The sequence below is a fragment of the Stegostoma tigrinum genome, chromosome 9 (assembly GCF_030684315.1).
Source record: "Stegostoma tigrinum isolate sSteTig4 chromosome 9, sSteTig4.hap1, whole genome shotgun sequence".
In the NCBI taxonomy this organism is placed as follows: Eukaryota; Metazoa; Chordata; class Chondrichthyes; order Orectolobiformes; family Stegostomatidae; genus Stegostoma; species Stegostoma tigrinum.
In genome coordinates this window covers 96,562,430-96,830,686 of record NC_081362.1, presented here as the reverse complement: position 1 = coordinate 96,830,686, position 268,257 = coordinate 96,562,430, and the positions used below count along the sequence as shown (strand labels likewise).

The 268,257-nt window shown below is 45.3% G+C and overlaps 5 protein-coding genes and 1 long non-coding RNA gene across 12 annotated transcripts; 5 read left to right on the top strand and 1 right to left on the bottom strand.

Moving 5' to 3' along the window:
- Positions 1–6,296: 6,296 nt before the first annotated feature.
- On the top strand, positions 6,297–16,842 carry LOC125454965 (membrane progestin receptor beta-like). Of its 3 annotated transcripts, none has more exons than XM_048536369.1 (2): positions 6,297–6,425; positions 14,320–16,842. In XM_048536369.1, exon 2 carries the CDS (start codon positions 14,329–14,331, stop codon positions 15,412–15,414), a length of 1,086 nt encoding a protein of 361 aa, XP_048392326.1. In that variant the 5' UTR covers positions 6,297–6,425; positions 14,320–14,328; the 3' UTR covers positions 15,415–16,842. The 3 variants fall into 3 exon arrangements, with proteins under 3 accessions (XP_048392326.1, XP_048392325.1, XP_048392328.1); XM_048536368.1 differs by having other exon boundaries at positions 6,297–6,676; XM_048536371.1 differs by lacking the exon at positions 6,297–6,425 and adding an exon at positions 8,819–8,918.
- A 13,809-nt stretch (positions 16,843–30,651) lies between these two features.
- LOC132210039 (uncharacterized) lies at positions 30,652–35,045 on the bottom strand. The gene is made up of 2 exons (XR_009446203.1): positions 34,963–35,045; positions 30,652–31,156 (listed from the first exon to the last, which is right to left on the bottom strand). It is a non-coding gene; the product is annotated as an uncharacterized LOC132210039 (long non-coding RNA).
- Positions 35,046–36,803: 1,758 nt separating this feature from the next.
- LOC125455060 (uncharacterized) lies at positions 36,804–65,406 on the top strand. Of its 2 annotated transcripts, none has more exons than XM_048536583.2 (6): positions 36,804–37,133; positions 40,944–41,100; positions 57,755–57,824; positions 58,148–58,205; positions 62,548–63,026; positions 64,115–65,406. In XM_048536583.2, the coding sequence occupies exons 2-6, from the start codon at positions 40,982–40,984 to the stop codon at positions 64,223–64,225; spliced, it is 837 nt and encodes a 278-aa protein (XP_048392540.1). In that variant the 5' UTR covers positions 36,804–37,133; positions 40,944–40,981; the 3' UTR covers positions 64,226–65,406. The 2 variants fall into 2 exon arrangements, with proteins under 2 accessions (XP_048392540.1, XP_059504821.1); XM_059648838.1 differs by having other exon boundaries at positions 62,548–63,047.
- An 11,350-nt stretch (positions 65,407–76,756) lies between these two features.
- LOC125454597 (zinc finger protein 395-like) lies at positions 76,757–100,515 on the top strand. 2 transcript variants are annotated; one of them, XM_059648783.1, is made up of 9 exons: positions 76,757–76,791; positions 84,514–84,771; positions 85,978–86,228; positions 89,320–89,426; positions 90,016–90,203; positions 93,894–93,994; positions 95,968–96,214; positions 96,861–96,979; positions 97,075–100,515. In XM_059648783.1, the coding sequence occupies exons 2-9, from the start codon at positions 84,514–84,516 to the stop codon at positions 97,184–97,186; spliced, it is 1,383 nt and encodes a 460-aa protein (XP_059504766.1). In that variant the 5' UTR covers positions 76,757–76,791; the 3' UTR covers positions 97,187–100,515. The 2 variants fall into 2 exon arrangements, with proteins under 2 accessions (XP_059504766.1, XP_048391486.1); XM_048535529.2 differs by lacking the exon at positions 76,757–76,791 and adding an exon at positions 77,173–78,286.
- A 13,084-nt stretch (positions 100,516–113,599) lies between these two features.
- LOC125455208 (prostaglandin F2 receptor negative regulator-like) lies at positions 113,600–164,941 on the top strand. 2 transcript variants are annotated; one of them, XM_059648837.1, is made up of 9 exons: positions 113,600–113,799; positions 124,453–124,791; positions 129,367–129,711; positions 131,404–131,745; positions 133,534–133,881; positions 134,421–134,571; positions 138,609–138,652; positions 140,550–140,593; positions 164,746–164,941. In XM_059648837.1, exons 1-9 carry the CDS (start codon positions 113,748–113,750, stop codon positions 164,836–164,838), a joined length of 1,758 nt encoding a protein of 585 aa, XP_059504820.1. In that variant the 5' UTR covers positions 113,600–113,747; the 3' UTR covers positions 164,839–164,941. The 2 variants fall into 2 exon arrangements, with proteins under 2 accessions (XP_059504820.1, XP_059504819.1); XM_059648836.1 differs by lacking the exon at positions 164,746–164,941 and adding an exon at positions 141,877–144,627.
- A 28,253-nt stretch (positions 164,942–193,194) lies between these two features.
- Positions 193,195–213,832, top strand: LOC125454592 (immunoglobulin superfamily member 3-like). 2 transcript variants are annotated; one of them, XM_059648834.1, is made up of 8 exons: positions 193,195–193,300; positions 193,585–193,965; positions 199,461–199,805; positions 204,835–205,179; positions 208,311–208,655; positions 211,639–211,986; positions 212,535–212,685; positions 213,499–213,832. In XM_059648834.1, exons 2-7 carry the CDS (start codon positions 193,620–193,622, stop codon positions 212,681–212,683), a joined length of 1,878 nt encoding a protein of 625 aa, XP_059504817.1. In that variant the 5' UTR covers positions 193,195–193,300; positions 193,585–193,619; the 3' UTR covers positions 212,684–212,685; positions 213,499–213,832. The 2 variants fall into 2 exon arrangements, with proteins under 2 accessions (XP_059504817.1, XP_059504818.1); XM_059648835.1 differs by lacking the exon at positions 193,195–193,300 and having other exon boundaries at positions 193,562–193,965.
- The last annotated feature ends 54,425 nt before the right edge of the window (positions 213,833–268,257 follow it).

Here is a 268,257-nt window from a genome sequence, read left to right as displayed (position 1 = left end):
TGAAGGCTCAGTTAGGGCACTTGAGGGCTACGAGGTAGCCAGGAAAGACCTAAAGAGAGAGCTCAGAAGAGCCAGGAGGAGACATGAGAAGTTGTTGGCAGATAGGATCAGGGTAAACCCTAAGGCTTTCTATAGGTATTTAAGGAATAAAAGAATGATGAAAGTAAGATTAGGCCCAATCAAGGATAGTAGTGGTAAGTTGTGTGTAGAGTCAGATGAGATAGGGGAAATCTTAAATGAATATTTTTCAACAGTATTCACTCCAGAAAACGACAATGTTGTCGAGGAGAATACTGAGATACAGGCTACTAGACTAGGTGGGACTGAAGTTCACACAGAAGAGGTATTAGAAATCCTTCAGAAGGTGAAGATAGATAAATGCCCTGGGCCGGATGGGATTTATCCTCGGATCCTCTGGGAAGCCAGGGAGGAGATTGCCGAGCCTTTGGCTTTGATCTTTAACTCGTCATTGTCTACAGGAATAGTGCCAGATGACTGGAGGATAGCAAATGTAGTTCCCCTGTTCAAGAAGGGGAGTAGAGACAACCCTGGTAATTATAGACCAGTGAGCCTTACCTCAGTTGTTGGTAAATTGTTGGAAAAGGTTATAAGGGATAGGAGTTATAATCATCCAGAAAAGAATAAATTGATTAGGGATAGTCAGCACGGTTTTGTGAAGGGAAGGTCGTGCCTCACAAACCTTATTGAGTTCTTTGAGAACGTGACCAAACAGGTAGATGAGAGTAAACCGGTTGATGTGGTGTATATGGATTTCAGCAAGGCATTCGATAAGGTTCCCCACAATAGGCTATTGTACAAAATGCGGAGGAATGGAATTGTGGGAGATATAGCAGTTTGGATCGGAAATTGGCTTGTTGAAAGAAGACAGAGGGTGGTAGTTGATGGGAAATGTTCATCCTGGAGACCAGTTACTAGTGGTGTACCGCAAGGGTCGGTGTTGGGTCCGCTGCTATTTGTCATTTTTATAAATGACCTGGATGAGGGCGTAGAAGGATGGGTTAGTAAATTTGCAGAGGACACTAAGGTCGGTGGAGTTGTGGATAGTGACGAAGGATGCTGTAGGTTGCAGAGAGACATAGATAAGCTGCAGAGCTGGGCTGAGAGGTGGCAAATGGAGTTTAATGCAGACAAGTGTGAGGTGATGCACTTTGGTAGGAATAACCAGAAGGCAAAGTACAGGGCTAATGGTAAGATTCTTAGTCATGTAGATGAGCAGAGAGATCTCGGTGTCCATGTACACAGATCCTTGAAAGTTGCCACCCAGGTTGACAGGGCTGTTAAGAAGGCATACAGTGTTTTAGCTTTTATTAATAGAGGGATCGAGTTCCGGAGCCAAGAGGTTATGGTGAAGCTGTACAAAACTCTGGTGTGGCCTGGAGTATTGTGTACAGTTCTGGTCACGGCATTATAAGAAGGATGTGGAAGCTTTGGAAAGGGTGCAGAGGAGATTTACTAGGATGTTGCCTGGTATGGAGGGAAGGTCTTATGAGGAAAGGCTGAGGGACTTGAGGCTGTTTTCATTAGAGAGAAGGTGGTTGAGAGGTGACTTAATTGAAACATATAAAATAATCAGAGGGTTAGATATGGTGGATAGGGAGAGCCTTTTTCCTAGGGTGGTGACGACGAGCACGAGGGGGCATAGCTTTAAACTGAGGGGTGAAAGATATAGGACAGATGTCAGAGGTAGTTTCTTTACTCAGAGAGTAGTATGGGAATGGAACACTTTGCCTGCAACGGTAGTAGATTCGCCAACTTTAGGTACATTTAAGTCGTCATTGGACAAGCATATGGACGTACATGGAATAGTGTAGGTTAGATGGGCTTGAGATCGGTATGGCAGATCGGCACAACATCGAGGGCCGAAGGGCCTGTACTGTGCTGTAATGTTCTATGTTCTATGTTCTAAGTGTAAGTGGATCACGCGGTAAGTGGGTCAGGCAAATTCACATCTGCCGTAGTGGCTTTCAAATCCATTTGCCTGGGATCCTCGATTTCTGGTGCAATGGTAACCATACCCCAGCCTCTCTGAAACGTGGAGAGATGTCTTCACCCAGAGACTGGAGACCTCACTGCCGCAGAAAGTAAATAGTTTCTTAAAGGATTTGGATATAGCATTTGGGGCTAGAGGGGACAAAAGCTATGGGGGCAGTGTAGGAAAGGCCATTGAGTTGGATGATCAGCCATGATCATATTGAATGGCCTACTCCTGCTCCTATTTTCATTGCTTGTGATATATGTAAATGATTTGGAGGAAGGTTTAGATGGTCTGATTAGCAAGTTTGCAGATGGCATGAAGATTGGTGGAGTAGCAGATAGTGAAGGGGACTGTCAGAGATTACAGCAGAATATAAATAGATTGGAGAGTTGGGCAGATAAATGGCAGATGCAGTTCAATCTGGGCAAATACGAGGTGATGCATTTCGGAAGATCTAATTCAATTGGCTGGCCAACAGAAGACAGCGAGTGGTAGTAGAAGGAAAATATTCTGCCTGGAAGTCAGTGGTGAGTGGGGTTCCACAGGGCTCTGTCCTTGGGCCTCTACTGTTTGTAATTTTTATTAATGACTTGGACGAGGGAATTGAAGGATGGGTCAGCAAGTTTGCAGACGACACAAAGGTCGGAGGTGTCGTTGACAGTGTAGAGGGCTGTTGTAGGCTGCAGCGGGACATTGACAGGATGCAGAGATGGGCTGAGAGGTGGCAGATGGAGTTCAACCTGGATAAATGCGAGGTGATGCATTTTGGAAGGTCGAATTTGAAAGCTGAGTACAGGATTAAGGATAGGATTCTTGGCAGCGTGGAGGAACAGAGGGATCTTGGTGTGCAGATACATAGATCCCTTAAAATGGCCACCCAAGTGGACAGGGTTGTTAAGAAAGCATATGGTGTTTTGGCTTTCATTAACAGGGGGATTGAGTTTAAGAGTCGTGAGATCTTGTTGCAGCTCTATAAAACTTTGGTTAGACCGCACTTGGAATACTGCGTCCAGTTCTGGGCGCCCTATTATAGGAAAGATGTGGATGCTTTGGAGAGGGTTCAGAGGAGGTTTACCAGGATGCTGCCTGGACTGGAGGGCTTATCTTATGAAGAGAGGTTGACTGAGCTCGGTCTCTTTTCATTGGAGAAAAGGAGGAGGAGAGGGGACCTAATTGAGGTATACAAGATAATGAGAGGCATAGATAGAGTCGATAGCCAGAGACTATTTCCCAGGGCAGAAATGGCTAGCACGAGGGGTCATAGTTTTAAGCTGGTTGGTGGAAAGTATAGAGGGGATGTCAGAGGCAGGTTCTTTACGCAGAGAGTTGTGAGAGCATGGAATGCGTTGCCAGCAGCAGTTGTGGAAGCAAGGTCATTGGGGTCATTTAAGAGACTGCTGGACATGCATATGGTCACAGAAATTTGAGGGTGCATCCATGAGGATCAATGGTCGGCACAACATTGTGGGCTGAAGGGCCTGTTCTGTGCTGTACTGTTCTATGTTCTATGTTCTATGTTCTAAGAGCAAACTATACAGTGATTGGAAAATTGATGAACAGAGAGATCTGAGTGTTCAAGTCCATTGTTCCCTGAAGTGGCAATGCAGGTCAATAGGGTGGTCAAGAAGGCATATGGCATGCTTTCGTTCATCATACAGGGTATTGAGTACAAGAGTTGGCAGGTCATGTTGCAGTTGTATAGGACTTTGGTTCTGCCACATTTGGAGTATTGCGTACAGTTCTGGTCGCCACTTTACCAAAAGGATGTGGATGCTTTGGAGACAGGGCAGAGGAGTTTCACCAGGATGTTGCCTGGTATGGAGGGCACTAGCTATGAAGAGAGGTTGAGTAGATTAGGATTATTTTCATTAGAAAGATGGAGATTGAGGGGGGACCTGATTGAGGTCTACAAAATCACGAGGGGTATAGACAGGGTGGACAGCAAGAAGATTTTTCCCAGAGTGGGGGACTCAATTACTAGGAGTCATGAGTTCAAAGTGAGAGGAGGAAAGTTTAAGGGAGATATGCGTGGAAAGTTCTTTACACAGAGGGTGGTGGGTGCCTGGAACTTTTTGCCAGCGGAGGTGGTAGACACAGACACAATAGCATCTTTTAAGAAGTATCTGGACAGGTACATGGATGGGCAGGGAGCAAATGGATACAGATCCTTAGAAAATAGATGACAGGTTTAGACTTAGTATCTTGATCGGCACAGGCTTGAAGGGCCGAAGGGCCTGTTCCTGTGCTTTAATTTTTGTTGTTCTTTGTTTCCCTTTCATTCACAATGTGCTGATGGAGGTGGAATTCTGTCCAGCTAGGGACAATGGAATTGAATGCTAGTTTGATTTCGGTAGCTTGAAGAAGGGGGCCACGATGAAAGTTTGAAAAGATAAGGTTCTGCTCCTCCAGCTTACTTCATTGGGGCAGGATTGTATATCAAAGACAGAGAAAGCTGAGGAGGGGTTCAGGAAGAAACTGTAAGAGAAGCCACAGCAAGTGGGTCATGGGGGGAGGGGTTCAGCCCATGTTTGGCTTCTCTGGTGTAGAGGAGGACAGATTATGACTGATTACGGTCAGTCAGACTGAGAGTAACACAAGTAAACTGCTGCTTCAGCTGGAAGGTGCAGGCAGGGACATGGTCAGTGGAGGAGAGGAGTAGCTAGAGGTCAAAGACTAGGTGTGACATCTTACCTGGAGTAGCAATGTAAGGTGGGGTGTGGACCTGGATGTCGCAGCGGTCCCTGGGGAATGCTGACTTGGAGGCTGGGGTTCAGAATAAGTGCATTTGGTGGGACAGGCCCCTGGGGGTGGGTGGGGTGGAGAGGTTGGTTGAATTGGAAGGTGAGCAGCTGGTGAACTCACCCATCATGGTCCTGGGAAAATTGAATGGTCAACATTGGGGAAAATGCTTAGTTGAGATCCTGTCCCCAGCTTTGATGGACTGAATGGCCTCCCTGTTCATCGAGCACTCCTTATTCACAGGGCCTAGTGATGATTGTAGTTATTAACCAAACACAGTGTTCAATCTCCATCAATAAACCAGTGAAGGTGGCTTACCCCCAGGCTGGGAGGACATTGACTTGATTTGAGTTATTTGCCTAAGTATGGTGAAAAGTTTTGTTTTGTGTGCAATATGAGTAGATCATAGCATGCAAAGATCACTGGGCGATTGAACAGAGCGAGGGATACAAGGCGACGACTGCAAAGGAGGCACCCAAAAAGCAGGGTCAACATTAGGTTTGAAATTAGAGACGCCCATTCAGAAGTCTGATAACAGCGGGGAAGAAGCTGTTCTTGAGTCCTGTTAGTACATGTGTTTAAGCTTTTGTATTTTCCTGCCCAATGGAAGAGGTTGGAAGAGCCTATAACTGGGTGGGGGGGGTCTTCGATGTTGGCTGCCTTTCCAAGGCAGTGAGGAGTATAGACGGAGGCAGTGGATGAAAGATTAGCTTGTGTGATGGACTGGGCTGTGCTCACATCTCTCTGTAGTTTCTTACATTCCTAGGCAGTGAAATTGCACTACCAAGCTGTGATACATAGTTCCGAGTAGCTTGTTTCTCAGCATGGCACACTTGACATCTCCCAAGTTACTCAGAGCTTGTCCCAAAGCATTGTTTTCAAAAAGTAAATGCCTAATTTGTAGTGGAATAGGCCAGCGCTGATCGCTCTAACTGCATCCCCATTGCGAACCTGTTCCATGAATTAGCCAGTAGCTCTCTTGATTATTTTCAACGTCCCTGTCCCACTTGTACAACCCCCCTCCCCCGTTCCAATTCCTGAGAATGTGCCACAGTTCTCAGTCCCAGGCACGGTCTGGGTGGCCCTCAGTGAGGAAGGTCAGACTGTAGCAGCGCCAGCTTCGGATAACTTTGACTGGTTCACTCTGTCAGACAAGTAGCTGTGTTTCAGAAACGATAGAAAGAACAGAACAGTTTTGTTCCGCGGGAGAGTCACCGATTGAAAGCATTAACGCTGTTTTTCTCTCACTGCATTTGCTGCCAGAGCTGCTGAGTTTCTCCAGCAATTTCTGCTGTTGTTTCTGATTTCCAGCGTCTGCAGTTCTTTGGGTTTGTTCTTGTCAGCTGTATTTCAGCCTGAGTGGACAGCTAGCAGAGAGGGGGAGAAGAAAGAAGAGAGTGTCAGAGGATACAACAATAAGCTCTTTGCTTTCAGATGATCTGGGAGTCGGCAAAGGGATGGGGAGGAGTTAGTAACCGTGAATGGGAAGTGGCTTGAGTTGACACAAAGACATTCAGTGTGTTGTCACTGAGATTACTGAGGCTGGGCTATGATGTGCGCAATCGCAGTGCAGTCAGCAGGGCAGTGATTACACAGTACAGCACTCCGGGGATTTCATCGCCAGCATGGAAACCCCTTTCCTCCTCAAAATGCCTGCTTCTCAGAAATCCGCCCGCTCTCTGGCAGTTTGGTATTACATTTCACAATCTCTCCTCCTCACTGAGTCATTTGGAATTGACCCGTTTCCTGGCTGCTTTCTGTTCTGATCACTTCTTGCCTGCAGAGGGGTTGGGAGTCTTGTTCAAAACCTCTTTTGCTGTTTGTTTATGTTTTCATCCTTGCAAGGACAGCTTTTTAATTCATGAGGATTCCTGTTTCTCCTGGAGAGAGACTTGGATTGAAGAGCCAGGGAGATGTAGACAGAGCAGGAGGCTGCAGCCTGTAAGTGACAGGGTCAGTAACACCGGGAGGAGGGGGAACAGTCTGTCTCACTCTGTCTGTGTCAGTGTGACAGGGTCTGTCTGTGAATGTGTGACAGGGTCTGTCTGTGTCTGTGGGACAGTGTCTGTCTAGGTCAGTGTTACAGGATCTGTCTGGATCTGTGTGATGGTCTGTCTTTCACAGTGTAACAAGGTCTGTCTGTGTCTGTGTGACAGTGTCTCTCTGAGTCTGTGCTGCAGGGTCTATCTGCGTCAGTGTGACAGAGTCTGTCTAGGTCACTGTTAAAGGGCCTGTCTAGATCTGTGTTATGATCTGTCTGTGTCTGTGGGACAAGATCTGCCTGTGTCTGTAAGACAGGGTCTGTCTGGGTCTGTATTACAGGGTCTGTCTGGGTCTGCCTGACAGGGTCCATCTGTGTAACAGTGCTGTGTCAGAGTGACAGGGTCTGTCTGGGTCTGTGACACAGGGTTTGTCTATGTCTCTGAGGCAGGGTCCGTCTGAGTCAATGTGACAGGGTCTGTCTCTGAGACAGGGCCTCTCTGGGTCAGTGTGACAAAGTTTGTCTTAATCAGTGTGAAGGATCTGCCTGGGTCAGTGAGACATGGTCTGTCTGTGGGGCAGGGTCTGCCTGGGTCAGTGTGACAGGGTCTGCCTGTGGGGCAGGGTCCGTCTGTGGGGGACAGTCTGAAGTGAAAGTGGTCCAGGATTGAGACAGGCTGCAGTGACTGTATCCCAAGCAGCTTCTTATCGAGATGAAAGTCTTTTTGCTTGCTTTTTCCAAATGTTGCTCAATGCTTGATTTGTCATGGGTGGGGTCTGTTACTATTTTCATAACTGAGCTTGTTTAATCATCACAAAGTGAACATTTTCTCTTTGCTGTGCTGTGCCAAGCTTCCAGAGCTTGGGACAGAAGGAGAGAATGTGAGGTTCCAATTCTGTCCCTGAGAATGTGGGCCCACAATGTTCAAACCAAAATCTTTCAGTAAATTGAATTATCAGTCGGGGGTTACAACTCTAACACCAGAGGCTTCATATAGCTCTGCTTCAGAAAACTGCTGCAGTCATCCCATTCCACTCCACTGGAGTTACTCTGGGAGCTAGTATTTCCAATCCAATCCACTGCAGTCCTTCTGGAATCTGGTGTTCCTAATTTCAATCCACTGGATTTACTCTGGGATTTGGTGTTCACAATTTCAGTGTAATAGAGTCGTAGAGTCATACAGCACAGAAACAGGCCCTTTGGTCCAATCAGTCCATGTGAACATTATCCCAAAGTAAACTAGTTTCTCCTGTCTGCTCCTGGCCCGTATCCTGCCAAAGCTTTCTTACTCATATATCGTTGTAATTTTACCCACATCCACCACTTCCTCAGGAAGTTCATTCCACATGTGAAACACCCTCTGTGTAAAACAATTTGCCTCTTCTGGTTTTTTAAAAACTCTCTCCTCCCACCTTAAAAATGTGACCCCTAGTCTTGAAACTTTCAATCTCAGGGAAAAGAGAGCCACCATTAATTCTATCTATATCTCTCATTATTTAATAAACTTCTATCAGGTCACGCTACGTACGAACAAAAAAAGTCCCAGCCTATCCAGCCTTACTTCATAACTCAAACCTTCCATATCCAGCAACATTCTGGTAAATCTTTTCTGAGCCCTCTCCAGCTTGATAATATCCTTTCTCTAACTGGGCAACCAGAACAGGATCCAGTATTTCAGAAGATGCCTCACCAATGTCCTATACAACCTCAACATAACGTCCCAACTCCAATACATAAAGGACTGAGCAATGAGGACAAGTGTGCCAAATGCCTTTTTAACCACTTTGTCCACATGTGGCACAAACTTTAAAGAATTCTGTGCCTGCACCCCTAGGTCCCTCTGTTCCACGACACAGATCCAAGGCCCTACCATTAATTGTATAAGCACTACCCCTGTTTGTTGTACAAAAATGAAATATTTCACATTTATCCAGATTAAACTCCTTCTGCCATTTTTCAGACTATTGTCCCATTTGATCAAGATTGCAATGTAATCTTAGAAAACCTCCTTCATTGTCTACAATGTCACCAATTTTGGTGTCATCTACAAACATACTGAACAAGCCTTCTATATTCTTATCCAAATCATTTATATCAATGGCAAGCAAAAGAGGACCCTGAGCCAATCCCTGTGGAACATCACTGGTCACAGTCCTCCAGTCTGAAAAACAATTCTCCACCATCACTCTCTGTGTCTTGCTGGTAAGCCAATTATATATCCAATTGGCTAGCTCACCCCAAATTCCATGTGACTTAATTTTACTAATTAGTTTACCATGCAGATTGATAAATTCTTGATCTCGCATAGAATTAAACATTATGGGGAGAGTGCGGGTAAGTGGAGTTGAAATGCCCGTCAGCCATGATTAAATGGTGGAGTGGACTCGATGGGCCATATGGCCTTACTTCCACTCCTATGCCTTATGGTCTAATCTTGTCAAAGGCTTTACTCAACTACTGAAAAGTTACTCTGGGAGGGGAGGACCCCTTTGAAATCTCTGGGAATTACTCCACTGACTGTATCAGGGACTGAAGTGGTGATAAGGAATGCAGGTGAGATGTGTAAAGAGGAATTAGTAGGTGTTTGAATTTCCAAAAGTCATTCACGAAGGAGCCACCTAAAAGGTTACTGCACTGGATAAGGGCTCCTGATATTGGGGAGGTCTGGGAATGGAATGGGGAGAAGGAGAGTCCTTCATGGTAACCTCAGCCAGTGAGGGAGTTGAACACATGTTGTTGGTATCATTCTGCACTGCTACCCATTCACCCAGCCAACATAGGTAATTGGCTCCTTTAGTATGACAGCTGTGAGAAAGGATTGGCTAATGTCCAAGAAGTAGAGAGTGGGGCTAAGTTGGTCAGTTTCAAGCTGTAAAGAATATAGAACCCCCTAAGGGTAACAGTACTGGGGGTTCCATCCACAAGGATAGGGTTTTTATGATTAATGGTCAGGCCTTGGGTGGTTTTGAAGTACGGAAGGACCTACGGGTTCAGGTACATAATTCTTTGAGGTTTGCATCACATATAGACAGGATAATGAAGAAGGCGTTAGGTATGCTTACCCTTGTTCTTCAGTGCATTGAGTATCGGAGTTGAGATGTCATGCTGATGTTGTATAGGACATTGGTGACATCCCTTTTGAAATATTATGTGCAGTTACGGTCGCCCAGCTCTGGAAAGGATATTACCAAGCTGGAGAGCGTGTTAAAGAGATTTACCAGGATGTTGCTGGGTATGGAAGGTTTGAGTTATAAAGAAAGGCTGGGTAGGCTGGGACATTATTTACTGGAGCACAGGAGGTTGAGAAGGGAAATTACAGAATTTTATAAAATAATGAGGGGTATAGATAAAGTTAATGGTAGTTGTCTTTTCAAGGCTAGGGGACACATCTTTAAAGTGAGAGGAGAGAGATTTAAAAAAGACTTGAGGGGCAGGTGCACATGTGGAATGAACTTCATGAAGAAGTGGTGGATGTGGGCACAATGACAACATTTAAAAGACATTTAGATAAGAAGATAAATAGGAAAGGTTTGGAGAGATAAGGGTCAGAGGAGGGCAGGACGGATTGGTTTAGTTTGGGATTGTGTTCAGCATGGGCTGGTTGGACCAAAGGATCCATTTCCATGTTGTATGACTGTATGACTCAATGATGGGGCTCCAGGTATTACAGCTGATGATACAAGAACAGGTTGTAAAGTAAGGTGTGAGGAGGACTCAAAGAGGCAAATTTGACACCATAAGACCACAAAATATAGGAGCAGATTTAGGTGATTCTCTCTATCGAGTCTGCTCTGCCATTCAATCATGGCTGATGTGTTTCTCTGCTCCATTCTCCTGCCTTATCCCCAGAATCCTTGATCCCCTTATTAATCAAGAACCTCTGTTTTAAAAACACTCAGTGACTTGTCTTCCACAGCCTTCTGCAGCAATGAGTTCTACAGAGTTAGCACTCCGTGGCCAAAGAAATTCTTCTTGATCTCAGTTCCAGAGGGTCCCCTCACATTGAGGCTGTGTGCTCGGGTACGAATCTGAAAGCAGAAACATCTTCTCCATGTCCACTGCATCCAGGCCTCTTAGAATTTTGTAAGTTTCAATCTGATCCCTTCTCATCCATCTAAATTCCATGGAGATTGGATCCAGAATCCTCAACCACTCCTCACATGACATTCCCTTCATCCCCCAGATCATTCTCACAAACCTCTTCTGGACTGGCTCCAAGGTCAGCACATCCTTCCTTAGGTATGGGACCCAAAACTGCTCACAGCATCCCAAATGCAGTCTGACCAGAGCCTTATATAGCCTCAGCAGTACATCTCTGTTCTTGCTTTCTAGTCCTCTTGAAATGAATGTTAACAGTGCATTTACCTTCCTAACTCCCAACTGAACCTTATGTTAATGTTAACAGAATCCTAAACAAGGATTCTGAAATGCTTTAATAAAAACCTTAAAGGACTGCAGATGCTATAAGTTAGGAACAAAAACAGAAGTTGCTGGAAAAACTCAGTAGGTCTGGCAGCATCTGTGAAGAAAGAAAATCACGGTTAATGTTTCGGGCCCAGTGACCCATCCTCAGAACTGATAGTAGCTAGGAAAATGTCTGTATATGTGCAGAAGATAGGGTGGGGGAGAAGGGATATGAAGTAAATGATAGCTGGGGCTAGAACCCAAAGAGAGGGAAGAGCAGTTGGTGTTTTAACAAGGTCTGGTGTGTGAGTGAGGTGGTGAGGACATGGGAGAGTTCAGGCCCTAAAATGATTAAACTTGGTATTGAAACTGGAGGGCTGCACCAATCCGAAAATGGGATGCTGTTTTTCCAGCTTGTGCTGAACTTTGCTGGTACACTGCAGCAAGCCTGGGACGGAGGTATTGGCCAGGGAACAGGGTGGTGAGTTAAAGTGGCAGGCAGCTGGAAGCTGAGGGTTTTTTCTGCAGGCAGAACGTGGATGCTCTGTGAAGCTGGCACCCAGGCTACGCTTCGTTTCCCCAGTGTAAAGGAGACCACATTGTGAGCGGTGAATGCAGTAAGCTAGATTGTGGGAAGTGCAGGTGAAGTGCTGGAAGATATGTTTGGACCTTTTGATACTGAGGAGGGAGGAGGTAAATGGGCAGGTGTTACACCTTCGCTGGTTGCAGGGGAAGGTGCCATGGGGCTGTAGGGGTGTTGGGAGTGAAGGAAGAGTGAACCAGGGTGTCCCAAAGGGAATGGTGCCTGCGGAAGGCGGACAAGGGAAAGGAGGGGAACTTGCGTCCAATGGTGGTATTTGCTGGAAGCGGTGGAAATGCTGTCTGATGGTCTGCTGGATGTGGATTCTAGTGGGATGGGTGGTAAGGACAAGAGGAACCCTATCACTTTTACGGGAGGGAAGACAAGGGATAAGGGTGGAAGCGAGGGAGATGGGTCGGGCCAGATTGAGGGCCCTGTCAACCATGATGCTTTTCCCTGACCATCTCCTGCACTTCTGCCCTCACCCCAGGAGACAAGCTGCTGAGGTGACAGACGCTGACGAGTACTTGTCTTATGAAGGTGATTCCTAGCCCTGGGTTATGTACGTAACTTCAAACCTATGGCTCACGTGAGACTACACCTCCAGATGGCCGCACACGCCTTCAGATCTTAAGCAAAATTAAGCAAGAGTAGACCATTCAGCTGTTTGATCCTGCTTCACCATTCAAAATGATTGTGGCTGAATTTCACTTTCTGTCTGCCCTCTTTTCCCTCAACTTGTTCAAAAAATCTCTCAACATCACCTCTGAATGTACAGTATTCAGTGACACTGCCTCCACCACTCTCTGGGAAGGGAATTCCACTGACTAATGACTGTCTGAGAGAAGAGGCTCCTCCTCATTTCCATCTTTTTTTAAACTTTTTAAAAAAAAGTGTCCCCTGGTTCTAGATGATCCCCAATGTGGAGAAACATCCTCCCAGCAAAAACAGTGACCTCACCGGTAAACTGTAATTTCATTTGTTGGTAATAACTACTAATTTGGCAGTGTATCACAGATAACTTTCAGATTGGGGGAAGTAGTGTGGAATAATTCGACAAATACAAAATTTTTAAACCTCACATTAAGAACTAAGTAATTAAAGTTGACATGCTGGGCCAGCTGATGTGTTGTAACTGCATGATTGGGGACCAGGCAGACTCCAGGCCCGAAACATCAGCCTTCCTGCTCCTCTGATGCTGCTTGGCCTGCTGTGTTCATCCAGCTCCACACCTTGTTATCTCAGATTCTCCAGTGTGGTTCATAGCAACTACGCCTGTAGCAAGTGTTAGTGATAATGGGAACTGCAGATGCTGGAGAATCCAAGATAACAAAGTGTGGAGCTGGATGAACACAGCAGGCCAAGCAGCATCTCAGGAGCACAAAAGCTGACGTTTCAGGCCTAGACCCTTCATTTGCTCACTATGTTTTCTCCCCTTCACTGGGGAGACAAAACATACCCTCGGCGACTGCTTTGCAGAATACCTACAAAAATGACGCTGAGCTTTCAGCTAGCTGCCACATGTCGCTGTGTTCCCACACCAACATTTCTGTCTCAGGCTTGCTGAAGTGCTGTAGTGAGGTGGAAGCTGGAAGAACAACATCTCACTCTCCCCCTGAGTGATTTGCAGCCTTCAAGTCTCAACATTGAGTTGAACAATTTCAGAGCATGAACTCCCTCTTCTATATTCATTACCCTCCTCCCACACCCACGGTTCACTCCTGTATGGACAGTCAATCCAGTTTCAACTATTTACACCCCTCATTAGCACCCCAACTTTAGCTCTCTTTGTCAGCTTATCATTAGCAATCTCTTTGTCTGCCTCATCCTTTTGTTTCAGTGTCTTTCCAGCCACTGTCTCCATGACATCTATTCACTTTCCCCTACCAACTCCATCACCAGCAGAAATATTACCCTTCTCCAGCAGCTTCCCGTTCTGAAGAGGGGACGCAGGACTCAAAATGTTAACTGTGTTTCTTTTTCCACAGATGCTGCCAGACCTACTGAGTTTGTCCAACATGTTCTGTTTCTGTTTCAGATTTCCAGCACCCATAGCTCTTTGCTTTTTATACTAAGATGTTTTAAATAATCAGGATAGGCAGATGATTTCCTTGGTTTGGGTAGTCCAAAACCAAGGGGAAAAATTGGATAGAAATTCATTTCACACAGAACGGAGTGGATCCTGGGTTTTTCTCCTGTACAGAGCTGGTGATATGGCCCCCAGAATGTGTTTAAGACCAGGGTAGATTCTTATTATTAAGGCACACAGAACAATGGCAGGACAGTAATATTGAGATCCATGGTGGAACAAGCTGTGGGAATGAGTGGCCTTTACTTGATACTGTTGGCAGAGTGGCACAAAATGGCTTTTGTCAAGGGAATGAGTTTGGCATTCCCAAATGAATGGAAGAAGCTGTAGGATCTGGCAGGGAAGTGGGATTGACATCGACATTTCTGGTTAAATAGCCAGGGCAGGCACTGTAAAGGTGGGACCAAACGGTCATGAATTCAGTGAATGTTTGTGGAACAGCTCGAGGGACTTAGGGGAGGGCAGGTGGAGGTAATTGAAGTGGATCAGGTCATGTCAAACCACTTTGTTTCTTTCTCTGTCTCTTTCAGGTGGTCCAAATGGTTTGTGAAATGAAACTGAAGAACTCCCTTGGGGGCCATGTGGTTGGTGGTATCCTAGAGAGACTGAGTGCCATCACCATTAACCCCCAGCATATTCTGGAGGAGATCCTACCAAAGGTCCCCGGCACTGTGACTGACAATGATGTGCCCATGCTCTTCCGGGAGCCCTACATCTACAGTGGCTATCGGCAGGTGGAGCAGGAATGGAAATACTACCTTCTGAGCCTCTTCCAGCAACACAACGAGGCTGTCAACGTCTGGACTCACCTGCTGGCTGCTCTGGTGCTTCTGGTCCGTTTCCGAGCCTTCCTGGAGATGACCTCTCCATTCCCGACTGTCTACAGCCTCCCGCTTTGCTTCTTTGTGGCTGCCTGTGTAACCTACCTGTCGTGCAGTGTGCTAGCCCATCTCTTCCAATCCAAGTCGCAGCTGGCCCATTACTCTTTCTATTTCCTGGACTATGTGGGTGTGGGTGCTTACCAATATGGCAGTGCCCTGGCTCATTATTATTACTGCATGGAGCCTGAGTGGCACCAGGTGATTCGCCCCTTCTTCTTACCCTTTGCTGCCATTCTGGGCTGGCTCTCCTGTTTGGGCTGTTGTTTCTCCAAAGTCCACTTCCAGCGGCCTTACCCCATCACCCGGAAGGTGTGCCAGGTGGTGCCCGCCTTTCTGGCCTACGTCCTGGACATCAGCCCCATTGTCCACCGGGTTGCCACCTGCTGGGCCCGGGGTTGCACTGACCATGCTGTCTGGTACCACACCTGGCAGATTATTCTGTTTGTCATCGCTTCTGGCTTCTTCTCTTACCCAGTGCCAGAGAAGTATTTCCCGGGAAAGTTCGACATTGTGGGGCACGGCCACCAGATCTTCCACATCTTCCTGTCTCTCTGCACGTTAGCTCAGCTAGAGGCTGTGCTGATGGACTACAGCAATCGGCGTGAGATGTTCTCCAGCTGGGGGGATGAGCACATGGTCTACATCTCATGCATGAACTTCATCGTGCTGATCGTCTGCAGTGGTGGTTCAGCGATCTACCTGAGGAGGATAGTCAAAGATAAGCTGCACAAGAAAAGGGACTGAGGGATACGATATGGGCCCCTATCTTCTCTTCTGGAGAATCTGTCTGTACTCCAAAAAGAAGCTCATGATTTTGTTTTGAATATAAGCAGATGTCAAGGCCCAAGGCCAACCCCTGGGTCTTGTTTGCATTCATTTGTTGGTGGAGTCTTGTCCGGGAGGGAACTGCTGTCCTTGTGAATGAGGAGATACATGTCTCTGTGTGGGGTGTGTCAGGGGAGGGGTGGTGTCCGTCTAACTTGCAGGAGTGAGGGTCCCCTGTCTCCTGCTGAAGGGCTACAAGAGGCCAGTGGTGTTGCTGCTGTCAGAGCAGTTGGTGGTCTCTCAGTTTGTTCAGCATCAGATGCCCCATACCTGGGAAAAGCTCCTGTGCGTCAACTGAACACCACAAATGGACTGAGTGGGCACTGGGAAAGATTGACAGCAAGTGGGCACAACAGCAAAGCTAGAATTGAACAGGGCGACTCTCACCCAGACATAGGAATAGGAAGTTCAGATATCCGAAAGGATATGAATAACTAACTTTAAATATAACCCATGCTGTCTCTGCCCTGGGAGTGTTTGATGGGGACAGTGTACAGTGTGCTTCACTCTTTATCTCATCCTGTGCCCTGTGTTTGGACTGTTTGATTTAAGTGCAGAGAGAGCTTTACTCTCAGTCTAGTCCCATGCTGTGCATTCTCTCACAGAATCTGATGCGGACAATGTAGAGAGGGCTTTACTCTGTATCTAAACCTTGTGCTGTCCACAGATTGGGAGTGTTTGATGGGGGACAGTGAGGAAGGAACTTTACTCTCAACCTAAGCACGTGCTGCCCTTGTCCTCGGAGTGTTTGGTGGCGATAGTGTAGAGGTAGCTTTACTCTGTATCTAAATCCTGTGTTGTCCCAACACTGGGAGTATTTGATAGGGATGATGCAGACAAAGCTTTGCTTTCAGTTTAAAATAGGAAGCTTTACTTTGTTTCTAGCCCCAAACTGTGCTTGTTCTGGGAGTATTTGATGTGGACAGTCAAAAGGGAGCTTTACTGTGTATCAAACACCTTGCTGTCCCTGTTCTGGGAGTGTTTGTGGGGACGGCGTACAGTTGTTTTACTCTGTATCTAACTTTGTTTTGTCCCTGTCCTGGGAGTGTTTGATGGAGACAGTGTCATGGAAGATTTCCTTACAGTTCAAAAGAGTCGAGGGAAAATCACACTAACCCTGTGCTGCCCCTGTCTGGGACGGCTGCTTGGCTGAAATCTGAATTGGCGAGTTGTAAGAATTGTATGACTGTCCGTATATTTCTGTGTGTAATTTTAAAACTACTCACTAAGTGAAATGAATAGCAGGGAACATGAATATCAGAGTCTCTATTTCTCCTTTTAATTCTTAAGTATGACCTTAGTAAGTCTTTAATTTATAATCAGAGACTCTGTATTAACAACACCAGTTAGTACAGGTACATATTGGAATGTTGAACCAGCACAAGAAGGGCAAGTTCATGGAGCGTGTTACACTGTTGAATGGAATGTGATCCTGAAGTCATTTCCATTTAGTGCTGCTGCACTTCCTGAGTTTCATTGGAGTGGTTTCTCTATAGTGATGATGAGAGGTATGGTGCTTCACTGAGTGCTGACAGAGACTACAATGATGGTGTGAGTTATGAAGAGCTGTCCAGGCTAGAATAGATCACAGCATGGGTTAAATTTGGTGACTGGTGCCCGTTATTTTTGAAATGCAGGCTGTATTTGTTCTGAATAGCTCATCCTGACCTTCCACTGCATTACACCAGTCCATTACTGTAACTGCATCAGGAAACTGCACGCAACTTGAGAGTATTCAACAAATGTTTGTACCGGTCTTCCCCATTTCTCTGAGGTCTCCGGCTGATCTCTCTGTCGAGTGACTGGAGAATAGCTGTGTAATTCGACAATGAATTTGGCTTAATGCAGCAGTTAAACAGTCAGGTTCCAGAACCAGAAACCCAACAGCAACAAACAAGATGTGTCCAGATACAGTCAGGCATGGATGAAATCAAAAGGAAGCTTAGAATAACATTATACAATTATTTTAGGAATAACCTAGAGAATTAGCCCATAGGCTGCCAGGTTTTTGAACTAACATTACAGATTGTAATCACAGGTGTGATCCAGACATTTGGATTATTAGACAGTGTCCCTTTGTCCATCAGCATTATCGCAATTGTCCCTGAGCAACTAGTCAATTATCCTTTAATTCGTGCATCCCTCGGCACCATATAAATGAATAGCATTGAAGGCACTGCACAAATTAATATTGTTGCACCCGCTGAAAATAGCATGGGTAAATGTTAGATAATAAAATGTGAGGCTGGATGAACACAGCAGGCCAAGAAGCATCTCAGGAGCACAAAAGCTGACGTTTCGGGCCTAGACCCTTCATCAGAGAGGGGGATGGGGTGAGGGTTCTGGAATAAATAGGGAGAGAGGGGGAGGCGGACCGAAGATGGGGAGAGAGGGATTCTCCAGCATCTGCAGTTCCCATTATCTCTGATCACAATTTTAACCTCACTGCGAAGCCTCTTCCAGGGATGCCTAACCTGAAGAAGTTACCCTCCTCCCTCCGGACCAACCTCAGGGAATCTCTCTCCCATTGCAACTCTCTTGTCTCTCCACCTACCTTCTTTTCTCTCCATCTTCGGTCCGCCTCCCCCTCTCTCCCTATTTATTCCAGAACCCTCACCCCATCCCCCTCTCTGATGAAGGGTCTAGGCCCGAAACATCAGCTTTTGTGCTCCTGAGATGCTGCTGGGCCTGCTGTGTTCATCCAGCCTCACATTTTATTATCTTGGATTCTCCAGCATCTGCAGTTCCCACTATCTCTGGGTAAATGGTAGGATCAGGGGTGCTGGAGCCAATGATAGCATGAGAGTGTAGATGGTGTATGGTAGAGCCAGTGATGAGGGGAGAGCATACACATGATTGTGGGAGGGGGCAAGTGGGGAGAGGGTATAGAGTCAGTGATAGGGCAGAGTAGCATGGGCTGTGGAAGGGGGTTAAATGGGTGGGTAGGGTCTGTGATGGGTGGGACAGTGTAGACTAGGCTGTGGGAGGCGATTTACTAGACATCATTATGTTGAAAAAAATCAATGCAGTGTTCATTAAAGTTTCACATAAGTGATTAGCATGTAACTTTAAAGCACATGTGATTGGAGCACTGTACTGAGGACTGGAGAAAAGGCATGGTAGAAAGTATGAATAAATAGGTCTATTTCTGAGTGGCAGGTAGTGACTAGTGGGGGTTCACAAGGATCATTTCTTGGACAACAGCTATTCACACTGGAGATGATTTGGATAAGGAAATTAGATGACACAAAGCTGGGTGGGAGTGTGAGATGTGAGGAGGATGCAGTCATGTTGCAGTGATACTCAGGCAAGCTGGGTGGGAGTGTGAGATGTGAGGAGGATGCAGACATGTTGCAGTGATACTCAGGCAGGCTGGGTGGGCTTGTGAGATGTGAGGTGGATGCAGACATGTTGCAGTGATACTCAGGCAGGCTGGGTGGGAGTGTGAGATGTGAGGAGGATGCAGAAATGTTGCAGTGATACTCAGGCAGGCTGGGTGGGAGTGTGAGATGTGAGGAGGATGCAGACATGTTGCAGTGATACTCAGGCAGGCTGGGTGGGAGCGTGAGATGTGAGGAGGATGCAGACATGTTGCAGTGATACTCAGGCAGGCTGGGTGGGAGCGTGAGACGTGAGGAGGATGCAGACATGTTGCAGTGATACTCAGGCAGGCTGGGTGAGTGGGCAAATGCATAAAGTGGTAAATGCATGGCCCAATGGATTCATATGGGAGAAATGGGATTGAATTCATGGGACTTTGGCACAAGTACTGGGGAAGTACGGGGCGGGGAGCTCTTCTCATGGAGCAAGCTCCATCTGAATCATGCTGAGACCAGAGTACTCAGAAGTGCACGGTACAATAGAGCGGAGATAGTATGGCTTTGTCAAGCCTGACAAATCTGTCCAAATTCTTAGAGGAGGTAATTAGCAAGTTAGACAGAGGAGAGCCGGTAGACATGATCAAGGGGCCATTTGAGAGGCTGCTAAATAAGACAAGAGCCCATAGTGTTAGGAGCAAAATTCTTACATGGATAGAAGATTACAGGCAGAATGCAGAAAGTGGGGATTGGGGGATCTTTCTCAGGATGGCAGCCGGTGACGAGTGGAGTTCCACAGAGGTCAGTGTTGGGGCCGTAACTATTCACATTATACATTAATGATCTGGACATAGGAACTGAGGGCATTGTTACAAAATTTGCAGATGACATAAAGATAGTGGGGGGACAAGTAGGATTGAGGAAATGGTGAGGCTACAGAAGCACTTGGACAGACTAGAAAAGTGGGCAAAGAAGTGGCAGGCAGAATTCAATACGGGAAGGTGTGAGGTATGAAAAATAGGGGCATAGACTGTTTTCTAAATGGACAAAGGTTTTGGAAATCTGAGGCACAGAGGAATTTTGGAGACCTAGTTCAATATTCTCTTAAGGTTAACATTCAGATTCAGTTAGCAGGAAGACAAATGCAATGTCGACAATATTTATTTCAAGAGGACTAGAATACAAGAACAGAAAGGTATTGCTGAAGCTGTATAAGGCTCTGATCACACTGCATTTGGAATATTGTGAGCAGTTTTGGGTCTGTATCTAAGGAAGGATGTGTTGGCCCTTGGAAGGGGTCCAGAGGAGGTTTAAAAGAATGATCCTGAGAATGAAAAGCTTGTCACACAAGGACCGGTAGAGGACTTTGGATCTGTACTCGATGGAGTCTAGAAAGATGAGGAGGGGATCTGATTGAAACTTACAGAATACAGACAGGTCTGGGTAGAGTGGACAAGGAGAAGATGTTTCCACAAGTCGGAAGACTTAAGAGCACATTCTGAGTGAAGGGATAACCCCTTGGAACTGAGATGTGGAGGAATTTCTCCAGCCAGAACTTGGTGAAGATTTGAAACAGATTGCCATGGAATGCTATGAAAGCCAAATCATTGCATGTATTTAAGATGGAGACAGTTAACTTTTCGACTAGCTAGGGGATCAAGGGATTACTGAGAGAAGGCAAGAGAATGGGGTTGAGAAACAAATCATTTAGTAGCAAAAACAGAAAGGCAGTTTCTGAATATTGATAGATTGAGGTCCTCATACACCCAATGCTGAAGGCAAGCATTCAGGCGCAGCAGGCAGTAAAGATCGCAAATGATATGTTGTTCATTGTAGTGAAAGGATTTGAGTACAAGAGCAGGGATATCTTGCTGCAGTTACGCAGGGCCTTGGTGAGACCACACCTGGAATGTTATGCGCAATGTTGGTCTGATTTGAGGAAGCGTGTTCTTGCTGTGTGTAGAGGCAGTACAATGAAGTTTCATCAGACTGATTCCTGGGATGGAGGACTGACCCGTGACGATAAACAAGTTCAGTTAGGGCTATATTCTCTGGATTTTAGAAGAATGAAATTGCATGGAAATCTGTACAAATCTAACAGAACCAGACATGGTAAATGCAGGAAGAATGTTCCCATTGACTGGGGAGTCCAGAGCCAAAGGGGTCATAGTATAGGGACACAGGGTAAGTCATTTAGGACTGAGTCAAGGAGAAATGCCTTCATCCAGAGAGTGGTGAGCTTGCGCAATTCACTACCACAGAAAGCGGTTGAGGTCAAAACATTGGATATTTTCAAGAAGTTAGATATAGTTCTCAGGGCGAAAGGCATCAAAGGGCATGGGGAGAAAGGGGCATCAGGAGACTGGGTTGGATGATCAGCCATGATTATACTGAATGGCACAGCAGACTTGAAGGGCTGAATAGCCTACTCCTGCTTCTATTTTCTAATTTTCTATAAAAACCCATTTTCTGCAGTTACTTTCCTCCAACCACATGACGCCTCATAACACCAACAGTTTATTCAGCTGTGCAATCCTTTACACCAAGAAGCATTGAATATCTCACTTCATAGAGTTTATTACCATTTGGAGTTGTCAATCAAGCTGCTAATCTAGGAGGCAGCATGCTGTGATAATGGGAGGCTGTGAAATCAGCCAGGTGTCTCTCAGGCAGTTGCCAGCTCTTTGACAAACGGGAGCTCAAATGGCAAATAATTATTTACTTTTAAAACTCCAGTTTTCTTTCAAGTAGCACAGCTATTTTAAGGGAGCCCTGAACCATTTTAAAGGGGTATGTTACCTCCCAGAAAGGTTATCTGAGCTATTCACACAAACCTGGAATGATCAGACCTGCTCCTCCTGGGTCTAATCTGAGCATGGCATGTTATACATCCTGGTCTACACAGGATGGTGGGCTGCTGCTGATTTATCCCACTGCCAGGTCTCTCAATTCTCCTTTGACATAAAGCTGATACCTACCATGACTGGATTACTGTGGCGTCACTGGTTTACCTGGCCAGTGGCCTCTGAAGAATGCATGTGCATGAAATGTGATCTGGCCCCTATCCACATCATGCATATCCTCTCTCATCTATCACTTCACTGTAAAAATGCTTGGCAGTGTGACCCCTGGGTTACTTTGTCACTTCTGCCATTTTTGCTGGCTATTGCTATGCAAACATGGGCCTCAAAGACCACCTTGTGACATTTTAAAGAATTTTATTCATTCTGATGAGATGACCACTCATCATTCTAAACCTCAGAGGCTATCGTCCAACTCTACTGTGAAGCAGACTTGATGGGCTGAATGGGCTAATTCTGCTCCTATGTCTTCGACTCAACCTCTTATCATAAAAGAGTCCCTACGCCTTTCAGAAATCATTCTCATGAACCTGCCTTGATGAATTGCTCAGGTAAACAGGTAAGATCAAAACTACACCCAGCTCTTCAGGTGTGACTTCACCAATCTCCCGTATCATTGTAAAAAAATGTTCTGATTGAGTTTCAGCCAGGTTCTATTTGTTTTTCGTCCCTAGGGTGTTAACTTTCTGATTCTTGTATAGGAACATGCAAATCTCTCCGAATATCAACCATTCAGTCAGCTCTGAACTTTACAAATGTCCTGCTTTTCCAGTTTTTCTATCAAAATTGATAAATTCATGGTGTCCAACATTAAATGGCACCTGTTATCATCATGTCTGACCATTTAATCTAACGCTCAACAGCCTTTACATATCCTCCTTGAAGTTTATTTTTCCATCTGGCTTTGTATTATCCCAAATTCATTGTATGTATTATGCCCCGTTCCCTCATCTAACTCATTGTTATGATTTGCTGGTGTTGGACTGGGGTGGACAACATCAGAACTCACACGATACTAATTTATGGTCCAACAGGTTTATTTGAAATAGGTTTTTTTTTCAAATAAACCTGTTGGACTATAACCTGGTGGCATGTGATTTCTGACCTAATTCACTGTTACATGTTACAAGCTGAGTTCCAATAACTCATCTTGGAATGAATTCATTCCAGTAGAGAGACCCTGCCATTCTGGAAAACATACTAACAAGAAACAAGTCAGGCCACTCAACCCTTACAGTGTGCTCTAACATTTGTAAATGCTTAATTTTTTTTTACTTTAACCTCAAGTCTACATCTCTGCATATCCCGGTAATTTTTCATGCCCTTGCTAATCAGTGCCCAATCTCAGTTTTCAAACAAGTTTCAAGCCATGCTAATACATTCCCCTCCAAAAAAATATATTTCCCAATCTCCTGACCCCTAACCCCACTTAGCAGCTTATTATGTTGCACATTATTGAATAGCTTGTCAAATCTAAATATAAGACTTGCATTAGAACATAGAACATAGAACATTACAGCACAGTACAGGCCCTTCGGCCCTCGATGTTGTGCCGACCTGTCATACCGATCTCAAACTTGTTGTCTGTATTTTTCTTAAATTCATTAGCTAATGAACTTAAAAGACCCTATACAGACAACAAGCAAAACGAACGTCATCTACAAAATACCTTGCAAGAACTGTGACAAACACTACATTGGACAAACAGGCAGGAAGCTAGCCACCAGGATACATGAACATTAACTAGCCACAAAACAACATGACCCACTATCACTCGTATCCTTACATACAGATGAGGAAGGACACCACTTTGATTGGGACAACACATCCATCCTAGGACAAGCCAAACAGAGACACGCACGAGAATTCCTAGAAGCATGGCATTCCAACCGGAACGCCATCAACAAACACACTGATTTGTAGCCCAACTACCATCCTCTGAGAAAAAGAACAGGAAATGACATTACCAACGCAGGAAATGACATCACCAACCCAAAGAAACCTAAACAGATAAATAGAAAGCGGGACATAACACCAGCGCTTCATCGGAGGCTCACTGATGATGTTGCCTAGAATGGTGACGAAATGTCTGAAAACGAACCTTCCAGCTCAGTGAGCAAACTTACATTCATATCAAATGTTTTCTTAAAAAGCCTCAATTGCTCCCTGTGGTAGCAAATCTCACAGATCCAACACTCTTTGGCAAGCATGAATTCTCTTTCATAAAGCTGTCAGCCATTCTAACCACTACAACTTTCCAAGTGCTCTGTTATCACATCCTTAATAACAGATTCCAGCATTAACCTATTACTGACACTAGGATCAGTGATTCACCTGCCCCTGTTATTGCTCTCTCAAATAGATTGTTTCAATTTCCTGCTGATCAACCCTCAGGAGCCACTTCATAATCTGGGAAATTCTGGAAGATTGAGGTTTAAATTGGCATTAACTCTGCTGCTAGCTTTTTTACAACTTTGGCTGGAGGCCACAAATGTCAAAGGATCTGTTGCCACTCATTCTGAATAACTTTCCAGTACTTTTTGTTTTGCTAACATGATGTATTTTACATTCTTGGCTCTGGTTAAACTCTTGGTTCCCCAAGCTTCCCCATGTACTTTGTATCTTCTGCTTTGTAGATAAACGAAGCAAATTGTGACATCGCTACCATTTCCTTTTTCTCTCTTGTGATCCCTCCTGTCTCTGCCTAGAAGAGCCTTTTTTTTTCTTTTGCAAGCAATTCATTTCCTTTTTACAGGCTTCCACATGCTTGTGCAATTCTTGTGACATTTATCACAAGCCTAATGTTGTGTACTATTTTTTCTTTTTCTGTTAACTCTTGGTTATTTGTTTTAAAACTGTCCAAATTCTCAGGCTTACTCCTTCGACAACATTTTAACCTCATTTCAATCTCATGCACCCTCCAATTTTCCAGACTTGTCATAGTTATGCCACTTCCTCAGAGGAGATTTTATTCTGCAGTGGAATGTATACTCAGGAAGACTTATTTCTTTAAATGTTAGTCCTTGTTTATCCACCATCATAACATTAAATCTATTCTCTCATTTACCTCATCCAATTGAGCCTTCTAATTCCATAATTGGCTTTATTTAAATTTAAGAACCTAATTTCAGACTTAACCATGTAATTCTAAAACTTAAGACGAAATTCCATTATGTTAGGATCACTCTTCCCACCACACTCCTCTCCCCCATGTATCTCTTTTCCAAGGTTACTAAGTAACTCTTTTTTGTTACACTGTACACAACCTAACATAATCACTGTCCCTAGCTGGATCCTCAACACATTGTTCTAGAAGAACCATTAATTGCTACATAAAAGCAAGGACACAGTTTTCAAACAGATTTGTGAGAGTCAGTACAACTATCATCCCTCAGTTGTACTGATGAGCACAGTTGTAAGCCTGAAATTTTAGGTTACCTCTAAATAGTTACACATTTAAGATGGAGATGAGGGTTTTTTTTTTCTCACATTGGTCTTTGAGTCTTTTCATCTCTCTTCCAGAAAAGCTAATGGACACAGAGTCTGAATATTCTTAAGACCGAAGGGGATAGATTCTTGGTGAGCGAGGGGATGGGGGGTGGTGTGGTGAAAGTTTATCAGGATAGGTAGGAAACTTCAGTAATCTTATCAGCCACGATTGTATTGAATAATAGAGCAAGTTTGCATGATTACTCCTGCTTCGAATTTTGGCCTAGCGGTATTGTCACCAGACTATTAATACAGAAACCCAGGTAATGTTCTGAGTACACAGGTATGAATCCTGCCAAGGTGGAGGGTGACATTTGAATCTAATTGGGAGGAATTAAGAGTCTAATCTAGACTACAAAACCACCATCGATTGTTGGAAAAACCATCTGGGTCACTAATGCCCCTTAGAGAAAGAACTTGTCATCCTTACTTGGTCTGGCTCACATGTGACTCCAGACCTGCAGCAATGTGGTTGAGTCTTAACTATCAACTGGGAAATTAGGGATGGATAATAAATGCTAGCCTGATTAACAACGCCAACATCCTGCGAATGAATTTTTTTTCAAAGATTGGTTTGTTTGGGTGCTCTACCAGTATCTGCAGTTATTAGATGTTGACTGGTTCTGTCTTCCTGTCAATGTTTAGTGGTCCACTTGCCTATTGAGTCCTCTTCTCCCTACTCGATGTCTGTAGGTTCATGCTCAGGTGCCCATTATACTTTGGAAGGTCAGACTGCTTATACCCCAGTGGCAGGCCTCGCAATGTTTCTGTGTAACCCCACAATGTATTGGTGAGACCACATCTGGAGTACTGTGAGCAATTTTGGTCCAATTATTTAAGGACATATTATTTCATTGGAGGCTGTTCAGAGAAGTTTAACTCAAATGATCCCTGGAACGGAGAGATTGTCTTACGGACAAAGGCTAAACAGGTTGGGACTGTACTCACCGGAGTTTTGAAGAATGAGAGGTGATCTCATTGAAACATATAGGATTCTTAAAGAGCTTGACAGGGTCAATGCTGAGAGGATGTTTCCCATCATGACAGAGTCTAGGACCAGAGGGCAATGTTCCAGAATAAAGGGGCACCAATTTAAGACTGAAATGAGGAGGAATTTCTTCTCTCATAGGGTTGCAAGTCTTTGGAACTCCTTACCACAGAGAGCTGTAGGGGCAGAGTCCCTGTGTATATTTAAGGCTGAGATAGTGATAAATTCCTGATCACTCATGGAATCAAAGGTTATAGGGAAAGGGCAGGAAAGTGGAAGTGAGGCATATTGGATTATCCATGATTCTATTGAATGGCAGAACAGGCTTGAAGGGCCAAATGGCCTCGTTCCTGATTTTTGTGGTCTAATGGTTTTAATTGATATGATTGCATCAGTGCAAGGTATTGAGAAATGTCTGCCTCCCTTTTTGCAGAGTATATCAGGTAGAATGGAAACAAGGAGAAAGTGGTCGGCATTGTGATGCTAGTGGAACATGACTGCAGCTCCAGACTAATCCATCATTGAGAGCTATTGGTCTGAATCTCCCCAAAGCAGATTCGATCCCATTCCAGCCCCGAAGCCCCTTTTGAGCTTATGTTTAAATTCTTTCTGCAGTGAATTATTCAGTTGGATTGATTGAGGAATGAGTATGCTAGCTGTTCCCTGGTTGTTTTAAATTGAAAAATAACAAACTCTCCAGGTTATGTTTCTCTGTGACATGATCAAAGAGAAGGGGTCAGTGATGGATTGGATGTGACAAGTAGTTTCAGGATGTGTTGTAACGTCAGGCAGTTAGCTGTCTGCTGGGATGAAAACCAACATTGCAGTGGAACTGACAGCTAACCGAGGATTGGGACTGACTTTCAATGATTGGAAAACTAACAAACTGTCACTAACTACACAATGCCAAGATAAAAGTTTCAGCTTTCCAGCAATATGGTCTCTTCCTTATTTGATGTTTGAACTTTGGCAGACATTACATCAATGGTGAGAGTGGGAAGAGTAGGGACAAACCCACTCTGGCCCCCCGGATAGGGGAGGCACTGGGACACTGACCAACACACTTGGACGCCCTGGGGAGGGGAGTGGGGACACTGACCAATCCATTCTGACCCCCTCGGAGGGAGAGGGTGGGAGGGTCATTAAGGGAGGCTGACCAATATACTCTGACCTCTAGGGGCCACACGGGAGGGGAGACATGGACCAATACGCTCTGACCCCAGAGGTGGGACACTGACCAACACAATCTGACCTTTCTGGTGGGAGAGTCACTGAAGGATACTGACGAACACAGACCCAGAAAAATGGACGAGGACAATGACATTGAAACATGTCCAGACTGTACAACAACAAACGTGATATAGTCTGATTTCCAGACATGAGCTGAAAGTGACAGTCCTTGACAAAAGACCACATTCGGCCAAATGTGGCATCAAGGAGCCCTAGCAAAGCTAAAATTAATTGGTATGGGGGAAAAACTGCTTGGAGTCATATCTGGCACGTATGAAGATGGTCGTGGTTGTGGGAGGTCAATTATCTCTGCCCCAGGCCATCTCTGCAGGAGTTCCTCAGGGTAGTGTCCTCGGCCCAACTATCTTCAGCTGCTTCATCAATGACCTGCCCTCCATCATAAGGTCAGAAGTGGGGATGTTTGACAATTACTGCACAATGTTCAGCGTCATTCACAATTCCTCAGACGCTGAAGCAGCCCATGTCCAAATGTCATAAGACCTGGACAATAGCCAGACTTAGTTTCATAAGTCACAATAACATTTCCGGCAATAACTACCTCCGAGAAGAGAGAATCTAACCATCATCTCTTAACATTCAATAAGTACGATCACTGAATCTGCCACTACCAACATTGAGGGGCTTACCACTGACCAGAAATTCAACTGGAGTCATCACATAACACACAATGACAAGAGCAGGTCAGAGATTGGGAATGTTGCAGTGGATAACTCATCTCCTGGCTCTCCAACCTTCAAATAAGTCAGGAGTGTGATGGAATACTCCCCATTTACTTGGGGCAGTGCAGCTCCAACAACACTCAAGAAGCTTGTTACTGTCTGGGGCAAATCAGCCCACTTGAATGGCACTAAATCCACAAGCATCCATTCCCTCCACCACTGACCTACAGTAACAGTAGTGTGTTATATCTACTGGACGCATTACACAACTTGCCAAGTCTCCTACAACAGCACTTTTCACACTCACAGTCGCTTCCATCTAGAAGGACCATGGCAGCAGATACATGGGAACACCACCCCCTGCAAGTTCCCCTTCATGCCACCCAACATCTTGACTTGGAAAAATATCACAACTTCTTTACTGTCGCTGGGTCAGGATCCTGGAATTCTCTCCGTAACGGCATTGTGGGTCTATCTACAGAATGTGAACTGCATTGATTTAAGAATTCTGGAGTGACAGATATGATCATGGGTTCAGCTGGGGATTTGATTATATAACCTTCAGGTTGAGAGGTACCAGTGTTGACTAAACTGAATAAAATGCTGGATAGTAACTCATGCCACTTCAATCAGTTTCTTGCACTTTGTGTAGAAGTTTACTACTTGGGTATTATTTTAGTTATATCTTGGACATAAAGCTGGATTCATTCAACAGTAACAAGGAATGGAGAAGTGTAGTCACATAGAATAAACATTTATCAAAATTTCCAGACAAATACACTAATCAAGGCCAAGCATAGCAAATTGTAGCAACACAACAGATAACAGGAAGCAATAGTTAGAAGAGAGCTACACTGTGAAAGTGTGGGAGGCGCGGGAGGGTTAAAACAGCAGAGGGTTAAATCAGATGTTGTTACAAAATGGGTGCTGTCAGTGATCATTTACAATGAGGGCTCTAGACTAAATTAAGTTTTATAAATTGGGAAATAAAAACCAAAAGAATGCAGATACTGGGAATCAGAAACAAAAGCAGAAATTGCTGAAAGGTTCAGATTTCTGGCAGCATCTGAGAAGAGAAATCAAAGTTAACATTTTAGGTACAGTGACATTTTCTCAGAAACTGGGAGCTAAGTCTGATAGCAGCACAGAACACACTTTTTGATGCTTGTAACCATGAAACAGTTGTCAGTAAGAATGAGGACAAAGAAAATGATTCATTTCTTTGATTCCTTTTCTGAATTTGTTCCTGGGACATGGGCATCATTGGCTGGGCCAGCATTTATTTCCCATCTCTAGTTGCCCTTGAGAAGGTGGTGGTGAGCTGCCTTCTTGAACCGCTGCAGTCAATGTGCTGTGGGTTGACCCACAGTGCCCTTAGTGAGGGAATTCCAGGATTCCCAGCAATAGTGAAGGAAGAGTGATATATTTCCAAGTTAGGATGGGGAGTGGCTTTGAGGGGAACATGCAGGGGATAGTGTTCCCGTACTGCCTTTATCCTTTTAGATAGTGTGGTCATGGGTCTGGAAAGTGCTGTCTGAGGATCTTTGGTGAATTTCTGCAGTGTATCTTGTAGATGGTACACACTGCTGCTACTGAGTGTCGGTGGTGGAGGGAGTGGATGCTTGTGAATGTGGTGCCAATCAAGCGGTCTACTTTGTCCTGGATGGTGCCAAGCTTCTTGAGTGTTGTTGGGGCTGTACCCATCCAGGCAAGTGAAGAGTATTCCATCACACTCCTGACTTTTGCCCTGTAGATGGTGGACAGGCTTTCAGGAGCCAGGAGGTGAGTTACTCATTGTAGTATTCCCAGCCTCTGACCTGCTCTTGTAGCCGCTGTAATTATGTGTGAAAACCAGGTCACTTTTTAGCCAATAGTAATCCCCAGGATGTTGATAGTGGGGGATTCAGTGATGGTAACACCAGTGAATATCAAGGATCAGTAGTTAGATTGTCTCTTATTGGTGGCGGTCATAGCCTGGCATTTGTGTAGTTCGAATGTTACTTGCCACTTGTCAGCCCAAACCAGAAAGTCATCCAGGTTTTATTGCATTTGGAGATAGGCTGCTTCAGTCTGTCTTTGATAATATAATTCTTTCAATCAATGTCAGAAACAAAGACTGAGAGCCACTATCTCGGTGCAAGGTGCCCCATTCTTGTATTTGGTTCCAGCAATCATCATTCAGGTAGCAGACCCACTGATAAAGGATGCAACATTCTGAGGAGGCTGCTACCACTTTGGGAGAACACGGAGGGGAGGGTGGCTTCTCTGGAAATCAGGGGGTCCACCACAGAGGAGCACATGGTGCGGTCTTGTTTCTTGCTGTCAGCCTTGTGCTCAGAAAGATCGAGTGTTACTGGAATGTTTCCAATTGGGTGAATAAGGATTGTTCGACACAGAGCATTGATTTCCTGGGCTCGGAGCAAGACCAAACTTCCTGGTGTGATCTCTCCTCTGTACGCCTGGATGATGATCCTGCAGCTTAATATTGCTATTGTCCTCGATTTGTCTGGACTTCTCACATGCTGCACAGTCTGGCTCTGAAGCTGGATTGAGCCTCAGACCCAACTGTAATTAAAATTGATCACAATCTCTGCATCGTTATTGATTTATTGATCTATTGTCATGTGTACCCAAATACAGTGAAAAGCTTTGTTTACAAGCGGTATAGGCAGATCATAGCTTCCAAAGATGTACAGATCAAAAAGACTGAGAGGCATACAGGTTACATTGCAGCTTACGTTATTTGAGGCTAGAATCTATTCAACAGTCTGATAACGGCCAGAAACAAGCTGTTCCTGAAGCTGCTCGTGCGTGTGTTCAGGCTTCTGTATCTTCTGGCTGATGGAAGAGGTTGTAAGGAGCTCATTACCAGGGTGCGATGGGTCTTTGATGATGTTGGCCGCCTTTCTGCAGCAGCGAGCCGTGTAAATAGAGCCCTTGGGTGGAAAGCAGGCTTCTGTGATGGACTGGGCTCTGCACACCTCATTCTGTAGTTTCTTATGGTCCTGGGCACAGCAGTTGCCGCACCAGGGCACTATGCACCCGGACAGGAGCAAAAACAAAGTTGCTGGAAAAGCCCAGCAGGGCTGGCAGCATCTGTGAAGGAAAAAGCAGTGTTAACATTTCAGGTCCGGTGACCCTTCCTCAGAGCTCAACCGGACAGTATGTTTTAACGGTGCATCTGTAGGAGTTGGTGAGGGGCCTTATGGACATGACAAGTTTCCTGGGCCGCCTGAGGAAGAAGAGGCTTTGTTGTGTCTTCTTGACTGCTGTACTTACATGGGAAGTCTAGGAAAGGTCATCAGTTATCATCCCTCCAAGAAACTCGATGCTCTTCACCCTCTCATAGAACATAGAACATAGAACAGTACAGCACAGAACAGGCCCTTCAGCCCACAATGTTGTGCCGACCATTGATCCTCATGTATGCACCCTCAAATTTCTGTGACCATATACATGTCCAGCAGTCTCTTAAATGACCCCAATGACCTTGCTTCCACAACTGCTGCTGGCAACGCATTCCATGCTCTCACAACTCTCTGCGTAAAGAACCTGCCTCTGACATCCCCTCTATACTTTCCTCCAACCAGCTTAAAACTATGACCTCTCGTGTTAGCCTTTTCTGCCCTGGGAAATAGTCTCTGGCTATCAACTCTATCTATGCCTCTCATTATCTTGTATACCTCGATTAGGTCGCCTCTCCTCCTCCTTTTCTCCAATAAGAAAAGTCCGAGCTCAGTCAACCTCTCTTCATAAGATAAGCCCTCCAGTCCAGGCAGCATCCTGGTAAACCTCCTCTGAACCCTCTCCAAAGCATCCACATCTTTCCTATAATAGGGCAACCAAAACTGGACGCAGTATTCCAAGTGCGGTCTAACCAAAGTTTTATAGAGCTGCAACAAGATCTCATGACTCTTAAGCTCAATCCCCCTGTTAATGAAAGCCAAAACACCATATGCTTTCTTAACAACCCTGTCCACTTGGGTGGCCATTTTAAGGGATCTATGTATCTGCACACCAAGATCCCTCTGTTCCTCCACACTGCCAAGAATCCTATCCTTAATCCTGTACTCAGCTTTCAAATTCGACCTTCCAAAATGCATCACCTCGCATTTATCCAGGTTGAATTCCATCTGCCACCTTTCAGCCCATCTCTGCATCCTGTCAATGTCCCGCTGCAGCCTACAACAGCCCTCTATACTGTCAATGACACCTCCAACCTTCGTGTCGTCTGCAAACTTGCTGACCCATCCTTCAATCCCCTCATCCAAGTCATTAATAAAAATTACAAACAGTAGAGGCCCAAGGACAGAGCCCTGTGGAACACCACTCACCACTGACTTCCAGACAGAATATTTTCCTTCTACTACCACTCGCTGTCTTCTGTTGGCCAGCCAATTCTGTATTCGGACAGCTGAGTTCCCCTGTATCCCATTCCTCCTGACCTTCTGAATGAGCCTACCATGGGGAACCTTATCAAATGCCTTACTGAAGTCCATATACACCATATCCACAGCTCGGCCCTCATCAACTTTTCTAGTCACATCCTTAAAGAACTCGATAAGGTTTGTGAGGCATGACCTGCCCCTCACAAAGCCGTGTTGACTGCATTTAATCAAGCCATGCTCTTCCAGATGGTCATAAATCCTATCCCTCAGAATCCTTTCTAACACCTTGCAGACTACAGGCGTGAGACTTACAGGTCTGTAATTGCCAGGGATTTCCCTATTTCCTTTCTTGTAGAGAGGAATTACATTTGCCTCTCTCCAGTCCTCAGGTATGATTCCAGTGGAGAGCGAGGATGCAAAGATCTTCGCAAGTGGCGAAGCAATTGCATTTCTCGCTTCCCAAAGCAGCCGAAGACAAATCTGGTCCGGGCCTGGTGACTTAACAATCTTAATGTTTGACAAAATTTTCAGCACATCAGCTTCCTCTATCTCTATCCATTCCAGCATGCACACCTGCGCTTCAAACGTTTCATTCACTACAAAGTTCGTTTCTTTCGTAAAGACAGAAGCAAAAAGGGCTTCCCCTACCTGCTCAGACTCCACACACAAGTTCCCTATGCTATCCCTGATCGGCCCTACATTTTCTTTAACCATTCTCTTATTCCTCACATAAGTAAAATGCCTTTGTGTTCTCCCTCATCCGTTCTGCCAAGCCTTTCTCGTGTCCCCTCCTGGCTCTCCTCAGACCATTTTTGAGCTCCTACCTCGCCTGCCTGTAATCCTCTAGAGCTGAGCTTGTCCCTAGCTTCCTCCACCTTATGTAAGCTACCTTCTTCCTTTTGACAAGAAGCTCCACCGCTCTCGTCATCCAAGGTTCCTTTATCTTACCCATTCTTGCCTGTCTCAGAGGGACATATTTATTCATCACTCGCAACAACTGTTCCTTAAACAGTCTCCACATGTCTATTGTGCCTTTACCATGGAACAATTGCTCCCAGTCCATGCTTCCTAACTCATGTCTAATCGCATCATAGTTTCCTCTTCCCCAATTAAATATCCTCCCATTTTGCCTAATCCTCTCCTTCTCCATAGCTATGTAGAATGTGAGGCAGTTATGGTCACTATCACCAAAATGCTCTCCCACCACAAGATCTGATACCTGCCCCGGCTCGTTTCCGAGCACCAAGTCTAGAATGGCCTCTCCCCTCGTCGGCCTGTCAACGTACTGAGTTAGGAAACCCTCCTGAACACACCTTACAAAAACAGCTCCATTCAAATCTTCTGCTCGAAGGAGATTCCAATCAATATTGGGAAAGTTAAAGTCACCCATTACAACAACCCTACTGCGTCCGCACTTTACCAAAATCTGCCGACCTATACTTTCTTCAATCTCCCTGCTGCTATTGGGGGGCCTGTAGTAAACCCCTAACGAGGTGACTACTCCCTTGCTGTTCCTAATTTCCACCCACACTGACTCAGTAGGCAGATCTTCCTCGACAATGGAAGCTTCTGTAGCTGTGATACTCTCTCTGATTAGTAGTGCTACACCCCCTCCTCTTTTTCCCCCCTCCCTATTCTTTTTAAATGTTCTAAACCCTGGAACATCCAGCAACCATTCCTGCCCCTGAGAAACCCATGTCTCTGTTATGGCCACAACATCATAGCACCAGGTACTGATCCATGCTCTAAGTTCATCACTTTTATTCCTGATACTCCTTGCGTTAAAGCAAACACACTTTAACTGATCCCTTGGTTCCTTCCCAGGAAAATCCTTCCCACTAGCTGGCCTACCTCTTGCTACTGCCTCACCTGCATCAACTCTCACCTCCGGTGTACAGCTCAGGTTCCCAACCCCCTGCCATACTGGTTTAAACTCTCTCGAACTACTCGAGCAAACCTTCCATCCAGGACATTGGTCCCCTCTCGACCTCAGTTTTTTGAAGTAGGTGGGGGCGTGTTCTTCTCCTTTCTTTCTGAAGCCAATGACCAGTTCTTTCGTTTTGCCGACATTGAGAGACAGATCATTTTCTTTGCACCATGTCACCTCTATCTCCTTTCGTATTTTGACTCAACGTAATTAGATATCCATCCCACTACGTTGGTGTCATCAGCGAACTTGTAAATGGCGTTCATAGGTATGGCTATTTCAGACACTATGCAGACTTGCAGTTCAATCACTGTTCTTTCATTATCATTGGATCAAATACCTGGAATTCCCTCTGACTCGGAATATGCTGTGTGTCACTACACTGCATGGGCTGCAGCAATTAGAGGGGCAGTGCACCGCTCCATTCTCCAGGACAACAAGTGATAAACAATAAATATTGGCCTAGCCAGTGACATGCATGACCCATCTACACAGATTCCTACTGTGAAGCTGCTGCAGCCCTTAAAAATACTTTGTTTACTGTTCATGCGTTGGAATGTCCTGTGGCCCTGAAAACTGTAACATACCTTTATGTCCTTTTGACTTGTTTAGCTCATTCAACGCAACATCCTAGTTTAGGTGAAGGCACACTCCCCTTCAGGATCCTTTCTTCCTTTCCCTGACTCTCTTTCTCTCTCCCCCTCACCCTCTCTCTGTCATGTGATGGTTGTCAGTCCCATACCCAGAAAAGAGAAATGTTACTGAAACTTTATCAGTTGGGTGAGAAAGGAATGTTCGAACAAACTCTCTTCCTTGTTCCATGTGCTACATGAGCTTGTAACATTACTTCACGCAGCTGGTCTGTCAAGGACAGGCACTGTGTTGCACAAGGGACATGACCACCTTTCACATTCTGGACATTTTGCACAGATTTTGCTGCAGTTTCTGTATGTCATACTGTGTGTGTGTATATTAAAAGCCCAGGACTGTTGTTTGATGTGGACAAAATGATGCTGTCTGATTAGAGATATTTTCTCATCGACCCATTCAGAGATGGTATTACAGACTTCTAGGCCGGGTGGGATTTTAACCTGGATCTCCTAGCTCAGAGTTAGGGACTATACCACAGAGCAACAAGAGCCTGGCCTGGTTTCTAACTGATAAACGTACATCTGGGCAGCAGAGTGAGCTTAGAGACTGCCAGAGGATGAGAAATTAGCCTGTTTGCCTGAGCCCCTCACAGCAAAACAACACTGTGCAGGAGCAAAGAGTAATGGGATGGGAGTGTACACTGGGCTGTGGGAGAGGGTAAATGAGGGGGTAGAATCTGTGATGGGATTTATCTGAAAGACAGACAATTGGTCAACAATAAACCTCAAAAATTGAAAAATCATCATGTTTTACTCCCTGGAACTCCCTGTGTCCCTCATAAACAGCCTGCTGCGGTCCAACAGCTGAGTGCTTTTTGTCTTTTGTTACTTTGATGGACGAGGGGCTGTAGTCGCTCCTTGTGCCACACTGCCCTGCTGTGGGGGTGAGCTGTGTGTGAAACTGCTGTATCTCTGCACCCCTCCCCCCTGACCACTAAAGCCCTCAGTCTGTTGGCTCCCTGCCTAGCTCAGCCCTTGGAGTCAGTTTAAAACAAGGAGAAGTCCCAGCCTGGACCTGAGCCAATCTGGGAACCCAGGCCAGGCATCAGCAGCTCTCCCTGAGGCTGGGGGAGGAGGAATGGGGCAATGTAGGTCAGTCTGGGGAAGGCAATGCAGGGCAAGAGGGGAAAGTGACAGTGAGTGTGAGACAGTGTGAGTGTGAGAATGTGTGTGAGTGTGAGTGAACGTGAGCATCAGTAAGTGTGTGTGTGGGTGAGTGTGGGAGTGTGAGTGAGTGTGTGAGAGTGTGTGTGAGTGTGAGATTATGAGTGAATGTGAGAGCATGAGAGTGAATATAAGTGTCAGTAATGTGTGTGTGAATAAATGAATGTGTGTGTGTGAGTGAGTGTGTGAGAGAGAGTGAGTGATGGTGAGGTGTGGGTGAGTGAGAGTAGGTGAGAGTGTGAGTGTGAGAACGTGAGTGAGAGTCAGTGTAAGAGTCAGTAAGTGTGTGTGTGTGAATAAGTGAATAAGAGTGTGTCTGTGTATATGAATGAATGAGAATATGGGTGTGCGAGAGTGTGAGTGAGAGTGTGAATGAGTGAGTGTGAGGCTGCGACTGAGCAAGTGTGTGAGAGTGTAAGTGGGAGTGAGAGCACCCCGGTTGTGAAAGAGTTAAGGCTGTCGGAATGATGAGTTGCTGGGTGTCAGGGTCAGGGACACACACACACACACACACACACACGCTGGCAGAGAAGTGGAGAGTTACTTTAGCTGGCCTTCTTCCAGCTGCTCTGAGCCGGTCCCTGAGAGAGCCTCAGCTGGTGGTTTCTGAGGAGAAGGCAGCGGGGCAGGCAGGGAGGTGGCAGGGGCGCAGTGCAGTGGGCTGTGTGTGGCCTGAATCCCTCACAGCAGCACCTGGGTCTGGCTGTGGGCACAGTGATGCGGAGACACCCTCTTCACTCAGACCCTCCCTTACCCCTATGGAGGGCCTCCTACCCCTGAAGGCTATACTGCCGGCGAGAAGTTCGACTCTCACACCAGCCGCTGCTTGTGAGTACACACAGGTTTCCGCACTCGGTATCACTGGGAGGTGTGATTAGAGAAACCGCACTTCACTGGAGAGCTGGGCAAAGTCACAATGAAGACCAGAATTGAATAAAACTCAGGTCAGTGCCACTATCAAACCGACTAGAGGTTATGTTTTAGTTAGAGCAGGGTGGGCTGTTACTGTGTACATCGATGCGAAATGGGTGAATTTAATGTAAACAGGAACAAAAACAAAGTTGCTGGAGAAGCTCAGCAGGTCTGATTTTCCAGCAACTTTGTTTTTGTTCCGGATTTACAGCATTCGCAGTTCTTTCGGTTTTTAATGTAAACAGGTATGGGCCTGGAGCCTCGACATCACCGTGTTGCCAAGTGAAACTCTTGCCCAAAAAACAAAATCAGGTAAACTTTAGACACATCAGGAATGACTGGAGTCGAGTTGGAAACATCATTTGTGCGATGATATGATGGGACGCTTCAGTTCTTCCTTGACAGTTTGACAATTTGGTTCCCGTTTTAGATATTTTTAATCAGCCTGTTCAGGCATACAGGTACACAGCTCTGCAGTAGGTAGGACTTGAACTCAGCTCTCCTGGTTTGCAAGAAGGGACACCACCACTATGTTACAAGAGCCCTTTGCATCTTGTTTTTATTTTTGATTTAACATATTTTTCTAATCAATCAGTTCAGAGATGTTATGGCACACCTCAGGAGCAGGTGGGACTTGAGCCCTGGACTCCCAGTCCAGGGGTAGGGGCACCACCACTGCTCCACAAGAGGGCCCCCTCAATTCTGTTTTATTAAAAGAAATATATGCAAGGGATCACCAGACGCCAGATTTTTGCTGAGATCCAGGAGAAAGAATGCCCTGAGGTCCTTACCTGAACTGTCTGTACACTTGTGCAGTGGCCCAGCAGATCCTAAAGTGTAATCAAATTCCCACTGCATTGTGAGATAACAAAGTGTGGGGCTGGATGAACACAGCAGGCCAAGCAGCATCTCAGGAGCACAAAAGCTGACGTTTCAAGCCTAGACCCTTCATCAGAGAGGGGGATGGGGAGAGGGAATAAATAGGGAGAGAAGGGGAGGCGGACCGAAGATGGAGAGAGGAGAAAATAGGTGGAGAGGAGACAGACAAGTTAAAGAGGCGGGGATGGAGCCAGTAGAAGTGAGTATAGGTAGGGAGGTGGGGAGGGGATAGGTCAGTCCGGGGAAGACGGACAGGTCAGGGGGGCAGGATGAGGTTAGTAGGTAGGAAATGGGGGTGGGGCTTGAGATGGGAGGAAGGGATAGGTGAGAGGAAGAACAGGTTTGGGAGGCGGGGACGAGCTGGTCTGGTTTTGGGGTGTAGTGGGGGGAGGGGAAGAGCTGGGCTGGTTTTGTGATGCAGTGGGGGGAGGGGACGAACTGGGCTGGTTTTGGAATGCAGTGGGGGGGCGGGGAGATTTTGAAGCTTGTGAAGTCCACATTGATACCATTGGGCTGCAGGGTTCCCAAGCAGAATATGAGTTGCTGTTCCTGCAACCTTCGGGTGGCATCATTGTGGCCCTGCAGGAGGCCCATGATGGACATGTCGTCTGAGGAATGGGAGGGGGAGTGGAAATGGTTTGAGACTGGGAGGTGCAGTTTGTTATTTTGGATTCTCCAGCATCTGCAGTTCCCATTATCTCTGCCCACTGCATTGTGAGTCAGGCCCGGCAGCAAAAGCTCTGAGACACTGACATGGTAATAAATGCAAGCCTCGCCATTGATTCCCACAGAGATAGTAGGAACTGCAGATGCTGGAGAATCTGAGATTACAAGGTGTAGAGCAGGATGAACACAGCAGGCCAAGCAACATCAGAGGAGCAGGAAAGCTGACGTTTCGGGCCTAGAACCTTCTTCAAAAACAAATCCAGTCTCTCAAACTCCAGTGAAAGGTCAATCTATCTCTACACCTGCTGTGTTCATCCAGCTCCCCACTTTGTTATCTCTACACAATAGTTCCTTGTTTTGTTAGTATGGCTTTATTTGGTTTCATATTGGCAGATTTCTATATGCTAATTTCTTCACTTAGTGCCTCTTTTCGAGCTTCTCAACAAGCTGCTAACTCAGCTCACTTGCTTCTTAACATGTGATCATGAAACTAATTTATTGAGCAGACCTGGGTGACATCTTTTCTTTCTGGCACGGCTATAGCCTTTTGCATTTGGAGTCAGCTTCAGACTTTTCTCTTTTTCCCCTAAATGTTTTGAAGACTATTAACCTATTATCATCTCTGCTGTTAACCAACTTTTCTCTATGATTTGGATAGGTTTCTGCTTGAATTCCTCTGGACCAATCTGATTTTGTGTGTTACTGGTAACATTACAGGCATTCCTATCTCTTCTACACTTTGTTAATGCTCTGAACTGTTCATCTCAGTTGTTTAATGTCCTAATTGAAATGCATGCACATAAAACAAATCTCCAGAAGCCCCCATTGCCATTCTCAGAACCAATCTAAAATGAAACTAAAAATGTCTTCCCTCTTCTTAACACTGGTCCTTCATGATAATCTGAATACAGTGGTAGGCAAGTTATTGGAGAGGATGCTGAGGGATAGGATCAACCAACATTTGGGTAGTCAAGATCTGATTAGGGATAGTCAGAATGGTTTTGAGCATGGGAAGCCATGTCTGATAAATCTTTTAGAGTTTTTCAAAGAGGTAACCAAGTGGATAGATGAGGGTAGGGCAGTGGATATTGTGTACAAGGACTTTAGTAAGGTCTTTGACAAGGTCCCCCACAGCAGGCTAGTCATGAATGTTAGGTTGCATGGGATCCAGGGATAGCTAGTTAATTGGGTTCAAAAAATGGTGGGAGCGGAGGGTGATGGTTAAATTACTGTTTCTCGGACTGGAGGCCTGTAACTAGAGTTGTGCCACAGGGGTTGGTACTGGGTCCTTTTGTTATTTTTTATTTACATAAATGTATGAGGCATGATTAATAAGTTTGTGGATGATACAAAATTAGGAAGCATCATTAGTAGTGAGGAGGTTATCAAAAACTGCAGAGGGATCTTGATCAGAGGAAAAGTGGGCTGAGGATTGGCAAATGCAGTTCCATACAAATAAGTGTGAACTGTTGGGCTTTGGAAAGTCAAACCAAGGTAGGACTTCCATAGTAAATGGTAAGATCCTGAGGAGTGTTGTAGAACAGAGCGACCTAGGAGTACAAGTACATAGTTAGTTGAAAGTGACATCGCAGGTGGACAGGGTGGTGAAGAAGGCATTTAGCGTGCTGGCCTTGATTGGTCAAAGTATTGAGTATGGGAATTGGGACGGTATGTTCCAGTTGTATAAGTTGCTGCTGAGGCCACACTATTGTGTACAGTTTTGATCACCATGTTATAGGAAAGACATAGTTCAACTGGAAAGTGCACAAAGAATATTTACGAGGATGTTGCCAGGACTAAGAGGCCTGAGTTATAGGGCGAGGTTGGCCAGGATAGGAATTTATTCCTTGGAATGTAGGGGAATGAAGAGTGTCGTTGCTGACATGTACAAAAACATGAGGGGCAAAGATAGGATGAATGCTTATGGTCTTTTCCCCAGGGATGGGGAATTGAAAATTAGAGGGCATAGGTTTAAGGTGAGAGACAAAAACTTAAGAAGGACCAGAGGGGCAACTTTTTCACGCTGAGAGTGATGCGTATATGGGATGTGCTGCCAGAGAAAGTGGTTGAGGTAGGTACAATAGCAACACTTAAATAAAAAAAGTGGATAGGTACTTGGATGAGAAGGTTTTAGAGGGATATGGACCAAATGTAGGCAAGTGGATCTAACTGAGTGAGCGCCATGGTCAGTATGGACCTGTTTGGGGCTAAGGGCCTCTTTCCATGCTGTATTACTCTAGGCCTCTATAAATACTTCTAAAAGCAATATCTGTAAGGCATCTTATTATTTTTTTCAGATGAGTTAATAGCATCATCCTTGGCTCTACCTTTGAGTATGGGCGCTGAGCCCTGGACCTTGAGTGGTGGATCCTATTCAATGCATCTATGGTTGTTCTTTACCCTGACCTTGCTGTTGCTCATCCTGCTACTGATCTCCTGTGGAAGCTGCATGAGGTGAGTCAGCCAGACACTCACTCCGTGGCCATCCGTGAAAGCAAGAGGGCTTTCTGCTGCATGTGTGCCATTTCATCAATTTTTCCCTGACCTTTGGACATTCTGCATTTTACTCCTCACAGTTTAGAATGCTTGCAAGTTTCTGTCTGCAAACTCTGAATGTGTTCCCTATACTCCAAGTTTGTGCTCATTAAGATGTATCAGGAAAAAGAAAGCTGCCAATTCTAACCCTTGGGGAGCTCCATTACACACCTTCCTCCAGTTTCAAAAACACCTCCAAATGTCCTTGCTTCCTTGTCCTCCAGAAGAACAAGAAAATGCAATCACAGTTATCATAAACCTATACGCCAGCAAGTAGGAAGGATGTAGGGGAACAAATTTGACAAGGGTCCACACAACAGATTAGTAAGGAAAATTAAAGCTCATGGTACCAGAGGTAACGTATTGACACGGATAGAGAGCTGGTTAGGTGACCGGAAGCAGAGAGTTGGAATAAATGGGTCTTTTTCAGAGTGGAAGGCAGTGACGAGTGGGGTGCCACAGGATTCAGTGCTGGGACCCGAGCTGTTCACAATACACTTTAATGATTTGGATGCAGGAATTGAATATAATGTCTCCAAATATGCGGATGACACTAAGCTAGGGGCAGTGTGTGCTCTGAGGAGGATGCCAAGAGGCTGCAGGGTGACTTGGACAGACTGGCTGAGTGGACAAATACCTGGTAAATGCAATATAATGTGGATAAATGTGAGGTTACCCACTTTGGTCACAAAATCAGGAAGACAGATTATTACCTGAATGGTGGCAGTTTACAAAAAGGTGAGGTGCAATGAGACCTGGGTGTCATGTGGAATGGTCACTGAACGTTGGGATGCAGGTGCAGCATATGGCATGCTGTCCTTCATAGTGAGAGGATGAGAGTATCGGAGTAAGGTTGTCTTGCTGCAGTTATACAGGGCCTTATTGAACCCACACCTTGTACATTGTGTACGTTTTTGATCTCCTGGTCTGAGGAAGGATGTTCTTGCTATTTGGGGAAGCCAGTGAAGGTTCACCGGACTGATTCTGTATCCTAAAGATCAGGATAGTGCTGGAGAATGACACACACAATAATCAACTTTCACACTTCACTTGGGCAAGAACAGAGATATGTTTCAGCCACCCTGGGATGAGGGCATCTCTGGTTAGGCCAGCATTTCTCTCTCAGGGTATTGTTAGGAGTCAATCGCATTGCTGTGAGCCTGGAGTCACATGCAAGCTAGACCAGGTAAGGATGTCAGATTTTCTTCCCTGAATGATATCAGTGAACCTGATGTTTTTTCCAACATTCAACAGTTTTTTGTGGCAGGCTTTTACGAAATACACATTTCGCTATCTGTCATAATGGGAGTTAAACCCATCTCTCTGGATCATTGGCCTGTGTTTCTGAATTGTTTGATCAACAATGGGATCACCTCCTTGGCTGGGCCAACAAGCCTAGAACCAAAGGCTGGTCAGAGAGACAGTCAGTGAACAATGAGCTGGTTTGGCCTCAGTCCAGGTACTTTCCCTCAAAAGGGAAAAGTAGGACAAATAAATCTAGAACTTCCTGGATGATAAAGGAGATGAACTCGTTTTTTACTTCTTTAACCCGATGTCTATGTCAAGTGGTAACTACAGCGGAGAATCAAGAAGAGAGGTCAGAGGGGAGATTAAAAAAGCAAACAAGGAAATTAAAAAAAGGGATGATGATTAAAGGCTAGCGACTAATGTAAGGCAAAATGACAAAGTCTCTTTAAGCGCATCAATGATAAAGAAAGGAGGACTGGGGCTGATCAGAGGCTAAAAGGGAGATTTGCTCTTAGAGGCAGGGGGCATTGCTAAGGTGGTAAATAGATCATTTGCAGCTGACTCTGTATGAAAAGGGAGGATGCTGCTCCAGGTCATGGGAGCAGTCACGAGTTAAGATCAAAATTAATAAAGCTGGGTATTTTGAGTGGCGCATTGGCTCAGTGGTTAGCAATGCAGCCTCACAGCACCAGAGACCTGGTTTCAATTCCAGCCTCAGGCAACTGTCTGTGTGGAGTTTGCACATTCTCCCCGTGTCTGCGTGGGTTTCCTCCGGGTGCTCTGGTTTCCACTCACAGTCCAAAGATGTGCAGGCTTGGTGAATTGGCCGTGCTAAATTGCAAGTAGTGTCCAGGGATCTGTGGATTAGCCATGGGAAATGCAAGGTTACATGGATAGGATGAGAGTGTGGGCCTGGGTGGGATGCTGTGCAGAGGGTCAGTGTAGATTTGATAAGCTGAATGGCCTGCTTCCATGCAATAGGAATTCTGTGTTTCTATTAGATGCACTATCAGCATTTAAAGGTGACAACGTGAGGAGACTGAATGAGATGCATCCATGGATTTTGAAGGAAGTGAGAGAAAACATTGTGGAGACACTGGCCACAATCTTGCTGTTCCCTAGGCTCAGGGGAGGTGCCTGAAGACCGGAAATCATTAATACCACGGCTTTACTCAAAAAAATTGTAAACTTTGTACCTGTAATTACAATCCAGTCAGTTCCACTTTGGTGGGGAACCTTCTAGAAATAATTATGTGGGAATTGAATTAGTTGTCACATGGAAAACTGTGGATTGATTCAGAAGAATCATTATGGATTTTTAAAGAAAAACCATGTCTAACTAAAAGCTGAAAGCTTCTTGAAGAGGTACAGCAATGACAAGGGTAATATTGTTGACGCAGTGTCCATGGATTTCTAGAAAGTGTCTGATACAGTGCGACACAGACTAGTGAGGAAAGTTACAGGTCAAGGTATAGGACAGACAGTAGTAATGTGGATACAAAATTGCCTGAGGGCTAGGACACAGAGGTCAATAGATAATTTCTGGACTGGAAGGAAGTTTGCAGGGGAGTTCCTGGGATTGGTAATGTAACACTTGCTTTTGAAGTAACTTGACATTCTACGTTTTAGAATGCAGGGGACAATATCAAAGCTTGCAGATGACATGACACTTGAGAGAATTGTAAACAGAGGAGGAGGAGGAGGACAGTGTTGCACTCCAAAAGGTCATTGACAAGTTGGTGGAGCGGGCATATAGGTGGCAGATATCATTCATTGTAGAGAACAGTGACATGATGTATTCTAATACAGGGAACATACGGAGATAATATAAAATAAAAGCTACTTTTCTAAAGGATGAGTAGGAATATAAAGACCTGGGCGTATAAATATGTAAGTCATTAAAGATGGCAGGACTGGTTAAAAGAACTGTTAATATAGTATATAGTTTCTAGGCCTTATAACAAGGGACACGGAGCAGGGACATGATGCTGAATGTATGTAAGATACTTGCTAGATCTTAGCTGGAGAGTTGCGGACAAGTTTGGGTGCCACACTGCAGGTGTGTGTTCAAGTGAGGGTTACCAGAACGGTCCCAGGGATGTGCCACTTCAGAACCGAGCATATAACGGAGACTTTAGGGCTGTTCTCCTTGACAGGAGAAAGCTGAGATGAGTTTTACTAGGTTTTACTTTCTAAACTGAGAGGGGTTTGTTCAGAGTGCATATAGCAAGTCTCTTCCCAGCCATCTCAAGAATGAGACAGCACCACTTCAGTGTTTTGCAAAAGAAGCAAGGGTAATGTGGGAAAAACACACAGCGAGTAACTAGGATGTGGAATGCAGTGCCTGGAAATTTGGTGGGTATTGAAGAGTTCATGAAACAATGGGCTAAATAGAAATGATGTACAGGAGTATGAAGAAAATGCAGGAGATTGGCTCTAAGTTGAAATGCTCAGAGAGCCAGTAAAGATATGACGGGCCAAATTTCCTTGTCCTTCACCATAACAGTTAAGTGATTCAATGTAGGACCAGGGATGGCATTGTTATAGAGGTGGAAAATTACAGTCTCAATGGTGCAGGTATGTGTACAGGATCAAGTTCTAGCTGATAAAATATAGACTTAGGATCTTACCTGTTTCTGGTGACAGGCAAAGCACATGCTTTGTCTCTCATATGGCTAGTTTTTCTCTGAGCACATCACAAGAGGCTATAGCTTGATCATGGTCACTCCATGTGAAATCTGTCTGCCCAGGAAATCATGCCACTGTTACCACTTGCCAGGGGAGGACTGGAAGGATTTGTAGATTGGAAACCTCTTTTGGTCAAGCCATAAACATGCTTTCCTTTCCCTTCATGTCCAGGAGGGGGACTTGAACCTGGAGTTTCTAACTCAGAGGGCCACTGTGCCATAAGAAAGAATAGGCTGTGATTAAGTTTATGGTAATAAACCACAATAAAAACAGAAAGTGCTAGAGAAACTCAGCATCTATGGAGAAGAGAGAAAGACAGTTAATGTTTCAAGTACTTTATCAGAGCTGAAGTTGGAGATTTATAAACTCACCAGTCCTCCTGTTAGGGTGAGACTGCTGTGCTGAACTGAATACTAGATTTTTCTGCGTGGATAAAAATGATACCTGATTTCCTTTCTCTCCGCTCAGAGAGTGGAGACAGAAAAATGAATACTTTCTCTTTGTCGGGCTCAATGCCTCTGCTGTCCTGATTGTATACAAGGCCATAGTCATCTTCCCAATCAAGAAGTTGTTACTATATTGAGCTGTCTTGAACCTTCAACAAAAACCAATCAAAAGACTGTGTATGAGCGGAATTGCCCTGAATTCATACAGATTGGTTGTGATTTGTCTGTACCGCTCAAATAAAGCAACATTGTAGATACAGCTTACAATGTGTATAGTAACTTGTTTCTAAATCTGCAAACATCTTCTTACATTAGTTTCCTTGGTTTAAAGCAGGATCTTCCACTGTCTTTCGGCCACATTACAAAAAAAGTTGCCTTTTTCAAAAGAACACACATTACACAAGAAATCAGGCAAAGCTGTATGTATTGTAAAAGTCAATTTAAAAAATTTCAACGTAAGGGATAGAAACATAGAAACAACCCTCGGCTGAGCAAAATTCATTTCAGATACTCAGTTTCAGAGAAATATCACTGCTACCATAACTCTTTCATTTCCTACTTTCTTGAATTAGCTTTATTGTCACGTGTACCCAAATAAGGACAGTGAAAAGTTTACAAGTCACCACTTATGGCACAATCTTAGTTACAAAGTACCTAGGTACAGATTCTTCAGTACAAGTTCTCAGGGAAAAAAATAGAAAAATAAAGAAATAAAAGGTCCAGCATTATAGATGATTAGAATAAATTAGAAAGTGGAGAAATTGAACATTCGTAACAACAGTCCATCCAATCCAGTCCACACTGAAACCTAGTCTTCAGTGCGTGCTGGGCTTCGCCTTGAGGCTGTTAAGGCCAGGAGACCGCTCTGGAATCAACTCCAGGCTGGAGGTCCACTCTGAGGCAGTGCCAGGTTAAAGACCACCTCACCCAAGTGCACCCAACTCCATCTCCTTGAAAACTGTGTTAGGGAAATGGAGCTGGAGCTGGATGAACTACGGATCATTCGGGAGGCAGAGGGGGTAATTGAGAGGAGTTATTGGGAGTTGGTCACACCTAAGGCTCAGGACAAGGATAGATGGGTTACAGTTAGGGGGAGGAAAGGGGACAGATAGACAGTGCAGAGATCTCCTGTGGGCATTCCCCTCAGCAATAAGTATACTGTTTTGGATACTGCTGGGGGGGATGACCTACCAGAGGAAAGCCATAGTAGTCAGTTCTCTGGCACTGAGCCTGACACTGTGGCAAAGAAGGGAAGGGGGCAGAATAGAAAAGTACTCGTGGTAGGGGACTTGATAGTTAGGGGAATCGACAGGAGATTTCGTGGTCAGGATCGGGATTCCCAGAAGGTATGTTGCCTCCCTGGTGCCAGGGTCCGGGACGTCTCCAATCGGGTGTATAAGGTTCTAAAAGGGGAGGGCGAACAGCCAGAAATCGTGTTACATATTGGCACTAATGATATGGACAGAAAAAGGATTGAGGATATAAAAAGTGATTTCAGGGAGTTAGGATGGAAGCTGCAAAGCAGGACGAACAGAGTAGTGTTCTCTAGTTTACTACCGGTGCCACGAGATAGCGAGGCGAGGAACAGGGAGCGGGCGCAGCTGAACACGTGGCTGCGCAGCTGGTGTAGGAGGGAGGGCTTCAGATATGTAGACAATTGGGATGCCTTCTGGGGAAGGTGGGACCTGTACAAGAAGGACGGGTTGCATCTGAACTGGAAGGGGACCAATGTCCTGGGTGGAAGGTTTGCTCGAGTAGTTCGAGAGGGTTTAAACTAGTATGGCAGGGGGGTGGGAACCTGAGCTGTACACCGGAGGTGAGAGTTGATGCAGGTGAGGCAGTAGCAAGAGGTAGACCAGCTAGTGGGAAGGATTTTCCTGGGAAGGAGCCAAGGGATCAGTTAAAGTGTGTTTGCTTTAATGCAAGGAGTATCAGGAATAAAAGTGATGAACTTAGAGCATGGATCAGTACCTGGTGCTATGATGTTGTGGCCATAACAGAGACATGGGTTTCTCAGGGGCAGGAATGGTTGCTGGATGTTCCAGGGTTTAGAACATTTAAAAAGAATAGGGAGGGGGGAAAAAGAGAAGGGGGTGTAGCACTACTAATCAGAGAGAGTATCACAGCCACAGAAGCTTCCATTGTTGAGGAAGATCTGCCTACCGAGTCAGTGTGGGTGGAAATTAGGAACAGCAAGGGAGTAGTCACCTCGTTAGGGGTTTACTACAGGCCCCCCCAATAGCAGCAGGGAGATTGAAGAAAGCATAGGTCGGCAGATTTTGGAAAAGTGCGGACGCAGTAGGGTTGTTGTAATGGGTGACTTTAACTTTCCTAATATTGATTGGAACCTCCTTCGAGCAGAAGATTTGAATGGAGCTGTTTTTGTAAGATGTGTTCAGGAGGGTTTCCTAACTCAGTACGTTGACAGGCCGACGAGGGGAGAGGCCATTCTAGACTTGGTACTCGGAAACGAGCCGGGGCAGGTATCAGATCTTGTGGTGGGAGAGCATTTTGGTGATAGTGACCATAACTGCCTCACATTCTACATAGCTATGGAGAAGGAGAGGATTAGGCAAAATGGGAGGATATTTAATTGGGGAAGAGGAAACTATGATGCGATTAGACATGAGTTAGGAAGCATGGACTGGGAGCAATTGTTCCATGGTAAAGGCACAATAGACATGTGGAGACTGTTTAAGGAACAGTTGTTGCGAGTGATGAATAAATATGTCCTTCTGAGACAGGCAAGAATGGGTAAGATAAAGGAACCTTGGATGACGAGAGCGGTGGAGCTTCTTGTCAAAAGGAAGAAGGTAGCTTACATAAGGTGGAGGAAGCTAGGGACAAGCTCAGCTCTAGAGGATTACAGGCAGGTGAGGAAAGAGCTCAAAAATGGTCTGAGGAAAGCCAGGAGGGGGCACGAGAAAGGCTTGGCAGAACGGATTAGGGAGAACACAAAGGCATTTTAGACTTATGTGAGAAATAAGAGAATGGTCAAAGAAAGAGTAGGGCCGATCAGGGATAGCATAGGGAACTTGTGTGTGGAGTCTGAGGAGGTAGGGGATGCCCTAAATGAGTTTTTTGCTTCTGTCTTTACGAAAGAAACGAACTTTGTAGTGAATGAAACCTTTGAAGAGCAGGTGTGCATGCTGGAATGGATAGAGTTGGAGGAAGCTGATGTGCTGAAAATTTTGTCAAACATTAAGATTGACAAGTCGCCAGGCCCGGACCAGATTTGTCCTCGGCTGCTTTGGGAAGCGAGAAATGCAATTGCTTTGCCACTTGCGAAGATCTTTGCATCCTCGCTCTCCACTGGAGTCGTACCTGAGGACTGGAGAGAGGCAAATGTAATTCCTCTCTTCAAGAAAGGAAATAGTGAAATCCCTGGCAATTACAGACCAGTAAGTCGCACGTCTGTCGTCTGCAAGGTGTTAGAAAGGATTCTGAGGAATAGGATTTATGACCATCTGGAAGAGCATGGCTTGATTAAATGCAGTCAACACGGCTTTGTGAGGGGCAGGTCATGCCTCACAAATCTTACCGAGTTCTTTGAGGATGTGACTAGAAAAGTTGATGAGGGTCGAGCTGTGGATGTGGTGTATATGGACTTCAGCAAGGCATTTGATAAGGTTCCCCATGGTAGGCTCATTCAGAAGGTCAGGAGGAATGGGATACAGGGGAACTTAGCTGTCCGAATATAGAATTGGCTGGCCAACAGAAGACAGTGAGTGGTAGTAGAAGGAAAATATTCTGTCTGGAAGTCAGTGGTGAGTGGTGTTCCACAGGGCTCTGTCCTTGGGCCTCTACTGTTTGTAATTTTTATTAATGACTTGGATGAGGGGATTGAAGGATGGATCAGCAAGTTTGCAGACGACACGAAGGTTGGAGGTGTCATTGACAGTATAGAGGGCTGTTGTAGGCTGCAGCGGGACATTGACAGGATGCAGAGATGGGCTGAGAGGTGGCAGATGGAATTCAACCTGGATAAATGCGAGGTGATGCATTTTGGAAGGTCAAATTTGAAAGCTGAGTACAGGATTAAGGATAGGATTCTTGGCAGTGTGGAGGAACAGAGGGATCTTGCTGTGCAGAAGCATAGATCCCTTAAAATGGCCACCCAAGTGGACAGGGTTGTTAAGAAAGCATATGGTGTTTTGGCTTTCATTAACAGGGGGATTGAGTTTAAGAGTCGTAAGATTTTGTTGCAGCTCTATAAAATTTTGGTTAGACTGCACTTGGAATACTGCGTCCAGTTCTGGTCGCCCCGTTATAGGAAAGATGTGGATGCTTTGGAGAGGGTTCAGAGGAGGTTTACCAGGATGCTGCCTAGACTGGAGGGCTTATCTTATGAAGAGAGGTTGACTGAGCTCGGACTCTTTTCATTGGAGAAATGGAGGAGCAGAGGGGACTTAATTGAGGTATACAAGATAATGAGAGGCATAGATAGAGTTGATAGCCAGAGACTATTTCCCAGGGCAGAAAAGGCTAACACGAGGGGTCATAGTTTTAAGCTGGTTGGAGGAAAGTATAGAGGGGATGTCAGAGGCGGGTTCTTTACACAGAGAGTTGTGAGAGCATGGAATGCATTGCCAGCAGCAGTTGTGGAAGCAAGGTCATTGGGGACATTTAAGAGACTGCTGGACGTGCATATGGTCACAGAAATTTGAGGGTGCATACATGAGGATCAATGGTCGGCACAACATCGTGGGCTGAAGGGCCTGTTCTGTGCTGTACTGTTCTCTGTTCTATGTTCTATGTTCACCTGTCTTTACTGAGTCTTTTTAGTTGTTCTTCTAAAGTTCTTCTAAAGACCACTGATGTTCTGACAGTGTGAAAACTTTGATACAGCATCTGACACCTCAGAGATTTTATAAACCAACCTGCCCTGCTGCTGCTGAGCTGAAACTGCTCTGCTGAACTGAAAACTTGATTTCTCTCTGAGGATCAAACATATACCGGCTTCTTCTGAACTGACCGTAATCTAAAGCACCAGTATCCCCTGATCATTAGTTTTTCTGTATGTCATAAACTCATCAATATAAACAATTCATTAATTAGCACCACATGAGTCTAAGTAGAGGCTTAGTAATACATATATTTCCTTATGAATGTTGTATTTCAGTTACTTTTCAAAATGACTTTCTGACTTGTTAAAGGACATAAGTTACATTCTCAGAACTGAAACCAAGTTCCATCTGTCTCTGTTTTAAAAATCCAAATGTTCAAATGATCATAATATACACTGTACACCTTTATTACATCTTCCTCAAAAGAAAATTGAAACAGCATTGTTAAAAGGTGTTTCCAATTTCAATCAAAATGTCTTCTTGTTATTTTTTATTTTACCTGGACAGGAACAACATATTTACACAAAACACACAATGATTTTCAGAACAACACATGTCCATTTTGACCACAACATTGCTTTTCTTCCATGTTTGCTCTCAATAAAACATCCACTGTGTACAAGTGATAAGGTCCTGCTGACAAAGGCCTGTTACCTGCCAATGGCCATGTGATTGGATCTCAATGGGGAATAAGATGGGGAGAGCTGTCTCCTTGTTCTACATAGTCAGAGCTCATACTAAACCTGAAGAAAATCAGTCAACCTTTTTTCAGCAGTTGCTGTAAGCTGTGACTTTGAACTGATAATTGAGGGACAATATGCAAATGAAGCAGCCATCCTGTACCTTCTGCAAATCACTGGAAGCCATTTGAAAAAAGGAACTCAGGAAGGAACATTTGGGTCAGCAAGAACCAAATCAACAAGCTCTTTGCACCAAGACCGGACTGGCCCCCTGTGTGTGTGTGGTTTTCTTGTTTCTGCTTATATATATGCGTGTGTGTGTGCACGCGTGCGCGCATGTGTGTGTGTGTCTGTGTGTGTGTGTCTGTGTGTGTGTGTCTGTGTGTGTGTGTGGGGTGTGTGTGTTTGTGTGTGGTGTGTGTGTGTGGTGTGTGTGTGTGTGTGTGGTGTGTTTGTGGTGTGTGTGTGTGTGTGTGTGTGTGTGTTTGTGTGTGAGTGTGTGTATGTGTGTTGGGGGGACATTATAACGAGATTAGAATTTTAGTTCATAGTTAAATGCTGACAATTTATAATTTTTTTTACCTTAGCCAGAGTCTAATTATTTGTAATAAATGGTGATTCTTTTACAGTACAAAAACCTGGGCCATACTCTCTACTAGCTCAGGGGAATTTTGGATACTTATTTTAAAAATTTTAACATTTTGTAACTGCTCTGGGAATGGCAAGGCTTGATTTTTGGTGGGCCACCCTAGTGAGTCTTGACGCAAGGGTAGAGACAGATAGTTAAAGATATCTTGAAACAAAATAGGAGAGGCAATGGCCTAGTGGTATAACCACTGGACTGTTAATCCAGAGTCCCAGATAATGCTCTGGGGACCCAGGTTCAAATCCGATGGTGGAACTTGAATTCAATAAATATCTGGAATTAATAATCTAACGATGACCATGAATCCATTGTCAATTGTCAGGAAAAACCCATCTGGTTCACTAATGCCCTTTAGGGAAGGAAATCTGCCATTCTTACCTGGTCTGGTCTACATGTGACTCCAGACCCACAGCAATGTGGTTGACTCTTAATTGCTCTCTGGGCAGTTAGGGATGGGCAATAAATGCTGTCTTTCCAGCAATGCCCTCATCCCGTGAATGAATAAAGAGGGGAAAAATTTTGAATTAGAAGGAGAGGGAGAATGAAAAACAAAGAGAAGTGGAAACAGGTCATTTTGATAAAGCCCAAACTGCCAAGACATGGGCAAATCACACACGACTTGTTTAGGGAGAATATTAGAACCAAGAAAGAAAAGAGAGGTGGTAGCTCAGAGGATATTTCGGATTTCACTGTGGCATCTGGTTTAAATGGAAAACTTCCATAAGTACCTTTATTTACATAGCAAGGATTTGACAGATATTTTACCTTCCAAACCGAGGACTGCTTCCATCGAGAAGGACAAGGTTAGCAGATACGTGGGAACACAACCCCTCCAAGCCACTCACCATTCTGACTCGGGAATATATCACCATTCCTTTGGTGTTACTGGGTCACAATCCTGGAATTCCCTCCCTCAGGAGATTATGGGTCACCCTACAGCACTTGGACAGCAGCAGTTCAAGAAGGAAGCTCACCACCAGCTTTTCAAGGAGCAACTAGGGACGGGCAATAAATGCTGGGCCCAGCCGGCAATGTCCAAATCCTAGGAAACAATAAAACACAAATTATGTTTGCAATATTCAAAGAAATGATGAATAGTTTGGGAATTAAACAATTAATGTCTTCAGCTTACCATCTGAAGTAGCTTTGGAAAGACAGCATCAAGCTTTAAAGACGATGAATGAACAATAAAATCTAGAGCAGGCAAAAAGATGAAAGCTTGGAATGTTGTTGGTGGACAAAAGGTGTTAACATTGCCTCTGGAAGACCTTTACAAGTAAAGATCACCGGACAATACCAAATTCAAAAGAAGCTCAAAGTTGTGAATTCTGCAGTGTCTTCTCCCCAACAGAAGGAAAAAAGAATCAGGAAGTGTGTTACATGAACATGTTAAAGAGGAGTCACGACTAGGAGGATAGTCAGGGATACTTACGTGGACAAGATATAGGGAGTGAAAGAAAAACATCAGAATGATTCAAGAATAAATCAAAAATTGAAAACTTAAAAGCTGAAGAATTTCTTCTCGAGAAGGTTAGTGAATCTATTGAACTGTTCTCCTCTGAAGGCTCTCGGGGCTGTGTCATTAAAGATATTCAAGGCTAATACAGATGGAGTTTTAATCAGTGATAATGGGAACTGCAGATGCTGGAGAATCCAAGATAATAAAATGTGAGGCTGGATGAACACAGCACATCTCAGGACCACAAAAGCTGACGTTTCGGGCCTAGACCCTTCATCAGAGAGGGGGATGGGGAGAGGGTTCTGGAATAAATAGGGAGAGAGGGGGAGGCGGACCGAAGATGGAGAGAAAAGAAGATAGGTGGGGAGGAGAGTATAGGTGGGGAGGTGGGGAGGGGATAGGTCAGTCCAGGGAAGACGGACAGGTCAAGGAGGTGGGATGAGGTTAGTAGGTAGGAGATGGAGGTGCGGCTTGGGGTGGGAGGAAGGGATGGGTGAGAGGAAGAACAGGTTAAGGAGGCAGAGACAGGTTGGACTGGTTTTGGGATGCAGTGGGTGGAGGGGAAGAGCTGGGCTGGTTGTGTGGTGCAGTAGGGGGAGGGGACGAACTGGGCTGGTTTTGGGATGCGGTGGGGGAAGAGGAGATTTTGAAGCTGGTGAAGTCCACATTGATACCATTGGGCTGCAGGGTTCCCAGGCGGAATATGAGTTGCTGTTCCTGCAACCTTCGTGTGGCATCATTGTGGCACTGCAGGAGGCCCATGATGGACATGTCATCTAAAGAATGCGAGGGGGAGTGGAAATGGTTTGCGATTGGGAGGTGCAGTTGTTTATTGCGAACCGAGCGGAGGTGTTCTGCAAAGCGGTGCCCAAACCTCCGCTTGGTTTCCCCAATGTAGAGGGAGCCACACCGGGTACAGTGGATGTAGTATACCACATTGGCAGATGTGCAGGTGAACCTCTGCTTGATCCCCCTCGTTCTCACACACCACGCCTCCGCCGCATCTGCTCCCACGATGAGGCATTCCACTCCCGCACATCCCAGATGTCCAAGTTCTTCAAGGACAGCAACTTTCCCCCCACAGTGGTCGAGAACGCCCTTGACCGCGTCTCCCGCATTTCCCGCAACACATCCCTCACACCCCGCCCTCGCCACAACCACCCAAAGAGGATCCCCCTCGTTCTCACACACCACCCCACCAACCTCCGGATACAACGCATCATCCTCCGACACTTCTGCCATCTACAATCCGACCCCACCACCCAAGACATTTTACCATCCCCACCCCTGTCTGCTTTCCGGAGAGACCACTCTCTCTGTGACTCCCTTTTTCGCTCCACACTGCCCTCCAACCCCACCACACCCGGCACCTTCCCCTGCAACTGCAGGAAATGCTACACTTGCCCCCACATCTCCTCCCTCACCCCTATCCCAGGCCCCAAGATGACATTCCACATTAAGCAGAGGTTCACCTGCACATCTGCCAACGTGGTATACTGCATCCACTATACCCGGTGTGGCTTCCTCTACATTGGGGAAACCAAGCGGAGGCTTGGGGACCGCTTTGCAGAACACCTCCACTCGGTTCGCAATAAACAACTGCACCTCCCAGTCACAAACCATTTCCACTCCCCCTCCCATTCTTTAGATGACATGTCCATCATGGGCCTCCTGCAGTGCCACAATGATGCCACCCGAAGGTTGCAGGAACAGCAACTCATATTCCGCTTGGGAACCCTGCAGTCCAATGGTATCAATGTGGACTTCACCAGCTTCAAAATCTCCCCTTCCCCCACCGCATCCCAAAACCAGCCCAGTTCGTCCCCTCCCCCTACTGCACCACACAACCAGCCCAGCTCTTCCCCTCCACCCACTGCATCCCAAAACCAGTCCAACCTGTCTCTGCCTCCTTAACCTGTTCTTCCTCTCACCCATCCCTTCCTCCCACCCCAAGCCGCACCTCCATCTCCTACCTACTAACCTCATCCCACCTCCTTGACCTGTCCATCTTCCCTGGACTGACCTATCCTCTCCCTACCTCCCCACCTATACCCTCCTCTCCACCTATCTTCTTTTCTCTCCATCTTCGGTCCGCCTCCCCCTCTCTCCTTATTTATTCCAGAACCCTCACCCCATCCCCCTCTCTGATGAAGGGTCTAGGCCCGAAACGTCAGCTTTTGTGGTCCTGAGATGCTGCTGGGCCTGCTGTGTTCATCCAGCCTCATATTTTATTATCTTGGAGTTTTAATCAGTAAGGGGAATCAACGGTTATTAGAAAAAGGCAGGAAAGTGGAGCTGAGGATGATTAGATCAGGCGCAATCTCTTTGAGTAGTAGACCAGACCCAATGGGCTGAAGGGCCTAATTCTGCTCCTATGTTGTTCTGGATGGTCTTCTAAACCTACTTGCATCAGAATTACTACTTCAGTATGTGAAGGATGTACACAATGAGTGTTACACCGTATGAGAAATCTTTATACACTATACGAGACAGTGTGTGAGGGTTGTACACAGTGTGTGTGCATGTTAGACAGTGTGTAATGGTGCCCTCTGTGTGTGTTATGCAGTGAAAGCTGAGGATTGGTCTGCAAATTACAATGCAATAATCTCAGACGCCAGCAGAGGATGCTGGAATGACGCAAAATACCTGGAATGGATGTGACTGGAATAGGATGAATGTAACAAGTTGTAACAGTTGGGGATAGCTGCCCTCTAACTCCATCTATCTGCTCAGCTCCCTCACCATCAACACCACTCCTGAAGGGGTAGTAATCTCACTCACCTTTAAAGTGTTCAGGTGAAGGTCAGTGGCCTTATCGAGGTGACTGTTCCAAGTTTCCACAAGTGTTTGTGTGAAAACTTCGTTCCCAACATCGGCCTGAAATGACCCGCTTAAATTGTGAGATGCTGCTCCCTTATCCTGGACTGAGAGAAATGAGCAACTCGCCTTTGATCACATCAGGGTCTTTAACCATCAAAACCACCTCCATTAAACCCCCACCTCATTGTTTATAACTCAGAAAGATACTAACCTAGTCGAAGCAACTCCCCCCACTCCATTTACTGACACTTTTTAACCAGGATCATTCTGATCGTTCCTATTGCGTCCATAAGATCATGTCCCGTTCTTCTAAACTCTGATGAGTGCAGGCCCAACCTGCTTAATATCTCCTCAGAACAATGTCCCTCATTATTCAGGATCAATCACATGAACCTTCCCTGAACTACCTCCAATGCCAGACTGTCCCTCTTCAAGGAATGTAGACACAATTTGATTTCATCAACTCCCTGTTGTAGCAGGACTTCCCTACCTCTATATTCCATCCCTCTTGCAAGGCAGGCCAATTTTTTTTTCTGATGAAGGGTCCAGTCCCGAAACGTCAGCTTTTGTGCTCCTCAGATGCTGCTGGGCCTGCTGCGTTCACCCAGCCCCATACTTTGTCATCTTGGATTCTCCAGCATCTGCAGTTCCCATAATCTCTGAGACCAATATTCTCGTTGTTTTCCTCATCACAAGGTGAATCTGAGTGTTAACATCTTGTGATTCATGTACCTTGACACCCAGAACCCTCTGTACCTCAGAGTTCTATAGACTCTTTCGATTTAAATAATACTCTGATTTTCCATTCCTCCTGCCAAAGTAGAAAAGTTTACATTTTCCCACATTATACTCCATCTGCTACACTTTTGCTCACTTTCTTAGCCCATCACAACTTAGCTCCTCCTCACCACTTGCTTTCACACCCATCCTCAGCATTGTCAGTGAATGGGGCTACAATACAGTTTGAACTGCATCCAAGTGCTAAACCATGCCTAACAGGAAAGGGTCTGGGAAACTCTTTCAGGAAATTCACTGGGACTGCTGACCCTGGAGTAAGAGCCTGGCCTCCTCTGTTGTTTTTACAGGCCTTGCTAAAGACTAACTAACATCAGCGCCAACACAAATCCTAGAACAGAATCATAGAAATGGCAAGACACAGACGCTGGCCACTCTGCCAGCCCTGTCTACTCTGGCTGAAAGGAAAGCCACCAGCCAAACCCCAACTTCCAGCATGTAGTCTGTGGCCCTGCAGCTTATGGCACTTGAGGTACATTTCCAGGCACTTTGGAAATGAATCAACAGTTTCTGCTTTCTGTGCTCTGTAAGGTGATGAGTTCCTGGCCTCTCCCACCCTCTGGGTGAAAACTGTTTCCTCATCTCATCTCTGTTTCCTTGACTGATCAGTTTAATTTAATAACCAATGCCCCATAGCCACTGTCCCCTTTGTTAAATAAGTCTGTCCCATCCAGTCCATCCAGGTCGCTCACAGCCTCGTATATCATGGTGAAATTTTGTACCCATCCTCATCCTCCTATGTTCCATGGGGAATGTCCAGCCTGTTCAGTCTTTCTGCAAAACTGGCAGCATCCATGTCAATCTCCTTTGCACCTTCTCTGGTGATAGACTGATGTTCACAGTTTCACACATCACTGAAACACCTTTGTTTAACTGTGAGGAACTCGTACAGTTTATCAGAGGACATTATAACATTCCTGATGAGCTATTTTCTCTTTCCACAGGGAGGCAGCTCAATTCTCGGCACAGCGTAACGACCCAGAGACTAAAGATGATACTCAGCTCATAAGCATTGTAAGTTTGTGGAACAGGGAATCGGTTCAAACCCAGTGAGGGGATTGGTGGGGAAGGGGTGATGACTTATCAGGGAATTTGAGCAGGGGTTCCTGCTTTTCCTCTGGGAGTGGAATTTCAGTGTCACTGTTTGTGGGGCCTGGAGAGTATGGAGGAAACTCTGGCACCATCACAGCAAAGACTGACAGGAAGCAGAAAAGTCACCCATGTGGTGTCTTTATAGGACAGAAGGAGAAGAAGATGAAGGGGCAGTTTCACTGGAGCAAATAATCACATCAGTGATAACATGTGGAAATAATAAGAAATTCTGCCTCTTTCTCCAGAGCCAAATGGATGATTCTATATTTCCAAAGAGCATCTCCACAGCAACAATTCGAGAAGGTACAGTGAGAATCAAACAGGGGGTTGTTCCACATTGAGGGATTGATATAGAGGGAATCATGCACTGAGGGTGATACACAGAGGGAGTAATACAGAGAGATGTTGGTACAGTTTCTGTGTGTGGTTTGAGTGCTGTGTGTTGAGCTGATGTGAGTTCTGGTTTTGACAGTGAGCTATTTGGAATCAGCTTGCCCCCATGTGACCTTGATCACTGATTTGGCATGTAGGCAATTTCTCAATTGCTAGCTGTGTGACAGACTAGGAACCCTGTGACCAGTGAAATCATCGCTGTGACTCAGTCTGTGATTTGCGCCATCCAACTGCCACATCGTCCCTCTGAACAGCATCCCATCCAGATCCACCTCCATACTCCATTCCTGTAAACCTCAACTTCCAATGGCCAGTCCACCTCGCTTGCACACCCCGGACAAATTAGCATGGCCAATCCACCTAACCTACACATCTTGTAAAACCAAATAGACTGCGGATGCTGTAACAAAAAACAGAAGTTGCTGGAAATTTTAGCAGGTCTGGCAGCATCTGTGGAGAGAAATCAGAGTTAACATTTTGGGTCCGATGACTCTTCCTCAGAAATGATGGTAGCTAGAAAATGTCAGTTTATATGCAGAAGATAGGGTGAGGGCAGGGAATAAAGAGTAAACAACAGGTGGGGATAGAGCCCAAAGAGAAAGAAGAATGGTTGGACAACAAAGGAGTTGATAACTATCTGGCTAGGGGGATGAACAGTTGCTAATGGGGACTATTAGTGACCAGCAATAGATGGTGTGTAATGGCAGACTATGTAATAACAAGGTCTGGTATGTGGGGCGGGGATAAAAAGGTAAATTCAGTCCCTAAAATTATTGAACTTGATATTGAGTCGGGAGGGCTGCAGTGTCCCTAGGTGGAAAATTGAGGTGTTGTTCTTCCAGATTGTGCTGAGCTTTTCTGGAGAACTATAGGAACCCCAAGACAAAGATGTTGACCAGGGAACAGGGTAGTGTGTTATAGTGGCAGGCAACTGGAAGCTCAGGGTGAACAGAATGTAGATGTTCTGCAAAGCAGTCACCCAGTGTACGCAACTCATATTCCGCTTGGGAACCCTGCAGCCCAATGGTATCAATGTGGACTTCACCAGCTTCAAAATCTCCCCTTCCCCCACCGCATCCCAAAACCAGCCCAGTTCGTCCCCTCCCCCCACTGCATCACACAACCAGCCCAGCTCTTCCCCTCCACCCATTGCATCCCAAAACCAGCCCAGCCTGTCTCCGCTTCCCCAACCTTTTCTTCCTCTCACCCATCCCTTCCTCCCACCCCAAGCCCCACCTCCATCTCCTACCTACTAACCTCATCCCACCTCCTTGACCTGTCCGTCTTCCCTGGACTGACCTATCCTCTCCCTACCTCCCCACCTATACTCTCCTCTTCACCTATCTTCTTTACTCTCCATCTTCGGTCCGCCTCCCCCTCTCTCCCTATTTATTCCAGAACCCTCTTCCCATGCCCCTCTCTGATGAAGGGTCTAGGCCCAAAACGTCAGCTTTTGTGCTCCTGAGATGCTGCTTGGCCTGCTGTGTTCATCCAGCCCCACACTTTGTTACCCAGTGTACGCTTTGTTTTCCCCAGTGTAGAGGAGACCACATTGTGAGCAGCGAATGCAGTAGACTAGATTCTGGGAAGTGCAGGTGAAGTGTTGCTTCACCTGGAAGGTATGTTTGGGCTCTGGGATACTGAAGGGAGAGTGGGCAGGTGTTACACCTTTGATAGTTGCAGGGTAAGGTGTCGTGGGGCTGTGGGGGGTGTTGGGAGTGATGGAAGAGTGGACCAGGGTACCTGGAGAGAATGGTCCCTGTGGAAGGTGGACAGGGGAGGGGAGGGGAATATATATCTGGTGGTAGTATCTCGCTGGAGGTAGTGGAAATGGTATCTGATGATCTTCTGGATGTGGATCTGGTGGGAAAGTAGGCAAGGACAAGGGAACCCTATCGCAGTTGGGGGAGGTAAGAGAAGGGGATGAGAGCAGAAGTGCAGGAGATGGGTCAGACCTGGTTGAGGGCCCTATCGACAATGATGCTGGGCAATCCTCAGTTGAGGAAGAAGGTGGACATTTTGGAAGGTGGACAATGCTCCCTTGTTGCACTTGGTCTTATCGGAACATATGTGATGGAGATGTAGGAACTGAGAGAATGGGATAGAGCCTTTACAGGAAGCAGCTGCACGAGGATGCAAAGTCCAGGTAGCTGTGGGAGTTGGTAGGTTTATATTAGATATTAGTGGCCAGTCTACCCCCAGAAATGGAAACAGAGATGTTGCAGAAGGGAAGACAGGAGTTAGGTATAGACCTAGCGAAAGTGAAGGCAGGGTGGAAATTGAAAACAAAATCAATGTACATTTCCAATTCCAGATGAGAGAGGGATGCAGCACTGATGATATCATCGATATATCAGAAAAAGAAACAGAGAGCCCTCAGACCATCCTGGTGGGGGATGTACATGAAAAGGGATTGCATGTCCATGGTAATGAGGATGCAGCTGGAAATTCTGAAACTGGTGTAAAAGTCACAGGGATCATGAATTGATTTGGCTTCTTGAATTGAATGGTTTGCTCGGCCATTTCAGAGGGCAATGGCACATTGTTGTGGGTCTGGAGTCACATGTAGCCCAGTCTAGGCATGGATGGTGTTAATAATCCAGAGTTAGGGTTTTATGAAGAATTGACAATGATTATGTGGTCATCTCTAGACCAACATTTCAAAATCCAGATGAGCTTCAATTTAAATCTCACTATCTATCACGCAAGTTTCAAACCCATGTGGCCAAAACATTATTGAAGACACAGAATGCTGAAGAAACTCCACAGATCTGGCATAGCATCTTTGGGGAGAGAGAAGTAGAGCTAACGTTTTCAGTCTGAGGAGAAAGTTTTTCCTCAAAGGTGAGAGTTTGTGAAACTCTCACACACAGAGTGCATGTGTCGGGGTCATTAAATATCTTTAACATGAGTTCTCAGGGGGCAATGAGAATGTGGATTTGATGCTATAATTTGATCAGCCATGATTGTGCTGAATGGAAGAGCAGATTGAGGGGCTGAATGGCCTACTCCTGTTCCTGTGTTTTTCTTGAATAGCAGTGCACATATGAGGGGCTGAATGGCCTACTCCTGTTCCTATGATTTTCTTGAATAGCAGTGCAGATATGACGGGCCGAATGGTCTACTCTGGCTTCTGGTTTGCATTTTCAGTTGTCTGTATGTGTCTGTTTAGGGGTTTGTGTGTGTGTGTGTGTGTGTGTGTTTGCATTTGAGTGTCTGACTGGGGCTCGTGTCTGTGTGTGTTTGTGTCTATTTGTGCCTGTGTAAGTATTTTTGTGTGTGTGTCTGTGTTTGTGTGTGTGTGTCTTGCACAGTGGAAACGGATGCATGTTTCTTACCCAGTGTTCCTGCAGTGAGGCACGTTTCTACCCACTGTTTGCCAGGAAAGGTTTTCACTGCCTTGAAACTGACGTGTTAATGAGCATAAAGAGTTAGATTTCATGTGACTGTGGTTAGCAGAAATTGCATCAGAGACTGAATCATTGACCAATTGCATTTCAAAATTTACAGATACTCAACAAAAACTTGGCCAACAGCAGATCAAGAACTGGCAGTCCTTCGTGCCCTCTGGCCAAAAGGAAAAATAGTTTCAAATATTATTTCTGTGATGAATGGTGGGAGTTCTAGCCAGTGCCTTGAACCAATATCACTAAAAGCAGATCTTCTGGTCATTTATCCCATTGCTAATTGTGTGAGCTTGCTGTATGAAAATTGGTTGCTCTGTTTCCTACTTTCCAGCTGGAATTATGCTGTAAAATTACTTATTAGGGAAGACAATAGCCTAATGGTATTATTGCTGGAGTATTAATTCAGAAACTCAGGTCATGTTGTTGGAACCTGGGTTCAAGTCCTGCCATGGTAGATGGTGGAATTTGAATTCAGTAATAAATCTGGAATTAAGAGTCTCAGGAAACTATTGTCAGAAAAATCCACCTGGCTCACTAACGTCCATTTGGAAACTGCCATCCTCACTTGGTATGCTCTACGTGTGATTCCAGATCCACAGCAATGGGCTTGACTTTTAGCTGGGCAATAAATACTGTCCTAGCCAGTTATGAGCACATCTCACAAATGAATTAAAAATAGAGATTTCTGGAGAAACTCAGCCAGTCTTGTAGCATCTGTGGAGAGAGAAACTGAGTTTGTGTTTCAAGTCCAGCGACCGTTCTTCGGATCCCTAGTGTGGCTGTCTGCTGGCTGTGCCAGAGCGTTCACATCTAAAGAGTTCCCTTTCTCTTTCAAACCCTCACAGGTCGCCCTGGATCGCGTAAAGTAAGCTGGCAAAATGATGTGGAAATGCCTGGCACACAAGATGATAACGAGTCTCCGTGTCAACACAGTAGAGCACTGCCTGAGCTTCCCACTGCCTTGGCCAGTAACATGAATCCTAATGGTAAAGGTGACCCTGTCTACCAGACAGCAAGGGAGCTGTCTGCTGCAGAGTGCCCAGAGCTTGCAGAAGACTCCATCGAACCTTCATACGCAGCTAGTGAGCAGTTTAGCCTCGAAGCACAGAGGACAGAGTTTGTCATTGAGGATGACATTGCCAAAGAGGATGGGGAAGGACAATGGGAGAGAGTGGCACCTGTATATGCACGGGTCAGCAAAAAGCCAAAGAACACACCATTGCTGCCACTTCCCAGCCCTTCATTAGCCCGTGGGAATGTGGAATGTGACGAGGAACCACCGCCACTACCTGAGAAACATTTTGACGATGATGATGATTTTGGGGTCAGTGTGGTCTCTGAGCAGGTCAGATGTGGACCAGAAAAGGTCTGCAGCTCTCCCTCACTAACTCACATGCTCACACGTTCCTGTGGCTTTTGTCTCTCTGCTTCCTGTTCTTCAACCCTCCTCATCGCCTCACGTCTTTATTCTGACACCTCACTTCACCCTGCACTCGCTCTTCCTGCTAACCACTCAGTCACATTCCATTCCATGTAGCTGCACTCAAATACACACTGTGAAAAGAACACTGTCCCTGTCCTGGGAGTGCTTCATGGGACAGTGTAGAGGGAGCTTTACTCTGTATCTAACTCCATGCTGTCCTTGTCCTGGGAGTGTTTGATGGGGATGGTATAGAGAGTGATTTACTCTCTATCTAACCCTGTGCTGTCCCTGTCTGGGGAGTTTTTGATGTGGGACAGAGTGGAGTGAGCTTCGCTCTGTGTCTTACCCTGTGCTGTCCCTGTCCTGGAAGTGTATGATGGCAGACAATGTAGAGGAGGCTTTACTCTGTCTAATCCCATACTGTCTCTGTCCAAGTAGTCTTTAATAGAATCAGTGTTGAGGAACATTCACTTTCATTTTACAAGGGTAGAGAGAGTATTACTTTCATTTCAAAAGAATGTAGGGACATTTTCTTCTAATTTAGAAGAGTACAGGGAGCTTTACATTCATTTTAAGAGTGTAGAAAGAACTTTACTGTCAATGTGAAAGGTAGAAATTGTCTGGTAGACCCACTGCAGTGGTAGAACTTGGAGACAATGTCACAGCACAGAGGCCAGCCTCTTCAGGATTAGGATCGGGAATCGTTCTTCACACAAAGAGCAAATATTGTTTGGAACTGACTTTGACAAAAGGCAATTGCTGGCAGATCAGTTATTATTTTGAAGTTTTAGATTGATAGGTTTTTGCTAAGCTTACGGGTTTGTGCGTGCGATGAAAAGCTGGGTGCCTGAAGTTGGGTCACAGATCACCCATGATTCTGTTGAATATGGAACAGCATTAAGGGGCTGCGTGATACTGGAGTCTGAATGAAGACTCAGTGACGTTTTAACAGTGAGCACTGATCTACATTGTCATTCTTCATTTTTCAGACATTGCTGGAGAGAGCACTTCAGGAAGACCCCAGGGCAGCTATGCTTCCTGCTGAGTCCTGTGTCACTGATGGGGACGTGGCCACAAAGAATGGTCTGACTGTGGGTTAGCAGCACCAATATCTCTGAGACACTACTCTGCTTCTAACTGGATGGGATTTACCTAAACAAACTAAACCAAAATGAATATTCCCAAAAGGAATGCAGGGAAACCATTAAAAACAAAAACTCAGCAGGTCTGACAGCATCTGTGAAGAGAGAAACAGAGCTAACTTTTTGAGTCCAGTGACTTTTCTTCACAACGATGTGGGATAGAGGGGCCTTGTGTCTCCTGCTCCCTATACACTACACAATGAACACAGTGTGGAAGTTCAGAGACACTGTAGCTCGGGCTCTATGTGGGAAAAGTACTGAAGGAGTGATATTAAAATTTCATTTCTTGCATTTGAACAGGAGGGCTAGAGCTCTGATAGCCTCTTAGTGCGGGTACTGGAAGTGAGGTGCCACCATTTTAATAACAGAATTTTCTGCGTAGTTTTCTCTGTGACATTTTAGATTTCTTGAATATTATAACACCAAGAGTGCCCACTTGTTGATTCAATTTCTTTGATGAATATTAGTTGAATTTATTCTCGGAATGGGGGCATTACTCACATGTATTTCACTTACATCATTTCGCCAGGTAGTGATGCTGTACAAGAATGTCCTGTTTGGTGGTTTCAGAAGGTAGGTAAGAGTTACACAGCAGTTCCTGCTGGGGAAGGGCAGCAGCTTGATTTTGGAGGCAGTCCGCAGAAGGTTCATTGGGAAGGATGTCTTATGGGCAAAGATTAAACAGGCTGAAAATTGCTCATTGGAGTTTAGAAGAATGAGAGATGATCTCATTGAACGATATAGAGTTCTTAAGGGGTTTGACAGGGTAAATGCTGAGAGGATGTTTCCCTCATGGGAGTCTAGGACCAGATGGCATTGTGTCATAATAAAGGGGCACCTATTTAAGACTAAGATGAGGAGGAGTTTCTTCTCTCAGAGGGTTGTGAGTCTTTGGAACTCCTTGCCACAGAGAGCTATGGGGCAGAGTGTCATACAACATGGAAACAGACCCTTTGGTCCAATTCTTCCGTGCCGACCAAGTTTCCCAAACTAAACTGGTCCCACTGGCTTGTATTTGGCCCAAATCCCTTTAAACTGTTCCTATTTAATGTGTTTTAAATGCAGTAACTGTACATGCACCCACCATTTTCTTCTGGAAGTTTGTTCCACTCATAAACTACCCCGATTCCAAAATAACTTCCCTGATCTTGATTCTAAGCCTCAGCCAATAAAGACAAGCATCTCATGTACCTTCTTATCCACCTTGCCTTCCTGTACCTATACCTTCAGTGATCTGTGGACATGCAAGATGCTGTCTTGTCCCTTTAAGGGGGTAAGCTCAAAATCTGTGTTTGATTCCAGCTTTGGATAGGTGTGGAATTTGCACATTCTCCTTGTGCCTGTGTGGGTTTCCTATCAATGTGTTAGAGTCTCCCTGTTACAAATTATTTTCACATTCAGCTTTTCCTGCAAAGAGTTTATTTTGCTATATTGCTCCCAGAGTCACATGAGGAGGTATTTAACACAATGTAAGTGAGGGATTTAAGAGGGTGTTGGATGGCTACTGAGGTAGAAATAGTGTGCAAGGATGTGGGGTAAAGTCTGGACATTGTCACGAGGTTGTTCCATTTAACGACCCCAGTGCAGGTATGATGGGCCAAATGGCCTCCTTCTGCTCCATACTAATTCAGTGAACGTTCAGAAAGGGATCAATCAGAGCACGCCAGGAAAGTATGAGAATTTGAATTAGACTCTTAAACCTGGAAATAACAAATGGTCTCAGTAAAAACACTCATGAGACAATCAGAATGTGGGTAAAACTTAAATAGTCCACGAGCAACTTTTAATAAAAGAAAAACAGTAACGTTTGGCCCCTCGAGCCTGCTCCACCATTCAATAGGATCACGGCTGATCGGATATTCCTCATGTCCTCTTTCCTGCATTTTCCCGTGATTCCCCAACAGATCAAGAAGCTATCTCAGCCTTAAATATGCAAATTCCAAACAGCCACCAAAGCTGGAATCCCTGGCACTGTCAGGCAGCAGTGCTAACCACTGAGTCACTGCTCCTGACATCTGGATTGTGAGCTTACCTCCTTACAGAGACAAGACAGCACCTTCCACCACCTATCCCATGATAACAAAGTGTGGGGCTGGATGAACACAGCAGGCTAAGCAGCATCTAAGGAGCACAAAAGCTGACATTTCGGGCCGAGACCCTTCATCAGAAAAGGGGGATGGGGAGAGGATTCTGCAATAAATAGGGAGAGAGTGGGAGGCGGGCTGAAGATGGATAGAGGAGAAGATAGGTGGAGAGGAGAATATGGGTGGGGAGGTAGGGAGGAGATAGGTCAGTCTGGGGAGGATGGACAGGACAAGGGGGCGGGATGAGGTCAGTAGGGAGGAAATGGAGGTGTGGCTTGAGGTGGGAGGAAGAACAGGTTAGGCAGGCGGAGACGAGCTGGGCTGGTTTTGGAATGCAGTGGGGGGAGGGGAGATTTTGAAGCTGGTGAAATCCACATTGATACCATTGGGCTGCAGGGTTCCCAAGCGGAATATGAGTTGCTGTTCCTGCAACCTTCGGGTGGCATCATTGTGGCACTGCAGGAGGCCCAGGATAGACATGTCATCTAAGGAATGGGAGGGGGAGTTGAAATGGTTCGCGACTGGGAAGTGCAGTTGTTTAGTGTGGACCGAGCATGGGTGTTCTGCAAAGCGGTCCCCAAGCCTCTGCTTGGTTTCCCCAATGTAGAGGAAGCCACAACGGGTACAGTGGATACAGTATACCACATTGGTGGATGTGCAGGTGAACATCTGCTTGATGTGCAAAGTCATCTTGGGGTTTGGGATGGGGGTGAGGGAGGAGGTGTGGGGGGCAAGTGTAGCACTTCCTGCGGTTCCAGGGGAAGGTGCCGGGTGTGGTGGGGTTGGAGGGGAGTGTGGAGCGGACAAGGCAATCGCGGAGAGAGTGGTCTCTCCAGAAGGCAGACAAGGATGGGGTTTGAAAAATGTCTTTGGTGGTGGGTTGGGATTGTAGATGGCGGAAGTGTCGGAGGATGATGCGTTGGATCCAGAGGTTGGTGGGGTGGTATGTGAGGACGAGGGGGATCCTCTGGGGGCAGTCGTGGCGGGATGTGAGTGATGTGTTGCGGGAAATGCGGGAGACACGGTTGAGGGTGTTCTCAACCACTGTGGGGGGGGGGGAGGAGTTGCGATCCTTGGAGAACGAGGACATCTGGGATGTGCGGGAGTGGAATGCCTCATCCTGGGAGCAGATGCGGCGGAGGTGAAGGAATTGGGAATAGGGGATGGAATTTTTGCAGGAAGGTGGGTGTGAAGAGGAACCACTTCCACCTAGAAGGAAATATATTGCTATTCCTTCGGTGTCACTGGGTTGAAACCCTGGAATTCCCTCCCTAAGGACCTTGTCGGTCTACTGACAGAACACGAACTGCAGTGGTTTAAGAGGCAGCTTCTTCTCAAGGGCTAATAGGAATGGACAATAAATGCCTACAATAAATAGCCAAGCCAGCAATGTTCACATCACTGAATAATTTTTAAAAAATCTTGTTTTTCAGTCATATAAGGTATAGCTGAGACCACATCTCGGATACTGTGTGCAGTTTTGGTCTTTTTCGAGGAAGGGCGTTGGAGATGGTTCAGAGGAGGTTTATTGGATTTGTACCTGGAATAAGTGTGTTATCTAATGAGGAGGGTTTGGACAGACTGGGGCTGTTTCCCCTGGATTTTAGTGAGGAATGACCTGATTGAAGTGTATGAGATCCTGAATAATCGTGTCAAGGTTTACTGTGGATAGAATGTTTCCTCTTGTTGGTCAGTGCAGAACTAAAGGGCACCAATGCAAAATTGTGATCTGTCTGTCAGGACAGCAGGGAGGAGAATGTTTTTCTGTCAGAGGGCTGTGTGACTCTCTGCTTCAGAACAGTGGAGAAGGAGTTGACATTGAAGATTTTTAAGGTGGAGGAAGATAGGTTCTTGTTAGGCAGAGAATCAAGGGTCATTGGGGGCGATGGGAATGTGGAATTCCAGACACAAACAGATCAGCCATGATCTTATTGAACAGAGAAGCAGGGGCTGAATGGCTTACTTGTGTCTTATTTCATCTGCTTGTACAATTAGCTGATCCTTGCTCCATTACTGAGCTTCACACAGAAAGGGTCAATCAACAGGATTTGCAATGATTACTCAGCATTCCTCGGTCTTTGAAACAGCGTCTGAAGTTTGACTTGTTCGCTTATTGTCAGCAGAAATAATGATCTGTCGTGGCAGGTCCCCTCCCTTTTCTACATGTTATAACAGAACCATTGCTGTGTCGACTGTTCTGTTCGGTGGTGTCAATCTGGATAGTTAGCCTATTCCTGATACAATCACACACTGTTGTTCCAGGTGATGTGACAAGTTTTCCTTTGGGAATATCTTATTTCAGACATGAAATGTATTACACTGATTCACCCTCAACTTCTGGAACCAACCTCCTATGCAAATCGCTTACATGTATTCACCTGATTGATGGCAAAATCACACTATGCAAACGAGGATTTTTTAAAAATTCTTTCACAGGATGTGGCACCTCTGGCAGGTCTCTACTTGTCCTTGAGGAGGTGGTGACCTTCCTTCTTGTATCACAGCAGTCCACCTACTGTGGTTTGACACACAATGCCATTAGGGAGGGAATTCTGGAATTTTGACCCAGCAACACTGAAGAAACAGTGATACATTTACATAGAACAGAGAACATTACAGCACAGTACAGGCCCTGCAGCCCTCGATGTTGTGCCAACCTGTCATACTGATCTCAAGCCCATCTAACCTATACTATTCCATATACGTTCATATGCTTATCCAATGACAACTTAAATGTACCTAAAGTTGGCGAATCCACTACCGTTGCAGGCAAAGCGTTCCATTTCCTTACTACTCTCTGAGTAAAGAAACTACCAGGTAAAGAAATTTCCAAGTAAGGGTGGGGAATAGCTTAGAGGGCAACTTGCAGGAGTATCTGATGCCCTTTTCATTCCAGATGAAAGTGGTCTTGGGTTTGGATAGTGCTGTCTGAGGACCATTGAAGTTCTGCAGTTTATCTTATCGACAGTACACACTGCTGTTACTGAGCATCAGTGGTGGAGGGAGTGGATGCTTGTGGATGTGGGGCCGATCAAGCGGCTGCTTTGTCCTGGATGGTTTTGAGCTTCTTGAGTGTTGTTGGAGTGGCATCCATCCAGGCAAGTGGGGAGTATTCCATCACACTCCTGACTTGCAGATGATGGAAAAGTCTGTCAAATATAACCTTAATGAGATAGGGTTGACCATAAATGCAGAAACCAATGATCTGTATTGAGCTCATAGACTGGAAATGCACTCTGACTGTGCACAACAGGAAATTCTGTGTGTCCAGCTATGATTTTATGAATGCTAATTTGAATTGCTCAAAAACCATCCCATGGAAATGCTGGACTGGAGACTGTCTGCTCAATCCACAGTCTGTGAATCTCTTCTGGTAGAAACATAGAAGACAGGAGCAGGAGGAGACCAATCAGCCCTTTGTGCCTGTTCTGCCATTCATCACAATCATGGCTGATCGTCCAACTCAATAGCCTAATCCTGCTTTCACTGCATAACCTTTGATCCCATTCATCCTGAGTGCTATATCTAGCCGTCTCAAGGGTCTCGGCCTGAAACATCAGCTTTTGTGCTCCTGAGATGCTGCTTGGCCTGCTGTGTTCATCCAGCTCCACACTTTGTTATCTCAGATTCTCCAGCATCTGCAGTTCCCATTATCTCTTGAATACATTCAATGTTTTGGCATCAACTACTTCCTGGGTAATGAATTCCACTGGTTCACCACTCTCTGGGTGAAGAAATGTCTACTCATCTCCATCCTAAATGGTCTACCCCAACTCCTCATATTGTGAGCCCTAGTTTTGGATGCACACATCATTAGGAAAATTCTCCCTGCATCTAGCCTTTCCAGCTCTGTTAGCGTTTTATAAGTCTCTATGAGATTCCCCCACATTTGTCTAAACTCCAGTGAAAACAATCCCAACCTAGTCAATCTCTCCTCATAAGTCAGTCCCACCATCCCCGGAATCGGCCTGGTAAACCTTTGCTGCACTCTCTCAAGAGCAAGACCATCCTTCCTCAGCAAAGGAGACCAAAGCTGTACAATCTTACGCCCCACCCTCAATCCAAATCAGTTTTGAGTTCAGTGCAGGAAGGTGCATTTTAAGTTCAGGAAAGATGTCCCCTCAGATCAGTGTGCCCCACGCTCTTCCAGTGATCCCTCTCAACAGGAGGCACCTTGTGGATAAAGGCTCTGTCTTGTGTTTGCTGTGGCTTGGATCACAGGGCAGGCGACGAGATGTGAGTGATCTTTGTGAGGTGAGTTGGTCAGTCAGCCTTTGTTTCTCCAGAGTTCACCACAGAAGTCAGTGACTGGCCACATTGACTACAAGCTGAGTAAAGGCTCAGGCTGAATAGCCAATAACCTCCTCACATTACAAGGACTAACAGACACTCAAAGATTGGAATTTCCTCAGGGGGTTGTGGGTTTATTTGTTACAACCAGATCTAACAGCAGGCCCCAGTGAGTGAGGAGCAATCAATGCCCCTCTGCTATGCTCCACTCCCACACAAACTCCGCTAACGTCCCCAGAACATTTATCCTCCTGTCGGATGATATTCAGAATAGTCAGCTCCTCTTAAAGTCAGCAAGAGTGGGATTTCTAATCCCACTGCAGAACGTCAGCTCAACAACCAGTCAGACAGAAACAGAAAATGCTGGAGAAACTCAGCAGGACTGGCAGCATCTGTGAAGAGAGAAACACAGTTAAAGTTTTGCACTGAATTACCCATTTTTAGCTAATCCTTTTTTAGTTTCAGTTTTCCAGCAGCTTTGTATTTTTGTTTTTTATTTACAACTAGATGAACAATTCATTGCTGCAATGTGGGATTGGATGGTCAATGCTGAGGGAATACCTCATTGTTAAAGGGTCAGTGCTGTGGCAGTGCCGCACTGGCGGAGGGTCAGTGCTGAGGGAGGGGGCACTGTCGGAGGGTCAGTGCTGAGGGAACACCGCACTGTCGGAGGGTCAGTGCTGAGGGAGGGGGCACTGTTGGAGAGTCAGTGCTGAGGGAGGGGGCACTGTTGGAGGGTCAGTGCTGAGGGAGCGCCGCACTGGCGGAGGGGGCACTGTTGGAGGGTCAGTGCTGAGGGAGTGCCGCACTGTTGGACAGTCAGTGCTGAGGGAGGGGGCACTGTCAGAGGGTCACTGCTGAGGGAGCGCCGCACTGTCGGAGGGTCAGTGCCGAGGGAGCGGGGCACTGTCAGAGGGTCACTGCTGAGGGAGCGCCGCACTGTCGGAGGGTCAGTGCCGAGGGAGCGGGGCACTGTCGGAGGGTCAGTGCTGCGGGAGGGGGCACTGTTGGAGGGTCAGGGCTGAGGGTCTGGACACTGTTGGAGGGTCAGTGCTGAGGGAGGGGGCACTGTCGGAGGGTCAGTGTGGAGGAAGTGGGCACTGTCGGAGGGTCAGTGCTGAGGGAGCGCCGCACTGTCGGAGGGTCAGTGCTGAGGGAGTGTGACATTGTTGGAGAGTCAGTGCTGAGGGAGCAGGCACTGTCGGAGGGTCAGTGCTGAGGGAATGAGCACTGTCGGAGGGTCAGTGCTGAGGGAGCGCCGCACTGCCGGAGGGTCAGTACTGAGTGAGCGCAGATCTGTCAGAGCGTCAGTGCTGAGGGAGCGCCGCACTGCCGGAGGGTCAGTGTTGAGGGAGTGGGCACTGTCGGAGGGTCAGTGCTGAGGGAGTGGGCACTGCCGGAGGGTCAGTGCTGAGGGAGTGGGCACTGTCGGAGGGTCAGTGCTGAGGGAGCGCCGCACTGTCGGAGGGTCAGTGCTGAGGGAGTGGGCACTGTCGGAGGGTCAGTGCTGAGGGAGCGCCGCACTGTCGGAGGGTCAGTGCTGAGGGAGTGGGCACTGTCGGAGGGTCAGTGCTGAGGGAGTGGGCACTGTCGGAGGGTCAGCACTGAGGGAGCGGGCACTGTCGGAGGGTCAGTGCTGAGGGAGTGGGCACTGTCGGAGGGTCAGTGCTGAGGGAGTGGGCACTGTCGGAGGGTCAGCACTGAGGGAGCGGGCACTGTCGGAGGGTCAGTGCTGAGGGAGTGGGCACTGTCGGAGGGTCAGTGCTGAGGGAGTGGGCACTGTCGGAGGGTCAGTGCTGAGGGAGTGGGCACTGTCGGAGGGTCAGTGCTGAGGGAGCGGGCACTGTCAGAGGGTCAGTACTGAGGGAGTGGGCACTGTCAGAGGGTCAGTGCTGAGGGAGTGTGACACTGTCAGAGGGTCAGTACTGAGGCAGCGGGCACTGTCGGAGGGTCAGTACTGAGGGAGCGGGCACTGTCAGAGGGTCAGTACTGAGGGAGTGGGCACTGTCAGAGGGTCAGTGCTGAGGGAGTGTGACACTGTCAGTGGGTCAGTACTGAGGGAGCGGGCACTGTCAGAGGGTCAGTACTGAGGGAGCGCCGCACTGTCGGAGGGTCAGCGCTGAGGGAGTGGGCACTGTCGGAGGGTCAGTGCTGAGGGAGTGGGCACTGTTGGAGTGTCAGTGCTGAGGGAGTGTGACACTGTCAGAGGGTCAGTACTGAGGCAGCGGGCACTGTCGGAGGGTCAGTACTGAGGGAGCGGGCACTGTCAGAGGGTCAGTACTGAGGGAGTGGGCACTGTCAGAGGGTCAGTGCTGAGGGAGTGTGACACTGTCAGAGGGTCAGTACTGAGGGAGCGGGCACTGTCAGAGGGTCAGTACTGAGGGAGCGCCGCACTGTCGGAGGGTCAGCGCTGAGGGAGTGGGCACTGTCGGAGGGTCAGTGCTGAGGGAGTGGGCACTGTCAGAGCGTCAGTGCTGAGGGAGCGCCGCACTGCCGGAGGGTCAGTGTTGAGGGAGTGGGCACTGTTGGAGTGTCAGTGCTGAGGGAGTGCTTCGCTGGGTAGTATGCTCTGATCTCTGGAATCCATTCCCTCACCCTTTCCCCTCAGCTCTTTGCCGTCTCCCTCTAATCGCTGCTCATTATTGCCGACCCCATCCCGACCCAGGGTCTCCTTACCTGCGCTGAGCTGGTTTCTGTGTAGCCCTGCTGCCAGTGATTGACTCTGTGGAAGCTGGTGGAGAATTGGGGTGGAATTAATTGTTCAAACGCAGCGGAGTGGCTGCTTTGAGATTGTAAACTCGTGTGTGTATGTGTGAGAGAGAGTTAGCCAAGGGGCTGCAGCCGGGATCCTGCTGTGCTGTGCAATCTGGGAGGGGCTGGGATGTGAGACTTGGCACGTACACTGTACCAGGGAGGAGCCGGCAGCAGGAACATGGAATCACTGAACACACACGATCCGCACGGATCTGGGGCTCGGTGCTGCTGCTGTTGGGGGCACTGGGAACAAAGTCCCACCTCCCGGGGAACACACTCCAACCCCCGGGGAACTTCCTCACACATCCCCCCCAACAGAGGACCGTGGTGGGGGGATAAAAGGTGCAAAGGTGAATTATCCGGACCTGGGGTCACAGACACACACAAACACCCCCTTCCCCCCACCCCCGCTGGAGGTTTCTGCCCCAGACCCTGTGGTTCTGCTGATCCCCTGTCAGATTGTGTGTTTGGTCAAGCAGGGACTCATTCCAGACACTAACTCTGACCTCCACTCCCCTCCGGCTCCCACTCCCTGGGGGTGTGGAATGGATTCGGGATTCTGCCCAATTTCTCATTTAAACCCATCCCCAGCGCCCCCACTCACAGACCAAATCCCTCTTTCAGTCTCTCGCATTGTACACCACCCTCTGTTCCCTGTCCCAGTCTCTCTTCTCAATCCTCTCCATCTCCCTATTTCCTATTCCCAATCCCTCTGCTCCTAATCCCAGTTCATTCACAGCTCTAGCCGCGTGTTATGTGCTGTTTACAACCAGGAGTACAAACAACGCACAAAACCCGGCCCGGATAAACCACACAGCTCGGAACGGTGTCCAAACTCCTTCTGTCATGCTGCAGCTTCTGGTTTAAAATTACCATTTAACTATGGGCCAATTAGCCTCACATGTACTGTTGGAAAAGTATTGGAATCAATTATCAAAGACGTAATAGCACAACATTTGGAAAATCTTAACCTAATCGAGCAGTGTCAGTGTGGCTTCACAAAAGGATCGTCATGTCCAGCATGGATGAAGGGTCTAGGCCCGAAACGTCAGCTTTCATGCTCCTGAGATGCTGCTTGGCCTGCTGTGTTCATCCACATTTTATTATCATGTCCAGCTAATTCATTACAGTTTTTTGAGGAAGTCTCAACAAGAGTGGATCGAGGGGAACCAGCGAATGTGTTATGTTTGCATTCCAGGAGGCATTAGATGAGGAGCCTCACAAAATGTTGTCATAAATGCCCACAATGTTGGAGGGAATATATCGATGCAGCTATAGAATTGGCTCATGGGCAGGAAACAGTCAGTTGGGATAAGGGGTCTTTTTGAAGTTGGTGACCTATGACCCATGGGGTTCGACAGGGATCAGTGCTGGGACCCAATTGTTTACAATACAAATTAATGACTGGGAGGAAGGAAGTGAATGCACTGCAGAAATACTCCCAAATGACACAAAAATAGTGAAAAGGCAGTTTGTGAGAGGAATATGAGATAACAAAGTTTGGGGCTGGATGAACACAGCAGGCCAAGCAGCATCTCAGGAGCACAAAAGCTGATGTTTCGGGCCTAGACCCTCCATCAGAAAAGGGGGATGGGGAGAGGGTTCTGAAATAAATAGGGAGAGAGGGGGAGGTGGATCAAAGATCCCCATTCCCAATTCCTTTGCCTCCACCACATCTGCTTCTGGGATGAGGCATTCCACTCCCATATATCCCAGATGTCCTCATTCTTCAGGACTATCCATCTTCGGTCCACCTCCCCCTCTCTCCCTATTTATCCCAGAACCCTCTCCCCATCCCCACTTTTCTGATGAAGGGTCTCGGCTCGAAACATTAGCTTTTGTGCTCCTAAGATGCTGCTTGGCCTGCTGTGTTCATCCAGCTCCATACCTTGTTATCTCGGATTCTCCAGCATCTGCCGTTCCTATTGTCTCTTGTGAGAGGAATATGAACAGTTTACGTTGATATATTGATAGGTTAGGAGAGTGAACTAAAAGGTTGCAAATGGAGTATAATTTTTGAAAGTGTGAAGTTGTTCATTTTGGAAGGGAGAACAAAATAAACAGAATACTATCTGAATGGAGAAAATTGAAGAAAGATGCAACAGAAGAAGACAGTTTTTCAAATCCCTACAGCATGGAAGCAGACCATTAGGCCCATTGAGTCCATACTATCTCTCCAAAGTGCATTCCACCCAGACCCAGACATCTATCTTATCCCTGTGACTTTGGAGAAACTTGTGCATGAAACACAGAAAGCTAGCATACAGGGGCAGCAGGCAATTGGGAAGGCTCATGGAATGTTGGCCCTCATTTTAAGGGGGTTGGAGTATAAGAGTAGGGAAGTCTTACTATAATTGTCCAAGGCACTGAAACAACATCTGCAGTACTGTCAGCAGTTTTGATCCCAGAGTTATGAAACATTTACATTTCGTTGGAAACAATTCAGAGAAGGTTCACCAGAATGATCCCGGGTATGGAAGGAAGGTTTCTGAGCAAGTGGGCATGAGGAATCAGCCATTATCCCCACAATAGCAGAGCAGGCTCAAGGGGCTGAATTGCCTACTCCTGTTTCTTATGGTCTAAATGTTTAAAACAATTACTCTGTTTGGTTTCTAATTTGTGTGAATTTTTCCAGCCATTCTCAAAGTGGGAGCAGAAGAGAGTGAGAAAGGAACTGGATCACCAAGACTGGAAACACCAGAGAAACTCTGCATTGGGCGGGGGTGGGTGCACAGGTCAGAATTTGTAATTCTTGGTTTCCCCTTGAAATGGTTTTCTTGCCGATTGTACTGGTGAATATAAGATGAAAAACTTCAGCAAAATTCCAATGTCAATTTCTAAATATTCAGTTTGTGTTTCTGAACTGGAAGGGCATAGAATTGGGATGGAGTGTTATGCCCATCAAAGAGGGGGAAGGCCAAAAGGAAAGGTCTGACACAGGGGAGAAAGTAGCAGAGGTGGAATGGCAAGTTTAGAATGAAACAAAGGGTCATACACATCCACAGCACTGAATAAAGGCCGTTCAGCCCATTGCGCCCACCCTAGTCAAAATAATCCCCTAATGATTATAGAATTTCCACAGAAGGCAAATGCAGTGATAATAGCTATACTGTAGATGTTATAGAGTCCTTACAGTGTGGAAGCAGGCCATTCAGCCCACTGAGTCCACACCAATCCTCCAAAGAGCATCTCCCTCATACTTGCATTTTCCATGGTTAATCCACCCTAGCCTGCACATCTTTGGACTGTGGGAGGAAACCGGAAATCCCAGAGGAAACACATACAAACCCAGGGAGAATGTGTAAACTCCACACAGAGGCTGGAATCAAAGCTGGGTTCCTGGATCCCGTGAGGCAGCAGAGCTAACCACTGAGCCACTGACAGAATAATGCACAGGTAGGTCTGAGGACAAGGAAAAGTGAAAAATAAGATTCAACCTGGTTTACAGCCAAAATACATCAAAATGTAGGCAGGGGCAAGGGGGTGGGTGCGAACAAATGGATGCCTGTTGTTTCTGGGAGGGAGGGAGGGCAGACGTCAGACACAGCTGAGGACTCAGTCACCCCGGGTGGGACGGGGTAAGCTGGGGATTGGGTTGAGGGTGGGTTGGGGGTAGTCTGTTTCCGCGCTGTCTGACTCTCTGGTCTCTCGTCGAACACCGCGCAGGATCCAGATCCGGATTACCCAGGTGATCCGTTCCGGGATTTCAGACGTTCTCCTCACATCTGGGCAGAGTTAAAGGTCCGAGCGAACCGCGGTTTTTCAGATCGAAGCGAAACCGGAGTGGGATCGCACCGGGATAGGACCGGGACAGCACCGGGATAGAGCGGGATCGCACCGGGATAGGACCGGGACAGCACCGGGATAGAGCGGGATCGCACCGGGATAGGACCGGGACAGCACCGGGATAGAGCGGGATCGCACCGGGATAGGACCGGGACAGCACCGGGATAGAGCGGGATCGCACCGGGACAGCACCGCGATAGAGTGGGATCGCACCGGAATAGGACCGGGACAGCACCGGGATAGAGCGGGATCGCACCGGGATAGGACCGGGACAGCACAGCGATAGAGTGGGATCGCACCGGGATAGAGCGGGGTCGCACCGGGATAGGACCGGGACAGCACCGGGATAGAGTGGGATCGCACCGGGATAGGACCGGGACAGCACCGGGATAGAGGGGGATCGCACCGGGATAGAGCGGGGTCGCACCGGGATAGGACCGGGACAGCACCGGGATAGAGTGGGATCGCACCGGGATAGGACCGGGACAGCACCGGGATAGAGCGGGATCGCACCGGGATAGGACCGGGACAGCACCGGGATCGCACCGGGATAGAGTGGGATCGCACCGGGACAGCACCGGGATAGAGCGGGATCGCACCGGGATAGGACCGGGACAGCACCGGGATAGAGGGGGATCGCACCGGCATAGGACTGGGATTCAGCGGGATTACATCGAGATAGAGCGGGATCGCACCGGAATAGAGCGGGAAAGCACGGGACAGCATCGGGATAGGACTGGGATAAAGCGGGTTAGGGCCGGGATAAAACCGTTCAGGGCAGGATTGGACCGGGATAGAACAGGGATAGAGCGGGATCGCACCGGTATAGAGTGGGATCGCACCGGGATAGGACCGGGACAGCACCGGGATAGAGCGGGATAAAGCAGGACTGGACCCTGAAAGGACCGGAAAAAGACTGGGATAGAACCTGAAATCAAACAGGATACGGCCAGGATAGGACCTGGACAGACAAGGATACAGACCGGGAGAGAAGCGGTAGAGAACCCTGGCGGACCGGGATAGGAGCTGCAGTGAAGCAGGTTTTGACTCGGGCCAGGAGCGGGACCCAGGCTGTTCCGGGGTCGATGCTGCAGCTTGGATTCAGGTAAATTCATCCTGAACCCATTTATTCCCGAAAGGTCAGCAAGGAACTGTTTCTGGGAGGTTACACTGTGCTCTCTCCGTCTCTCTCTGTGTGACCCTGAACCTTCTACATTTCACCTGTAATCGCCACCATCCAATATCGCTCCCGGTTCCCGCTCAATGCCTATCGGCAGCGCTCAGCTCCATTGTCAGTGAATATCCCTTCCCGGGGCCAGGCGTTGCTAAGATCAAATAACCCACCGCCCCCATACCCCCGCCATACCCTCGCACAAAGCTCCCCCTCCCCCAGATACCCTCTTCCCCCAACAGACACCCCTAGCACTGAACACAATCTCACACAGACTCACATATCCTCACGCTCAGAGATAACACAGCGTGGAGCTGGAGGAACGCCCCATTGGGAGTTCTCACTATCTCTGAGTGAGTTACACCCTCATACTCGGACACACTAATTCATGCACACAGCAAACTTGTGGAAAGGCAAGGTTTTTTGTTGCTGAATTCAAATGATGCAATCAACTGGATTACCTGGAGGTGATGACCTACGACACTACCACGGGATTGTTCATCCAGAGACCGTGGGCACCCAGGTTTAAACCCCACCACGGCAGGTGGCGGAATATGAATTTGATAAAAAATCTGGAGTTACAGAGTCCATTGATGACCATACAACTGCTGTTGATTGTCAGCAAATCTGGTTCACTAATGTCCTTCAGGTAAGGAAACTGCCATCCTTACCTGGTCTGGCCTGCATGTGACTCCAGACCCACAGCAATGTGGTTGTACTCTTAACTGCCCCTCTGGGTAATGGGGGATGGGCAATAAATGCTGACCACGAAACATGTGAAAAAGTGGTATATTAGAAGTGAGAATGAAGAGGAGGTGGCTGTACTCTTTCTGATAACGTTGTGTCGATGAACATTTAGGAAACATTAACAGGTTTTGCCTGAAGGACGGTCAAGGTTCGAGATAGAGACGGAAGGAGAACTCTGGGTCAAATGACCAGCATCCAGAGGCTGGAGGAAGCGAGGACCCTGGGCCTTGGGGAGGGTCCAAGGCGTGGGTGCCCTGTGGGAGGGGCCAAGAGGGCCTCGTTGAGGAGTGTGGAGGAGGGGATGCGAGCAGGAATTTCATTGAAAGGACATTCCATTGGAAATTTTCCTCTGGAGTTGCGAGTTTAATATGGCGGCTGTGAAGTCGATTCTGAGGCTTAAAGGGATCAGGATCCAAAGACTGAGTGGACTCTTTACAGTTTTGAGCCTTAGTTAAATTTTGTTATTGCATAATTGTCTGTTTTGGAGTCATTCCAACAGCATCATTCTCTTCCCAATTATTTCCTGCCCACCCTCCTGCTAGTACATGTATGCTGGGGTGAATGGTCTCTCTGATAATAACTCTGATTTCACCCTCAAAAAACCGGTGCTTATCACAATCTCTGCTGTGTCCTAGCTCTGACATGAAGTCCTGTTTCCCAATCTCTCCCTGTAAATCGCTCACTTAACACAGGACCAGCAACACCTCACCCTCAATCTCAAACCATCCCCATGCTCTCGCCTCCTTTCTATCACTGTCATTTCCTCCAATATCATTGCTTCCCCTCCATGGCCATGCAAATAGACAAGGTGGTAAAGAAGGTGTATGGTTTGCTTGAATTTATTGGTCAGGTGATTGAGTACAGCAGTCAGGATGTCATGTTGCAGCTTTATAAACAATGGTTAGGCCACACTTAGAGTACTGTGTTCAGTTCTGGTTGCCACATTACAGGAAGGATCTGGAGGCTTTGGAGAGGGTGCAGAAATGGCTTATCAGGATGCTGCCTGCATTAGAGGGTATGAACTGTACGGAGAGGCTAGAAAAAACTCAGTTTGTTTTCTATGGCACAGCAGAGGCTGAGGGGAGACTTGATAGAAGCCTATAAAATTATGAGATACATAGGGTTGACAGTCAGAATATTTTTCCCAGAGTTGAAATGTCTAATACTCGAGAGCACGCATTTAAAGTTAGAGGGGGAAAGTTCAAAGGAGATGTGAGAGACAAGTTTTTTTACACAGAGAGTTGTTAGAATCTGGAACAGATTGGCAGGGATGGTGGTAGAGGCTCATATGATAGAGGCATTCAAAGGGTTTTCAGATAAGCATGTGAATATGCAAGAAATGGAGGGATATAGGCCAAGAACAGGTAGAAAGAATTAGTTTCATTTGCCATCATGTTTGGCACAACATCATGGGCTGAAGGGCCCATTCCTGTGCTGTACAGTTCTATGTTCTATGTTCTCCGATTTGCCCCCATGCACAATTTCCCCCCTTCCCTCACTCTAACATCATTGCTCTGCCTTCAGGCTTGGAATTCCCTTCAGAAAACATTCCACGTCTGACTTTTTTGTCTTTCCTTAAAAGATGCTCCTTAAAATCGTGACTGAGTTTCACCTACAGTGGGTTATTGTATAAGCCTGGAAATACTGGGGGCCTGTAGGACCAGTACAGCAATGATTACAGGATTTTTGTATCTGCATACATACAGCATGGATTAATCAACTTGGCAAGAGTATCTGCAAGAGAGAATTCAATGTATTTGAGATTGTTTCTTGGACCATATGTTGTGGGACCAACTGGAGAGCAGGCTATTCTAGATTTGGTATCGCGCAATGAGGTGTGATTAATTAACGATCTCAAAGTAAAAGATCTTCTAGAGAAGAGTGATCATACCTGCTAGAATTTCTAAACCAGTTGGAGGATGAGAAACTGGAATCCCTCACTACTGTTCTGGAGTTAAACAAAACATAGACACGAGGACGGATCTGGCTGTAGTAGACTGGGTGGGAAGACAAGAATAAGGAATTGTAATCTTTTTATTCTTCATAGAATCCATACAGTGCAGATAGAGGCCATTCAGCCCATCAAGTCTGCACCGATCCTCCAAAGAACATCCCACCCAGACCCTCTCCCTTATCCTCATTATCCCACATTTACTATGGCTAACCCACCTAGCTCACACATTGGGACAATTCCCCTTCGCCAGTCCACCTAACTTGTACGTCTTTGGACTGTGGGACGAAACTGGAGCTCCCAGAAGAAACCCATGCAGACATCGGGAAACTATGCAAAGTCCACACAGACCCCAAATCCTGGGCTTATGTGCTATGTGGCAGCAGTGCTAACCACTGAGCCACTGTTGTGGGACACAGTTGATGAGAAGTGACAGATGTTTAAGGAAATAATTGCCCCCAACTAAAATATATTCCATAAAGGAAAGAAGATTGTAAGAGAGGAATAAATCATCCATGGGTAAGCAAGGACATGAAAGATAATATTAATGCAAACTATTTGGTACTCAGTAGCATAGTGGATAATATCCCTACCTATTACATGGGAGACTAGGGTTCAGTTTTCTGCCGGGGTGGATCCAAGTTTCTCGGCAGCACGGTTGCTCAGTGGTTAGCATTACTGCCTCACAGTGCCAGGGATCGAAGTTCGATTCCACCTTCAGGCAACTGTCTGTGTGGAGTTTGCACATACTCCCTGTGTTTGTGTGGGTTTCCTCTGGTTTCCTCCCACAGTCCAAAGATGTGCAGGCTAGGTGGATTGGCCACGCTATTCCCCGTAGTGTTCAGGGACGTGTAGATTAGATGGATTATGAGGGGATGGGTCTGGGTGGGATGTGCTGAGGGTTGGTGTGGACTTGTTGGGCTGAAGGGCCTGCTTCCACACTGTAGAGGTTCTAAGATTTAAGAACAAAGCCATACCAGATTGCAAAAGCAAGAGGCAGGGAGGAAGATTGGATGTTTTAAAGATCAACAAAGGGTTACTAAAAAGTCATGAAACAAATAAAGATAAATTATGAAAGAAAACCAGTGAAAAATACAAGATCGGAAAGCAAAAGCTTCTCAAAATTGATGAGGGAAATGAGTAGATAAAGTGAATGTTGGTCTCTTGGAGGAATAGGCTAGGTAGATTATTGTGGGAAACACATTAATGGCAGAGTGATTAAATCAATATTTTACTTCAGTTTTCATAGTGGAGGACACTAAGTAGAGATTATAGAAAAAAAGGAACTTAGAACAATTATCATCACCAGGGAATGAAAGAACAAAGAAAAATATTGGGATTGAAGGTGAATAAGTTCCCATGGCCTGATGGCCTATATCCCATGTTCTTATAGGAAGTGGCAGTAGAGATGATTGCTCTATTGGCTATTGGTTATAATATTCCAAAGATCTCTACTTGCAGGAAAGGTTCTTGTGGATTGGAAAAATGTGAATATAATGTCCTTGTTCAAAAAAGTGGGGACAGACAGAAAGTGGGGAACTATAGAGCAGTTAGTTTAACATATCATCAGGAAAAAGTTAGAAACCATTATTAAGGAAGTGATAACAGGATATTTGGAAAGTCAAAATACAATACAGCAGTGTCAGCATGGTTTTCTGAAGGGTGAGCCATTTTTGACTAATTTATGAGAGTTCTTTGAAGATGTAACAAGCCAATGTGGATAATGGGGATCCTGTAGATATAGTGTATCTAGATTTCCGGAAGGCATTTGATAAAGTGTCACACAAAAGGTTAATACACGAGGTATAATCACATGAGGTTGGGGTAATTTATTAAGTTGGATAGCAGATTAGCTAACTAACGGCAAACTGAGAGGTGGCGTAAATGCATCTTTTTTTCTGGTTGGCAAAATGTAACTGGTGGGGTACTGCAACGTGCAGAGCCCAGGCCCCAACTATTTACAATCGATATCAATGACTAGGATACAGGATTAGAAAATAATATAGCCAAATTTGCAGATGGCACTGAAGTAGGTTGAACAGTAGGTTGTAATGAAGGGTTAAGAAATTACAAATGGAAGTAGGCAGGTTGGGTGAATGCGCCAACATTTGGCAGAAGAAGTTTAATGTGGATAATGTTTAATGTGGAACAGAGAAGCAACTTATTATATAATGGAAACAGACTTCAGAGCAGAGGAATCTTGGTGTCCTTGTGCGTGAATCAAAGCAAACTAATTTATAACAAGTAATAAAGAATGCAAATGGAACTTTTGGCATTTTTTGCTGAAGGAGTGGAGTATAAAGATAGGGAAATGTTGCTGTGATGTCACTGGGCTAAGTTATTCAGAGGCTCAAGCTCATGATCCAGGAATGAGAAACTTCAGTGATGGGGACAAATTAAAGAAGTTGGGAGTTCTCCTTGGGGAGGAGGCTGAGAGGAAATCTGAAAGAAGTTTTCGGAATCATGGGTGAGCTGGATACTGTGGATCGGGAGAAATTGTTCCCGCTCATTAAAGGATTAAAAATGAGAGCACTTACATTTAAAGCGAAGTATAAAACAAAAACAAATGTGATGTGAGAAATAAACTTTCTCACTCAGCGTGTTGTTAGGGAAGAGAGTGCACTGTCTGGAAATGTGGTAGAGGCATGTTCAATTGAGACATTCAAGAGGGGTATTGGATAGTTATTTGGATTGAAATGGTGTGCAGAAATATGGGGAAAAGGCAGAAGACTGGTACTAAGTAATAGAACCAGACTAAATAATGCAGCCAGAACAAGCATAATGGACCAAATAGCCTTCTTCACACTGCAATAATTCTGTGGTTCAAGGGACACTCCCCAAAACAAAGGTCCATAAATGGTGCTACCACCTTACCCACAGAGGGACAGATGTCTGTGCCCGCCCCTGCCTCCAAGGAGTAGTTTCTCCTCCTCCTTGTTTTCCCAGGTGCTTGGGGAGTGAGGGAAAAGTTTCCTCTGTGGCTGTCCTTCTACTCCACCGCCTTGTGTCCATGTGTGTTGACTTGGATTGGGTTCTAGTTGGGTTCCTGACTGGGCTCAGGGTCACTCCCGGGTTCGGTGCTAGACCAGAGATTTCTTGTCCATTTTGACCAAATCCAATGTGAAGGTGCTTGAATCTTAAGTTCAGATTGTTTTGGGTGGGACTCAGACTCTCACTGTCTGGATTATTAGACCTGGATTTGTCTCACTCACAATGTTTGAGTCTGTAGCTCCTCTATCCCAGGCTTCCCCTGAGCGTTTGAGTAAAATATTGAGTGAATATTGTCACGTTGGTCATGATGGTGAGGAGTTTGATGATGATCATGACTGTTGGATGGTTAATGGCGAGGGATTGGTAGACAGTGAATGGGTGTTTCCAGCTCCCAGTGGGCGTTCAGTTAGCAGGGATTAGCTGCCAGTTTTGTATGTGATGTTGGACCCTGTGTTTGTTACCTTCTGTACAGATGACAATGGCGAGTGTGTTGTCTCGACGTTTGGGTAAACGATCGTTGCTTGGCGCCACTGTTCACACCCCCAGTCCTTCCGGGAATGGGATCCTGATTCCTGGTGTTATCCAAGCATACAGGCTAGATTCTGGGAAAGGCAACTCCTCTTACACTGTGTCATTTGAGGATGGTCGATTTAAGGAGTACAGGGAAGACAGCATCATCGGACCAGGGTTCCAGAGCCTCTCTCGGTTCAAACTCTACCCAGGACAGAAGGTAAGTGCAGCTGAATGCAGGGGGAGTGCTTCTGGGCAGCTCAATGCCTGCCTGTAGCGGGGTGCGGGGGGAGGGGGCAGCAGAATCCTGGGGGAAAGGATAACTTTTCCCTTTCTACATCTCCAGTGAATTCTTCTGATGTGGCTCACTCCCACTTCAGAGACAGTCCCCTCAACCCCATCCAGGGCTGAAAGAGTTAACACATGAAGACTGGCTAAACCAGTTAGAGCTCTATCCATTGGAGTTTAGAACGAGAGGTGAGCTTACTGTCAAGTAACAGATCCTGAGGGGACAGAATATGATGGATGCCTAGAAGATGCTTCCTCTTGTAGGGGAGACTAAGTATAGGGGATATAATTTAGAATCCCTATAGTGCAGCCAGACACCACTTGGCCTATCATGTCTGCACCAACCCTCTGAAAAGCATCCCACCCTATCCCTAGATAATAAGGTGTAGGCCTGGATGAACGCAGCAGGCTAAGCTGCATCAGAGGAACAGGAAAGTTGACTTTTCCAGCCTAGAACGTCAGTCTTCCTGTTCCTCTGATGCTGCTTGGCCTGCTGTGTTCATTCAGCTCGACACCTTGTTATCTCAGATTCTCCAGCTTCTGCAGTTCCTCTTACCTTTCCACCCTATCCCTACAATTCTCATGGCTAATCCACTTAGCCTGCACATCCCTGGACACTTTGGGCAGTTCAGCATGGTTAATCCTGTATATCTTTGGACTGTAGGAGGAAATTGGAGCACCCAGCAGAAGACCACACAAACATGGAGAGAATGTGTAAACTCCACACAGACCGTCACCTGAGAGTAGAATTGAACTCTGATCTCTCGTGCTGTGAGATAGTAGTGTTCACCACTGAGCCACCATGCTGCCTACTCAAGGATAAGGGACTTTCCCTGTGAGATAGAGATGTGAAATATTCTTCCTAAGAGTTGTTATACTCCCATCCACAGAAGCTAGTGGAGGCAGGGAATACAAATTTATTTTAGACTAGGTTAGAGTGGAATTGACAAAGGTCCTATTGAATGGTGGGGCAGACTTTTAGGGCTAAATGGCTTACACTTGTCCTTACGTATGGGAGAAATTGAGCAGAGAAGGTGCGGAGTTTGGTTTCTGCCGAGTGTTGTGTGCCAGGATTGATTGAACGGGTGATTTAGCTGAGACACCCACTCCAGTTGACAGTGTTGGTTTCTTGTCCCAGGTTTATCTGACCCACAGTGGGCGGGAGTACATGGGCCTAGTCGAGCAGCACAATCACCTGGACAATGAGGTCCTGGTCTACGTGGAGGAGCTGGACCTACGCTCGCTGAGGAAAATTGAAGACATCCGATTGGCTGAGAGCCGGAAGTCACCGCGCCTCCAAGAGCAGGAGAGGGAGAATGTGAGAGCCACAAGCAAACAGATGGAAGGCAAGAGGGTCCACTGCTCAGAGAGCATCAACATCCCTCCAAGGTGGGCCTGCAGTGTGGTGTTGTGGGAGAAGGGAGAGTAGGAAACAGTGGAATCAGGTCATATGGGCTCCGAGATAGTCCACTTGGATTAGGGAGCGAAGGAAGGCAAGAGAATGCTACACGCTATTCCGAGAAAATCCAAAGGTGGTTGGCATCAGTGTCATGGAGGTATTTACAACACAAAACGATGCCACTTACCTCATTGAGTCCATGCTCGCTCCTTATGGAGTAATTCAGTCAGTCCCACTTGGCTGCTTCATCTCTGTATCTGACAGGTTTATTTCCTTTCAGCGAGTCTCCTGTCCTTTTGAAGCTAAAGATTGTTTGCTGCCCTATGACCTTGCAGGTAGAGAGTTCAAGGTCATTACTACTTGCTGGGTATAAACATTCTTTCTCAAATTCCTCCTGCTTCTCTCATCCAAAATCTTAAATCTGCATCTCCCTACAACTAGTGACCAGGAAGACCTTTTCCTTTGTCCATTGCATCCAAACCTCTCATAATCCTGCAAACCTCAATCTAATTTGTCCTCAGTCTCTTTGCTCCAAAGAAGACAATCCCAGCATTTCAAGCCTAATTCTGTCGCTAATCTGGTAATTCTCCAATTTACCTACATCAAGCCAACAATATAAACATCTTTCCAAAGACACCAGCTGGATCTGCAGTCACCTGCTTTCTGACAAAAGGCAGATTTAATCACTATTCCTGAAGGACTGTCTGATCATTTCCTTTAAAGCTGAAAGCCTGTCACTGAAGCAACTAACTCACTTGCTTCTTTTGTTGACAGAAAATTTCAAAAATTAAATATAAATAATTTTACATAGACTATGAACCTTTCATTACACTAGCCTCAGTAGTGATGATCATGAATATTGTCCTAAAAACCACCGGTTTCACGAATATCCTCTAAGAAGGAAAATCTGCTGCCCTCACCTGGTCTGGCCTACATGTGACTCCAGACCTCATCAACAGGATTTATAACTTCCCTCTCAAACGGTTGAGTGAACCACTCAGTTGAAGGGCACTTAGGGATGGGTAACAATTGCAGGTCCACCTTATTCCCAGGAACAAGTTCCAACATTCTCTGCTGGATTGGAAACACACTGGTCAATGAACTGCCCTTGGACCCATCTCAGAAATCTCAAACCCCACACTGCACCTTTCACACCAATACTATCCCAATCAATGACTGTGTCATTAAATTGTTAGAGCTTTATGTCTCTCCTGCTCAGTGAGGGGCTGCTGTTAGGGGGCAGGAATAGCCCCACTTTCCTGCTGGGATTGTAGGGTGAATCTAGCTGCTGGGACACAGCAGGATGTAGAGCTGGATGAACACAGCAGGCCAAGTAGCATCTTAGGAGAGGAGATGCTGCTTGGCCTGCTGTGTTCATCCAGCTCTACATCTTGTTATCTTGGATTCTCCAGCATCTGCAGTTCCCATTATCTCTGGGACACAGCAGGGAGCTGGTTGGAGGTGTAGTTTTAAATAAAATCTCTGTTTATGCCATATGATCACTTGGTGAATTCTAGTACTGTTCCCCAACTCTTCTGCCGTTACATCAATGACTGCGTTGCTGCTCCATCCTGCGCCCAGGCTGAACTGGAGCAGTTCATCAACTTCGCCAATAACTTCCAACCCGCCCTCTGGTCTATCTCAGACACCTCCCTTCCCATTCTTGCTCTCTCTCTTTCCATTTCTGGCGACAGTTTATGGACTAACATTTACTATAAACTCACAGACTTCCATTGCTACGTGGACTGCACCTCCTTCTACCCTGTATCCTGCAAAAACTCCATCCCATTTTCCCAATTCCTCTGGCTCTGTCACATCTACTCTGACGAGGAGACATTTCACTCCAAAGCATGCTGGATGCTCTCCTATTTGAAACAATGTTCATTTCCCCTCTCTGTCATTCAGACAGCCCTCCACTGCACCTCTTCTATTCCCTGCTCCACAGCTGTAAACATCCCCCGCAAACATAATGAAAATATGGTCTCCCTTCTCCTTGTTTTCCACCCCAGCAACCTCTGCATCCAATGCATTATCCTCAAACACTTCCACCAACTCCAATTAGACCCCACCACCCAGAACATCTTCTACTCTCCACCTTTCTCTGGCTTCCGTAAGGACCGTTCCCTTCACAATTGCTTAGTTTGTGCCATAAAGACAGTGCTTCACCTACAACTCCTCCAACCTAGTCTACTGCGTCTGGTGCTCCCAATGTGGTCTTCTCTACATCGGTGAGACCAAATGTAGGGGAGGTGACTGTTTTGCCAAACATCTTCTATTAGCCTGAAACGGCCAGCCTAACCTTCCAGTTGCTGCCCATTTCAACCCACCCTCCACTCCCCGTCTGACATCTCTATCTTTGGCCTCCTGCAGTGTCACCGATTCCGAATGCAAATTTGAAGAACTGGTGTCCACCTGTCCCCACCATTCTGTTTACCTGCACCTCCCCCTACCCTCACATCCAATCCTGAAGAAAGGTAATACCCAAACATTGACTTCTCCTTTCCTGCAGGTGCTGCCTGGCCTGCTGTGTTCTTCCAGCCTCCTGTTTGTCTACACTGGTTAATTCTGGGCCCTATTATAAGACCATATAATTAATGGAGGGGAAGTAGGCCATTCAGCCCACCTAGAAAGAGATTGCTTTTTTAAAATAAAAGTTCATGGGACATATTCGTCGCTGTCTGGGCCAGTATTTGTGCCCCTTGAGAAGTGGGTGGTGAACTGCCTTCTTAAACCACTGCAGTCCATGTGCTGGGGCGAACCCACAATGCCCTTGTTGAGGGTGAAATTCCAGGATTTAACTCAGTGAAGGAACTGTGGTGTGTATCCCAATCTGGACGGTGAGTGGTTTGGAGGGGAACTTGCAGGGGGTTAGTGTTCCCATGTATCTGCTGCCCTTGTCCTTCCAGATAGAAGTGGAGATGGGTTTGGTAGGTGCTGTCTGAGGATCTTTGGTGAATTTCTGCAGTGTATCTTGCGTATCTGCTAAGCATCAGTGATGGAAGGAGTGGATGTTTGTGGATGTGAATGTGGAAAGCTCCTGTTCGATATCAGTGACTAACTCATTCCTGCCATCTCATTCAGGGCCTCGGGAGTGGTTGATATGGATGAAATCATGGCAGCCATGGTACTGACCAGCTTGTCGTCCAGTCCATTGGTCAACAGTCCCCTGCACAGCAGCAACATGCCAGGTTAGAGCGCCAGTGGAGCACACAGTGGCTCAGTGGTTAGCACTGCAGCCTCACAGCGCCAGGGACCCAGGTTCGATTCCAGCCTCAGGTAACTGTTTGTGCAGAGTTTGCACGTGTCTGTGTGGGTTTCCTCCGGGTGCTCCGGTTTCCTCCCACAGTCCAAAGATGTGTAGGTTAGGTGGATTGGCCATGGTAAATTGCCTGTAGTGTTCAGGGGTGTGTGGGTTATAGGGGGATGGGTCTGGGTGGGATGCTCCAAGGGGCAATGTTGACCTGTTGGGCCGAAGGACCTGTTTTCACACTGTAGGGAATCTAATCTAATCTAATCAGTGTCTACAGAGCGCCAGCAAGATAAGGCTGTGTCCTAATGGGCTCACTGGGGTACTGTGTACCCACCATACCGAGCCAGGGCAGGACACTGTAGCTCTCTCTGATGAGTTGAAAGGTTATCAGCTTGTACCAGCTTTCCTGCACGCAGTATAAATATCTGGGATACACTCAAATCTGTGAATCCAGACACATTGTACTGGGGGCAGGGAGGTCAGCAGTGAGTGAGTGAACTTTCTTGTCTGTTTGGTCCCTGTGTCAGGATTAGCTGATTCGGGGAGTGAGTTCAGAAGTGGGAGCAGTGGCATGTGGAGCTGGGGCAGTGAGACCCCCTCACCCTCCACACCGCCACTCAGCCAGTCGACTGGGATAGCCCAGGGAGAAGACAGCACCGAAAGACACGACTCACAGCCGCTGCTGCTTGAGGAACCGACAGCTCGCAAACGGAAGGTGAGTGTTGGGGAATGGAGGTGGGTGGGGAGTGGAGGGGGGATGTGGAATGGAGACCGGCCTGTCGAGGGAGTTGGGGAGGGATGTGGGTGGGTGTAACAGAGGCAGATCTGTGGAGGGAGTGGGGGAGGGAATGGGAATTGGTGGGGGAGGGGGGGGCGGTCATATAGATAAACCTGTGGGTGGGTTGGGGCGAAAGGGAGACAGCAGTACTGGATCCCTGAACATTTGACCTCCTGTGACCATTCCCCAAAACCCTGTACAATTTCTATTTTAGTAACCGTCCAATACCTCAATTGGACCATTGTCCATCACATTCCCAGACTGTCCATCCCATACTCTAGCTACTCGAAAATGATTGTTTCTCACATCACGCATGCTTCTTTTACCAAATATTTTAAAACTGTGCTCTCTGGTTCTTGATCCACTGTTGAATGGGAACATTTTCTCCCCACCCACTCTGCCCAGATTCCTCACCGTTTTGAAAAGGCCACAAAAACCATCAGACATTGGAGCAGAATTAGGCCATTCAGCCAATCAGGTCGGCTCTGCCATTCGATCATGACTGATATGTTTGTCAACCCTATTACCCTCCATTCTCCCCATAACCATTGATCCCTCGCTAAACAGGAAGCTATCTGTCTTAAATATACTCAATGACTTGGCCTCCACAACCCTCTGCAGCAATGAGTCCCACGGATTCCCCACCCTCTGGCTGAAGAAATTCCTCCTCATCTCAGTTCTAAAGGGTCATCCCTTCACTCAGAGTGTGGCCTTGGGTCACCCTACTTGTGGAAAAATCTTCTTCATGTCTACTCTATCCAGACCTGTCTGTAGTCTATAAGTTTCAACCAGACCCCCCCCACCTCATCCTTTTGGACCCAGAGTCCTCAATCACTCTTCATATGACATTCTCTTCACCCACAGGATCATTTGCATAAACCTCCTCTGGGCTGCCTCCAAAGCCAGGACATCCTTCCTTATGAGGCCCAAAATACCTCAGAATATTCCAAATGCAATCTGATCAGTGCCTTGTACAGCCTCAGCAGTAGATCTCTGCTCTTGTATCTAGCCCTTGTGAAATGAATGCTAACGTTGCATTTGCCTTGCCAAGTGCCAACTGAACCTGCAAGTTAACCTTAAGAAAATCCCAAATCTCTTTGTGCTTCAGATTGCCGAAACCTTTCCCCATTTAAAAAAATAGTCTATGCCTCTATTCTTCCTCCCAAAATGCATAACCATGCACTTTTCCACATTGTATTCTATCTGCCACTTCTTTGCCCACTCTCCCGGCCCGTCCAAGTCCTCCTGCAGATTCCCCACTCCCTCATTATGACCTGGCCCTCCACCTATCGTTGTGTCATCTACAAACTGAACAACAATTCCCCCAGTGCCTTCATCTAGTTTGTTCATATTAAACTTCAATCAAATCTCCTTTTCTCCAATTTATCCTCATCACTGAAGTATCTTATCTTTGAACCGATTCTCATAGGCCTCTTCTGCGCTTTTCCAATTCCATAGAAACACAGCAGCATCAAAAAAAGCAGCAGGGGTAGGCCATTTGGCCCTTCAAGCTTCCTCAGCGGTTCAGTATGATCATAACTAATCATCAAACTCAATCACCTAAAATCCAACCCTCTAACCCCATACCATTTGATCCCTTTCTCTCTAAGACTATATGTAACTCCTTGAAAATATTCAATTTAGTCTCAACTGCTTTCAATGGCAGAGAATTCCATTGGCTGCCCACTCCCTGGGTGAAGATATTTCTTCTCATAAAAACCCAAAGAACTACAGCTTCTGGAAATCAGAAACAAAAACAGAAATTGCTGGAAAATCTTTACTCAGAGAGTAGCAAGGTCATGGAATGCCCTGCCTGCAACAGTAGGAGACTCGCCAACTTTAAGGGCATTTAGATGGCCATTGGGTAAACACATGGATAATAACGGAATAGTGTAGGTTAGATGGGCTTCAAATTGGTTTCACAGGTTGGCGCAACATCGAGGGCCGTAGGGCTTGTATTGCCATGTAGTGTTCTATATTCTATGTTCTCTGGAAAGCTCAGTAGGTCTGACGGCATCTGTGGAGAAAAACTAGAGTTAATGTTTTGGGTCCAGTGACTTTTTCTCAGAATATTTCTCCTCATCCCAGCCCTAAATAGCCTAACCCTTATGATTACATAGTAACCCTTAGTTTTGGACTCCCCCACCAGTCTGGGAAACTTGCTGCTGTCACCCCATCACCAAAAAATCCTCCTTAGCTAAGGAGATCAAAACTGTTCACAATGTTCTAGGCATGGACTCACCCCCAAGATACGAACATTCCTGTGGCACAGCCCCCAGGTATGTACACAATATTTCTGCTGAGATCTAACTTGTGTCTCATATAAATTCATCACAACCTTCTTGCTCTTGTGTTCTCAGCCCTGCTTATTAATGTTGTATGTTTTATTAACAGTTCTCTCCACTTGTCTGTGCATGTACACACCTAGGTCTTTCTGCTCCTGGGCACCTTTATTTTATATTGTTTCTCCATGTCCTTTTACCAAAATGCATCACCTGACACTCCTTAATGTTGAACCTCATCTGGCCCCCTCCCCCCACCCCACAAGCCTGTCAATGTCCTTTTGGAGTTCCACACTCTCCTCCTCACAGTTTATAAATCTTCCCTGTTTTGTATCATCTGTAAACTTTGAAACTGTCACTGCTAACCAATATCCTGGTCAGTAATATATACCAGGAGAAGCAAGGATCCTAAGCTTGGTCCCTGGGGGGATCTCCACGACAAACATTCCTCCAGCCCGACAAATATCCATTGCTCATTAATCTCGGCTTCCAGTCACTCAGACAGTTTTGTGCCTGTGTTGCTGCTGCCCCTTCTATACCATGAGCTGTAACCTTCCTCACCAGTCTGTTGCGTGGTCCTGCATCAAAAACCTTCCGGAAATTTATGTCGAATATTTCTCTCATTAACTCTTTCCGTTAACCCTTCAAAAAAAAAACTTCCAGCAAGTTGCCAACTCCATGCTAATTTTATTTTCTCTTTTTATTTATACCCAGAAGCTACCACATGACTTTCCCACCAGTAACATCACCAGGACACTTTTTTGTCATTTTTAAGCACTAGCCATCACCAGTAAAACACACTGGAGCCCATTAAATATTTACAAGCAGAGCTTGTTATGGGCAATGCGTCTGCGCCCAAACAAATCCTATTGATTCTATCCCATATAAATATTGCTAGATGTTCCCTTCCATCACAGTTAAATTAACTGCTCTGTAATTGCTGGGCTGGTGTTTACAACCTCTTGTGAATAAAAATGCCACGTTTACCATTTACCCTGGGCACCAGCCCCTCCCCTGGGAAGACTGAGCTCTGGTTACCACTGCCACAGGGTTGGGGGGTGTTCAGGAGAGGAATGGACCAACAGGGTGGGGATGTGAGGAGACAGGGAGCAATGGGGGTTGGGGAGAGGGATGAAATGGAGATTGGGGAGAGTGGCTGATAGTGGATGGGGAGACAGACTAATGGGGGCAGCCTCAGTGTGGGTTGAGGGGGTGGGGGAATTCTGTGATGATGGAAATTCTTTCCGTCAAATTCATTGCTCTGTGTCTGTATCCCCTCTTTCTCCATCCACCTGCTTCCCCCACTCTCTCCCTCTCTCTCTCCTTTGCCCTCTATCTCCCACAGAACTCCATGAAGCTCCTGTATCGCTGCATGTGGCCTCTCTGCCAGAAACTGCTCTCCTCACCAGCCGGAATCCGCAGGCACATCCGGACCGTGCATCTCGGGTAGGAGCTGGAGTCCAACGGGGGGCTGGGGTAACTGGGGAGACCACAGGAAGGGGTGATCGTGTGGGCAAGAGAGACTGTGGGCAATGGGAATAAGTCCCCTTGTAATATGAAGCATAGAACCAAGGGTTAGATACTGAGTAGAGCTTTTTCCACACCGTTCCCATCAAACATTCCCAGGACAAGGACAGCACAGGGTTAGATACAGAGTGAAGCTCTCTCTGCAATTTCTCTGAGAGTTTAGTCTGTCTTGTTCAAACCATCAGGTCAATTCAATTGTAGTCTGTCTCTGCCCCCATGTGGTGTAGACAGTTATTGCATTGTTTTCAGTCAGCTGAGGATGAGGGCAGGCAGTGTCTTTGATGATGGTTCTTGGTTGTGAATTATGTCAAAGTGTTTGATGTCAGCGATAACAGAGATGTGAGAATGTTGGAGGTTTTTTTACCTCAGAGCAGAGTAGGTTGGATTAATGTGAGATTTGACCAATGTTGAAAATAGTAGAAAGATATTATGGTGTAAACAATCATCAGAAGTAATGACACCAAGTTATATTGTGAAATCGCAAGCTTTCGGAGTGCTGCCTCTTCATCAGGTGATGTCGCCCTTTGTAAACAGTGTAAACAGTTTTAAAGGAGGGCAGAGAGCTGGGTGGACATGTGCAGAAATTGGTGAGGATGTGTCATAATGTGATAGGAACTCTAATGAAGCTTACAGAATCCTGGGCTCTGTTCATAGAGGTGTAGGTTAAAAATCAGGGATGTTACTGTGAGTCCTTAACAAACATTATTTTAGTTTCGGGGGAGGACTGGGTACAGTCCAGTGGGCCACTCTTTAGGACGAATGTGAATTCCTTGCAGGTGTGATTTAATGACACAAAGAATGAGGCACTTCCTGATGGAGATGGAGCAGATAAATGGGGACTGTTTTTTCTGCAGACAGGAAGATTGAGAGGGAGATTTGATTGAGGTGTTCAAACTTCTTAGGGGTCCAGACTGAGGACAAATTGAGGGCAAAGAGATTTTTTGTGTGTACAGAAAGTTTGAGGGTCAGAGGGTCCCAGTTAAAGGTAACAGGCGAAAGAAACAATGGTGACACAGTGAATAAAATGTTCACACGGTGAGCGGTTGACACCTGACGGGCTGTGACCAAGTGTGTGATAGAATCTTTCATAATCAAAAGAAGATTTGCAGGGAGAAGGGGAAAGGCCAGGGAATTGAGAAGAGAGACTATCCGAGCTGTGCCTCTACAGAGCCAGCATGCACATGATGGATCGAATGGCAGCCTTCTGTTTTGTAACCTTTCCATTGTTTTGAGAATGTGGCAGGAGGACTGTTAACCAGAGTGACACAGAAGTAAAGTACTCAGCCGTGGATTCAGAGGGGAAGGAGAGGAATGTTTGGCTGAGACATGATGTTTAAGGGAGTATTGGAATCTGGAGCTGGAGGCCGTGGGAAGTACATTGACTCAAAAATTTTAAAAAGGGATTTGGAGGCGGACTAGGATTGATCATTTAGGGTTGAGCAGAGGGGTTGAGGGGTCTGATTGGATTATTCTTACAAAGAGCCAACATGGAAAATTGGGCTGAAATTACTGCCTCACTCTGTGATATTGAGCAGGGACAGGGCCTGAAGCACCTTGTAGTCAGATAGCCTCATCTTGCAGGTGGAGTTTGAGCTAACTATTTAGGGATAGGTGGGAGAGAAGAGGGCAATTCCCTCAGTGTCTCAAAACCTTCCACCTTCCGCCCTCCCCAACCCCACCCCCAGGACAGGGGTGGTGGAGATTTGGTATGGCGGAGGATTGAAAGTGAAGGAGAGAGTGTTGCTCAAAGTGGGGAGGTGATGGGGATGGAGAGGGGATGGCGAGGGCAGGGAGGGCGGGGGGTGGGGACAGCAAGTGTGTTTGGGGTACGGTGCAGATTGGGAGCTGAGTTTGCTGTAATGGCCCTAATGTTTTGTGGTTGATTCTAATAGGCGTGGTGATGGTGAGCAGAGCGATGGAGAAGAGGATTTCTATTATACTGAGATCTCAGTGAATGAGGAACAGAGCCCAGACACTGCGAACACACGTTGCTGCGTGACTCCACCTGCTGTATTCCAGGACCAGAAGGTCTCCATCACCCCATCACAGAGAGGCACCTCTGAATACCAGCTCCCGGGACCCCTCAGTCAATCTGCTCCCAGCTGCCTGTGGCAAGTCTGTGTTGACCACACCTACCAGGTACACGCACAAGCCCCGAGGGTCAGAAGCTGCTTGTAAGACCCACTCACTGCACAACCAGGAAGCATTCATGTGAGGGGGACAAATTCCAAACAATTAATACCTTTAACTTGAGGACAGAGTCAATGGGACAAAGCAGAGACTATAGAAGTGAGCAGTGAGTGGTCAGTGATTTCTGAGGAAGGGTCACTGGACCCGCAGTGTTACCTCTGATTTTTTTCTTCACAGATGCTGAGCTTTTTCAGCGACTTTGTTTTTGTTCCTGATTTACAGCATCTGCTGTTCTTTTGGTTTTAATTTAGTAAGTAGTCAGTGACGGTCTCAGTGAGAGTGGACAGTGAGAGGACAGTGAGCAGTCAGTGACAGTGTCAGTGACATCTCAGTGAGTCTGGTCAGTGACGGTCTCAGTGAGAGTGGACAGTGAGAGGACAGTGAGCAGTCAGTGACAGTGTCAGTGACATCTCAGTGAGTCTGGTCAGTGATGGTCTCAGTGAGAGTGGACAGTGAGAGGACAGTGAGCAGTCAGTGACAGTGTCAGTGGGAGGTCAGTGATGGTGTCAGTGAGTAGTCAGTGAGAGTCTCAGTGAGAGTGGATGGTGAAAGCCTGCTGCCATCAGGTGGTCACTGTTGGCTATTTCTATTGCAGATCTCTCCCGATTACAGATGCGCCTTCACATTTGGTGATTGCTCTGTCCAGCCACAAGTGACCCTGTTGAAGCCCCATGCTGTTTTTGCCTCTACAATGCCTAGCCTCATTGGGCCAAGGTGAGTGAAGGGAGGGCACAGCACTGAGACTGAGAATACGTCGTTCCTCGCAGAGACAGTCCGCTCACTGCACTAACTGTGTGTTTATTTCACAGGAAAGTCCGTGGAGAAGCTAAGAAATGCCGTAAAGTGTATGGTGTGGAGAATCGAAGCCAGTGGTGTACAGCGTGCCGTTGGAAAAAAGCTTGTCAACGTTTCCATGACTGATTCAACTAGCTGTTACTGTGGGAACAGAGAGGGCCCCAGTATCGCCCCCTTCTTGTGGTCTTTATATCTGTCAGCTCATTGTCCTCAGCATTGGGACAGGATGAATTCATCGCAGAACAAAGGGCTGACATTGGTGAATGTTGGGCAGTAGACTTGGAGCCCGCAGTTGAGGTTCCATCTCCTCTCAGACTGTGGCCAGAGGGGCGGAAACTGTCTCTGTATTTTGGACCAGTTATTCTCCAGATTGGAGTCAAGAGATTGACAGGAATGTTCTGATGGACTGTGTCTCTTAGAGCCTGGGACTCAGAGCTACAGGCTTGTCCCAGCTTTGACAGGAACCACATTCAAACTACCGACCTCGACTGGGACAGGGCAGATCTGCTCCCAGAACACAGACATTCCAGAATTTCAGACACAGCTCTCCCCAAAAATGCAATGCTTCTGGATTTGATCACTTTGTTTTTCCAGTTGGGATGGACCATCTGTCACTGGTCATTGTTTCTCCTTCAACAGGAATTCTCAGGGATTGGAGAGAAAGGAGCAGAACAGCCAAACTTCAAGTGATGTCACTAAAGCTTCTTCCAAAACTCCATGTGTATGAGTTTTGAACCTCACTGATGTTTCAGAGACTGAGTGATTAATGACAGCCCTCGATGTTTATAATGATCTGGATCAATCTCACTGTAACTCCCTGCGAGGGACTAGATTGAAGAGAGTGGGAGGATCACCAACCTGATGGACAAGCTGGCATTAATGTTCGCACTGCAAAGGACAACAGCAGAAAGAGCCTTGTCCACACTGCCGAGTCCTCTTTGCTAACACTAGGTTTAGATTTATTGTCACATGTTCATAAAAATACAGTGAAAAGTCCTTTTTAACATGTTATACACAATGTGTCACCACCCTGGCACCATCTTGAAACACTGAATATCATTCAAGATTTTACTGCAATAGAGCTTTTCTTTTTCTCTTTTCATCGTGCTCCTCCTCCACTCTTTCTCCAGTCACTGCTTGACATCGGCTAGAGTCTCTGTCATGGGCTCTGGGACCTGGGTTACAGGCCCCAAACACTGCCACTCCCACAACTGCCATGTCTGAGCTGGAGCCTTGGGCCTGGGTATGTGTGGGTTCAGTTCCTCCTCCTTCCCATCCAATGCTCCTCCTGATGTTGTCACTGGTTATCGGTTGTTGGGGGCCTTCCTCCCCTGCCACTGCCCATCCCTTTTAGCTGATGCGGCTGCTCCTTCAGGCCCCCCAGGCCTAGCTGCAGACCTAGACTCTTGGCCCAGCCTGTGAGTCTGGGCTGGGGCAGTCAGCCCAGGAGCTGCTTCTTGCTTGCTGAGAGACCTCAGGCTAAGGTGCACCTGTGTCCAGCTTGCCCTGGCGTTTCTGCTGCTTGAGGCCTCCTTCTTTACTTGGCACCCTCAGTCTTTAACCAGATTGGCTGCAGTGAGAAGTTGCATTCGTAAGCCCCAAAATCCAGCTGGAAGATTCAAGCTGCTTTTAGAGTCCCTCTCATCAGAGCACCTTGTCCCTGAGAGTTAAGAATAATGTGGAATCTCCCTTTGTCATCTCAGGGCCCAGTTACTGCCTTGTCATGCTCGTGAGGAGGAAATCATTGTGTGCTCACTGGTCTGTTACCTTGATATTTTGAGTATCATCTTCCTGGTTCTGGTGTTACTGCCCAGTGCTGGGAGCAGTTACACTTCTCCCCTTGTCGCATGCCACTCACAGTGATCTCAATGTGCTCGCTAATGAATGTGAAAATGTATAAGACCCTGTCCTGATCAGCCAGACTAATATGTTAAAGCTGGGATTAACATTTACATATCTACAGCTTTGTGTCGTGCCCATAGCCTCTCACTGTGTGCGTCACTTGACACAGTGAATCTGAACAAAACAACCCCCCTCGACACCCCCAACCCCAAGACCAGCGCTAACTACTGGAGTGGAACAGGGTGATGGATTGAATTAAGGAATCTCTCTTTCCCACTGTCCTTCTCTCTTCAAACAAGCACAGAGAATCCTGGAGAGACTCAACACTGTCTGTGGGGAGAGGGGGAGAGAGACAGAGAGAGAGAGAGAGAGAAAACACAGTTAACGTTTCGAGTCCAGTGAGCCTTCTTCAGAATTCCATCCTGTTCCTCAGTTGCTCCCTGCCCCATCCACATGGCCATCTCTGCTCCCTGAACCCCCAAGCCATGCCTCCAGCTGCTGGGCCAACCTGGACTCAGGCAGTTTGCATTTCAAACACGGTGTGAGTGATTGATAGAGAAAGATGGAAGTACATTCAGACCCCCTTCTGAATTTAAGTAGCGTCATGAGCATTACCAGGCTGAAATGGCTTTCTATATTTATACAGTTGGAAATTTGAACAGAATGAATTTAAGACCCGTCTGTAAGTTAAAGATAAATTCTAATTACTATCCCGTGGACTACAAAACCCACAAGTGCCTTTAAAAATCAGTGACTCTAACAAGAGAGCTCCGAGGGGTCCTGGACACAGTCTTTCCTCTGGGATTCAGGGAGAAAGAATCTGATTGGATTGGGGTGTTTGAGTGGATCCCACACTACTAACAGGACAAAGAGACATTCTGTCCGTCCCATAAATGAATAACGTGGCCCAAGAGTTTTAGTGCCAGTGTGAAACTAGTATGCGGTATCTACAACACAATGACTGGTCAAACAGCTGATTGTAACAGGCAGAAAACTGAGTCTGCCTAACCAGTACATGTGTGTGAAACTCAGAACATAGTGAACAAGCTTAGATGTGATTCCATGACTGGACAACACATTCTGAACAATCTAGGATGCACTATAAATTAGACAGTCAATTCAAGGCTACCAGTCAGGGTCCCAATGAGGCTCATTTAGCCTTGCTAGAAACTATATGTAATCACATACACACAGCCTGCTCCTCTGCAGGGTAAAGGGATTTGTTCAGACATTATGCCTTTTCAATCTAACAGAAACTTGGGGGATACCTATCCCTTGGTGCATTTCCCATAGCAATGCCTTATCCAAGCAGTGTTAATGCCTTTCATTAATTGTAAACATATTGGTTGGTACATGGTCTTGCAGAATGTACAAGGGAAGAGGTATTTCCCAATCAGGACCCCCTCTCCAATCAATCAGAACCCTTTTCTTTATGTAGCATGTATGGTTATTCCTGTTGAGGTTTGGTATTCTTGCAATTGTGTCCTGAAGAATGAAAGATGAGAAATGCTGACAGTTATGTAGCCGTGCTCAAAGTTTGTAATACCAAGTGACAATTTGTATTTTGATAAAACTTCCTAATTTTAAATAAAAAGTGCAAGTTTAAAATGTGATTTCGGTTTAATAATTTCCATTAATGATAATCAATCCTGTCAGTGGGTCTTTGGCACTGTTTGAAACAAACGGACTGACGAGTTAAGTACTATGGGGAAAGCTGGCATTCTGTTGCTCAGCTGTACTATGGGGAAAGCTGGCATTCTGTTGCTCAGCTGTAGTTCCTGGTGAGGGTGAGGATCTCAATGACCCTGGCAGAACCCAAATTGGGCATCGCCTTGCAGGTTATTGCAGCTGGACTGCCACTGGATAGCTCTGTTGATAAATCCATTTATCACTTTACTGATGATTGAGAGTAGGCTGAAGGGGCAGTAACTGGCTGAGTTGGATATGTCCTGCTTTTTGTGTACAGGACATGCCTGAGCAGTTTTACACATTGTTAGATAGATATCAATGTTGTAGCTGTCCTGGAACATCTTGGCCTTCCAGAGACCCCTCCAGTAACAGCTTCATTCTGACCATCACAAACGTGCAGCCCAGTGACACTGGGGTCTATTATTGCTCAGTCTGGGGAAGGATTTATGGGAGAGGAAGCCTGCTCAATATCACCAGTGAGTAGAGTTTACATGACAATCACTTCGAGCGAATAGCCCTTACCCGATGAATGAATTGAAGATCTGTTTGTAGGTGTCACTGGCTGGGCCTGCATTTATTGCCCATCCTTAACTGCCCTTGAGGAGGTGGTGCTGAGCTGCCTTTTTGAACCGCTGCGGACACCCTTTGGTTACCATTCAAGCTGAAGGAAATGGTTTTCCTTTTGAGACTGAATTCTGAGAACCTCATGTGTTCTGAATTGATTAAAACAGTTTTTTCACTGACTGTCCAGCTCTTTATTTCTACAAATTGTCTCAAAGGCTGGACGTGCTGGTGTTGTGGTGGGGGTCGGTGGTTCAAAGTAGACTAACATTAAGGATCCCGGGGATGAAGGGCTGTCACTTGAGGAGTGATTGATGCCTCCGGCTCTGTACTTGATGGAGTTTAGAAGGATGACGGGGAATCAGATTGAAACAGACCGAGTACCGAGTGGCCTTGATTGAGTGGTCATGGAGAGGATGTTTCCACTAATAGGAGAGACTCGGACCTCAGGTCTCAGCCTCGGAGTGAAGGCATGACCATTTGAGACTGAGATGAGGAGTAATTTGATAAGTTTCAGGGAGGTGAATCTGTGGAGGACATTGCTGCAGAGAGCTGTGGAGTCCAAGTCAGTGAGTGTATTGACGAGATGGATGAATTCCCGATGAGCAAGGATTGCAGGTCAAAGGCAGGAGAATGGGATTGAGAAACGTATCAGCCATGATCAAATGGTACAGCAGGCCCAATGGGCAGAATGGCTAAATTCACCTCCTGTATCCCATGGCCTTATGGTCTAAAATGTCTTGTTTATTTGAATAATTTCACCCAATTGGTTCACTCTCACAATCTGTCCTCTCTTTTTAACTCTAAAATTGGAGCCCTTCAAAAACTTCAGACTGTTGTAGCTTCGTTAATAAAAAAACCAAAAACACTGCAGATGCTGGGAATCAGAAACAAAAACAGAAATTTCTGGAAAAGTTCAGCAGGTCTGGCAGCATCTGTGGAGAGAAATCAGGGTTAATGTTGTGTGTCCATTCACCTTCCTCAGAATTGATTCATTCAATATATTTCTCTTAAAGTTGCAAATGCCCCAGTCCTTCTCCAGATTCCAAGCCTGGAACGTATCACCGAGGGTCACATTGCCCGGTTACAGTGCATCATGATGAATTACACAGTGACACACGCTGATGTTCACTGGCACTGGGAGCAACCAGCGAATATGACGGAGTAGGTTTTAACACATTATGTGACGAGCATCACACAATGGAGCCCAGGTATAACTGAGCAATTCCAGTCTTCCAGAGGTTCCTCCAATAACAGCTAAATTTTGACCATTAGAAATGTGCAGCCCAGTGACAGTGGGGTCTATTACAATAAAGTGTGTGGAGATATCAATGGAAATGGAATCCAGCTGATGGTAATGGGTATGTCCTGTTTACCTTACAATAATCTGATGCAGCAACCCCTTCCACATGGATTTATCAGAGAGGAGAAAGTGTTGAATTCCTCTGATAATGAGAAAGCAGAGAGATTGATATAAAACAATTAGCTTCCCTTGTTCTACTCATGGATAGAATAAATTGTTTCTCCTCTTAGACTAGGTCCTCAATCTCAAACTCTTTCTCACTCCCCTTCTTCATCTTTTTTGTTCTCAGTGTTGTATTTAACATTCTCCAGTCACTATCTGGTTTTGTTTCATTCATTTTTGGGACATGGCCATCACTGGCCGGGCCAGCAACTGTTGTTCATCTCAAATGGCTCTTGAAAATAAATGTCTTCACCCAGAGAGTGGGGAGTCCATGGAATGCTGTGCCACGGGAAACAGTTGAGGCCGAAACATTGTCTGTTCTCAAGAAGGAATTACATTTAGTTCTGAGAATGAGAAGGAATCAAAGGGTTTGGTGAGGAATGGGGGGTCTGGGGACCGAGTTGGATAGACGTGACTCAGTGGCTGGCATTGCTGCCTCAAAGCGCCAGGGGGCCTAGGTTTAGTTTCACCCTTGGGTGATTGTCTGTGCAGAGTTTGCACATTCTCTTTGTATCTGCATGGGTTTATCATCAACAGTCCAAAGATGTGCAGGCTAGGTCGATTGGCTGCACTAAATTGCCCACAGTGTCCATGAATTTGTAGACTTGGTGGATTAGCCCTAGGAATAACAGGGAGAGGGTAGGCAGGAGTGGGTGAGTTTACTTGGAGTGCTCTTCAGAGAAACAGTGTGGACTTGTTGGGCTGAATGGCCTGTTGCCACAGTGTGATTCGATGAATATGTTGAATGGTGGAGCAGCCACAATGGCTAATTGGCCTGCTCCAGCTCCTCTTTGCAATGCATTGAGAAGGTGATGGTGAGCTGCCTTCCTGACCTGCTATGGTGCCCTTGGTGCTGGGACATTTGACCCAGTGACACTGAAGGAACGGTGATGGTATATTTCCATGTGTGGATGGTGAGTGCCTTGGAGGGGAACCTGAAGAAGTACCCGCTGTCCTTGTCCTTTCAGATGGGGGAATCTGTGGGTTCAGAAGCCGCTGTTGGATGAGTCTTGGTGAGTCACTGAAGGGCATCTTGTGGATGGTACACACTGTGCATTGGTGTTAAAGGGAGGGTATGTTGAATGCGTTAGTTGTGGTGCCAAAGCTTTGTCCTGGATGCTGTGGCACTTCTTGAGTGTTTTTGGAACTGCACTGAGCAAAGCAATAGAGAAGAATTCCATCATATTCCAGGTCTATGCCTTGTAGAAAGGTGGTAGATAGGCTGTGGGTGTCAAGAGTGTAAAATGTTCCAGTTAATGGATGGGTCATTGTGGAATTCCAGGGAATAATTTTTCTTCATTTTCTGATGGGATGTGGCCATCCCTGGTGAGGTCAGCATTTGTTCCTCATCTCTAATTGCCGTCAAACTGAGTAACCTGTTTGGTCATTTCAGGTGTGAATAAGAATTATCCACATTGCTGTGTGTCTGGATACACATGTTGGCCAGACTGGATAAGGATGGCAGATTTCCTTTCCTGAATGACATTAGTGAACCATGTGGGTTTATATTTGTATACAGCATGGAGAGTAAGGGACCCAACACTGATCCTTGTGGTACACCACTGGACTCTAATCACACCAACAGCATTCGAACATCGCCCTCTATTTCTGTGATGGCTCCAGTTTTGGATCCAACTTGCCAAGTGATTCTCGATCCCATCAGCTTTTACTTTCATGACCTGCATCCCATAGTGGGAACATTGGGAATTAAAGTGACATGTTTCCAGTTCATAGTTTGCTCAGAATTCTCTCAGTATCACTCATTCAACCTGCAGTTTTCTTTAAAAATAGAGAATCGAGACTTTAACATAATAAAAAGGGAATAATTTTATAGAAACATGTTGTATTTCTTAGAATTCAGTTCCATGATCCGTTTCCACATTCAGATGGACCATGGCTGATCTGTATGTCTGCAGCATTTAGACTTAAGGTTAAATCGGTTTACGGTGTAACTCATTCAGATGTGACTATTTGAGTACTCTGGGTCTGTACTCAATGGAATTTGGAAGATGGAATGCGGGGGCGAACTGGTGATCTGGTTTAAACTTTCAAAATATTGAGTGGCCTGGTTCAAGTAGAAAAGGTTTCCATGACTAGTAGAGTCTAGGAGCCGATGGGTCAGCCTCAGAGTGAAGGGACGATCTTTTAGAACTGAGATGAGGAGGAATTTCTTCAGCTAGAAGGTGGTGAAATTATGGGAGCAATTGCCACAGAAAGTTGTGGGGAACAATTTATTGAGTGTATTTAAGAGAAAGACAGATAGGTGCTTGGTTTGCAAGGTGATTAAAGGTTCTGAGCAGAAGACAGGAGAATGGGGTTGAGAGACATTTCAGTGATGACCAAATTGTGCAGCAGAACAATTGGGCTGAATCGCTTAATTCTGCTTTTGTACCATTCCGCTTTATGGTCTTGTGGTTTTTAATGGGAAATTTCAAACTCTCTGCATTCATATCTTAGGGCCATTGATTCCCACAACCATCTGCAGTTCCTGTTCTGCTTAATGACACCCCACCTACACCTCTGATGCCCCTGTTCTGATCTAAACCATTCCTCACGCCAACCCTGGTTACTCGTCTTCTTATAACTCTCATTCATTCCTTTAGTCCCAGAGACACAGTCAGAGGGACATAGAAATGGGACTAGGCCATTCAGCCCATCAATCCTACTTCACCACTCGATCAAATGATGAATGATCGATGAACTCACTGGTACTTTAGCACACTATTTCCAAATCCGTTGATGTAAATCATCTCCAGATAGCTACCAATTTCAATCTAGAACATTCCAAATGACTGAGTCTTCGCAACTCTCTGGGGAATGTGGGCTATTGGGATTTCAGCAAAACCTTTGACAAGGCCCACTATGGGAGGCAGGTCACGAAAGTAAAAGCTGATGGGATTGAGAATCACTTGGCAAGTTGGATCCAAAACTGGAGCCATCACAAAAATAGAGGGTGATGGCCGAATGCTGTTGGTGTGATTAGAGTCCAGTGGTGTACCACAAGGATCAGTGTTGGGTCCCTTACTCTCCATGCTGTATACAAATGATGTAGGTCCGAGTGTGATTGTTGGTAATTAAATTGCAGATGATCCAAAGATTGGCCAAGTGGTGAAAAGTGAGGAGGAAGGTCTTAGGGTACAGGAGGATAGAAACAGATTGGTCAGATGGGCAGATCAGTGGCAGCTAGAACATAGCCCTGATAAATGTGATGTGATACACTTCAGAAGAACTAACAAGACATCATTTCTGTTGCCGTTGTAGAATGTCACCAGACCACTAGATGTTATTAGATTATCCTTTTGTCTTTAAGCTGGTCTCAAAAGTTCATTGTGTAAAGTCTAAGGTCCATCAGCACCGAGAGAGTGAAGTTGACAGTCACACCCACAACTCTTTCACTGATATATTGGTGAGATCATTGGTGCTGCTTCACTCTCTCGTCTGGAATTAGAAAAGCTCATTGATTTAGCCTCCAATGTCCATCCTGCCCTCAATTGCACCTGGTCTATCTCTGATTCCTCCCTTCCCTCCCTTGACATCTCTGTTTCCATTTCTGGGGATAAACTGGCCACCGATGTCCACGATAAATCCACTGACTCCCACAGCTACCTGGACGATACATCGTCGCACCCTGCTTCCTATAATGACTCCATCCCATTCTCTCAGCTCCTCCATCTCTGTCGCATATGTTCAGATGAGGCCAACTTCGACAAGGAAGCCTCCGAAATGCCCACCTTCTTCCTCAACTGGGGATTCTCCAGCTCCGTGGTCAACAGGGCCCTCAACCGGATCTGACCCATCTCCCGCACTTCAGCCCTCACCCCCACTTTTCCCTCCCACAACAGCAATAGGGTTCGCCTTGTCCTTACCGACCATCCCACCAGCATCCACATCCAGAGCACCATCAGGCACCATTTCTGCCATCTCCAGTGAGATGTCATCACCAGATACATATTCCACTTCCCTCCCTGGTCCATACTTCCTTCACCCCCAACACCCCACCGCAGCCCCACGGCACCTTCCCCTGTAACCAGCGAAGGTGCAACACCTGCCCATTTACCTCCTCCCTCCCCAGTATCCCAGGGACCAAACATACCTTCCAAGTGAAGCAACACTCCACCTGCACATCCCAGAATCCGCTGCTCACAATATGGTCTCCTCTACATTGGGGAAATGAAGCGTAGACTGGGTGACCGTTTCACAGAGCATTTATGTTCTGCTCATAAAAGAGTCCTGTTCCATACTGTCGTCCGCAACAACTAGGTCCCTTTCAGTTGTGAATACTGAAGAAAAATATTCATTAAGGACTTCTCCTATCTTTTTAGGCTCCGTACGCCAATTCCCTTTACATTCCTTGATCGGCCCTAACTTTCTCTGGTTATTCTCTTATTCCTCACGTACGTTTAACACCCTTGGGGTTTACCTTCATCCTGTCCACCAAGGTTTTCTCATGCTCTCTTATAGCTCTCCTAAACCCTTTCTTCAACTCCTTCCTGGCTAACGTGTAGCCCTCCAGAGCCTCTTTTGATCCTTGTTTCCCAAACCTTATGTAAGAATCCTTCTTCCTCTTAGCTAATCGTTCGACCTCTTTCGACCACATCTTCCCTGCCTGCGAGGGACAAACATATTGAACTCATGCAGTATGCATTCCTTAAACAATCTCCAAATTTCAATAGTGCTCTTCCCTGACAGCATCTGTTCCCATTTTATATAACCCAGTTCTTGCTTGACAGAATTATAATTACCATTTCCCCAATTCTAAACTTACCCAGCTATATGCACCTATCCTTTTCCATGGCTATTGTAAAAGTAACAGATGATCGCTGCTGCCAAAATGCTCTCCTCCCAACTGGTCTATCACGTGGCCGGGTTCATTGCCAAGCACCAAATCCAACGTGGCCTCTCCTCGTGTTGGTCTATCTACACACTGTGTCAGGAATCCTTCCTGAGTGCACTGGACAAAATCCGCTCCATCTAAACCAACTAAACTGCATAAAATGTTTACAATCAATATTTGGAAAGTTGAAGTCACCCGTGACTACAACCCTGTGACTTCTGCGCATTTTCAGTACTTGCCTCGCAATCCGCTCCTCCAATTCTCTGCCACTCTGAGGAGGTCTGTAAAAAACCCCAACAAATTGACTGCTCCTTTCTTGTTCTGGGCCTCAACCCAGACTGACTGTGTAGACATATCATTCTCAAACTGCCTTTCAGTAGCTGCTTTACTAACCCTGACTAGCAATGCCACTCCCCCACCTCTTTTTCCACTCTCCCTTTTCCTCTTAAAGCATCTTAATCCTGGAAATTCCAACAAGCATTCCTCTCCCTGAGTTACCCAAGTTTCAGTAATGGCCATAACATCGTAGTTCGAAGTATTAACCCATGCTCTAAGTTCATCAGCCTTATTTCTGATACTTCTAGCATTGAAGTATACACACCTCATACCGTCCCTGTGTCCACAGCGATGCTCCATCCACCAGATTGCTTTATTAACCACCTGACTCCATGTTGAGTCTGTTGCAAGGCTGAACATTTCATCCTCTGAATTACAAATTTGGTTTCCCATATCATGATGCAGGTCTGAGTTGAGGGATGGTAATTAAATTGCAACTGACACAAAGATTGGCCGGGTAGTTAACAGTGAGGAGGAAGGTCTTAGGTTACAGGAGGATAGAAACAGATTGATCAGATGGGCAGATCAGTGGTATCTAGAACTTAACGTCGATAAATGTGATGTGACACACTTCGGAAGAACGAAGAAGATATCATCTCAGTTGCCACTGTAGAATGTCACCAGACTAATGTCTCCTTATGTGACTCCATGTGAGAAATCCTGAAGCGTTTTACTGTGTTAAAGGGACAATCAAACTGCAAGTTAGTGTTGATTAAGCAAGTTTGAGCCAATCCACACGTCAGCTGCTTCATTTCGACATAATATCAGTTCACATGTTGCAGATAGAGACTGGCAAATAACACCAGTGCCAACAGAGAACAGTAGTTGCTGCCTGTAGTTTGAGTGGTTTTTATAACATAGTCAATTATTTTTGACACAGTCTGTTCATTTTTATTTTAAATTATGCTTTATTTCACTGATAGATCAATTGCTGAGGAAATATTTAATTATGTGAACATTAATCAATGTGTCTCTGTTCTTGAGCTAATTCTTTCAAAAGTACGACCAGGAGCTGCTGGCAGCTCGTGCACATTTGAGGTGATAAAGTTTGCACCTCAAACATCACCCAAACTCGCTGTGTACTGATGTGTTATAAACTACTGCCTTGTAACAAACAGCAACTGAAATGAACAATGGTTCGAGCCACTGTTTTATAGAAGCTGCTGCCCTTGAGACATATAAACAATGTCAGGGTCAGGGTGCTGTTGCTCACTGGCAGTGTCCCTAACTGTAGTCCACAAGGTGCAAGATCAAGTCCCAGCCTCTGGTATGACACAAACCCACAGGCGTCTGAGAAATAATTTCAATGGTATTAGGGCTGGGTCTGTATTTAACTAATGCTGTGTGTTTCCTGGTGACCTCCAGCTGATTTCACAATGAATGGCCATCAGCAAATCACACACAGTGGTCGCTGAATTCTGAGGAAGTTCTAAGGAAGTGTCACCAGGCCCGAAATGTGAACACTTTTTAAAATTCTTCTGGAAATCTAGAGTAGAGGGAATGGATGTTTGGGCAGTTGCAAGCTCCTCTTGCAGGATGTGGGAGGTAAGGGTCACTGCTGGTGTCCCCTCTGATTTCACCTGCAAGAAGTGCACCCAACTCCAGCTCCTCAAAAACTGCATTAGGGATCTGGAACTGGAGCTGGATCAACTCTGGATCGTTCAGGAGGCTGAGGGGGTGATAGAGAGAAGTTACAAGGAGGTGGTCACACCCAAGGTACAGGAAAAAGGTCACTGGCTGACTGTCAGGAAGGGGAAAGGGGGTAGGCAGACGGTGCAGGGATCTCCTGTGGCCGTTCCCCTCAATAATAAATATACTGTTTTGGATACTGTTGGGTGGGACAACCTGCCAAGGGAATGCCATAGCTGACAGGTCTCTGGCACTGAGCCTGGCCCTGTGGCACAGAAGGGAAGCGGGGAGAATAGGAAAGCAATTGTAGTGGGGGATTCAATAGTAAGAGGCATAGATAGGTGGTTCTGCGGATGCGAACAAGATGAACGGATGGTATATTGCCTCCCGGGTGCCAGGGCCTGTGATGTCTTGGATCGTGTCTTCAAGATCCTTAAGGGGGAGGGTGAGCAACCAGCAGTCATGGTACACATTGGTTCGCATGGCACAGGTAGAAAAAGGACAGAGAATGTGAAAAATGAGTACAGGGAGTTAGGCTGGATTCAGACATCCAGGACAAATTCTACGCGGCTTTATTGGATTTATCTCTGAAACAACAGGGAGTGAGGTTGTTTATAAAGAAATGTGGTCGATCGAGCGTAATTGTAGACACAGATGCTATGAGGTGTGTATACTTCAATGCTAGAAGTATCAGAAATAAGGTGGATGAACTTAGAGCATGGGTCAGTACTTGGAACTATGATGTTGTGGCCATTACAGAAACTTGGGTAGCTCAGGGAGAGGATTGGTTGTTGGAAGCTCCAGGATTTAGATGCTTTAAATGAAATAGGGAGGGTGGAAGAAGAGTGGCATTGCGAGTCAGGGCTAGTATAGCAGCTACTGAAAGGCAGTTTGAGAATGGTATGTCTGCAGAGTGTGTTTGGGTTGAGGCACAGAACAAGAAAGGAGCAGTCAATTTGTTGGGGTTTTTTTACAGACCCCCTCAGAGTTGCGGAGAAGTGGAGGAGCTGATTGGGAGGCAAGTACTGAAAAGGCGCAGAAGTCACAGGGTTGTAGTCATGGGTGACTTCAACTTTCCAAATACTGATTGGAAACATTTTAATTGTAATAGTTTAGATGGAACGGATTTTGTCCAGTGCGTTCAGGAAGGATTCCTGACACAGTATGTAGATAGACCAACACGAGGAGAGGCCACGTTGGATTTGGTGCTTGGCAATGAACCGGGCCAAGTGTTAGATCTGTTGGTAGGAGAGCATTTTGGCGGTAGCGACCATAACTCTGTTACTTTTACAATAGTCATGGAAAAGGATAGGTACATACAGCAGGGTAAGGTTTATAATTGGGAGAAGGGTAACTATAATTCTGTATGGCAAGTGCTGGGTAACATAAAATGGGAACAGATGCTGTCAGGGAAGAGCATTTTTGCAATATGGAGATTGTTTAAGGAATGCATACTGTGTGTGCTCGATGTGTTTGTCCCTCGCAGGCAGGGAAGACGCGATCGAGTGAGGGAGCCTTGGTTCTCTTGAGAGGTCGAATGACTGGTTAAGAGGAAGAAGGAGGCTTGTATAAGGTTTAGGAAGGTGTAGGAAACAAGGAATGTAAAATGCTCTCGAGGGTTACAAGTTATCCAGGAAGGAGCGAAAGAAAGAGCATAGGAGAGCAATAATAGGGCATGAGAAACCTTGGCAGATAGGATCAAGGAAAACTCCAAGGCTTTTTATATGTACATGAGGAATAAGGGAATGACCAGAGAAAGGCTAGGGCTGATCATGGATTGTAAAGGGAATTTGTGCACGGAGCCGAAAGAGCCAGGAGATGTTTTTAATCAATATTTTTCTTTGTATTCACAACTGAGAGGTACCTAGTTGTAAAGGAGGACAGTGTGAACCAGACTGGCAGGCTAGAGGAGGTTGATGTTAGTCAGGAAGATGTGCTGGGAATTTTGAGGACGTTGAAGATAGATAAGTCCCCCAGGCCTGATGGGATTTACCCAAGGATTCCCTGGGTAGTGAGGGAAGAGATCGCACGGCCTTGGGCGATGATCTTTTTGTCCTCACTGTCCATGGGTGTAGTGCCGGAAGATTGGAGAGAGGCAAACGTCATTCTCTTGTTCAAAAAGGGGAATAAGGATAATCCCGGAAATTACAGGCCAGTTAGTCTTACATCAGTGGAGTACTGTTTATTGGAAAGGTGTTTGAGAGAGTGGATTTACGATCATTTCAATAGGCACAGTTTGATTTGTGATAGTCAGCATGGATTTGTGAGGGGTAGATCATGCCTCACAAACCTTAATAAATTCTTTGAAGAGGTGGCCAAACACATGATTGAAGGTCGAGCAGTGGATGTGATTTACACGGATTTAAGTAAGACGTTGACAAGGTTCCCGATGGGAGGCTCATGCAGAATGTAAGGAGGCATGGGATAGGCGGAAATGCGGCAGATTGGATTCAGAACTGGCTGACCCTTAGAAGACAAAGGATGGCACTGGACGGAAAATATTCCACATGGTGCTCAGTTACGAGTGGTGTACCACAAGGATCTGTCCTGGGTCCTCTTCTGTTTGTGATTTTTGTAAATGATTTGGATGAAAGAGTGAAAGGGTGGATTAGCAAGTTTGCAGATGATATGAAGGTGGGTCACTTTGTGGATAGTGCGGAGGGCTTTTCTAGGCTACAGAGGTACATTGATAGAATGCAGAGCTGGGCTGAGAAGTGGCAGATGAAGTTTAAGCCTGAAAAGAGTGAGGTGATTCATTTTGGAAGGACAAACTTGAAAGCAGAATACAGGGTGAAGGGAAAGATTCTTGGCAGTGTGGAGGAGCAGAGGGATTGTGGGGTTCATGTCCACAGTCCCCTGAAAGCTGCCACCCATATGAATAGAGTTGTTAAGAAATTGTATGGCGCATTGGCTTTCATTAATAGCGGGATCAAGTTCAAGAAGTGTGAAATTATCCTCCAGCTATCCAAAAGCCTGGTTCGGACACATCTGGAGTATTGTGTCCAGTTCTGGTTGCTTCATTACAGGAAAGATGTGGAGGTGTTGGAAAGGTGCAGAGGACATTACCAGGAAATTGCCTGGATTGGAGGGAAGGTCTTACAAGGAAAGGTTGAGAGAGACACGGCTTTTCTCTTTAGAACGATGAAGGAAGAGAGGTGACTTGATAGGGGTGTACAAAATGATCAGAGGTATAGATCGAGTGGACAGCCAGAGACTTTGTCCTCCGGTGGAGGTAGCTATTACGAGGGGACATAGTTTTAAAGTGAGCGGAGTTAGATATCGGGGAGACATCAGAGGCAGGTTTTTTACTCAGAGAGGGGTAGGGGCGTGTATGGCATTGCTGGAGAGGGTAATGGAGTCGGCCTCATTTGGGGCATTTAAGCAGCTATGAGAAAGGCATATGGATGATAGTATAAGGTTGTGGTGGAGGTTGGATAGACCTTAGGATTAGGGTAAAAGTCTGGCACAACATCATGGGCTGAAGGGCCTGTCCTGTGCTGTACTGTTCTATGAGTTTTATATGTTCTATCACCCTATTTTTGCCATCTCAGATGCTGCCAGACCTGCTGATCTTATCCAGCAACTTTGCTTTCGTCGTTGATGTTGTTGTGACTGTGGTCGCTGGGTCTATTTTCGGGTATCCTCCATTTTAACCTATCCCGTTTCTCCATCATTGCCTGCTCTTTCAGACTCTGCTTCGGATCTCACCATTTGATCATGTTTCTGAAGCAGAGTTGCACAAGATTGGAAACGGTAACTTTGCTTCTCTCCCCACAGATGCTGTGGAATCTGCTGAGTTTCTTCAGCAATTTTTGTCTTTTAATCAGGTTTTGGGGATTTTGATGTAAGGACTCATTCCTCAACTGGTGATAAAATTTGATCATTCCCTCACTTGTGCAAAGATTTGACATCATTTTACTCAGTACCTGCTGCTAAAGAAATGGCAGTTGTTGTTGTAAATATGATGGGTGTTGACCCAGTGTGTTTGAATAAGTGTTTTCACCATTTACAGGATTGTAACAAATGTGTGAATTCTCAATGTTTAAGTCTCTGATTGTGAGAAACTTGCACTGAATAAATAATTAACGTCACTCCTGAAATAAACCTCTCTGAGTCACATTAAGAAAATCCAGCCAGTTATATCCTTCCTCAGAAGACAGCAGCCATTGGTTTATTCTCACTGCTTCCTCTTTACAGACACTTAAACTTCTTTAACTCCTGAGAAATGGACCATTGAAGAAGCTGCAGTTGGCTGGCACACTTTGTGTTTCCATCTATTAACTGGACATACAATAAACTGTGTGGATAAACAGGGTGGTTGCTCTGGTGAAATGATCAGCGGAACTCTCTATGCTGTGACCCTGTCCCTCTGTGTTGCTTTGGGTGAGTGTTTGTTTTGGAGAGGTTCAACTTGTTGTAAAAGGTCGTTCCATGGTTTGTGCTGCTCTTGAAGTTATGCAAATTCTATACGTTTGAACTTTGAGAACTCGAGGGGAGTGTCACAGGGAGAATTTATCACTGTCTCGAGATAGTTTGGTGAAGGTGACATTGAGCTCCATGGCTGGGAACACAGAGCAGAAAACATAGTGTGCCTCCCATCATTTTCTGTCATTCACTGAATGGGAGAATGGGATTGAGGAGCAGGTTGCACATTAAAATGTGTATTCGGGGTGGATTGGATGAGTCTGCGTGTTCACTGGGTCTCATTGGGGTGGATTTGAAAGAGAGCCAACTGTTTTTATGAAATTGGTGATTTTACAGCTTTGTGATTCAGAATGCATTTCACCAATGGAGCCATGCTGACACTCACAATTCTCTGCAATCAATAATATTTAATTGGCTCCATTAAAACATCTCAAGAACTTCACAAACTGCGAATCAGTTTGAAGTTCTGTATCTGTGACAGCTCCGAACCCTGGGACTGGTCAAAACTGGGAGCCTTTCGAAAGGGAAATGTGCTGAAAGTCAGTTCATGTTATATGTGAAGGTGTTAATTGAAAGAAGGATTTTAATGGTCAGACGACTGCTCTTTTTCAAATTCTGTTTTGTAATCTTGAAATCTTCAAACTAGGCCACTGATCACCCCATGAAAATCTGATGGCAACAACGGCAGAGTGCAATCTTCTCTCTGTTGCTGCTGCTTGTACTCACTCCTGCCAGGTGATCTGCTGCCACAGTGACACACTCGTCTGTATGGAACAGCCTCACGCGCTCACTGTATCTTGTCTGTAACTGCTGTGTGACATTTGCCCATTCCATTGGAAGGTCAGCTTTGAGACAAGCTCCTGGAAGCTGTGGCTGCCAAAACTATGTGTGAGTGGCCAACTGAGGCAAGCTTCTTCCATAGAATCACGGACACTGTAGTATCCTCATTGCTCCCACCATTTCCCAGCTGTTTAATGGACAGACTATAATGTGGAACAAACTGAGGATTTCACCATCTACAGACCAAAGATAGACACTGCCTGCAGGAAATGCGATTTTGACAACTCAACTAAGATCGCGATTGCATTTTCAGCACAACAGCTGCAAAGTGAGTTCAGGAAGCTTAAAGGGGGAAGCAATATTTGCTGTGCAGTGTGTAATTTCACTGTTCCCAAAATCACAGAAATGTTCTGATCAAGAAGGAAGCCATTGGTCCCAGCATTTCAGTACTGGTTTTCTGAGCACTTCAACTTTAACTGCAGGAGATCAGTGAGATCCTAAACAAGTATTTTTTGTCAGTGTTGACTGTACGGAAGGATATGGGATATAGTCGGCATGGGGCAATAAGTAGTGATATCTTGAAAAGTGTCCATACTATGGAAGAGGAGGTGCTGTATGTTTTAAAATGCATAAAGTTGGATAAATCCCTAGAATCTGGTCAGGTCTATCTCTGAACTTTGTGGGAAGCTAGTGAGGAGATCTCTGAGACCATTGCTGAGATGTTTGTACCATCAAGAGCCAAAGGTGCTGTGTCAGAAACCTTGAGGTTTGGCTAATGTGGTACCATTATTTAAGAAAAGTAGTAAGGAAAAGTTAGGGAACTGTAGACCGGTGAGTCTGACATCAGTGTTTGTTAAGTTGTTGGAGGGGATTAGATGGCACAGGAATTACTTGTATTTGGAAATGTAATGACTGATCAGGGATATTCAACATGGTTTTGTGCATGAGAAATTGTGTCTCATTAACTTGATTGAGTTTTTTGAAGAAGAGACAAAGAAGATTAATGAAGGCAGAGCGTTAGACATTGTCTACATGAACTTCAACAAGACATCGATAAGGTTCTACATGGTAGATCGTTGGCAAGGTTAGATCTTTCTGGATGCTTTTCAGACAGGTGGCCTGTGATCAGCGATGCGTCGCAAGGATCAGTGCTGGGTCCACTACTTTTAGTTGTCATTTATATAAATTATTTGGATGTGAATAGGGGACATATGCTCAGTAAGTACGCAGATGACAACACAATTGATGGTGTCGAGGACATTGAAGAAGGTTATCTCAGAGTACAATGGGACCTTGATCAGATGGGCCTATTGGCTGAGGAGTGTCAGATGAAGTTTAATTCAGATAAACATGTTGTTTTGCATTTTGTTAAGGCCAATCAAGGCAGCGCTTGTACAGTTAAAGGGAGAGAATTGGGGAATGTTGCTGAGCAAAGCTCCCTTGGGGTGCAGGGATAATGAGAACTGCCGATGCTGGAAAATCTGAGATAACAAAGTGTGGAGCTGGATGAGCACAGCAGGCCAAGCAGCATCTTAGGACTACAAAAGCTGACGTTTCGGGCCGAGACCCTTCATCAGAAAAGGGGGATGGGGAGAGGATTCTGAAATAAATAGGGAGAGAGGGGGAGGTGGACTGAGGATTGATAGAGGAGAAGATAGGTGGAGAGGAGAATATAGGTGGGGAGGTAGAGAGGAGATAGGTCAGTCTGGGGAGGATGCACAGATCAAGGAGGCAGAATGAGGTTAGGAGGTAGGAAATGGAGGTGTGGCTTGAGGTGGGAGGGGGGCATAGGTGAGAGGAAGAACAGTTTAGGGAGGTGGGGACGAGCTGGGCTGATTTTGGGATGCAGTGGGTGGAGGGGAGAGTTTGAAGATGGTGAAATCAACATTGATACCATTGGGCTGCTGAGTTCCTAAGCGGAATATGAGTTGCTGTTCCTGCAACCTTCGGGTGGCATCATTAGGGCACTACAGGAGGCCCAGGATGGACATGTCGTCTGAGGAATGGGAGGGGGAATTGAAATGGTTCACGACTGGGAGGTGCAGATGTCTATTGTGAACTGAGCATAGGTGTTCTGTAAAGCAGTCCCCAAGCCTCCGCTTGGTTTCCGCGATGTAGAGGAAGCCACAACGGGTACTGCAGATACAGTGCTTCAAAATCTCCCATCCAACCACTGCATCCCAAAACCAGGCCGGCTCGTTCTGCCTCCCTAACCTGTTCTTCCTCTCACCTGTACCCTCCTCTCATCGCAAGCAGCACTTCCATTTCCTACCCACTAACCTCATCCCGCCCCCTTGACATGTCCGTCCTCCCCGGACTGACCTATTTCCTCCCTAACTCCCCACCTATACTCTCCTCTCCACCTATCTTCTCCTCTCTCCATCTTCGGTCCACCTCCCCTTCTCTCCCTATTTAATTCAGAATCCTCTCCCCATCCCCCTTTTCTGATGAAGGGTCTAGGCCCGAAACATCTGCTTTTTGCTCCTAAGATGCTGCTTGGCCTGCTGTGTTCATCCAGCTCCACACTTTCTTATCCCTTGGAATGCAGATGTATAATTCCTTGAAAGCGGAGTCGCAGTTCGAGAGGGTAGTGAAGAAGGCATTAGGAGAGCTTGTCTTCATTGGTAATTGCATTGAGATTAGACATTAGTCCACTTTTAGAATATTGCGTTCGGTTCTTGTCTCCTTGCCAGAAGAAAGGTGTTGCTAAACTTGAATGCTTTCCAAAAAAAAAGAGAAGGGTGTTGTGAGGATAATACGATTTGATCTATAGGGAGAGGCTGAACAGTGTGGGGCTATTTTCCCTGGATTGTTGGAGGCTGAGGGGTGACCGTATAGAGCTTTATAAAATCCTGAGGCGCACAGATGTGGTGAACATCCACGGTCTTCTTTCCCAAGGGAGGAGTTCAGATCCATTGTTCCCTGAAGGTGACAACGCAGGTCAATAGGGTGGTCAAGAAGGCATATGGCATGTTTTCCTTCATTTGACGGCGTATTGAGTACAAGAGTTGGCAGGTCATGTTGCAGTTGTATAGAACTTTGGTGCGGCCACATTTGGAGTACTGTGTACAGTTCTGGTCGCCACATTACCAAAAGGATGTGGATGCTTTGTAAAGGGTGCAGATGAGGTTCACCAGGATGTTGTCTGGTATGGAGGGTGCTAGCTATGAAGAGAGATTGAATAGATGAGGATTATTTTCATCTGAAAGATGGAGATTGACGGGGTGCCTGATTGAAGTCTACAGAATTATGGAGTATAGACAGGGTGGATTGCAAAAAGCATTTTTCCCAGAGTAGGGGGCTCAATTACGAGGGGTCATGAGATGAGGATTATTTTCATCTGAAAGACGGAGATTGACGGTGTGCCTGATTGAAGTCTACAGAATTATGGAGTATAGACAGGGTGGATTGCAAAAAGCATTTTTCCCAGAGTAGGGGGCTCAATTACGAGGGGTCATGAGTTCAAAGTGAGAGGAGGAAAGTTTAAGGGAGATATGCGTGGAAAGTTCTTTGCACAGAGGGTGGTGCGTGCACGGAACGTGTTGCCAGCGGAGGTGGTAGACACAGGCTCGATAGCGTCTTTTAAGATATATTTGGACAGGTACATGGATGGGCAGGGAGCAAGTGGACACAGACCCTTAGAAAATAGATGACAGGTTAGACAGAGGATCTCGATTGATGCAGGCTTGGACGGCCGAAGAGCTTGTTCCTGTGCTGTAATTTTCTTTGTTCTTTGTTCTTTGTAAGGTAGTCCAAAACTGGAGGGCAGGATTTTAACAGGAGAGAGGAAAGATTTAAAAGTGAGCTAATGGGAGACATTTTAACGCAGAGGGTGGTGTGTGTCTGGGAAGAGTTGCCGGAGGAGATGATGCAGGCTGCTGCAATTACAGAATTGAAAAGGCACCTGGATGGCTACATGAGTAGGAAGGATTTTGAGGGATCTGGCCAAATGTTGGCAAATTAGACTTGATCAGTTTTGGATATCTGGTTGGCCAAGGCCAGCTGGATCGAATTGCCTGTTTCCTTGCTGCTCAGCTCTAGAAGACAGAAGACAAAGGAGCAGAAACATTCCATTCAGCCCATCGAGTTGCTTGTCTTTCAATGACATCAAGGTTTCTCTGACAATCCCCAACTTGAGCTTCTTGTTTTTTTCCTCTATTGTCCCTTGTTTTACTTTCTGATTAAAAATCTGCCTTTCTCAAATTTAAACATGAATGTTTAACCATGAAACAAAATATTTAAACATCAACATGAATGACCCAGCCTCAACAGCACTGTGTTGTATCGATTTCTCCTCACAGTGAACAAATTCCTCATTATCTCTGCTTTAAATGTACACCCCCGTATTCTGAGATTCTATCCTCTGCTCCCAGACTCTCACACCAGAAATAATTTTTATGCATGTACCCTGTCAAATCCTGTAAGAATCTTTTACGTTTCAATAAGGTTACATCTCGTTCTTCGATGTTTTGATGAGTGCAAGTACAAGCAATTTAATCTCTCCCCATAAGACAATCTTTCCTCACTGAATACCTGCCCAGTAATTGCTCTGTGGACAGCCTCCAATGACAGGACATCTTTCCTCTGCTCAGGGACCCAAAACTTTTCATAATATTCCAGTTATGTTCTGAATTTGTGCTTTGTATAGTTGAAGCACCGCTTCCGAATTTTATTCTGTTTCCTTTGCAAATAAAGGCCAAATCTCCATTTGACTTCACTATTACCAATGGAACTTGGATGTTAGTTTTTTGTGATTCATGGGCATTGACTCCTGAATCCCACTGTGCGGAAGCTTTCTGCAGTTTTTCACATTTCAACCATATTCATCTCCTCTATTCTTCCTGTCAAATTGAATGACCTCACATTTCTTCACATTATATTCCATCTGCCAAGCTTTTGCCTTCTCACTTTCCAAAGTCAATGTCCCGATGCAGACATTTTGTCACTACTTGCCTTCCCAACTATTTCTGAGTTATCCTCAAACTTGGTGACAGTCCATTCACATTCCTAATACAATTCATTACAATATAATGTATATAATTTTGGCTGCAGCACTGATCCCTGTTCAAACCCAATAGCTGTTGGTTATCATCCTGAAAATTCCCCTCTTTGTCAGCCAATTCTCTATCCATATGCAGAAACTACTCTCAAAACCATGGGGCTCTTGTTAAGTATCCTCGTGTGTGTGATCTTGTAAAATACTGACTGAAAATCCGAAAGTATTGCATCAATGGCTTCCTATTTTACTAAAGGCAAAATACTGCATATGATAGAAATGTCAAGCAAGCACAGGGAATGCTGGAGAAACTCAGCAGGCCTGGCAGTACCAGTAGAGAGAGAAAGAGAATGAATATTTCATGCCAAATCTGAATGTGTAATTGAGCTGTCATTTTGTCCAAAATACAAAGTGTTTTCAAGGAAAGAGTCATTCACTTATTGGTTTTTTTAACATTAATGCCCCTGGTGACCCCGTTGACCACTGTTTTTCTGAGTTTGTACACTCTGCCTGTTCCTGTAATGCTGCTGCCTCATCTTGCTTTGTCTGCCTCCAAATGCTTTCTCTTTCACCCTGCCCCCTTCTAATTAGTTTACTAACCTCTCCACAACCCTCGTTGTTCAATACACCAGGACACTAATCCTAGCATGGCTCAAGTGAAGCCTGTCCCAGGAGAACAGCCCACTTTTACACCAGTGACCCATGAATGAAAACGTATTCCACCTCAACCAAACTCCAAACAACGTCTTTCACTGATTGACTCTATATCCCTATTCCCGTTTGTCTGTGGCACAGACAGTAATCCAGAGATTCTTATCTCAGAAGTTCTGCATTCTAATTTAGCTGCAAACTGTTCAAAGTCTTTCAGTGAAACCTCCTTTCTTGTGTTTCCAGTGTCATTGGTCTCGACATGGATGATGATGACTGGATACTGCTCTTTCATGTCCAAGTTCTTCTCCGACTCTGAGGAGATATCCTCGACCCTGGCACTGGTCAGGCAGCCTATCCTTCGGGAATTATGCTCATGTCTGTAGAGAGCAGGATCTATCCCCGGCATTATACTGTTTCCTCCCACAATGACATTCCTATTTCCTCTCCCCACTTGAATCACTCCCATCCCAATGTCCCATGGACAGTTTGCACATTCTCCCTGCAGTCCCCACGCTTGCCCACACACCTTGTAAGAACCTTATAGCTGCTGGATAACTGCAGGAGCTGAGGCTCCTCAGATGTATTTCCATGGAACCCATTTTGGCCTCATATGCATCACAGCGTCCTGTCCCTGATAAATGACTCTTCTTCAATTCCCTTATCCAAGATGTGTCAGCACCTTCTGCAGAAAGGTTTCCAGGGAATTTTCCACTTCCTTCATGTGATGCAATGTCTGCAGTTCAGACTCCAGCTCCTAAATCAAACTTCCTGAAGCCGTAATTGGCATTAACCAGTGTTTCCCATCAGCACATCAACAGGGACAAAATGGTGGTGAAATTGAGTTAAGAGGTGTATGCTGTTAAGATTTAACTCTTTGTTTAAATATAAGATGGAGCAAAAATTATCTTCAGTACTTTTGTCTTTTCCAAGTAAAACACTTTGTTTTGTGCCATCATTGGCCTGATCACTGCCCTCTGGAACTAAATCTCTCAACCTGTGCCTCTTGGAACAAAAAGAGAAAATACTGGGGTTCTGATGCAGAATCCCTGGACTCGAAGCTTCCCACGGATGCTACCAGGCCTGCTGAGTTTCTCCAACAATTTCTGTTTGTATTTCAGATCTAAAACATCCGCAGTCATTAGTTTTATCAAAGAATCATTGGGGTAGATTAGGGGCCAAGCGATGCAATGTTTCCATGGGGATTAGGGACACAGAATAGACAATAGATGTTCCCGTTATGCCTTCACTGCAGAAGAGGAACCTGATACTGTCACAGGCAGGCAGTGAATGAGGCAAGATATTGACTGTGATCCAGGAGAAAGTGCTCAAGGTCAGAGGCAGTGATATAGAGATAATGACCTCAAGAGTGACCCCCACAATGGGGAATGTGAAAAGAGGATCCAGAGGCAGTCATTACCAGTTCGAAGAGCATCTGGTCGATCCAGTCCAGTCCATGTCCCTCAGAGAGGTGCTGCTGCATTCAGAGAGAAATCAATGTCCTTTACTTCTGCTGCTTCTTTCTACCAGATTCCCTCATTTATATTCACTGTTCACTGGCCCTGTGAACACAATTCTCCTCTTCTCAGTCCCACATGGTTTACTCAGTATCCTCAGACTCCTGACTCGCCTACTACCAGGAACATCCTTTCTGCATCTAACCTATCTAGACTTGTTGAACTTTTGTAGAATTATTTGAGACTCGTCCTCAAATTCTTCTGAAGTGCAGTGAATTCAATTGGAAATGATTCAACTTCTCTTCATGCTGAATATCAACATCCAAGGGGTCAGTCTGGTAAATCTTTGCTGCACTCCCCCTGTAGTAAGAACATCCTTCCTCAGATAAGGAGAGAAAAATTCCTCACAATATTTCATGTGTGGTCTGTCCAAGACTCTGTATTACTGTAGTAACACATCCCTGCTCCTGTACTCATTCTCTCACTGTGAAGGCCAACACAGTATTTTCCCTTTTTACTGCCTGCTGCATCTGCAACATTTCTTTTTAGTGACTGGTGTGCAAAGACACCCAGGTCTCATTGTACCTCCACTACTCCCCAATTATCATCCTTCAAATATGAATCTACCGGCTTGTTTTTGTATCAAAGTGAATAAGGTCACATTTTCCCACATAATCCTGCATCTGCCATGCATTTGGCTAGTTACTCAACTTATCCAATTCACACGGAAACATTATGGCATCCTCCGCACAACTTACCCTCCCACCCACCTTATGTCACTAGCAAACTTGAACATATTATGTCTATTTCCCTCATCTGAATCATTCATATATATTGTGAATCGCGCCATCCTACTGCTGACGTGTCCCATTAGTCACTGGCTACCAGTCAGAAAAAGATCCATTTATTCCTGCTCTTTGTTTTCTCTTTGTTTGCAAACTAGTTCTCCAAAAAGTCTTAATATACAACACCCAGAGCCAATTTCCTTTAATTTTACACATTAATCTCTCATGTGATTTTCTCAAAAGCCTTCTGAATATCCAAATACACTACATCCACTGTCTCCCCTTCATCAACTCTACAAGTAACATGCGTGAAGAGTTCCAGTCAATTTGTGAAGCTTTTGTAAATCCCCGAAGCCTCAGTTTTCAAAGTGCTCTGTTATTAAATCTTTTATATTGGAATCTAACATTTTTGCCAGGAGCACCATCAGGAAAATGGTCTATAATTCCCTGTCTCCTTTTTAAACAGTGGGGTTACATTAGCTACCCAACAACTGTTCAGTATCTGTAGGACCTTGGCAGATGACCAACAATGCGTCCATTATTTCCAGGCCCACTTCCTTAAGTGCTCTGGAATGGAGATTATCAGAGCCTGCAGATTTATTATCTTGCAATCTCATAAATTTCCCCAACTATATTTGTTGACTAATCCTGATTTCCATCAGTTCCTCCTTCTCAATGAACCCTTTGTTCCCCAACATTTCTGGAACGTTACTTGTATCCTCCTTTGTGAGCTCAGAGACAAAAGATTTCACAAAGTTCCTTCACCAGTTCTTTGCTCCCCATTAGGAATTCTAGTTTCTGACTGGAAGGCAACAACATTTATCTTCATCAATCCTCTTCTCTTTAGATCCCAACAGAAAAAACCATTCTGGTCAGATTTTATGTTCCCCTCAAACATACGTTTGTCTATTATTTTCTTTCCCTTAATCATTCCCTTAATCATTCCGTTAATCCCTTAATCTTTGCAATAATCAATCTCTCCTCTGTTCTGTTATTTTGTTCAGCCAGCTTGTTTGCCTCTTCCTTGGATCTTGTACTGTCTCCAATTTCCTGTGGAAGCCATGGTTTGGTCATCTTTCCAATTTTACTTTTGTGCAGGTGGCAGTAGCTATGGTGAGGATCTCTGTACACCCCGTGTTGTTAGTCACTAACAGTCCCCATTAACAACTATTCACCCTCCCCGCCTGATCGTTAACAACTCCTTTGTCTGTCCAACTGTCTTTCTCTCTCTTTTGGCTATAAGCTTTCTTTTACTCCCGTCCTCACCCACCTCCCTACTTCCAGAAGATAAATTGACGTTTTTCCAGCCACCATCAGCCCCGAGGAAGGGTGACTGGACCTGAAACTTTAACTTGTTTTCTCCTCCACAGATTCTGCCAGACCTGCTGAGCTTTTTCAGCAATTAAGTTTTTGTTTCGATATCCAGGGCATGGAGGGAGAAACTCCCCATTGCCCCCAGTCTGCCCTCCAACCCCCCCGGTACCCTAGCCTGCGGAGCGGCTTCAGTTTGCTGAGGCTGTAGAAGCTGTATCTCTGTTAGTCTTTGACGATATCTTCCCCCTTAAAATACAGCCTGGCTTCCTCTTCTAAAGCAGCAGCCTCTTCTCAGTTCCAATCGTCACATTTGCTGCGTGTCGTGAGGAAGCCTCTCCCACGATGAATAGTCCAGGGAAGAGAATTGCAGTGTGTGGAAAGTTAACTCGTGTCAGGCAGCAGTTGGACAGCGTGAGCTCAACATGTCCCTGTTACAGCAACATCTGTGTTGCTGTTCTCAGCACACAGTGACTGAGAGCCAGGATACCAAGCACCATCAAACGATCACAGCTGGTCCTGGCAATTTGTCCCCTCCTTGTACAGGACTCAGGCTGCTGGCAGGGACCCTGTAAACCCTGGCGGGAGCTTAGAAAAATCTGACAGCTGTTCATTTACTTTTTATATTTTGAAGGTGCAAATGCCCTGGTCCTTCTCCAGTCTCCGGTCCTGCAACGTGTCACAGAGGGTCTCACTGCCCGATTACAGTGCACCGTGAGGAACACCGCACTGAGACGGATCCGTGTTCACTGGTACCGGGAGCGGCCAGGAAAGAGAGAGCGGATCTTGGTACATGACGCATGGAATGGCAGACATTGGTATTCAGGATTCGCTGAGCGATTCGAACCTTCCAGAGACTCCGAAAGCAGCTTCCTTCTGACCATCACAAACGTGCAGCCCAGCGACACTGGGGTCTATCGCTGCTCGGTCCGGGGACACGTCCTTGGCGGAGGAAGCCAGCTCATTGTAGACAGTAAGTAGAGTTTACATGACAATCTCCTCCAGCAATAACCCCTGGCCCAATGGATGAATTAGAAATCAGTTCGCGATGAATAAAACTGAGGAAGTGATGGAGAGTGATCTCAGGGATGGTTTCACTGCGGGTTGGAAGCTGAGCTCAGGTTCAGTGTTGGTTGAGGGCGGGTGATTTCCTGAGGGGGGTTTTCTGTGACATTGCAGGAGGATTTTGTGGGAAATATGGAGCTTTATCGTGCAGGGATATTAATTCCATTCGACTCACAAGAGTGTCAGTGCCATTGGGCTGGATGAACAGAGTCAGGGAGATTTCTCTGTGAGGTTACCCATCTGCAGGGAATCTCCTGGGGATCAGGAATGAACCATGGAGCACACAGGGACACACATATCTCTCTCCATTGAAGAGAAAACTAGTTCGATGCAGGCTAAAGGGAACCAGTCCACATCGAGCACGGGGTAAGGGAACAAACTTGGTCTCCATGAGCTCCCACAGCTGAGACTGGGATTGGTGCTGAGATGTTGTCATTATTCGACATTACACTCCATCCGTCCCAGCCATGTGACTCGGGAAGAATGATCATCGTATTCTGGGCGTTTCCGACATAATTCGCTGGAGCTTCGTTTTGACCATTCCTGAGAGCCAGGCTTCAGTCTCCATCCTGGGTCAGGTAGTTCCTGGGGCTTTCTCTTCCACATGTCCCATTGGGTAGGAGTGGGCACCCAACAGCAGATCAGATGTAATGCAGAGAAATGTGTGGACAATCAGACTGGATGGAGAAATAAGAGCAGTGGAGACAATTTCATTTCGAAGCGCAATTCTGACGGATGTGCAGGAGCAGGCAGAGCCGGGAGCAGGATCTTCAGCTGAAAACAAAAACAGCGAATTTATAAGAAAACATGAGAATAACCCTGTGAAGTCTGTAGCAAAACGAAAAAAAAATGAATTGATTCCCATATTAGGGCAACACAAAAATGTGCAGACAATGAGAACCTGGTTCATTGAACTGTTTAGACATTTCTTGGTTGAAAACGGTTTACCCCACGATCACTTGCATCTGAAAGAACAAAATATACTGTGTTTTACAAAATTCAAATTCATTTTCACTCGATGAAGGATGTTAACACAAGGTAAGAACTGGGTTTTATCGCTAAGTTGCTGGACTGACTGATTTTGAATGCGGCCCGGCAACAGTTTCCCGGCCCAAGTTGCTGTGTGCGTTCACAGCAGCTGAAGCAGAATTGTCCAGCTGACCAAAAGCAGTGAAAAATGTTCCCTTCTGATAACAAAGGAAGGAAACTTCAATCAGGACCAGCTGCACAAGTTCTCCATCTCAGTCAGTAAAATACGTGGGAAAGGTTGGTCAGATCTCTTCATGAAGAATTTGTAAAGATAAAGTTTCCAAGATCAGGATTTCAAATTATTTCCCATCAGAATCTGAATGATGGTCAGAAGATCTCACACCACTGTATAACTTTCAGGAATCAGCCTCATTGACAAGAAATTGAAGGAACTCTGAGAGGTCAGCACATTCTGCCTTCTGGTGTGATTTCCTTGTCCCACTGGGATGGTCTTTCTTTCAGGCCTTTAACAAACAGCACAAACTCTTACTGCAGAGCTATAGCACCTTGTCTGTGAATGAACGTGTTTGAGATTCATGGATATGGTTTAACCCAAACAGAAATGTAGTTCCTGATCACATTTTCCACCTTTTCAATAACCTGTCTTACTGATAATAAATTATTTTTGAGGTCATCAAACAAACTACCAATTTTTTTTTCTTTACTTTGGATCGGAAGCCAGAAGAGATACAAATTGGCCACATTGTTCATTCAGTTACACTTATAGAATGGCTTGCAGTTCATTGAGGTTTGATTACCCATGGACTCCCCCCATTTGAGTCCAAAGACTGTGATGTGAGTATGTAGTTTCTGTATGATTTTAATATCATTGAGTTTGGAAATTGGATTCTGAATTCATGGCATGTCAGTTTTGGCCTCTGTCTCTGATGGGACTCAAAGATTTACAAGTCAATATTTCTGAAGTTGTGATGTAATTTTAAAATATGAATCTGACAGGAACAGTTGTTGGAGTGCAAGTGGGAATTTGTCTGCATTTGGACAGATTTTATGAGCAAACAAAATAAACATTGAAATCATTAGGGCACTTTCAAGTGTGAAAGTGGATTGTTTTCTGTTTGAGAGAAAGAAATATTGTTTGGAAAGCATTATTGTTTCAATTGACAAAGTCCTGGCAGATGTTCCTTTAAATGGCAGATGATAATTTAGGACCTTTTGGAAGTTGGGGATCTCAATAAACAGTTTAATTTGAAAATTGCCACCATGAAAGTACCACCTTAATCCCAACTGTCTGTCATCTTTTCATTAGCCAATCCTCTGTCCATACAAGTCCCCAGATCAAGTACTCTCAGCTACTTAATAAGATGGATTTGTGGCACATTATCAGAAGTGTTTTATGATAATTATTATAGTGGAGATGACTGTGAGTGAGCTTTCTTCCTAATCTGCTGCAGATCATGTGCTGCGGTTTGACCCAAAACTCCCACAGGGAGGGAATTCCAGGAAGTTGACTCAGTGGCACTGAATGAATCGTTAGGTATTCCCAAGTTCGTACAGTGACTGGCTTGTAGGGGAATTTGCAGAAGGTGGTTGTTGGGTTCCAAAGACATAAGGAACAAGTCCGCAGACTTCTTAAATATCTGTCTTTATTGCCTCTTATAAGTAGGCTAGAAAATTGCAAGTTGTGATCTCTGCAACAGCATTTTCAATCAGTTTTCTTGTGCATGCTTTACTTGATCCTCTCTGAAACCACAAATAGTTACCAGTAACTTCTCTCAATCTATTCTGCGATGTCTTCTTATGGCTTACTCTGGGAGGTTAATGCAACTGGTCCCCACACCCTAACCACATGAACTAGCCAACAATGTTTTTGACACATGCTTCCATATCTGCTACAAACCGATCTCCGCAGTCTCAGCCTCACCTGCAAGTCAGCCTTTTGCAGTAGCATTTGTAAATTTAACACTTGTTATTCTGTTGCTTCATCACACAGTTTTGAATCTTCTCCGTTGTGTGTTCCCATGTATCTACTGCCCTTGTCCTTCCAGATGGAAGTGATTGTGAGTTTTGATTATAAGACCATAAGAACATAAGACATAATAGTGGAAGTAAGGCCCTTCGGCCCATCAAGTCCACTCCGCCATTTATTCATGGCTGATGGGCATTTCAACTCCAGTTCCCCGCACTCTCCCCATAGCCCTTGATTAGTTGTGAGATCAAGAATTTATCCATCTCTGCCTTGAAGACATTTAACGTCCCGACCTCCACTGCACTCTGTGGCAATGAATTCCACAGGCCCACCATTCTCTGGCTGAAGCAATGTCTCCTCATTTCCGTTTTAAATTTAACCCCTCTAATTCTGAGGTTGTGCCCACGGGTCCTAGTCTCCCCGCCTTACGGAAACAACTTCTCAGCGTCCACCCTTTCTAAGCCATGCATTATCTTGTACGTTTCTATTAGATCTCCCCTCAACCTTCTAAACTCTAATGAATAGAAGCCCAGGATCCTCAGCCGCTCATCGTACATTAAACCTGGCATTCCAGGGGTCATCCTTGTGAATCTCCGCTGGACACGCTCCAGTGCCAGTATGTCCTTCCTGAGGTGCGGGACCCAAAATTGGACACAGTATTTGAAATGGGGCCTAACTAGAGCTTTATAAAGTCTCAGAAGCACATCACTGCTTTTATATTCCAACCCTCTTGAGATAAACGACAACATTACATTCTCTTTCTTAATCACGGACTCTACCTGTAAGTTAACTTTTAGAGAATCCTGGACCAACACTCCCAGATCCCTTTGTACTTCTGCTTTACAAATTTTCTCACGGTTTAGAAAATAGTCCATGCCTGTATTTTTTTCCGAAAGTGCAAAACCTCATATTTTCTCACGTTGAATTTCATCAGCTGTTTCCTGGATGACTCTCCTAAACTGTCTAAATCTTTCTGCAGCTTCCCCACCTCCTCAGCACTACCTGCCTGTCCACCTATCTTCATATCATTGGAAAACTTCGCCAGAATGCCCGCAATCCCTTCATACAGATCATTGATATATAAAGTGAACAGCTGCTGCCCCAACACTGAACCCTGCAGGACACCACTTGTCACCAGTTGCCATTCCAAAAAAGAGCCTTTTATCCCAACTCTCTGCCTCCTGTCAGACAGCCAATCCTCAATCCAAGCCAGTAGCTCACCTCGAACACCATGGGCCCTCGCCTTACTCATGCTGCAGAAGATATTGGAAAGTCCAAAATTTTGATGAAATTCTGAAGAAAATTGAGAAATATTATCTGACAGATTGTTTATCTAAATGTTTATCTTTACATTGATGGATTTTGTTTGATCTGAATCAGTCACAGGTGCAGATCAATGGTTTAGTGCAGCAACCTGTTTTCTCTGTTCAATTCAAAACTCCTCCCACCCTGTCAGACCCTTTCAATAAGGCAGCACAGAGAATCTGTTCTTGTGGAAATAATCTAATTGTTATTTTTGCCATAAAGGTTTCACTGGTCCAGTCCTTCTCCAGTCTCCGAGCCTGGAACATGTCACCAAGGGTCACGCTGCCTGGTTACAGTGCACCATGCAACATGCCAAAGTGATACACACCGATGTTCATTGGTATTGGGAGCAACCAAGGCATTTCATGAAACACGTTATAACACATGAAATGAAGAACAACATCCAAAGGAGCCCAGGATTCACTGATCGATTCCAGCCTTCCAGAGACCCCTCCAGTAACAGCTTCATTCTGACCATCACAAACGTGCAGCCCAGTGACACTGGGGTCTATTATTGCTCAGTCTGGGGAAGGATTTATGGGAGAGGAAGCCTGCTCAATATCACCAGTAAGTAGAGTTTACATGACAATCACTTCGAGCGAATAGCCCTTGCCCGATGAATGAATTGAAGAGCTGTTTGTAGGTGTCACTGGCTGGGCTTGCATTTATTGCCCATCCTTAACTACCCTTGAGATGGTGGTGCTGAGCTGCCTTTTTGAGCCACTGCGGACACCCTTTGGTTACCATTCTTGATTTTAGGTCAGGCTCCGACACAATCTATTCAGATCGTGTGAAATGGCTCTTCAAAAGCTATGATCGGAATTAATGGAGAAGCTTTAACTGGATGTTGGGAATTCCCCAAATCCTGCCATGGACCAACTTGACTGGAAACATTTAACATCTTGCTATAATGCTGACCAATTAAAATGTTTTAATAAATTTAGACTGTGTATTCCTCATCCACAAATAATGAGCCATTGGAATTTCATGAGCTAATTTGCAAAATTTCATTCTAATTGCCTGACAGAGTGACCAACCGATGGACCACTGTCCATTCCTCATGGCCTGGTACTTCGGGCAGATTCTATTTCCTCATTAGCACTTTATATTTCAAGCAATAACACTCAGGGATTGAATCTGATTCCATTTCTGAGGAGGCTTTTTGTTAAAACTCTCTCGATTCCGCATCCATTCATTGCATTTCTGTTTAAAAAGATTTTCTGAAAATACCAGACATGTTATCTGCACCTTCATTCTTTTCTGTTGCATTTTTGAAAATTTTTTCTGACCACAGTCATTCCAATCCAAATCAATATTTCAGAGATTCCTTGTTTGATGACTCCAACTCTGTGAAACTGTTATGTCGTCGCAACACAGCCAGAAATCCCATTTTCAATCTCTGTTAATATCTCCAATGAATATTTTCCCTCCATTAATCCTGCAGAAAATCAAAGAGGACCATCTGGCAGCATCAGTGATTGACTTTTTGATAGTCTCTCTAAATCTTCATTGCTTTACCTGCTTGATTTGAAGCTGAAGGAAATGGCTTTCCTTTTGAGACTGAATTCTCAGAACCTCACATGTTCTGAATTGACTAAAACTATTTTTTCACTGATTGTCCAGCCCTTTATTTCTACAAATTGACTCAAAGGCTGGACGTGCTGGTGTTGTGGTGGGGGTTGGGGTTTCAAAGTAGGTTAATATTAAGGATCCCGGAGATGAAGGGCTGTCACATGAGGAGTGATTGATGCCTCTGGCTCTGTACTTGATGGAGTTTAGAAGGATGACGGGGAATCTGATTGAAACGGACCGAGTACTGAGTGGCCTTGATTGAGTGGTCATGGAGAGGATGTTTCCACTAATAGGAGACTAGGACCTGTGGGCACAGCCTTGGAGTGAAGGCATGACCATTTGGAACTGAGATGAGGAGGAATTTGATCAGTTTCAGGGAGGTGAATCTGTGGAAGACGTTGCTGCAGAAACCTGCGGAGTCCAATTTAGTGAGTGTATTTGAAAGTGATGGTTGAGCTCGATGGGTAAGGATTTCAGGCAAAACACAGGAGAATGGGATTGAGAAACTGGTGTAAATTTATTCATCAAGTCCAAAAGGACTGCGGATGCTGGGTATCAGAAACAAAAACAGAAATTGCTGGAAAAACTCAGCAGATCTGGCAGTATCTGTGGAGAGAAATTAGAGTTAATGTTTCAGGCCCAGTCACCTTCCTCAGAATTGATTCATTCAACATCTTTCTCTTAAAGGTGTAAATGCCCCAGTCCTTCTCCAGTCACCAAGCCTGGAACGTGTCACCGAGGGTCACACTGCCCGGTTACAGTGTACCATGAGGAACGCCGCAGTGACACATACTGATGTTCACTGGCACCGGGACCAACCAAGGAAAAGCACGGAGTGGATTTTAACACATGACGTGAGGAACATCACACGGAGTCCACAATTCATGGAGCGATTCCAGTCTTCCAGAGTCTCCAACAATAACAGCTTCATTCTGACCATCAGAAACGTGCTGCCCATTGACAGTGGGGTCTATTACTGTAAAGTGTGGGGAGATATCAGTGGGAATGGAACCCAACTGACTGTAATGGGTAAGACATGTTTATCTTTAATAATCTGACAAAACAACCGCTTCCACATGGATTTGTTGGACAGGAAAATGTGTTAAATTTCTCTGGTAGAGAGAAAGCAGAGAGCTCGATGTAAACATAAAACAGTTTCCTTCTCTTGTTTTACTTACAGGTAGAATAAATGGTTTCTCCTCTTGGATAGTTCCTCAATCTCAATTTTTTTCTCTTCTCTCAGTCTTTTTACTTCTCCATCTCTTTTGTTCTCAGTGTTGTATTTAACATTCTCCAGTCTCTATCTGGTGTGGTTCTACTCACTCTTGGGACGTGGCAACCCCTGGCCGGGCCCGCAATTGTTGTTCATCTCAAATGGCCCTTGCAAAGAAATGTGTTCACCCAGAGAGTGGGGAGTCTGTGGAATGCTGTGCCACAAGAATCAGATGATGCTAAAACATTATATGTTTTCAAGAAAGAGTTAGATTTAGTTCTGAGGGTGAAAAGGGGTGAAAGGGTTTGGTGAGACATGGGGGACTGGGGACAGAGTTGGATGGTCAGTGGCACTGTGACTCAATGTTTAGAATGGCTACCTCCTCGTACCAGAGACCTGGGTTCAAATCCATCCTTGGGTGACTGTCTGTGTGGAGTTTGCACATTCTCCTTGTATCTGCATGGATTTCCTTCCACACTCCAAAGATGAGCATGCAAGTTGGATTGGCCATGCTAAATTGTATATAGTTTCCATGGATGTGTAGACTTGGTGGATTAACCATGGGAATTGCAGGGAGAGGGTAGTATAAGCCTTGGTGGAATGTTCTTCAGAGAACCAGCATAGATGTGTTGGGCTGAATGACCTGTTTCTAGTTCAGGGATTCAATAAATATATTGAATGATGATGCAGGCTGCATGGCCTGCTCCTGTTTCTATGTTTTGAGAAGGTGATGGTGTGTGCCTTCATGAGCAGTTATGGTCCTCTTGGGGTTGGGACATTTGATCCAGTAATGCTGAAGGAACGATGATGATATTTTTCCATGTTCAGACGGTGAGTGCCTTGTAGTGGAACCTGAAGGAGGTGGTGTCGCATGTCTTTCCTCTCTTTGTCCTTTCAGAGACGAGAGTCTGTGTGTTCAGAAGGTACTTTTGGAGGAGCCTTGATGAGTTACTGAAGGGCATCTTGTCGATGGTACACATTGTGCTTCGGTTTTGAATGTTGAATGCGTTAGGTGTGGTAGCAGCCAAGGGGGATGCTTAGTCCTGGATGACGTGGTACTTTTTGAATGCTGTTGGAGCTGTGCCCATCCAGGCACGTGTAGAAGGAGGCAGTTCAACCCATCTTGTCTGCACTGACTCTTCACATGGTCATCATTCCCAACTGCCAGTATCCTGCTTTCTCCCCACAGCCTTGCACTTGTGAGAATACAGAATAAGATGTAGCAAAAGTGAATCAGAGAGGGCGTAGTCAGGGGCATCAAAAGCTGTTTGAAACTTTCAACCTTTTCCTTCTGGTTTTCGATGAGAATGAAACTTTTCAGATGGCTGCTCAATCTCTTCCAATTACTCAGTTGTGAACATTGTGAAATTACCTTCTCGATAGTTTATTCTGTTACAGGATCCTGCTCAGAATGAATCAAAGCATCAAATTGGAAAGCATTCAGCTGATGGATATTGTTCAAATCATTTCCTCTCAAATCACAAACATTAATAACCACACAGGAAGCTTCATATGATCTTCTACAAATCATCAGCTAACCTGAAGGAGATTTTATAAAATGTTACAATTCAAGTTAACCTATTTTTCCTCTTTGAAATGAACAGATCCATTGGCTGATCCAGTCCTCATTCAGTATCCAGTGGCCAGCAAGGTACCAGAGGGTGAAACTGTCGAGTTCCAGTGTGACATGTACAATGCCAGTGTGAATGACACTGATGTTCACTGGCATTACCAGCGACCTGGCAGCAACAGGGAGTGGGTGATAAGCCAGTTTGTGAATGGCACCTTCACCAAGGCCCAGGGTTTCCATGATCGTGTTCATGTTTCCAGGAATGCCAGCAGGAACAGTTACATTCTGCGCCTTGTGAATGTGACTCTCAATGATAGTGCTGTGTTCCGCTGCAGTGTGTGGAGCTACATCGATGGAGCAGGGAGCCAGCTCAATGTAACTGGTAAGGCAATGGGAGGGAACGCTGGTGTGAACAGGGAAGGGAGCACACAGCTGCTGTGCTACATTAGTGGAAGGGCAGAACGGTCATCGAGGCCAGGTATTCCTAAGGCAGGATGGGGAGAGGCGTGGAGGGGAGGTTGTAGCCAGTGGGGTCCCTTGTAGCTGCAGCACTTGTCCTTCAGAATGGAGGAGAATGAGGGTTTGTGAGGTGCTATCTGAGGAACTTTGCTGAATTTCAGCAGCGTATCTTGTAGTTAATACAAAGTAGAGTGTCAGTGGTGGAGTGATTGGATGCTTGTGGCCACGGTGCCAATCACCTGCGCTACATTTTCCTGGATTGTATCAATCTTCTAGAGTGTTGCTGGAGCAGCACTAACCAGGCAAGTGGGGAATATTCCATCCCACTCCTGACTTGTACCTTCTGAACAGTCAATAGGCTTTGGGGAGTGAGGAGGGGATTTATGACCCTCAGGGTCTCAAAATTAATGTTATCATTAGTGACTGAAGCAAATGAGTGTGTAACATTCTGATATTTTACAGAAAAATCTTCCCATGGCGTTCCCTGGATTTCAGATCCCAGTTTAATCATTGGCACCATTCTGAGCTTCACTGTCTTGATCTGCATTGTCCTGCTCACAGTCTTCCTTCATAAACAAAAGCTGTGTTTATCAGTAAAGGACTCCACTCAACGGTAAATCTCAGTTCATCTTGGGTTTGATTCTGTCACTGCACAGTTATTGTTTTCAGTAAGTGCTGATATTCCCACTGCAGCTTACAGAACCATTGAGATTGGGGGATCAGTGACTGTTGAGACCATCCCACACGTCCAGATGCCCAATCACTTCCAATTTGCTCCATTTCTGGTAACACACACCCTCCAGCGCCAGGCCACAGGCACCTACTGTTGACAGTAAGAAATCTTTGAATGGACCAAGCATTAGACATCACCAGCAGGATCCCCAGGTCGTATCGGGTCATTACCCACCAAGCCTAGTGTTAGGTTCCGCCTCAGTGCTGATGGTTCACTGGCTGCGCAGCATCTCCTGCTGGGTAGACCATGTGAGTACCAGGCCACTGACTGTCCTGGCGTTTTACTTCCACATCAACAGAAAACGCAAATCACATTTCCCTAATAATAGGAACTGTTGATACTCCATTTCTGAAGAATGGTCCAGTCAGGAAACGTCAGCTTTCCTGCTCCTCTGATGCTGCTTGAACTGCTGTGTTCATCCAGCTCTACACCTTGTTATCTCACATTTCCCTGCCCTGTTTCCTGACTCTTCACAATCCTCTCCAATGGAATCCTGAATGTTGACATTGATTCTCCACCTGCCATTAATCTGTCATGGCTCACAGAGCCTCCCCATCCTCTGGGTGAAGTGATTTCTGGAACTTATGGACTTGATCTTTTTTGTTGTGTTTTAGAACATAGAACATAGAACATAGAACAGTACAGCACAGAACAGGCCCTTCAGCCCACAATGTTGTGCCGACCATTGATCCTCATGTATGCACCCTCAAATTTCTGTGACCATATACATGTCCAGCAGTCTCTTAAATGACCCCAATGACCTTGCTTCCACAACTGCTGCTGGCAACGCATTCCATGCTCTCACAACTCTCTGCATAAAGAACCTGCCTCTGACATCCCCTCTATACTTTCCACCAACCAGCTTAAAACTATGACCCCTCGTGCTAGCCATTTCTGCCCTGGGAAATAGTCTCTGGCTATCAACTCTATCTATGCCTCTCATTATCTTGTATACCTCAATTAGGTCCCCTCTCCTCCTCCTTTTCTCCAATGAAAAGAGACCGAGCTCAGTCAACCTCTCTTCATAAGATAAGCCCTCCAGTCCAGGCAGCATCCTGGTAAACCTCCTCTGAACCCTCTCCAAAGCATCCACATCTTTCCTATAATAGGGCGCCCAGAACTGGACGCAGTATTCCAAGTGCGGTCTAACCAAAGTTTTATAGAGCTGCAACAAGATCTCACGACTCTTAAACTCAATCCCCCTGTTAATGAAAGCCAAAACACCATATGCTTTCTTAACAACCCTGTCCACTTGGGTGGCCATTTTAAGGGATCTATGTATCTGCACACCAAGATCCCTCTGTTCCTCCACGCTGCCAAGAATCCTATCCTTAATCCTGTACTCAGCTTTCAAATTCGACCTTCCAAAATGCATCACCTCGCATTTATCCAGGTTGAACTCCATCTGCCACCTCTCAGCCCATCTCTGCATCCTGTCAATGTCCCGCTGCAGCCTACAACAGCCCTCTACACTGTCAACGACACCTCCGACCTTTGTGTCGTCTGCAAACTTGCTGACCCATCCTTCAATTCCCTCGTCCAAGTCATTAATAAAAATTACAAACAGTAGAGGCCCAAGGACAGAGCCCTGTGGAACTCCACTCACCACTGACTTCCAGGCAGAATATTTTCCTTCTACTACCACTCGCTGTCTTCTGTTGGCCAGCCAATTCTGTATCCAAGCAGCTAAGTTCCCCTGTATCCCATTCCTCCTGACCTTCTGAATGAGCCTACCATGGGGAACCTTATCAAATGTATCCATGATCCCTCATTCTTCACCACCTCAATAGCCTGTTTCATCTTGTTCATTGGCCCTTGAAAGGGTTTTGAATCCATTGATCATAGTCCTGCAAACTGGCTACTTACAAAGACACAAAGACAGTCTGAAGTTTTTACTTGTTTCTGTGTTTGCTTCTCCCAGGAAGCATCCCACTGAGCTGGTGACTATGACACAGGAGAAACAGTGACAGGAGTTGGCCATTCGGCCCCTCAAGTCTTCTTTGCAATTCAATATGCTCATGACTGATTCAACATTCCTCACGTCCACTTTCCTGCCTTCCTCTGTAGCCCTCGATTTCCCAATTGACCAAGAACCTGTTGACATTTGCCTTTCAATCTGAAGGGCTCTGTCCCATAGCTCTCTGTGGCAAGGAGTTCCTACAGCTCACAATTCTAAAAGAGAAGAAATTCCTCCTCATTTCAGACTTAAATCACATTCCTTTTTTCCTGTGACGATGGCCTCTAACCCCAGACTCTCCCATGATCCTCTCCCAGTTTGCCCTGTCAAAGCCCCTTAAGAATCCTGTTTGTTGCAATGAGATCACAACTCATTCTTCTAAACTCCTGGGAGTAGAGTCCCAACTTGTTTAGCCTTTGCTCAAAAGACAATCGCTCTGCACCAGAGACCACCCCAGTGAGCCTTCTTTGAACTGTCTCTGTTAAATCATAGCTTTTAATAAGCAGGAACAAAAACAGCTGTCCGCACTGCACATGTGCAGTTGCCTCCTTCAGTCTTCACAGCGACGTAACCTTGAAGAGGAGAGCCCTCTCAGTGTCTGGAGAGATGATGGAATGTTCATTCTGAGCAAAGGACTCATAGGCCCAGAATATCTTAACTAACATTCAAAAGATAAAGACTATTGCTTCCTCCTGATGCTGTAATTGTTACCTTTGACTTTGTGAAGATTGTTTGAATCTAGCAGTGAGTGTAAATCCAACGAGAAGTTGAAGCATTGTCTGAGCATAGGGAGCCCACCGGAACCCCATATCCAGCTGAGTCTAGCTACTATTCTCCATGACCCTCCAGCACAGGATGCAGTACCGTTTTACTAGAGAGACACTCAAACAGAATTGAAATGTTTCTGATTCACCATGAGCTCTGTGTTCTTGTGACACCCATATCAATCTGTCTTCTGTCTCCAAACGTGAGTTAGTTTCATGTTGTGTGTGGGATATGGGCATCAGTGGCTGGGCCCAGCAATTATTATCTATCCCTAGTTTCCCTGGAGATGCTGCCGGTGAGCTACCTTCTTGAACCTCTGCAGTCCAGTGCACATGCTGTGTTTATTGAGTTGGGATGGAAAGAGTGAAGTTCTCAAATCATCAGCTCCTAATATGAACTGCAGAACGGGGTCTCGATTGGGAACCAGAGACTCGTGATTTCTCCTTGTCCCAAAAACAAGCCCCTTTCTTCCAGTGATCCCTGCTGGGACATCCTTTCTGAATCTGTGGGATAAGACAGATAAAAATGATTCAACCTGTAAATACTTTTCTAACTAATTGGTTTCTTGATGTTAAAACATGAGAGGTTTACAGATTAATACAGTTTGAAACTTATGTAATTCAGAAGTTAAAGTCAGATCTCTTTCTGAAAGACAGATGGTTAACCCTTCATTACTCTTAATCAAGGCACAGTGGCTCAGTGGTTCGCACTGCTGGCTCACAGCGCCAGAGACCTGGATTTGATTCCATCCTTTGGCAACTGTCTGTGTGGACCTTGCATGTTCTCCCTGTGTCTGCATAGGTTTCCTCCCACAGTCCAAAGGTGTGCAGGCTAGGTGGCTTGCCTGTAGTGTCTGGGGGTGGGATACTCTGAGGGTCGGTGTGGACTTGTTGGGCCAAAGGGCTCCTTTCCATTCTGTCAGGATTCTATGCCCCTCACTGTTCAGCTTGTTCTGTTGTGGACAAGTTGCTGGGAAATGATTGGGTTCACTGTTATTTTTAAGTCGACCTGTTGTGGCGCACCCTCTGGGGCAGCTGGGACTTGAATCCAGACAATCATTCTTTTCGTCTTTGAGCTGGGCTCAAAAGATCGTGGTGAAAGTTGTAAAATCCATGAGCACCGAAAGTGTGAAAAACTACAGTATTGTTGTTGTGTGGTAAATGTGTAAAATGTCTAATGTGTGGCATTTATTTAGGAGGCCTGTTGAAGATCAGGATGCTGTGTATGCAACAGTAAATGGTAGGCAACTTAATTCAATCATTATTACAATATTTGGCAGAAGTTACTCTCTGTTCTAAGTGTCCATTTAAGCCTGTTAGATTCATGTTGTAATCAATATGCTAATTGTTACAGCATGCCATTTGTCTGATTAACACAATTTGTATTCACAGATATTCACAGGAGATTATTCACAGGAGACTGCAGATGTTCTTTAACAATGGAACTTACGTATACAATACAATAGAGAGAAAGCAAAACAAAACATGCTGTGTATACATATTTATTACAGTGAGAAGAACATTAACACACTCATTAAAACAATATTTAAACTACATTCCCATCACTCTCCATCACAGAGACAAAAGTCGACAGAAATTATACTCCACTCTAAATCTTTTATTTTTCCGATGACCTGTCTCCTGCTCATTTCTTTGTTTTGAATGGTCAAAACAATTCCACGGCTTTTCTCTGAATCCAGTTTCATGAAGCTATCACTGTTCTAATGGCTCAGCTTTTTCTCAATTTGAACAACCTGAAGATTCCTGTCTCAAATTTGCCTTGCTCGGAAAATTTCACAAACATTGCTGCTGTGGTGGCTGGATTCCTCTCCACTGAAAATTCCTGGTGGGAAAGAAACTCATAGAACATAGAACATAGAACATTACAGCACAGTACAGACCCTTCGGCCTTCGATGTTGTGCTGACCTGTCATACCAATATGAAGCCCATCTAACCTACACTATTCCATGTACGTCCATATGCTTGTCCAATGACCACTTAAATGTACCGAAAGTTGGCGAATCTACTACCGTTGCAGGCAAAGCGTTCCATTCCCTTACTACACTCTGAGTAAAGAAACTACCTCTGACAACTGTCCTGTATGTTTCACCCCTCAATTTAAACATATGCCCCCTCATGCTCGCCGTCACCATCCTAGGAAAAAGGCCCTCCCTATCCACCCTATCTAACCCTCTGATTATTTTATATATCTCAATTAAGTCACCTCTCAACCTTCTTCTCTCTAATGAAAACAGCCTCAAGTCCCTCAGCCTCTCCTCTAAGTCCTTCCCTCCATACCAGGCGACATCCTAGTAAATCTCCTTTGCACCCTTTCCAAAGCTTCCACATCCTTCTTATAATGCGGTGACCAGAACTGTACACAATACTTCAAGTGCGGCCACACCAGAGTTTTGTACAGCTTCACCATAACCTCTTGGTTCCGGAACTCGATCCCTCTATTAATAAAAGCTAAAACACTGTATGCCTTCTTAATAACCCTGTCAACCTGGGTAGCAACTTTCAAGGATCTGTGTACGTGGACACCGAGATCTCTCTGCTCATCTACACTACCAAGCATCTTACCATTAGCCCTGTACTTTGCCTTCCGGTTACTCCTACCAAAGTGCATCACCTCACACTTGTCTGCATTAAACTCCATTTGCCACCTCTCAGCCCAGCTCTGCAGCTTATCTATGTCTCTCTGTAACCTCCAACATTCTTCTTCACTATCCACACCTCCACCAACCTTGGTGTCATCTGCAAATTTACTAACCCATCCTTCTACGCCCACATCGAGGTCATTTATAAAAATGACAAACAGCAGTGGACCCAACACCGACCCTTGCGGTACACCACTAGTAACTGGTCTCCAGAATGAACATTTCCCATCAACTACCACCCTCTGTCTTTTTTCAGCAAGCCAATTTCTGATCCAATAAGAGAGCTGATGAAGGGTCTAGGCCAGAAACGTCAGGTTTGTGCTCCTAAGATTCTGCTTGTCTGCTGTGTTCATCCAGCCTCACACTTTATTATCTCTCTCTCCCCCAAAGTGACTTCTGGCATTTCCCGCTCAGTTTAAAGAGCTCAATTGTGACTTGGTCCCATTCTGAAGAGTTATCATTGTATTTTCTTTCAGATCGAACACAGAGCAGTGAGCAAGCAACAGTTCCTGCTGTTGTGGTAAGCAAATGGGGCATCGCTGTGGGTTTTTGCTGCATTTTTAACACCAGGGCTTTGAGAAACAAGAGCCACATCCGGGAGGAACTTCAGTATCAGCACAATAATTACAAAGCCTAAATTGTAACAAACAGAGAGTTTCTGTTCCACAGCAGGCTCTGAACGAAAATAATCAAAGAGAAATTAATCATTTCCTTCTTTTGAATCTTGCAACAAGTTGCATGGACAGAAATGTCCCTAAACTTCTAGTGCCTGGGAAATGCTCCAACACTTTGTGGGATTGTGATCACAGATAGAATGCCCTAGGGATAATGGGAACTGCAGATGCTGGAGAATTCCAAGATAATAAAATGTGAGGCTGGATGAACACAGCAGGCCAAGCAGCATCTCAGGAGCACAAAAGCTGACGTTTCGGGCCTCTGATGAAGGGTCTAGGCCCGAAACGTCAGCTTTTGTGCTCCTGAGATGCTGCTTGGCCTGCTGTGTTCATCCAGCCTCACATTTTATTATCTTAGAATGCCCTAGGGTCTAGTTCTTCCTAATGATTTGTTCAAGTTCAGGGGATCCTCAGATTAAGAAGGGAGAATGAACCACAGCCTGCTCCTGACGAAGGCAATATGGCTGCAGTTTAATCTCAGCCCCTTCCTTCACTATCCCCAAAGTTCTTCATTCCCTCAGTATCCAAGCAATTCCTTTCTGGTGTTTGTGAGGAGCTGAAAGCCACAACATGCCCTGGGTCAGGAAGTTTCAATCTCTGCTTTGCTCCAAATGAGCTGTCTGCAGCTGGCGGGGAGGGGAGCTTGGCTTCATTGACCTCAGCACCCAACATGAAGAAGGGAGAATGAGCCAGAGTTGCAGCTTTTCCCTGGTGGATCATGATTAAGGCATCCTTCGAAATCAGGCAGGATTCAGTAACGGCTCTCTTGCTGCTCAATCAGATGAATGGTAATTCAAGCCTCCCTGCGTAGATTTGAGCAGAGTTTGGGCTGAATGTCCAGTGCAGTAATGAGAGTGTGCTGCTCTGTAAAATCTGCCACTCTTTTGGATGAAGAATGAAATCCTGATCCTCTCTGCTGCCTTGGATGGATGTAGCACATCCCAGGACATTGCTTTGGCAGAGAGCTGAGTGATTCTACTGAACTCTCTGAGTGATGTGTGTCTCTTCCCCAACAATCATCAGAATGGAGCATCTGCTCAGTGCTTCTGCTGGGATCTTGCTGTGCCCAAATGAGCAACTTGCGGTGTTCCTGAGAAAAATAATGAGTGATATTTCTTTTCGATTCCAGCTGGCTGAAGGAGAATGTCATTATGCTGAGGTTCACTTTCACCCACAAGGAGTCAGCCGGCCGACAGTGACAGCTGCTGAAAGTAACTCAGAGTACGCAGTTGTAAAATGGGCAAGAAACTGAAGTTCGACAAGACCCTTTCAGTCTGCAGCAAAGAGCAGTCAACAGCAACTCACTTGAACAGAACCATCTCGGCTTCTTCTTTGCATTCACCCAGATTCAGGCTTCCTCACCAACAACTGTCCCATGTCCATATATTCCCAGACCCTGAGATTACTGAGTACTCAGACCCTCCCAGACCCTGAGATTACTGGACACTGAGACCCTCCCAGACCCTGAGATTACTGAGTACTCAGGCCCTCCCAGACCCTGAGATTACTGGGCACTCAGACCCTCCCAGACCCTGAGATTACTGGGCACTCAGACCCTCCCAGACCCTGTGATCACTGGGCACTCAGACCCTCCCAGACCCTGAGATTACTGGGCACTCAGACCCTCCCAGACCCTGAAATTACTGGGCACTCAGACCCTCCCAGACCCTGAGATTACTGGGCACTCAGATCCTCCCAGACCCTGAGATCACTGGGCACTCAGACCCTCCCAGATCCTGAGATCTCTGGGCACTCAGACCCTCCCAGGCCCTGAGGTTACTGGACACTTAGACCCTCCCAGATCCTGAGGTTACTGGGCACTCAGATCCTCCCAGACCCTGAAATTACTGAGCACTCAGATCCTCCCAGACCCTGAGATTACTGGGCACTCAGATCCTCCCAGACCCTGAGATTACTGAGTATTCAGACCCTCCCTGACCCTGAGATTACTGGGCACGCAGATCCTCCCAGACCCTGAGATTACTGGGCACTCAGACCCTCCCAGACCCTGAGGTTACTGGGCACTCAGACCCTCCCAGACCCTAAGGTTACTGGGCACTCAGACCCTCCCAGACCCTAAGGTTACTGGGCACTCAGATCCTCCCAGACCCTGAGATTACTGAGTATTCAGACCCTGAGATTACTGGGCACTCAGACCCTCCCAGACCCTGAGATTACTGGGCACTCAGACCCACTCAGACAGTGTGCAGCTCAGCATGGGAGTGGAAGGTGCAGACTCTGACTGAGATTATTTGGATCACACTGACCTCTGCTGCTACCTCTAGCATTGTGCAGATCAACAACAGGGTCATTGTGGGAACTGCTTGAATTCCGAGCTTCCTCCAGGCCCAGCCCAACCTGATTTGGAATATCAACCTTTCCTTCGTAAGCACTGGGCCTGGTCTTAGGAATTCCTCAGTCAAAAGCCAGCACTGGGCCAACGGACAGAGCTGAGCTTGACCAGGATGAAGTGAATGTTGTTTACAGATTTGGATAGAGAACATCTGAACAGGCAGGAAACGAAGTGTAGAAATGAATGAGGTCTTTTTCTGAAAGGCAGCCAGTGACTAGTCAGAAACTGTAGGGATCAGTGCTAGGACCCGAGCTATTTACAATATCAACTAATGATTTAGGTGATGGAACTGAATGTAATATTCTGAGTTTGCAGATGACTCAAAGCTGTATGGGAAGGTGAGCTGTGAGGAGGATGCAGAGATGCTTCAATGTGAATTGGACAGGTTGATTGAGTAGGGAAATGCATGGCAAATGCAGGATAATGTGGATAAATGTGAGGTTATCCGCTTTGCTACAAAAACACGAAGGCAGATTATAATCTGAAGAGTGATAGATTGGAGAAGGGGGTGGTGCAATGCGACCTGGGGAGTTCTTGCAAACCAGTCACTAAAGGAGAAGAGAGGGCAGTGGATGTTATCTATATGGACTTTGGTAAGGCCTTCGACAAGGTCACACATGGCAGGCTGGTCATGAAAGTTAGGTTACATGGGATCCAGGGAGATCTAGCAAACTGGATTCAAAATTGGGTCTATTGTCGGAAGCAGAGGTTGATGGTTGAAGGTTGTCTCTTGAATTGGAGGCCTGTGACTAGTGGTGTGCTACAGGGGTCGGTGCTTGGACCTTTGTTATTTGTTATTTAGAGAAATGATCTGGATGTGAATGCACAAGGCATGGTTAGTAAGTTTGCAGATGATACAAAATTAGGAGGTATAGTTGATAGCAAAGAAGGTTATTAAACATTACAGAGAGGCCTTGGTCAGTTGGAGAAGGGGGCTGAGGATTGACAAATACAACTCAATACAGCTAAGTGTGAGGCATTGCATTTAGGAAAGCCAAACCAAGGTAGGACTTCTACAGTAAGTGGTCAGTTCCTGAGGAGTGCTGTGGAACAGAGGGACCGAGGAGTACAAGTACATTGTTCATTGAAAATGGCATCACAGTTAGCAGGGTGGTGAAGAATGCATTTAGCATGCTGCCTTCATCCATCGAGGAACTGAGTATAGGAGTTGGGACATTATGTTACAGTTGTATTCGTCATTTGGAGAATTGTATGCAGTTTTGATCACCCTGTTACAGGAAAGACACAGTTAAACTGGAAAGTGTGCAAAGGGGATTTATGAGGATGTTCTCGTTTCGGGCCTAGACCCTTCATCAGAAGATGAAGGGTCCAGGCCCGAAACGTCAGATTTTGTGCTCCTAAAATGCTGCTTGGCCTGCTGTGTTCACCCAGCTCCACACTTTGTTATCTCTATATTTGTTGTTCATGATCTGTTTTCAGTGAATTTATCCTGAGAATCTCGCAGCTGTGGTTACAATCACTGCAAAAAGTCTCATGACTACAGATCCTCACCACAAATTATTTTCAAACCTGTTACAGTTATCGTTACAACATATATTATTAAAAATTCAATATTGTCATGACTTTCTGGAAATCAAGCTCATTATTCCCAGAGTTGTCCCAACAGGGAAAGAATGAATCAAACATTCCAAAGTCTTCAATTTGCCTGAATGATGAACTCAGTGTAAATAAAGGCACACATCAGGTCGCTGAACTGATCAAGATAATCTTAAACTGAGAGAAAACTGTTTGTTTTAACCAAAGGCAGAATGGAGACACAATTTCTAACTGATATAACCCTGTCTGAACTTTTCCTCTCCTATATGAAGTCAGAGAGGCAAGAAGTTTGAGGTGTAAGGAGGGCCTGAATAGGCCGAGACATTTTCCCCCGAAGTGCTGGAGGCTGAGAGGTGACTTGTTAGAAGTTTACAGAATCATGAGGTGTGTGGACAGGGTGAACGGTCAAGCTCTTTTTCCCAGCATAGAGGAGTTCAAAATGAAAGGGTGCTTGTTAAAGATGAGAGGGTAAAGATTTAAAAGTGACACAGAGGGTGGTGCATGTGTGGAATGAACTGCAAGAGGAAGTGGTGGAGGCTGGTACAACTACAGCATTTGAAATGTATCTGGATGGATGAATGGGAATAGAGCAATTTTGGATACCTGGTCGGCATGGACAAGTGGGACCAAAAGGTCTGTTACAATGCTGTACAGCTCAATACCTCTATTGGACTATAACACTAAGGCATGGCAACCTCCTCCCTCACCCCCATCTCAGGCCCTAAGAAGACTTTGCACATCAAGCAGATATTCACCTGCACATCTGCCAATGTGGTATACTGCATCCACTGTTCCTGTTGTGGCTACCTCTACATGGGGGAAACCAAACGGAGGCTTGGGGACCGCTTTGCAGAACACCTACTCTCGGTTTGCAATAAACAACTGCACCTCCCAGTTGCAAACCACTTCAACTCGCCCTCCCATTCCTCAGACGACATGTCCATCCTGGGCCTCCTGCAGTGCCATAATGATACCACTGGAAGGTTGCAGGAACAGCAACTCATATTCCGCTTGGGAACGCTGCAGCCAAATGGTATCAATGTGGATTTCACAAGCTTCAAAATCTCCCCTCCCCAACTGCATCCCAAAACCAGCCCAGCTTGTCCCCGCCTCCCTAACCTGTTCTTCCTCTCACCTATCCCCTCCTCCCACCTCAAGCCGCACCCCCATTTCCTACCTACTAACCTTATCCCGCCCCCTTGACCTGTCCGTCCTCCCTGGATTGACCTATCCCGTCCCTACCTCCCCACCTACACTCACCTCTACAGGTTCCATCCCCGCCTCTTTAACTTGTCTTACTCCTCTCCACCTATCTTCTCCTCTATCCATCTTCGGTCCGCCTCCCCCTTTCTGCCGATTTATTTCAGAAACCTCTCCCCATCCCCCTTTCTGATGAAACGTCAGCTTTTGTGGTCCTGCGATGCTGCTGGGCGTACTGTGTTCATCCAGCCCCACACTTTGTTATCTCGCCATCTCAGCAGTGTTTCGTTTATTTAAAGCAAGGACTTCTGCTTTTAATCCACAGTATCAAAAGGAAGGATATTAAAAGATATGTATTTCTACCTGACAGCACAAAAGGGATAACAAGGTGCAGAGCTGGATGAACACAGCAAGCCAAACAGCATCAGAGGAGCAGGAAAGCTGACGTTTCGGGCCTAGACCTTTCACATCAGCCTTCCTGCTCCTCTGATGTTGCTTGACCTGCTGTGTTCATCCAGCTTTACACCTTATTATCTCAGATTCTCCAGCATCTGCAGTTCCTACTATCTCAACACAAAAGGGATGATGGTTGTAAATTGAGTTGCTGTCTAACAAAGTTCTGAGAGGACTTCCGGTCAGGCCCATTTCTAAAGGCACTGGGGGAACTAGAACAGCAAAGAGAGAATACATTTCAAAGCTTAGCAAGATCCAATGGCGACAGAGAGAATGGGCGCTGACTACTCCTTTCAGCGGAATGTCATTTCTGTGGATCATGTCCTAAACTGCAGACATTGTGAGATTTACTCTTCTCGAAATGTACTCAGAAGGAATTAACAGCCAACTGCTATCCCTGGTTTGTGTGTGTTCATGGGCTGATGTGCTGGTGTGGATTCCAGTCCAGCAAAGGTCACAGCTTGGGAATAGCAATGAGACACACCTTAGCAATAGGTAAGGAGAACACAGTAGTTCTTACACTCTGGGAGCCAGAAGCCCAGCAAACCAGGAGATCATCATTTATCTGATAGATGAAGAGGAGAATGGAGAGAAACAAAGCATGCAGAGGAAATAGGTTTTTAATTTAGAAATGCATCATGTGTCAATGCAGTCTTGGTGGGCTGAAGGGCCTGTTCCTGTGCTGTACTGTTATTTGTTTTCTTGTTTATACAGCCACAATGTTTCACCATCGAATCTGCAAGGGTGGGATAGTGCAGGGGCTGGGGGCTGGTTCGCTTAGCTTTACGACATGCAGCAATATCAACAGTGCAGTTTCAATTCCCACACTGCCTGAGGTTACCAGGCAGCTCCAATCTCCTCAACCTCTACCTTCGCCTGAGGCATGGTGACCCACAGTTAAACCCCCACCAGCTATCTCTCTCTCTCTCTCTCTCTCTCTCTCTCTCTCTCTCTAAAGAGAGCAGCCCTCTGGAACTATGGTCCTCTGAGAATAGGACGATTTTACGTTGACCTTACTCTTCACAAACCCAAAGGCTGGTCCAGATATCTGTGACTATGTTTCACCATCTTTTCGAATGTTTAGCTGCTATTAAAGAAACCCAGATTAATTTGGATTCTTTTTAAATGGAAATCATTTGGACTGAGAAAGGGTATCAATGAGGGAAGGCATCCTTTAAAAATTAATTTTGTTGTGACCAACCGAGAGAGGAATTGAATTTGGAAGAGGAATCAGTTCATCCTTTCTCACCTGGGACACCAACCGTTTGGGGCTATCACACCGAAAATTGAAACTAACTGGCGTCCGGTCTGAACACAATGTAAGCTGCGCAAACGGCATTGATGGATAAACAGGTGAACATGGGGCTGTAACCTCTGCAGGGGATTAAAACATGGGAACAGAATGCCAGTTATGTGGGAAACTGCTGAAAATAATCATCACAGTAATTTGGAACAAAAGTGAACATTGCTGGAAAAGAGATAATGGGAACTGCAGATGCTGGAGAATCCAAGTTAACAAAGTGTGAAGCTGGATGAACACAGCAGGCCAAGCAGTATCTCAGGAGCACAAAAGCTGACATTTTGGGCCTAGAGCCTTCATCAGAGAGGGGGATGGGGTGAGGGTTCTGGAATAAATAGGGAGAGAGGGGGAGGCGGACCAAAGATGGAGAGAAAGGAAGATAGGTGGAGAGGAGAGTATAGGTGGGGAGGTAGGGAGGGGATAGGTCAGTCCAGGGAAGACGGACAGGTCAAGGAGGTGGGATGAGGTTAGTAGGTAGGAAATGGAGGTGTGGCTTGAGGTGGGAGGAGGGGATAGACTCTCTCCGGGACTCCCTTGTCCGCTCCACACTCCCCTCCAACCCCACCACACCCGGCACCTTCCCCTGCAACCACAGGAAGTGCTACACTTGCCCCCACACCTCCTCCCTCACTTCCATCCCGCTCCAAGATGACTTTCCATATTAAGCAGATATTCACCTGCACATCTGCCAATGTGGTATACTGTATCCACTATACCTGGTGTGGCTTCCTCTACATTGAGGAAACCAAGCGGAGGCTTGGGGACCACTTTGCAGAACACCTCCGCTCGGTTTGCAATAAACAACTACACCTCCCAGTCGCGAACCATTTTAAATCCCCCTCCCATTCCTTAGATGACATGTCCATCATGGGCCTCCTGCAGCGTGACAATGATGCCACCCGAAGGTTGCAGGAACAGCAACTCATATTCCGCTTGGGAACCCTGCAGCCCAATGGTATCAATGTGCACTTCACAAGCTTCAAAATCTCCCCTCCCCCAATGCATCCCAAAACCAGCCCAGTTCGCCCCCTCCCCCCACTGCATCACGAAACCAGCCCAGCTCATCCTCGCCTCCCTAACCTGTTCTTCCTCTCACCTATCCCCTCGTCCCACCTCAAGCCGCACCTCCATTTTCCACCTACCAACGTCATCCCACCTCCTTGACCTGTCCATCCTCCCTGGACTGACCTATCCCCTCCCCACCTCCCCACATATACTCTCCTCTCCACCTATCGTCTCCTCTATCCATCTTCGGTCCGCCTCCCCCTCTCTCCCTATTTATTCCAGAACCTCTCCCCATCCCCCTCTCTGATGAAGGGTCTAGGCCCAAAACGTCAGCTTTTGTGCTCCTGAGGTGTTGCTGGAAAAGCATTATATCCTGTGTTATTTCACTGTTGTGCAACTTTCTGACTGTGGTTCAGAGCTGTTTGTGCTGCCCAAGCAGTGTATCCAAAAATGCCAGTACTTAGTGAGGTGCTGGGGGAGGGCGTCACTGTCAGAGGGCTGCCTGTCGAAGGCAATGTTTCCCCAGGCCATGGCTGTCCTTTCAGGTGGGCAGAGTAGATTCCTAGTGGGCACTATTTTTGAAGAAAAGCAAGGGAGATTTCCCCAGTGCCCTGACTATTGATTTTTTTTTTGAAAAAATATACTTTATTCATAGAATGTACAAAAAAAAACATATTTATACACTTACAAGTCATGTAAGCCGCTCTGGCTTACCCAGGGGCTACGTACACCAACTAAAAGGAAAAAAACAGAACAAAGAAAAAGAAACAAAACAAAGAACAAAACCCTGGCAGTCATCTCCCCACTCAGTTCCTGTTGGCCCGCTGACCAATTGGGGAAGGCGCCAGCTGGGCCCACTTGCACCCTGACTATTGATCCTCAATCAATAGATGGTCTGGACATTGTGTCTTTGTTGTTGTGGAAGCTGACTATTTGTGAACTATCTGCATCATTCCTTGCATGGCCACAGAGACTGCACTTTTAAAGATATCCTTCATTGGTTATAAAGCGCCTTGACATTGCTGAGGATAGGAAGAGTGCAACTGAAGAAGAGTCTAGGCCCAAAAGATCAGTGTTCCTGCTCCTGCTTGGCCTGCTGTGTTCATCCAGCTCTACACCTTGTTATCTTAAACTAAGTAAAAGTTCCTTTTTAGATCTTGTCTTGTTGAAGGGTGTGAGACTGGCGCATTGAACGTCTGCTCTCTCTATGGGTGAATGTTTCAGAATCTCCCAGCTCTGTAGTTTTCAGCAACTTTCAAGACTCTTAAACTGTGTAATCCATCTCCTCTGGTTCTGGACAAAAGGTTGTGATTCAGTGAGCCACTGACTCATTGCAACAAACTGAGTTTCCAATGATTGAATTATATTTCACTTTGGCAAAAGGATAAGCAGCTTTGCTCTGCTACTTGCTGTGTTGGCTCCTGTGCAACAACTGCTCCAACTTTCACCCTGTGAAGATGAAATCTTTGTGGTTGATGTGTAAACCTCACTTTGCACTTACGTTCTTGGTTAGGGTCCCCATTGGATGGATTGTATTTCCTTTCCAGTTCAGAGTGACTGCCTGAATCAGAAAGAAACTCTGTCACTTCCTCTTTGACACATTGCACGCTGGACACATCACACAGTGTGGGAAAACTGCATTACCATTTCATAGAATAGTCATCCAAGATGCTCCTTATTATTCTCCTTGTGACCACATTGACTCTCTCTGCTGATGCTGGTGAGTATGGGTTCTGTTTGATTTGACCTGACTGGAGGGCTGCTGTGGTTTGTGTTTCTGATAGTATCTTATTTGTGGGTATTTCTGTGCCTTGAAGGAGCTCAGGCTCATGGTTAAATTTTGAATTGTCCATTGCCTATGATTTGTGTTTCAACTTCTTGTACTTCATCGCGTGTATTCCTCTGACAGATGAGACATTGTTCATTCAGATTTCAGGAATGGAATTGTTCTCTTTGCTGCTTTGTTGTGTTTAGATGGAACACATTCTGTGGCTGTCAGCTGGCACTGGGAATACTGGGATGAGGTTAATCAATAAAATGAGCTTGGAAGTGTGCAGATGAGGAAAGAAATCTCCAGGTGGAGAAAGAGAAGCTGTTTTCACCAGAAGTCAACCCAGAAAAACAAGAGGGACCATGAATACAAAGAAATCCAAACAGATCAAATGAAAAAAATTTTGTCAAACATTAAGATTGACAAGTCGCCAGGCCTGGACCAGGTTTGTCCTCGGCTGCTTTGGGAAGCGAGAAATGCAATTGCTTCGCCACTTGCGAAGATCTTTGCATCCTCGCTCTCCACTGGAGTCGTACCTGAGGACTGGAGAGAGGCAAATGTAATTCCTCTCTTCAAGAAAGGAAATAGGGAAATCCCCGGCAATTATAGACCAGTACGTCTCACGTCTGTCGTCTGCAAGGTGTTAGAAAGGATTCTGAGGGATAAGATTTATGACCATCTGGAAGAGCATGGCTTGATCAAATACAGTCAACACGGCTTTGTGAGGGGTAGGTCATGCCTTACAAACCTTATCGAGTTTTTTGAGGATGTGACTAGAAAAGTTGATGAGGGTCGAGCTGTGGATGTGGTGTATATGGACTTCAGTGTGGCATTTGATAAGGTTCCCCATGGTAGGCTCATTCAGAAGGTCAGGAGGAATGGGATACAGGGGAACTTAGCTGCCTGCATACAGAATTGGCTGGCCAACAGAAGACAGCGAGTGGTAGTAGAAGGAAAATATTCTGCCTGGAAGTCAGTGGTGAGTGGGGTTCCACAGGGCTCTGTCCTTGGGCCTCTACTGTTTGTAATTTTTATTAATGACTTGGATGAGGGGATTGAAGGATGGGTCAGCAAGTTTGCAGACGACACGAAGGTTGGAGGTGTCGTTGACAGTATAGAGGGCTGTTGTAGGCTGCAACGGGACATTGACAGGATGCAGAGATGGGCTGAGAGGTGGCAGATGGAATTCAACCTGGATAAATGCGAGGTGATGCATTTTGGAAGGTCGAATTTGAAAGCTGAGTACAGGATTAAGGATAGGATTCTTGGCAGTGTGGAGGAACAGAGGGATCTTGGTGTGCAGATACATAGATCCCTTAAAATGGCCACCCAAGTGGACAGGGTTGTTAAGAAAGCATATGATGTTTTGGCTTTCATTAACAGGGGGATTGAGTTTAAGAGTCGTGAGATCTTGTTGCAGCTCTATAAAACTTTGGTTAGACCGCACTTGGAATACTGCGTCCAGTTCTGGTTGCCCTATTATAGGAAAGATGTGGATGCTTTGGAGAGGGTTCAGAGGAGGTTTACCAGGATGCTGCCTGGACTGGAGGGCTTATCTTATGAAGAGAGGTTGACTGAGCTCGGTCTCTTTTCATTGGAGAAAAGGAGGAGGAGAGGGGACCTAATTGAGGTATACAAGATAATGAGAGGCATAGATAGAGTTGATAGCCAGAGACTATTTCCCAGGGCAGAAATGGCTAGCACGAGGGGTCATAGTTTTAAGCTGGTTGGTGGAAAGTATAGAGGGGATGTCAGAGGAAGGTTCTTTACGCAGAGAGTTGTGAGAGCATGGAATGCGTTGCCAGCAGCAGTTGTGGAAGCAAGGTCATTGGGGTCGTTTAAGAGACTGCTGGGCATGTATATGGTCACAGAAATTTGAGGGTGCATACATGAGGATCAATGGTCGGCACAACATTGTGGGCTGAAGGGCCTGTTCTGTGCTGTACTGTTCTATGTTCTATGTTCTATGAATAACGTGGGAGGAATGTGTTTCTGTGGGAAGTGGTGAGAACGTCGAGCCCCATGTTAAAGCTGGTGGGGACTGCCCTGACCACTACATGTCATTGATCGCTCAATGAATATCTCTCATGTCGCCACCTTTGTAATTGATTATGATTCAAGTGCAAATTACCGAAACTGAGAAAAAACTGCAGAAAGTTGCAACACAAAGAAAGGTCAGGGAACTTGTGCACGAAACACAGAAAGCTAGCACACACGGACAGCAGGTAATCGAAAGGACGAATGGAATGAGACAGCAAGAACCACAGATGCTGGAGCCAGAGACAGCACAGTGTGGAGCTGGAGGAACACAACAGGCCAGGCAGCATCAGGCCAGCAGGATTGTTCACATTTCATAGAACATAGAACATATAGAACATAGAACATTACAACACAGTACAGGCCCTTCAGCCCTCGATGTTGTGCCGACCTGTCATACCGATCTCAAGCCCATCTAACCTACACTGTTCCATATAGGCCCATATGCTTGTCCAATGACGACTTAAATGTACCTAAAGTTGGCGAATCTACTACCGTTGCAGGCAAAGCGTTCCATTCCCTTCCTACCCTCTGAGTAAAGAAACTACCTCTGACATCTGTCCTATATCTTTCACCCTTCAATTTAAAGCTATGCCCCCCTGTGCTTGCCGTCACCATCCTAGGAAAAAGGCCCTCCCTATCCACCCTATCTAACCCTCTGATTATTTTATATGTTTCAATCAAGTCACCTCTCAACCTTCTTCTCTCTAATGAAAACAGCCTCAAGTCCCTCAGCCTTTCCTCGTAAGACCTTCCCTCCATACCAGGCAACATCCCAGTAAATGTCCTCTGCACCCTTTTCAAAGCTTCCACATCCTTCTTATAATGTGGTGACCAGAACTGTACACAATACTCCAAGTGCGGCCGCACCAGAGTTTTGCACAGCTTCACCACAACCTCTTGGTTCCAGAACTCGATCCCTCTATTAATAAAAGCTAAAACACTGTATGCCTTCTTAACAGCCCTGTCAACCTGTGTGGCAACTTTTAAGGATCTGTGTACATGGACACCGAGATCTCTCTGCTCATCTACAGTACTAAGAATCTTACCATTAGCCCTGTACTTTGCCTTCCGGTTACTCCTACCAAAGTGCATCACCTCACACTTGTCTGCATTAAACTCCATTTGCCACCTCTCAGCCCAGCTCTGCAGCTCATCCATGTCTCTCTGCAACCTACAGCATCCTTCGTCAATATCCACAACTCCGCCGACCTTAGTGTCGTCTGCAAATTTACTAACCCATCCTTCCACGCCCTCATCCAGGTCCTTTGTAAAAATGACAAACAGCAGTGGACCCAACACTGACCCTTGCGGTATCCCACTAGTAACTTGTCTCCAGGATGAACATTTCCCATCAACTACCACCCTCTGTCTTCTTTCAGCAAGCCAATTTCTGATCCAAACTGCGATATCTCCCACAATTCCATTCCTCCGCATTTTGTACAATAGCCTATTGTGGGGAACCTTATCGAATGCCTTGCTGAAATCCATATACACCACATCAACCAGTTTACTCTCATCTACCTGTTTGGTCACCTTCTCAAAGAACTCAATAAGATTTGTGAGGCACAACCTTCCCTTCAGAAAACCGTGCTGACTATCCCTCATCAATTTATTCTTTTCTATTCTTTCAGGTCGAGACCCTTCTTCAGAAATGGGGAGGAGGAAGGGAGCTCAGAAATAGAGAGAGGAGGGATGGGACTGGGCAAAAGATAAGTTGGATGGTGATAGTTGAGTGCTGGCAGGGAGAGGTGGGGATTGGTAAGTGGGATGGGTGCGGTGGATGGTTGGGTGAGAAGATGGTCAGGTTGTGTCAGGTCATGGAGGCAGGGATGAGAGGAAGGGTTGGACATGGGATGAGACCAGGTGTCGCAAGATTTTCAAACTGGTGAATTCTATGGGCTCCCCAGGTAGAATGTGAAGTATTGCTCCTCCGGTTTGCGAGTGATGTCATTGTGACACTGGAGGAGACCCAGGATGGACATGTCACCCAGGGAGTGGGACGGGCAGTTAAAATGTTCGGCAATCAGAAGGTGTTGTCGTTTGTTGTGAACATAGTGCAGATACTCTACGAAATGGTGTCTGAGTCTACGCTTGTTCTCACCAATGTAGAGGAAGCCATATTGGGTGCAGCAGATACAGTGGACAGTGGCTCTTATTTTAAGTGGGGGACGGGAGAATAAGAGTTGGGAAGTTTTACTGCAACTATACGATGTGCCAAAACTGTCAGTAATTTTGGTTCCTTTATTTAAGAAAATATATCATTTCATTGGAACTAGTTCAAAGAAAGTTCACCAGGATGATTCCTGGCATGGAGGAATTGGCATATGACCAAAAGCTAAACAAGTTGGGACTCTACTCACTGGAATTTAGATGAATGGGAGATAATCTCATTGAAATAAGTAGAACTTTTAAGGACATAACAGGGGAAATGCTGAGAGGATGTTTCTCCTCATGGGAGTGTATAAGACCAGAGGGCATCATCTCAAAATAAAGGAGAGCCAATTTAAGACTGAAACGAAGAGGAGTTTCTTCTCTCAGAGAGTTATGAGTCTTTGGAACTCCTTGCCACAGAGAGCTATGGGGAAAAGTTCTTGTGTATATTTAAGGCAGCAATCAATAGATTTTTGAGCGTTAAGGTAATCAAGGGTTATGGACAAAGGGCAGGGAAGTGAATGTGAAGAATAACAGATCAGCCATGATCCTATTGAATGGCAGTGCAGGCTCGAGGGGCCGAATGGTCTACTCAACCTGTCCATCTTCACCCATCCCACTGACCAATCCCCACCACTCCCTACCGGCATTCACCTATCATCTTCCCACCTACCTTCTATCAGCCCCACCCCTCCTCCCACTTTTTATTTCCCAGATCCCTATCCCCTCCCCATTTCTGAAGAGGAGTCCCAACCCAAAACATCAGCTTTCCTGCTCCTCTGATGCTGCCTGACCTGCTGTGTTCACCCAGCTCCACACTGTGTGGTCTACTCCTGTTCCTATTTCTTCTGGTGTTATGGTCTTAGGGCAGACTGACAGTCAGACATCTTGTGTAAACCAGTTTAAAAGTTTATTTTGTTAAAATATCATTCTTCCTGACGTTTCCTCAGTGATAATAAAATTAAGTTGTGAATGAGAAATTACAGATAATAACATTAAAGCAATTTCAAATCAGGCAAAAGCTAACTGTCATGTTCACAAGCTCAAAACATACCAGGGCAACAACTGAGTGTTTTAACAAATACACCACTGTTGTTCCAAACAGGGGAAAGACATAAATCAAGGAATTTCAATCTAATTGAGTGAATATCAAAATTGAGACTGAAGGAATGTGAATGAGGGAACATTATTGAAGTGATGTAGAAGCAAGATGAATAACAATGTAATTATTATCTTTGCAAACATGTTGGGAAAGACCGATTTGGGCTGAAGAGTTCTAAAGGAAGGTCACTCGATTCAAAACATTAACTCTGATTTCTCTCCCCAGACACTGTCAGACCTGCTGAGCTCTTCCAGCAATTTCTGATTTTGTTACCAATATAGACTGGTTGAATGTGAGGTAGATTGGTGGGATGAGTGAAGATGGACAGGTTGAGTAGGCCATTTGGTCCCTCAAGCCTGCACTGCCATTCAATAGGATCATGACTGATCTGATATGCCTCACATTCACTTCAACCAGTCTATATTGCTGAAGGTCATCTTTTGCTTAATTTATGTGCATTTCTCCTTTGCCAGGACCTGAAATGACAATTTATTGACAATTTATAACAAGGTAATTCGAGAAGGGACCTGGTATGAAAGGAGAACTCTATGTATAGAGGTGGATTGAGATTCATTGTGCTCTTGAGAGTCAGTAATTCTGAATAAAGCAAAAGTGTTTGAAATGAGACTGAGCTGAACTATTTTTTTACAAAGCTGTATATATCTCTCTGGCAAAACCTGGCAATGTTTTCAAAGCTTAAACAGACCACAGTAGCCTTACAGTGCAGAAAGGGCAAGAGTTAGACGAAGAAGCATGTCATGACCATGTCATGGCAAAAACATAAACCAGAAAGTAAAAACAATTCCTTTACTTTACATCTTATAGTCATTGAGTCACAGTAAAAATTCTCTGGCTTAAATCACCAACTCAAAAAGCTAAAGTGCATGAAAACATAATGAGCAGCAATGATGAAAAGATAGCAAAAAGTACAAGGCATTAGTGAGACCGCATCTGGAGTAGTGTGTACAATTTCAGTCCCTTATTTGAGGAGGAATGTTGTTGATTTGGAGACAGGTCAGAGGAGGTTCACAAGACTGATTCCAAGGATGAAAAGATTGTCTTATGAAGAAAGGTTGAGCAGTTTAGGTTGGTACTCACTGGAGTCTTGAAGAATCAGAGAAGATCAAATGGAGGTGTATAAGTTGCTGAAGGGATTGGCAAAGGAGATGCAAGGTAAATGGTTTCCCTTGTGGAGAAATCTAGTGTAAAAGGCATAAGTTTTGGACAAGGAGCAACAGATTTAAAATGGAGATGAGGAGAAATCACTTTTCTCAGAGGTTCATGGATCTGTGATATCATTCCCCCAAAGTGCATTGGATACTGGGACACAGAGGAAATTTAAGGAGGAAACAGACTTTTGATTACCAATTGGTTGAAGAGTTATGAAAAGCATGCAGGAAAGTGGCTTTGTGTCTGAGATGAGATCAGCCATGATCATATTAAATATTGGAGCAGCCTCGAGGGGCTGAATGGCCTTCTCTTGCTTCTCGATCTTACGTTGTTTCATCTGCACTGGAACAAATCTGTGATTCTGAGAGGGAAGGGATAAGTGCTAGAGATAAGAAACTTCATTTGTAAGGAATTTTTTCTTCACCAGAAAATACAACTTTTTAAAAAAAACTAATATATATTTGTTAAACTTGTTGGAAAACTCTCCACTTGCCTGGATAGGTGCACCTTTCACAGCTCTCAAGAAGATTGACAGCATTCAAGAGAAAGCAATCTACATGATTAGCTGGTTGATTTCTTGATTGATTGATTGCTTTATTGTCACTTGAACTGAAATACAGTGAAAAGCCTTTGTTTACAAGCAGTACAGGCAGAACATAGTAAACGAGGATGTACAGGTCAAAAAGAATTAGAGAGGAGCATACAGGTTACTTGCACAGGGCATGTGCAAGGCTAGATCAATAACAGGATCAACATTATTTGAAACGAGAGAGTCCATTCATCATGGAGGAGGTGTAGTTTTGTAAATCTTTATGGATTACAGTCGACAGATCAGAAAGCTGAGGATTCAATTGCAATGGGCAGAGCCACGACAATTGTCATATAGTCTGGAGGGGATAATGGTGTTGGAGGCAGAGCTGTAGTCAATGAGCAGGAGCCTGGCATGGGTGTCCTTGTTCAGAAGAGCTTCAATTGGATAAGGTGATGGGGATGAGGTGATTATGGATGTGACAGGTTGTACTGTCAGTTAATCCAAAAGTACAGAGGGTGTGGTGAGATGGGGATGTCGAATCATATTTTAAGAGCTTATTATAATTACACTGCAAGATATAAGATGCGAGACAGACTGAGGTTGATTTCCTTCAAGCAGGGGAGATTGAGAGGGGACAGGGAAATGTATAAAATGATGTCGGGCAAAGATAGAAGAGGTAGGAATCAACTTTGAAAAAGAACTGTTAGCATATATTTCTAAACCGAATATGACAGATAGATGGGTATGGGGGGATGGGGCGGGAGTGCAGAATGAGGAAGGCAGAGGGATAGATAAACAGTGGGTGAAGGAGATAGAGGGACATAGAAGAAAAGAAATGGTGAGATCTTAAAATAAAAGAGAGACGGCCAGAGAGTGGTGGGCTTGTGGAATTCATTACCACAGAGTGCAGTGGAGGCCGGGACGTTAGATGCCTTCAAGGCAGAGATCGACAAATTCTTGATCTCACAAGGAATCAAGGGCTACGAGGAGAGTGCAGAGAGGTGCAGTTGAAATGTCCATCAGCCATGATTTAAATGGCAGAGTGGACTTGATGGGCCGAATGGCCTTACTTCCACTCCTATGTCTTCTGGTCTTACATGGAGAAATAATTGGAAAAAGTGAGAGACAGAGAGAGGACCATAGACAGAGAAATAAGAATAAGATAGATTGAGAGATAGAAGGAAAGCGAATAAGGGACAGACTGAAGACTGATAAAAGGCAGGTAGGGTGAGTGTGAAACAGAGAATGAGTAGAAAAAGGAAACAGGATAAATGAGATAATGGTCCGGTGGAGGGAGATGAGTCAGATGCAAGGCAGGGGATGTGAGCAAAAGGAAGAGAGACCGGTAACAGACAGAAATTAATCCTGATTAATGTGAGGTGATGAACATTGGAATAAGTAATAAGACAAAGGAGTACTCAATAAATAGGAGGACACCAGGAACCTGTGAGGAACAGAGTAATCTTGGTGTGCTTGCTCACACATCCCTAAAGTTGGCTGGGCAGGTTAACAAGCTAGTAACAAAGGCATGTAGGATGCTTGCATTTTTCATTTGAGATACAGTTTACAAGAGCAGGAAGGTTATGTTGCCGTTGTACAGCACTTTTGTTCAGCCACAGCTGGAGTACTTTGTGCAGTTTTGGCTGCCACACTAATGGAAGAATGGAATTACCATGAGGGTCTGCAAAGGAGAGTCACCAGGTTGTTGCCTGAGATGGAACATTTCAGATGTGAATAGAGGTGATAAACTTGGGTTACTTTCTTTCTGCAGAGAAGATTCAGATGGGATAGAGGTGCATAAGATTATGAAGGGCAAAGACAGGGTGATTAGAAAGCAGCTGTTCACATTAGTCAAAAGATCAGTAACAATGGGGCATAACTTTAAAGTGAAAACCAGGAAGCTCAGAGGGGATTTGAGAAAAGTTTTTCTTTATTCAGAGGATGGGGTTATCTGGAATGCATTGCCTCAGAAGCTGACTGAGGGGGGAGTTCCAGAAATTCAAAAAAAACTTGGATAAGCTCTTGAAGTGTCACACCTTTTCATGATTGAGGGATTGATAACTTGTCTAATGCAGGAAAGTGTATGTAAGATACATTTTTGATGGGACAGGACCAATGGGATGAAATGCCTTTTGTATGAATATATGGGCAGTTAGATTAATTTGGAGGCACATGGTGGGGTGCGAGGGGCATAGAGGGGTGAGTGAAGGCTTACTGGTTATCACTAGACTATTAATCCAGAAAATCAACTAATGTTCTGAGCACCCATGTTCAAACTCCATCACAGCAGATGGTGAAAAAACAAAGCTGCCAATAAAGCTCAGCAGGTCTGGCAGCATCTGTGGAGGAGAAAACAGAGCTAACATTTCGGGTCCATTGACCCTTCCTCAGAACTGATGGTGGCTGAGTAAATATCAGTTTATATGCAGAAAAAATGGAGGTGGGTGTGGTGTGGAGTAAACGATAGGATAGAGACCAAAGAGAGAAAAAGACAGTTGGACAGACAAAGGAGTTGCTAACGATAAGGCTGGAAGGGTGAACAGTTGTTACTGGGACTGTTAGTGACTAACAACAGGGGGTAAATAGTGGCAGGCTAAGTGGTAACAAGTCCTGGTGTGCGGGGTCGGGGGATGGGACATGGGAGAGTCGAGGCCCTAAAATTATTGAACTCAATATTGAGTCAGGAGGGATGTAAGTTCCCCAAGTGGAAAATGGGGTTGAAGTGGAAACCTCTGTTTCCTCCTCCACAGATGCTGCCAGACATGCTGAGATTTTCCAACAACTTTGTTTTTGTTCCTAATTTATAGCATCTGCAGTTCTTTTGGTTTTTATTTAGCAGATGGTGCAATTTGTGTTGAATGAAATTCTGGAAATAAGAATCCAGCGATTACCAGAAAACAGTTGCTGGTTTTCAGAAAAAAAGATCATCTTGTTCACTAATATTCCTTAAGGAAGGAAATTGCCATCCTTACATGGTCTGGCCTACTCCTGAGCCAAAACAATGTGGTTGGCTCTTAACTGTTCTTTTGGTAATTAGTGATTGCCAATAAATGTTAGCCAACTAGAAAAGCCCTCATCTGACCAAGGAATAAAAGAGAAACTCACTCAACCATTTCCATCAAGCCAGGGAATTATCCCTTGTTTAATGCAGAGCACAGGAGGGCATGCCAGGAGCATTATGAGACATCACTGAAAATGATGTGTCAACCTCATGAAGCTACCAAACACTATAAGCAGCAAGTGATAGACCTCAGCAAGCTCACAAAAAATGGATGAAATTTAAGTTCTGCCGTCCTGCCATAGCCAGTTATGAATGGTGGTGGACAATTAAACAACTCATTGGGCAATGAGGTTCCATAAATATCCCTATCCTCAATGATGAAAGAGCCCATCACACCTGGGCAAAAGATAAGGCTGAAGCATTTGTCGCAACCTTTCGCTAGAAGTACCAAGTGGATGGCCCATCTCAGCCTCCTCAAGTGGTCCTCAGCATTACAAATACCAGTCTTCAGCCAAATTGATTCACTCCACGTGAATTGTTTGCAGATGCTGGATACTGCAAATTCTACAGGGTATGACAACATTTTGGAAATAGTGCTGAAGACTAGCTCTTCCAGTGCAATTACAGCACTGATATTGACATGACATGTGAAAAATTGACATCTACGTCCTATGCCTAGAAAGCAGGAAAAAATCCAACCCAAACAGTGTTGTCCCATCAGTCTACTCATGATCATCAGTATAATGATAGAAAGTGCCTTCATCGGCTCAGCAATATCCTGTTCAGTGATGCCCAGTTTCACTTCAAGCAAGGCCACTCAGCCCATGACCTCATTAGAGCCTTGGTTCAAGCATGGACAAAAGAGCTGAATTCCAGAGGTGAGATGAAAGCAACCACACTCAACATCAAAGCTGCATTTGACAGGGTGTCGTATCAAGGAGCCTTATCAAAACTGAAATTAATTGGTATCGAAGCTAAATTTCATTGGTTGGAGTCATGCTTGGTGCATAGGAAGATGGTTGTGATTGTTGGAGGTCAGCCATCTCAGCTCCAGGACATCTCTGCAAGAGTTTCTCAGATAGTATCCTGAGTCAAACCAACTTCAGCTGCTTCATCAATGACTTTCCTCCATCATAAGGTCAGAAATGGGATGTTGATTGATGATTGCATAATGTCGGTGTCTGAGGAGTGACCTTGTAGAAGTTTGCAAAATCATGAGGGGCATGGAAACAGTGAATAGCTGAGCTCTTTATCCAAGGGTCAGGGTTTCCAAAAGTAGAGGGCATGAGTTTAGGGTGAGAGGAGAAGGGTTTCAATGGGATCTAAGGGGCAATGTGAAGGGTGGTACGTTTTTTGACAAGTTGCTGGAGGTATCTGGATGTTTACATGAATTAGAAATGTTTAGAGGGAAGTGGGCCAAATGCTGCCAAATGATACTTGGTCAGTTGAGGATATCGAGTCAGCATTAATGAGTTGGACTGAAAGGTCCGTTTCCCTGCTGTATAACTCTATGACTAACAGGTAGTGAGTAAGATTTACAATTTTCTAAACAAAAGACACAAATATCTTGAACGGTGACAATTATTTTGGATGCGGGCCAATCACAAACAAAGTTGATTTTTGTGCTTTCGTGTGCCTATGGGTGTGTGTTTATTTTTCTGAGCGAGTATATGCATTGGTGTGCATGAGTTGTGGTGTATTTTGCTGTGGTTCAGTGGTTAGCACTGCTCCCTCACAGGGACCCGTGTTGGAATCCATTCTGGGGCCACTGTTTATATGGAGTTTGCACATTCTCCCCGTCTCTGAATGAATTTCCTCCCATTGTCCAAAGATGTGCAGGTTAAGTGGATTAGCCATGTTACATTGTCCATAGTGTCCGAGGATGTTCGAGCTAGGTGGATTAGCCATGGAAATGCAGGGATAGAATTATGATATAGTTTTAGGTAGGATGCTCTTCAGAGTGTCAATGTGCACTCGATGGGCTGAATGGCCTGTTTCCACACTGTAGGAATTCTACGAGTGTGTGTATGTTTGTGTGCAGATGTGTGAAATTATATGCGTGCATTTGTGTGTCTGAGAGTTTGTTTGTGTGTTTCTCATCATATGTATGTATATGTTTACATGAGCACTTTTTGTGCTTTGAGTGTACCTATGTCTGTACATAACTGCCTTTATGTATGTATATGAGGGAGAATACATGTATGTCTAACAGCATGCAGATGTTGGTGTGTGTGTGTTATGGCATGTGTATACATGAGGGTGTGTGTGTGAGAGAGATGGTGTGTGCACATGTGTGTCTACGTTGTATGTGTGTGTATGTGAGTGAAGGTATGTGTGTGTGTACAAGTATTTGTATGTTACGTGTGTGTTTCGTATGTGGATGATTGTTGGTGTGTGTGGACATGAGTGTATTTCATAGAATCCCTACAGTATGGAAACAGGCTATTTGGCCCAACATGTCCACACCACCCCTCTGAAAAGTACTCCACTAGATCCATTCCCCTACCCCTACATTTCCCTTGTTTAACCCACCTAACCTAAACATCCCTGGGCGCTATGTGCAATTTAGCACAGCAAATCCACTTATCTTGCACATCTTCAGACTGTGGGAGGAAACCAGAGCACCCAGAGGAAACCCACAGAGACACCCACAGAGACATGGGGAGAATGTGCAAATTCCACACTGGAATCAAACCCAGGTCCCTGGCACTGTGAGGCAGCAGTGCTAACACTGAGCCACAGTGTTGTATTTGTTGTCTGTGTATTGTGTGCACGTGTGTGTAGGTCAGTGTGCATGTTGCATGTGCGTTTTTGATGTGTGAACACTGCTTGTGTGTAGATGAATGTGGATACTGTGTGTGTGTGTGTGTGTGTCTGTGTGTGTGTGTGTGTGTGTGTGTGTTGCAGTCAGGGAGATGGACCAAATAAAACGAAGACACAGGGTCAAGTTAAGTGAATTGTGAGGCCAGCAGAGAATGCACTTCATGTTCTCAGATAAAATGTGTACCCACTCACATACATTGAATAAAGAATATCTGCCTGTCGTAATGATGCAATGTGATATGTTTTTGTCAGGCAGTATCAGGCTATGTTTGGGTTGGCAAATACAGGCTTGTTTTTGGCATGAAACTAAATTATGGAACCCAGTAATTGTTGTAATTTGGCTCAATGGTGTTGTAAATCTGATTGGAGCAAATTCAAATTTTGTCCGGAACAGGGCAGAAAATATGAGAATTAAATTTCTTGCTAATTTCCCATCAGTGAAATGATAATGTGAATAGACTGACAGCAGGAATGCATGTTCTCCGGTGACTGTCTGTGTGGAGTTTGCACATTCTTCATGTGTCTGCATGAGTTTCCTCTGGGCAATCCGGTTTCCTCCCACAGTCCCAAGATATACAGGTTAGGTAGATTGGCCATGGGAAATGGGAGGTCAAGAGGATGGGTAGGTGGCTGTGTCTGAGTGTGATGCTGTTTGAAGGGTTGATGTTGACTCGATGGGCCGAATGGCCTCTTTCTCTACTGTCATGCTGTATAGCTGGAAATGCACAAAGCTCATGGAGGGAGGCAGTAAGTGTGATACTTCACAAAGATTAATGTCACATGTCAAATCGATAGATATTAAAGTAATACAGTGTCATCATGCAGGAAATATAATTTATTTCATTCATTTATCTTTGCATGATTGAGAAAGCAATGAGGATAAAGGGACAGTGATAGCAGTGGTGCATGTGGACCCAGTATTGAATTGAATTAGTTTTATTGTCACAGCCTTTATTGTCACTGCTCTCTGGATGAAGACATTTCTTCCCAAGGACCATTCGAGGTGAACAACAAGTTCTGGCCCAGCCAGTGACAGCCACATGCCAAGAATGAATGAAACAAAACCAAATAGAGACAGAAGACTCAGTGAACCTTGGGCTTTATTGTGTGATGTTCTTCAAACGTGTTAAAACACAGTCCGTGCCCTTCCCTGATTAATTCCGGTGCCATCATGGCGCACAGTACCCAGGCAGTGTGACCCTCAGTAACACATTCCAGGAACAGAAAGTGGAGAAGGATTGGGACACCTTTAAGAGAAAAGCAGTGAATAATTTAAAACTGTTCTGAAGATTGTGAAGATCTCTATTTTAGAGTTAAAAAGAAAGGACAGATCGTAACAGTGAACAGGTGGCATTAATTAGTTAAAATAAAACAAGACCTTTTAAAAAGAGTTCATTGAAATAAAGAATTAACCAATCATTATTAAATGCTTCAATATGAATTCAAAAGTAAAACAATGGAAACTTGGAAATGATGCAAACTGCTCTGACTTACCTTGTCCACCAGACTCGAAACATTAACTCTGTTTTCTCCTCCACAGATGCTGCCAGACCTGCTGAGCTTTTCCAGCAACTCTGTTCTTGTCCAACTGAAATTGAACTCCAGTGTGACCATTACATTGGCTTCCAGATGAATACTGAAAAGGATGGTGTCAGGAATTTTATTGTTTCCATGTATTTCATAATTTTGTTGAATTGTACTGTATGTAAATAGCTTGGCTTATTCTATTTTGTCTGTTGTGCAATAAACTTCTGTCTGTTGTTGAAAGCAAAGCTGCAATGCTGTGTGATTATGTCACAGTGAAAGACCATCTCGTTGAATAAATGTACTGAAACTCAGATCCATCAAGTCAGATCTATCATTTGAAAAGTAACACTAAAAGAAAGGCATCCAACTGGGCATTTGTTGAATCACCAATGGAGAAAGCAAGGGTCAGGGATTTTGATAACTCAGATACAGAAAATAAATGTGAATGCAAGGGAAATTGTCATCATGGAAGATCGGTATATTTCACATGGTCAGGAAGGAGAGATCACATCCAGAGAGAGACAAAGCCCTAATGAATGTACCATTGTGGGATTTTGGAGCAGTGTGGGATTTCAGTGCAGAGGGCATCTTGCTTATTGGATCATAGTATGTCAAGTTTTTTTTTGAACAGTATAAATTGAAACCCAGGATCAGGGATCCAGCACAAAACGAAGACTGATATCACAAGAAACCGAAATATCATGGATTGGCAATATCTGCTCATTAAAATTGATTTGAAGCTAATTTTAGGTTAAAGGTCAATACAATAAATGTTTGACAGGTTACAAGTTGAAAGACCAGTTGGAAATTTTAAAAAATGCTAAGATAACAACATAGTGTGTTGGCTCAGCTGATGTGTTGTAACCGCATGATCTGAAGGCTGGTGGGCCCCCATGTGGTTCATCATGACTGCATCTGAAGCAAGTATTGGTTGCTTGAGGAACATCTGGCTCAGAGTTGATAAACTGGAGTCTGAATGACAAACATTGACACAACAGGGAGTGTGATAGTTACCTGGACTTTGTTCCAAGAGGGAATCAAATACATTAACCACCTCAATTTGAATCAGTAGTCAAAGAAAAGACGGTGTGACTGTGAGTGAGGCAGGTAAAGGAATTCAGGAGGTAATGCTGAAAAAGCCCCTGCCCTTGAGCTGTCTAAATAGTTTTAAATTCTTGCTCCCTGCATTGATGAGAGCTGAAGCTGTAGAGATCATGAACAAACTGACCCTACTTCAAATTGAATCAGTGGTCGAGTGAGGTCAGCCCGGGAAAATGAATCACTGTTAATGGATTCCATTAGTGGCTGACAATGGGTTGTGTGTTCTAGCATAGATAATAAAATGTGAGGATGGATGAACACAGCAGGCCCAGCAGCATCTCAGGAGCACAAAAGCTGACGTTTCGGGCCTAGACCCTTCATCATGTGTGTTGTAGCAGTCCATTTAATGACAAGACCCGAGTGTGTGTGGGTTGGGGTAAGGACACAGGGAAGGTACTTGTTGGGGAGAGATATCAAAGAGGAGACTCAAGTTCTTTGCTTTTGAGAATTAAAAAGAAAGTAAAGTCAGAGAAAATAAAATAAACTGATGGAAAACTAGTGAGTAACATAAAAACTGATGCTAGGATCTTCATTAAATATGTAAAAATGATGACAGAAGTCAAAGTGCACAGATGTCACTGAGAAAATGAATCTGGGGAGAAAGACTTGGAGAACAGGAATGGCAGAGGTGTTAGACACATATTTTACATGAGTCTGAAATGTGGGATGTGCTTTAATTTTCCCACAAACTCTAAAGGATATGAAGCAGAAATTTAATATGATCATCATTAATAGAGAAGTTGTGTTTTTATAAATAAAGGACTAAAGGCAGATACATCCTTTGGCCCGGATGGCTAGCATCCTACAATCCGAAAAGAGGGGGCTACAGAGATAGTGGCTGCAGTTTTCATCTCAGAATCAAGAGACAACAATTTATGCCGGAGATGATGAAGAATTTCTTCTCTCACGGGGCTAAGTATTTGGACTTCCTTACCACAGAGAGCTGTGGGGACAGAGTCATTGTGTATATTTAAATCCGAGAATGATACATTTCTGTTCAGATACCAGTAAAGGGCAGGAAAGTGGATAGGTATATTTTTGATCAGCTGGGGAATCAAGTGTTTCGGGTAAAATGCAGGAAAGTGGATATGGAAGTGTTGAAGCAGTCATGATTCGATTGAATGGTGGAGAAGGGAGTGAATGACCTATTCTTGTTCCTATTTCAGACAGTCTTATAGTCTTATATTCTGGAACAGATAGAAATATTTTAAACAAATAAAGGAGAAATGTTGGAACCACAAAGCAATTGATGAAAATTAACATACTCCTATCTTTGTAAGACTAGACATACTAAAGCTAATTGCTGGAATTTAAGTGGGAGATTGATTACATCGTAGGAATATTGAAAGAATTTTCAGAAAAATGTACATAACAAAAGCAAATGAGTGTTCTGCCAATATGGTAGGACAGAGTGGATACAAATGCTTTGAAATCACGAATGAGGGAGGGCAAACTCAGGACAGTCCTGAGAATTTGTCTTTAAATATAAACAAGGAGAATGAGACCACTGGAGGATCTGAGTTTTACATTTCCTTCAGCTTCAAAGCAAGGAGGGAAACCAAGAAAGATCTTGGGAAACACTGGACAAAGTCAGTCACTGATGCTGCCTAATTGTCGTCTTTGTCTTCCAGAGGGGTTAATGGAGCATAAAATATTAGTTGGAGGCATTCAGGGAGGTTATAGTTACAGGGAGTTGGATTAAAAGTGACTTGTTAAATGGAAAGGGTAGGTTGCAGTGAAAGGAGTAAAACATATTCTGAACAAAGGATTTTATTATGTTTTGGGGAATGACCTGGCACGTTAAAAAATATTAGCCTCACTATTGGTGGTGGAACAACAAGTGGACGTGAAATAAACTGAAATATTACAGGAGGAACATCCTGGATTGTTTCCTGACTGTGTTATGACTAGATCTCAGGCTCATTAGATTTAGAACCATGGAATAAGTCTATGACTGAGTTGATTTGGAATTAATTTTCAAAAGTTTAACTGAACCGAATGAAGGTGAACAAAATGAGGCTGAGATGCTCAGAATATCTTCTTTAACAGAAATGAAACACACGGATCCTGAATTGAAAGAGATTGATCAGTCTCCTCAGAAATGGAATCTGAAACAATCCCTGAGTGTTAGTTCTTGAAAGACAAAGTATGAATGAGTAAACAGAGTCCCCATCTGAGGAAAAGAATGAAAATTTACAAACTGACTCATGAAATTCCAATAACAGCACTTTTAGTAATTAGGAAATCACAGGGAATTCAAGAAAATCACAAACTGATCTCCAACTCATTCACTTCACAAGAGGTTATAATTGTAAGTGGTAATCATGTAACCTGTACTCATTGTTTACAATGAGCTTGCTTCCTATCCTGTAGATCCTTCTTCACTCTGAGCTATAATAGACCCCATTGTCACTGGGCTGCACATTTGTGATTGTCAGAATGAAGCTGTTAGTGGAGGGGTCCTCTGGAAGCATAGATTTACTGAGTGAATCTTGGGCTCCGTTGTTAAAATTCTCACCTTATGGAACCCTGGTTTTGTTGGTACGATTTAAAGGTGTTTTGTGTCACTGTTACATTCCTCATGGTGCACTGCAACTGAGCAATGTGATTTTCAGTCACCTATTCGAGGCATAAAGACTGGTCTGGTGACCAACTCATTGCTCAGATACTGCAGCATTTTCTGGAAAAATCCAACATTCCCTCCCCATCCTGCTCATTGCATTCCTCAGACTGATCACTGTTCCCTGAGCCTGCATCCTCACACCCCTCCCACTGCCATGTGCACAGTGCCCTGCTGTGTGTACCTCACTCTCCAGCCAGTATTCTGCTTTGGGAATGATGTGGACAATGACTCCCCGGGGGAGATGAGTCAATGTTACCGTGGGAACCCCAGCTATATCAGGAGCTTATGATGTTGAGTGGAAAAGTGTATGACATGGGATTCAATATTCAGAGGAATAGAAAGATGTTGCTGCAGCCACAGGCAGGAATCATTGATGGTGTTGTCTACCTAGTCACATTGTCAATGATATTACTGAGGGACGGGAGATCACTTCTGAGGAGGAGGGGATTGTTGAGAGTGAACAGTCAGCAGTCCTAATCCACATTGATTCCAATAAGAGAAGCAGAAAGAGCGTTGTGCTCGAGCAGTCAGAGTTTAGGAAGCTCAGGAAGGAATCAACATCTCCTCTTAGTACCTGGACAGTTGAGTAGATCAATAGAAGGATCAAGCACGTGGATGGGTATCTTGACAGATGGTGCAGGACTGGGGAGGATATGAAATTCATTCACCAGTGATTCTGGGGATGCTTGAAAGAAAACACCTAGAGAAAACAGAGCGACTGCACCTAAACAGAGCCAGTCCTCATGAGCTGATGTCTGGCTGATTTTGTTGGGACTGGGGATAAACTGACTTGGCGAGGGTCTGGGAAGCAGAACAAAATGTCAGAGAGGAATGTTAAGGTTCAGGGACACCAACAACTCAAAAGTAGGAACACATAAACTACGGAGCAGGTTTGGAATAATGTCTAAATTAATAATGATGTCCAAAGGGATTAAGAGATAAGAACATAAGAACTAGATACAGGATTAGGCCATCTGGCCCCTCGAACCTGTCCCGCCATTTAATAAGACTGTGGGTGTCTTTTTGAGGCTCAGCTCCACTTACCCGCCCACTCACTACAACTTTGAATTGCGTTACTGTTCAAAAATTTATCTAGTCTTGCTTTAAAAACATTCAGTGAGGTATCTTCAACCGCTTCACTAGGCAGAGAATTCCACAGATTCACAACCCTTTTGGTGAAGAAGTTCCTCCTGACCTCAGTCCTACACTGATCATGGAGGGACACCACTAGCCATTGACCGCCAACCAGAAAAACATCCATTTACCCCTACTCTTTGCTTTCTGCTGGTCAAGCAATCCTCTATCCATGTCAATATATTACCTGTAAAACTGCAACTTTATCTTATGTATCACGCTTTGGTGTGGCACCTTGTCGAATGCCTTCTGGAAATCCAGATACATCAGATCCACAGGTTCCCCATTGTCCACTATGCAAGTCATGTCCTTAAAGAATTCCCTGGATGATCCCCTGGCTTGAAGGCAATGGCTGAGTGAGTTTCTTTTTTATTCCTTGATTGGATAAGGGTTTTGCTAGCTGGCTAACATTTATTGGCAATCATCAATTACCCAAAGGACAGTTAAGAGTCAACCACATTGTTTTGGCTCAGGAGTAGGTTAGACCTTATGAAGAGGTAATTTCCTTCCTGAAGGAATATTGGTCAACCAGATTTTTTTTTTCTGAAAACCAGCTATTGATTTCTGGTAATCACTGGATTCTCATTTCCAGAATTTCTTTGAAAACAAATTGCACCATATGCTAAATAAAAATCAAAAGAACTGCAAATGCTATAAATTAGGAACAAAAACAAAGTTGTTGGAAAAGCTCAGCAGGTCTGGCAGCATCTGAGGAGGAGAAAACAGAGTTTCCCACTTCCACCTTATCTTCCGCTTGGGGAACCTACAGCCCTCTGGAGTCAATATTGAGTTCAATAATTTTAGGGCTAGAATCTCCCATGTCCCATTCCCCCACCCCACACACCTTGTTACCACATAGCCTGCCACTACTTACCCCCTGTTGTTAGTCACTAACAGTCCCCATTAACAGCTGTTCACCCTTCCAGCCTTATTGTGAGCAACTCCTTTGTCTGTCCAACTGTCTTTCACTCTCTTTGGGCTCTATCCTATCATTTACTCCCTACCCCAAACACCTCCCTATTTTCTGCATATAAACTGATATTTTCTCAGCCACGATCAGTTCTGAGGAAGGATCAATGGACCCGAAATGTTAGCTCTGTTTTCTTCTCCACAGATGCTGCCAGACCTGCTGAGCTTTTTTGGCAGCTTTGTTTTTTCACCATCTGCTGTGGTGGGGTTTGAACACGGGTGCTCAGAACATTAGTTGATTTTCTGGATTAATAGTCTAGTGATAACCAGTAAGCCTCCACTCAGCCCTCTGTGCCCCTCGCACCCCACCACGTGCCTCCAAATTAATCTAAATACTCATATATTCACACAGGATACAAAAGGCATTTCATCCCATTGGTCCTGCCCTACCAAAAATGTATCTTACATACACTTTCATGCATTAGACAAGTTATCAACCCCTCAATCATGAAAAGGTGTGACACTTCAAGTGCTTATCCAAGTTATTTTTGAATTTCTGTAATTCCCCCCTCAGTCAGCTTCTTAGGCAATGCATTCCAGATAACCCCATCCTCCGAATAAAGTAAAACTTTTCTCAAATCCCTTCTGAGCTTCCTGGCTTTCACTTTAAAGTTATGCCCCATTGTTACTGATCCTTTGACTAATGTGAACAGCTGTTTTCTTATCACCCTGTCTTTGCCCTTCATAATCTTATGCACCTCTATCCCACCCGAATCTTCTCTGCAGAAAGAAAGTAACCCAAATTTTTCACCTCTATTCACATTTGAAATATTCCATCTCAGGCAACATCCTGGTGATTCTCCTTTGCAGACCCTCATAGTAATTCCAGTCTTCCATTAGTGTGATGGGCAAAACTTGTTTATCCTGCTGCTTTTCTTTATTTATTTTCTGTTTCACACTCGTCCTGCTTGCCTTTTATCACTCTTCAATCTATCTTGTTCTTATTTCTCTGTCTATGGTCCTCTCTCTGTCTCTCACGTTTTCCAAATATTTCTCAATGTCTCTCTTTTATCTCACCTTTTTTTTTCAACATCCCCCTATCTCCTTCACCCACTGTTTATCAATCCCTCTGGCGCCCTCATTCTGCACTCCCGCCCCTATCCCACCGTACCGCTCTATCTGCTCACAGTTCCTTTTCAAACCAAATTTTTCCATGTTATGACGAATTCCTTCTAAAATAGTTGATTCACTAATAATCACTGATCGGTCTATAATAGCTGTGCTTAACTTTACAATCTTTTGTGCAAAAGAGCATGATGTTTTCGAATCTCCATTCTTTTGGTACTTCTATTGAGTTAGGCGCGAGCTGGGAGATTAAGGCCAATGTCACTAAAGTGCCCCCTTTCACTTTATTGAGTATCAGTGGATACATTTCATCTGCTCCCGGTATCCTGTCAGCTTCGAAAAACAATAGTTGATCCAATAACTTTTCATCAATTCTCAGCATTTTCTCACCTGCTTTGTCACCACAGCCTCAGCAAGAATTGTGTTGTGACAATGCTGTTAGACTTTAACCGAAGGAAGCGGTGTGCTAAATTATCACATCAGTTTGAGATGGCGATACGATAAGTTATTTTCGGAGGTAATTATCTGACCATCCGACTCCATAACAGGAAAAATTTCTATTGGTTATGCGTATGTCAATGGCTGCTGCTACACCCAGAAGTCCCTGCGGTTGAGGAAATCCCGATCGCGTCAGCCCAGGACAGAGCAATGCGCAGATGTTGCAGTGGGTCGACAAAAGTTGAAGTTTCCGGTCGGAACCCTTCATCAGGAAAGAGGGATTGGGGTTGGGTTCTGAAATAAATCGGCAGAGAGGGGAAGGCGGATCGAAGGTGGATAGAGGAGAAGATAGGTGAAGAGTTGACAGACAAGTTAAAGAGGCAGGGATGCAGCCTGTAGAGGTGAGTGTAGGTGGGCAGATGGAGAGGAGATAGGCCAGTCCGGGGAGGATGGACAGGTCAAGGGGGCGGGATGAGGTTAGTAGTTAGGAAATGGAGGTGCAGCCTGAGGTGGGAGGAAGGGACAGGTGAGAGGAAGAACAGGTTAGGGAGGTGGGGACGAGTTGGGCTGGTTTTGGGATGCTGTGGGGGGAGGGGAGCATTTGAAGCTTGTGAAGTCTACATTGATACCATTGGGCTGCAGGGTTCCCAAGCGGAATATGAGTTGCTGTTCCTGCAACCTTCAGGTGGCATCATTGTGGCATTGCAGGAGGCCCATGATGGACATGTCATCAAGAGAATGGGAGGGGGAGTGGAAATGGTTCGCGACTGAGAGGTGCAGTTGTTTATTGCGAACCGAGCGGAGGTGTTCTGCAAAGCGGTCCCCAAGCCTCCGCTTGGTTTCCCCAATGTAGAGGAAGCCACAACGGGTACAGCTGATGCAGTACAACACATTGGCAGATGTGCAGGTGAACATCTGCTTAGTATGGAAAGTCATCTTGGGGCCTGGGATGGGGGTGAGGGAGGTGGTGTGGGGGCAAGTGTAGCATTTCCTGCGGTTGCAGGGGAAGGTGCCGGGTGTGGTGGGGTTGGAGTGGAGTGTGGAGTGGCCAAGGGAGTCGTGGAGAGAATCTGAAACTTGCATACAGGCACAAGATGGCTTCTCAGTGCAAGTTAGCAACACAATGGCTTCTAGCCTGGGAACTGTAAATTCTGCTAGAGCTGCTGTTTTATCCTGGGAACTCTGAGTTTTGCTAGAGCTGCATAAGTAACACAGTAATGATAAGATAATGCAGCACTAACCATTCTAGCTGACCTTCAGTAGCGAATGTTATGGCGCTCTATGGTGAGACAAAAAGTAACCTCAGCATTGTGACATAAGTTGTTTACCAGTTAATACTATTGGATTATGTAACTATCAATGAAGCAATATCATGTATTGGTTGGTAATTGTTTGAATACGCTATGCAATCATGCCATGTATCCTGCTTTAAGAAAAGTATGAAAATGTCTTTGTATTAACCTGTGGTGTGCAGCTCCTCCGAGGAATACGGAAGTGCTCAACTTCTGTGTTTTCTGGATGATCTGTACCCGGCCGATTGAAGAAATAAAGAGTAAAGTCTTAAACAGCCAGACCGACTGTGAGTGCTCATTGACTCACCTTGGAATTGAGAGATCCCGCAGGGGGTCCAGATTTACACCGGAGAGAGTGGCCTCTCCAGAAGGCATACAAGGTTGGGGATGGAAAATTGTCCATTAACTTCATTCTTTCAGGTACACTTTTGAAAAATGAATTTTATAACTGAAATTTCAAATCAACTCACTGTTTATAGATCGCTTTTCCATGTACCTCACTCTATGAGCCTGAGATCTAGTCACAACATAGGACATTTCTCCTGTGGCATTTCAATGTATATCAACTGGATCTATCAAGTCAAATCTAACAATTGAATATCGTTACTACAAGAAAGAAACTGTCCTTGAAATTGGTATAGGAGAAGGCAAGATGTGAGGGTCAAGGATACAGATCCCACTGCTACACTCAGATTAATGAGAATGGAATCATGAAAGATTTCACAAAACTGAAAATCTTGTTTTAATGATGATGAAACATTCAGGATGAGTGAGGCGGGAGTTCAGGCAGTTCCCTAAGGTGTCTCCCACAGACAGTTAGGGAGGCAAAATAGTCATCAGGATATCCTCAAAGAAATTGGTGGAAGTAAAAATCTGCTGAAAGTGCATCAAGTTATGGAGAAGAGCCAGAAAGTTGTTATTCCCATAAAGGAGAAAGGTGGCAACCACATAAAGGAGCATGTTTCTATTGTAATGTTATGAGACACACCAACGAACAAAGAATAAAAAAAACCACAGCACAGAAACAGACCCTTCAGCTCATCAAGTCTACACTGACACATTTTGCCCTTCCATACTAAACTGCCTTCACTTACAGGATCTGTATCCCTTGATTGCCTTCCATGTGTTTGTTGAATGCTGCCGTTATGTCAATTGCTGAAAGGAAAACGGGACACTGATTGCAGTCATAGGAATGTCGAAGGAATCTTTAGAGAAGGGGGCATTGCAAAGATAATTAGTTATTATGATGACAGAGTAGGACAGGGAGAACATGATCCTTTGAACGCACTAATGATAATGAGGGAGCTCAGGACAGCCCTGAGACTTGTCTTTGGATATGACCAAGGGAAGTGAGGCCACCGGAAGGTCTGTGTACTGTATCTCAAAGATGAATATTTCGGCTTCAAAGGAAGGAGATCAACCAACAAATACCTTCAGAAACAAAATGACAAGTCAGTCGCTGATGCTGCCTGAGGGTCCTGTTTGTCTTCCAAAAGGATTAATGAAGAAGATATTTATTGGAGGCTTTTGTGGAGATTACAAACCAGTCTGTTCAGAGAGAGGTGGATTATCGAGTGATTTGGTCAATGGTGATGTTATAGTGGAAGGTGTGCAACATATTCCTATTGGGAGAATCAATAATATTTTGGGAAATGACCAGGCAGGTTCAAGAACATTAGCCTCGCACAGGGGTGATTGAAAAATAAGTGGAGTTGAAATACACTGAAATGCCAAGAGGGTCGCCCTGTGTTGTGACTAGATCTCAGGCTCATACATGGAAAAGCAATCAAGAAAACAGTGAGTTGATTTGAAATTTCAGTTATAAAATTCATTTTTCAAAAGTGTACCTGAAAGAATGAAGTTAAAGAGAATGAGGCTGATACATTCAGAATATATTCCTCAGCTGAAATACAACAAATGGAACTGGAATTGAGAGAATTTTATCGAACAGCCTCCTTAGAAACAGAATCAGAAACAATCCCTGAGTATTTTATCTTGAAAGACAATGTATGAATGAAGAAATAGAATCCACTCCTAATACCAAGCGATGAGGAATGGATAGTGGTTCAACAGGTGGTCATGCCATCTGAGGATCAGAATAACATTTCACAAATTAGCTCATGAAATTCCAAGGACAGATCATTTTTGAATGGGGAACACAGTCATTAAATTTTACCAGATAAGCAAATTCATGTCAGAACTTGGGGAATCCCAACATTCAATTCAATTCTGATCACAGCTTTTGAAAAAAAAAATTAACAGGGTCTGAATAGACTGTGTTGGAGCCCAATCTAACACCAGCAACAGCAACCAATGTGTCAGTGCAGTCGTTCAAAAAGGCAGCTCACTACCATCTTATCAAGACCAATTAAAGATGGGCAATAAGTGCTGTCCCAGAAAGTGACACCCACATCTCACAAAACTATTGAAAATAGTTGCTGAGCTTAGATTCCTCCTCACGGTGAATCCATCACCAGTATCACTCTTCTCACCTCCTCAATGTTCTTGGTCACAAACTGATGTCCAATTCATTCATTGGGCAACAGATTATTGCTGAAGGAGATTGTCATGTAATCCCTACATTACTGGTGACTTTGAGTACGCTTTCTCTCCCATAGAGCAATAATAGACCCCGGTGCCACTGGGCTGCATGTTTGTGATGGTCAGAATGAAGCTATTACTGGCAGGGTCTGTGGAAGGCTGGAATTACTTCGTGAATCCTGAGCTCCATTATTTAGCCATTTTTGCCACGTGTTAAAACTTACACAATATGACTTTCCAGTTTTGTTGAGCCCTTTTAACAGTGATGTGTGTTACTGCAGTGTTGCTCATGGTGCATTGTAACAGGGCCGTATGCCCGACAGTGATACATTCCAGGCTCAGAAACTGGAGAAGGATGAGAGAATTTGCACCTTTTGGGGAAAAGACCAAGATTTTGAGAATCAGTTCTCAAGGTTACAACGTGCTGCCAGGTGTTCAAAGAGACAGTTCAAATGGAACAAATTCTGTATTAAATTGGGAACTGGTTTCAGATTAAACCAGTGGAGTTGGCGCAGATGAAACAAACCATCTTTAACTCATTAAATAATTTTAATATCAACAATTCAAGACCATTATATTAGAATCCTGACAGTGTGGAAACAGGCCCTTTGTGGAAACAAGTCCACTCCGTCCCTTGGAGCATCCCACCCAGACCCATCCCCCTATAACCCACACATCCCTGAATACTATGGGCAATTTAGCATGGCCGATCCACCTAGCCTGCACATCTTTGGACTGTGGGAGAAAACCCATGCAGACATGGGGAGAATGTGCAAACTCGACACAGACAGTTACCCCAGACTGGAATCAAACCCGGGTCCCTGGTGCTGTGAGGCTGCAGTGCTACCCACTGAGCCACTGTGCTGTCCTGCCACCCCGTGGACCATGAGACCATTACAAAGAGGAACAAGAGGAGGCCGTTTGTCTCCATGAGCTAAGCCTGCCATTCAATAGGATTCTGGCTGATCCAACATTCCTCAGGTCAAATTTACTGCATTTTCCCTATTTTGTTTGATTCTCTGACTGATCAAGTATCTCCCTGTCTCAGCCTTAACTATACATAGGGACTTCCCCACAGCACTCTATAGCAAGGAGTTTCAAAGATTCACATTCCTCTGATGGAAGAAATTCCTCCATGCTTCAATTTGGTGTTTCATAATTCTGAGACTGTACCCTCTAATCCAAGACCGTCCCATGATGGGAAACATCCTCTCAGCATTGACCCTGTCAAGCTCCTTAAGAATACATTATGTTTCAAAAAGATCACCTCTCAATCTCCTAAACCCCAGTGAGGAAGCCCCAAACTTTATTTTTTATTCACTTGTGGAACATAGGCATTGCTGGCGGGACAAGATTTATTGCACTTTAAAATGTGGTGGTGAGCTGCTTCCTTGACCCGCTGTAGTCTATCTGTTGTAGATAGACCCCCAATGCCTTAGGAAGGGAATTCCAGGATTTTGCACCCATACAGTGGACAATATTCCATCATACCTGACTTGTGCTGTGGTGATGGTGGACAGGATTTGTGGAATCAGGAGGTAAGTTACTTACCACAGTATTTCTAGCCTCTGAGCCGCTCTTGCTACCACTGTGTTTATGCAGCAAGCCCAGTTGAGTTTCTGGTCAATGGTAACCTTATGGATAGTGATAGTGGTGGGTTCACTGATTGTAATCCTATTAAATGCAAGGGGGCAATGGTTAAATTTTATCTTATTGGAGATAGCCATGGCCTGGCAACTGTTGAGCATAGAACATAACAGCACAGGCCCTTCATCCCTTGATGTTGTGCCGACCTGTCATACTGATCTGAAGCCCACCTAACCCACACTCTTCCATGTACACCCATATGTGTGTCCAATGATGACTTAAATGTACTTAAAGTTGGCAAATCTACTACCATTGCAGGCAAAGCGTTCCATTCCCTTACTACTCTGAGTAAAGAAAGCATGGATTTTACTTTCTCCTTGTCAGCCCAATCATGGATATTTTCCAGAGATAATGGGAACTGCAGATGCTGGCAATCCATGATAACAAAGTGTGAAGCTGGATGAACACAGCAGGCCAAGCAGCAAAGCTGACATTTCAGGCCTAGATCTCTGATGAAGGGTCTAGGCCCAAAACATCAGCTTTTGTGCACTCCTGAGATGCTGCTTGGCCTGCTGTCTTCATCCAGCTCCACGCTTCATTATCATGGATATTTTCCAGATCTGGTTTCATTTGAACATGGCCTGCTTCAGTATCTGAGGAATTGCAATTGGTGCTGAACCTGTTTAGCCTCATCTTGTAAGGCAAGCCCTCTATGCCAGTCATCATCCTAGAGAAACTTGTCTGATCTGCCCTCAAAGAAATGGTATCTTTCCTTAAATTAGTGGACCAGAAGGGCCCCCAGTACTCCAGATGTAGCCCCACTACAACTTGTAGAGTTGCAGTAAGACTGCCCAACTCCTATATGCCAACAGGAACAGCTCAGAGTGTAGAACATAGAGCAGTACAGGTTCATCAGCCCACAATGTCTGCCAAACTTTTAACTGAAACCCAAGGGATATCTAAACCTCCACCATTACATTACAGTGTTGTCCATATGCTTATCTAATAGCCACTTAAGTGCACCTAATGAGGCAACTCCACTACACTCTCCAGAAATGCATTGCCCCCCAACCACTCTGAGTAAAGAACCTATCTCAGGCATCTCCCCGATACCTACCGCCACTTACTTTAAAAGTATGTCCCTTGTAAAAGCTACCTCCCCCGAAGGAAAGCATCTCTGGCTGTCTACTCTATCTATATCTCTGATAGCTTTGTACACCTCTATCAAGTCACCACTCATCCTTCATTGTTACAAAGAGAAAAGCCCTATCTATATCAATCTTTCCTCATAAGGCCTTCCCTCCATGCCAGGCAACATCCTGGTAAATCTTCTTTACCCTTTTCCAACACCTCCACATCTTCCTTGTAATGAGGTGACCAGAACCAGACAATACTCCAGATGTGGCCAGACCATGCTTTTGTATAGCTGGAGCATTACTTCATGGCTCTTGAACTCAATCCCTCTTAACGAAAGCTGACACACCATACACCTTAACAACTCTATCCACCTAGATGGCAGCTTTCAGGGAAGTGAACATAACCTCAAGATTCCCAAGCTCCTCCAGACTGCCAAGAATATTTCTGTTAGCCCTGTATTCTGCTTGCACATTCACCCTTCCAAAATGAATCATATCACACTTTTCAGGGTTAAACTCCACCTGCCACTTCTCAACCCAGATCTGCATCCTATCAATGTCCCTTTGTAACCTAGAACAGCCCTCCACACTATGACCAACATTTGTATCATCCATGAACTTATTAATCCACCCTTCCACTCCTACACCCAAGTCATTTACAAAAATCTCAAATAGAAGAGGACCCAGAGCAGATCCTTGTGGTACACCACACAACACTGTGTAGAGTGATGTTGCCTGAAAAAAAAAGGAAACTCCTGATTATAGCTCCAATCTTCACAATTTTTTCCCCCCCCACACTTCCCATCTGCAGCAGAGACTCCAAAGTCCTTCTGTCTCCCAGTACCTTCTCCCTGTGAGGCAATTGCACTGGGCAGCCTGGAGAAAATGCTGCCTGAAACAGAGAGCTTTAGCCACAAGGACAGGCTGGATAACCTTCCATTGTTTTATATGGAGTGAGAAGGATGAGGGCTGATCTAATCAAGGAGGACAGATGATGAAAGGCATGCACAAGGTGGACAGAAAACAGCTGTTTCCCTTTATTTGAAGGGTCAATGATGAGATGAGCAATTTTAAAGTGAAAGTCAAGTCATTTCAAAGGGATTTGAAGAAACGTTCAATTGGCTGAAGGGTTTCTTTTGTGATACATCAATCAATGACTCTATTTTAGCTTCAATCCCAGTTCCAGCTGCGGGAGATCATGGAGAATGAGCCCCTCCCCTTGCCCTGTGCTTGATGTGGAATGTTTCCCTTTAACCTGAATCAAACCAGTTTTCTCTTGAGTGGAGGGAGGTGCATTTGCCCCTTTGTGCTCGATGGTTTCATTCCAATTGCTGGGAGACCACCCCCCCCCCCCCCCGACCTCCTGCAGATGTGGCACCTCACAGAGCAATCTCCCTGTCTCTGCTCATTCAGCCCAATGGCACTGACACATTTGTCAGACGACTAGAATTAATATCACTCATTCTCCCGGATAAAACTCCACATTTCCTACAAAATCCTTCTCCTGTTGTCACAAAAAATCTCCTTTCTTCCACACATACCCACCAACATTGAACCTGAGCTCAACCCACTCCCCACAATGAATCCATCTTCAAGATCACTCTCCATCACTTCCTCAATTCTCCATTTCATTCATTGGGCAAGAAGTTATTGCTGGAGAATATTATCATGTAAACTCTACTGACTGTTTACAATGAGCCAGCTTCCTCCATCACTGATACTTCCCTGGGCTGAGCAGTAATAGCCCTCACTCTCACGGGGCTGCACTTTTTTGATGGTCAGAATGAAATTGTTACTGGAGGAATTTCTGGAAAAATGCAATCGCTCAGTGATTCCTGGGCTCAATTGTGTGATGTTCCTCAAGCCACTTGTTAAAACCCAAGCAAGTTAGTCCATTTTTCCATCTGGTACCACTAAACATTGGTGTGTGCCACTGCAGCGTTCTTCACGATGAACTGTAACTGCGCAGTTTGACCCTTGGTCTCACTTGCCAGGATCGGAGATTGGAGAAGGATGAGGACATTTACATCATCAAAAATAACAACTGCCAATGAATTAACAGCTGTCTGATTGCTCTGTCTTTGCGACAATGATGCCATCTCCCACAGTGTGTCCAAAGGAAACAGGATAAACAGTAGCAGATTGGAGACAAATATGAGAGTCTCAAACCCTGCCCCTCCAGCTCCTGGTGGAGGTCATAGAGCCAGTGATTGCTCCGGGGTCAGTCCGAGGGAAATACTCCGCTAGATTCAGAGTTGGTCCCACTGGAAGGTTGTGTCCCCTTGTCCAACAATGTTGCATCCCTCTTCAGGTGAGATGAGGGAAGAGATTCAGCAGGGATTTGAGGGAACATAATTGTGGGAGAAGAATGACGGAGTCAAGCACAGCAATATCTGATTATGGATGGGAGATCAATTTGCTTACGACACCAAGATAATGTTGAAAGTCAGTTGTCAGGAGGAGATGGAGAGCCTGTAGATGGAGAAAGATTAGTGAAATAAATGGGCAAAATGTGGCAAATTGAGTGTAATGTTGGAAGATGCAAAACTGCCCATTTTTTCGGGAGGAGCAGAAATCATTGAAAGGGTTGACTGTAAGAGTTGATTACATGAGTAGGTCATTCGGCTCCAAGAGCTTGTTCTGCCTTTCCATAGGATAATGGCTGAATTGACATTCTTCTTATCCACCTTCCTGCACTTTCCTAGAAACTGATTCAGAATCTATCCATCACAGCCTTAAATATACGCAAGAACACTGCCCCCAGAGATCTCCGTGTCATGGAGATCAAAGTCTCAAAATGCTCTGAGAGAAGAAATTCTTCTTCCTCTCCGTCTTAAATTGGTGTCCCTTTATTTTGAGACTGTGCCACTGGAACTCAATTCACCCGTAAGGGGAAATATCCATTCAGCATTGACCCTGTCAAGTCCCTTAAGAATCCTATATGTTTCAATGAGATCACCTCTCATTCTTCTAAACTCCAGTAAGTAGAGTCCCAACCTGTTCAACCTTTGCTCATAAGACAATTACTCCATACCTAATGAGATTATGCCAATAAACAGTCTATGAACTGCCTCCAATTAAATGATTTTTAAAAAACTTAAATAAGAGGAAAAGAGCTGCTGATAGTACTTCAAATATAGTCTCTCCAGCGTCTTGTACAGTTGCAGTAAAAAAATCCCTACTCTTGTACTCCAATCCCCTGGAAATAAAGGCCAACATTTCATCAGCCTTCCTGAATACGTGCTGCCCCTGTGTGCTAGCTTTTTGTGTTTTTTTGTACAAGTAACCTTGTGCACCTTTCTGTTGTAGCTTTCTGCAATTTTTTACCATTCAAATAATATTCAGTTCTTTTGTTCTCCCTTCCAAAATGAACAACTTCATATGTTCCCATATTATATTCCATTTACCAGCTTTTTTCCCACTTTCTTAAATAATCAATATCCCTCTGTAAAATGTGTATCTCTCGCAAATGCCTTTTCACATATTTTTGTGTCATTTGGAATTATTTTTACAGAACATTCACCTCCTTCCTCCCAGTAATTAATATACATATATTGTAAACAGCTTCAGTCCCAGCACTGATCTCTGTGGAACCCCTCACCTTATCCCCACACACAGTTTCCTACCGAAGAGCCAAATCTCTTGTTACACCAGTATACTCTCTCTCATTTAATGACTTAACCTTCTCTGGGATATCTTGTCAAATGCCTCATGTTCAAAAACAACATATTTACTGTTATTTTTCTCCATCCACTCTTGTTGAGACTATCTCAAAAAGCTGATAAATTAATCAAACTCAATTTCCTTTCATGAAGCCACACTGACTCTGCTTGATGCAATTATGACTTTCTAAACTGTCTGCTATTATATCCTAAATAGTTGATTTGAATACTTTTCCAACAATAGATGTGAGGCGAATTGGCCAATGGTTATACAATTTTATTCTCCATCCAAGGGAAGAGAGGCTTGTCCTCTTTAGAGTTTAAAAGAATGAAAAGTAGATTTGACACAGCTCAGTTCTGTTGGGCCTTGACCAGGTGAGTGGAAGAGGAGATTATTTCCCCTTGCGGGAGAGTCTGGGATCAGAGGGCAAAACTTCAGAGGAAAGTGTCTCTGACGGGGATGAGATGGAATTTCTTCTCTCAGATAAAGTGAATCTGTGGAATTCTTTACCACAGAAGACTGTCAAAGTTGCATCATGAAGTGCCAACAAGTTTGAGAGTGACAGACTTTTAATCAGACGTGGAATCAAGGGTTATGGGGAAAAGGCAGGAAAATGGAGATGGGAACTATCAGAGCAGCCAAGATGTCATTGCAAGGCCAATTGGCGAAATGGCCGAAGTGTGTTCCTATGTCTTCTGGTCTCAAAGTCCAACTGAAGCATTTAGCAGGGCATTGGATGATTATTTAAACAGAAACAACATGCAGGATGAAGGGGAAAAGGCAAGTGGTTGGCACCATGTTAAAATTCTCAGAGAGCCAGTGCAGACAATGGCTTCCTTCTTTCGCAGAACATTTCTGTGATTGTGGGCACCATGAAATTCCACTTTGTGTAGCAAATATTGTTACCCCTTTTTCTGTTTTCTGGGTTCAGTTTGCAGCTGTTGTTCCGAAAAACCAAACCCCGTCTCAGCCAAATTGTCAAAACCACACTTCCTGCAGGCAGTCTCGCTCTTTGGTCTGGTGACGATGAAATTCCCAATTTGTTCCACATTATTGTTCCTCCATTAAATAGCTGGGAAGCACAGGTGGACACTCTACAGCCTCAGTGGGTGTGAAGGGGCAGATTGAGAATGGAGAAATAATGTGAGTGTCACCATGACTACATGGGAGAAACTCACTCTGAGCCACAAAGGTATAAGTTCACCAACTTTACAAAAACAGCAAGCTGTCTTTCTAATCCACCCCAACAAGACCAAGTGAATGCACAGACTAATCCAATGCACCCCAAATACACACCTCAATGTGCAGCCTGTCCCTCAATCCCATTCTCCCATTCAATGAATGACAGAAAAGGATGACAGGAACATTTTATTCTCTGGTCTGTGCTCCCAGCCTGTGGAACTCTGTGTCAGCTGCACCAACCAATCTTCAGACAGTGATAAATTCTCCCTGTGACACTCTCCTCCAGTTCTCAATATTCGAACTTATCGAATTCACACCAACTCTTCAGCAGCATAAACAATGGGAACGTCTTTACAACAAGTTAAACCTCTCCAAAGCAAATACGTACCCAAAGCAACACAGGGGGACAGGGTCACAGCAAATAGAGTTCCAGTGAGCATATCAATTCAGCGGCAACACTGTTTGTCCACACAGTCCACTGTATATCTAGTTAATACATCGAAACACAAGATGTCCCAGACAAATGCAACTTCTTTAATGTTTCATTTCTCAGAAGTGAAAGGAGTTGAAGAGTCGGTAAAGGGGAAATTCAGCACAGTTCTCCAGTTCCCGATGGGGGACTGCAGTTTAGGCATGTTCCTTGTTCCATTTCATGTTTTTCAATGTTTCTCTTTAACTTCATTTTAACCTGTTGGTTAACAAGCATTACTGAGTGGGATTTCCATGAAGTGAATCTGATAATATTTATTGTTCATGATTTGTTCTCAGTGAATTTAACCTGAGAATTGCAGATTATTTACAGACACCTTAAAGTTATAATTACAACTTGTGTTATTTAAAACTCAGCATTGTCATGATTCTTTGGAAATCCAGGAGTTGTCCCAGTCAGGAAAGATTTAGTCAAGCATTCCAAAGGCCCAGTTTACCCGAACAAGGAATTCATGGCAAATGCAAACACACATCAGGTTACTGAACTGAACAAGATAAACTTGAGGTTAGTGCAGACTGTTTGTTATACCCAAAGGCAGAATGGAAACACAATTTCTAACTGATACTGCCTTATTTGAATTTCTCCTCTTCCATTTGAAGCCAGTCACTTAAGACAGACTGGACATGGCTGTTAAGGGCAGAAAAGAAATGAAAAGAATCAGGGAAGCACAGTTCAGAGAAAAAAAAAATGCAGTCCTAGAATTCAATCAGTTGCTTTTTATTCATTTTAATTCAGATTAGTTTTTTTTTGTGTTTTAACTCAAGGTTACACTGAGAAGGCTTTCGATAAGGAACCACAGAAGAGATTAACGTGTAAAATTATAGAACCTGAACTGAGGACAGTGCACTGAAGTAGTTTGAGAATGCGTTGGCAAACAGATAACAAAGAGTCAGAATAAATGGGGTCTTTTTTCTGAATGATACGCCATAACTAATCGGGTACTGTGGGTATCTGTGGTTGGATCCCATCTATTCACAATATCTATTAATGATATTGGAAAATGGAACTGAATGTAATATCTCTAAGTTTGTAGAGGACACAAAGCTGAGTGGGAAGGAGAGCTGTGAGGAAGATGTAGAGATGGTGCAATAATATATGGACAGGCTGAGTGAGTAGTGAAATGCAGAACTGATAATGTATAATGTGGATAAATGTGGCCGAAAGCAAGGAGTTGAAATAAAAGAGTCACTCAAAGGAAGACAGACTATTCCTGGTGGTGTACTCCATGGATCAGTGTGAGGTCCACAGCATTCATCAGCATAACTGATCAGTAAGGATAGATCACATGGAACGCAGGGAGAACTAGCCATTTGGATACGGAATTGGCCTTGAAGGTGGAAGACATGGTGGTAGTGGAGGGTTGCTTTTCAGATTGGAGGCCTGTGACCAGCGGTGTGCCACAAGGATCAGCGCTAGGTCCACTATTTTTTATCAATTATATGAATGTTTTAAATATGAACATAGGAGTATGGTTATTAAATTTGTAGGTGACACCAAAATTGGAGGCATAGTGAGCAGCGAAGAAGGTTACCTCAGAGTCTAAATACATCTTGATCACATGGGCCAACGGGCTGAGGAATGGCAGATGAAGTTTAATTTGGATAAATGTGTGGTGGTGCATTTTGGAAAGGCAAATTGGGGCAGAACTTATAAACTTGATGGTAAGGTTGCGGGGAGTGTTTCTGAACAAAGACACCCTGGAATACGTATTCATAGTTCCGCAAAAATGGAATTGCAGGTAGATCAGACAGTTTGGCATGCTTACCCTTATTGGTCATTGCATTGAGTATAAGAATTGGGAGGTCATATTGCGGCTTTACACCCATTGGTTAGGCCACTTTTGGAGTATTGCGTGCAATTCTGGCCTCCCTCCTATGGGAAAGATGTTGTGAAACTTGCAAGGGCTCAGAAAAGAATTACAAGGATGTTGCCAGGGTTGGAGGGTTTGAGCCATCGGGAAAGGATGCTGAGGGGTAACATTTTACAGGTTTACAAAATCATGAGGAGCATGGAAATCCTCAGCCCACTTCTCCATCTGATCAAAATCCCTCTGTAATTTTTGATAACCTTCTTTGTTGACGATTCCTCCTAATTTTCCATCAGCTGCAAACTTACTAATCATGCTTTGCATATTCACATCCAGATCATTTATGAAAGTGACAAATAACAAAGGTTCCAACAATGACCCCTGTGGCACACCACTAGTCATCAGCTTCTGGTCCTAGAAACAACCTTCAACCATCACCCTCTGCTTCCTACCCTCAAGCCAATTTTGAATCCAATTGGCTAGCTCTCCCGGGATACTATGTGACCTAACTTTCATGATGAGCCTGCCATGTGGGAGCTTGTCAAAGGCCTTACTAAAGTCCATATTGACAATATCCACTGCCCTACCCTTATCTATCCTCTCGGTTACGCCATCAAAAAATTTTCAAAGATTTGTCAGACATGACTTCCTGTGCATAAATCCATGCTAAATAACCTCAATCAGACCTTAACTATCGAAATGTTGGTTGACCCTGTCCTTCTGTATCCTCAGCCCACATGGGATGTGTTTGGAGGGATATGAGCCAAGTGTTTGCAACTGTGACTATATTCATTGAGGATATCTGGTCAGTGTGAATAAGTTGTACTGAAGGGTCTGTTTGTGTGCTGTATATGTCTATGACCCTATGAGCGTTGATTCGACTCTCTGGAAACTTGGCTGCCTGAGTATGGGCATTTTACACCACCAGTCACGACAGCAGTGACAGGTAATGATGCAATCCCACTGGATGACCGAGACCCAGCTCATGACCCTAAGGGCCAAAGGCCACAACAAAGTTCGAAGATTCGGGGCAAGGAGGGATAAAAAAGAACACGCACCCAAACACCACTGTCTTAGTGACAACACAGAGAAAACTCAGTCAGGGTGCAAAGAAGCCTCAGTGAGGAACTCAGTGAAGATTCTGTGCAGATTCAGTGAGGACTTGCAGCAAAACTCATGGCAAACAACAGTGAAGCAATCCAAGAAGACCCAGGAGAAGATCTGTGCTGATCTGTTGGTCCCAACTTTGTGGAAGACAGCCAGCCCTACTTTGAAGAGAACGGAGATTCCAATAGCCCTGCATAAACATGTGAGTCACTGTGGATAAGATACATTCAAAGATCCATAGAGGTAAATAAAATGCAAATGTTGTGAGAATTTGGGGAAGAGTCACTTGGTGCTTTTAATAAGGAACATTTTGTTGATGAAATTCAGTTGAATCACAAACTTATTTCTGCTTCCCCTTGCCCAGCTCACTAACAAAAGCACTTAGGTAAAGTATATTTAACACATAAACTAGTCAAACCATGCACAACACCCCAACCCAGAACCTGCTTTTGCAGACCATCTTGTTCTTTCCCCAGAACAAACTGAAAACATACGCTCTTAGGTTTTCTGTCGCAAAAATACTCCCCAACAGTCACCTCAAATGTCTTTCCAGCTTGATTCCTCCAAATTAGCTCCAGCACTGCACCTTCCCAGGTTCGACCTTCTGCATATTGATATCAAAATCTCTCCTGTACACATTTTAAGAAATCTGTTCCTCTAAACCTTTTACACTATTTTTTTGTTTTCTTTCATCATTCACAGGATGAAGCTGTCACTGGCTAGGCAGCATTTATTGCCCATCGCTAATTGTCCAGAGGGCAGTTTAGAGTCAACCACATTGCTGTAAGGCTGGAGTCACATATCGACCAGGCCACGTAGAAAAGCAGTTTCCTTCCCTAAAGGACTTTAGTGAACCAGATGGGGTTTTTCTGACAATCAACAGTGGATTCATAATTCATTATTTAATTCAAATTTCGCCATCTGCCATGGCAGGATTCAAACCTGGATTGCTGGATTAACAGCCCAGCGATAATACCACTAGGCCATTGCCTCCCATTGTTGCTCTCATTAATGTTGATGAATTTGAAATTCCCTAATTTAGTTACCCATTTATTACACACCTAGGTGAATTGTGCACATATCTGCTCCTCTATTGCCTGTGCACTTTTGGGAATCAACAATACTCTCCCTGTACATGAGTGTCCTGTGTTTATTCCTAAACTGTACCCACAAAGTCTCATTTGCAGACCCTCCTAAGATGTCATCCCTCCTTACTGTGGGAACGATCTCCTTTGTAAATAATACAACACCACCTTCTCTTTGACACCCTCCACTGTCCTGCCTGAGGATCCTGTACCTCAGACTGTTGAACTGCCAGCCCAACCCCTCCCTCATCCATGTCCCTGTGATAACAACAATTCCAGGTGTCATTCCATGCCCTTAACCCATCTATTTTACCTAATAAACTCCAGGCATAAATGTACAGGCCATCCTTTGAAACTCAACATGGTTGAACTCAATCTGCTGTGCCCTTACATTCTAACATTCTGTGACCCCTTCCCCTGGGGAATTACTTTAAATTCCTCCCAAGAGCATGAGAAAACTCACCCACAAGAGTGTTGGCCCCATCCTGGTTCAGGTGCAGACTGTCCCATCAATGGCTTTCCACAGTGTAAACAAACCATTCAAAAGGCAGCCTTCTCAGACACAAGTATCTTTGAATAAACCCACTTCCTCTGCCCAGCTTTGGCCCACTGAACCATACAACAGAAATGTCTGAGTCAAAATGATGTTCTTCTCAGAGAGGCTTTCATTGCAATGGAGCTTGGAATACAAGTGTAAAATAGCCCATCCCAAGTGCCCACTGTGTGTGAATTAGCTCATAGAATTATATCACAGATGAGACAAAGAAACAGACCATTTGGTCCAATCAGTCAATGCTGGTGTTTCTGCTGTACTTGAACTTTTGACCATCCTTCTGCATATAGCTATCCACTCTTCTCCTCTATTTACTATCCCAACTTCTGCTGAAGTGAACCTCTGTTTTCACTTCAACTACTCCCTGTGATAATGAAATCCACTTTCTCAAAGTCTCTCTTAGGAAAGAGGTTTCTTCAGAATTCCCAATTGGATTTGTGCCATAGTTTTCAACTCCCACATCACATTTGCTGTGTATTCATGTACTATCAACAACTACCTTGTCGCGAAACAGCTACAGAAATGACCAATGGTTTGAGTCACTTGCTTGAGAGAAGATGCTGCCCTTGTGACATGTGAACAATGTCAGGATCAGGTGCTGTTGCTCACTGGCGGTGTCTCTGACTGTAGACAACAAGGTCCAGGATCACGTCCCACCCTCTGGTATAACACGTCCCCATAGGTTGCTGAGAAGTAACGTCATATTGAACATAAAGAATAGTACAGCACAGGAACTGGTCCTTCAGCCCACCACGTCTGCGCTGACAACGATGCCATTCTACACCAATCCCATCTACCTGCACATCGTCTATGTCCCTCTGTTCCCTGTCCATGTGTCTATCAAAATGCCTCTGAAACACTGCTATCATATCTGTTTCTGCCACACCCTCTGACAGTGGACCTTGCACCTAGCACCCTCTCCGTAAAAATCCTGCCTCACACAATTCCTTTAAACATTCCCCCTCTTAGCTTAAAACTATGCACCCCAGTATTTCACATTTCCACCCTGAGGAAAAGACTTTGATTACTCACCCTATTCATGCCCCTCAAAATTTTATATACTTCTATCAGGTACCCCCTCAGTCTCTGATACTCCAGTGAAAATAATCCAAGTTTCTTCAACCTCTCCTTATGGCTAATGCATACCAATCCAAGAACTCCACCAATTTCCATGTCATCTGCCAGCTCTTCAGTGGTGTAAGGGCTAGCTCTATATATAACACATGCTGTGTTCTGTTTGGTGATCTCCAGCTGATACTGTAATGAATGGCTGTGAGTTAAGCACTTTGAGACCCCTGAGCCTATTGTCAGGGGGTCTCGAATTTAAACTTTCCCATTTCTCCATCGTCACCTCCCCTTTCAGTCTCTGCTTCAGACTTAAACATTTGATCAAGTTTGTGAAACAGAGTCACATTGGACTAGAAATGGTAACTTTGTTTCTCCCTCTGCAGATGCTGCCAGACCTACTCTGTTTCTGCAGCAATTTTTGTGTTTTGATGAGGTTTTTGAGTTTTTTTGCCTTGAGTTCTCATTCCTTGACTTGTGATAATTCTTTTCTTTTCTCACTTGTGTAAAGATTTGAAATCATTTTACTGAGTGCATACTGCTTTATAAATGCCAGTGAGTGATTAATACCATAAGACAATGAACGACAGGAACAGGAGTAGGCCAGTCAGCCCTATGAACCTGCTCTGCCATTCAGCAGGATCACACTATTCCAGCATTCCACACACCCATTTTCTTGCAATTTCCTCAACTCTTGACTCCTGACTGATCAAGAATCTATCAGTCTCAGCCTTCAATATAAATAAGGACTCTTCCTTCACAACTCACCGTGGCAAGGAGTTCCAAAGACTCATAACGCTCTGAGAGAGGAAATTCATGTCTCTTTATTCTGAGAGAATGTCCTCTCCTCCTAGACTCTCTCAACAGTGTAGTCTGAGACTCTCTTTCAGCATTTACCCTGGCAAGCCCCTTTACAATTATACATGTTTCAATTAGGTCTCTTCTCTTTCTTCTCAACCCCAGTGAGGAAAATTTCAACTTATTTAAACTTTGTCCAGAATGCAGTCCCTCCATTCCAGGAATCATCCTGAGTGAACCTTGTCAGAACTGCTTCTGATATTTTTTTTTCTTAAATAATGAAACCAAGTATACATAATCTCTCCAGCACCTTGCACAGTTGCAGTAAGACTTCCAAACTCTTGTTCTCCAACAGTAAGGGCCCACATTCCATTCGCCTTCCTGATTACCTGCTACACCTGTGTGCTAGCTTTCTGTGTTTTGTGCACTAGTCCCCCCCAGTCCCTTTTCATTGCAGCTTCCTGTAGTTCCTCTCCATTTAAATAATATTCCATTATTTTGTTCTCCCTTTAAAAATGAACAACTTCACATTTGCCTACAGTGTACTCCATCAGGCAGCTTTCTTCCTGCTTACTTAGTCTACCAATATCTCTCTGTAAACTGTTTGTATTCCTTATGCAATCTGCCTTTCCATCTATTTTTTGTGTCAGCTGCAAATGTGGCTCCAGAATTTTCACTTCCCCACTCCTCATCATTAATGTACATTGTAAACAGTGGCAATTCCAGCACTGATTCTTAAGGAAGCCCATTGGTCATGGATCATCAACCTGAAAGGAATCCCTTGAGCCAATTCTCAATATTCCTTACCAATACATCCCCTCCATCATGGTGAGCTCTTATCTACTGACTGAACCTTTTGACAGGTAGCTTGTTTAACACCTTCTGGAAGTCCAAAAATGTACAACTACTGGTTCCCCTCTACCCACTTGGGTTGAGAATTCCTTGAAAAGCTCCAATAAATTAGTCAAACATGATTTCCCTTTCATGAAGCTTTGCTGACTTTGCTCGATTAGACTATGATTTTCCAAATTGATTCTTTAGTAATTGATTCCAGCAATTTTTCAACAACAGATATTCTGCTTGTTGGTATTCAGAAATGCATGATTTGCCCCCCTCATTTTCAGTTAGGAGTGTCAAATTTTCAGCTTTTCAATCATCTCATACTTGTCCAGAATACAAGGAGTATTGGAAAATTACAAACAATGCATCTAATATTGTTGTAGCTCCTTCTTTCAGGATCCTAGGATGCAAGCCATCAAGGCCAGGGACTGATCTGCCCTCAGCCCCATGAGTTCATCTAACACGGCTGCTTCAGTGACAGAGATAGGACTGACTCTCTCCCTAATGTTCTTTAGTTTTATTGGAATGTTCAATGTATCTTCTACCATAAAGACCAACCCAATGATTTTCCATGGATGTTTGGACCATTTAAAGGGTTGCATCAAATGTGTGAATTCTCCATGTTTAAGTGAGTGAGTATGAGGAACTTGCACTGAATAAATAATTAACACCTGAAATGAACTTCACCATGCCACATTCAGAAATTCCAACCAGTAATATCCTCCCTCAGAAGACAGCAGCCATTGGTTTATTATCACTGCTTCCCCTTTACTAACACTTTAACTTCTTTAACTCCTGAGGACTGAGACATTAAAGAAGCTGCAGATGGCTTGGACCCTTTGAGCTTTGTGTATTAACTGGACGTACAATAAACGGTGTGACTAAGTGGTGTCACTATTGAGATGATCCGTGGCACTCTAATCGCCGTGACCCTGTGCCTCTATGGTGCTTTGGGTAAGTGTTTGCTTTGGAGGAGTTTACCTTGTTATAAAAGACCTTCCCATGGTTTGTGCTATTGAGGAGTTTGTGTGAATTCTATAAGTTTGAACTGGAGGGGAGTGTCACAAGTATCACAGGGATCTGGATGTACAGGTACACAGGTTCCTGAAAGTGGCAACACGGATAGAGAAGGCAGTCAACAAGGCATACATCATGCTTGCCTTCATCAGCCAGGGCATTGAGTTTATAAATTGGCAGGTAATGTTGCAGCTTTATGGAACTTTAGTTAGGCCACACTTGGAATATTGTGTTCAATTTGGGTCACCACACTACCAGAAGGATATGGTGGCTTTGGGGACAGTGCAGGACAGATTTACCAGGATGTTGCCTGGTTTGGAGGGTATTAGCTGTGAAAAGAGGTTGAAGTCATTTGCGTTGTTCTCACTGGAATGACAGAGGTTGAGGGGTGACCTGATAGAAGTGTGCAAGATTATGAAGGAGGGCATGGAGAGACTGGACAGTCAGAAGCTTTTTCCCAAGGTGGAAGATTCAGCTACTCGGGGGCATAAGTTTAAGATGTGAGGGGCAAGATTTAAAGGTGATGTACAAGGCGAGTTTTTTTTTACGCAGAGGGTGCTGGGTTCCTGAAACTCGCTGCTAGGGAAGGTAGAGGCAGTGGAGATGCGATAGCGTCATTGAAAGGCATATTAACAAATACATGAATAGAATGGGAATATAGGTCCCCGGAAGGTTAGGAGGTCTTTGTTATGATGGGCAGCATGTCGATGCAGGCTTGGAGGGCTGAAGGGCCTGTTCCTGAGCTGTAACTTTCTTTGTTCTTTGCAAAGATTTATCACTGTCTGGAGACTGTTTCGTCAAGCTGACATCGAGGTCTACAGGCTCGGAACACAGACAAGAAAACAAACTGTTTTCTGGGTACATCGTCAATTATTATGTCGCCAGCACCGATCCGTGCGACACTCCAATAGCTGCAGGCTGTCATTCTTAAAAGGACACGTTTCCCCAACTGTCTGTCTTCTCTTCAATGCCTATTCCTTTATCCATACTATTATCTGATCGTCTTATGCAGCCTAATGTGTGGGATCTTATTAAGAATGTTACTTAAGATCTCTTTTCTGAATACAGAACCAAGGTTTGTATTAGTGGGTGAGCTAATTCTTTATTCCCTATTATAAATTCCTCTTTTCTGATTGTAAGGGAATGATATTTATCTTCACCATCAGCCTCCGGGAACCGTTCGAATCAGTAACATGTTCCCCACAAAATTACTTCCTTAATCAAACATTAATCAATCCCTCCTTGGCTCTGTTGTTTTTCAGGCCAAAGACTACTGGGAGGGTGCCGTTAAATCCTAGTGGGAGTTTCGAACAAACAGACTGCTGTTCATTTATTGATTTATTTTTAACTATTTTTAAGATGCAAATTTCCCAGTCCTTCTCCAGTCTCCGATCATGGAACGAATCACCGAGGGTCACACTGCCCGGTTACAGTGCACCATGAGGAACGTCGCAGTGACACACATCGATGTTCACTGGTCCCGGGAGCGACCAGGAAGAAGGAGCGAGTGGATTTTGGTGCATTACTCGTGGAATTATGTACAACGGTACCTAGCTTATTACACATGGAATCACAAGCAGTGGTACTCAGGTTTGAAAACGCGATTCCAGTCTTCTAGAAACTCCTCCAGGAACAACTTCATTCTGACCATCACAAACGTGCAGCCCAGTGACACTGGGGTCTATTACTGCTCAATCTGGGGAAGGATCAGTGGTGGAGGGAGCCGGCTCATTGTAGACAGTAAGTAGCGTTTACACAACAAACCTCTCCAGCAATAACCTCTTGCCCAATGAATGATTTGGGGATCAGTTCATGATGAATAATCCTGAGGATTGGAGAGTAATCTCAGGGATGGATTCACTGTCAGGAGGAAGCTGAGCTCAGGTTCGATGTTGGTAGGTTTGTGGGAGAAAGGGTGTGTTTTTGTGATAATGGGAGGAAGATTTTGTGGGAAATGTGAAGCTTTGTCTTGCGGAATGACTGATATAAATTCCATTTGATTCACTAGAGTGTCAGTACCATTGGGCTGGATGAGCAGAGTCAGGGAGATTGCTCTGTCAGGCGCCACATCTGCAGGGAATCTCCCAGGGATTGGAAATGAACCATAGTTCACAAAGGGGCACACACATCTCTCTCCATTCAAGAGACATTTTTATTTGATCCAGGTTAAAGGGAGCCACTCCACATCGAGCACAGAGCAAGAGGAGGGGCTCACTCTTTGAATTATACATCACACAAACAGACCTGTCGTCCCAACCAGTCCCTGCTGACCAGAATCCCAAAATAAATGAGTCGTAACATCAGAGGCTGCACTGATGATGTTGCCCAGGAGGGTGTTGAAACATCTACACACGAGCGAACCGGCTCAGCGAACAAACCGACCACAGCATCCACAACCTGAGCTACAAATCTACTCAAGAACTTTAGTCCCATCTGCCTGCAATGGGCCCCTATCTTTCCAAACATCTCTTTTTCATGTCCTTATCTAAATGTCTTTGAGATGTCATAACTGTACCTGCATCCACCACTTCCTGTAGAAGCTCATTCCACACATGAGCCACTCTGTGTACTAATATTGCCCTGCATGCCTTTTAAAATCTTTCTTCTCTCACTTTAAACAGATGCCCACAATCTTGAAATCTCCACCCTAAGGAAATGACCTGCCTTTCACCTTATCTCCACCTCTCATGATTTCATAAATCTCACCCCTCAATCTCCTATGCTCCAGTGAAAAATGTCCCAGCATCTGACATCTCCCCACAATTGAAACCTTCCATTCCCAGCAACGGCTTGGTAAATCTCTTCTGACCCTTTCGAAACTTCATTACATTCTTCATATAACAATACACCAGAACTGGACACAATGCTCTAGAAAAGGTCACAGTAATGTCCAGTACAAGTTCAACATGATGTCCCAACTTCCATATTCAAAGGTCTGAGCAATGAGGCCAGCATGCTCAGTGCTTTCTAAAAGATCCTATTTATACATGATGCAAAATTCAAAGAATTATGTCCCTGAATTCCTTTGTCTTTCTGTTCTACAGCACCACCCAAGGCCCTGCTTTTAATTGTATAAGTCTTACCCTTGTTTGTTTGACCAAAATTCAATACCTTGCATTTATCAAAACTAAACGCCTCCTGCCACTCCTCAATGCACTGACCTAATTGATCGAGATCTCTTTGTAATCTTAGATGATCTTATACACTCTCCACTATACCACAATCTTGGTGTACTCCACAAATGTACCAACCATACCTTCTGTATTCTCATCTAAATCATTTCTATAAATGGCAGACAAAAGTGGACCCAGTACTGATCCCTGTATAACACTGCTGGTAACAGGCTTCCAGCCTGAGAAACAGCTCTCTAACATCACTCTCTGTCTCCTGCCATTCGGCCAAACTTGTATCCAGTTGGCAAGTCCACCCTGAATCCCAGGCGATCTAACTTTATTAATTAGTCTACCATGAGGAACCTTGTCGAAGACTTTGTTAAAATCCAAATAAACAATGCCTCCTGTGCTGCCCCTATCAATCTTCTTAGTTACTTCCTCAAAAACTCACTCAAGTTTGTGAGACAAATTTCCCTCACACAAAACCATGCTGATCATCCCTAATCATTCTTTGCCTCTCCAAATTCATATAAATCCTATATTTCAGAACCACTTCCAACTTAGCCACCACCGAAGTCAGACTCACAGGTCTATAGTTCCCCCAGATACATCCTTTCTTCATCAAAGGCACAACATTGACTACTCTCCAATCATTCAGTACATCACCTAGTTATGAATGACACAAATATTTTTGCATGGGGCCCTGAAATTTCTTTCCTAACTTCCCAAAAATTCCCACGATGCATTAGATCATGTCAGGAAGATCTATCTATCTTGATATTTTCCGAGGCCTACAGCACTTCCTCTTTTGTCAAACGAACTGTTTTAAAAACATCAATATTTATTTCCCGAAGTACTCCAGCTTCTATTGGTTTCTCCTCAGTAAAAAACTGACACAAAGTTGTCATTTAATCTCATCTTCTGAGGCTCAACACAAAGATGAACTCTTTGATCTTGAACAGGCCCTGCCCTCTTAATGTACTTGCAGAATCTCGTTGGATTATCTTGGACCTTACTTGCCAAGTCTATCTCATATCCTCTTTTTGCTTTCCTGATCTCCATCTTAACAAAGCCCTGACACTCTTTATACTGCTCAAGAGATTCATTTGAACCCAGTTGCTTACATCGACTGTGTATTTTGTTTTAAATCTTGACCATAACCTCAACATCTTTATTTATCCATTGTTTTCTAATCCTATCAGCCATACGATTCATTCTAATAAGAACATAATGACTCTGTCACCACATGACTTATCAGACATCCCTTTACTTGTGAACAGTCTATTTCAATCAAATTTTGACATTTCTTGTCTCATACCACTAAAATTTACCTTAGTCTGATTTTAAAAAATCTTTAATTTTTATGGAAGTCTTATTTTGTTTCCATAACAATTTAAAAATAAATAGAATTATTACCAACGATCACTTCGATCATTTGCCCAGTCTTATTACCTAAGTGAAGGTTATAGTTTGCTCCTTTTCTAATAGGAACATTTCAAGAAAATTTGACAAATTCTTCACAATCCAAATCTTTAACATGATGGCAGTCCCATATATATCTGAGATCTCTCTGCCTATTTGGTCCTCAATTTCCATCTGAACATTGGGGATCTAAAATACTATCTCATCAAGGTAATCATTCCCTTTTTATTTCTGATTTCAACCCATATATTTTCACTGAATGATTTTTCAGAAATATATTCTTTTGTTACAGTAGTAACTTTTTCCTTAATCATAAACTCCATTCCCACTTCACTTTTGCTTCAGTTTCGATCCTTCCTTTCGATCCATCCAAGCTCCCACAATTGAGACTGCGATTAAAGCTGGGACATTGTCATTATGCGACATTATACTCCAGCCATCTGAGCTACATGACTAGGGAAGAGTGATCACAGTATTCTGGGAGTTTCCAACATAATTAGCTGGAGTTTCGTGTTGAATATTGCTGAGAGCATGTCTTCACCCCTCCCCCCACCCCCATTCTGGTTCAGGTAGTTTCTGGGGTTTTCTCTTCTACTTGCCCCATTGTGGGTGAGTGGACAGCTAATATCAGATCAGAGTTAATGCAGAGAGATGTGAGGACACTCAGATTAGTTGGAGAAATGAGAGCAGTAGAGAAAATTTTAATTAGAAGTGCAATTCTAATGGATGTTTGGAGACAGACCAAGGTGTATACTTTTTAGTTTAAAAAAAAGTCATCAACTTCACACGGTAATGTAAGAACAACACTTTCAAATTCTGTAGCAAAAAGAAAACACTGAAGAGAAACTCATTTTCAGACAACATAAAAATATATGGCCTGTGAGAAACTGGAATATGAAACTGTTTGGCAATCTCTTGAATGAAGAAGTTTTGTCACATGATCAAAAATCTGTTACAGTTTACAAAATTCAAATTAACTTCCAATCAATCAAAGATGCCAAGAAAATATAAGAAATGGGTTTTATTGTTAAGTTGCTGGGCTGATTGATTTTGATTGCAGCCTAGCAACAGTTTCTGGGCTTGAGTTGCTGTGTGCTTTCACAGACCAAAAGGAGAGCAGCTGAATTAAAATGTCAAGCTGACCAAAAGCAGTGAGGAGAGATCCCTCTCTTCTGGTAAAAAAAACAGAAGGAAACTTCAAGCAGGCCCAGCTACACAATTTCTCCCTCTCAGTAAATAAAAGACAAGGAAAAAGCAGATAAGATCTCTTTACGTAGGATTTGTAAAGATAACATTTACAATATCAGAACTTCAAGTTATTTCCCGTTGGAATCTGAAATATGGTCAGGAGATCTCCCACCATGACATAACTTTCAAGAATCAGCCTCATTGACAAGAAATCGAAGGAATCTGAGAAGTCAACACATTCTACCTTTCGATGTAAGTTGCTTGCAGCATTGGAAAAGCCTTTCATTCTGGCCTTTTTTTTTAAAGAAACAACCTGAACTATTTCTGCAGAGCAGTGTTTCCTTGGCTGTGAATGAAGATATGTTTGAGATGAATGGAATATATTTTAATTGTAGACAGAAATGCGCTTGCTAATCACATTGTCTGCTTGTTTCAAGAATTTGTCTTGTTGATAATAAATACGTTGGTTTTGAGGTCATTTACCAAACTGTTTTGATTTTTTTTTAAACTTTGGACTGGAGGACAGATGAGAGATAAATTGGCTGTATTGTTGACTCAGTGTGGCTTTGCGGTCATTTGGGGCTTGATTACTCATGCACTCCCTCATAGAGTTTAAACTCTGTGATGTGAGTGTGTGGCTTCCATGTAATTTTAATATCATTTAGTTTGGAATTTGGATTTTGAACACATGGCATTTGGTTTTGGTCTCTGTACGTTTTGGTCTCTGTGAGTTTGAGGGAATTTAAATATTTACATGTTAATACTTCTGGAGTTATGATTTCGGTAAAACAAAAACCTGACAGAAAGAGTTCTTGGAGAGATAATGGGAATTTGTTTGCATTTTGAAAGATTTTATGAACAAACAAAGTAAACATTGAAATCGTTAGGGTGCTTTCAGGTTGATGGAATTGGATTGTTTCTTTTATGTTGGATCTTGGGTCAGTTAGTAATGAGGATACCCCCAGTCCCAAGGGATATCTAGTCCCAGTGAATACTCAGGGTTGCTGTGAACATGGCAGTTAGAGGATTGTGAGGAGACAGGCTCAGGGAAAGGTGACCATTTCAAGGAAAGCAGTGAACAGTATGGGAAGGGAATGAAATAGCTTCACAGAAGATGCTGCATTATCTGAGCAATGAATGGGTCACCAGATGGCGCTGGGATCAGGGAGAAGGGAATGGGAGACATGAGGAGCTCAGAGCCTCTGGTGGGGACAGAGAGTGGAGAGAACTTGAGCCTGGGAGTTGTAATCAGGAGCTACCCTTTGTTCAGGCAACATCACTCTACACACTGTCACTGCTGATCCTCTTTCAATATTTATAGTAACAGTTATTATAGTTATTTAATTACTGAATTAAGTTTTGTTTGATCTGCTGCAACTCCACTGGTTCTATCTGAAACCATTCCTTGACTTAATCTACAACTTGTTCCATCTGAAATGTTTGTTTGAAAACTGGCCGCACATTGTAACCCAGAGAATTGATTCTGAAATTCTTGATGTTTTTCCTTTAAAGGTACATCTGGTCTGGCCCTTCTCCAGTCTCCAATCCTTAAATGTGTCACTGAGGGTCACACTGCCCAGTTGCAGTGCACAATGAGGAATGCCACAGTGACACACACCGATGTTCACTGGTACAGACAAGAACCAGACAGTCATATGAAACTGCTTTTAACACATGAAAGAAATGGTTACATCCAATGGATCTCAGGTTTCATTGATCGAATCCAGCCTTCCAGAAATTCCTCTAGTAACAGCTTCATTCTGACCATCACAAACGTGCAGTCCAGTGATACTGGGGTTTATTACTGCTCAGCCTGGGGAAATGTCCCTGGTGGAGGAAGCCACCTCATTGTAAACAGTGAGTACAGTTTACATGTTAATCACCTCCAGTCTGTGAATGAATTGGAGATCAGTTTGTTATCAAGAAATCTAAGGAGGTGATAGGGAGATGGAGAGTGATATCAGAGATGGAATCACTGTGAGCAATAAGGTCGGTTCAGGTTCAGTAATTCCCTAAATTTGCCTCTGTCTGCAGTTAACCCCAGGCATCATCTATGGGTGTTAGTGCCAAGTGGCTGTTTGCTGAGCTGAAGGGAGAGTGGAAACAGCCTTGGGATGATTGGTGGAGGTGGAGGGATAGTGCAGTAATGGGGCAAATGGAAAGGTTGAGCAGGTTTTTGAGGGTGAAATGACAATTGCAAGACGTTTGGGAATGTTGCCCTGGGGACACAACAGAGATGATCAGAGTCTCGAGGCGATATGACTGGTGCTGAGAGGAAACTGAGAAGGGGATCAGTCAGACGGGTACCCTGAGAGAGCAGTGCCTGAATCTGCAATGTGAGTAGTGTTTCAGTTTCATTAGAGTTGGTGGGGGTGGGGGATGGGTGGGTGCAGCATCCTCCTCTCTAGAACACAGAACATCAAACTTAAAACATGGAATAGTTAAGCAAAGGAGCAGCACAGAAGTTATAACCACGACAATGTTAATTCAGAGACTTGGGTTTGAAAATCACCATGGCAGATGGTGGAATTTGAATTCACCAAAAACAGTCTGGGATTAAGGTTCTAATAATGATCATGAATCATTATTGATTATCAGAAAAAAACTCATCTCATTTACTGTGTCCTTTAGGGATAGAAACTGCCACTTTTACCTGATCTAGCCTACATGTGACTCCAGAGCCTCTCGACTTCGGTTGTGACTTAACTGCTCTCTGGGCATTAAGTGCTGGCAGAACTAGGGAAGTCCTCATCCATGAATAAATTATAAAAGGGCCCTCAGCCCACCATATCTATGCCAAATATGCTGCCATTCTAAACTCATCCCATCAGCCTACACATTGCCCATATCCCTCTATTCTCAGCCTGTTCATGGCTGTGTCTAAATGCTTCTTAAGCATTGCCAACTTATCTCTTCTACCACCTACAAGTGTGAGGTGATGCACTTTGGTAGGAGTAACCGGAAGGCAAAGTACAGGGCTAATGGTAAGATTCTTAGTAGTGTAGATGAGCAGAGAGATCTCGGTGTCCATGTGCACAGATCCTTGAAAGTTGCCACCCAGGTTGACAGGGCTGTTAAGAAGGCATACAATGTTTTAGCTTTTATTAATAGAGGGATCGAGTTCCGGAACCATGAGGTTGTGGTGAAGCTGTGCAAAACTCTGGTGCGGCCGCACTTGGAGTATTGTGTACAGTTCTGGTCACCGCATTATAAGAAGGATGTGGAAGCTTTGAAAAAGGTGCAGAGGAGATTTACTAGGATGTTGCCTGGTATGGAGGGAAGGTCTTACGAGGAAAGGCTGAGGGACTTGAGGCTGTTTTCATTAGTGAGAAGAAGGTTGAGAGCTGACTTAATTGAAACATAAAAAATAATCAGAGGGTTAGATAGGGTGGATAGGGAGACCCTTTTTCCGAGGATGGTGACGGCGAGCACGAGGGGGCATAGCTTTAAATTGAGGGGTGAAAGATATAGGACAGATGTCAGAGGTAGTTTCTTTACTCAGAGAGTCGTAAGGGAATGGAATGCTTTGCCTGCAACGGTAGTAGATTCGACAACTTTAGGTACATTTAAGTCGTCATTGGACAAGTATATGGACGTACATGGAATAGTGTAGGTTAGATGGGCTTGAGATCGGTATGACAGGTCGGCAGGCCGAAGGGCCTGTACTGTGTTGTAATGTTCTATGTTCTATATATGTTCTATGTTCCACCTTCGCAGCACATTCCTCTGTGTAAAACATTTGCCTTGCCTATCTCCTTTAAGCATTTCCCATCTCACCTTAAACGTATGCCCCCTGTGTATGATATTTCTACAATGTAAATAAAGACTTTGACTGCCCATGCTAAAATACTTTTATAAACTTCCATCAGATCATCCGTTGGTCTCCAATGCTCTAGCAGAAACAATCTGAGTTTGTCCACCCTCTCCTTATAGACTAATACACTTCAATTCAGCCAACATCCTGGTAAACATCTTTTGCACCCTCTCCAAAACCTCCATATCCTTCCTGTACTTTGACAACCAGAACTTCACACTGCGTTCCAAATGTAGTTAAACAAAACTTTTATGCAGCTGCATCATGACTCGCCAGCTTTCAATGCCCCAACCAATGAAGGCAGGCATGCCGTATGCCTTCTTTACCATGTTATCCACTTATTTGCCACTTTCAAGTATCTCTGGAGTTGCATCCTAAGGCCTCTCTGTATATCAATGCCCGAAGGATCCTGCCATTTACTGTATACTTTCCTCTTACATTTGACCTCTCAAACTGCATCACCTCACACTCGGCCACATTAAACTCCATGTTTTATTTCTCTGCCCAACATTCCAAAGAAGCAATATCCTGCTGCATCCTTTGACAAATTTCCTCATGATCCACAACTCTACCGATTTTCATATAGTCTGCAGGTTAATAATCATTCCACCTGCATATTCATCCAAATTATTTCTGTATATGACAAACATTAGATGCCCCAGTACTTGTCCTTGTGGAACACCACTGGTCACAGACCTCCAGATAGGAAAACACCCATCTGTCTTCTTTCACCAAGCCAATTTTATATTCAACTTAGAGATAATGAGAACTGCAGTGGCTGGAGAATCCAAGATAACAAAGTGTGGGGCTGGATGAACATAGCAGGTCAAGCAGCAGCATCTGATGAAGGGTCTAGGCCCGAAACGTCAGCTTTTATGCTCCGAAGATGCTGCTTGGCCTGCTGTGTTCATCCAGCCCCACACTTTGTTATCTTATATTCAACTTACCATGAATCCCATGTGACTTAATCAGCCCAACATTAGAGGCGTTGTCAAATGTTTCAGTAACAACTGTGCAGACAACACCCACTACTCTATCCTCATCAACACCCACTACTCCCACTCCATGGAGACTCTTTGCGTCATTCTCACTTCTTGCCTTCCCATTTATTTTTGTGCCATTTACAAACTTGGCTGCCATAGACTCACTAACCTTATCAAGTCATTGATATATATTGTCAATAATTGTGGTCCCAGCACTGAGCCCTGTGGCAGGTCACAAATTATGGGTTACTATCCTAAAAATGCCACCTTTATCCCAACCCTCTGTCATCGTTTAGTTCGCCACTTGTCTATCCATACTACCTGCAACACCAAGGAATCTCAACTTATTCAGTAGCCTAATGTGTGGTGCCTTATCAAAAACATTTTGAAAATCCAAATGCTTTACATTGACTGGATTCCCTTTATCTATCCTGCTTCTTACCTCATCAAAAAATCCCAGTCAATTTCTGTGACATTATTTATCCTTAATGATATCATTATGATTCTGTTGGATCATATTTTATATTTCTAAATGTTCTACTGATACCATCGTCATCACCATCACTATCAGCATCATCGTCATCACCATCACCATCACCATCTTCACTATCTCCGTTATTATTATTGCTGCTATTACTGGGAGGGAGCTGCCAGTTACTAGTGGTGTACCGCAAGGGTTGGTGTTGGGTCCACTGCTGTTTGTCATTTTTATAAATGACCTGGATGAGGGCGTAGAAGGATGGGTTAGTAAGTTTGCAGACGACACTAAGGTCGGTGGAGTTGTGGATAGTGACGAAGGATGCTGTAGGTTGCAGAGAGACATAGATAAGCTGCAGAGCTGGGCTGAGAGGTGGCAAATGGAGTTCAATGCAGACAAGTGTGAGGTGATGCACTTTGGTAGGAGTAACCAGAAGGTAAAGTACTGGGCTAATGGTAAGATTCTTGGTAGTGTAGATGAGCAGAGAGATCTTGGTGTCCATGGACACAGATCCTTGAAAGTTGCCACCCAGGCTGACAGGGCTGTTAAGAAGGCATACAGTGTTTTAGCTTTTATTAATAGAGGGATCGAGTTCTGGAACCAAGAGGTTATGGTGAAGCTGTACAAAACTCTGGTGCGGCCGCACTTGAAGTATTGTGTACAGTTCTGGCATTATAAGAAGGATGTGGAAGCTTTGGAAAGGGTGCAGAGGAGAATTACTCGGATGTTGCCTGGTATGGAGGGAAGGTCTTACGAGGAAAGGCTGAGGGACTTGAGGCTGTTTTCATTAGAGAGAAGAAGGTTGAGAGGTGACTTAATTGAAACATATAAAATAATCAGAGGGGTAGATAGGGTGGATAGGGAGAGCCTTTTTCCTAGGATGGTGACAGTGAGCACGAGGGGGCATAGCTTTAAATTGAGGGGTGAAAGATGTAGGACAGATGTCAGAGGTGGTTTCTTTACTCAGAGAGTAGTAAGGGAATGGAACGCTTTGCCTGCAACGGTAGTAGATTCACCAACTTTAGGTACATTTAAGTCGCCATTGGATAAGCATACGGACGTACATGGAATAGTGTAGGTTAGATGGGCTTGAGATCGGTATGACAGGTCGGCACAACATCGAGGGCCGAAGGACCTGTACTGTGCTGTGAAGTTCTATGTTCTTTACTCCTGCAGCCCATGTGCTGTGGGTTTACCCACAATGCTCTTAGGGAGGAAGTTCTAGGATTTTGACTGAGTGACAGAGAAAGAATAGTGATATATTTTCAAGTCAGGATGGGAAGTGGCTTGGGGGAGTGGAACTTGTTGGGGATAGTGTTCCTATGTATCTGCTGCCCTTGTTCTTCTAGAAAATGGCACATCTAGAATGGTGATGAGATTCTGAAGGGAGTTAAGAAGTATGATTTGGCATCATATTATTTATTTAACTTCTGTCATGGCTTTTATTTTATCTGAATCAGTCACAGATGTAGCTCAATAATTTAGTGTAACAGTGTGTTCTTTCTGTTTAACTGAAAACTCCTACTACCCTGTCAGATCCTTTCAATGCAGCAATATGGAGGATCTGCTCTTATGGAAATAAACTTATTATTATTATCTTTTCCTTGGAAGGTATCACTGGCCTGGCCCTTCTCCAATCTCCGAGGCTGGAACATGCCACCGAAGGTCAAACTGCCCAGTTACAGTGCACCATGAGGAATGCTGCAGTGATACATATCGATGTCCATTGGTACTGGCTGTCTCTGAACCAAATTATGAAGCAGATTTTAACACATCCGAGAAGTGGCTCCACACAATGGAGCCCAGGATTCACTGAGCGATTCCAGCCTTCCAGAGATTCTTCCCATAACAGCTTCATTCTGACAATCACAAATGTACAGCCCAGTGACACTGGGGTCTATTACTGCTCAGTGCAGGGACGGATCTATGGGAGAGGAATCCTGCTAAATATCACCAGTAAGTAGAGATAACATCCTCCAGCAAAAACTGCTAGCCCAATGAATGAAATTTCTCGCAATGCCAACATCCCGCTTACCTTCTCTGGACCCACTCCACCGTCAGCACATCCTTCCTTAAAGCCTATTGTTAGAAATAAAGCCACATAAAATCATTGAAAAAAAATCTTTTAATAAATTCGGACCACTTGAGGTGCTCAGAATTTAGTCTAAAAAGTAAAGCTATTTTCTTTAAAAATAGCTTTTTAAAAATATTTGTGATCAAGTCGATTGAGGAGGTGATGGACAGTGATTTCAGGGATGGATTCACTGTGGGGAGGAAGCTGAGCTCAAGTTCAGCAATTGTTTCATTTGCTTTGTGAGATGTGGGTGTCAGCTTGGCCAGCATTTATTGCCCACCCTTATTGCGCTTGAGAAGGTGGCAGTGAACAGCTTTCTTGCGCCACTGCAGTGACCCATTGGTTTCCATTCCTGGTTTTAGATTTGGCTCCTACGCAGACCCTGTTAAGTGGTTCTTCAAAAGCTGTGATCAGAATCAAAGGTGAAGTTTTAATTCAGGTTTGGGGATCCCCTAAGTCCTGATATGGACCAGCTTGTCTGGTAAAATTTAACATCTTTACATAATCCTGACCAAGAAAAATGTTGCAATATTTTAGATTGTTTGCTGCTTATCTGTAAATGTTTGCCGTTGTAATTTCATGAACTAATTTGTAATATTTTATTCTGATCCTCGGGTTGAGCAATTTACATGGTGGCAAGGTGGCACAGCGGTTAGCACTGCTGCCTCACAGCACCTCGAACCTGGTTTTGATTCCACCCTCAGGAAATTGCTTGTGTGGAGTTTGCACATACTCCCAGTGTGTGTGTGGGTTTCGTCCGATTTCCTCCCACAGTCCAAACATGTGCAGGTTAGGTGGATTGGCCACGCTGTTCCCCGTAGTGTTCAGGGATGGATAGATTAGGTGAATGCGGGAATGCGGCTGGGTGGGATGTTCTGAGAGTCAGTGTGGACTCATTGGGCCGAAGTGCCTGTTTCCACACTGTAGGGATTCTACGATTCTATGACCTGGTGGACCTCTGTCCGTTCCTCAACTCCTGGTACTTGGGCAGGCTTCATTTCATCATTAATACTTTGTCTTTCAAGTAATAACACTCTGGGACTGCTTGTGATTCCAATTCTGAGGAGGCTGTTTTATAAAACTGTACCAATGCAGGATCCAGTTTCTTATATTTATGTTCAAGAAGATATTGTGAACATATCAGCCGAATTCTCTTTGTCTTCATTCTTTTCAGCTGCATTTTTGAAAATTGATTCTGGTAACAGAAATCCCAAACCTTTTAGATTGACTCCTTTTCCCATGGGCATACCTCTATGAACCCGACTTGCCTCCTTGATTTGAACATTGAAGGAAATAGCTTTACTTTTGAGGCTGAATTCTGAGAACCTCAAGTGGTCTGAATTTATTAAAAGATTTTTTTTTCAATGATTTTATGTGGCTTTATTTCTAACAATAGGCTTTAAGGAAGGATGTGCTGACGGTGGAGTGGGTCCAGAGATGGCAAGCGGTTTGTTGGCATTGCGAGAGATTTCAAGTGCAGGATAATGCATGGCTTAGAAAGGGCAGATGCTGGGATGTTCTTTCTGTTAGGCAGGGAGACTAGGACCCATGGGCACAGCCTTAGAAGTAGAGGGGATAAATTTAAAATGGAAATGAGGAGACATTTCTTCAGCCAGAGAGTGGTGGGCCTGTGGAATTCATTGCCACGGAGCGCAGTGGAGGCCGGGACGTTAAATGTTTTCAAGGCAGAGATTGATAAATTCTTGATCGCACAATTAATCAAGAGCTGTGGGGAGACTGCAGGGAAGTGGAGTTGAAATGCCCATCAGCCATGGCATAGTGGACCCGATGGACTGAATGGCCTTACTTCCACTCTTATGTCTTATGGTATTAGGAGCAAGGATGTGTTATTGCAAATGTACAGGGCCTTGGGGAGACCACACCTGGAATATTGTGTCCAGTTTACTGTGGAAGAATGCTCTTGCTGTTGAGGGAGTGCAGCGAAGGTTTACTAGGCTGGTTCCGGGGATGGTGGGTCTGATGTATGAGGAGCTACTGACTAGTTTAGGATTGTTTTTGCTGGATCTCAGATGAATGACGGGGTATCTCAAAGAGACTTTTAACATTCTGATAGGACTGGACAGGATAGATGCAGGGAAGGTGTTTCCAATGTTGGGCATGTCCAGAACCAGGGGTTACAGTATGAGGATTTGGGATAGACCATTTAGAACAGAGATGAGGATACATTCCTTCACCCAAAGAATGGTGAGCCTGAAGTAGTTGATGTAAAAACATTGAATGTATTCCAGAGGCGACTAGATAGAGCACTTGCGGTGATCAGGATAAAAGGTTGTGGGGTGAAAGCAAGATTAGGCTATTGAGTTGGATGATCTGCCATGATTATGATGAATGGCAGAACAGGCACAAAGGGCCAAATGGCCTCCTCCCATCTTCTATGTTTCTCTGTTCACATTGATGACCGGGGGATGAAGGGAATGTCACATGAAGAGCAGTTGAGGACTCTGATTCTATGTTGGATGGAGTTCAGAAGGCTAAGGTGTGATCTGATTGAAACCAACAGAATACTGGGAGGCCTGGATAGAGTTGTCATGGAGAATATATTCCCACATGTAGGAGAGACCGTGGCCTGAGAGCACAGTCTCAGTGTGAAGGGGTAACCCTTTATATTTGAGATAAGGAGGAATTTCTTCAGCCAGAAGGTGGTGAATCTCTGAAACTTATAGCCACAGAAATCAGTGGAGGCCAATTCATTAGGTGTATTGAAGAGAGAGATTGAAAGCTTCTTGATCAGTTAGGGTATCAAGTATTTCAGGGACAAGGCAGGAGAATGGAGTTGAGAAACAATGATCCCCTGTTGGATAGCAAATCAGACTTGAGAGGTTGAATGGTCTAATTCCGCCCCTTTATTTGGTGGCCTGATGGTCCAAAATCTCTTGTTTATTTTGAGTAATTAACCTCTGATTCATATTTACAATCTGTTCTTTATTTATGACTGTGAACTGTTCTTCAAGTTCAGACTAGTGTTAATTTATTCACCCTTTTTGCCCTAAAGGTGAAAATGTCCCAGTCCTTCTCCAGTCTCCGAGCCTAGAACGTGCCACTGAGGGTCACAGTGCTCAGCTACAGTGCACCATGAGGAAGGCTGCAGTGACACACACTGATGTTCACTGGCATCGGGAGCAACCAGGAAATAGCATGGAGTGGATTTTAACAGATGACGTAAGGAACATCACACAATGGAGCCCAGGATTCATTGAGCGATTCCAGTCTTCCAGAGACCCTTCCAATAACAGCTTCATATTGACCATCACAAACGTGCAGCCCAGTGACACTGGGGTCTATTATTGTAATGTGTGGGGAGATATCAGTGGGAATGGATCCCAGCTGACTGTAATGGGTATGTCCTGTTTATCTTACCACAATCTAACCCAGTAATCGCTTCCACTTGGATTAATTGGAATTGAGGAAATGTCAAGTTCCTCTGGTAAAGTGAAAGCAGGGAGGTCAATATAAGCACAGAGCTGTTACTTTCTCTTGTATTATTCACTGATAGAATAAACTGTTTCTTCTCTTGGACCAGTTCTTCAATCTCAAACTCTTTCTCATATCTCTGTCTTTCTGCTTCTCCATCTCATTTCTTCTCAGTCATTTCAGATGGTAGAGATTGTAAGTTCAAACATTACTGTTGGAAGAACTTTGGTGAGTACTTGCAGGACATCATGTAGATGGTACACCCACGAATCAGTGTTAAAGGAAGGAAATGTTGAAGATGTTATATGGAGTGCCAATCAAGTGGCTGCTTTGTCTTGTGTGGTGAGAGGTTTCTTGAGTGTTGGAGCTGAACTCACCCAGACAAGTGGTTCCATCATACTCCCGATTTCTGCTTTGTAATTAGATGCGAGGCAGGCTGTGGAACTCAGAGTTCCTCAAAGCTCCTCACCTCAACCTGCTGTTGTAGCCATAGTTTTTATTATGCTGCTGTTATGGACCAGACCAAACCCCTCAAAATATACTAAGAAGATAGCTAGATCCGAACATTTTCTTATTTAAAAGGCAAATGCTAAGTGTTGTGTTCTAGATGCCACTCGATTGGTCAAACCTCCATGTTTGAAGCAAAACACTTCATTCATACATGACAGTTCAAAGAGAAAAATGAAGAAGTTGGGACAGCTTAACTCTATTGGGAAATATAACAAAGTAATAAATTATTTAAACTACTAAACAGTAACTGTTCCAATACAGTAACATCCCATAAACACAGCCTTGGTAAAGACAAATTCATTGAAATGGCTTGTGTCCTCACATGTGATGCTCCAGTCCAGGTGAAAAAGCATCATGAGAAAATTCTGAGAGAAAGAGAGAGATAGTGGGAGGGAGAGATAAACTGCAGTTTGTCATCCCTGACTTTAAGACCCAGCAGCAACTACTACTGAAAAACTAAAACTAAAACGTTTGGTCTTGTGGCAGCTTGACCCCACCCATTCAGGCTGGTTCTATTGTTCCAACTTTAAAAAAATACTCAAGACCTCACAAGCTGTTTAATTTATTGCATTCAAACAAACAAACCTTCGTCTTCAAACCTCTCTTCAAAAAACAAAACACGACGCATGAAACCTCTCAAAGCCATGGTACCGTCAGTCTGCTGAAGTTAATTGATGAAGGAGAAAACAGAGTTAACATTTTGGGTCCGGTGACCCTTCCTCAGAACTGATGGTGAATCGGAAAACATCAGTTTATATGCGGAAAATAGGGAGGTGGATGGGGTAGGGAGTAAACAACAGGATAGAGCCCAAAGACAGAGAAAGACAGTCGGACAGACAAGGGGGTTGATAGCAATCAGGCTGGGAAGGTGCATAGTTGTTCTTGGGGATTGTGAGTGATTAATAATAGAAGGTGTGTAATGGCAGATTATGTGTGTGGGGCGGGGGGACTAGGACATTGGAGAGTTTAAGCCTGAACATTATTGAACTCAATGTTGAGTCCGGAGGGCTATAGGGTACCCAAGCAGATAATGAGGTATTGTTCCTCCAGCTTATGTTGGGTTTCACTGGAACCACTGCAGCAAGCCAGAGACAGAGATGTTGGCCGTGGAGCAGGGTGGTGCATTGAAGTGGCAGGTCACAGGTAGTTCAAGATCTTTTTTGCGAGCAGAATAGAGCCTGCCATTGCACACCACCTGTTGTTCATCATTAATAATCCCCATTCACAACTGTTCTCCTTCAGCAATGCTGCTAGACCTGCTGAGCTTTTCCAGCAACTTGTTTTTTGTTCCTTATTTACAGCATCCGCAGTTCTTTTGGGTTTTATTTCGCTCAAGTTAATTGACAGGTGAAGAGTGACTCAGAGAAGTTTTTCTTATTTTTGGATAGGATGTGGGCATCTCTGGCAAGGCCAGAATTTGGTCTGCATCGCGAACTGCCTTCAAACTGTGTCTCTGAGCTGGTTATTTCAGCGGGAAATCAGAACAGACCACATTGCACTGGATCTAGAGTCACACACAGGCCAGACCAGATAAGGATGGCAGATTTCCTTCCCTGAAGGATTTAGAGAATCCAATGATTTTGACAAAAATTGATGGGAACACAGGAATTCAGGTGACATGTTCCAGCTCTCAGTTAGCCTGGAATTGTTGTGTATTGTTATGTTATAACTCGCTGTAACTAAATACAACAAACAGGCAAATGGATGTTGCCCATGAGAAGCCTGGGTGGTAGAAGGTGTGATTCTGTAATTATCTAACACTCTATTCTTGTAGTGAAGGGTTCTATGCCAAGGATGCACACAGTAATGGTTTCTCAATGTCGCTCCATCAGCCTGTATTTATCATTAATAACAGAGATCGGAGAGTTTAACAGAATGGCATCCAGGGAACGTATCTGGAGTAAACAAAAACAGATTTGCTGGAAACGCTCCGGTCTGGCAGCATCTGTGAAGGGAAAAACAGAGTTAACGTTTCGGGCCTGGTGACCCTTCCTCAGAACTGATGATGGCTGGGAAAATATCAGTTTATATGCCTGAGCTTTTCCAGCAATATTGGTTTGGTTCCTGATTTACAGCACCCACAGTTCTTTCAGTTTTTATATCTGGAGTAAATATTTCAGGCTTGAGGATGTCGGATTTGAGTTGAGGAGCTGAAGCCTGAGCTGCAGACATTGTGTCAAATCAGGGAAGGGGAAAGTTTCCTGAAAACCTTTCTCCAAAGGGTGCTCACATCCCTTGGATTAGGGAATTGGAGATGAGACATGGCTCAGGGACAAGAAGCTGTGATAGCAGGCAGAGCCGGTATGGGTCATAATCTACAAATCATCATTGAAACTGGAGGAGATTTTAGAAAATATTACAGCTCAATTTACATTATTTCTTCTCTTCAATATGAACAGATCCATTGGCTGATCCAGTCCTCATTCAGTATCCAGTGGCCAGCAAGGTACCAGAGGGTGAAACTGTCGAGTTCCAGTGTGCCATGTACAATGCCAGTGTGAATGACACTGATGTCCACTGGCACTACCAGCGACCTGGCAGCAACAGAGAGTGGGTGATAAGCCAGTTTGTGAATGGCACCCTCGCCAAGGCCCAGAGTTTCCACGATCGTGTTCACGTTTCCAGGAATGTCAGCAGGAACAGTTACATTCTGAGACTTGTGAATGTGACTGTCAATGATACTGCTGTGTTCCGTTGCAGTGTGTGGAGCTACGTCGATGGAACAGGGAGCCAGCTTGATGTAACTGGTAAGGCAATGGGAGGGAATGCCGGTGTGAACAGGGAAGGGAGCACACAGCTGCTGTGCTTTATCAGTGGAGGGGCAGAATGGTCATCAAGGCCAGGTATTCCTAAGGCAGGATAGTGAGTAATTTGGTGGGGAAACTGCAGGGGATGGTGTTCCCATGTATCTGTTGCCCTTGTCCTTCTATATAGAGGAGGTCGTGGGTTTGGAACATCCTGTCTGATTTTCTTTGGTGAGCTTCAGCAGTGCATCTTGTATGTAATACATACTGCTGTTTTTGAGCATTGGTGGCGGAGGGAGTGAATGTTTTTGGCTGTGGTTCCAGTCAAGTGGGTTACTTTCTCCCGGCTGGTGTTAGGTTTCTTGAGTGTTGTTGGAACTGCACTCACCCAGCAGTCCATCACTCTCCTGACTTGTGCCTTATCGATAGTGGACAGGCTTTGGAGATAGGGAGGGGAGTTAATATCCTGAGGAACTCAGAATTATGTTGTTGAAGTTGTTAGACACTGGTCAGACTAAAGTGATTGTGTGTGTGATTCTGATATTTTGCAGAAGACTCTTCTTATGGTAGTCCCCGGACTTCAAAGCACAGTTTATTCATTGGCACCATTCTGGGCTTCGCTATTATGATCTGCATTGTCCTGCTCACATTTCTCCTTCAGAAAAAAAAGCTGTGCTCATCAGTAAAGGACTCCACATAAGGGTAAATCCCATTCCATCTTAGGTTTGATTCTGTCACTGCACAGTTATTGTTTATGACATTGAGGTGATTGTTTTTAGTGAGTGCTGATATTCTCACTGCACTGTACAGATCCATTGTCACTGGTGGATCAGTGACTGTTGAGGCCATCCCGCACATCCAGATGCCCAGTCGCTGCTAGTTTGCTTCTTCTGTGGTATCATACGTCCTTCAGTGCCAGGCCGCAGACTCCTTCTGGTGACAGTCAGAAAGCTTTGAATAGGTCAAGCATTAGATATCCCCTGCAGGATCCCCAGTAGGCACCAGATCAATACCACAGAGCCCAGTGTTGGGGTCCGCCTTCATGCTGGTGGCTCACTGGCAGGACAGTGTCTACTGCTGGGAAGGCCAAGGGAGTGTCAGACCACTCGGTCCAACAATCTGTGCTGGTCTTTCACTTCCACATCAGCAGAAATCCCAAGCCACATTTCTCTGTCCTATCCTGTCCATTCAATCCCATTTATCCTCACACCATTTTCCAATCAAATCTTCAATGTTAACATTGATTGTAACTCTTCCATTAATCTGCTGTGACCTCCCAGAACCTCCCCACCCTCTGGGTGAATGGATTTGCAGAGTGTCTGGACTCAATCATTTCTGTTGTATTTTTTATCCATGATCCTTCATTCTTCAGCCCCTCGACAGACTGTTTCCAACCTGTTCATTGTCCCTTTAATGCATTTTATGCCTGTGTCCTTCCAATGATTTAATGAGATTCTGAAGCCTTTCTTTGTATTTGTTTGTACTTATACCAGCCATTTGATTGTCTTGTTGCAGTTCTCTTTCTCAGTTTACTCTCGGTCTTAACCAGCTGAAAGTGCAGTGAGTTTCTTGACGAAATCTCTCCATTCCACAGACAGGATCAGCAACAACTTGGTCAAGTTTCCCACAATGCTGTCTAGATGTGGTGAATGTTTTTCCTGTTTTGTTCACACAAATTCTGCTCTTTTTAGCAAATGATCCAAGTTTCCGGATCATCCATTTTGTCTTTTTGGCTGATGTGAAAAGCCTGTGGTGCATTGCGTAAAATCCATCAGCCCCGACAGTATGATGATCCCAGTGTTATTTTGTAGTAAATGTTCAATAAATCTAATGTGTGACATTTATTTAGGAGCCCTGTTGAAGAGCAGAATGCTGTGTAAGAAACAGTAAATGTATATCAAACTAATTTAATCTTTGTCACGATGTTAGGCAAGAATTATTCTTTGTTCCAAAAATGAGCTTTACGTGGTTAGATTCCTGATGTAATCAAGAAGCTCATGGTTCAGCCAATTCATTTGCCTGATTAACTCAATATGTCATCATTGTCAGTCACTGAGACATATTCGTACAGGACTTTGTTTTATAACAATTGAAATTAAGTGCATTCCACCAAAGAGAGAGGAAAAACAAAACAAATCACACTGTGTATCCATTTATTTCATTGAGAAGAACTTGAACACTTGAATCAGAACATTATTTCACCAACATTCCCATTACTGTCCATGACAGATACTCGAGTCTAGAGAAGTTATACTCCAATTTCAACTCTTTATTTTCCAAAAAGCCAACTCCTGCCCATTTCTCTGTTTTGAACAATCAAATTAATTTTGTATTTTTTTCTCTGAATCCAATTGCGTGAAGCTATCACTGTTCCAGTGGTTCAACTGCTTTAAAAAAAAGCTCTGAAGGTTTCTGTCCCAAATTCTCCTTGTGTGAAAAAATTCCCAAACTGGAAAAACATTGCTGCTCTCGTGACTGGTTTCTTCTCCACTGAACACTTCAGCTGGGAGAGAAATTCAAACTTCATTCTGAATTCAACTCTTTTCTTTTCAATTTAATATCGGGGATTTTTTTTGAAATGAACTCAAAACAAAATTAAAAGCTTAATGCATTTACATTGCTTGTCATGAACTCAGAAATATATCTAACTTATTTCCGTAAAATGCCAGATGTTCACCCAACACCCTGATGGCACTCACATATCTTTTTGGAGCAACTGCATTGAATCACTGTTCCAGAATGACCTTCTAACCATTTAAAAGAATCCCCACAAAACTAAGCTTTGTTCATATATGGCTCTTTTAAAATCATTCAACGTTTCAAAACTGATATATTTTACACACCATTCATCAGGAAAAAAAACAAAAACGTAGAGAGCATTGATAAGGAGAAATGTTTTCACTGGAGATTGTTGCTGGGATCTGTAACACTCGATCTGAAAAGGTGTTTGAGACTGATTCCATGAGGAATTTGAAGAGGGTTTTGGACAAACATTTGAGGATGACTGACATCAAGAGTTATTGATAAAGACCAGGATTGTGTGGTTAAGGACAATGACACTTTCAAAGGTCTAATATGGGTGTGATTGGCTGATGGTCCTCTCTCTGTGCTGAGTGTCTAGAATTGGCATGATGACCATTTTAACGACAGCAGTACCCAGGATTTCCATCAGCTGCCTCCCCCTAAAACTACCCAAAATGACACTGGCAATTTCCCTCACTTTCCTTCCCAGTTTAAAGAGCTCAATCATGACTTGACTCCGTTCTGAAGAGGTCTCATTGTATTTTCTTTCAGATTGAACACACAGCAGTGAGCAAGCAGCAGTTGCTCCTGTTGTGGTAAGGAAATGGGACACAGCTGTTGGTTTTTGCAGCATTTTTCATGCACGGACTTTAAGAAACAGGGGCCACATCATTGCGGAACTTCAGTATCACCAGAACGCTTACAAATCGTAACTTGTAACAAACAGAAAGTCTCTGTTCCACAACAGGCTCAGATAGAAAATGATCAGAGAGAAAACAATCATTCCCTTCTTTTTAAGCCAGACTCTCTCAGACCCTGAGATTACAGGGTCCTGAGACAGTGCAGCAGCTCAGCATGCGGGTGTAAGATGCAAGACACAGTGCAGTCTGTCACTGAGATTATTTGGAGCTATTTCTGCTGCTGTCTCTAGTGTTGCGCAGAACAACAGCAGGGGCATTGTGGAAACAGCTTGAATTGTGAGTTGCCTCCAGGTTCCAGCCCATTCTGATTTAGAATCTCAGCCCTTCAGGGTCTGCTTACTGGAATTTCCCATTTAACCGCCAGCAATGGGCCGATTGACAGTGCCAGGCAGAGCTGAGCTTGATCAGGTTGAGGCAAAGTGTGCCTTAAATTGGATACACTTGACATTGTTGGGAAAAATAATGATTGACAGGCTGTTCATTAAAGTTTGAACTCCCCAGAACCTTGCCTGGGTCTCAGGTTTAGACCCATTCCTGCTTCTCAATGTGATGGGCTCAGTTTCTGTTTTCATTGATGCTTTAGCCTTGCCTGGTCATGCAGTTTGTGTTGGTTTTATTTTGCCAGTCATTTCCGAATTGTTGTCCTCATTTTTGTGACACAGGAATATAGGAGCAGGAGTAGACCATTCAGCTCCTTGAATCTGCTATCCTGTTCAATAAGATGGTGGCTTGTCCAGTTATGTTCTCCCTCTAGTTTCCTGTCTGACCCCTGACCCCTTGACTCCCTCTTCTGTTAAAACCTTTGGCAGCCAATGGACAGGATAGGGCTATAAAAAAGGAGGGCCAAGAGTGACTTGCAGCGTCAATGTGGCAACAGGAAATGGGAATTAGACTCACATCAGACTGAAATCATTCTACATATGCCCCTGAGGAAATGCTAGCTCTGTCCTGGATCATCCTGTGCTTGTTACCTTCATATCAGAATCTTGGTCCTCTCTCAGATAGTTTCTGTTGAAAACAGGGGTCTGTTCCCTTTCCATTACTTCTAGCATTTCCCTCCATGCACTCCTTCCCTCCTTTCAAACTCCTCCATCTCCCATCCTTTCTCCAAACTTCTTTTGTCTTTCTCTGCCCCTCACCCTCCCCTTATTTCACGCGCTCATTGTAGAGGCCATTCCCCCCACCACCATTCCCCTCAATGTTTCCCTCACAAGCCCTGTCAAACTGTGGCTTTAATGGTTGACCATCCCATTGGTCCAAGTGGGTGAGGGACAATCTCATTTCAGACCCTCACAGTGATTCCACTCATGCTGCCCCCTTCCCCTCCCTTCCCCAACTAGCTCCCTCTTCAATGTCACTTTTCCAGCACTTTCAATACATCCAGGAACCGGGACGCACACCCTGAGCCTGATTGGTGCGGCCTCAAGATCCCTTGAGGGATCAAAACTTGTAATCTGATTGGAATCCAGTCAATGAGGGAGAAAGAGGAAAACCAGATTGTGTCAGTACGCACGTTAGTGAAGCGGCTGACTGGCTTCACTGTGAGCCTCAGGAATGTTGGATCAGGATGAGGATTGGGGAGCTCAAGGGCCAGTGGTTTCCCTGCCCCTGGCCCTGTTTTACCAACCGTCCTGCTTCTGATCCTGATACTAATGGTTCGGAACACTCCAGGCCTCTGGGAATATAAATTAATGGGATGTGCTGTTGTGTAGGCTCTCTGCACCTGCACGCATATTGGCCCTGGCCCCAGCAGCCACTTCCCTCCCGAATGGCACAAACATGGCCGGAGGAGGGAAGTTAAATTGCAGCCAGATAATTCAGAATAATGAAGTGAATTGGAGGCTGTGACCACAGACTGTTTGACAGCTCACCGCAAGAGGAAGGATTTGATGCCATAATTTTCGTTGCAGTTCCCTCTCCACAACTGCTCTGTAACACTTAGCCCGTAAACACATTCAAGAACATTTCTCTGACGCTGAGTTGATGGTAAACAGTCGATGCAGATCTGTAAATCATCAACTGCATGCCTGCTCCTGAGGATACAGCTCCCTCTGACCAGACAACTGCCTGACAATCCTTCATATTCTTTATGCTCTGTAAACGTGTCTTTGACTCAGAATGTCAGTCAATACAACATCAAGATCTCTGAGGTCAATTCTCACAGGGTTGGGTACAGGTCAATGTAACTTCTGGAATGTGCACTAAATCCCTCATGACTGTCCAATATATTGGTCCATGCAGCAACATTCATTTGGAAAACTCTGAGTCAGACTATGAATCCACACAGTGAGATCTGGAAAAACATTCAACCTGAATCCTATCTCTGGTGAGTCTGCTTCTGTCCTCCCCAAGCATGCTTATTTCAGGATGTATCAGTGGATTACAACAAGGAAATTAAAGAAAATTCAGGATGATGAAAGATCTTTCAGGAGAATGAAAACTGGAACTGTCAGTATTATGGTTATGGGCACTGTGAGCTACATTGTGCAGAGATTGAAACTGTGATTTTGTTTGGTATTAATGCCCAGTGCATCCCAAAAATGAAACACATTCTGAAATGTCTGTGGGTATGTCATAATGGGTTTGAAATCATTGAAACAGGTTTGTGTTGGTATTTCCTGCTCCAGGACAAACAGCGATGGGAATGGGGGAAGAGTTGCCTGTTAGATTGAGCTGCAGCTGGATAGAACTTTAGTTCGGCCATTTTTGAAATATTGTGTCCAACTCTGGTTGCCACACTTACAAAAGGATTTGGAGGCTTTAGAGAAGGTTTGTTGGTGCAGGGTCTCAATTTCAGTTTCACAAAAACAAAGAGTGTTGAAACTTATTGGGTTGGGTTCAGAGGTCTATGCTAATATTGTCTGTCTCTGTAAATATATGTAATCCTGAGTAAAGGTTCAATCCCGCTTTTTATTTCACCAATGGATGGATTTCTGAAATTGAATTGTGAGGCTTATTGGATATCCCCATCAAGGAAAAAGCATCATCACAATGGGCCAAATGGCTACCTTCTATGCCATACTGTTTGATGGTAAACATGTTCTTTTTTTCTGTCTGAGACAGTTTCCTGTCTCATACTCAATTCTCATCACTTCATTCGACATATCAGCCCCAAAAGACGGCGAGCATGGGGAACAAGCTTGACCATAAACCCGAGCATTTTAGACAAACTGGGATTGGATTCCCATGGTGGGGGAGGGCGTGGGGGTGTGGTGGTGGGGAGGAGAGGTTGGGGGTAGGAGAGACAAGCAGTAAATAGTCTTAAGTTGGGCATGTGTCACTGGGTACTGGGGTCTCCCAAAGCAGGTACTTGAAAACTGCTCCTCCATTAGGGGCTAGAAGAGAAGGCAATGAGCAGAACAGTCACTTTATTTACAGTGTCCCACTCAACTTTAAAATCAATACAGTTGTCGATTGTTATAAAACCCGCCCCTTAGAAAACAGGCACATGTGAAATAATTGGATATTTTAAAGGGTTAACTTGCACACAGAATGTTTCAGATGTGCTCAGATAAAAAGCGACAAAGATGCTAATTTGAAGGGACACTGACATTATTTCCCCAAAGTGTGACCAAGAAAGTCTTTTATTACATGTTCAATCGAAGGAGATAATAAAATGTGAGGCTGGATGAACACAGCAGGCCAAGCAGCATCTCAGGAGCACAAAAGCTGACGTTTCGGGCCTAGACCCTTCATCAGAGAGGGGCTGGGGTGAGGGTTCTGGAATAAATAGGGAGAGAGGGGGAGGCGGACCGAAGATGGAGAGAAAAGAAGATAGGTGGAGAGAGTATAGGTGGGGAGGTAGGGAAGGGATAGGTCAGTCCAGGGAAGACGGACAGGTCAAGGAGGTGGGATGAGGTTAGTAGGTAGATGGGGGTGCGGCTTGGGGTGGGAGGAAGGGATGGGTGAGTGGAAGAACAGGTTAGGGAGGCAGAGACAGGTTGGACTGGTTTTGGGATGCAGTGGGTGGAGGGGAAGAGCTGAGCTGGTTGTGTGGTGCAGTGGGGGGAGGGGACGAACTGGGCTGGTTTAGGGTTGCGGTGGGAACTAGTTCTTCAAGGACCGCAAATTTCCCCCCACAGTGATCGAGAACGCCCTTGACCGCGTCTCCCGTATTTCCCGGAACACATCCCTCACACCCCGCCCCCGCCACAACCGCCAAAAGAGGATCCCCCTCGTTCTCACACACCACCCCACCAAACTCCGGATACAACGCATCATCCTCCGACACTTGCGCCAACTACAATCCGACCCCACCACCCAAGACATTTTTCCATCCCCACCCCTGTCTGCTTTCCGGAGAGACCACTCTCTCCGTGACTCCCTTGTTCGCTCCACACTGCCCTCCAACCCCACCACACCCGGCACCTTCCCCTGCAACTGCAGGAAATGCTACACTTGCCCCAACACCTCCTCTCTCACCCCTATCCCAGGCCCCAAGATGACATTCCACATTAAGCAGAGGTTCACCTGCACATCTGCCAATGTGGTATACTGCATCCACTGTACCCGGTGTGGCTTCCTCTACATTGGGGAAACCAAGCGGAGGCTTGGGGACCGCTTCGCAGAACACCTCTGCTCAGTTCGCAACAAACAACTGCACATCCCAGTCGCAAACCATTTCCACTCCCCCTCCCATTCTTTAGATGACATGTCCATCATGGGCCTCCTGCAGTGTCACAATGATGCCACCCGAAGGTTGCAGGAACAGCAACTCATATTCCACCTGGGAACCCTGCAGCCTAATGGTATCAATGTGGACTTCACCAGTTTCAAAATCTCCCCTTCCCCTACTGCATCCCAAAACCAGCCCAGTTCGTCCCCTCCCCCCACTGCACCACACAACCAGCCCAGCTCTTCCCCTCCTCCCACTGCATCCCAAAACCAGTCCAACCTGTCTCTGCCTCCCTAACCGGTTCTTCCTCTCACCCATCCCTTCCTCCCACCCCAAGCCGCACCCCCATCTACCTACTAACCTCATCCCACCTCCTTGACCTGTCCGTCTTCCCTGGACTGACCTATCCCCTCTCTACCTCCCCACCTATACTCTCTCCACCTATCTTCTTTTCTCTCCATCTTTGGTCCGCCTCCCCCTCTCTCCCTATTTATTCCAGAACCCTCACCCCATCCCCCTCTCTGATGAAGGGTCTAGGACCGAAACGTCAGCTTTTGTGCTCCTGAGATGCTTCTTGGCCTGCTGTGTTCATCCAGCCTCACATTTTATTATCTTGGATTCTCCAGCATCTGCAGTTCCCAATTTTTCTGATTCAATCGAAGGAGAGCTGGTTCAGGGTCACTGAGCGACCTTCCCTTTCACATGGGATTTTTAATGTGCCTTTGACAATGTTGATTCTGGTCTAATCAAACCTGCCTCTTTGCAGTTCAATAAATTACTCACAGCATTTGGAAACAATTTAAAATAAAGTCAATTCAAAATATTCTCAATGCAGCAAAGACAGAGAGGTCCATGTCCAATCTGAACATTGATAATTTAAAGAAATACAATTGCTATTTTCAATGAAAAGTACATGTCAGGGAAGGGCCATTACACAGATACAGACACAGGACAGTGCACACAGACAATCACATTGTCCAATGCAGAAGTAGTGAGGAGGTATCACCCATTCTAGTGTAGGCCATGTGATCTACAACACAACATTTCTTGAAACAGAGATAATAGATGACCCCCAAAACCAGCCCAGCTCGACCCCGCCTCCCTGACCTGTTCTTACTCTCAACTATCCCCTCCTCCCACCTCAAACCGCACCCCCATTTCCTACCTACTAACCTCATTCCCCTCCCTGGACTGACCTATCTCCTCCCCATCACCCCACCTATACTCACCTCTACAGGCTCCATCCTGGCCCCTTTAACTTGTCTGTCTCCTCTCCACCTATCTTCTCCTCAATCCATCTTCGATCCGCCTCCCCCTCTCTCCCTATTTATTTCAGAACCCAACCCCAATCCCCCATTTCTGATGAAGGGTCTCGGCCCGAGACATCAGCTTTCCTTCCCCTAAGATGCTTCTTCGCCTGCTGTGTTCATCCAGCTCCATTTCTTTAAACATACCAACACTCAAGAAGCTTGACTGTATCCAGGACAAAGCAGCCTGTTTGATTGGCACTACATCCACAAAGACCCATCCACCGCTGACATTCAGCAGCAGCAGTGTGTTCCTTCCCCAAGATGACCTGCAGAAATTCACTAAAGGTCCTCAGGTAGTACCTGACAAACCCATGACCACTTCCATCTTTCAGGGCAGGGGTAGCAGTGACATAGGAACAGCAACCCTTGAACGTTCACCTCCAATCTTGTAAAAAGATTAGAAAGAGTTAGCTTGCTGCTTGTGAGGGGGAAAATGCTCAAACTCATTTCCAAGAGTGATATAACAAGAGACTTCAAAATCTCAGTGAAGACAGGCAGAGTCACCATGGTTTTGAGAAAAGGAAAATATGTTTGACTCACTCATTATCTTTTTGACAAAACACGAGCAAGGTGGAGAAAAGGCATTCAATAGCCACTATCAAGTTTTAATTTGAAATCATTGGTTGCTGTGTTCAGTCTCACAGTCAGTGGGTCAGGGAGCTTTCAATGAATGGCAGGACACTAGGAAGATAATAGGAACAGAGGGATTTTGGGGAGATTGTCCACAGAACCCTGAAATGGGTGGGACAGGTTAATAGAGTCATTATGAAGGCATATGGGACACACCTTTATCAGACAAGCCATTGATTATCCAAACAGGGAGGTTATGTTGAAGCGGTACAGAACTTTGGTCAGGCCAAAGCTGGAGTGTAGTGTGCCGTTCTTGTCACCACACCATAGGAAGGATGTGATTACACTGGAAGGGGATCAGAGGAGTTTCACCAGTTTGTTTCCTGGGATGTAACAGTTCAGTGATGAAGCAAGCTTGGATTAGCTCGGAGCAGAGAAGGTTGGTGTGATCTGAGACAATGGGAACTGCAGATGCTGGAGAATCCGAGATAACAAATTGTGGAGCTGGGTGAACACAACAGGCCAAGCAGCATCTTAGTGAGGTGCATGAGATTGTGAGGGGCAGGGACAGGGTGGATTGAAACCAGATGTAATAAAAGTGGGGGCACGTGGTAGGGTTAATGGGAACTGCAGATGCTGGAGATTCCAAGATAATAAAATGCGAGGCTGGATGAACACAGCAGGCCAAGCAGCATCTCAGGAGCACAAAAGCTGACGTTTCGGGCCTAGACCCTTCATCAGAGAGGGGGATGGGGGGAGGGAACTGGAATAAATAGGGAGAGAGGGGGAGGCGGACCGAAGATGGAGAGTAAAGAAGATAGGTGGAGAGAGTGTAGGTGGGGAGGTAGGGAGGGGATAGGTCAGTCCAGGGAAGACGGACAGGTCAAGGTGGTGGGATGAGGTTAGTAGGTAGCGGGGGGTGCGGCTTGGGGTGGGAGGAAGGGATGGGTGAGAGGAAGAACCGGTTAGGGAGGCAGAGACAGGTTGGACTGGTTTTGGGATGTAGTGGGTGGGGGGGAAGAGCTGGGCTGGTTGTGTGGTGCAGTGGGGGGAGGGGATGAACTGGGCTGGTTTAGGGATGCAGTGGGGGAAGGGGAGATTTTGAAACTGGTGAAGTCCACATTGATACCATATGGCTGCAGGGTTCCCAGGCGGAATATGAGTTGCTGTTCCTGCAACCTTCGGGTGGCATCATTGTGGCAGTGCAGGAGGCCCATGATGGACATGTCATCAAGAGAATGGGAGGGGGAGTGGAAATGGTTTGCGACTGGGAGGTGCAGTTGTTTGTTGCGAACTGAGCGGAGATGTTCTGCAAAGCGGTCCCCAAGCCTCCGCTTGGTTTCCCCAATGTAGAGGAAGCCGCACCGGGTACAGTGGATGCAGTATACCACATTGGCAGATGTGCAGGTGAACCTCTGCTTGATGTGGAATGTCATCTCCAGCACATCCCTCACCTTCCTGGACCTCTCAGTCTCCATCTCAGGCAACCAGCTTGGAACTGATGTCCATTTCAAGCCCACCGACTCCCACAGCTACCTAGAATACACCTCCTCCCACCCACCCTCCTGCAAAAATTCCATCCCCTATTCCCAATTCCTCCGCCTCCGCCGCATCTGCTCCCACGATAAGACATTCCACGCCCGCACATCCCAGATGTCCAAGTTCTTTAAGGACCGCAACTTTCCCCCCACGGTGATCGAGAACGCCCTTGACCGCGTCTCCCGCATTTCCCGCGACACATCCCTCACACCCCGCCCCCGCCACAACCGCCCCAAGAGGATCCCCCTCATTCTCACACACCACCCTACCAACCTCCGGATACAACGTATTATCCTCCGACACTTCCGCCATTTACAATCCGACCCCACCACCCAAGACATTTGTCCATCCCCACCCCTGTCTGCCTTCCGGAGAGACCACTCTCTCCGTGACTCCCTTGTTCGCTCCACACTGCCCTCCAACCCCACCACACCCGGCACCTTCCCCTGCAACCGCAGGAAATGCTACACTTGTCCCCACACCTCCTCCCTCACCCCCATCCCAGGCCCCAAGATGACATTCCACATCAAGCAGAGGTTCACCTGCACATCTGCCAATGTGGTATACTGAATCCACTGTACCCGGTGCGGCTTCCTCTACATTGGGGAAACCAAGCGGAGGCTTGGGGACCGCTTTGCAGAACACCTCCGCTCAGTTCGCAACAAACAACTGCACCTCCCAGTCGCAAACCATTTCCACTCCCCCTCCCATTCTCTTGATGACATGTCCATCATGGGCCTCCTGCACTGCCACAATGATGCCACCCGAAGGTTGCAGGAACAGCAACTCATATTCCGCCTGGGAACCCTGCAGCCATATGGTATCAATGTGGACTTCACCAGTTTCAAAATCTCCCCTTCCCCCACTGCATCCCTAAACCAGCCCAGTTCATCCCCTCCCCCCACTGCACCACACAACCAGCCCAGCTCTTCCCCCCCACCCACTACATCCCAAAACCAGTCCAACCTGTCTCTGCCTCCCTAACTGGTTCTTCCTCTCACCCATCCCTTCCTCCCACCCCAAGCCGCACCCCCCGCTACCTACTAACCTCATCCCACCACCTTGACCTGTCCGTCTTCCCTGGACTGACCTATCCCCTCCCTACCTCCCCACCTACACTCTCTCCACCTATCTTCTTTACTCTCCATCTTCGGTCCGCCTCCCCCTCTCTCCCTATTTATTCCAGTTCCCTCTCCCCATCCCCCTCTCTGATGAAGGGTCTAGGCCCGAAACGTCAGCTTTTGTGCTCCTGAGATGCTGCTTGGCCTGCTGTATGCACGTGGTAGGGTATTGGGGAGTTGTTATTCATGGAAACACACCCAATGGGCTAAGGCCCTGTTTTATACTTAAAAATTCTATGATTCAACATGCTGATGAGATCTTCACTGAATCACAGCCTGTGGCCTGAGAGTACAAGGATCTTAGGCTCCATCTTGTATCAGATCACATGAAGCATGAGACTTCACTGGAAATAATCCAGCTCTGTGTAACACAGTTGATAATGTTAGCCCAGATGTTGGCATGCCTGGGGAAGGTTGTACCTTTCTGTAATGGGAGCCTCCTCCATTTCTGAAGTAGTTATACATAATAGCAGCTTTTAGACTTGTAAATATTTTCTTGTCACAGGAGATAACATCAACATTGCTGCATCAGGCTAAATACCATGTTGGAGGTAAAAGTAGAAACATACCTTTACGCTCACTGTTAATAGAGCGATGCCATTGCTGCAGTGCGACAGGAAAAAGAAAAAATGTCAAAAACTGTGGTCTATTAACATGGACACAATAATGTCTGATTTAGAATTATTTCATGTCGACTAATATTTGCTCTTTTGGGCAAAATGGATTTCTGTCCTTGGAGCCAGAAGCATGTTAACATGAGAACATTAATTAGTGTCAGATCAGTGGATAAACATTTATTTTTTGAGTCTGGAGATTTTGGATAGAACGCCGAGTCCCGAGATTTGATCATACCATCCAGACTAGTTCCTCAGTGCAGTGCGGAGGCAGTGCAGCAGTGTTAGCAGGACAGGCTTTTCAATGAGATGTCAAAATGAAGCCCTGTCTTTATAATCAAGTGAACAGATGATCTTTCTGGAAGAAATTTCTTTCCTCAAAAGATTGTTAACCTCTGATATTCTCTCTGTAAAATACTTGACCATGTTTCAGTTGAAAGCATTTCAGGTTGAAATGAATAGACCTCTGGTCTCTCCGAGAAATTCCAGGATATGAGGAGCAGCTGGAAGAATGGAAGTGGGGCAGGTTATCCACCAGGATTGTATTGAATGATGGAAGAATTTGGAGGAGCTTTTGGCTTTGCACTTGCTCCTATTTCTTATGCCCTTCTATTCTACAGCAGCATTGTTCTCCCAATGTCTTCACTGTGTTTAAATTGGTTCCTCTCTTCCTGATAAGTGACCACACTTCAAAAACACTTCACTTAGTATAAATGCTACCAGGCCATGCTGAGGTTGTGAGAAGAGTGATATAAATGGAAAATATTACTTCTTGCTTGTGATTGTGGAATACAGTGCTGACCACAGCTGGCTCCTGATGTTTGAGTGACTGAGGAGACCATTGTGCATGTGGGAGGAAGGGATAGCAGACAGACAGTAGGGCCAAGTGGTAGGGGATGACACTTGAACTTTGGGTTCTAGGTGGGGGTTCACGGGATGGTGGTTTGAACCTGTGATTGGAAAGCAATAGTATCAGACAGTAGAGACAGTAATATGAGACCCGAGCAGGAAGATCCCTGTAATTTGAGTTCAGAATCCAGCATTGTACTTAATCAGGATTCCAGTCACTGAGCTCATTTCCATTGATGGTGATTGGTGGATAGAGATGTCAGTCAGATGATGGTACCAATGGAAATTCAGAAAGAGGACTCTTTGGGAATAGGATGAATTTTGTAAAACCCAGGTATTAATTGCAAAGTGAGATATTTACCCTGTATGTTGAGTAAGAATCTTATGAAGAATCTTTCAATTTGTGTGGTAAGATGGAAACAAGAAAGATTGGGTCAGTGATCGTTATGAAATGGGACATGACTGAATGGTGATAAGGCAGGGTCAAGAATTACAGTCTTGAAATGTTTCTAATTTCATGAAAGTGGCTGATTTACCAAATAGTTTCTGAAACATAACTGTGAACAGCTGACAGTACAGCCGAGTGGACGAGGAATACAGCTCCTGGAAAGAGGCAGATCCCAGAGAAAAAAAAAACAAGAGCAATATCAGGAATACAAGATAACAAAGTGTGGAGCTGGATGAACACAGCAGGCCAAGCAGCATCTCAGGAGCACAAAAGCTGATGTTTTGGGCCTAGACCCTTCATCAGAGCCTTCTTCAGAAATAGGGGAGGGGGTGGGCTCTGAAATAAATAGAGAGAGCGAGAGGTTATGATGGAAGGTGGACAGAGGAGCAGATAGATGGAGAGAAGATAGACAGGTCAAGGACGTGGAGATGGAGCCAGTAAAGGTGAGTGTATGCAGGGAATTGCGATGGGGTTTGATCAGTGATGAGGGCGGGACGGGTAGGTGGGAGGGAAGACGGACAGGTCAAGGAGGCAGGACGAGCTGGGCTGGTTTTGGGATGAGGTCGGGGGAGCGGAGATTTTGAAGCTTGTGAAGTCCACATTGATACCATTGGGCTGCAGGGTTCCCAAGCAAAATATGAGTTGCTGTTCCTCCAGCCTTTGAGTGGCATCATTGTGGCACGGCAGGAGGCCCAGGATGGACATGTCGTCTGAGGTCTGGGAGGGGGAGTTGAAATAGTTCGCGACTGGGAGGTGCAGTTGTTTATTGCGAACCGAACATAGGTGTTTTGCAAAGTGGCCCCAAGCCTCCGTTGGGTTTCCCGATGTAGAGGAGGCCACATTGGGAACAGCAGATACAGTGTGACACTTTAGCAGATGTGCAGGTGAACATCTGTTTAATGTGGAAGGTTTTCTTGGAGCCTGGGATGGGGATGAGGGGAGAGGTGCAGGGGCACGTGTAGCACTTCGTGCAGTTACAGGGGATTTTTTTCAGCAGTTCAATTGTCCTTTGTCTATTTCTTGCCTGTTGCAGTAAAATTAAACACCAGTGCTGTAAAATGGGGCAATTAAAGATATTTGGAATGAACGTCTAAGGTCTCAGGGCGGCAAGGTGGCTCGGTGGTTCGCACTGCAGCCTCACAGCGCCAGGGAACAGGGTTTGATTCCACCCTCGGGTAACTGTGCGGAGCTGGCACATTCTTCCAGTGTCTGCGTGGGTTTCCTTCGGGTGCTCCGGTGGCCTCCCACAGTCCAAAGATGGGCAGGCTAGGTGGATCAGCCATGCTAAATTGCCCGTAGAGTTTATGGGGATGGGGATAGGTATGAGTCGGGTGCTATAGGGGGCGGTGTGGACTTGTTGGGCCGAATGACCTGTTTCCACACTGTAGAGAATCTAAACTCGGGTTTGAGCTCTGCATAGAACATAGAACATCGAACATTACAGCACAGTACAGGCCCTTCGGCCCTCGATGTTGTACCGACCTGTCATACCGATCTCAAGCCCATCTAACCTACACTATTCCATGTACGTCCATATGCTTGAGCTTTAATACAGGTTAGTCTGGTTACTCCGAGATCGCAGGGGCCTGTCAGTACAGTCTCCCCCAATTGCAGACACTCAGTATGGTCACTCTCGGGAACAGGGGCCTTTCAGTACGGTTACGCGGGCGCGCCTGTGTGTGTGAGTTAATCATATCGCAAAGGCTGATTTCCGCACAACATTCAGTGACACACAGCTCCAACGATGTCCTGACAAACCGAAGGATATTCCCCGAAACACAGAGACTACGGTCGGAAGAATCAGGCAGCTACAAAAATAAAGTTCTGGGAACTGCATCAAAACGCAATCAGCTGAGGGGGTGAGGAATTGTCACGGAGCAGATTTCAAACAATGAAAGTACAAGGTTCATGAGCCGAGGATGTGAAAGATTAGATTGGAAAGCTTTACACGGTGTCCCTCTGCTTATGGGGTCCCAGACACACATTCGCAGCTGATCGCGCGGATGAAGAGGATCATGTTCAAGAGCAGGGACCTCTGATGAAATTAAAGCCCCCTCCCCCCCCGCCTCCACCCCCACCCCGTTACCTGCCCTTCCCACAAGAAGACGCTATTCCTCAGAAGTGAGAGTATCCACAAATAACGCCGGGCCTTTCATCAACGGCGTCGTGATCTGACATGACGCTTTTGAACGGTCGAGCGGGCTCGAAGGTCTTCCTGTTTCCTGTGATCTCCATGGACCCTCGCTGTCAGGAAGTGATATGTGTGACACCTCTCTCTTCCAACTTGGAAATACGGCGCTCAGTGACAGACTCAAACACACGGTCATTTATTCCTATTTATTCCAGTTCCCTCTCCCCATCCCCCTCTCTGATGAAGGGTCTCGGCCCGAAACGGCAGCTTTTGTGCTCCTGAGATGCTGCTTGGCCTGCTGTGTTCATCCAGCTTCACACTTTGTTATCTCAAACACACGGTCAGACGGATCCCGTCAAACAGTGCCTTGTCATGGCGGAATCCAACAGCCTTAAAACAACACCGTTCTCATATTTTCATAATCTGCATTTGTGTTTGGATCATCAGCTGCTCCAGATTGTGCTGTGAAAGAAATGATCAAACACTTCTTGCCATCAGTTTGAATAATTTTCACCACATTGATTTGCTGCCAACAGTCTCTCCGTTCCCAGCTCGCTGAACATGTTGTTCTGGTCTTTCCTGTTCTAGTCGGACGGTTGGGGGCAGAGTGGCAATATCATTGTTTTATAGGAATCTAAAGGCTCAGGCGAAAGCGCTGGGAGTTCGTTTTGGATTTGGGTCCAAATTTGGATCTGATTTGGATGCCTGTTCAGGTAAGTTGTGGCCTGGTCAATGTTTGGATGGTTCCCTATCCCTCAGAGTAATGATCATTGGATCCTGGGAGGTTTTTGTAAAATTCCCTACATTTGCACTGAATGACCTGGGTGATAGGGCATCCCTTGCAGTTACAGAATACTTCTTCATTCTTCAGGATCTCACGCCTGAATACTAATGCCAATGTTGCCTTACCCTCTCCATCACTTGCTCATTACTGGGTGCGGGGGGGGGGGGGTGCGCGGTGGTGTTGCAGTTAGCTCAGTTGGCTGGATGGCTGGCTTCCGACACACTGTGACGCCAGCAGCCGAGGACACCATGTAGGACTCTCCTTTTCAATCTGTCCCATCATCTGAGGCAGGTTAAAGCTCCCCCACTCATCCCTCTTTCACGAGAGAATTGCTCTATAGTCCAGTGAGATTATGTGACGTTATGTGTATATCAGGGCTGTCAGGTGCATTGGTACCAAACCGAGGAGAGGACCTGGTGGGATTTCAGTTATTATTTATTGTTGAAACAAATCCTGCAATTAAATCCTAGTCTCAGCGATGGTGACCATGAAACTGCCTTTGATTGTTGTAAACACCCATTTGGTTCACTCCTGTTTCTGTAACATTCAGTGACACTTCACCCTGCTAAAACTATCTGCTACCACAGTCCTGAAGTTCAATCCACCTGTATCTCACTGCAATGGTAAAGGCTGTTTTTCAGGATGGCAGCCAGGGATTAGTGGAGTTCCACCAGCTCAGCGATGGGACCACAACAGCTTGCGTGATACATTAATGATCTGGTCACAGGAACTGAGAGCATTATTGCTCAGCTTTCAGGTGACATAAAGATAGGTGAGGGACAGTTAGTGTTGACGAAGTGGGCAGGCTGCAGAAGGACTTGGATAAGCTAGGAGATTTGGCAAAGAAGTAGCAGATGGAATGTTGGAAAATGTGAGATTATGCACTTTGTTCAGAACAATAGGGGCATGGATCATTTCCTAAATGAAAGGCCTCAGAAATCAGAAGCACAATGGGACTTGGGAGTCTTAATTCAGCATTATTTTAGGATTAACATGCATGTTAAATTGCTGGTTAGGAAAGTAAACACAATGTTGGCATTCATTTCAAGAGGGCAAGAAAACAAGATCAGAGATAGAGATAATGGGAACTGCAGATGCTGGAGAATCCAAGACAGCAAAGTGTGACGCTGGATGAACACAGCAGGCCAAGCAGCATCTCAGGAGCACAAAAGCTGACGTTTCGGGCCGAGACCCTTCATCAGAGAGGGGCCGAGGCCGACGGGACCCCGCCCACGGCCGACGGAACCCCGCCCACGGTCGACGCCGACGTAACCCCGCCCACGGCCGGCGCCGACGGGACCCCGCCCACGGCCGACGGAACCCCGCCCACGGCCGACGGAACCCCGCCCACGGCCGACGCCGACGGAACCCCGCCCACGACCGACGCCGACGGAACCCCGCCCACGGCCGACGACCTCATCGCTCCGCCCACAGCCGGCAACCCCAGAGGAGACAGCCACACCCGGCCCTGCCGCATGTTCACCTTCCACCCAGACCTCCCACTGACTGAGGACGAACGGTCAGTCCTCAGTGAGGGGCTCACCTTTGTCCCCCTACAACCACACATCAACCAATACCAGTCATGATTGGACATAGAGCAGTTTTTCCACCGTCTTCGCCTCCATGCTTACTTATCTAACTGGGAGCCTCACCCTCCCTCCACTGACCCCTTCACCCTCTTCCAACACAATCCTCCTCCTGGACACCACCCCCAGGCCTCCTACCCTCCCTCGACCTCTTCATCTCCAACTGCCGTCGAGACATTAACCGCCTCAACCTCTCCACCCCTCTCACCCACTCCAACCTCTCCCCCGCAGAACGGGCAGCCCTCCGCTCCAACCCCAACCTCACCATCAAACCCGCAGACAAGGGTGGCGCAGTGGTAGTATGGCGCACTGACCTCTACATCGCCGAGGCCAGACGCCAACTCTCCGACACCACCTCCTACCGCCCCCTCGATCATGACCCCACACCCGAGAACCAAACCATCACCTCCAACACCATTCATGACCTCATCACCTCAGGGGACCTCCCACCCACAGCCTCCACCCTCATTCTTCCCCAACCCCACACGGCCCGTTTCTATCTCCTTCCCAAAATCCACAAACCTGGCTGCCCTGGTCGACCCATCGTCTCAGCCTGCTCCTGCCCCCCCGAACTCATCTCCACCTGTCTGGACTCCATTTTCTCCCCTTTGGTCCAGGAACTCCCCACCTACGTCCGTGACACCACCCATGCCTTCCACCTCCTCCAGGACTTCCAATTCCCTGGCCCCCAACACCTCATTTTCACCATGGATGTCCAGTCCCTATACACCTGCATTCCGCATGCAGATGGCCTCAAGGCCCTCCGCTTCTTCCTGTCCCACAGGCCCAACCAGTCCCCCTCCACAGACACCCTCATCCGCCTAGCTGAACTCGTCCTAACCCTCAACAACTTCTCTTTCGATTCCTCCCACTTCCTACAGACTAAGGGGGTGGCCATGGGCACCCGCATGGGCCCCAGCTATGCCTGCCTCTTTGTAGGTTATGTGGAACAGTCCCTCTTCCGCACCTACACAGGCCCCAAACCCCACCTCTTCCTCTGTTACATTGATGACTGTATCGGCGCCGCCTCTTGCTCCCCAGAGGAGCTCGAACAGTTCATCCACTTCACCAACACCTTCCACCCCAACCTACAGTTCACCTGGGCCATCTCCAGCACATCCCTCACCTTCCTGGATCTCTCAGTCTCCCTCTCAGGCAACCAGCTTGTAACTGATGTCCATTTCAAGCCCACCGACTCCCACAGGTACCTAGAATACATCTCCTCCCACCCACCCTCCTGCAAAAATTCCATCCCCTGTTCCCAATTCCTCCGCCTCCGCTGCATCTGCTCCCACGATGAGGCATTCCACTCCCGCACATCCCAGATGTCCAAGTTCTTCAAGGACCGCAACTTTCCCCACACAGTGGTCGAGAACGCCCTTGACCGCATCTCCCGCATTTCCCGCAACGCATCCTTCACACCCCGCCCCCGCCACAACCGCCCAGAGAGGATCCCCCTCATTCTCACACACCACCGCACCAACCTCCGGATACAACGCATCATCCTCCGGCACTTCCGCCATCTACAATCCGACCCCACCGCCCAAGACATTTGTCCATCCCCACCCCTGTCTGCTTTCCGGAGAGACCACTCTCTCCGTGACTCCCTTGTTCGCTCCACACTGCCCTCCAACCCCACCACACCCGGCACCTTCCCCTGCAACCGCAGGAAATGCTACACTTGCCCCTACACCTCCTCCCTCACCCCTATCCCAGGCCCCAAGATGACTTTCCACATTAAGCAGAGGTTCACCTGCACATCTGCCAAAGTGGCATACTGCATCCACTGTACCCGGTGTGGCTTCATCTACATTGGGGAAACCAAGCGGAGGCTTGGGGACCGCTTTGCAGAACACCTCCGCTCAGTTCGCAGCAAACAACTGCACCTCCCAGTCGCAAACCATTTCCACTCCCCCTCCCATTCTTTAGATGACATGTCCGTCATGAGCCTCCTGCAGTGCCACAATGATGCCACCCAAAGGTTGCAGGAACAGCAACTCATATTCCGCTTGGGAACCCTGCAGCCCAATGGTATCAATGTGGACTTCACCAGCTTCAAAATCTCCCCTTCCCCCACCGCATCCCTAAACCAGCCCAGTTCATCCCCTCCCCCCACTGCACCACACAACCAGCCCAGCTCTTCCCCTCCACCACTGCATCCCAAAACCAGTCCAACCTGTCTCTGCCTCCCCAACCTGTTCTTCCTCTCACCCATCCCTTCCTCCCACCCCAAGCCTCTCCTTTTAACCTCATCCCACCTCCTTGACCTGTCTGTCTTCCCTAGACTGACCTATCCCCTCCCTACCTCTCCACCTATACTCTCCACCTATCTTCTTTTCTCTCCATCTTCGGTCCGCCTCCCCCTCTCTCCCTATTTATTCCAGAACCCTCACCCCATCCCCCTCTCTGATGGAGGATCTATGCCCGAAACGTCAGCTTTTGTGCTCCTGAGATGCTGCTGGGCCTGCTGTGTTCATCCAGCCTCACATTTTATTATCTAAGATCAGAGATAGACCGCGTTTGAAATATTGTTCATAGTTTTGGTCTCATTATCTAAGGAATGATCTGCTACCATTGGTTGTGTTCCAGAACAGGTTAATATGAATTATTCTGGAGATGAGGGCTTGTCATACAAGGATCAATTGAGGACTCTGGGTCTGCGTTTAATGCAGTTTAGAAGAAGAAAGGGGATTCAATTGCAGCTTACAGAATACTGAGAGGCCTGGACAGAGTGGGTGTGGAAAATACTTCCACAAGTAGGAGAGACTAAGCCCATAAGACCGTAAGACATAGGAGCAGAAATTAGGCCATTTGGCCCACTGAGTCTGCTCTCCCATTCAATCATGGCTGATAAGTTCCTCAACCCCATTCTCCTGTTTTCTCCCTGTAACCCTTGATCCCCTTGATAATCAAGAAGCTATCTATCTCAGTCTTAGATGTACTCAATGACCTCACCTCTACAGCCTTCTGTGGTAGTGAAATCCATAGATTCACCACTCTCTGGCTGAAGAAGTTTCTCCTTATCTCCATTCTAAAAGGTCTTCCCTGTAGTCAAAGGCTGTGCCTTTGGGTCTTAGACTCTCTTACCAATGAAAGCATCTTCCCAACATCCACTTTTTCCAGGCGATTCAGTATTCTGGAAGTTACAATTAGGTTCCCCCTCATCCATCTAAACTCCAGTGAGTAAAGTCCCAGAGTCCCCAAATGTTCCCAATATTTTTAGCTTTCCATTCCTGGGACCATCCTTGTGAACCTCCTCTGAACCTGGTCCAGGGCCAGTACATCCTTCCTAATGTATGGGACCCAAAACTGCATGCAATACTCCAAATGTGGCCTGACCAGAGCCTTGTAAAGCCCCAGTAGTACATTCCTGCTTTTATATTCAAGTCCTCTCAAAATAAATGCCAACATTGCATTTGCCTTCCTGATGACTGACTCAACCTGCAAGTTTACCTTGAGAGAATCCTGGACTAGAACTTCTGCTCTTCAGCCTTCTAACTTTTCTCCCTACTTAGAAAATAGCCCATGCTTTTATTTTTCTTACCAAGGCGCATGACCTGACACTTTACCACATTGTACTCCATCTGCACTTCTTTGCCCACACTCCTAACCTGTCCAAATCCTTCTTCAGCCTCCCTACCTCCTCAATACTACCTGTCCCTGCACCTATCTTTGTATCATCTGCAAGCTTAGCCAGAATGCCCACAGTTACTTCATCTAGATCATTAATGTATAAAGTGAAAAGTTGTGGTTTGAACACTGACTCCTGCGGAACTCCACTTGTCACCAGCTGCCATCCTGAGAAAGACCCCTTTATCCCTACTCTGCCTTCTGATAGACAGCCAATCTTCTATCCATGCTAGCACCAAGCCTGTAACACCAGGGGCCCTTATCTCACTCAGCAGTCTCCAGTGTGGCACCTTATCGAAGGCCTCCTTGATGCCCAGCTAAATAACATCTGTCGGCTCACCTTGGTCTACACAGCTCATTACTTCCTCAAAGAATTCTAGCAGATTTGCTAGAACTCTCCTTGATGAAACCATGCTGACTTTGCCTGACTTTACTATGCACTTTCAAATATTCAGCAATCTCATCATTTACAATGCATTCCAAAATCTTACCCATGACTAAGGTTAGGCTAATCAGACTGTAAGTTTTGCCTTACTCCCTTTTTAAACAGGGGTGTCACATTAACGGTTTTCCAGTCCTCTGGGACCTGCCCTGACTCTAGCGATTCCTGAAAGATCACCACTAATGCTTCCACTATCTCTTCAGCTGGCTCCTTTAGAATTCTGGGGTGCCATCCATCTGGTCCGGGTGATTTGTCCACCTTCAGGCTGATCAGTTTTACAAGCACCTTTTCCTTGGTGATGGCCACCATACTCACCTCAGACCCGATTCTTTTGAATTTTTGGGATATTACTTGTGTCTTCCACCATGAAGACTGACACAAATTAATTATTCCGTTCCTCAGCCATTTCCTTGTTCCCCACTACCATCTCTCCACCATCATTTTCCAGTGGTCCAATGTCTACTTTTGCCCCTCTTTTGTCCTTTATCAACCTAAAGAAACTCTTACAGTATTCATTTATGTTACTGGCTATCTTACCCTCATATTTAATCTTCTCCCTCCTTATTTCATTTTTGGTGCCCTCTGTTGGTCCTTGTAAGCATCCCAGCCCTCTCATTTCCCACTGCCCTTTGCCACATTATATAGTTTCTCTTTTGATTTTATGCTATCCCTGACTTCCTTAGTCAGCCGTGGTTGCCTCCTGAGTGCACAGCCTCGGGATTGAAGAAATGACCCTTTAGAACTGACATGAGGAGGAATTTCTTCCACCAGAGGCTGGTTGATCTGTACAATTCATTGCCTAGAGGGCCATGGAGACCAAGTCATCGAGTGCATTTAAGACAGAGATCGGTAACTTCTTCATTAGTAAGGAGATCAAGGGCGACAGAGAGAAGGCAGGACAATGAGTTGAGAAGCATTTCAGCCATGATTGAATGGTGGAGCAGACCCAATGGGCCAAATAGTCTAATTCTGCTCCTATATGTTATGGCCTTATCGGGATCGCCATATACCAGACACAATTACCCTCCTTCCTTTTCACCTGGACACTCTTCTTTTCTTTTCAAGCTGTGCAGGCTACCTGTCTGTTTCCTGTTTGGTTGGACAGCACCATCCAAATGCCTCAGTGAGCAAAAGGTGTACAATCATTGCTGCTGTCTGCAAACCATTTGGAAAACATCATTGCCCATTACATGTTGCTACCGTTCAGTCAGGAATCTCAAAATAGGTTTTCTACAATCATTGACAACTTCATTGTAAAGGGGAATTCAATTCAAGCTTCCTGAAACTTAATATCAAGAAATTCAGGGATAATAAGGTGCAGAGCTGGATGAACACAGCAGGCCAAGCAGCATCAGAGGAGCAGGGAGGCTGACTTTTCATGCCTAGACCCTTTTCTGAAGGAGAGTCTAGGTCCAAAACATCAGCTTTCCTGCTCCTCTGATGCTGCTTGGCCTGCTGTGTTCATCCAGGTCTGCACCTTGTTATCTCAGATTCCAGCATCTGCAGTTCCTGCTATCTCTGAATCAATAAATTCAGCTTGCTTTAATATTCCAAGAACTTAATTCCAAATGATCATCACACTTCCTGGAAATTGGTTTTCATCCCAAAAAGTCCTCCATCCTGCTTTCTTCCCATTCCCAGGAACAAGACAAGATTCTACCCTCTACCCTGGAGTGGAGTGTATCTCATTAGAATAGCAACAAAAATACAGACACGTGGAACACAGAAAATAAACACTGCATTCTCCTTCCCCTGGGGAATTAGCAACACAGGTGTGACTACTGATACCAGTATGAATCCACAATGACTTATCCCCTTCCTGCCTCATTAACTGATTACCAGAGGATCTCACTTCTACACAGGACACTATCATCGGTACTCTCAAACACCGTCTTGCCTCAAAGTCACTCTTCCTCTCACAAGACCCACTGCCAGTCTTGATGGACAATTCAGTTAAATGGGTGGTGCACTATCCTCTCTCTGAAAAACATGGAACAGAAGTCGACCATTCAGCCCCTCTAGACTGCACCACCAGTGAACATGGTCATGGCTGATCTAATCTTTGCCTCAACTCCACTTTAATGCCCATTCCTCATAAACCTTTGAAATGTTACCATTAAAAATCTGTCTTCTCCTTAAACGTATTCCATGTCCCAGTATTCACCACTCATTGGGTTAGTGAATTCCACAGATTCATGGCCCGACAAGGGAAATATTTCCTCCTCAAGAGAGAACCAAGAACAAAGGAGAAGTACAGCACAGGAACAGGCCCTCCAAGCCTGTGCTGTTCATCATGCCTCACACAACTATAAAAACAAACTATCTGCCCTTATTCAGTCTGATTCCCTCTATTCCCTCCCTCCCCATGTAACCATCCAAACACCTCTTAAATGTCTCCAACATGCCTGCTTCCAGCACCTCTTCTGGCAGTGCATCCCAAGCTCCTACCACTTTTGGCATGAAAAACCTCACTCACACATCTCGCTTAACCTTCTCTCTCTAACTTTGAAGCTGTGCCCCCTTGTAACTGAAACTCCAGCTCTGGGAAAAAGCCTCTGACTATCCATCCTATCCATGCTCCGCAATTTTGTAGACCTCTATCAGGCCTCCCCTCTGTCGTCATCTTTCCAGTGAAAACAATCCTCGTCTTTTTAAGTTTCCCTCATTGTCAAACACTAGAGACCAGGCAACATCCTGGTGAACTTTCTCTGTGCTCTGTCCAAAGCTTCCATATTCTTCTGGTAATGTGGTGACCAAAATTGCACACAATACTCCAAATGTAGCAGCTGCAACATGGTTTGCCAGCTCTTGTACTTCATGCCCTGACCAATGAAGGTGAGCATGCCATATGCCTTCTGAATCACTTTGGTCACTTTTAGATAACTGTGGACCTGCATGCATCTGTTTGCTAATGTCACTAAGCGTTCTGTCTTTTACTGTATAATTCAGACGTAAATTTGATCCTCCAAAATGTGTCACTTCGCATTTCTCTGGATTAAACTCCATCCTCCATTTCTGTGCTCACTTCGCCAATCTATTTATATCCTGTTATATCCTTTTACAATCAACAGCACTATCAGCTACACCACCAACCTTCATGTCATCTTCTAACTTCCTTAATCAGACCACCCACATTTTCCTCCGGATCATTTATGTACTCTACAACAGAGGACGTAAGACTGAACTGTGCAGAACGTTAGTTATCAGCCTCCTTTCTGAAAAGCACCCTTCCACTATTACCTTCTGTTTTCAATGACCAAGCCAGATTTGCATTCATCTAGCAGGCCCACCCCAAATTTCATGTGATTTCAGTTTTTGTACCAACCTGCCACTTGGGACGTCAATCAAACGCCTCACTAAAGTCCATACAAACTGCATCCCAACAGATTGGTGAAACATGAACTTACCCATACAAAACCATGCCGCTCTTGCTAATTCGCCCATTTTCTTCCAAATGTCCATATATCTTGTCCCTCAGTATCTACTCCAAGAGCTTTCCCCAACTCAAATGCTAGGTTCACCAGCCTATAATTTCCTGGATTATCATTGCTTCCTTTCTTAAACAATGAAATGACATTGGCTAATCTCCAATCCTCTGGAACCTTGTCTGTGGTCAAAGAGGATATGAAGATGAGGTGAAGGCCATGGTCTAGTGGTAACTGATATGTTAATCCAAGAACGCAGATAATGTTTTGAGGAGGATAACAAAGTGTGGAGCTGGATGAATGTTTTGAGGATCCGGGTTCAAATCCCACCTCAGTAGATGGCAGAATTTGAATTAAAAACAAAATCTGGAATTAAGAGTCTAACAATGACCGTGAATCCATTGTCAATTGATGGAGAAACCCATCTAGTTCACTAATGTGCTTCAGGGTCTTAGGCTTGTTTTCAGAGACCCTCACAGACTTGATGCATTGACAAGACACTGACCTGTATAGAAAAACACAAATCCTTTATTACAATCAATTACAAGCTGTGGAGGATTACTGTATTCAACCCAACACAGAGTGCAGAGTCTCATAAGCGATTCTCCCTGAGCAACGGACAGCCCCCACTTTTTATACTTTATCGAGTGTATAATACATAAAGCAATTTTACATCCCACAATGGCATGATCTATGAAACAATCACTACATTGAAAACATAAAGAGAGCAGGATACAGTATTGATCATTCATGTAGTGGCTGCTAACGGCAGGAGGCGATTTCAAGTAGCTGAAGTGACAGAATGTAATTTCAAGCCGCCAAAGTGTCTGGCTTGAACAAAAGTCAGTGACCTGGCCCCTTTAACAGAAATGGAAGTTACATTCTTGAGAGGATCTCAGAAGTCTCACACCTTGACAAATGCTGACCACCTAATCTTATTTGAGACAGTTTCCACATATCCCTCTGCAGGAAGATAAAGATTGACAAAGTTAATACCTAATTCTATTCAGGCAGGAAGCTTAAGGCAGTGTCTTTCCACCTATGTGTAGGAAGACAAGGATTTACAGAGTTTTATACCTAATTCTATTCAGGCAGGAAGTTTTAAGGCAGTGTCTACATACCTCTGTGCAAGCAGATAAACAGCATTAATTTATTGAGAATATAGAAATCAATAGAATCCTATCCCAATGACATCTCAAGGGAAGAAAACTGTCATCCTTACCCAGTCTGGCCCACATGTGACCCACAGCAATGTCATTGACTCTTAACTGCCCTCTGGGCAATTAAGAATGGGCAATAAATGCTGCCTAGCCAGCTATACCCTCACCCCATGAAAGAATAAAGAAGATATCAGCTAATGCCCCAATTATTTCTTCCCTTGCATCTACTGCAGTCTGTGATAGACCCCTTCTGGCTCTGTAGACTTGTCTAGCTTAATGCATCAGCAGCCATGTCCTTCTCCTTGATGAATACTGATACAAAGTACTCATTAAGGATCTCTCATAATTCCTGTGGCTCCACACATGACTTCCCACCTTCTGTCCTTGAATGGGCCTACTCTTTCCCTTGCTACACTCTTTTTTTAATATATGAATAAGAAGCCTTGGGATTTTCCTTGATCCTGTTTGCTAAAGACATGTCATAGCACCTTTCAGCCTTCCTAATTCCGAATATAAGTTCCGTCCTAATTTCTCTATACTCCTCAAAGGCTTTGTCAGTTTGTAGCTGCCTACGCCTATTGTATGCTTCCTTCTTCCTTTCATTTAAGGTTGCAATTTCCCTTGTCATCCATGGTTTCTGAATCCTGACATTGCTATCCTGCAGTTTTGCAGGGACATGTATGCCCTACACTAAAATCAATTGGTCTTTAAAATCATCCACATGCCAGACATAGATTTGCCCTAAAATAACTGCCCATAACCCACATTCCCGAGCTCCTGTCTAATTTGGATGTGATTGGCCCTTGCCCAATTAAACACCCTCACCCAAGGGCCACTCATGTCCTTGTCCATGACTACTCAAAATCTTATGGAGTTATGGTTACTAAGCCCTCCTACTGTAACATTGATCACTTTTTGTGGCCCATTCCCTAATATCAAGTCTTGTATGGCCTCCTCTCTGGTTGGATTGCCAACATATTGTTTCAAAAAGTCCTCCCGACACATCTAACAAATAACTCTTGTTCCAAGCTCCTGGCTCTAAGGGAGTCCCAGTCAATAAAAGGAAAGTTGAAGTTACCCACCACAGCTACCCTGCTTTTTTCACCCCTTTCCAGTATCTGATGACATATCTGCACCTCTGTCTTCCTCATTTGTTTCAAATCTGCTATTCTTTAGCTTTAAACTATGGTCTCTCATTTTAAGTAGTGTCCACATGGGATCTAAATGGTGTCCACACTGTATCTCAGTGCATGTTCAGGAATTCAAGATAACAAAGTGTGGAGCTGGATGAACACAGCAGGCCCAGCAGCATCAGGAATTGCCCACAACAATCCAACACCCTGAATATTGTTTGCTTTGGTTCAACCCACAAGGAAACACAGTCAGGTGTCGCCATTTCTTCATTCAGCTTTCTGAAGTGACAGACATGTTGCATTGTAATACTACACAGAACACAGCAAATTACAATCATTTGCAAGTAAAATAGGATGGATGCTGGCAATTGGAAACAAAAGCTGCAGAGAAACTCAGCAGATCTGGCACAGTATTTGTGGACAGAAACAATATTTTGAGTCCAGTATGGTGAAAAGTCATGTTGGACTCAAAATGTCAACTTGGTTTCTCTCTCCTCAGACACTGCCAGGCCTGCTGATTTTCTCCAGCAGACCCTGTTTTTGTTCTAAACTGGAATGAGCCCTGAACATAGATCTTGTTTATCTTTGTCTATATTCCAATCTCCATCAGATAGATCCAGCAAACTGAGATGTGAGAATTCTATGATTTTAACCAGTGACCAGGCATTGTGGTGCATCCATCCTGAATTCTTATCCACACTGAAACTTTTAGTAAACTCGCAGGATCATGAGCCTGGCAGGACGATGTCAGGTTTCTGCGGCACTGGCAGTCAAAGCAATTCAGGTTTGTGTTTTGTTTATCAACTTAGTCTCCAGGAGAATCCCTGCCACTCCTGTTTATATCTGTCAGCCAAGACTTCTTGATTGGACCAGATTAACAGCCTATATATCCAATGGCTGATCATATTCCAATCATTACATCCCTCTCCGTGCAAGTCCTATGACATCGGCCTATTCTCTTTCCTTCGCTTTTCCTGAAGCATTTTTACACCAGCTCCAGTTCCTCCTTCCCTGCCTCAGATAGTGGTGGTGTGCACTGGTCTGTAGCCGATCTTTTGCAACCAGATCATCTTGGCCAAATCTCATCTTCTTTAAGCAGTAATGGTGTCGAGGCTGTAACAACGGCTGTGTATATCTCTCCTCAGAAATTTCTTCAAAGCTACATAGCAAGGGAGAACCCACGGATTCTGACAGCCATGCGGAAATTCTGAGGGGCCGGGTATATTTTGTTCCTGCCAAGTTTGTGAGGTTTCAGATTTCCTGTGGTCCATGTGCCTGTTCAGGACCACTTCACCTACCTTAACTTTGTATGTCACAGGATCTGACATGGTGTCAACCATGCCTCTTACCCATGCAGGCCCATTCCCATGGCTTTGGCACTGAACTTCATCCCCTGCAGTAAACTGCCTCTCTCGCTGAGAGGACTCTTTTCTCAAACGCAGTTTCCCTCTCCTCCCTAGGAGTCTTCTCGACACCGACAACACTGTGCAGCTGTCATTGAAGTTGCATGAGCATTGGTCCTATACTCAAACAGGAACCAGGACAGTTCCATAGAGAATGAAGTTATGAGCTATTTCTTTAAGGCTGCCTTCAAAGTTTGGACTGATCTTTTCACTGGATCATTGGACAATGGAACTTATAAAGATGCCCTTGCATGCCAAATGAATTCCCTGCTGGTAAATGATGGCCCACTATCTGTGGCCAACACCTCTGCACATATTTGCATTATGCCAGAAATTCACAACTTTTCAATTGTTGTCCACCTGTTTGACAAATGAACTCTATGCACATCCAACCACTGACTGGGCGTCCACAAAATGAATGAAAACACAGAGCCCATGAAAGGACTGGCACAGACGAAATGCAACCAAGTTCAGGATTTACCTAGTTATTCCCTCGAATGTGGGGGAGCTGCTGGTGGTATGTTTTGTCCTTTTTGGCATTCCAGGCACTGCACTACAAATGCGACTATGTTGGCATCCAATCCTGGTCACCAGACGTGACTTCTTGCCAATATCTTCATTTTGGAAACCTGAATGACCATGGAAATGTTCAGCCAGTATCTCATGGTGATATTTGCTGGGGACAATCACTCTTGCTCCCCATAATTATATGCCATCCTCTCCGGTGATCAGGTCCCACTGGGTCCAGAAAGGTTTCAATTCTGGCTGTGATACCCACTATTTTTCTCAAGATGTTTTAGTTTTGCCAGGATGGGATCTTTTTGTGCCCACAGTCTGATATTATCAGGAGTGACTGGAAGGCTGTCCAGTATATTTAAAGCCAGAATGGAGTCTTCTAGTGGTGGTATCACCGGTGTTGTATCTGCCAGTGGGAGGCGGCTCAATGCATCCACATTTGCCACTTGGCCCTCTGGATGGTGTTCCAACTTGTCATTAAATTCATTTAGAATAAGGGCCCACCGCTGAGTTTGACCTGAAGCTATGGGCATCACGGTCAAGTACGTTTTGTCCTTGTTGGTATTCCAGGTACTGGAACGGTAGGTCACTTGGACTGCCTGGAACACTCATTTTTACTGCCTTGGAGAAATGTTTTCACACCATGTCCAAGTTCTCCGATTGATTTTTATTGGCTTTCCTTTTTATTAGCACATGATCCAGGTAAATGGCAACTTGGAACAAAAACAAAGTTGCTAGAAAAACTCAGCAGCCCTGGCAGCATCTGTGGAGTAGAAAACAAAGTTAACGTGTCGGGTCCGGTGACCATTCCTCAAAACTGAGGAATTGTTTACATATATATAATACATGACACAGACTAGGCTGGCACAGAGCTGGCTTTGAGAACCCCTAACACTCGTGGATGACAGATATAAACAGGACTCGCTGATTGGACAAGATCAACAGTCCCAATCAGGGATCTCAAAGATCCATCTGGCTGACTTCATTCCAATCTCAGACACCATGCAACCTGTTTTCCTCACCATCTCTCTGGAATGAAGTGATCTTCTGAGGTGTGAGTTGCAGCTGTATAGTGAGTAATTTCAGCATTACAGGCACAGTACCAGCAGCAAAATGGTGTTCATACTGGGTTCATTCATATCCCAAACAATAACCCTATCTCCTATCAGAACCTCACCCCCAAATTAACCCTATCTTGTGTCAGAAGCATGTCCCTCACATTAACCTTATCTCATGAAATCATATCCTCCAGATTAGCCATACCTTGAATGGGAGCCATGACACCCAAGGCTCACCCTATCAGTGAGAGGAACCATCCCTTCCACATCAACTGAACTGTAGTAAAACTATAAGAAATAGGAGCAGGATTTTCATCCATTGAACCTGTTGCAATAGAATTGTGACTGATCAACATTCCTCAAGTCCACTTCTGCTAACCTTTCCCCATCATCCACTATTCTTCGAATAATTTCATTTCTCTCTCTATCTCAGCCTTAAATATGCTCAAAGACTCTATTTCCACAAGTTCTGTGGCAAGGAGTTCCAAAGATTCAAAACCCTGTGAGGGAGGAAATTCCTCCTCATCTCATTTTTAAATTGATGGTCCCTTTATATTGAAACTGTTGCCTCTGATCCTAGACTCTCCCATGCGGTACTGAAAGCTTGTCTTTTCAAATAAACCTGATCGACTGTAATCTGGTTTCGGGTGATTTCTGAATTTGTCCCATGAGGGGAAGCATTCTTTCAACCTTTGCCTTATCAAGCCAATTAAGAATCCTGTATGTTTCAATGAGATCACCTCTCGTTCTTCTAAACTCCAGTGAGTAGAACGTCAACCTGTTTAGCCTTTGCGTATATGATAATCCGTCCACACCAGGGAACATCCTGGTGAACCTTCTCTGAATTGCTTCTAATGAAATGCTATATTTTCTTTAATAATGGAACCAGAACTGCTCACAGTACTGCACATACAGTTTCACCCACAACTTGTAAAGTTTTAGGACTTCTCTACTCTTATACTCCAACTCGCTTCATTAGACTTCCTGATTATCTACTGCCCCTGAGTGTTAACTTTCTGTGCTTTGTGCACAACGGTTTCTCTTGTAGGAAACATATCAAGATGGCATCGCCTGCAGGGCAGCAAGTGTCCCAGCTCTCAGCCTGTACAGCCCTGCTCACTTGGTGGCCACTATCTTCTTTGCTTTATGTTTTGTTTTGTTTCTTCATTTCTCGTTTGTATCAATACTCACCTTCACTTCTTCTTCTGTCACTATGGTGGAGGAAGTTGGTTGCGAGGGCCTACAGCAGCAGCCGCGTGTGAACCCAGTGTCCTTTCCCTGTGGCCATAAGGGCCATGGTTTTATCAAAGGCTTCATTGTCAGTGGGTCTGGTCTGTTCCTCCTGGCAGTGGTGAGGCAGTTAGCGGTGACTGTAGCTGTGGCAGCATGATGTGCCTGGTTCATTCCCTGTGGCTATTGTGGCTTTGGGCAGTGACTGAAGTGGTGCTGGTTTGAGTGACGGCTTGAGTGTTGGTGACTTGGTGGGACTGGTCTGTCCCTCCTTGTTATGTCAGTGTTGCAGTGGCTTCCATTTGGCTTCAGCAGTGGCAGTATGGTGTATCTGGTCCGGAAATTCTTGCTTTGGTAGCATCAGGGGCCGCTCCATAAACCCAGGAGCCATGGGGGGAACAAAAGATACAAATAAATAAAAGTAAACATATATAAATCACACAGCTATAGTACATCGCCTTGCAAAGAATAATGAAAGAATAATGTAGTTGCATTACCCGATCTAAAGTTATCTCAGCAGGATTGCACATTTACAGCAGTCACATTGTTGACATTGAAGGTAAAGTTGCTAGAATCCTACTGTCTCATTGGAGAGAGATAATTGGTTGTATTTCGGTCCGAGAGTTCCCCTTGATCAAAGACAGGACCTCCATAGTGACCTCAAACCAGTTCAAGAGCTAAATCCACATTGTTGGCATCTCTCTACATTGTAAACCAGCCATCCAAGCTACCTAACTGCCCAACGTGCCACTCTTAAACATACAATGAGTTATACAGTAACCACATTCTACACGAGTCCATGGGGGCCACAGCACTCACCATCCTTCACATGTGCTCTCCATTAAAAAATCTCTTTGGCAATTATATGAACGTCTTCAAATTATGCAGCTGTAGAGTTCACCTCCATCAAAACAGCTGTAATTTTGCTTTCATAGAACCCCTACAGTGTGGAAGCAGGCCATTCAGTGCACACCAACCCTCCAAAGAGCATTCCACCCAGAGACACCCCCCTGCATAGACACTATGTTCAGTTTAGCAAAGTTAATCCACCTGACCTGCACATCTTTGGACTGTGGCAGGAAACACACGCAAACACAGGGAGAATGCGCAAACTCTGTGCTGTCACCCAAGGCCAGAATTGAACGCAGGCCCCTGGTGTAGTTTGGTGGTAGCACTAATCACTGTGCCACTGTGCTTCCACAGGAACAGGTGTAGACCATTCAGCCCGTTGAGCCTCTCCCAACCAAATAATTCAATCATAGCTGATCAAGCCCTTCAATACTTTTTACACTTAATATCTCTGTAATCCCTTAAGATTTTTATTCATTGGTACGATATGGACATCTTCGGCTGGCCAATATTTGTTGCCCTTCCCTAGCTGCCATTTGAGAAGGTGGTGGTGAGTTGCCTTCTTGAACCGTTGCAATTCATGTGTTGCAGATTGATCCACAGTGCTCTCAGGGAGGAACTTCCATGATTTGACTCAGCAACACTGAAGGGACAGAGTTATATTTCCAAGTCAGGGCAGCAAAAGAAACCTGTAGGCGGTCGTATTCCCATGTATCTGATGCCCTTGCCCTTCTAGATGGAAGTGGTTGTAGGTTTGGAAAGTGATGTCTGAGGATCTTTGCTGAATTTCTGCAGTGCATCTTGTAGATAGTACACACTGTTGTTCCTGGACATTGGTGGTGGAGGGAGTAGACGCGGACTTGGTGCCAATCAAGAAGGCTGCTTTGCCCTGCACGATGTTGAGCTTCTTGAGTGTTGTTGGAGCTGCACCCATCCAGGCAAGTGGGGGATATCCTGAATTGTGCCTTGTAGATGTTGGACAGGCTTTTGTGAGTGAGAAGGTGGTTACTGTTTTCAGTATTCCTAGTATCTGACCAGCTCTTGTAGCCACAATGCCTAAGTAGTGAGTCCGGTTGAGTTTCTGGTCAATGGTGACCCCCAGGACGCTAAGGGAGGGGTGTTCAGTTTTTGTGACTCCACTGAATGTTAAGGGTGGTGGTTAGATTATCTCTTAGCAGTGATGGTCATTACCTGATATTTGCATGGTTGTTATTTGTCCATGTCAGCTCAAGTCTGGATATTGTCCAGATCTTGTAACATGTGAGCATGGGCTGCTTCAGTTTCTGAAGAGTCGCAAATGGTGCTGAACATTGCGCAATCATTGACAAACATCCCTACTCCTGACCTTATGATGGAGGGAAGGTCAACAACGAAGCAGCTGAAGATGGTTGTCCCTGTGACACTACCTTGAGGAACTCCTGCACAGATGTCCTGGAGCTGAGGTGACTGATTTCCAACAACCACGCCCACATTCCAACACGTCGGGTTTGACTCCAGCCAGCAGAGTGTTTGCCTCCTGATATGACTGAGGTTAGTTTTGCAAGGGTTCCTTGATGCCACACTTGGTCGAATGTGGAATTGATGTCAACTGTCTGGAGGAATACTTAGCAATGCAACAAGAACTCAATGCCATTCTGTGCTCTGCCAGGAAAAATAAATAAAGTGAAACCATTAATGGGCATCTTGCTGCTTAATAGTGAGAATCTTATCTGACTCCTGGAACTTAGTTGGAAAATTCAATTAATTGCTCCCAGTGTCAAGGTAGGCCTCTTTTGACTTTTAATTCCTGATGATTTATTGAATTTAAATTCCACCATGTGCCATGGTGGAGTTTGAACTCATGCCATGACAGCATTTCATCTACATCACGAGTCCAGTGACAGTGCCACAACACTCACACCTCCTCCTGTTGTTAATTGAAGCCAAAGCTGCCATTTTTCTTCCTTACTTAACAGGAGTGAAACAGAAGACACAGTCAGACATGATTCAACAACATGAGCCACCCCTCTCCCACTCCTACTTAATCCCAATGGTATTTTATTGGGTCATGAGCAAATTTTGCATGTTCTGCTGCCTGTTTGCTGCTCGTTCTGGGTTTGTGGAAATACTGTACGGTTTCAGGAGCTTGACACAGTTGGCAGGAAGGGGAACAAGTATTGGTTTTGAGAGCAGGCCCTTTGAACTGACTTACCACTTACCCATTGATAGTAGGCATCATCTTCCCTCAGAATAGGAGAGAGGGTGAAGAGGAAGAGAATCTGCTCAGAACTCAGAGACAGACAGGGAGATAGAGGTGAGGGAAAGGTTCGGAGAGAGGGGACCCTGTAGGAACCTATATCTCCATTCTGGCCATTCAGCAAGCATGTTTCTTATCCCAGTGTAGCCAGGGACTGTGTGTGCAGCCTTTGGGATTGCTATGGGAATCACTCAGAGAGCTGTACACATCTTGAGTCCAGACTTACAATCTCAGGCAGGATAGGGTAGTCCTGACAGTGGCTGAGAAAATGACAGTGACCCTGAGTTCCGAAAAACTGAAACATACATCCAATCTCATTGATCCAGTTCACTGCCCACTGCTGTATCAGTGAGGTGACACATGCTGTATCCCCAGACAGTGGGGTCTCCCCTATTCTCCGAGAGCACAGACAAAGTGTACATGTGGTATTGTCAGAACCACCCTCCCTCTGCCATGAAGGACTGCACACACCTGGCCGGCCACGTGCCACATCATTACACCAACTGTAACCCCATCACAAAGCTCACAGCTACCTCAAGGGCCGTTGAGTGAGCATCACCCACAGTCTGGCGAATGCCCACTGTCCCAGTATATTGATTCTGAACAAGTCCTCTGGGCCAGGGCCGCTGGAACTACCTGCTGTCTGGTTCAATGTTTCCCTTCACAAGTCAAGCAGGCGTGGCCAGTCCGCGAGCAGGGACAGCCATGCGCCACCCTGAGAAATACCGACAATGTGGCTGAGGTGTTGAACCTCGCGATAGTACTGTTGCTTAGACGGTGCTGGAGGAGGTGCTCTGGACTCTCAAGGAGGGGCTTCTTGAAATGTGATGGGCCCCTACATACTGCGCCCAAAGATGGAACAGTGCTTGGCATCAGGGATGCCAGAAACACCTCAGGAGGAAGGGAAAAGGGGGATAACAGCAGCGACATCCATATTCCTGGCAATCCATCCACCAGCGCCCAACCTGACTCTGTTTCACTTTAATATAAATCTGAAATTTCAACAGCTCCTACATTATCCTCCCTCAGTTACTGACAGTCACAATATCATCTCAACTGCAATTCATAAAAGACAACATAAACCAGGGATTTGGTAATAATTTGATCCAGTTAAATAGTTTACATTTCATACATGACAAAACCTGTGCATTGCCTTAGCACCTACCCTTAGGACTGCAACATTGTCTAATTCCATTGAATGTGGTATAGCTAGTCGGGGACAGCTGGCTCACAGGGGAGGCCAGAAAGGGTTTATCCTCTATGTGAACGATATGTTTTCTTTACATATGATCTGATTTACTTGTTTACTTAGTGGGTTTCATTTTACACTGATAATGAGACATGATTTACCATGAGAGGTGGTTTATTATTGTGAAATGCAAGATAGACACACATACAAATTTATAAAAGCAGTCTTTCCTTCTAATATCTCGAGTGTCCTTGCAGTTCTTAAATGTCTATGCCCACACACTCGTTTAAAATCAGCTTTGGGATTGCAAGATGTGAGAAAATGTGAACTGCTCCTCCACCTTGTGACGCCTTTAAAGTAGATTGGATAATTATCAGAGCACATAATAACGGGTTTTGAGAAGATTTGTAGCTCAGGTTGAGGTTCTGGGTGTAAGTTTGCTCGCTGAGCTGGAAGGTTCATTTTCAGACATTTCGTCACCATTTTTTTAATTTGAAAAAATATGCTTTATTCATAGAATGTACAAAAAATAAAACATTTATACACCTACCCAGTCATGCAAGCCGCTCCGGGTTACCCAGGGGGTACGTACACCAACTAAAGGAAAAAACAAAACAAAGAAGAAAAAAAACAAAGCAAAGAAAATACCCCGGCAGGCGTCTCCCCGCACAGTCCCCATTGGCCCCCTGACCAGGTGGGGAAGACACCAGCTGGGCCCAGTTACCAGATAGGGCTATTATTTCTATTCTGGACGAGGGGTTTCATATGGTGGTCTTTCCCCACCGCGCCTTGGCGGCGGCTGCCCCAAGAGTTAGCGCGTCCCTCAGCGTGTAGTCCTGGACCTTGGAGTGCGCCAGTCTGCAACACTCGGTCGGGGTCAGTTCTTTCAGCTGGCAGACCAGCAAGTTGTGGGCAGACCAAAGAGCGTCTTTCACCACATTGATGGTCTTCCAGGGGCAGTTGATGTTGGTCTCGGTGTGCGTCCCGGGAAACAGCCCGTAGAGCACGGAGTCCCGTGTCACGAAGCTGCTTGGGACAAACCTCGACAAATACCACTGCATCCCCCTCCAGATCTCCTGTGCATCGGCACACTCCATTCGGAGGTGATCGACAGTCTCGTCCCCCACCCCCCCCGCAGCCGCCTTGAGGGCAGTGTGCGGTGGCGCAGAGATTCCGGGCATGCATAAAGGATCTCACTGGCAGAGCCCCTCTCACCGCCAGCCAAGCAACGTCCTTGTGCTTGTTTGAAAGTTCTGACAATGAGGCAGTCTGCCAAACGACTTTGGCAGTCTGCGTGGGGAACCACAGGACGGGATCCACCCTCTCCTTTTCCTGAAGGGTCTCGAGGATACTATGTGCTGACCACTGCCTGACGGCCTTGTGGTCAAAGGTGTTTCCTTTCAAAAATTTCTCCACGAAGGACAGGTGGTACGGGACGGTCCAACTACTCGGAGTGTTCCGCGGCAACGAGGCCAGGCCCATCCTTCGCAACACCGGGGACAGGTAGAACCTCAGTAAGTAGTGACACTTGGTGTTTGCGTACTGAGGATCTATGCACAGCTCGATGCAGCCGCACACAAAGGTAGCTGTCAGAGCGAGGGTGGCGCTCGGTACGCCCTTTCCCCAGTTTTCCAGGTCTTTGTACATGGTGTCCCTGTGGACCCGGCCCATCCTCGACCCCCAAATAAAGTGGAAGATGGCCCGAGTGACCACAGCGGCGCAGGTCTAGGGAATAGGCCAAACCTGCGCCACATACAACAGTACCGAAAGCCCCTCGGACCTGACAACCAGGTTCTTACCCGCGATGTTGAGGGACTGGAGCGTCCACCTGCCCAGCTTCTGCTTCAGTTTGGTGATACGCTCCTCCCTAGTCTTAGCGCACGCCCCAGCTCCACCGAACCAAACACCCAGCACCTTCAGGTAGTCTGTCCTGACGGTGAAGGAGATGAAGGAGTGGTCGTCCCAGTTCCCGAAGAACATGACCTCGCTCTTACCCCTATTGACTTTGGCACCCGAGGCCAGTTCAAACTGACCGCAGGTGTCCAACAGCCTACTGACCGACCGACGATCCGTGCAGAAGACGGCAATGTCGTCCATGTACATGGAGGACTTGACCTGAAGGACTCCGCTCCCTGGGATAGTCACGCCCTTCAGGCTCACGTCCTTCCTGATGGATGCGGCGAAGGGCTCCACACAGCACACGAACAAGGCAGGAGAGAGTGGGCAGCCCTGCCTGACTCCAGATCTGACGGGAAAACTGTCCGATTCCCACGTGTTGATCGAGACTGCGCTAACGACGTTGGTGTAGAGCAGCCGGATCCAATTGCGGATGCCTTCACCGAACCCCAATTTGGAGACGACTTGCCTCATGTAAGCATGAGAGACCCTGTCGAAGGCCTTCTCCTGGTCCAGGCTGACGAGGCAGGTGTCCACCCGCCTGTCCTGCACGTAGGCGAACGTATCCCTGATGAGCGCGAGGCTCTCAGCGATCTTCCTGCCCGGCACAGCACAGGTTTGGTCAGGGTGAATCACCGACTCCAGGACAGACCTGACCCAGTTGGCTATGACCTTGGCCAGGATTTTGTAGTCCACGTTCAAAAGTGAAATGGGACGCCAATTCTTAATTTCTTCCCTCTCCCCCTTTCTCTTGTAAATGAAGGTGATAATGCCCTTCCTCATGGACTTGCACATTTCCCCTGCCCGAAGCGCACTATCGTACACCTCCAGCAGGTCCTGGCCGACCAGGTCCCACAGAGCGGAATACAGCTCGACCGGTAAGCCGTCACTCCCGGGAGTCTTATTCCTCTCAAAGGACTTGAGGGGTCCAGTCAGCTCGTCCAGGGATATCGGCTGGTCCAGCCACTCCCTCATGCTGTCATCTAAGACCTCCGTGACAGACGACAGGAATGACTCGGAGGCCGTGCTGTCCGTGGGCTTCACGTCGTACAGTCCGGCATAGAAGGATCTGCTGATCCTCAAAATGTCAGGCCGAGACGATGTCACCGAGCCGTCGTCCTCCTTCAGCCGGCTAAGCACAGAGCTCTCTTTGTGCACCTTCTGAAAGAAGAAAACGCGAGCACGTCTCGTCCTGCTCCATGGAGCGGACCCTGGACCGGAAGATTATCCTGGAGGCCTCTGCGGCAAAGAGTGAGGCTTGCTGGCCCCTCACCTCGCGGAGGTCCTCCGTGACATCGACCCCCATCAACTGCAGAAGGAGCAGGTTCTGCACCCTTTTCTGGAGTCACGACAGCTTTCCCCGCCTCTCTCTTGCCTTCTGAACACCCTTGAGGACAAAGAACCTCTTGATGTTCTCCTTCACCGTCTCCCACCAGTCGCCCGGAGACTCAAAGAGGGGTTTCACGGTTCTCCAACCAGTGTGCTCCCTCTTAAGCTCCTCGACGTTCTCTGGGGTCAGAAGTGTCGTGTTGAGCTTCCACGTCCCCTTGCCGGCCTGCTGGTCGTCCTGTAAGTGACAATCGGCCAGCAGGAGGCAGTGGTCAGAGAAGAACACCGGCTTGACGCCGGTGGACCTGACCGAGAACGCCTGTGACACAAACAGGAAGTCTATCCTTGAATGGGTAGACCCGTCTGGCCGCAACCAGGTGTATTCCGCTGCGCTTTGTCTGCAGGGGTGCTGAAGACGTCGAGCAGCTTGGCGTCCTTCACCCTGCCCATCAGGAATCTGGACGTGACGCCCAGTTGACTCCCCCCACCCGCTGTCCTCACAGCCGGATCTTCCATCTGCATTGATGATGCAGTTGAAGTCTCCACCTAGGATGCCCGGCCTGGATGTAGCCAGCAGGGGTGGAAGCTGCTGCAGGACGGCCAACCGCTCACTCCGTACCGCTGGGGCGTACACGTTGATCAGCCTCAGGGGAGCATTCCTGTAGGTGACATCAGCCACTAGGAGGCACCCCCCCCACCACCTCCTGAACTTGAGAGATGGTGAAGTCGCGCCCCCGCAGCAGAATAGCCAGGCCCGAGGAGCAACAGTCGTTACCTCCTGACCAGATAAAAGGCCCACAGGTCCAGGTGCCCGACCATTTCCCGTACCTGCCGAGGTGCGGTATTCCGCACTCCTGCAGAAACAGGAGGTCGGCCCTGACTGTGGTCAGGTAGGCCAACGTGGATACACATCTTGCGGTGGACTTGACGCTGCGCACATTAATGCTCGCAACTCGTACCCCCATTGTGGGCAGTGACCGCAGTGCCCTCCCCAAGTCCAAGGTCCGGCCCCTCCATCTGTCCCTTCATGCCCATTGCCCGGGCGAACTGCTGGCCACTCTCTGGGCTCAGGAAACCATCCGTGCTGCCTTCCGGGTGGCATCCCCCCATCGGGGGTACGGAGGCAGGAGAGTCCGGCTCTGGGTCAGGCTGGGGACACGCTGTTTCCTGCTTCCCGCCTGAAGGTTCCGAGGGGCCCTCCAGGGCCCCAGCGGCACGTGGCTGGGTGTCGGAGGGAGCCTCAGGATGCCTCCTGTCACCTGGACTCGAGGTGCTGCTTTCCTTTTCCCTGGAGATCTTTAGCTTCTGCTTTGGGCGGGTCTCCTCTGAATCCCCCTCATCAGAAGAGCTCTTATAGCCTCCCTGTAACTGCCTCTTCCCGCCTGATGGTTGCGGTTCCTGGGCCCGCCGGCGTGCCTTCCTCCTCGTCTTCCGGACCGCCGTCCACTCCCCTGGGTCACCTGTCGCCTCCTCCATCGACTTCGGGTTGTCGGTGGGGGGAGCAGAGCCTGCAGGGGCGCTTTGCTGGCCTCGGGTCCATCCTGCGGGGCTGGGCCCTCCTGCACGACCTGGCCCTCCTGCACATTAGGGGGGTCCTTGCAGGGGCCTGGTGCCTTCCTCTCCTCTGGGGGGGCTTGCCCCGCATTGCCCCTGCCGGCGACCTGGGCGTAGGTGGTCCCCTGCTGCGGGCATGCCCTATAGAGGTGGCCCGCTTCCCTGCAAAGTTTGCAGCTTTTCTCTTGTGGGCAATCCTTTGCAAGTTGTCCCTCCTCCCTGCAGTTCCTGCAGATGGTGGCTTTGCAGTCGGTGGCCACGTGATCTGACCTACCACAGGCATGGCAGACTTTAGGTTGCCCTGCGTAGGTCAGGTAGCCCTTGCTCCTGCCGATCGCGAAGCTGGATGGTGGGTGTACGAGGTTCCCGTCCGCGCCTGTCCTCAGCGCCACCCTGACCTGCCTCTTACTGGTCCAGATCTTGAAGGGGTCCATGATGTCAGTTAGGTCCCCTTCCACCCTCACATACCTTCCAAGGAAGGTCAGGACATCAACTGCTGGCACATGCGGGTTGTACATGTGTACAGTCACCATACGGCTCCTCTGCACCGGCAGCACGAACAGCGGGACAGCGGTCAATACAGAGAGGGGGCCCTCACCTCCTTTCTCCTTGAAAACCTCCAGGAAGCGCTCGCAAAGCTTGGCACTCCTGAAGGTCACATCGTAAAAACCTCCTCCGGGGAAATCCTGCAGGCAGTAAATGTCTGCAGCAGCGAACCCGCAACAGTCCAACAGGACCCTCTTCACGAAGAAGGTGTGGTCCACAGGTGCACCTTCATCCACCTTCTTCACGGAAACACGGATGGTGTTCCGGACCCCCTGACCTGGGACACGAGCACTCGCTGCAGCCATCGTTGCAGGTTGACTGCTCCCCTGAACCAGCGTTAGGCCAAAGCCAGCATTAAGATCCACCGGTTGCAAGGGTGCACAGCCAACCCGACGTTTTCCTTCCACCTCCAACACAGTCACGCTCTTCTCCTCTCGGTCCACAAGAGAGTGAGTCTTTATTTTGTTTTGATGTAAGCTGGTTCACTGAGCTGGAAGGTTCGTTCCCAGACAATCCATCACCCTTCTAGATAACATCAACAGTGAGCCTCCGGTGAAGCACTGGTGTTATGTCCTGCTTTCTATTTATCTGTTTAGGTTTCCTTGGGTTGGTGATGTCATTTCCTGCGTTGGTAATGTCATTTCCTGTTCTTTTTCTCAGAGGGTGGTAGATGGGCTACAAATCAATGTGTTTGTTGATGGAATTCCAGTTGGAATGCCATGCTTCCAGGAATTCTCGTACGTGTCTCTGTTTGGCTTGTCCTAGGATGTATGTGTTGTCCCAATCAAAGTGGTGTACTTCCTCATCTGTATGTAAAGATACTAGTGATAGTGGGTCATGTCTTTTTGTGGCTAGTTGATGCTCATGTATCCTGGTGACGAAACGTCTGAAAATGAACCTTCCAGCTCAGCAAGCAAACTTACATCCAGAAGAGCTAATGTTGCCAGGCCGATGGGGGGATGGCTAGAGAGTGGAGCTGATGGAGTGCCTTTCTCACCCCCATTACAGCTGGTCAAACTGGAGTTAAAGTTGTACTTCCCATTCCCAAAGCTCCTGCTTCTTGTTCCTGATGCTCTCTGGAATATGTGTTGGACTGCATTGATTTGAGTGGGTTATTTTAACTAGTTATCTGGGTCATTTCTGAGTACAATAGCTTCATGCTAGTTTGATGTAACAATGTAGTTGGCATAATTTAAATTGAGTCTTTATCTCAGGAAGGCCATACCAAAAGACAATTTTGGCTGTTATAATTCCACATATTAATTGAGCTAGCCCGAGGAGTTGAGCTGTTTCAAAAACAGTTCCACTGAAATTCAGATTGATTGTTCCACCTGAAACAGCATTGTTTCAACAACATCCCAATCAATAGTCAATCAAGGTGAAAGGTTTGCATATTTGTCTGGGTTCATTCAATTAGACAGTGAATGATGCAAGGTCCTGGTTTAATATCTCAGCTCCACTGCCTTATTAACACCTATGCAACATAATCACCGAGGTACCCGGTCTGCATACCTTGTGTCGGATTTGATCCAATTCCCAGCCCGCTGCTCAGTTGGCCAATTTTCTCAGCATGCCATTCATTTGGCCAATATTGCTTTCAGTGTCCCAACAGAGCTGTGTTTTTTATTTAAAAGGGACATTCCACTACAAACAGAGCGCTGCCTGTGCTGAACAGACGCTAGTTTTTCCATTGGTTCTTGACAGGAATAAGCAGCCTTCTGGCAGTGTAACAACACAATGTTGGCTGAAAGTGTTGAATTTTTGAATGCTCACAGCAGGAACAGTCAGTGTATTAGGCCAGCCCTGACATTCTGTGAAAGGTACTCCATCAGCCTCACTCCCCAACCTTCCCCTATTGCCCTGCAACATTATCACTTTAGATAATTATCCAATCATATTTAAAGGTTTCCCAATATCCTCAGGCAGTTTGATGCCAGTCCTGGGCCTTTTCTGTCTTTCTCCTCATGCTGTGCTGCTTCTTTTGCCAATCTCCTTTAAACCACACCCAACTGGTTCTGCAACATTCTGACTTTACAGTATCTCCCCCACTCCCTAACTCTGTTCTGTAGCACTGTGCCCAATGCCTACCCTCCATGTTTGGCCCTTTGTAATTTTCCCAGTAGTAGGAGGTGTCAAGAGGGTAGAATAGCCAACGAAGGCCCCTAGGTGGCTAATATTTAGCACTCCCAGAAATTTAATCTGACCTGGAGAGACCGACATCAAGTAACCAGCCTTTCAGTTTCCATTGCATTAACTGTAGTGACTTCCCTCTTCTGGGTTCATTTGACCTCACCAGCATCTCCACCCAAGTCACCTTCTCCCTGGTCTTGTCTACCCAACCCCATATCACCCTGTTGCTACAGCCTTCGACAATGGTCTGGACGCGGGGAGAACATGCAAACTCCACATAGTTGTCAGAAGTTGGAACTGAATTCGGGGCCCCAGGCATTGGGAGGAAGCAGCACTAACCACTGAGCTGCTGTGTTATCCTTGATTTCTTAAAGAAGGGAGTAGAATGACTGACAGAACTCATGATTTGGTCTCACAAGCCTTTGTACAGTTACAGTTAGACTTCCCTGTGCATATACTCCAATACCTTTGAAATAAGAGCCAACATTCCAATAGTCTTCCTGATTACCTGCTGCCCCTGTGTGCTAGCTTTCTGTTTTGCATGTACACACCCCTCGCTCCACGTACCTTCTTGTTGCAGCTTTCTGCAGATTTTCTCCATTTAAATAATATTCCGTTGTTTTGTTCTCCCTTCCAAAATGAACAAATTAACATTTTCCAATATGGTATTTTATTTGCCAGATTTTAGCCCAATTACTTAACCGAGGATTATCTCTCTTTAAATTGTTTGTATCTCTGTCACAACCCTCCTTTCCACCTCATATTGTGTCATCTTCAGATTTGACTGCAATAAGTTCACTTCCTTTCTCCCAGTCATTAATATATATTGTAAACAGTTGCAGTCCCAGTACAGACCCCTGTGGAGCCCCACGGGTCTCAGGTCACCAAACCGAAAATGAACCCCCACTTGTTGGTTCCAACCCATAAGACAATTGTCTAACCTTGCCATCCTGCATAAGGAACAAACAAGGAAAAATTGCTTCCAGAAAACACTTTTCACGTTGGCAGTATTTCCCAAAGTGTTTCACGGCTATAGATATTTTTAAAGCGAGGTCACTTTTCTGACATGGAGATGGTATTATTCAGGCAGCATAATCCGAAAGAGGAATAGATAATCACTTCTGGCAGGACAGATTAACAGTCAAATATTGACCACAATGCAGGGGAGCACATCTCTTCTGTTTCTCAAAATCATGTCCAATGTTCTTCCAACAGGGAGCTCGGAACTTTTGCTTCACTGTATCCCAATGTTGGTATTTCCACCAGTGTAGCTGTCCTCTCATGTTGTACTGGAATGTCAGGCTACGACATTTGACTCAACTTGATTAGATTTATGATTGGCACATATAGCGAGGTACAGTGAAAAGTTTTGTTTTGCTGGCAGTATAGGCAGATCATACCATACAAAATGCATTGGGGTAATAGAACAGAGTGAGGGAAATAATGTTATAGCTACAGAGAAGGTGCATAAGGAATGATGTCAACATTGAATTGAAATTTGAAAGATGCAGTCAGAAGTCTAATAACAGCGAGATGAAACCGTTCTTGATTCTGTTGGTACACATGTTTAAATTTTTGTCGGTTGACATGGTAGGCCAGTGGTTAACACTGCTGTCTTGTAGCACCAGGGATCTGGGTTCAACTCCACCCTCTGGTGACTGTCTGTGTGGAGTTTGCATGTTCTCCCCATGTCTGTGTAGGTTTCCTTTGGGTGCTCTTACTTCCTCCTCCTGTCCAAAGATATGCGGGCTGGATGGATTAGCCATGGGGAATACAGGGATAGGATAGTGGAATGGGTTTGGCTGGGATGCTGTTCTGGCAGTCAGTGTGAACTCAATGGGCCAAATGGTTTGTTTCCGCACTGTAGGGATTCTATCTTCTGACTGACAGAAGAGATTGGAAATAATGATAACTGAGGTGGAAGGGATTATTGATGATGTTGCTGAGGCAGTGAGAAGGGTAGATGGAGTCAATGGATAAAGGGTTGGCTTGAATGATGGCCTTAGCTGTGTTCACTACTCTCTCTATCTCACGACAACAGAGCAGTTGGCATAACTAAGCTGTGATGCAACCTGATGGAATGTTTTGTGGTGCATCTATGAAATAGATATATAGATTTGATGCACCTATAAAATTGATGAGTCTTTACAGACATGCAGAGTTTCTTTCGCCTCCTGAGGAAGTAGAGGTGTTGTTGTGCTTTCCTGAGCAATGCGTTAAAATGGCTGGACCAGAGCAGATTGTTGGTGATGATCACTCCTTGTAACTTGATTCTCCTGACCATCTTCACCTCTGCACCATTGATATGGACAGGAGCATGTCCTCCATCTTACTTCCTGAATTCAGTGACCAGCTCTTTCCTATTTCTGATGTTGAGAGAGAGATTGCTATCTTTACACCATGCCACAAAGCACTGTGTTTCCTTCTTCTATTCTGGCTAATTGTTATTTGAGATCTGGCCTACAATGGTGATGTTGTCAGTGAACTTGGCGATGGAGTTCGGACGGAATTTGACCACACAGTCATTAGGCTATAGAAGGCACAATAAAGGGTTGAATATACAGCCTTATGGAGAGCCAGTGTTGAGGGTTATCATGGAGCAGGGGTTGTTGCCTAAGCCTCTGGAATGGGATTTAGATAAATAAACTTTAAACTTGAGCTCACAACATTTGGACTCAGAAGCAAGCGTGTTATTTTCTCAACAGGCTGAGCTGGAATTGATTACCTTGAACTGAAAGGCTTGTTGGGTTATTTCAGAGGGCAGATTAGAGGAAACCAAATTGCTATGGGCCTGGAGTCACATGTAGACCAAAATAGGTAATGACCCACAGGTTTCAGACATTAGTAAATCAGAAGCTTTCTGCGATAGTCAAAGTGACTATTATTGAGGCGAGCTTTCAATTCCAGATTTATTGCATACCCAACTGTGCTGGTGGAATTTAAACATGTACAGGGTGGAGATTGCTGGGGGCCTGGCAGAGATATTTAATATCTTGCAGGCCACAGGTGAAATGCCAGATGACTAGAGAGTAGCTAATGTGATTCCTTTGTTCAAGAAGGGCAGGAGGGATAGGCCAGGTAATTATAAACTGGTTGGACTGATGTCAATGATCGGGATGTTATTGGAAAAAATTCTGAAGGACAGCATTAATTAATACTTGGAAAGTATGTTATAGATTAGGGAGAGTCAGCAATGATTTGTTAGAGGGAGATCCTGTCTGATGAATTCAGTTGACAATTTTGAAACTAAATATATTGATGAGGGTAGTGCAGGTTTTGACTCGAAAAACAGGTCAGTCTGGGAACACTGTGATGAGTAACTCACCTCCTGATTCACCAAAACCTGCCCACCATCTATATGGAGTGTGATAGAATACTCCCCACTTGTTTGGATGGGTGCAGATCCAACATCATTCAAGAATCTTGATACTATCCAGGACAAAGCAGCCCACTTGATTGACATGACATTCACAAGGATCCACTCCCTCCACCACTGATGGACAATAGTAACAGTGTGTACTATCTACATGTTGCACTGCAGGAATTCATCAAAGATCCTCAAACTGCATCTTCGAAACCAAACACCACCTCCATCTTGAAGGACAAGGACAGCAGACACATGGGAGCACCTACACCTTCAAATTTCCCTCTAAGCTACTCACCATCCTTACTTGTAAATATTTCATCATTCCTTTACAGTGGTTGAGTCAATGTCAGTGGAAATCCCCCTCCAATGACTTTTTGGGTCAACTCACAGTAAGTGGACTGCAGCAATTCAAGAAGGCAGTTCACTGCTGCCTTCTCAAGGGTAACTAGGGAGGGGCAATATATGCTGACCTAGCCAGCAAAGTCCACATCCCACAAATGAATAAAAATAATGTTGATGTAGTCTACATGGACCCCAGCAAGGCCATTGGCAAGGTCCCACATGGAAGGCTGGCTCAAAATATATGAGCCAATGGGATACAAGGCTGGATGGCAAACAGGATCCAAAATTGGCTTGCAAATTGGAGGCAATGGGCTATAGAGGAGGGTTGTTTTTGCAGTTGGAAGTCTGAGCAGCAGTGGACCACAGTGATCAGTGCTGATACCGTTGTTGTTTGTTTTATACATCGATGACTTAGCTGTGAGTGGAGAAGGTGTTATTAGTAAGTTTACAGATGACACGAAAATTGGTTGCATTTTTGGTAGCGATGATAGCGTAGGTCTACAGTCGGACATTGATCAGCCGGTAAACTGACAGAACAATTACAGATGGAATTTAATCCTGATGCTTTCTGAAATGTTTAATAAGGGAAGGATACTAACAATGAATTGTTGGTTCCTATAGAGTGCTGAAGAACAAAGGAACCTTAATGTACAAGCCCATAGATCACTGACGCATTCATTGACTGGGGTGTAGAATATTAGAGCAGGGGTGTCTTGTTGGAATTTTATGAAACATTGGTTCACCCACAGATGGAATACTCTGTACAGTTCTGGTCACTGCATGGTCAGAAGGATGTGATTACACAGAGGGTACAGAGGAGATTCATGAGGATGTTGCCTGGGATAGAAAGTCACGGTTATGAGGAGAGACTGGATAGGCTTGGTTTATTTTCCCTAGAGCAGAGGTGTCTGAGGGGGGAATCTCATTGAGGTACGTGGAATTATGAGAGGCATTTTCTGAGTAGATTGTGAGAAGCTTTTCCTCATGGCAGATGTGTCGAAGAGCAGAGGGCACAAGCTTAAGATCAGGAGTAAGTGGTTTTGAGGGAAAAGTGTTTTCCCCTGGAAGGTTGTAGAACTGTAAAAGGTACTGCCTGAGAGTGTGGTGGAGACAGGTACTCTCACATTACTGAAGAAGCATCTGGACAGGGACTACAAATTCCGGGGCACAATTGGCTATGGATCAGGTGCAGATACATGGGATTAGTGAAGTTTGATACTTGTTGGTTGGCATGGGCATGGTGGGCCGAAGGGACTGTTTCTGTACTGCATGACTCTATGACCCAATGACTTTCTTTCCAGCATCCGTAGTTCTTTGTCTGATTTTCATTTCTGCTGGGAGTTTTGAAGAATAATACGTGACTTGATTGAAGCATTGAAGATCCTGAGGGGGCATGGCTGGATGGATGTGGAAAGGATGGTTCCTCTTGTGGGATAATCTAGAATTAGGAGGCAGAGGTTAAAAATAAGGGTTGAGCATCTGTGACAGAAGTGAGGGAAATGACATTCTCACAGAGGGTCATACATTTTTGGAACTCTTCCTGCAAAAGGTGGTAGACACAAAATCATTGGACATTTTTAAAGCAGACGTGGATAGATTTTTCTCAAACAACATGCTGTGAGGTTATCGGGGGTCAGTGGGAATGTGGAGAATCAGATTTCCATGATCTTTCTGGGATGATGGAACAGGCTTGAAGGACTGAGTGGCCTACTTTCAATCTTAATTTACCTGGTCCTTTGGATGTTTATGCATTAACAGGTGCTTGGATGTTGGAGGAGTGAATCCTTGTGACAATCAATAGTCATTGGAGGATGGGGAAAGGGTGAAGAGGATTGGGCCGGGGGAGAAGGCTTTGTAACATTCATTGAGCAAGATCAGGTTGCTGCCGCTGTCTGGGATCTATACACTGCATCATCCTCTCTGCCAACCCAGTGTATAAAGTATAGGTTTCCCCCCTTCTAAGAGCTAACATTGAAACAATGAAAGAGGAGGACCTTGCCATATAATCTGTAAAAGGAATTTGACAAGTGGCATAACCTGCCTTTCAAAAACTGCTGGTAGTCAAATAAAATAAATCCCTGGCACTCACGTTACAATCAACAAGAAACAATTTATTTATCTAAATCTAACAGTGAACAAATTAACTAAACTACTAACAAACTGAATAAATCACTTCTAACTATTAACAATTCCCAAGTAAAGCAAGATTCTAATGGTTTGCTGTGGCAACAAATATAAGTCCCACATATATAAAATAATAAAAAAAAAACACAGAACAGAGACTCTCAAAATTACAGGCAGATTATGTGTCCTTCTCCATCAATTCCTCTGTCAGGAATGTTAACTAGTGGTGCCATCGGTACCTTTGTTATTTAGTTGGTACTTTCTCTGGGACAGTGAGGAGGCTGGGGAAGAGCTGAGGACTGTAGCTCTGGCAGATGGCAGTCAGCTTTCTGCTGTTTGTCCAACTGTCCCCTTATTTTATACCCTTGATGACATATCAATTTTTTACAATAGGATATGCCTTACATTGTCAAAGCCATCAGATTTATACTTAATTGTTTTTTGGCATCTAAGTGCCCGGTTAAAAATAATTGGCTACATTCAAAAAGTGTTGCTTTGGTAAAAACAGCTGCTTGGCCTGCGAACTGCTCAGCCTAATGACACTAATGTTTCAATTTGGGTGTCTGCGTACTTTCAAACTTTCAAGCTGCTGCTCATCGACATCCATTTTATATTTCGAAGCTTAACAAAAGCACAGCATCTTTCAAAGCGACCACACAATGACTTCCCCGCTGGCATTTTAAAAACACCAAATTCTAACTTCTGGCTCACAATCCATAAGCACTCTACCCAACTTCACAACCAATTATTACCTGAACCAGGCAGGACACCTCTGCTGCCCATTTAGCTTCGGTACATGTTTGAACTTTCACAGACTAATAAACAACTTGCAAATCAGTTATCAGCTGGATCCTACTTTATGTGATCTGTGACAACCCGAAGTAAGGCTAACACAGAGCCAATGGGTTTTGACATGAGCGTGAGTCACTGCATTCAAATGAAAAATCATTAGGGTATGCTCTGTACGAATTCATTTAGTTGCGGGACATTGATTGGTGAATTGCTTTCCAAGAACATTCCCAATTACTCCTGCCTTCCTCTTTTAGTGTCTTGTATTCAAACTGTAACAATTGGGTAGAGAAGTAGAGTGAAATGCAGCCACCTCTGCAATATCTGTGTCACAGCCCTCTGTGTGTGAAACTGCAAGGCACTCAGAATTTGAGAAATAGGTTGGCTTGAAATGTTTGGCCAAACATTCTCAACCTTGAATTTGATCCTCTGCCTCGCACTGGGTAAGTAAATGCCCAGAGCTGTTCTTTTGTTTTCTTTACATTTTTGAGTTTGATTCATGTGTCAGACAGAAGTGTGTGAGTTGGGTATTTCATAGTCAAATTTATGTTTGTTTCAGAATTGAGAACTTTACTCGGTTTTCCTGTGGTTCAGTGATCAAATAGTGTCAGATTTGATGCTGAGCTACAGAGGCCAGTTATTACCATGTGTAATATGACTACATTTGGAGAGATATCATCTGAATGCAATATTCTTTCAGGATAAGGCGTTTTTATGCAGAATTTTGATGAAGAGTTGCTGTCATGAGGTAACAGAGTACAGGCAACCTCAGTGAGATCAAAATAGTATTAACCTGAAAAAAACTTACAAAAGAAGCAGATAGTGTCAACAAAAAAAGAAAAAGCAACAAATAAATGAGATGAGGAGAAATTTCTTCACCCAGAGTATGGTGAAACGATGGAGTCCATTGGCATAGAAGGGAGAATTGGGTTTGAAAACATATCAGCCATGATCAAATGGCAGAAGAGTTTTAATGTTTAACTCTGCTCCTATCTATTATGGTCTTAAGGATTCAGAGAAAATATGAATAAAAAATAAAAAGTCTGGGTACAATATAAAAACTTCCTTTTAATTATTTTAGGAACCATGGGTCCAACAAGCATAGATGCAGGCAATAATGGATAAAGAAGCAATAGTCAGATTGCTCATTGAAAAATTTTCAGCCCATCTAAACGCAAAGAAATTGAATTATTACGTTTTAAAAATGAAGTAATCATTCAATTAGAGATAAATAAATATGCAGGAGCTGGTGATTTCTGTGTTAGGATATTAACAACACAGAGGAGGATATGATGATGATGATGTTCACACCACATTTGAAAGTTTGTAGAATTGGAGATTATGTTATTGAAATTGAAAGCTGCAAATGTCACTTTATGTTTAAGGAAAGGAAGGATGCAGTCAACATATATTTACCAGTCTATATGTGTTTAGTGCTGGTTTGAAGCATGTTATGAGAATATAGCAGGATAAGTCATAGAAGCGGAAGAAATCATTCAGCCTGGCAAGTCCACCATTCAATGAGATCATGGCTGACCAATTATGAATCTGATCTCATGAAAGGGCGTATGGTTAGTAAGTTTGCAGATTTCACCAAAATTGTTGTTGTAGTGGACAGCTAAGAAGGTTACCTCAGAGTACAATGGGACTTCAATCAGATACTGATATGCTGAGTAGTGGCAGATGGAAATTAATCTAGATATATGTGTGATGTTACATTTTGGAAAGACAATCAGGGCAGGACTTATATACCCAATGGTAAGATCCTGGGGAGTGCGCCCAAACTGTGAGATCTTGGGGTGCAGGTTCATAGTTCCTTGAAAGTGGAGTTGCAGGTGAGCAGAGTGGTGAAGAAAGCATTTGGCACGCTTGCTTTTAATGGTCAGTGCATCGAGTATAGGAGTTGGGAGATCATGTTGCAGCTGTATTGGACATTGGCCAGGCCTCTTTGGGAATACTGATTTCAATTCTGATCTCCCTGCAGTAGGAAAGCCATTGTTACACTTGAAAGCGTTCTGAAAAGACCTACAAGAATGTTGCCAGGGTTGGAGGGTTTGAGCTACATGGGGTGGTCTTATAGAAGTTTATAAAATCATGAGATGGGTGGATAGAGTGAATAGCCAAGGCCTTTTCCCCAGGGTAGGAGAGGCCAAAACTAGATGATGGAAGGTTTAATGTGAGAGTAGAAAGAACCTGAGGGGCAACTTTTTCACACAGAAGGTGGTCTATGTATGAAATGAGCTGCTGAAGGAAGTGGTGAAGGCTGGTACAGTTACCAACATTTAAATGGCATCTGGATAGATAGATGAATGGGAAGGGTTTAGTGTGATGTGGGCCAAATGCTGGCAAATGGAACTATATTAATTTAGGATATCTGGTCAGAATAAATGAGTTTGATGGAAAGGTCTGTTCCTGGACTGCACATCTCTATGACTCCAACTATACTTTCCTGTCATTTCTCCGGGACTCTTGATACACTTCAAATGATTAAAAATCCGTCTATCTCAGCCTTGAATCTGAGATAGAGGGACTGAGCATGTGTACAAGTATGATCAAGCTGTCTGAAGAGTCCTTGTTGATCTATTATAAGTTGATCATGCCTGCTGAACTAGTTGAATGCATTTAGCATGTTGTATGAGTTCACCTAAACTGGCCGTGACCTGAAGTATGCATGAAATATTGCATTTTTACAAGAATAATGAAGAGGCTGCAAATTGCTTCATAAAGAGCAATCAAAATGAGGTGGGGAGAAATGAAGTCACAGGCCACTCATGGTGGCCATACAGATAAAGTCATAAAAGGCAATTCTAACAGGGGCATTTCATTCTGCCAGATATCAGGAACAAGAAGGCAATTTGAAGTTTGAATAACATTGGTCAGACCGCTCCTGCATTACTGCGTGCCGTATTGTCTGGTGTGTTATAAAAATGATGTAGAGATGCCGAAGAGAGTTCAGAAAAGATTAACAAGGTTATTAGTAGAAATGTGGGTGTACAGTGTATCACTCAAGAGAAAGTTAACAGCATGGGTTTTGTTATTTTTGAAAACAGATGTGACCCAATCAAAATCATTAATGTAATTTGTGGCACGGGGTAATGTCCCTCACCCTGGACCAGGAGACCCAGCTTCAAGTCCCACCTGGTCCAGAAATGTGTTATAACATCTTTGAACAGGTTAGTTGGAAAAATAGGGAGAAAATGTGTCTCCGTTTCTAATTTCCCAGAACAACACTAGGAGCCATTGATGTAAGATAATCACAAAAGATTACCCAGAGTGCGGTGTACATGTGGCCCTTACTACCACAGGGATGGTTTGAGGTGATCTTCTTTTTATTCAGTCACGGGGTGAAGGCATGACTGACTAGGACAGCATTGATTGCCCAGAGGGCAGTTAGGAACCAACCACAGTGTGGTGAATTTGGAGTCACATGTAGTCTAGGTAGGATGGCAGTTGCCTTCCCTAAAGGGCAGCCGATGGGTTTTTCCAACAATGGATGCATGGTTATCATGAGAATTGAATTCGAATTCCACCATTTGTTGTGGCAGAATTCGAGCCCAGGTCCTCTGGTCAATGACTGAGACTTGTGATTAACAGTCTGGCAATAACACCTCTCGTTGCAATATGAAGGGTAACCAGAAACTTTCAAAAGGTAGCAAGGATTAAAGGGTTACAATAATTGAGTTAAGGAAAGACAAGAGGATGCTCGAAAACAGCATTGACATGGATATAAACTATTGAGCCAAATGGTCTGTCCAATCTCTGTACACATAGAGCCTATTTAACACATTATTGTGAGACTGACAATCCAGAGACTCGGGTATTGTTCAGCGGACAAAAGCAGAAATTGCTGGAGATAAAGTTAGCCAGCATCTGTGGAGAAAGTAGCAGATTGAACATTTTGAGTCTGGTGACCCTTCCGATGGGGGACTAGTCGAAGAGAATAGAAAACACGAAGCGAATGCCCAGAGAAAAAGAAAGAAAGAGAGAGAGAGAGTGAAAGAGAAAGATAGGCAAACAAAGGGAATTCCTGATATAACAAGGTGTAGAGCTGGATGAACACAGCAGGCGAAGCAGCATCTTAGGAGCAGGAAAGCTGAGGGCATGGGCCTGGACCCTTCATCAGAAATGGGAGAAGGGAAGTGGGTTCTGAAATATATAGGGAGAGACGGGGAGGCGGATCAAAGATGGATAGAGGAGAAGATAGGTGGAGAGGAGACAGGCAAGTCAAAGAGGCGGGGACGGAGCCAGTAAAGGTGAGTGTAAGTGGGGAGGAAGGAAGGAGATATGTCAGTCCAGGGAGGATGGACAGGTCATGGAGGCAGGATGAGGTTAGTAGGTAGGAAATGGGGGCAGGGCTTGAGGTGGGAGGAGGGGATAGGTGAGAGGAAGAACAGGTTAGGGAGGCGGGGGCGAGCTGGGCTGGGTTTGGGATGCAGTGGGAGGAGGAGAGATTTTAAAGTTTGTGAAATCTACATTGATACCATTGGGCTGCAGGGTTCCCAAGTGGAATATGAGTTGCTGTTCCTGCAACCTTCGGGTGATATCGCTGTGGCACGGCAGGAGGCCCAGGATGGACATGTCGTCTGAGGGATGGGAGGGGGATTTGAAATGGTTCGTGACTGGGAGGTGCAGCTGTTTATTGCGAACTGAGAGTAGGTGTTCTGCAAAGTGGTCCTCAAACATCCGCTTGGTTTCCCTGATGTAGAGGAGGCCAAAACGGGTACAGCGGATGCAGTATACCACATTAGCAGATGTGCAGGTGGACATCTGCTTGATGTGGAAAGTCTTCCTGGGGCCTGGGATGGGAGTGAGGGAGGAGGTGTGGGGGTAAGTGTAGCCCTTCCTGCAGTTGCAGGTGAAAGTGCCGCGTGTGGTGGGGCTGAAGGGGAGTGTGGAGCGGAGAAGGGATTCCCAGA

Bases quoted from the DNA above. Each gene is read 5' to 3' on its own strand.
- LOC125454597 (XM_059648783.1), top strand. From the start codon at position 84,514: ATGACAATGGCGAGTGTGTTGTCTCGACGTTTGGGTAAACGATCGTTG. The intron at 86,229-89,319 runs GTGGGCCTGCAG...CATCTCATTCAG, and splicing joins AGCATCAACATCCCTCCAAG to GGCCTCGGGAGTGGTTGATA. The intron at 89,427-90,015 runs GTTAGAGCGCCA...TCCCTGTGTCAG, and splicing joins GCACAGCAGCAACATGCCAG to GATTAGCTGATTCGGGGAGT.
- LOC125454965 (XM_048536369.1), top strand. From the start codon at position 14,329: ATGGTTTGTGAAATGAAACTGAAGAACTCCCTTGGGGGCCATGTGGTT.
- LOC125455060 (XM_059648838.1), top strand. From the start codon at position 40,982: ATGGGCGCTGAGCCCTGGACCTTGAGTGGTGGATCCTATTCAATGCAT. The intron at 41,101-57,754 runs GTGAGTCAGCCA...CTCTTTCCACAG, and splicing joins TCCTGTGGAAGCTGCATGAG to GGAGGCAGCTCAATTCTCGG. The intron at 63,048-64,114 runs GTCAGATGTGGA...TTCATTTTTCAG, and splicing joins TCAGTGTGGTCTCTGAGCAG to ACATTGCTGGAGAGAGCACT.
- LOC125454592 (XM_059648834.1), top strand. From the start codon at position 193,620: ATGGAACGAATCACCGAGGGTCACACTGCCCGGTTACAGTGCACCATG. The intron at 193,966-199,460 runs GTAAGTAGCGTT...TTTCCTTTAAAG, and splicing joins GAGCCGGCTCATTGTAGACA to GTACATCTGGTCTGGCCCTT. The intron at 199,806-204,834 runs GTGAGTACAGTT...TTTCCTTGGAAG, and splicing joins AAGCCACCTCATTGTAAACA to GTATCACTGGCCTGGCCCTT.
- LOC125455208 (XM_059648836.1), top strand. From the start codon at position 113,748: ATGATCAGCGGAACTCTCTATGCTGTGACCCTGTCCCTCTGTGTTGCT. The intron at 129,712-131,403 runs GTAAGTAGAGTT...TTTCTCTTAAAG, and splicing joins AAGCCTGCTCAATATCACCA to GTGTAAATGCCCCAGTCCTT. The intron at 138,653-140,549 runs GTAGGCAACTTA...ATTTTCTTTCAG, and splicing joins TGTGTATGCAACAGTAAATG to ATCGAACACAGAGCAGTGAG.